The sequence below is a fragment of the Mauremys mutica genome, chromosome 5, assembly GCF_020497125.1.
Source record: "Mauremys mutica isolate MM-2020 ecotype Southern chromosome 5, ASM2049712v1, whole genome shotgun sequence".
In the NCBI taxonomy this organism is placed as follows: Eukaryota; Metazoa; Chordata; order Testudines; family Geoemydidae; genus Mauremys; species Mauremys mutica.
Window position 1 is genome coordinate 39,932,721 of NC_059076.1, and position 209,659 is coordinate 40,142,379.

Below are 209,659 nucleotides of genomic sequence, written 5' to 3' on the forward strand. Positions count from 1 at the left end.
ACAGGTGACAAGTTACAATGCAGGTATTAATGGCGTTTTCTGATTGTATTACGAGCTTAGAAGGAAAATTTATTCTGGCTTGAATATCTGCTACTGACACTTCAGGTTATAGAAATCTGTTTTTATACTGAGCTTACTTTAGATTGTTTCCCCCAGCCCAGTCTCTTAGGGTTGTATGAAGGGGATATATATATATATATATATATTAGTTTCTAGAATGTATTCTTTTACTTTTGAGTCTTAAAAATCTTTGGACACCCAGTAAGCCCCATTGCTTCCTTTGACTTGTCTTTGTATTTAATTCTTCCAATTCAGAGATGACAATGCTCATTTTTGGAACACAGGCCAGAGCATTGTCGTTTACAGCCAATTTCACTGCTAAGCTGAGACCCCAAGGGCCATATTTTAACCCAGCCTCTACATCTGTGGTCCACCATTTGTGCAGTAATTGTCTGTCAAATGCCATTTGTGTATACAGTTGTCTTCACACATGCAAATAGTTGTGCTTGCAAAATGGTAAATTCAAATGTTGAGGCCATTTAAATATGAGTGCTAAGATTTTGGTGAGAGCTTTGGGTGAGGGTGCTTTGCCCCTTTTAAGTTTTAGTCAATAGAAAAAACATCATGGTTTCATCCCATGATGCAGCGAGGGATGTGTTTACAGCAACTTTAATCTAAATTAGACTCTTTTCTAGGAGACCGCAAGCTCCTCTGCGTGTTTGATGATGTTTTACAGAAAACATGCATCTATAATACTATGGACATATTATAATAAAACCATGTAAGTTAAAGCCGTAGACCTAGGACAAGACTTGGCTAATTAAGTTCTGATGGGTGCCGTTATTTCTAACTTAATACTGATGAGTATTACTGATGTGGCCTCTGCTGGGGACACGTTGAGATGGAAGAAAGTGCATTTGACATCCTGACTTTATCAAAAAGTAGGTAAAAAATTGCAGTTTTTAAGAACAAACATTTTAAATTTCCTTGTTTTCAGAGCAGAATGTCATCAATAGTGGAGGCACAATTGGTTGCTGCCATTTGCCCTTGTGTGATAATATTTCACCATTAGTCAGGGACCAGCTTTTCATTATGGACCAGGGACTTGCAGCAGTTATGGGCCAGGAAGGTGCCTTTATAGTGTCAGGTAGGTGACGAGGCACATGGACATGAAGATAAATTACTGATTTCAGAGCACGGTTGCTGCATGAAGGATTTACCTGTTTTATTGGACCCTTTCTGTTAATCATGGGACTTATTCAAACACAGATTTATAGATTTCTTTTTAAGGCTAGAAGGGACAATTACAATCATCTAGTCTGATCTGCATAACAGAGGCCATAGAACTTCACCCAATTCCTGCATCAACTTGTGGTTCAATTGAAGTGGATCTTTTTAGAAAAACATATTGCCTACTGGTGTTTTAACATGTGATGGGCATGTGTGGTCATAGCACAACTTGCTTTATTACTTAGTAATTGAGCTATCGGTATTATGTGTATTCTTTACTTTTTCATGATTAAGCTCCTTTGATAACTGTTAAAGTATACATTTAAAAAGCTTGCATGCTGTTTCTGGCAGATGGCTGTGGCTAATAATTATCCATTTTCTGCGTTGTTATTGTCTTTGGGATGGCATTTCGAAGTTCCTATGTCCATATTGCTGGATGGTGCAGCCTTCGTGGTCTGAATGAAACTCCCCAGGAGGTTATATTTTTATTTAAACAAATTATATCCAGTAGAGTCTGTGGTTTAATGCAATGCTTTATACACACATTTAATTAGCAAAAAAATTTAGTGCTCCCTTTTTTTTTTTTAAAAAAAACCTTAAATATCTGCCACCAGGAAAAACTTAGGGGGCTGAGCTTTTCCCAGTGAAATATCTTGTACAAGGCCAGGCTGATAAGATACATGAAACACTTTGTTCAAATGTTAGCAGATGTGTTTTTGCTGAGGCTGATTTGTGAGACAGTAAATCTGGTCTACATCTGTATGACCATTACAAATCAAATGCAGTAGCTTGATACTGTCTGCTCCTCCTAACCCTTTGAGTATGGCAGCTACAGCTCCTTTCAGCTTAGTTTGCAGTAGGCGGCAAGCAGTGAGATGTCTGACAATACAGGCATAAAAATAACCTGAGCAGTACAGGTTACAAGCTTTATTTGGATGTTGTCTATCTACTGTACATCAGTTCATAAATCAAACTTCACTCCAGCAGTTTGAACTCATTTGACTTCAGCAAAATGGATAGAGTGAAATGTAAAAGGATATGCATTCCAGACAATACATAGATCTGTGCAAGAAATAGTTTTCCTCATTACCCGAGGCTCTTAGACGAAATGATTCGATAGCAGCAATAAGTACTTGGGTATGTAGAAATGTGAAAAAGTGGAATCCAGTCAAAACAGCAGAGGGTTCACTCTGACAGATCCATTTCTATATGCAGGGAGCCCTCCCTTTTTAACATTGTTATTAGCAGTGCTATAGACCATCTAGTATTCTGAATGGATGACAATATCTACGGTTACATGAGGCCCTAAGGGATATAAATACTCAGGGGCATAAGTGAATCGCTAAGTGCTTACTTAGAGCACACCAGTACTTAGATTGCAAGTGCTTTGGGGCAGGGACTGTCTGTGTGTTTTCAGAACCTAGCACAATGGGGTCCCGGTTGTTGATTGTGGCTTCCAGGCACTACCGAAGTATAAAAAAAATCAGTGACTGACTGGGATTAGGATGAAACTTTTTTTTATGGGCATGTTATTGTATAGTTGTCCACAATGGGTTTTTTTGTGTCTTCCATTGAAGCATCTAGGATTGGCTGCCAGTGTCTGAGATAGGACATCAGACTACCTGGATCACTGACTTGATTTTGTATGAGAATTCATATGCTCTTGTGTCATCAGTTTGACTCAGCCGTAGCGAAAAGTCATTACCATTTGCTGGCTGTTTGCTGGCCTACGTGAAAGGAGGCCATCCAGTTCCTGGTAAATAGAAATAGACTGAAGCTGCAAGGATGACACCCACTTCTCTTCAAGGTGTTATTGAGCCAGAGAACTGGTATTTGCTTAAGTTGCTAGTGTGTTACAAATGTTACAAGAACAGCTGTGAGGCTCAGAAGCTTCTGGTGCTCAAGCCTGTGTGAACTGGCAACCTTACAGGAAACTAGTTAAAATTCTCTTATGCAGCATTTCTGCGCTTTATATGCTTCTCTCTGAACAGCTGCTGGAAGATGCTCTTTATAAATCTGTCTCCTGAAAAGCTTTTATATCTGACTGCCTTTAAAAGTTCTTACCTGATCCTTTCTTTTCTGCTAGCAGTGTCTCCCACAATTCCAATATGCATGGGCTATCCCAGTCCTGTGTCCAGACCAGAGGCGGTTCAAAACTGGAGCCCTGCCTGTGCCTGCCATACTTCCTCTTCTCCAACTTGTTGCCACAGGATTCATTCCAAAGCTGTGTAATTCCAATGCCAAGCAAGTAACTATGCGCATGAGACTGTGTTTACATGGTGACTTATCCAAATAAAATATTGACCCTCAGTTGACAAGCCATCCTGGGTGGGTAGAGCTGTGGGAGATGCTGCTAGCAGAAAGGGAGTTATCAAGTAAGAAATTTTCCATTCTGCAGCCCAATGTCTCCCACAGTCCTGCTATGCTTGGGAAGCAGCGAGCAGTGAACAGGAGTTGGGAGGGGTAGGAAAACAGAGAAAAAGGGGAAAAATGCCTCCCTTTTACAGGATTGCTCAAAAGCAGAGTTATCACTGGTGCACCGCGTGCAGCATCTTCCTGCTGAAGGAGGCTGTGCTACAGTGTCTGATAAAGGTATTAGCCAATGACCATGTTGCTGCTTTGCAGATCTCTGTAGTTGAAACACATGCTCTTTTGGCCTACACGGTCACAATGGATCTTATGGAGTGTGCCTTGATTCCTTCTGGGCAGGAACGTCAGCTGCCTTGCATGCCTCAACAATACACAGTCTGCTCCATCTAGTAAGGAAGAGCTTGGAGACTCTGACACACAGGAGACAAGCAGGGTGCCAGACGTCCCTGTGGACTCTGTATGCTTGATGCAAACCTTTAGGTTCTCTTCTGATATCTAAAGTGTGGCACGGCTTCTCAATCGGTTGCTGTGGCTCTGGAGAGAAGAAAGGGAGAACAGTCTCCTGCGAGACATGAAAAGGGAGAGAGCGCCTTTGGAAAGAACACTTTGGAAAGACACCATCACCTTGTCATCATGAAACACACAGTAAGGTTCCTGCATAGATAAGACTACAGGTTCTGAAACTTATCCTGCAGACGTGATGGCCACCAGAAAACAAGTTTTGATGGAGGGTAAAAATGGTGATACAGAAGTCAGGGATTCAAAAGGATGAGTGGTTAGGGCTTTCAGCACCACTGATGGATCCCATCTAGGAAAGATCAGTTTGACTGCGGGTCTGGCCAGTCTGAGTGCCTGAGGAACTTGGATACCTGAGGGTTCTTGACCAGGGAGCCTGAAGATCCTGCAAACAGTACACTACTGAGGACTGGCACCTAGTGCACAAAGGTGCTTAGCTGAAGTCCCTTATCCACTCCTTGAAGGAAATGTAGAATGAATGGAATCCCAGAATCCTTTGGGTTTGTTCTGCGCTCTTGACACCAAAGGCTGAATTTCATCCACATGGATGAGGAGGCTTAGTGTGGAAGTTCTCCTAAAAGAGAGCAAAGTGCCTATCATTTCTGAAGATAAGCTGAGCATGGCTAATCAATAGCAGGGCTGTTAGACTAAGGCAGTCTGAGAATGGTGGAATGGAGTGATAGTCCTTGGTAAAGGATGTCTGGCCTCCCCAGCAGCTGCAGGGGTGGTTCTGGCTGTAGGGTTCCAGCCCCCTCCATGATCTTAACCGCTTCTGCATGTAGAGCTGCACTCCTTGTCCGTCCTTGTTTGTTTATATATGCAACTGCTGCGCTGTCGACTGGACCAGGACGTGACTTCCTTCTAGGTGGCTCTGGAATCTCACAAGAGCTAGTTTTTTCCCCTTCCCTGAGAAATTTGAAACCATGCGCAGGACAAGCCTCAGAGAAAATACTTTCTTGCTAAATACTCTCCCGAGACAGCAATTCCCCTGCACTCATCCTTTGAGGAAGTAATCAGGGAGGAGTGGGAAACTCCTGAAAAAAGGGCAAAACATATTAGGAGGCACACACTGAGATTCTACATGCTCCAGGAACCAAAAAATGCTATCACTGATATGCCTAAAGTCGATGCTGCAGTAGCATCTCTAGGAAAGGATATGGTTAGTGCATCCGAAGGAGACTTCTTTCCCAAGGGTCCTACAGATAGGAAGGTGGAAGCCACCTTCAGAAGGCACTTTGATGCTTCCTCAGCCCCTCTCAGACCATCTCAGGCCAGTTGTTTTGCTTGAGACAGTGTCATGGCTAGAGGAATTCCCTGAGGGCAGAAAACAAACCGAATAAATCTATACTTAAGAAAATCTCCCTTGTGACAGCCTTTGTGGAAGATGCTTCAGTTGATGCTATGCGGTTTTCTGTCAGGGCCAGAGCATCCAGCTCAATGGCCTGGGGACACACATGGCATTATCCCCAGGAAGTAGACACTTCAAGACATGTCCCGAGACAGGTCCTTGACTCCCTGAGATGGTGAACAGCCCAGGAAGATGTTTGTAGGGGTCTTTCCGTATGTTTGCCAGACAGGTTCTCACCACCACCACCATCTTGATGGGATGATGTACACATCTGCAACCCAGAATGGCACAGGGTATCTGGAGCCCTGGAGAAAGGAACCACAGCATCCATGTCTTGGACCTCAGGGTGATCCAACCTTTGTTATGTTTTGTCCATGTCCTTCTCAGAATCAGAGTCTGATAGCTTTCCTTCCACAGCAGAGGAGGAAGTGTCTTGAGACAGAGGACGAATACCTTTGGGGCTTTTTCTTAGCCTTTTTTGAATTTTTTTGCATGTTTTGCAAGCCTGGCTTGCCCGGCTATGCCATGAGATGGGCCTTTTGTGGCTGGTCTTGTGCAAGGCCTGGAGCCTTTTGAAAATTTCTCCCTTGGAGTCCTCTCCCATAGGCTCTCACTCCTCCCAGGATGGAGACTCACTGCCAGAGTTTCCTGACTCAAGATGGAAGGGTGGGAAGGGGGTGTGGGGGAGGGACCAAAACTGATCCTGGGCCCTGCTTCTTTCCCCAGAGCACTTACAATCAACTTCAGGGTTTTGGGCCAGGACCAGGTGCCCTGCTAGGGACTTATCCTTATGGTCCTGAATTGCCCCAGGACTAACATCATAGGCCGGCTGACTGAGATCCTCCTCATCCTTAGAGCTTCTCCCAGTTTGGCTCTGTTTCCTGGTCAGGCTTTCCTGTGGTGGACTCACAGCTTGTTGGGGGCTAGAGGTCCCAATGTGCCTGTTTGACTAAAATCTCCATGCCCTTGCAGCATGAGGGTCAGCTGGTTGAGAACAGGCAGGGCATAATTTGCCTTCTGTGGATCCTGTTAAAAACCTTTTGCAGAGGGAACACTATTCGGACTTAGCCCTGCTCTGCCATCCCTAAAAGAAGGCCGAGGAGCTCATCAGGGAGGCGCCACAGTGCTGCTGAATACCCAGTCCAGGAGGAGGAGAAAACGAAGCTATTTGCTTCTTCCTGAAAATGTAAAAGGGCAATGGAAAGGCTGGGAGCAGAGAATGGTGATGGAGAGCTGCTGCAGAGGCAGAAGATCTGTCAGCAAGCTGGAGCAAAGGGGGTAGGGCCAGCATGGGCTGTGCTGCAGCCTTGAATTGCCTCTGGAAGTGCACACAGGAGGTGTGTAGCAGAATTGTGGGAGATGCTGGGATGCAGAAAAGGATTATACATTGGCATAAATGCTAGGGCCAACACCCAAAATCACTTTACTAAGCCACACGACATCCCCTGCAGAGTACACACTAATGAGAAGGGGAGAAAAATGGATTTCAACAGTTTAAAATGGTATCCTTTGTATTTCTTCTTTAAACTGAAGACCTCGATTCCCTGAGTGTTAGGCCCATCACTAAAACGGGCTTCTCATCATGCACGGTATGGTCCTTTTTGTATTTAAATACAGAATTAATGACAAGCCAGAGGGTTAATTGTGAGAGCACTGGAATTTTTATTTGTTACCTCTAGGTACCATGAGTTTGACATTACTAGGCAAGACCAGTGAACGAGCAGCAATACATTCCATTCATACCTGTGTTTCCAAAGCACCAAAAATGGAGCTAGGTTTACTATCTAATCCTATAATCAATACTCTAGCTTGGACGTGCTGCCTCCTGTATTGTCCCTAATTTAGCAGTACGTTATTATGCAGTTAGGGGTGTGAGGAAAGAGTCATCATGTAGTACCACTTTTACATCATCATAGGACTACAACATGCACATTCTACTGTATGGCCCAAGCAACAAGAATACAAGTAGAACATTTATGGGTGGAGACTTGTTTCTGACAGATTTATGTTAACATCACCTATGGATTTTGGAAATCTTATTGGACAGGTACCTACAGCAGTTCATCAATTTGTGTGGGAACATTACATGCATGCACAAGTGATACAGTGGAAAACATAGCAGGAGTGGCAGCAGGACAGAGGACAAAGGTGAAATCCATGATGGAATGCTGTCTGGAAATGGGAGACCTTCCTCAGCTTTCTACTGCGAGTCTCTGCTCTGTTAGTGAGGCCTGCTGGGCAACAGTTTTATTCTCATGGCTGCGGAGTTTTGATACAACTTCTAGAAATGCCAGGTTCTGCACTTCCTTGTGAAGGGGTTCTGGAAAACAGAAGCAAGAAGGTTTCACACTCTGCAGTCTCAGACCATGTCTCTATGCACATACCTAAATTTTCTCGGGCTGCTAATGAGACACTCTTTCCTTATGTTCTGCTCTTGTACTCAAAACTAATTGAGGTGATCGAGCTAATGGAGCCCACACATAAAGCACGGACAAGCCTGAGTGGTGGTCAGAGAGGTAACAGTGCCTATTTTAGCAATAACCCAGAAGTGAAACACATACAGGCAGCACCACTTTTGAGTGCAGTGATATCTACAGAAATAACTCTAGGGTCTAATTTTGTAATGTGTTGAGGATCCACAATTCCCACTGAATTCAGCTGGAGTGGTGGGGGCTCAGCCTTCATGAAATTCCACCCCCAGATGCCTTTCAATATGGTTACTGGTAGAAGAATGTATAGCCAGAACCTCTCGCCTTTAGAACTTGTTCCCTATACTGGTCTTACAAAGCCAGTGACCTCATCTTCAGGGCTCACCATAAAGCTCATCTTTTGAAAAACAGCTCTGGCCTGAGAGAGAGAGGTAGGGGTGTGTGTGTGTGTGTGTATGTGTGTGTGTGTTTCTTTACCTGACGCTGCATCACTTGGTTATTGTTAATCTGCTTATTATAAGTGTGTTCATTTTCACTGATGCATTTACAAAACAAGTATCTGATGCATGGCCTGGTCCCTCTAAAATGGTGAGCATTTGTTTTCTTTTGCTTTAAGAAATTTGCATGGATTGCTTTGTACATTATTGGGTACATAACTTAGGGTGGGAAAAAAGTGATGCAAGCCCATAGCACTGACTTGAATTGTTTTTCAAGTATATCATGAGTTCTGTTGAAACAGCTGGAGGCTATATATTGTAGGCACCGCATTTTTGAAAAAATGTGCTTCAGACTTTATTTATATGCAGGGTAGGAAATTCTAGTAGACTCCAAATCAGCAACAAGATCTAAATATATTTCTGTTTCCCCAGGTGCTGCCAATTAAACTGAGCCCTGGGCTGCTCATGAGAAATATGAACCTCTGTTTCAAATTAGCTAGGTTTCACACAAAGGATATGTGCTCCTTTTCCTTGTAGCAAATTTTTTGTGACATTTGTTTCCTGTTCACCTGCTTTCAATTATCTTGCACGTTTTACCCCCCTACTGTGTGAGAGCAGAGCCAGTGCTGTGCATCTGAGAACTTTTGTACACTGTGAACAATTTCAATTAAGCTGTTTTCACTTCTGGGGTTATTCTACGGTATAAGCATTTTCTATCCTCCTACTTCCAGGACATCGCCATGTTTAAGCAGGTGTTACCAAATCAACTTTCAGCAACTTACTGAGTTACAATGGCAGAAAAGCTCTGTTTAGCCAGACTCTTAAGAGCCTCAGGGCCTTCATACACAGTGACTGTGTTAGGTTTGAATGCCCTGATTTTTTTTTCTGATTCTTTAAGTTACACTGTTTACATTTCCCATTGTCATCATTCTCTCCTCTTTTAACACTGACTCCATTGCAACACCAGTTCCCAGCTGGCAAGAAATATTTATTTAACTGGTAATATGCAACTGCCAGCACAAAGACGTGAAATGTAATATCACTTCACTGTAACAAAGTATAGTGACAATAGCTTCCATCCTAGAAACTAATTATAATGTCAATCCACTACTCCAGTGAGAGATACTTAGCCTCTATGGCCACTGCAGCGAAGAGTGTGCTTCCCAGCCTGGGGCGACAGATGTGCTAGCTCTGCTCAAGCTAAAGCACACTAAGAATAGCAGTGTGGATGTTGAGGCATGGGTAGCCACCCTAATATAAGCCTGTCCATCCCCCTTGGACTGTATTTGGGTGGCTAGCCCGAGTGCTACCCATGCCATAAAATCCATGCTGCTATTTTTAGCACGCTAGCTTGAGCAGAGCTAGCACATCTGTCTACCTGCGCTGGGAGGGCACTCTTGCAAGTGCAGTGTAGACATACCCTATAAAACCACAGGGCTTAGAAGCTACAGAATTCTTAGCTGCAGATATTTTTTACGTGGATATCATTTTAAAATAACGTCAAGAACCTCTTCACTCACTGGCAGAGAAACATCACAACTTACCAGCATAAATATTCAATCTATATAGGGATTGGTGACATAAAAGGGAAGGACTTGGTCAGGTGGGGAAGAAGATACATTTGCAGTTAATAGCAGGCTTGAAGTCCCAGGGTGGGGCACCCCTTTAAGTATTAGTTAAGACTAAAACATCACATTTCCTTATTTTAGAGCAGGCGAGAGCTGCAGAAACAGAATCCTCTCTTCCTGGTGATAAGAACCATGGGAATGAAAAATGCAAACATGTGGCAAAAACTCTGGGGCATGCTGCATGAAACAGGTAGCTCAAGGAATGCACAGAAGCTAAAGGGGCAAGTGGAAGATCAACAAACAGGTAAAAGAAGCTCCTGAGAATTGCTCCCAAGCCATTGATATTGAGAGAGACTTGGAGAACCACTAACACCAAATGGATTAAAAATGTTGGAGTTCAACACAATAGTGTGAATTTCATCACTAAAGCTGGTGATAAGTGGGTCTATTATCCCTTCACTGACTCTAAATTCTGCATTTTACAAAGACCCTCTATATCCTGCCTTGTGCATATTGCTCTGAAGATCGCTCACTACCCCTGGAACCTTGCAGTAATATAGCAGGCATCATTAGCAAACACTGCAGTAAAAATGGAAGCCTTGTTTACACACACAAGTTGCACCCATTTAAATCAATTTAGTTAAACTGATGCAAACCCCTGTGTGGACACTTTTAAATCATTTTTCACTTGGCCCATACTAATATAGTTTAATTGTGCAATTTTGTGTGTAGGGAAGACTTGAGCTCCAGTTTTAATTTTAACCCCATTCTTTTTTATCTTTTTAGCTGCTTGTAAATTTCTCAAATTCTGTTTGGGATGAAATTTGTTCCCACCCTAAAATGCATTAGTTTTGGGAAACCTGAGTAAATGCAATGATTTTTTTAATAGAGGAGGAATGAAATGCTCTCCCCAGATATTCCTACTTAAATTTTGTGTATCCCTTCCTCAAAAGGCTGAAGGTTAAAATTCCAAACTTTGACTCATTGCACAGTCCTCAAAACAATCCAAAGTTTGAAGGAAACTGGCTCAATAATTTTAAAGTTCTGAATGTTTAAAGGTGTCATGTTTACAAGGGATGTTAGAACAGGTTTTGTTCCTCTTTACACAGTGCCCTAGAGTAAAATGGCTCAGAAAGTTGGCATCAGCAATTAAGGCCTTTAGAGCACAGGGCTTTCCCCAGGGAGGGAATACCCCTTCCCCCCCCAGCAAAAAGAGCTGTGACTCAGGTACCATTTTAAGTATTTTAGCAGTCCTTGTTTCTTTTATCACCTCTTTGTATTTTCTTTTTCCAGTTTCCAGCATGTCTTGTTTTTTTAAATTTTTTCTTATTTTTTTTCTTTCATTTTTTAAAATTTAAAACAAAAATAAGGAGATTCATTGCGGGGGTGGGGGAGAACCAACCCTAACTTTACTGTAGTGTTAAGAAAAACTAAATGTGCAAATGATAGGAAACATGGAGTTAAAGGCAAATACTAAGCTCCCTGCTATATGCTTGTGTATCTGCGCAGATATGCCAAAGTGCTGAGTGCCCCTGAGGTCCCACTGAAGTCTGGAAATTAGGGAGAACTCAGCACCATGCAGGAGCTATAGGTTTGAGTTATTACTATTACATATCTTGCAAAAAATATACTTTAATATTATCCAGCACTGAGTTGTTATACAGCCTTCTGTACACATGGTAGAACTGATTTCCTTCTCTCTCAACACTATAAATTAGGAGTGACTTCACCATAGTCGAGTTATGTTCACATACAATCAGTGTGAGTGGAGAACTGGGCCCATTGTATGTAGTAGAGGCCCAGCATCCAAGCTGAAAAAAGAGAGTTTAGTTTTTAAAGGTGGGGGTGGGGGTGAGGAGAAAAGCAAGGAGCAGAACAAAGCAGCACCTTGTAAATACTCACCAGATCCCATGAGAGCACAGATCAACACCATGGAGTTGTATTTGATTTCTGGAGCACTCCTCTCATCTGAGAGCAGTCTGTGTAGAATCTGGACTAGTTTAGCATTTTCAAGATCCTTCTCAGCAGTGACTGCAATACAAATAAGTGAAAGTTGTAAATCCAAGAATATCATCTGTCATTTTCGATGCACAGTGTTTAGCCATATATTGAAATATTTATCTCCTGCGCTGGTGCTGTGAAGTCTTCAAGAGTTGCCTGATATGAAATGAAACGAATATATACATATAATGTTACCATGTTAAGTCCTTGTGAAATAGTTTTATATTAAACTAAAATCCTGATGGAAAATCCACTCTGCATTCTGAATACTGAGAAGCCAACCCCTGCTAGCCTTCCTCAGTCAGAACTCGTGTTGACTAAATGCTTTCCAGACTTTTGAGGGAATAAAAACGGAGGGTGTGATCTTTGAAATCAAAAGGAACTGAGGGTGCTCAGCACCTATTCAAGAGTGCTCAATACTTAGTAGGACCAGGCCTTGAGCAAGGAATACATGATTTGGGCAAAGTTTTACAGGGACATCATCAACTTCGTTTAGGCCCAAAATGTGTAATTGTTTGAAGACAAAAGGGGAGGGAGTAAAAGACCAAAATGAATAAAAATATTTTATTTTTATTTTTTTTTCAATGTGATTAATTTATTTTTATATTTAACGCTTCTTTGCAGTGCTTTGGAAGCAGAACACAACAGCACTCTGCTAGTGCATAAGAACAAAAGATGAAACTGAACGCAAAAGTAAGTAATGTTGAACCATCTAGTTCTATCGTCCAAGATGAGGGAAGTACAAAGAGCAAGCGAGCAGGATAAATGGTGGAAAGGAAAATCAATTTTTTAAAATTCTTTCAACTTTAGCAAACTTGAAGGTGTTAGCAACACAGGACATGGCATTTAAAAATACATGATTTTCATATTGATATTATCAAAAATCTATTTTTGTTGCTGAGAAATTTAATAAAATCAGTAATAGCCATTATCTGAGCAGCACCCACCATTTTACTAACTTCCTCATGACTGCAACCAGCAGCTAGCCAATGTCATATCTTGGCAGTTCTCACTAAACTGGTTTAGGATGTCTACATTCAAGTGTAGCCAGAACCAGGTGTTATTAAAAACCTTTCCCTAGATTAGCCTGCTGACGAGGCTAGAACAATTTTTTTAAATCACATGGTTGACAGTGTCTCCAGGCTGAAATGTAATTATAAATATGACATCCTAAGGTTCCATGTGCATCACCCCTGAGTCCCACAGCATCGTTACCATGTAAAAAGATTTTTCTAACTATTAGTCATCGCTAACTCTATCTAGGATCTGAAAGTCATTCTTGGGCCTTTCTAGTTCACACATCATCACCTGTAATAAAGATTCTGCAAGGCAGACTTGGTCTGTACAACCCCGGTTTTGCCTGTATATGGGTATGTTAACATAGAGTCCCATGATCATGAAAGCAAATATCTTGTCAAACTGGTAGATTTCTGCAGGATCCCATACAGCTCTACCCACAGAACTCACTTCTGCTTGGATTTTCCAGCCCTGAGCCTCTTGAGCACAGACTAAAGGGAAAATAAGGAGAGCTAACCATCAGGATACTCACCTAATTCTAATGCCGCTATTAGTGCCAGAGCAACAAGAGCTTCATTTTGCATTATTACATGTTCGCTAGTTGCCATGGTAGCTAAATGCTTGATGCCACCGCTCTGAACAATGGTCCTAATTACATCCTAAAATAAATAAGAATAACAGGACTGAAAAAAGTTTGCATTACACATTAACAGACTTGAATAATTTAGTTGTGATATATGCTGTAAGTACATGTGTGTATAGGCCAGTTGTTCTCAACGAGGGGTACGCAAAGGTCTTCCAAGGGGTACATCAACTCATCTAGCTATTTACCTAGTTTTAAAACAGGCTACATAAAAAAAAACACTAGCAAAGTCAGTACAAACTAAAATTTCATACAGACAATGAATTGTTTATACTGCTCTATATACTATACACTGGAATATTTATATTCCAGATATATGGTCAAAATGAGAAAGTGAGCAATTTTTCAAGTAATAGTGTCCTGTGCCACTTTTGTATTTTTATGCCTGATTTTTTTAAGCAAGAAGTTTTTAAGTGAGGTGAAACTTGGGGGTACGCAAGACAAATCAGACTCCTGAAAGGGGTACAGTAGTCTGGAAAGGGTGAGAGCCCTAGGTATATGTATTTATCACATCTGGTTAAATTATGTAATTATTGGGTAATACACACTGGTTAACCAAAAGTTTGAATTAAGCAATAATTTGGTTAAGTCTGTTTCCCACCCCTCTTCCAGGTTATACTGGATGAGATTGCTATCGTGCTTTGCAGACCAATTCGATCTAAAAGGGACTGCCCTCCAGCTAACCCTGAGCCCCATTTAAAATCAGCCAATCTGCAAATACAACTAGCTTTCTTCTTCTTATCCTGTGGTGTTGAAACCCAGCATGCAGCCTGTTTGAAGCTGTCCAGCATCCCTTTGCTGTGCTCTGGGTATGGAGATCCAGAAGGACTCTTTTGTAAGCTTGGCTTTCAATCCCCCATCATGCAAAATGCCTCTCTCCTTGGATTTTGGGATGACCCCCAAGACCTTTAGAAAAGGGAGGTGGTTCTGTATTCCAACTTATTTAATAATGGAAATTGTAGACTAGGAAAATGTGAAAAACAAAGTACATAGGCAGGAAGTGAATAGTATTCTCTCAAAATTGGTAATAAATATGAGACCATAAGGAATAAAAGTTACAGAATATTGCTGTATTACTTTTTGTTCTAAAGCCAGCATTACAATAATTTTCTTGTTGCCCAAGACCTAGGAAACAAAAATGTTAACTGGATTAAATGCTCTTAAATATTTAAAGGGTCTCTGTCAATGTTTTTAGGTCAAAAATTTTACTTGTATTTGTAATAAAATGATGGATGGAAGGCCTCTGAGTTCTTTATCTATTTTGTTTTTGGTTATTTTTTTAAGTAGTCTTTTTCGTAGGACCTACAAACCTCACACTGTTAAGTGCTTCTCCTGGAGCTAACACCAATCAATTTACTTTCAAGCTTCTGAGATGTTGTTACAAATGAGAGTAAGGGGAGGAAAGAAGCAGTTTAAATGAGATACTACATTGTGTGTCAGTTAGTCTGAGCTTACTGCCTAAGAAATTCACTGCCAAAAAGCTCTTCACTTAATTTTGAATTACCTAGTGCACATAAATATGTAAAAATTATCTTTCTTTTACTTGCAACAAATCCCTTCTAATTAGACTCTTCTCTACTAAGTGCTGAGGACCTCCTGCAAAGCTCTGAGTGCCTTCAGCTTCTGCTGAAGTCCACTGGGAATTGAGACAAAGAACCTCACCATAATTTTCTACAGAAGGGCCTAAGTGACTTGGAGCCCAAGTTCCATTTTCAAAAGTAACTCAGATACTTAGGGGCCTAAGTCTCTTTGAAAGTCAGTGGGGCCTAAATGTCTAAGTCACTGAGGCACTTTTGAAAATGTCACCTTATCTTTTGTAGGTGCATGAATTTAAAATATTAGTGAAAGTACAGTAAAGAGCCATGTAGCTATGCCTATATCCAAACCTAGAGGGCAGTGCAAGTATAAAATTTAAAAAGAGTAAACTAATTTTTCCACTGTGTTGAAGGACAGTCTTTGAGCTTCTAAAAGCTCAGAGATTCTTCTGCAGTCTGTGATTTTTGCTAAATTCTGTGTCTAATACAAACATTAGCTGTTCCATGCCAGTGTTAGTATCTTTAAGTTTTTGAATGCAGTCACCCTGCCACAGACTCGTAAAAACTCACATCTCTGCTCCCATGGTTTCTTAAAATAGCAGCAGAATTCACCACATGCACATGTGACTTGCAGACAGCAAGAAAGAAAGGTATTCAGAATTCTGGGAAAAATTAATACTGACTAATTTTAGAGGCTGAACACAAACCATAGGAAAAATATGAGAATACCCTTTGCATAAGAACTGACAGTGTGAAAGGGTAACTACCCACAGATCCCACTGACTTAAATGGGAGCTGAGTAATCTCAGCATCATGCAGGATCAGTCCCACAATGCGCGTCTGTTTCTGCTTTGCAGTGCCATGAATCATGTCATTCTTAACTTATGAACATATTTCTCAAGTAGCATTTCCCAATATCAGGCTTGATCCACACTGAATCAATGGATAAAATACAGGCCTGGCATAAGGAGGAACTACTCCCAGTGGTTGCAACAGGAGTCACACCTGCTAATTCCAGAGCTTTGTTTGGTCCAATATGACTACACAGATAAGCAAGGACTGCAGGTTCTGGTCTTTCATGTATTTTGTATAAACTCTGTGCAGTGTAGCTAACACGGTGAGAAGTGTGCTAGAAGTGCATTGACAGACATCTAGTATCTTCTTACCTTGAGTATACACAAGTAGACCTTTGTAAGAAAATGTTTATTGAACAACCCTTTGAAAGCTTGAAATGGATAAAGAATAACATTGAAAGTTTTGAAACTTTTTATAAAAACAGGCCAAGATTCTTTCTCTTTTACACAGGTGTAAATCTGGAGTAAAGTCATTGATAGTGAATGGAGTTACTATGGATTTACACGAGTGTAATTCAGAGCAAAATTTATCCCACTGGCATTTGTAAGTTTCAGTATAAATATATCAAGTATCAGAGGGGTAGCCGTGTTAGTCTGGTTCTGTAGAAGCAGCAAAGAATCCTGTGGCACCTTATAGACTAACAGACGTTTTGCAGCTTGAGCTTTCGTGGGTGAATACCCACTTCTTGCATCTGAAGAAGTGGGTATTCACCCACGAAAGCTCATGCTGCAAAACGTCTGTTAGTCTATAAGGTGCCACAGTATAAATATAGGTAGGTCAAAATTCGGGCCTATTAACCTAGGCTGTGTTCCTTTAACAGGATTCATATTTATGAAACAGTGTTTTTTAATCAAATAATTAGCATTTATATTCAACTTGGTGCTAATTTCTGATTGACAGGCCCCCCATGTTGTCACACGGTAGAGGTAAGCACAGGAATTAGCCATGCAGTTTCCTTGTCACTCTTTCCCACCCACATGGCTCAATCCTAACTAGATGGATCATTTCTAGGAGATGACGGTAAATCTCCATGTCCAATCAATCTTTGGCCTTTCTTCTGAGAATACCAACAAACCTGCTTAATGCCTCTAAAACAGAAACTGGAGACAGGTCACTGGCTTATTTCAAACAGTCATCAGAAGGGGACTTTTAAATCAACATGGGTCCGTATGGGATTCATATAGATGACCCGGAGGGTGTCAATCTTCATTTGTCAATCTTCTGAGACATCCAGTCACATTACAGAATATGGCCATAATTCTGCAAGCTAATCTGCTTGGGTGGACTCTCCTTGATGTAACTGGGGCTCACAACAGACACAGACTCCATTCATGCCGATCTCATTGCAGAGGGTCAAGGCCTGTATTTCTACACTGAAAATAGAGCATGGCATGACTTTCTTTTAAAGACTCCACATGAACTGGACTTTTTCACCAGTAACTTACTTTTGATTTGCTATGTCGGATAAGTGCCGAAAGCAGTCTGTTTGACTCCCCCATCACACCTGCATGATCCTTGGCTTCACACCATTCCACCAACCGTTCAACCAATTTCACATTTTTTCCCAGCTGTTCAGCAGCTTCTGCTACATATGACACAAGCCAAAATAAAACAAGGTTGTCATTTTCCAGCATGTGTCAGAAATATATGCATGAAAGTTTCTAAGAGGAAGAAAATTCGTAAAGAAGAATCTTGTTACTCTCTGCTAATAGAGGGAAAGTCTCAGTTTGCATCAGTGAGCAAAAGTGGTAAAAAATCGTGGTGGGAGGGAATTGCATAAAAAATTTCACAACATATTTTCCTGGTACATTTTTTTCCCTTTTTCCTGGATGAAATTTTAACCATTGAGATTTGTGGAATATTGAATACGAGAGACAAAATGGTGACAAAAAATCACATTCCCAGTGAGCCAATTCATAGATCTATAGATTTTTAAGGCCGAGGGACCATTGTGCTCATTTATCTGACCTCCTGCATAAAACAGGCCCTAGGACTTTCCTGAATTAATTCTTTCTTCAAATCCAATAGCTGTGACTGAACTAGAGCAGATCTTTCTAGAAAAACATCCAATCTTGATTTAAAAATTTCCAGTGATGGTGAATTCAAGACAATCATCGGTAAGTTGTTCCAATGGCTAATTTCCCTCACTGTTAAAAATGTGCACTTTTATTTCCAGTCTGAAGTTGCATAGCTTCAAATTCCAGCCACTGGATCTTGTTGTCTACTGGAATAAAGAATCCTCTTTTATCAGAATTCTGTTCCACATGTAGGTTCCACTTATAAGCTGTGATCAAGTCACCCTTTAACCTTCTCACTGCCAAGTTAAATAGATTGATCTCCTTGAATCTTTCTCTCTAAGGCATGTTTTCCCACCCCTTAATCATTCTTGTGGCTCTTCTCTGCCCCCACTCCAATTTTTCAACATTCTTTTTGAAATATGGACTCTAGAACTGGACGCAGTATTCCAGTAGTGGTCACACAAATGCCAAATACAAAGGTAATATAACCTCTCCTCTCCTACTTGATATTCTCAGTATATAGAGTGCTGCATCATTCCTTTGAGGGGAACAAGTGAAAATAAAGATGAGTACCATTGGCTTTGTTCTGAAGATGATAGGGCCGTGCACCTCCTTCACTGGAAGGAAAAAAAGGAGCAACAGAACTGGCAGCTGTCCTATCTCCCTTCAGCACAGAACACGATAGCCATCTTTACCTTCACCATTGTCACCTCGATGGCTGTTCTCATGACACACAAGTACAGAGGAAGTGGGGCTGCCTCTGAAGGGAGGGTGGCATTGGTCTTATGGCTTCCATGTTCTATTCATCTCTGCCATCTAGTTTCTTCACTCCTGCAGCCTTTAATAAGGCCTGGGAAAACAGTGGAGAACCTGGTCCCTCAACAGCATCAGTGGGAGCAGGAGCCAGCTAGAAGAGAGATGGGGAAGCAGGTTCCGTGCCCTTGTCCTGTCTCAGGATGGTACTGAGTACCACAGTTGGGTTGAGAGGTGATGTAGTACTGTCCCATTGACTCACAAAACAGTTTGATGTCCCTCTTTAATGACCTGATTTCCAGAGCTTGCCAATCTGTGCTGCAGCGAGGAGCAAATCAGCAAGTCCGCACTCAGTGCAGAATTGTAGTTTACCATTGTGCAGGTTAGTAAGGCTGTCCTATACTTCAGTTATAGATTTGCTGTGGTATATTCATAAATATATCACTATATCATCCATTGCTATTAGGTAAAAGGATGTAAATATTCAAAAATGGAAACCAGACATGTACTGTAATTACAAACCCTAGTGAATTTTACAAGGGCTCTAGTATTCACAAACTGTGGCTGAGGGTTGATGGAAGCTATTTGGTATAGCAATTTAAAAAGATGATTGGAATTTAAAATTAAAGAAAACACTAAAGAGTCACAGAGACTCTTTATAGCCTTCTGTGGTTTGCCACTTTATTTATGATAGTTCTAGCCACTATGTGATAGCTGCAAATTACATAACATTTAATCAGTTTGAAATAGCGATTTATCAATTATTAAATGGATCAGCCCCGTCAAGGGTGCTAGATACAGAGAAGGTACAGAAAAGTGGGAACTGAGTAGCACAACATGAGCGTCAGCTTAGGTCAAAACACCTGCAGTTAGATACATATTCATAATATGCCAGTTTAGAAAAATGCTGAAGTAGAAAAGTAAATGTGTCTGAAACGTGTTCTGATTGTCCATGGTAGTCAATCCAGAATTTTTAAATCAGCTCATGTTTCTCTCATTGTGCTAAAGACTTAAGAAAAAGTAAAAAGACAAACAAAAACAAAAAACCCAAAAACTATTTTTCTTCTAGAAGAGCCTTAGCAGATTATACCAGCGAGAGAATCATAGAACATAAAGAACTGCTTATTTTACCTTGTGCATCTATTAACATTCTTAACGTTCCCAGCAGCTTGAATTGAACAGGGGGCATCTCCGATTTGAGAAATTTCAGTACTGCTTCTGCAACGCCAGCGGATAGCATCTTAGCCTTATTTACAACTACATGAATAAAGAACAGAAATTATCTCAGAAATCATTTTTGATGATGCATTTAAACTAGATGGAGATTGTCATTTCCAAGACAGTCCAAAAGCAGCTTTTCTACACACACTGAAAAATAGCATACTAATGTGTACATTGTGAGCGCACACACACTCTATATAAATAATTTTATGGTTATGTAGACACAATGTGAATTTGAAATATTTTGTTCTTATGCATAAATCTAATTCCCAGTGCTCAATCCTGAGTATATTAGCTGAATGCCAGAATCCTCTATGTGGACAATAGCTATGTGAGTAGGAGAAGAGACCAGCTGGAGCGACAATTGCACCCTAAAGGTTTGGAATAGACGCTGTGTACTGAAGGATCAGGTTAGTAGGGGGACCTCTTGCCCTGCCCCAATATACTGTGCAAAAAGCAGTGTGGGGTATCCTGCGGGGAGTGTGCATTCCTTGTGCAGCCTCCTAAATCCTCTCTCATCCCATGTAGTGAGACTACACTGATTCCACCTCGATGAGGCTCTCCACAAGTGGTGAGGAGGGGACAGAGTTTGCCCCATACTATGCTTAATGAAAGTGATACATTAGTTCATATTCTAAATAGTATTTAACAGGAAGTACCCTGCTGCGGCAGATATTCCTTGGGTGCCGAAGGTTCTTTATATTGGCTTGAGACCAATCCTGCACATATTCATGGGAGGTCGGCCCACTGAAGTCGGTGGGATGACTCGACTGGATAAGGTGAGCAGGAGATGGCTCTCTAGCATTGTTAAAGGTATATGAATTTAGTAGGTATTAATGTTCAGTCTCAGGAAGTTAGTATTTTTCAAAATTAAATGTATGCAGTAAAAGAAGAGTAAACTGATCAAAGAGGATGATTTTTGGCTCAGGTCATTGGGAAGTATAGGTTTTACATATACATTATTTATATATTTGCTTTGGCTTTTATGTGAATATTCATGATACAAATGATTAAAAATGACAATATTTAGGACTTGGATGGCCCATTACCTTCAAAGATTGTTACAAACATTAACTAATCCTAATGGATCAAATGTCCTGATAGTCCTTCTCTAACGCTAACATCTGTGGGGAAAAAAAAGCTCTGAGAAATTACAGCAAGATATGGTATATCAGAAAATTGAACAGTTCTCTTTGCAAAGATGGAAATCCTAGGTAGGATCCCTTATTAGCCAGAGAGAGCCCAAAATGATGCAGAACAGTTGCAGTGCCAAGGGAAGTGACACTGAGGTCTCCACAGCCTCCTGTATATTGCAGTGCCAGGCTGCACAGCAGCGCTCTCTGTGGGAGTGCAGGGTGGATGTATTGCGGGACGACAGTGGCAGAAACATAAGCAGTGGGTCTGTGACCTACACAGAACTGCTGGCCACCAAACCCTCCCATCAATGTAGATGTGGCCGTGGCCTAGCTGCACACATGCTCGCTGGCCTGCCTCCAGGTTGGCTGGGGACAATGTCATCCCCCACATTGCTTTGCACTGGGAGCCAGAATTCACCCTGAGAGATTAGCAGTGCGACGTAAGCCTTACCAGGAATAGCCAAGTTTCTGAGTGCACTCAGTGCTGCATGCTGCACAGTTACATTTCCATCTTCCACATGTCTGTCTAGTAGATCCATCAGCTTTTGAACTATTCCATTATCCACCATATGGATGCAGTTTCCATCTGCACAAGACAAGATGAGTCACTTGTATGCTCACAATGAATCTTAATATGCATACAAGAGCTTCTCAGTACAAAAGTGTAATTTCCCCATCTTCCAAATTTTACAGTTCAGGTAAAGTGTAGCATCTGACCACCAGGGTCAACTTCAATTACAGGAACAATTATGCCTTTACAGTAAAGGAATGGGAAATAGAGCAGAAGGTAAAAATTGAGAACTCCAATAGCATGATACAAATATATATCTGAAAAGTGCTGCTTGAGGGCGGAGTTACTAGAGTTGACAAATTCCTCAAAAAGGGATAATGATTCTTTAGTAATGTGTCTGAATCTTCAATGTAGAAAAAACAGAATTCTAAAAGCAGGGTTAACCTCTTTCAGAAACCCAGCAAAGGTGTGCAAAACTACCAATGCTATCATAAACCAAATTAAAAAATCCCACCACAACACAGGCTTGATTCATAGCTATACAGAAAGAGCCCATTAAAAGGGTGCAAACACAAGTTGTTATAGCATATTCTTACCATTTCTTGCAAAATTTGCAATAGCCAGTGCTCCTGCAAGCTGTAGCTGATGATTATTGGAAGGAATCCATGAAAGTACCCTTTGGAAGACGCTGCCTTTTCCTCCTTCAAATAACTTTTGCATGGATTCATCTGGAGGCAAAAAGTGTAGAAAATCAACACGCAAAAGAAATGTTAGTTCAAATTCTTCTCTGTTATATTTGTGTAACTCTATTGACTTCACTAGAATTACTCTAGATTTACAGCAGTGTCAGAATACAAAATCTGGCCCACTGAATAACTAGCTAGCAAGTCCTTAAAATAATTTAAAAAATGTGTTTTATACAGTAAAAGTAAAATTAAGCTGTAAAATGTGACCTAGGTATCCTCTGCTGCTGTGCAAAATATACTAAGATACTGTACTCACCTCCGAGTAGTAGTAAAACCATAAGATCAGAGGCTGTTTTAAGTTCAGCTATGTCATCCTCTTTGTCACTGTCTACAGTCTTCTGGACAATCTCAAGTAGACACTCAACCAGGCCCGCTTCAACCAGCTGCAGTTTAATGATATCTAAAAAATATTGCAAATACAATAGTCATGATTGTGATAGAAGTACGGTGTCTATCATACACACGCACACACAGTAGCTATATTGTGTAAATAGGGAGTAAGGGGAGCAGACTTTCTGCCTCAGCAACAGTCAAAATAATTTGATCTTGAAAGGACTAAACACTATAGATTTATTTTCTTGTTTCAAGTTACATTAATTACCAGGTCAAAATTCTGTTTTTGTTACATCAGAAAGACTCTACTGATGTCAAATTAGTGGAACTCTCATAACTGAGAGTAGAGCTGGGATCCCAGTGTCCAAAAGCATTTTCTGCTCTGCCTTATAGGTAATTATAATGTTGCCTCCCGTATTATCAATAACATAATAATTTGTAAGAGAGAAAAATATAAAGTGCTTTAAAAAAGACTGAATTCATCTGGGGACTTGAAAAACACTTGAAAAGCCGTGGCAGATGCCTCTTGCATTTCATACCAGCCACAGACAAATACTGAATGATAAATAAGACAATTAAATCAATGTAATGTAAATAACTTGCGGCCACACACTAAAAGATTTATTTGGTTCGATGTGGTCCACCAGCTGTATTTTCAAGGGATGCTTGCTCTGCAGGGCATCATCATATCTTTCGCTAGCAATCGTCTACTATTCTGTTCTATGATTAGTTAATATTTGTGTCATAGTTACACCCAAAGGCCAGGCTGCTGTGCCAGGCACTTTGTAACACTGCAGTCTGTCCCTGCCCCCAAGTGTTTACTATGTAAAGGCTAGATGTGTGGCTTTTAGGCACAGTTCTGAGTAAAGGGTGGCGTCTACATTGCACCAGTAGGCTTTGTGACTTGGAGACATGCCTGATTTACAGCTGTGCCCCATGTTCCTCCTTGCACTCCAGGGGGCAGTAGTTTGCCACCAGACAATACCACCAGGGCAGCCCAGCAGTGCTGGCTAGCTAATACGGGGGAAAGAACCAAGGTTTCACCTGCTTCCTGTGCACCTTCTCCATGGGTGGGGAATAAGCAGGCATGCAGCTCGCTCCTATGTGCCCAGGCCCAAGGTCTGAGAGACCATGCAGGAGTGTAAGGGGAGTTCTTACTCCCTTGTTTGGGCACAGAGTCCTCTCTCTATGAAAAGAGCCTGGAAGATGCTTCAAAATTCTGAAGACATCCTGACTAACAAGGCAGGGAAGAGACTCAGTAAACTGTAGCTTTCTGAATGTCCTCCCGGAAAAGTGAGGAAGCTGGCAGTCCTGCTCATTCCACTCTCCTCAGGTCACATCTTACACTCACGTACGGTGCATTGTATACAGTGTAAGTAAGCTCTTTGGGGCAGCACCTAGCACAGTAGGATCCTGGTCTATGATTGGGGCTCCTAGATGCTATTGCAATACAAATAATAAATTTTTATTATTAAAATGTACGGAGATCCCTTTCATAGCTAGGCACAACAGAGTGAGCTGTGGTTAAACCTCTTACTTTGGAATTTGCCTGTTTTTGTCTCTGTGTCAGAACCCAGGGCTATGTGCAGAGATGTCTGCGGAAGAAGGAATCCTACCAGGCTATTTCTCCAGATTCAGGGTTGCAGTGCCCCAGCTGCTGTGACTGCCTTCACCCCTTAACAGCAGCTATACTTGGCCCAGCAGATCTATGTAGTCACAGATCCACCAGCTCGGCTGTTGCTCTGGCTTGCCCTCAAATCACCTCACCACACGGGCCCTGGAGCCCCCTTGGAACTGTACTCCATGATTTTCAAGGGTATGAATCCCCTGTGGAGAATCCTTGCATGCTGACCTTCCACCTCAGGGGGCAGAATCATAGAATCTCAGGGTTAGAAGGGACCTCAGGAGGTCATCTAGTCCAACCACCTGCTCAAAGCAGGACCAAACCCAACTAAATCATCCCAGCCTGACCTTAAAAACTTCTAAGGAAGGAGATTCCACCACCTCCCTAGGTAACCCATTCCAGTGCTTCACCACCCTCCTAGTGAAAACGTTTTTCCTAATATCCAACCTAAACCTCCCCTACTGCAACTTGAGACCATTACTCCTTGTTCTGTCATCAGGTACCACTGAGAACAGTCTAGATCCATCCTCTTTGGAACCCCCTTTCAGGTAGTTGAAAGCAGCTATCAAATTCCTCCCCCCATTCTTCTCTTCTGCAGACTAAATAATCTGAGTTCCCTCAGCCTCTCCTCATAAGGCATGTGCTCCAGCCCCCTAATCATTTCTGTTTCCCTCCGCTGGACTCTTTCCAATTTGTCCACATCCTTCTTGTCGTGTGGGGCCCAAAACTGGACACAGTACTCCAGATGAGGCCTCACCAATGTCTAATTGAGGGGAATGATCACGTCCCTCAATCTGCTGGCAACGCTCCTACTTATACAGCCCAAAATGCCGTTAGTCTTCTTGGCAACAAGGACAACTGTTGACTCATATCCAGCTTCTCGTCCACTGTAACCCTTACGTCCTTTTCTGCAGAACTGCTGCCTAGCCACTCGGTCCCTAGTCTGTAGCAGTGCATGGGATTCCATCCTAAATGCAGGACTCTGCATTTGTCCTTGTTGAATCACACAGGTTGTGCTGCATTAGGCTTCCCATGGGCCTTTGACAGCAAGTTTCAGTGCTAAAATAATTTCAAAACAAAACATGAGGGTCTATTCTTGTCTTTCACATGCAGAAACCCCACTGACTTCAATGGGAGTTGTGTATACATAAAAACCCTGGGTGAAATCCTGGCTCCACTGTAGTCAAAGGCAAAACTCTCATTGACTTCGGTGGAGCCAGGATTTTGCCTATTACATCTAAGGGTATTTGATTGCAGCAAGAGCAGGGCCAAGGCCAACTTCTGGTTGTTGAAAATGGGAGGGAGTTTTGTTCCTTGCTCATGGATAATCAGAAATTACTAGGCTGAATTCTCCTCTCTTATTGAAATCAATGAGGCTCAACAGCGAGGAAGGATGATTTTGGGATTTGAGGTCTGCTCCTAGCTCTGCAAGTCTTCCTTATGTGACCGTGGGGCAGTCAGTCACACTCCATTCCCATGGGTAAAACAGGGGTAAAAGTACTTTCCTGTCTCACAACTGATGTGAAGATATTTCAGTTAGTGTTTGGGTGGTGCTCAGCAAATACAGTCACCGGTGCCATAGGAAAGTCCGACAATTAATAAATAAATAATTGAGACCAATGGAGTTACACCAAGGATGAGCTTGGCCAATTGTTTTATACCTTTTTAAAGCTCTGGGAATTTTGGAGATTGCTTTTCATAAGATTTGGAAATGGACTGTGGCATTGGGTGGTGACAGGAGCTGCCAGCTTCACCTATCTTGAAGAATCAGTGGTCTGACTCTCCCCAGGTGGTGCTTCTATTTCAGTCACTAGGTTTTGCTGCATGAGTGAAAATTCAATGTTTCTGTCAGAGCTACTGACCTTCGCGTGAACTTTATGTGACAGGCCCAGAAATGTTCAGCTGGGAGTGTTTTAAATAGGTACTTTTGTACTGAGCTACTTTAAAAAGTAGGGCGTTTCCGTGGATACAGAATACTAGGTTGCAGGTGTGTTGTGATTAGAATTGGAAACCACTGCACAGGGCCTTTCAATAAATGGATTGACTGTGCATGTACTTCATTTAAATTTTTCCAGTTGCTGACATACTACCCAGCACCACATTTAGATGTGGCTAAGCAGTACAGGATGGCAGACTCACTGTTGTGACAGACATCAGCATGTCTTGAATTAGAAGTGAGGGGCATAAATGCTTAGCATACTACCTCCTAACATGCATAAAGGGATGTTATTTTCAACAGCACTGAGCCTGCTCTGTCTTACTGTGACTGCAAAACACTGCCTTTGAACAAACACTAAAGTATCTGAATTACAAATATCAATTATGAAAATAGCAGACCAAATTCTGCTGTCAGACTGAAAAAGGCAAAAAAAAATTTTCAACCATACATTGTAACAAAAGACAGTCTCTGGCAAAAATGCACATTTCTTTATGTTTGGAAAATAAAGACCCAAATTTTGCTTTGATTTACATCCTGTTAAACCCACTAGTAGACAAGGTGGTACAGGCTGTAATCTGGGGAAGAGGTTGTCCCCAAACATGGAAAAGAGCATAGGATTCTCTTAAGATTTTTTTCCTTTCAAAACAAAAAGTGTGTGTGGGCATAAATTTGGCACTCATGAATAGTAGCCATGATTAGAGCTATGCATGCTGCGGGCAGGTACTGAGTGAGCCTCCAAGCACAGATCTGCCTCACAGCTCGGTCCTGACCTACTCCACCTGATACTTCATCCCTAGGCTCCACTCAAGCATAGATGTTAAATCATACAAATTTGCTGAATCTTCCTAGGGATGCAGGCATGTTCAGAAGGGAGTAAGCTGATCCTGAACAACAATTTTGCATTTACAACCAAAACAGAATTTGAACTCAAGTCTCCTGAGACTAATGCATTAACGTAATGAATATTAACTACTGTGGGGAATGAACGCAAGCCAAAATAGGAAAACAACAAGTTAAAGAATATTTAGATAAGTCAGATGTATTCAAGCCGGCACAGTCTGATGAAATGCACCCTAGGGAACTTAAGGAACTGGCTGAAGCAATCTCAGAACTGTTTGCTAACAATTCTTTTTTAGAACTCCTGGAGGATGGGTGAGATCCCAGGGGAGTGGAGAAGGGTAAACACCATACCCATCTTTAAAAAAGGACAAAAGAAAACCCCAAGAATTATAGACTAGTCAGCTTAATTTTGATACCTAAAAAGATACTGGAACAAGTTACTAAGCAATCAATTTATAAGCATCTAGAGCAGGGATAGGCAACCTATGGCACAGGTGCCGAAGGCATCACACAAGCTGATTTTCAGTGGTACTCACACTGCCCGGCTCCTGGCCTCCAGTCCGGGGGGCTCTGCATTTTAATTTAATTTTAAATGAAGCTTCTTAAACATTTTAAAAACCTTATTTACTTTACATACAACAAAAGTTTAGTTATATATTATAGATTTATAGAAAGAGACCGTCTAAAAACATTAAAATGTATTACTGGCACTCAAAACCTTAAATTAGAGTGAATAAATGAAGACTTGGCACACCACTTCTGAAAGGTTGCCAAGCCCTGATCTAGAGGATAATAGGTGCTAATAAATAATAGCCAATGTGGATTTATACAGAACAATTTTTGCCAGACCTAATTTTCTTCAACAGGTTTACTGGCCTACTGGATGGGGGGAACTGTAGACGTGATATATCTTGAGCTCAGTAAAGTTTTTGACACAGTCCCACGTGCCATTCTCCCAAGCAAACTAGGGAAATGTTGTCTAGATTGAATTACTATATAGTGGGTTCAAAACTGGTTGAAAGACCATATTCAAGGAGTAGTTAATTGGGGGGACATATCTAGTGAGGTCCCACAGGGTCTGTTTTGGGTCTGGTATTATTCAATATTTTCATTAATGATGTGGATAATGGAGTAAAAGTATGCTTAGAAAATCTGCCGATGATTTCAAGCTGGGAGGGGTTGTAGGCACTTTGGAGGACAGCATTAGAATTCAAAATGGCCTTGACACATTCAACAAGATGCAATTCAATAAGGACAAGTGCAAAGTATATGCTTAGGAAGAAAACATCAAATGCACAACTACAAAATGGGGAATAACTGGCTAGGCAGTAGTACTGGTGAAAAGGATATGAGGTTGATAGTGGATCACAAAGTGAATATGAATCAATAATGTGATGCAGTTACTAAAAAAGGCTAATATTCTGGGGTGTATTAAGGCATGAGGGGTAATTGTTCCATTGTACTCGGCACTGGTGATGCCTCAGCTGGCATACTATGTCCAGTTCTGGGTGCCACACTTTAGGAAAGATGTGGACAAGCTGAAGAGATTGCAGAGGAAGGAAACAAAAATGATAAAAAGTTCAAAAACCTGACCTTTGAGGAAAGGTTAAAAACCCGATAGTCTTGATAAAAGAAGACTGAGGGGGGAACTGATAATAGTCTTCAAATGTGTTAATAGCTGTTATAAAGATGATTGTCATTAATTATACTCCACGTTTACTGGAGGTAGGACAAGAAATACTGGGCCTAATCTGCAGCAAGGAAGATTTAGGTTAGATTTTAGGAAAAACTTTCTAACTGTAAGGGTAGGTAAGCACTGGAATAGGCTTCCCAGGGAGGTTGTGGAATCCATCATTGGAGGTTTTAAACACAGGTTAAACAAACACCTGCCAGGGACAGTCTGGGTACAGTTAGTCCTGCCTCAGCGCAGGGGACTAAGCTAGATAATCTCTCAAAGGTCTTTTGCAGCACTACATTTTTATGCTTTCTATGATTAAACTATTACACCGCCAAACACTCATTTCCTGACTTTATATCTCACGGACTGCCCTGATCTTTGGCTGTACAATTTAAATATCCCTATACAAGAAAATTTTCATAATAAATCTGACCAAAATGTCAGTTGTTTTAAAGAAAAAAAAGGATATCACCTATTTGTGTTGTAATGATCTATGAGAGCTGGGTTTGGTTATCAGTCCTGTTCTCTCATTCCTCAAGGGTTACACAGCTATGAAAGAAGGTCATGTAGCCCTTGAGGGGGGAAATGGAGTCCCTTGTGTTGCTTAGGAAAATCCTTTCAGCTATCTGAAGGGGTGACAATAACAGGCTCCCAAAAGAGTCTCATCCAAACCTCCTCAACCAAAAGATGCTGTTCAAAGCAGAGGGCCAAGAGTAAAGTAAAGAGGGTGACACCCTGAAAAAGTGCCACAAGTTAAATAGTTACTTAATAGTAACTAAAACATGGTATTTATAATTTTATCAGATAATTAAAATAAGTATGACAAAGTATTTTAACAAATGTAATTATACATTGAAATACTTATAAATCAGTTATAGGGCATTTTTGATATTCAAATCATTTCACAAACCTAATAATCCTCATAAAGCCCTGTAACCTACAAAAGTTGGTATTAATATTCCAGTTTGAAATACAGAGAAACTGGGGCAAGAAAGACACAGAAGGAGTTGATGATAGAGATGGGACCAGGTCCCAGGAATTGGTGACACCCAGTTGTATGCTTAGGCTGCTAGGCAATATTCACATTATTCTTCATCTCCAATTGCTATCAGATGGCTCAACTAATATGGCTTCTACAGGAAAGGTTAAATTGCTGAGCAAGGTAAAGTATCAAATCATTACTGTCAAATTGGCAGTTTTTGAATAGCTGGTGTACAAATAAGGAAAAAATTAAAATTCCTGTATGACAATAAAAGATGATCAACTTCTCACCATTTTCTGCCAGAGGAGCCAAAACTTCAAAAATCATCTCTTTTTTGTCATGTTCTATTTGTTTCTTGAATAGTTTTACAATCTCTTCAGCAATGTTTGTGTAGGCAAACTGCTCTTTGCTTGATTCTGTCAAATAAAAAGGGGAAATTGATTTGGTTTGTTTACACTCAGTTTTCTTTCCTCTTTATTACCAGGTTTATTCAGCACAATGATTAATTGGCCTAACTGCTATTCGCAGACAACAATACACTTCAATACTTACACTTGTCACTAAACGAAAAGAAAAATGTCTAAGACTTTAAGATAAATGTACTGACCTGAATTATTAATTATGTTCAAGGCTATTAAAACTTTGCACCAGCAGAATATAAAGGTATCCAAAGCAACAGTAAAATTACAAAGATATAAATTAAGACTTTGCCTTCAGGACAAAAAGAAAAATTATACATCATGTACTGAATTTTCTATTGCCGAGATAAACGGTCACATGGAGATCATTAATATTTACATGGTTGCATGCTGGTAGCATTTACTGTGGAATACTACACAGCTGAAGCCACAAGGGCCAGATTCTCTCCTGTGCTGTGGCTGCTTACGCCACACCCCCTGCACATAGCAGTTCTAAAGGTACCATAGCTGGCCACAGGAGGATCACCCAGTGGTGTAGAGTTAACATAGTTACTCCTACCCTCCACCCACACAGTGTCCAGTAGTAAAGGGCAAAGCTGGCAATCCCCAGCTACTGTAATGGCCACCTGAGGCTATTGGCAGGTGGGATAATTTACAGCAGCTTTCAGGCTGCTCTAATTAGCACACTATTGTCCTAGGATTTGGGAAGTGCTCTCTGACCAACACTGTGCTGTGCACACTCAGCTGCAGATCTGGGCCTCAACATGCAGATTATATTCTTTTTTCACTTAAAATGCCTGGGTACAGAATGGCTTCTTCAATGGATTTTGATCTTGGTATTTTAAAAGGGACAGGCCAGATTTTGACCTTAGTTACTCCAGTGTAAATCTGGAATAACTCAATTGAAACCAATGACATTATTCTGGATTTATATCCATTTAATTGTGATCAGAACCTGACTCCACAATCTAAAATCTGTTAGTTCTGTCCATTGAGCTGTATCTTCATATCTCTAAAGAGTGGCATAAATAGAATCTCTTGAGGCCATTCATGTTCCACTGAAATCAGTGAGAGTTCTGCTATTGACTTCAATGGAAGCATGATCAGGACCCTAGAGCAGAAATATTTAAGTGAAGAGCTGCAGGATTGTGTGATCCTACCAAAACAAGCTAAACTCTAGATCCCAAAATCTCCTGTACTGGAATGGCAACTTCTGCCCCCAAACATCTTGTGAGGCTTCCAATGGGGTCACATCTGAAGATAGTTTTTAGAAATCCCAACACTGAAGCAGCAAAATAGTACTGTCTGGGCCGAGGCTATATCTCACATATGATTGCAAAAATATAAATAAGATGTATTCACTTGCCACCCTGGTTTTTAACCCCTTAACTTCATTAATTATAACTTAGCATGACTTGTCATTTAAATATCTTTCCCTAATTCTTTAATCAGGCGTCTTCATTTTTAAAACTATCCTAGAGACTGACTACTGTATAGCTTTTGTATCTGAGCTGAGTAAAATACTCTCTGTAAGAACAGAAGGTGTTTCCTGATCGCCATATTTGGGTTCTGCCAGGAAATGTGCCCCAATTGAAAATGCTTCCACTTGGACTACTGTCTCAAGCAGCTTTCTTCCAGTCCATAGCTGTGCAGCTGCAGCTATGTAAGAAACCATATGGCTCACTGACTTCAGTGGGCTTTGGATCAGGTCCAAATTGCTACAGTATTGTAGCAATTCCTCTCAATAGCATTTTCCATTTGTCCACAGAAAAGGGAGCTACTTCCAAGCTCCTGACACTGTCTCTTTCTCCCTTTGCTCATGTTGAGAAATTTTAAGAGGAAAAACATTTTAGGGCTTATAGCTTCACAGTTACTCATTTACACCCCCAAGTGTAGACCAGGCCTTAGAGTAGGGCAAGTTTAATGCCTCTCATTCCATGAGGCAATGAGCGAGCTGCCTATTTCTGAGGCAGCCTAACTTAATTGAGTTCAATGACCCACTGTACCACTCCCACCACCCCACTTACACCTACAAGTAAATTGGTAACACCTATTTTTACCCAATCCCCACCCTTCTTACTAGGCTTGTGCTCTACTTTAACACAGCAGGATGGGAGTTTTACATAATGCTAACCAAGGGAGTTAATTGCATTATGGAGAGTCTCCTTTATATTATTAAGAGGTAAGGACCAAAGAATAAGATCCTATGGTTACAAAACAAAATTGAAGTATTAAAGTTATAATAAGACTTTCTAGTGCAATTCTGATATGGGATTAAATTATTAAAAGTTAATTTTTTGCCAAACTCAGGGTATGTCTACACTGCGACAGAAAACCCATGGCACTGAGTCCCAGAGCCTGGGCCAGCTGACTCTGGCTTGCATGGCTTGGGCTGCAGGGCTAAAAATTGCAGCATAGACATTCAGGCTTGGGCTGGAACCCGGGCCCTGAGATGCTCACCCACCTCACAGGTTCCAACACAAGCCTGAACGTCTACGGCTGTATTGTGGGATCTTTTATTGCAGTGTATACGTACCTATAAAGACCCGAAGATTGTACTCAACATATTAATTGTGCAGGTACAGCAAGAGCAGGACTCAGGCAAGTTTCCTTTACATGGTTCTGCCATGGGGTCTTAACCCTCATCTGAACAAATCTAGACCACCTTTGAGGATGGGAGAATAGTTCAGTCTCTGTTCATTCAGCCCTGGGGATATCAGTGGAGAGATTAGCAAAGATTAATAATAATTAATGCTATTATTTATTTTTCTGTAGTGTGACAGTACTGAACATCCTCAGGAAAAATTGGGACCCATGTGTGCATGTAACATGCACTCATATAAAGACAAGATCCCTGCCAGAAGAATTTACAATTTAGTATTTGCCATTAGTGTCAATTATGATAGCTGTTTTGTTGTTATACGGAAACTTGTCCACCAGGAGCAGTTCTGAAACTAATACACTGGGCTTGATGCAGGAATTACTGGGTGAAATATTATGGCCTGTGTTATATACATGGTTAGATTAGATGACCAATTACTTTGCCCTGGTCTGGAAATAAAGAGCCCCATATAATTTATTGGTAATATCTCAAACCATCCAGCCTTTTCAGCATTGCAATTTTATAACTGTTTTTTGGAATATCGCTATATCCTTTAGCAAAAACAAATCACAGGGCTACATGTGCAGGTGATTTGTTTGCATCAGGACAGAATTTGGGCCCCAGTTCTTAAAATGCCTGGAACTTGATATTCTACAATATCACCAACAGACAATGAATGAATAATAAAATATAAAGCCAAATGCTGTGTTGGTTTACACTCCATGCAATCCTATTGAAAGCAGTGGTATTGTACAGGTGAATCAGAGCAGAATTTGGGCCACAGAGCTGACCAAAATGTGATCTGATCAAATTTTACATGCTTTTTCTAAAATGCAGTTGTGATTTCATCTGCCAAGCTTACATCAACTCATTCTTATCATCTGTAATTATTTATAAATGCAAGTATGTAGCCTAGAATGTTTTAATAGTACATATTCTTAATGGTGAGAGACAAGTTTATTAATGGAGTCTATCCCCATTCCCCTTTGGTGAATGTTTTCTTGAGCCAAATTCATGCCTCATTTAACTTTAAGTGGAATTAAACAGGGTCTGAATTTGGCCCTTTGCCACAGGTTCACCACTAGGTAACAATATTCAAGGAGAAGAAACCTTTTTCTTTAAAATACACATAGTTACATTAAATACATTTAACATAAAATGTTAGTTGTATTAAGTACCCAGATAAATTTAAAAAGGCAGACAACCAGCTATAAATTCTAAAGAGACAATAAGCAGTGCTCCCAGGCTTTTTATTTTGCATACATTTAGAGGACTGAAAATTTCAGTTAAAATTAATTTGGTTTAATCTTAAAAAAACAAAAAATCTTTGTTAAACAATTTGACAGTAGTTTGGGGTTATGATCCTGGACTTACCAAGTTCTGCTAAATTGCCAAATGCAACAAGGCACATTTCAGTCAGAGCTGCATTTTGGCAATGAATGCCCAACAATTTCACTAACGTAGGGATAACGCCCATATTGATAAGCTGAGATTGCAGGGTATCTATACAAAAAGAAAATACAATGACAAGTTAGCATTTCTGTTTGCAGTACTGATCTCCTTTGAAACGCAAACACATTTTGCACATTAATGCTGGAAAAATCATTAAAATATCACACACACGCAACTTCTAAGCTTAGCAAAATTTAAATACCTATCCCATCTACTCTTCTGTTTTAGGGCTGATCCAGCCATGGGATATAGATCCAAAACCTTCTTTATCTAGGGGTACACTCCCCAAAATTTCCTCTTGATTTGGCCAGGGGGTATTGCCCTACATGTCCAATTATTGAAAGTTTTGTATGCATCTCCCATGGCAGGAATGGGATCATAATAATTTAGTTGAATAAACAAAATAATATGAGTTAACACAATTCAACTCACAGTTCAGGAGACTCTAAATACATACTAGGCTTGATTTTGAGTATATCAGAAGTTTATTCCACTGAAGTCAACAGAGTTACATAGGTGTAAAATTGGTTTATCTGAAATCAGAATCAGGCCAATGTTTCTAAATAGCACTTTCTCTTAAAATGTGTGTGTGGGAAGGGAGGGAGGAGGAGGAGAATGAATATACATAGGCATTGAAATATACATGAAAAGCTATATAAATACATGAAGTCACAATGTAGACTACGAGGAGCTTGAGAAAAAAGAAAGTTTAATAAAGACAAAAACATGGAAGTTGGAGAAAAGTCCTTTAAAGCCATTGCAATAAAATCCCTTTCCGAGAATGGAAGTTTACAGTATTTACAGGTAAGGAAGTTATTACTCCTAGATGTCTGCAAACAGAAAGATGCTTTATGATAGTTAGGAAGAAACATGACTTTTTTATTAAAAAACTGATTATTTATAACATTTTTTTTCTGTTAAATGTTTTATCACACAGCAAAGAAGAGAAAAACATTTGTTTCACAGTTGAATAGAATGAAGTAAACATGGACATACCATATGCTAGTTGGCAATTTCCCTGAATCTTTTGATTTCTAAGATATTTAGTTAATTTTAAATATAATGGACTCTTTTAAAGGGTTTGATCCAAAGCCCACTAAAATCAATTAGGTTTCTCTTTAATTAGGACCTCATCTTGCACAACTGAAATCAGTTGGGGATTTTATTTCTCAGAGAGCAGACTGAAGACCATAAAGAATTGCATAGATTTTACAAACAGCTCAAAAATATTAGTCAAATTTTGAGCCTATCAGATGTGGTGCTTTCCCACACATTCTGAGTTAGAATTTGAAACTCGGCACAATCTTGAACAGAAAAGCTATTTATAATTCTCACATAACAAAAGTTATGAATTAATTTCCTGAAATGTGTTCATAGTTTCTCTCTTCAGTATAAAATATTAGTTTGTTAATGATAATAATCAATAATCATGTGCAAAAAATAAGCAGATGGCAACTTCAACTGTTACAGATTAATGAAGGTGATCAGGAATCATTATAATTGTGGCTCAGAATCTTAAATCAAATAAAATTGTGTAACTTACCAGTAACTGAATTTCTTTTATTGGGTTATCTTTTCCAAAGAGCCGGGTTTCTCTTTAGGCATATATGAGAGCATCACCTCAGACATTATAGAGCTGTTGAAGTTGTCAAATTTCAGGTAAGTACACATATGCACTAGCGCATGCATTGAATGTCATTTTACCTCCAGACTATGAGTGTGTCACTATCACACCCTCCTTCAGTTCCACTGCAAGCTGACTGTAGTTCTCAATAGAAAGGCTGAGGACTAATTTATTCTTATGGAAGACTAAGCCATAAATCTTCAAGCAGTTCTTGCAGCTGACTGACATTATAGGCAGTTGGGATGACCAGTAAGGAAACAAAATAACAGGCGCATGGGACCAGAAGACACTACTTACTGCATGGACTGAAAAATTAGGCCTTGTATCTGATTCAGTACCAAATTCCACTCCCGTGGAGTAGGAGGATGGCTCAACTAAAAACAGTTATGTCCTTATAATTTATATGGCCCTAAACTGTCAGTAGGGAGGAAATTCAAGCATAGATGTTCTCCTGAGCTGGAATTTGTGCGCAGAGGGTGAACTGTTTTCTCCTTTGCCACAGAGCAATATAGGACTAGCTTGTAAACTTCAGAGCATCTCCCTTGCCTTGCTTGTAATTAAGGCTGGCCCTGCTGTAGAATCTCTAACTTTCTGAGATGCCAATTATTTCTGTTACTGTTAAGAATATGAAGTTGTCCCTGCTGGCACTAGCAGGCCAGGCTCTAATGTGCCTAAATTTAGGGAAATGCTTTTTCTTGAAGAATTTGAGAGTGGGATCCCTGAAGAAAATGAAATTGAAGGCGAGTTGTTGATGCTCATGTCCAGGGGATACCCTTGAGAAGAAGATTCTCTTAACTGAATTTAGCCTCTAGGTAATGCTCTGGGATGATGAGGGAGAGGTACACTGACTAAAGAAAAGAATGCTCAACTTCTCCTTTGACAAAAGACCTGGATCACTTCTTAGTTCCAGAGACTTTTGAAACCTAGAAGTGGTTCAGTCTTCAGATCAGTAATTAAGAGCAATAATGCCAAGCAACTAACAGCAACACTGAGGCTCTTCTGCTGATCAACACAGACTGGATAATTCAGGAACATCAACCCAACATTCCAACAGCGTGTGATCCAGAGTAATAGACACTCTGTCAATGTGTGACAGACACACGGCTAAATTCAGCCACAGAGTAAAGCAACCTGACTTCTGCTGAAGTTCCGTTGGCTTACATCAGAGCTGAATTTGAACCATCTGGCTTGATCGGAAGTACAACTTTTAAAGCCTGAAGGCTTTTTCTTACTTTTAAAACTTATCCACAGCAAATACCAACTAAAGTATGACAGTATTACATGAAGTCACAGTGACAGCAGGTCCTACATGTTCTATGAGGAGGAAAAGCACACTTGTGTGCGGTACAGATGCATATACAAGGAAATATATGGCAATCAATACGTGCGCTAGTGTGAACAATTATCTATCTAAAACTTGAATTTCAATGGTTCTGTGTCCTTCACATGACATACATGGTAACTCCAAAGAATGGGATCTGGGGAGAATGTCCCAAATTGAAGAACTTTATTTCGTGAATTTGAGATTAAAATATTAATTTAGGTTAGGCCAGGATTCTGGATAGGATTTCCAACAATCTTAAAGATATAATCAATGTTACTGATGGAACACTAAATGGAAAATCTGTCTCATGCAAGATTATGACAAATTAATTTAATCCCCAACAAACAGCTGCTGGTATTCAACATGTCAATATTAATTTTTAGATAATATACTTAAGTATTAAGTTGTTATATAAAATCTAAGTGATAATTATTGTCCCACTATTATAAAAAAATAACTTCACCTACTTTTAAATTCACTGAGCTACTTTTCATTGTGTATAAAAACATGACAACATTGTTTTTCATTATATTTAAATATCTTTATAGCTGCAGGCACAATTAACATTTTTGGCTCTGATGCAAATGAAACACAGACCACAGCAGACAAGAGAATTAGCAAAGGTAAGTCTTAGAGAGAAGCATTACTCGAATATTAATTACACTTAGGCCATAATGATGATACCATCGACCCCCCCTTCATTCCTTGTATAGTTACAGTTTCTAGAGAAGGACAAGACATGTTTTTTTAAAAGCAGAATATAAATCAACCCAGAGAATTGATTCCAATCACATACTGACTGAGAGTTTGCAAGATTAAGAGAGGCTTAGCTGTTGTATAATACAACATCTAGATATTTTACAAAGGCACTGAATGAAAGACAAATTTGACAGATTAAAGTTTAATGTGAAATGAAATGAGAAATTAATCTCTAAACAAAAAATATTATTTTATATATAGATTTATGTGCTTGCACACACATACACACTGTATCCATTTCGTTTCTTACCTATAACTTCATTGCCTAGGAAACAAAGTACAATTGGGGTGGTTCTTTCAACAACTACATGCAAATTTTACTAAAAGCATCTGGAGAGTGCTTTATAAATCTCAGAACCATAATTAAAATTAATTACCCAGTTTGCAGTCTGATCCTGAAAACCCTTACTTACATGAGTAGTCTCAGCTCACAGGAGTATGAGACTAACAGGACTATTTGCATTAGCAAGAGCTATTCACATGAGTAAGAGTTTGCAGGATCTGGACCATGTTTTGCCATTCCTCCCTCTGCCCCCATACATATACACAGAAAGATATATAGTGCCAGCAGATCCATGGGGTGGGGTGGGGGAACATGCTGCACTCATTGAAAGGTGCCAGAACTACTGCTGCTGCAGCCCAACTACTCTGGACCCCTTCCCTTCCCCCTGGAATTTCTATGGTTTGTAAAAGCCAGAATTTAGCCCGTTCTTTGTCATGTCATGAAGGAAAAGATCTACAAACACATATGGCATGTTCATTTTATTTCTAGTTGTACGTGGAACATATCTTGCCCTATTAGTCTTAAGATGCAAGGTGAAGAGGGGAGCAGCTTATGTCCAATCAAGTTCAGATAGTAAAATAAGACTGCGACAGAGGGAGTCAAGATTTTCAAGTGCTGGTAGAAAGCAAAGCCTCCCATCAACAGAAAACTCTGACTTCTAGCACCAAAGGGTTAATAGCAAAACAATTTTAGTTTCTATGATACAGTTGAAAATGCTATGAGAGATGGCAAATACAAGCTCCCTCGCATGTCCTGTGACACATGAAAGAATGAGATACTGAGAAGGATACAAAGAAATATTTTAGAAACAATATGCCTAAACACAAGCAGGCCACATTCCTTTTATAATAAACAAGGACCATACACAAGATTCTTAGCTTGTGAACTTACAGGACAATGTTATGAGTGGAGTTACAGCTGCAAGCTAAACCAGTCCATCTGGTCAAATTAGACCGCACGAAATAAAAATTGTAGATTATTTTGCTTTTTCTAAAGTAGAACCATTTACTGTATGTAGCTGGTCTCCAGTTACTTGCTTTGAAAAATCCGTATGTGGTAAATACCCTAGTCCAACAACATGAGATAAACTCTGCTTTAGATAACTTCAGCAATGAGTCTCTCATATACAAAAAATAATGTAGTTTTGTTTTAGAAGCTATTTGAAACTGAGAATATTAGCGAAACGAGAATGTTGCATATTTTAACAAAGGGTTTAAAACAAAATAATTTGCATGGTTTTTACCCATAAAATGCAAATCATTGAGATATTCACAGGTAATCAAATGCATCTCAGAACCATATGTTTTGTAATTATTCTTAGTTGGACAGACAGTAGAATGTGAAAGAGTGTGAGTGATTTAAAAACATGAAGGGAATGTCAGTTTCCACCTGTAATTTTGTAGCACAGCAAGCTAAGTAGGAAATGGTAAAGGAAAGAATATAACAATAGGCAGAAGTGCTCCTTCCAAGGCTAGGAATGTGCTTCTAATTATATTTTCCCATATTCTTTTCTTTTAGCTTTGTCTTTTTTTTTTTTAATAGCTACACATAAGCAATGTAGGATCAGATATTTATGAGTAAATGTTAAGAAGGATATCCCTCCATTTGTGGGCACAGTTTGTGCAGGCACAGCATGAAATTGTGTATGCAATCTGAATAAATGCCCTTCGAACTTCCTCATTTTCACCTGCAATTGGGTAGCTAAGAGGTGCAAGTACTCAGATCTGTGCCCAGAGTTCAACTTATGGTGCAAAATACAGATGTGAGTTTTTTGGGCTTAAATTGTGCTCTCACAAAAGGAAGCTCTCTACCTTCTGAAAATAACACTTGATAGTCTGTGGGCCAAAATTTCAAAGTAGGTCATATGGGGCACCTGGAAAAATGCACATGCACCTGTTGTGCCCCTCAAAACAAAATGTGTCCACAAGCAAACGGGAATTGTGTGTGAGTAAAACTGGCCACCTACCCATTTATACATGCAATTATCTGTGTGAATGCCAATGAAAGCTTATACAGGCCAAACTATTTACTTCTCCTTGGAAAAGTTGGTCCTCTAAGTAATTTTTTCATGTTAATTTGGCAAATTATTTAGGGCCCAATCCAATACCCACTGAAGTCAATGGACAGACTCCAACTGGTATTGGATCAGGCCCTTAGGCTCATGTCAAGATTAAAGCTCTATTAGTACTGGCTAAAGCCAAGACTAGTGTGGCTAGTGTACACTCATTGTTCTTAAAGGAATACATGTGAAGTTTATTGACAGCATCCAGTTACAGAAATGATTTTCTTTATGGATAGAAGTAGTTCATTCAATGTTTATAATTGTTTAACTATTTAAAAGCTGTTTATCTTAGATCTTACATTCTTCTTCGAGTGCTTGCTCATGTTGAGTCCATTCTTGGTTTGTACATGTCCACGTGCACTGTTATTGGAAACTTTTGCCTTATTGGTATCTTTAGGGTTGGCTGTGGCACCCTCTGGAATGCCACACTCATGCGTCAGTATATTAGGTGCCCCGGCCATACACCCTCTCAGTTCCCTCTTACCACCTGTGGTGGTTGGTCGGAGCGCCTCTCTTCCTTGCCTCGCAAGTGGTCAGCGGTTCTTTCCCTTTCGATTTTGTGCATTACAGGCTCGGCCCACGTCCAGCAGGTCCTACTGGGTAGAAGAAAGCCCTCCACTAGAGCAAGCTACCTGGCCAAATGGAAACAATTCATGTGCTGGGCCTTGGCCCAAGGGGTTAGGCCTGAGCAGGCTGCAGTCAATCCTGGACTACCTTATGCATTATCAAGTTCCAGAGCTTCTCCCTTTCATCAATTAAGGTCCACTTGGCTGCCATATCAACCTTTCACCATTCGTTCCAGGGCAGGGCAGTCTTCACTGATAACATATCCGGTTCTTCAAAGGTCTGGAGCAACCCCCAGGTCCAAGACCCAGTCCCTCCATGGGACATCTGGTGCTCGCACGGCTCATGAGAGCTCCCTTCAAGCCCTTGGTGTCCTGTTCCCTTCTTCTGGTCTCCTGGAAGGTGTCATTCCTGATGGCAATATCTTCTGCCTGAAGGGTCTCCGAGATTAGGGCACTTACCTTGGAGCCACCCTTCAGTGTTTTTTCAAGGATTAAGGTACAGCTGTGGCTGCATCTGGCTTTCCTATCCAAGGTGGTTTTGCAATTTCACACAAGCCAGGACATATTTTTGCCAGTCTTCTTCCCAAAGCCTCATAAGTCTGAGGAGAAACGTAGGTTGCACTTCCTGGATGTCAGGAGAGTGCTAGCCTTCTAGATTGAGAAGACCAAGCCATTTCGCAAGTTGATGCAGTTGTTTGTCACGGTGGCAGGTAGGATGAAAGATCATCCAGTGTCCACCCAGAGAATTTACTCTTGGATCACTGCCTGCATCCAATTTTGCTATGATTAGGCAAAGGTGCCTCCAACGGCGATTGTAAGCGCTCACTCGACTAGGGCGCAAGCTTCGGCAGCAGCCTTCCTGGCCTATGTGCCAATTCCAGATATCTCCAGGGCCACCACCTGGTCGTCCATTCACACGTTCACATCTCACTATGCACTTACCCAGCAAACTCTGAGCCCACCTCCAGGGATACTGCTTGTGAGTCACCTAGAATGGAATCGACATGAGCAAGCACTCAAAGAAGGAAAAAACAGTTACCTTTTCATAACTGTTATTCTTTGAGATGTGTTGCTCGTGTCCATTCCATTACCTGCCCTCTTGCCCCTCTGTTGGAGTTGCCATCAAGAAAGAACTGAGAGGGGATAGGGCCAGTGGTGCCTGATATACCGAGACCTGAGTGCGGCACTCCAGAGGGTGCCACAGCCAACCCAACAGATACCACTCAGGCAAAAGTCTCCAACAACTGTGCACGTGGGCATGCACACACCTAGAATGGAATGGACATGAGCAACATATCTCAAAGAACAACAGTTATGAAAAGATAGGTAACTTTTTTGGTAATTAGTTTACCCAGAGAAGAACTCAGTGGAGCTTGGTCACTGAAGCAAAACCAATGAAATACCTTTAGACAGCAAAAAGCTCTATTTTTGAATTGGTCTATCTCCCTAGCTATCAGAAATACTGGATGCCCCATTAGTCCCAGTTAATGCAGGGGAATCCAGAAATTCAGTTTATAGGTGGGAAAATCTATTAATCTCAAGACACTTTACAGTGAGAGAGAAAATAATGAGATAACACTTCACAGAACTGGATACAGTATGACTCTCATACAGACAGTAGAGCAAAACACTGCAGAGAAATTGTATGGAGTAGAAAGAGCAAAAGGTGTAATTTAAGAGCAGCAAGGAGGTACTGTAAATAGATATTCTTGCATAATATTAGGCTAAGAGTAGAGATAAAGGTGGCAAGAACAAGCAAAGGGGAGAAGGGGTAGGAAGGTTAGTTACATGGATGACTCTCAAGGGAGAGAGTTCCAGGTACATGGGACTGCAAAAAGCAAGTAAATTATCCCCAACCAGAAAGAAATTACAGAGAAGATTTTAAGATGAGAGAACAGTGGTCAGAGGAGTAGGTGGATAAAAGATCGAGAGATTAAGTCCAGGGGACATCTGAAAAGTAGGACAATTTTGGCATGAGTTTGGAAAGTGTGAGAGTTATCTAAAGACATAAAGAGCTTCATCTCAGGCACTCTGAGAATGTTAGTGAGTGGCTAGTAAGGAAGCTAGTTTATTCCCATGTGGGAACATTTCAACTTAGGAAATGTGCTTGACTGAGGGACCAATTTGATTGGCTAAGTTTCCAATTCATGGCATTATGGGGACACGTGCACATCCTGGAACTACTTAGCTCTACTCATTTTTGGCTTTTCCCCCCCCCTTAATGGGTACAACTTTCAAAAGCTGGCACAACATGTGACAATATGCATCAGTAAATTGCCTCACTTGCATGCACAAACAAATTATACACACAAGTGGGTATTTGAGTGCACAACTCCTCTTCTTAGAAGACTATATTTGTTTAGAATCAGTAGTCAATGTTTTTCATGTATAAAAATGTTCAGTAATGTACCATTTTTCCTAAACCTCACCTTCCTACTCCATATAAGCCCCTCTAATTTATTAGTATTGAATATAAAGAATAGACACTTATTTGCTATTTGCAGATATTAATAGAGCGTTATACATGTATCAAAATTACCCCCCAATTATATGAAATAGAATAACATAAGTGCTTTTATATATACTTTCACTAGAAAAGTAATGTAAGAGAAAGCTGTCTGGCATATACTTATATTTAAGTAATCATGTTTAAAAAAAAAAGGCAAAGTTAGATGTCCGGGATAATTTTCATATTTAAAATTGTTGTACCCTTTTCTGACTTAATGCAACCTGATTTTTCTCTGGAAAGGTATTTTTCCAGTACAGTATCATATATCCATGTGTACCCCTTTTAAACATATAAGTAAATACATAATTCAAGATGCTTATACAAACTTTATATACAGTATGCTGCTATTTTTATGGTATTGTGAATCTGCACAGCAGGAGCAACTAATATTTTGGAAGCATTTACTTTAAATAAAAATAATAAGTTTACATATAGAATTGAGGTATTTGGTTGATTTTTAGGTTTGGGGTTCTTCTGGGAGACATAAAGCAAATTTTCAGTGGTGTTTACCATTCTCATTGCTATAGTTCATCAGCATGCCACAAAAGACAGTCAAGAGCTTCTCATTGGCTGGATCTGTTTTACTGCACAGTGACCTTAAATGGTCTACTACAATCTGTGCACCACCTGCATGGTCAACTGCACTCCTGCCCTCATCTGTAAAACAAAGAGTTAAATTTAAAAAAATAAAATGAAAAACCACCTTAGCGTTCCAAACATAACCACAAGCATTCAAAAGATGACGTTCTTAAACAGAGTTAACTGTAATCCCTTCAGTGATGTCAAATTTATTTACAAGGCCACTTGTGGGCCAGATTTTAGACCCTCCTACAACAAACGGATTGATCAACTGGTACTAATACTTTTATAAATAACAAATTCATTGTTTGAGTCAGAGCCACAGGAGGTGCTAATTATTAATACTTTGAACATAAGTAGCATTTTTCTATTGAAGGATCTCAAAGCACTTTACAAACACTAATCTGTATACCATTGGGAGGAAAATTGTTCTAGCCACTATTAAAATTGATAAATTGAGTCACAGAGAATAAAGTAACTTGCTCAGTTCTGCACAGCAAATGAAGAACAGATCCAGACACAGAATAGGGGAAATAGTGAGGATCTTGTTCCCCAGTCACTAACTCTGTTCACTAAATCCCACTGCCTCCATCCATCGTTTTTTTGCTTTTCCACCCTAAGTTTAAAATCATTATGAAGATTTACTCTGAATTTCTAATAGGGTGAAATGCTCTGAGCCTTCATGTATAACATGTCAAATTCTTCATATCAATCTCTCTCTCTAACTAATCAGCTTTTAAAGCATCGGTGTAGGAAGCAAAGAAAAAGGGTGCTTTATTAGTGTTCAACCGTACCACATTTTTTCTCAGATTAGTAACCCGTGGCATACAGCATTTGATATTCTAAATAGTTGGTTCCCAAATGTGGACATGTCAAGATGGGTTATAATTAGAGCCTGTTGGAAAATATTAATGAAAACAAAATCCTGATGAAAAAGCATTTTGCCAAAAAAAAAAAAAAAAAAAAGTTCAGTAGCATTTTCCCCTTCAATTGTAATTGATTTCTTGGGCTCTTTCTCCCCATTCTCCCACCCACTGAGTTCTTGAGATCCAGGCTGCAAGGTCTTCTCCAGTAACAAATCCTCCGTACACGCAATATGAAATTAGATTGCTCAGATTCTGAGAATGGATTTCCACTGTTGCAAATGCTCCAATCTACTGTAAAAGAGGTTTTAAATCTTTTAGTTCTTGTTGACACTAATTCTATAAAAGCTCTGTTTGGTCTTTCAACAGTGTGCTCAGTAAAGCAAAGAGGAGAAGGCTGAAGAAGGGAGAATGAACTCTTGGTGGTGGGCAACAGAACAGCTGGTTGTCTCAGGTTTTCATTTTAGCCCCACGTATATGGTGTTTTGCTGAATAACAAAACAGTCACACTACATACAGGCACAGTAACAAAAGAAGAAGGAGAGTAATGCCATTGTGAACTATTTCTGTGCTGATTAATGCCTTTGGAAGAATGACTCCTACCAACCATGGAAATTCTCTTGGAAAACTGAAAAAATTAATCTGGGAGTCAAACTAAGTGTGCTTGCAGGGACAAATCTATGACAAGCAAGGAACACAGCAAAAAGGGTATGTAAAACAAACAATCCCAAAACCTTACTGAAGTGATGAATGGAGGACTGAAACTGTAATGAAATCCCTGTCCAATACAGTAAGGCAACACAGGCTTTATTAGGTACCAATGGGTGGCCACATTTACTGAGCCAGCAGGGAAAACACTCGGCTGTAAGATTCAAACATTTTTTTCTTTATATACCCAATTCCTTAGGCAGTATCTTTCCAACAACAAAACAATTAAAAGTGCTTATGTAAAATATGAGAGTCAAAGTGAGTGTATAAAATGTTAGGGTTTCATCTGTGTTCAGATTAAAAGGTCAGAATTCTGATCTCAAACGGGTGTAATACACTTGAAATGAGTAGAGTTAACCAATATAAAACTCCCTTTAGATAAGAATTAGGCCAAAAATCTGGCTCCATACCTTGTGTATCAATTTACATACAAAACTTGAAGACAGAAACAGGTAAAAAGTAGGATGAGTTCATTTATTTTTGGTCCCTGCTAAAATAATTATGGGCCACATCCTCTACTGGTGCAAATTTGCATAGCTCCACTGAAACAATGGAGCTCTGCCAATGTACACCAGATAAGGTTCTGACCCCATAAATCCTTCTATTCCATTCTTCCTCTGATATAGAACAGAAATTAAGAACTGAACACTACCAAACTTTTAAATATTTAGCACTCTTCCACTTGAAATGCTTGACAAAATTAACTAATCCTGTCAACATAGGGTTACCAGATAGCAACTGTGGAAAAAAAGGGACAGAAGTTGGGGGGGTAATAGGTGCCTATATAAGAGGAAGTCCCAAAAAATGAGACTATCCCTTTAAAAATGGGACATCTGGTCACCCTATCCCAACATCCTAATTAGGTAGTAAATAATTACCCTGATTTTACAGATAGGATCTTGGTTTTCCTGCCCCCTGCACACAGCTCAAATAAATAAGGGGAACTATGCAGGGAGTTTAGGAGTGGAGGTAAATCACAAGGAGAGAATCTCCTCATCTAGGAGGCAGGATGCAGTGCATCTCTGCAGCCCCTACATGCAGGTTTTGGCTGGTAGACCTGTATAGTCACAGATCCCCAGGCCACATCCCTCCTCCACACCAGTGGCCGGCTGTGGAGGCCTCTTCAGAAGTAACCAGGTGCAGCTGCTTCTCCACCGTGCACTGAGCAGTAGAACCATGGTGGAACTGTAATTAGGACCTCCTGTCTCTTGCTCCCTTTCCATGCTCAGGAGGACTGGCACAAAGTGATTTGCCCAAGGCCACAAAAGAAGCCTGTATCAAAACTGGGAGTGAACTCAGAAGTTCGTCACTACCAGACCCTACAACACATTAAATCTCAAATTGCAAAGAAAAATATCATACTCCAGATTCACCATGCTGTTTTGGTGCTTATTACAAATTCCCTTCCCTCTTCCTCACTCAGTCTCTAAGCCACAGACTTTGCATGTACGCATGCTCACTAAATCCCAACTCATTTACCGTCAACACAAGCTTGCCTCACACTATAATGTCTTGTTCTCGATCTGACTGCTACTTCACAGTTTAGCACTTCTGAGAACTCCCACACTTGAGGAGCTTCCAGTCCTCCAGTAGCTTGGTGCTGAATTTTTTTCCTATGTGACTTTTTAAAATAAACATTTGCTATTCCTGTGAGCTTAATGAGCGAACAGCATAATGAGTGAATTCACATCTCTGCTGAATATGCATCACTATAGCTCACAGAGGGTTTTATACTTTTTTTTTTAACGTAAGTTTAGTGCTATTTAAGGATGCCAGACTGACAGTTTGGGAGACTGGAGTATTATTTCTCCCAAGAATGTGAATTGCACAGACCTACTGTAGTACAAGTAATTGCTTCATCAGTGTTCTTCAATCCTAACCCTAAGGGACCATCTGTAAGGGTGAGAGAATAGTTCAGTCTTCCTGCTAAATGCCTGGCCTCACTGCTGAGTTGCTCATAGGGCTTTAGTGTGGATTAGGTTTTCATGTGGAACTCAGACATACTACGCATACTTACCTATTTCCCACAAAAGGAGAGCCCCTCAAAATCCCCCTTCGGTTCACTTTTGCCTGAGCTCATGACAGTTTATCATAAAGATTCTCCAACCAGGAAGCCCCAGGTGCAAAGCGAAATTGTCATAGATCATGGGATTAGCACAACTCTCAAGTTGTATGAGAAGAAAGGGCCAAACAATCCACTTGTATGGAACATGAATCTCGGTGATTGTTTCTGCCAAATTGTTCCACTGAAACGGGGAAGGGGAGGGCGTGGGAATTTCTGTGAAGCTGTCAGAGGGTTTAGGCCATGTACAGCTGTTTTGTGCCTCTGAACAGCTTTCAGGGTACCCCCACCTTTAAAGGACCAGGCTTTGAACCCCATACACTCCTTTAGATGGGGATTCTAATTAGCGGTGGGGGACTAGTATAAATGAAACTTAAGAATCAGTATTAACTGATGGCAAAAATCTCTGCCAGGCAGAGGAGGTTGATGCAGCTGTCCTCCTCTGACCCTGGGCCTCTAAAGCCCAATTCTTGCAGAGAGAATGGTACAGAGCTTGCGTTTCCCTCCTTCTCTCTCTGCTCAGATCAGCTGCCTTCTGCTCCTCTTCATTCATGAAGGTAGAAGGGAGCATTTGACTCAAAGAAAGGAAGAGTTTAACCAAGAGAAAAAAACAAGGAGTGACAGTACACTCTCACCGACCTTAAATATGCATAACTAACTATAAGTTATGTATAAAGATTAGAAAATCTGTCACTCATTTTCTAGGGAGTTTAATATATTTTCAGATATTTGATACATAGCTGGAAATGAAAATCCAGGTACAATTCACCTTTCTAAAATGAATCCCTAAACTCATAATCCCAGAAGGTCAGTGACATGAAGACTTGGAATTAAACTGCTCCACTTTGCATTCCTTGGAGTCTGACTATATCATTCTCTCCTTAGCTTCCTGCCCCCACTTGCTAAACCTTGCAATTCAACCAGCCATGCCTATGGTTCATAAGACATGACAGAACAAGATGAAGTGAAAGCCCTGGTTCAAACTATGAAGGCAGGATACTAGTGTTATTCTGTTTGAAATATTTGTGCCAATATTTTGCTTATTAACATCAGGGTGAGTTTATTGCATGTGAAAACAAGGTTACAACAGAACAGAGATCCAGCCAATACAGGCAGGTGTTAGGAAGGAGTTCCTAAAGCAGTTCATCTAATGCAGCTTAATCCCAGCTTGTCTTAGTTTTGCTAACACCAGCCCTGGGCCTTTCTTTAACATGGGGTTTGAGCTATGCAAATATGAATGTTTAAAGATGCAGACATACCCATCTGTCATAGAATGGAACAAAAGCATTTCTTATTAGTGTCCCTATCAGGATATTAAATCCAGGCCTTCAGAGGCTGAAGGATAGCTCAGTTCGAGATAGCTCTGAGAGATCCTTCAGTCTGTGACTTTATTGAGGCATTTGAGTACATTGTTCCAGTTCTTTCATTGCTCCAAGGTTTTACCTTCTTAGTTTTTAATGTTTAAAGGAAAACTCCAGTTACTGGTTATGATCCTGCAGATTTAGGCCCTGATTCTGTAGATTTATATGCATAGTTAACTTTGGGCACAATCAGTCCCACAGTGTATAAGGTTCAGCATGTGTACATCTTTGCAGGATGAGGACCTTAGCTGATTAACTAAATGTTTGCCAAATAAAAATACTGAAAGACATTTTTAAAGCAGATTTTTTTAAAACCCCATAATTGATTCAATATCTTCATTCAGTGAATTGGACTGTTTTCTCTCTTAGTGGGGGCTGACATTTTAATGATGCTTCTCAGCATCAACTCAGTTTGACGATACAAACTAATGCATGGAACAGATTTGTCTTTGTAAAAGCACTGGAAAGCAAAACAAACATAAAGTTGTTAGTATAAATTCTATAATTTTAAAAAAATATATTTGTGTGTCACATTTAAAAGCTGCTTAAAGGGACACAGATAATTTAGGCCCAACATTTTGTATTTGTTTATAAAAAAAAAAATCAACAATACAACCACATTTTACAAAATCTAATATTAGAAGAAATATTTTCAACATTCAACAATAAAGCATTGAAAATGGCATTCTGTTTGGATTCAAACATTTCCACTGCAGAATTTGCAATCCAAACTGGGCAGAAATATGGTAGTATAAAATTGGATTAAAAACAATGAAACTGACTAATTTCACTTCATCTTCCAAGGCACCAATCCCAGCAATACATTTGCTTAACTTTAAGCACGTGAGTACTCCCATTTAAGCATGTGCTTAAGAGCTTTACTGGATTACTGCCAAGTGCAAAAGTAAGCACTGTGACCACAGAAAAGTATTTTACATTTTAAATATTCTTTTCATTTAAATATTCTAAAATGTTCTTGGCACGGATAAGACATTTAATTATAAATATATAATTTTTAATTTGACATTCATATTTTTTGGTATGAATTCAGACTTTACCTTACAGTTATGAACATTTCTGATTTCCATACCTTCTAATGAAAAATCTGATCTTTTCTGTCCTTGATTCATATCCTACAAAATTTTATTCATCTGACTAATCGCACTGATTTAAATGGGACTGTTCACATGCTTAAAGCAAATGTTTTGTCCAGTTGCCAAGAAGGCAGCTTCCTGCAGAAATGCAAATTATGATTTTGGTATATTTATTACACTTTTAAATTCATTTACTCTGTCATCAGATGTTAATGAGTAGAAAATATCTTAAATTACATACTGTTGTTTTCCTTTAAGGCTTCAGTTTTTCCTTCCTATGACTCCATTCTTCTTCCTTTATGATTCCACCTCCCACTGAAGGAACATGGAATTAGAACCTATCTATCTTTGGATACTTACCATTGCATCATAAAAATCTTTTTAAAATGTTCAACATGAACTGCCATTGAGATACTACAGTGATGACCAAATTAGAAATCCCAGTAGATTATAGGGAGCAAGAAAGCGAGAGATACGATAGAATTCTTCTTACATAGGCTATGTTTTTTCTTTCCTATCTCTTATTAATAGGGACATATTTACATGATCTTTTTCTGAGGCATTCATCTGCTCCTGCTGCTTACTCCTCAGCTGAAGTTATAACCCTCCGTGACATCAAAACTGGCTGCTGTGGAGATAATTATGATGTGACATACAGGAGATTATGACTAAATATGGGAAACAAACAGCAGGAGCAGAAGAAATCTGAAGGAACAAAGATTCTGTTCATGCAAATACCTCATAATTTTAAAAAAAAAGGAAGAAAAGTTCAGAAAATGTGGTTGTTAAATGTATGGGGCAGATTCTCAGCTGCTGTAAATTGTCATAGCTTCACTGACTTTAATGGAATTATTTTAGACTCCCATGTTTCCCATGAGATATAAGAAGCTAGACTATTGCAGTTTTGTTTTAACATTTGAGTCCTGTGTTGCAACATTCCATTTCAAATTAAAACTGTGTGTGTGTATAATTTTAAATCTTTGTATTCTGGGCCTCATGTATTCTGTGATTTCAATGCTACAGAATTCAACCCTGCTACAGAATTATGCAGTAGATATAAACTTCACTTTTTTATAAAGAAGTCAAGCTTCAGAAACTAGCTGTTTTATTATTCTGAATTAATAAGAATATAACAATACCTAGTTCTAACATAGTGTTTTTCATCAGATGATCTCATAACGCTTCACAATGCATGCTGCAGGTCTTTCATCTCCTTTGTGTAATGCTTTGTTGGGGATGAGAGGTATCATCATGATGTTTGGGCTAGTATTTTTTGAATGACTTGAGAAATGATTTTTGGGATGGCTCTTGTCTATATGTATTGAATTCCCTTTCTCTTTATTTTATTTTATTCTCTTTACCCCTTTGCTTCTTTAAAATTCACGTAGAAGGCCCAAAAATCTTTTCTTTTATATATATATAAAGCAAGGGCTGGGTTCTGCTTGCTTTTTACTGTAGAACTACTGGTCTTTCCTATGCTGTTTTTCCAGGAAATACAGATAACTGGAAAACTCAGATTTATGACAACCCTGATACCAAGAAAATAAAATCTGATTAAGTAGATGGGAAGGGATTTTTTCTGAAAGTTTTACAATTTTTTGTCGGTGTTTTCCTCTTTGCAGGTTACTGTTAAGGGATACCCATCACTAGCAGAAATTTTGGCCCCAGTGAAGTCAACAGGAGTTTTGCCAGTAGGGCCAGGATTTCTTTATTAGATTCTGCAAATAATACAGAGGCCCTGACTAGTAGCGTGTACACAGGACTGCAAGCTGGGAACTCCTGAATTCTACCGCTAGGTCTGACACTGGCTCCTTTTGTAGCTTTGGAGAGTCACTTTGTTACTCTGCCTTAGTTTTCTCAATTGTAAAATGAGGATAATATTTACCTGCCCCACAAGAGTGTTTAGGGTTAATGAGTTAATGATTGCTAAGTACTACTATGTATATGCATTTTGACATGCATCGGGCATGCTCAATCTCTTGCTGATGCAATACTTCTGTTGCAGATGCATGGAAAAATTTCCCTTATAATCATAACAAACTTCTAGCATCTGGTACATGTAAGAAAAGTTAGAGCTAACAGTAACATGGTCTTGTAGGGTACAAAGTGAAACTGCAAGGCAAGCTCTGTGAGCAACTCCCAAACTGTTGGTTGTTCACAGAAAGAGTTAAAAGCTCATTAACGGGTCTCAATTTCATAATTTCCTTGAGAAATAGATTAATGGGTGATATTTGTACTTTATAAGATTCAGTACAAAACTGGAAAGCAAACATTGCCACGGGATGCTCCCTGCTGTTATGTAAGAGGTGATCTTCATGAAGATGATTTGACAAGTAGCCTAAGACTGTCAATACAGGTCATGTTCTAGGATTCTGCTGGTTTTCCATATGGTACTGAGAGAGGTTATGCCATTTTCCGCAGTCAATTTAATTTGTACACTGTCTCCAATATGTTATACTTCTTAAGACTGTCTCTCTCTGCTTCAGATCCTGAAATTAATTTCATCTCCTGATCTTTGGAGTATTTTTCCATGTCTATAATTATCAGTGTGAAGAATTTCTTATTTTCTGTACTTTGGCTCTTTCTGGCAATGGAGCTGTGCTATATACCCAAAAGAGAGGGAGATGAACATATACCATTTGTTGCAGAAGTAGGAGGAGCTTACCAAGAAGTGGCATAGTGATGCTGCTGGCATAGTGATGGTGGTCACACGGGGTGCAAAAGGAAGAGAACTATGTGCCAGAGCACATATCTGAAATTCAGCCAGGAGTCTTGAATTCTATAAAGTAGGTCTGGGGCGACCAAAAGTGAAAGAATGGATGACTTGTGAAATGAGTAATAAGAACCAGTTAATTTCCTGCCCAGGTCAGTAGATGAGTTACCTAACAGCTGTTAGACAAGAGCCTATGTGATATGAGTTGGTGGTTTGCAGTAATTAATTAGGCAGGGGTCCATGTCCCCAAAACCACTTCTTACAGTTGATAACATTCAACCTATCACTCTTCATAAAGAAGCCAAGGATCAGATGGCACAGAGAGTGAATTGCTCTCTAACCTTCAGAGAGGGTTCCTGAACAGTACTATTGACACCTATCATGGTGTGGCAGGGTAGGGAATTTTTCATTTTCCATATCTGTCTTCTGGAAAGAATATTTCAAGCTCCATAGCTTTCACTCTGACACCTGCTACAAGGATTACATTTCTTTTAATTTAAGTTTTAAAAGCTAGAGGATTGAGCAAGTATTTCTGACTTTATATAATCTATCAATACAGCTGGATGTTTCAGACACATTTAAAAACGAAAGCTAAAGGCCTGAGCAGGGAAGACTCAAGACTCCTGGCATGAGTCATGCTAAAGAAAGATGCCTGGCATGATTTTTGCAGCTCTCTCTATTTCACATAAGCCAGTGCTCTAATTTGTATATTTCAAATAGGGCTGTCAAACGATTAAAAAAAATTGCAGTTAATCGTGAGATTAAAAAAACCAGTTGCGATTAATCGCAGTTTTAATTGCACCACTAAACAATAACAGAATACCAATTTAAATTTATTATAAATATTTTTGTACGTTTTTCTACGTTTTCAAATATATTGATTTTAATTACAACATAGAACACAAAGTGTACATTACTTTATATTATTATTTTTATTACAAATTTGACTGTAAAAAATAAAATAAACAGTATTTTTCAGCTCACCTCATACAAGTACTGTGGTGCAACCTCTTTATCATGAAAGTGCAATTTACAAATGTAATTTTTTTTTTTTACTTAACTGCACTCAAAAATAAAACAATGTAAAATATTCGTGCCCACAAGTCCACTCAGCCCTACTTCTTGTTCAGCCACTCACTAAGACAAATAAGGTTGTTTACATTTGCAGGAGATAATGCTGCCCACTTCTTGTTTACAGGTGTTCACATGGCACTGCTATAGCCAGCGCTGCAACATATTTACTTGCCGGATATGCTAAACATTTGTATGCCCCATCATGCTTCGACTTGTAGGCTCTAAAATAGCAACAACCACCATGAGAATAGTCTGATCATTTTACAGGCACTTCACCAAGCTGCCTATGCACCCTGCTCTTTCTCTCTCCAGTTTCCAACCAGCCTTTGCTGAGGTTAGAGACAACCAGATAACTGTGGAAGCCAACTTAGTTCATTAGTGAATGTTTTAACATTGTTAGTTGATTTTACTTCCCCGCCCCCTTCTTATCCCAACCCTTCTTATCCCATGGATCAGGAGGAAGGAGAGACACCAAGGACTGAGTGCATTATCCTTCTGAAGGCTAGGTTCACGGGAACAACATAAGCCTAACCAAAGGTTGGTGTGAATCCATCCAGCATACTGATTCTCATTTTGTAACACTGGAGATACTGACACACTGTCTCTGCTAACCCTAGGAGGTTACTCAGGGAAGATAACATAGCCTACTGAATGTTCTACCTTTTCCAAGACCCTGCTTTAAGGAGGGTCTGGAGACAGTTGTGGCAAGGGGATCACTTGTGTTGTGTGATCACTGAGGATGAGGAAGGGGGTAAAGAAGGCCCAGAGCTGATGCACAGATACAGGGGCTTTCCATGGATATCCCTGTGCCTCAGTGTAGGCGGGCTACTCACCGCCGCGGCGCCTCCTGCTGGTTTTTCCGGGGAATTAGCTCTCTTTCAGCCCGGAGCGCCCTCTGCAGGCCGGTGATCCCCCTTTTTCCTATCGGCCCCGTGTCCCTCCCAGGACCCGGTGCCCCTTTAACTATAATTGGGTCTCCCCTCCCAGGGGAACCCCCACCCTACTATCCCCACTTTGCCTCAGTAGTGGCCACTGACAGTCATGGTCTAGCCCCACACCCTGGGGCAGACTGCAGTATCAGCCCACTCATCACAGGCACAAGGGGTTTGGACCTGCTGCTTTGTCCTACCCCTGGGCTGCCCTCTGCAACCCCCAGTACCTTTGGCCCTTTGCTAGGCCGCAGCCTGGGGCTTTCCAGGCTGGAGCTTCCCTAGCTCCTCAGCCTGTCCCCCAGCCCTGCTTCACTCAGGTACCTATCCTCAAGCTAAGCAGCCAGGCCCATCCCTCTCTGAAGGCAGAGAGAGACTGTCTGGGCTCTGGCTTCCCTGCCCTCTTATAAGCCCCAGGGCTTCAGTTTGGGGTGTGGCCCCAGCTGTGGCCACTTCCTTACTCGGCCCAGCTTCCAGAGCCACGCCCCTCAAGCCCTGGCAGGCAGCATTTCAAGCCCCTCCGGGCAGGAGCAGGGTCCACCCTGCTACACTCAGTATCCGCTGGGTTCTAGAGCAGAAACATAGCCCATGCCACGGTGGATGCCAACTGCTCCCCCTCCACTCCAGCACATGCACATATTCTCGTTTGGAGAAAAAATGTGAGGAGATCATTAGTTTTCCTTCATTTCCCAGAGACCCCCAATCCCTGCCAGTATTCCCTGAACGTGGTGCTAGGTATTACTGTGGTATCTCCAGGTGAATTCTCACTTGCACAAGGTCATACAAGAAATCTATGGCAAAGCAAAGTGCAGAACCCAGATTTTCTAGCTTCAAGTTCCCCATACAACCACTATATCATACATGTTCAGGAGTATGTATACTTCTTAATGGATCATTGCCACGGGGAATGTTGATGAGTTAACTCTCGTCTTTCTGCAAACCTTCGTCTAGCAAAGCAAAACCAATAGTGAGATGATCTAACAGAAACAGACCAGTGACGCCAAATTCCTATGCTGCCTGGAATTTTATATATATGATGATTTGTCTATTTTTGACTTCCAAAGCTACTGAAAGAAACTGAAGAAAGTGTGCTGTAGCACAATCTGTAACTTAATACCATTGATTGCTAGAGTTAATGGTGGAAGATCACTTTTTGTTCTAATCTATTCTTAGGTACCTCTCTGCACTGGCCAGGGAAATCATCTTTGCTCCTTTCTAGCATAAGCTATGTTTAAGCATAGTTTGCTAAATAACATGCTTTTCCTGGGCAGTGCAGACAGGTGCATTCAAATCCAGGAGGGCAGCAAAAGAGAGTTTAGGACTTGCTTTGTAGAAAAAGCATTGTGAGGAATGAATTGTCGGGAGGGATAGGTTTTGTGGTTTGAATTGACTAGGTGTAGAAATTTAGGGAAGTTAATTATAAGCTAAAAACAATTTGAAAATAGTTACAGGTTATACGCATTAAATAACTGGATGAAGGTATGGGTATTTAGTGTTAGTAATATAGATCCAACAAAACGCTAGGTCTGAGTGAGAATATCATCTGGGCTAATTGGCTAGATGTAGGCAGGTAGATAGGTAGAGGTGTGTGCGTGAGAGACAGACACATCACTCATCTCCCAATTTTATCTGTTTAGATTGTTAGCTTTTTGAGGCAGGGACCTGCCTTATAACTGTCTATACCTGTAAAGCATCTAGCACATTTATAAGCACTATAGAAATAAACAATAATGCAACTGTTTATAAACTGCAGGCCAGCACTGAATGGTTTACATACAGTGTATAGTAAACTTTAATTCCTCAAAAGCTCTCTGAAAACAAATAGCCCTTTCTTTGATCAAAACTTTTGGCAGTCTCAGTTGTTCTTTCATCTCTGCATGTGAGAGGGAGACTGGAACTATACAAAAAAAAATCTCATCAGAACTGGCAAAGCTTCCTTCCACTCCACTTTGTAGTTATCCCTGCTTGCTGCCCTGATGTTAGGAGAATTACATAAAGCAGACCTCCTCAGAGCCAATAACAAGTACTTAAAAGGGACACTGTACAGGCTGCTCGCTCTAAAATTTAACCTACTTTCCCCCCTTCTCTGTATTTTAAAATGCATTTAATTCTCTCTCTGTGTTTTTTCTCAAACAAATGTTTCCATGTTCTTTTAAAGACTCAGCACTGACAAGCAAACCCATAGGAACAGTATGTGCCCATCCAAGGGAGAGGAAGGAATATCGGAAAGGAAACAAGATTCAGTTTCATGCTTTCAATCAAGAGGCCAAACTGCCCCCCCCAAGATCTATATACAGAAGTTACTCCACCATCCCTTCAGGCACAGCTCTTACTCTTTGATTTTGGAGAGGCACTAAACCTCTTCATCCACCAAGAAAAATGATACATTAACTTTTCCACAGCATCTCTCCATAGCTTGTCCAACCAGGACTTCCGTGGAGATGGCTCTGCCTTCATAAAGATCCCCTGGGATCTACATATTCTGGAGCCTAGTGCCCCTCTCCTTTCCTCTGGAGGGGTAGGGGGGAAATGGGACCTTTCCTATGCCAATGGAAAGATGTGGGGAACTCTTCTCCTCAGGGCCTCTTTCTCTGGGGTTTTCCCACAGGAGTGAGCAACAAATTTTATTTTTTTAATGATGAAAATCCCTTGACAATTTCCTTCTAGAGCACCATGACTGCTTCCCCTCTAAAACACAGGGGACCTGAATCACTTCATGCCATGCAAGCTGCAACTAAAGAGAACCTCTGAGCATAAATTGCAAACTCACCACGGCGCACAGGGTTCAATCTAGAACAGATGTATGTAGTGCCATGAATCAGTAGGAAGGGGCTTGATTTTGTATAACGGGCCTGTACAGTCCTCATTTGGGATGACTTGCAGATCTTACCCATAGCTTCACTCCTCGTGAGTGATGAGAGAACCCTGTAATCACAGTGTCTGGAGTTCACTTGCCATTACATGGAATTAGCTAGGAAAGTCACCAAAATTCAATTTGAAGATTAATACATGTAATACTCCTTTAGATTATTAAGTAGAGTTAAAGAGGTGCTACAACTTTGTAATACTGATTCCTTTTACCAGATGGGTAACAGCTATCTTTGTTTCATATAAAAGGAAAAAGAACCACTTTGTCTGTGCACAATATACTTACAAATATTTGACTGCATATTCTGTCTTCATTACACCTTAGAACTCACTGTGAGAGAAAATAGTTTCCCAGTATGAACAATTATGGTCATAAGGGAAAATATTTGTATCAAATGTTTATTGTGATGAACACAGAGTATTTGTCCTTAACTTAGTATTCTACTGGTATATATAAACACAAAGCCCTTAAAGGCTATGATAACACATATAAAATAAGTCGTGGCAGGATGGATGTGATAAATAAGCCCTGAAGTAGTCTAGTCTAATTTAATCAAAGATACCAATCTTGATTTACATGACATTTTATTACACTTTATTCATTGCTCTTCCCTGAGTACATAGGCAAGACTGTTACTATCTATGGGAAAATAGCTATACTTGGTATACAGAACACATCACTGCCTACTGTAGATTTTACCAGTGCCAATTTTGCTCAACAAAAGAGCAACACAAAACTGTTAATAAAGACTCTCTATACTGAACAAATCCTGCAGACAATGCAAAATGTAGGGGCAGTTATACAGTATTTGACAGCATGGAACCATTTTGGTGTCCTAATTATTTTTCAAGCAGTAATGTACGGGGAACAAAGGTGACATGAATAGTCACATAGAGTCTATTCTTATGAAATAAATCATCCATGGAGTGAGCGTTCTGATCACATTTGAGCCTGAAATGCAATTTGATAAATAAGTAAGATAATAGAAAGCTCAACAGTTTCTTGCTGAAGTTTCCACGGGGAAGCAGGTGTTCAGTTGATCAGTCAGCCTATAGAAAAGCCTAAACAAGGGAATGAAACGTTATCATCCTCAAGCAGCAGATGTCTGTAAATGCAACTGCCAGATTGGCAAATCTGATTAACTTCATGGAGTTCACATAGAAAGCAATGTGCAGCAACATAAAATGTAAAATTCCAAACTAGCGTGAGAAACAAATGTAATGAAGAAACTACTAATACAATCTAACTGAATAGACATTAGTCAGAATACCAGAGAGTTTAGTAAAGGTGACAAAAACCACAAAGAAAACTACATTCTTTATACAAGCAATAAGGTACAATAACTCAAGCTAGTAAAATGCTTTCACATTTTCATTTCACTTGCCATCTGCAGACATCCATAGCCTTCTAGTTATTCTGTATGAATAATTTCTAGAATATAAACACATTCCCAAGAGCTCTGCTTCTTCACTGTACTCTTCATGCAGTAATAGTTTAAGTAGCTTATTCTCTCTTGATATATACTCATAGGATCTACAAACACTAGCAGGCATCATTATACTTATCAAAGGGGAGCTCAGGCCCCTAAATATAGCTAATCTCATGAAAAAAATGTTATTAAACTAGTAGAATTTAATTTTCCATAATCAAAATATTTAAATTTATGAAAGATGTAACTAAATTTTCAAAACATTGCACCTAATTCGCATTGCATGTACATGATTTGCAACTGAACTCACAATTACATTTCAGCCCAGTAACATTTGGGAATGCAAAACCTATTGTGCCTACAAAAAAATGAAAAAGATACGTGCATCGTCCTGATACCATGGCCATCTATTTAAGAATGTAATAGCATTTGCAACATAGTTAGGGCATACCTTTCATCCACATATGTAGTCTCCTCTTTAACTCACATCTTTTGTTGTTTGAGGCTTGGAGAGAAGTACATGTTGTCTTCCTACTCCTCCAATGTGGTCCAAAGGTAAGTACAATTTAAGATAATTCTAGTTTTGTGGTTATTCAAGTCTCAAATTGCATGCTTAGCATATGCTCTTAGAAAATCTCACCCATTATGTTAAAGAGAAAAAAACTTCCTTTAGTCTCATGTCTGGAAATATTATGATATTGAAATGTTTTTTGTTTTTTGTTTTAACCAGTCTGTCACACAAGCAGAGTACAGTTGTCACCTATGATACATTTCAACTGTCCCATAAAATCAGAACAATTGGTGCAATAAACATAAAGCAAGAAAGGGGGAGGGGGAAATGACTCACAGTTTATAACGGTATGACAGTAAAAAACAAAACAAAAAACCCCCAAACCACCATCAACAACAAAAAATGTTACATTTCCACACTTACGGCTATCATAGCATATATTGCCCAGGGCACGTCCTGTCTGAAGCAACACTTCCTGGTCTTTGCAGTTTAAGAGCTGCACCAGTGGAGGGATCAACCCAGCATCCACACATGAGTTCCGCATAAATTCTGCAAACAACAGAGAGATATTTAATTAAAGTCGAGTTATATTGGTTTGATCTTTTCTAGTTAACACAAAAATCCATCTTTGGCAAAAGGCTTTTCTTTCCAGATTACCATTTTATGCAGGCACTGCAGCTGCCTCACTCTATAAGAATAAATGTATGACTGGAAAAACAATCCAGTTATCAAAAAAGATTCTAGACAAGATGGTCAAATTCAGAATTCTGGCTACGGTTTTTCCATTGCTCATTGATTCACCAGAAATCAAGAGTGTTTTAATTGACTTTCATGGAAACTAATTTAACATCCTCCAAATAATCACTGAGCATGTTTTGAGAGCAATAAATACAAGGAGAAAAGAACAGAATATTGGCAACACTTGTTCTCCACATTTGCAAATTAAACAAAATGTAAACTTCCTCTATTAAACAGATTTAAGCATTCCTACTCCAAAATGAACAGCCGTATCTGTTTTACTAGATTATCTAAATTAAATATAAGCAGAAATGGAAGCTAAATTTCCAAGCACCTGAAAAGCAGTTGCTACAAAAGATAAACGCAGGGAACTAACACTGAGTAGCAAGCTGGGTACTGGATATCGCTACAGTAGGTCTAGGAAAGGGTGGGGGGGGGGATTAGAGAAGTTTAAGAGGCCAAACTTTTCACAGTCCAAATGGCCTCACAATGAGGGGGAAACCAGATGATCCAACCCGTGACAGATTCTCTTACCCCTGTACCCCTTCTCCTGTCATGTCCCCTGCTCACAGGAGGCCAGACTATAATTTCACTTACACCAGTGAGTCAATGGAATTACACTGATGTCAGTGAGATAAGAATTGGTCCTAGGAGTTGAGTTGCATAGGATACACAACCCATTTGCAGGGCTCCTGCAAATTCAGTCCCTTTCCTTGTACAACAGAACTACAAGGGTTCTGCTTTCAGACAGGAATCCCTGGCTAGACTGGGGTCTGGATTTACCTATAAACAACTGAGAAATGTATGCACCAGCTATCCATGTTTACTAATCTTGCAATATCTTTTTTTCCCCTACAAAAATGACATTAGTGCAGATTTAACCTGTCCTTATGTCCTTACAGACTTTGAGTGCCATGTATAGATAAACAGACTTGTATATGTCAGGTGGAAGACCAATGGCCAGCACAAAAAAACCCCTAAAACACAATTTGTTAAAGCTGTGAATAAATGCTATGCTAAGATGACAGTGGTGCTAGGAGTCTAATGTCAGCACAGTGCACTGTCGTGTACATGATCCAAGATCACATCCGTCAGTCCCTTACAGTTATCTATCTTTTCTTGCTTTTGCTATTTCTCTTGCCATTTTTATTCATTTCTCTTTTTTTCCTCCTTCAGTCTCCCACTTTCATTTTTATCCCAGTTTTTCTTTATTGGCCCTATTATTTTCTTTCCCCTTCCTCTGCTTCTCCCTTTGGTAGATCTTCCCTCTCTCTTCTTCTCCCTTCTATTATATACCCCCATCCTCTCTCCTCCTCAACATCCCTCTCCCCACATCTGTTTTACCTCCACAAAACCAATCACCATCTCCTCTCCACTGAAGGGCAGGTTTTCTGTCTTAGTTCCACACACTGTGTTTGGGGGTGGGAGGAATAGTATCTCATTCTTCACCTTTTCCTACAGAAGAGGAGTAGATTTTGTCATCACTCCCCACCCATGTGAGAAGGGAAGACAAGCAGAATTCATGGGCCCCTAGCTGTAGTGAGGAATAGACTTCACTTCAACTGAACAGATGTAGTGAGGAGTGGGGTGGAAGGAGCTGCTGGGTAGCAGTGCTGTGAGCAGTGCTGCTGGTGTGCAACCCCACTAGAAGATGAAGCAGGTCCCCTGAAGGCCTTGAATCACATTAAAATACTTAACAGCACATGGTTGATGTGTTACATAGTTGACCAGAGACTGAGGCCTCTTACATCGACCTAATCATGTTGGCATACACGTTACAGTCTTGTCCCCCCTGATGTTGGCTGTCTTGTCAATTTCATGGCTCCATGCTGGCTGCCCCTGGCTCCCAGCCAGGCTGCTGCCTGGAGGCTCCCCGCGCACAGAGACGAGAAGCCCCATGTGGCAAGAAGCCCCAGGCGGCTACACCCCATTCCTGGCTGGGAGTGAGGAGGTGAGACCCATGGGGGGCAGCTGGGGTCCTGGCGGGGAGCTGAGAGCCCCCACGCCGCCCTTCTTCAGTTGGTGGAAGTGCTCCTGGTGAGGATGCACACCGCTGACAGGAGGAGGGTAGTGTGGACACCGGTGGTGGCTGTAAGTTGACCTAACATAACTTAGGTTTGCAGTGTAGACGGCCCCTGAGTATGACGATCCCAGCAGTTGAAACCAACCAGGTCGGCTTTATAGTTAGTATCTTCTAGGGAGGTGAGTACGGTTATTGTGCAATGCCCAATTCCACAAACCTTTCTGAAAAAATATTTTCAGTAAATTCCATCTTGAGGTAAAGCATAGCAGTTGTGAAATCCATGAGGAGTGCATACATGTGCCCCTTTGAAACACTGATTTTAAGATTGCATTGGAGGAGCTCTAGTCATTGACCAGGACTCCACTGTGCTAGGCACTGCACAAAAACACAAGATAAAAAGATGGTTTCTACCCCACAGAACTTAGAATCTAATATAAGACAAGAGACCACAGATGGATACAGATAGGTAGACGGAGAAGTACAAGGAAACAATGAGACAATATCGGTCAGCATGATATGCAGTGCTAGCAGCACACCAGCATCTGAACTGCTGTCAAGTTTTTGTAGGCATCACAGCAAAGAAGAGTTTTAAGGAGGGATTTGAAGGAGGATAACGAGGTAGCTTTGTAGATGTTTACGGGAACCTTCTCCCCAGTGCAAGGGGTAGAATAAGAGAGGGTATGAAAGTTCTTGATTGAAAATTTAATAAATGGCTGGCATCATAGGCTGATCAAAGGTGTGCTTTGACTGCTCAGTAGCAAATGAGGGACGATACGTAGGAGGGAGACTGAGTCTGAAGGTCCTTAAAAGTGAAGACAAGCAGCTTATGTTTGATAGGAAAGGGGTGACGTGGTCAAAGTGAGGGTCTAAGAGAATAGTTTTTGCAGCAGCATTCTGACTGGATATGAGTGAGGAAAGACTGTGATATGATGACAGCCTGGATAAGAGTTTTAGCTGTGTGGAAGGACAGGAGAGGCCATATCTTCGAGACATTATGCAGAAAGAAATGGCAAGACTTAGACACAGCCTGAACGTGAGGACCTAGAGAGAGGTACAAGTCAGAGATGACACCTGGGTTATGGGCCTGAGTCTGAGGCAGGATAGTGGTGTTGTCTGTAGTGATGGAGAAAGCAGGTGGTAGGGGGGACTTGGTGAGAAAGATTAAGAGCTCTATGTTATCCAAGTTGAGCTTGAGCTCATGGCAAGACATCCACAACAAGATGTCAGACGACAGGCTGAGATTTTAGCTTGGACAGGAGACAGGTCAGGCGCAGAGAGGCCGATCTGTGAGATGTCAGCATAGAGCTGATAGCTGAATTTGTGTTCGCAGATGAGACCACCCGGGGACAAGGTGCAGAGGGAGAAGAGTAGGGGGCCAAGGGCCGAGTCTTGTGGGACCCTCACAGAAAGGGGGAGTTGAGGAGGATCCTCCAAAGGACACAATGAAGGAGCAATTAGAGAGATAAGAGAGTCCTGTAAACCAAGGGAGGACAAGAGCTCAAGAAAAGCATGGCTGATGGCATCAAAAGCAGCTGACACGTCAAGGAGGGTGAAGACAGAGTTCTGGGCTTTGACTAGAAAGAAGTCATTGGAGACTTTGGTGAGAGAGGTTTCAGTTGAATGCATGGGATGTAACTGGAGAGGGTCTAGGACTGGAGGAGAGGACTCCAGACAGTGAATGTAAACTGTGAGTTCAATGAGCTTAGAGAAGAAAGGGAGGAAGGAGATGGAGCTGTAATTGTAGAGGCAAGTGAGGTCGAGGGTAGATGGGAGAACTAAAGCATTCTTGCATTGTGAGGGAAAAGAGCCAGAGGAGAATGAGAGGGTAAGGAGAAGAGTAAGGGGTGGGATGTGAGTGGGATGAGGAAGATCAGGAGATGGGATGGGGTCAGTGGGCTCAATGGAGTATTTAGAGGAGAAAAGCAGGTAAGAAACTTGTGTGTCTGTGACAGAGGAGAAAGAGGAGAGAGTTGTAGGATGGAAAGAGAGAAAGAAGGGAAAATTGAGGGAGGGTGGAACTCATACTGTATTTTGTCAATTATTACACCACTATAAATTTTTCAGCTAACATATTAAAGGCAGAAAAGGTATGAAATAGGATTTGGTGGATTTATCTATATGGTTTGGAACATTTTTATTTTGGGAAATAATTTTGCAATATAGTTAGATTGCTATATGCAGATTTTTGGAGGCTTAACCTATTTACAGATTAGGTAATATTTAGATAATTTTTCAATTCTCTCAAGGTACAAAATAGGGTACATATTTGCCCTTTTTTTAATGCGATCTCTGAACCTTCAAACTCAAAACCAGCAGAAATTACAGGAATTACTGTTGTGGAGTTTAAAAGGATGGTATATACAGATGTGACAAACTGGGGAAATGTTTGTATTATTTCTGAGTATTATATATGACTCAGTTTCCTTGTTCAATTTTGTATTGCTGTCTACCTGAATGCATAGTGTTCACTCAAAGGAGGTTGTAAAGGGGTTGTTAGAGAACCCAGGAAAGGTAAAACAATGACAGGTAAAACAGCTTCTCAGGTCCCCAGCTGGGCCATCAGTTGGGGAAAGAAATTACTTACCTGGCTCCAGCCAAGCTAGAATATTCTACTACTCCCAAGGCTAAGCCTAGGATCATTGGGCACCACACAGCTCAAAGACCTTAGAAAAGGGGAAGGTTGTTTTGTGTGAGCTGAGAGACACTGACCAGGATGCATCAATGAAAAGGCTGACAGACAGACAGACAGACAGACACAGAGATAGGAAGCCCAATGCTTCAGTACAGGTTGTTTCTGCATGCCAGAGAGGTAAGTTAGCCAAGATGAGGAGAAACTTATCAAGGTGTAAGTCATATGCATGTGAGTAGGCCTTTCATTGTGTTTGGGGGGGAGGAGGGGGAGGGAGGTTGTTTGTTTTGCTCTACCTGCCTGGCAGGTTTGGGCAATGAGTAAATCATGCTTTGTTTTGAAGGGGCTGTATCACTGCAAACACACCTGTCACAGGCTGTAGGCGAAAAAGGGCTTGCAGGTTCCAAATGCAAATAGTCATGGTTTCCTGGTCTAATCATGAGCGAATTGCAGAATTCAGCCCCAGGAGAGATAAAGGCCCAAGGCCTGACACCTGTCGAGGTGCATTCAGTGAGACCCTGAGAAGGGGCAGCAGTAACTGTGATACAGATTGTAACTGGCATATATCCAGATAACAACAGCATGCTTAGAATATTAGATCTAATTGACAGCTTTAATAAAATAAATTGGGAAAATTTGATTGTATAGAGCACATTTTTTTGTAAATGGAATTTTAACTGAGCAGAAAATATCTTAAATGTTTGGGATTACATATACCACAGAAAATGTAACAATTTGGTTAAACTTTCTATGGATCCTGACATTAATCAAATACAATAAAGAGTGACTTGGACAGATGACAGCTTCATTTTTCCATATGGAGAAAAGCAAACTCTGAGCCAGATTTATTTTATTTCTCTTCCAAAGTATAAACATTAAAAGAATGCTAACCATTACAATGCAGCTTGGGCAAAACAAGCAAATCAACAACCTGTCTCCACACAAGAAACCAGTTCATCAAATTGTTAATTCCCCACTGAGCTCCAGAAAAAGCTGGATCTGAAAGAGCCTATCATCTACTAGAAGTCCTCTTCTAGCCTCACACATCAGATCCAGTCATGGGGAAGCCACTGTCAATCTTTACCTATTCCCCTGGTCCCACCACTATCCATGATCCAACTCAGAGGGTAGAGAATGGACTGTGTTGAGTCAGCTCCCTGCAGCAACTTCCCTTCCAAAGGAAAAATAGAAGCGGGAGATGGACTCACAATCCAGTGTTTTCCCTAAAGAGGAATCTGTGTGAGAACTCTGCAGAAGGAAAATCAGCTGCCAGGACCCCATGTGGGCAGCAAATGAGAAACATCCTTCCCTCCTCTACTCAACCCCCCTCCGAAGGTTGGGATGATTTGCAGTCTATAGCTTCTCACCGGTGAATCTCCTTGGATGGGAGTAGAGCAATTCAGGGGCTGAGGGAGGTCAATTGCATCTCCTTTTCTATTCCTTCTAGAGAGTCCTGGCAGTGGCTCCTGCCTGCAGATATCCAGCACTCACTCCACTTCCTCCCCAGCTGAGGGAGTCCACATGGTTACACAGAGCAAGGTGCCTTGTCCATCCAGATGCATATATTTGTATTTAAACAACAATATAAAATTCTATAATGGCCTGGCTAAATAATGTGCTTGTTCGTAGATCTGTCACTTCTTGCACCACCTTGGATACAAAAAATCATTATAAAAAGTTTCCCAGTCATACAGTACAAATCGAACAGCACTGAGTTTAAGTGGGGCTGAAAGAATGTGGGGAGGCTTGCTTAGGCCCTCGGCTCCGGATCAATTTCACCCATGTTGGAATGTTTAGAGCCCATGAACTATTGTTTTTAAAGAAAAAATAATTTTAGAAGACTTTCTAGATTATTTTTCAAATATATATATGTTGTATGGCATCTACCACAAAGATCCCTGATCCTGAGTAAAGGCCTTTGGCTGCTACTGTAACACAAATAATGATCTCTATTTTCAGAGTGACTGATCCTACTATTTTGTCACAGGGCCTGACAGGGGTAATAATGTTGTCACTGGTCCCAGCCCTAAAAGGTAATTCGGTTGTCCATTTACCACACTTGTACAATCTATTGTGGTAACTGTGTACACAAACATTTCTGTACATGCATTCCTGAAAATCTTAAAAAGCCTTAATACTTTTTTTTGCTTAACAAAAATATACAATAGATTTTTAAAAATTACACATAGCACAAAAGTAAAGACTGAAAACTCCTGAAAACAAATGCTCTTCTGATGTATTAGCAAGGGGATAAATGCACTCTAAACAAATCTAGTGGCAACAAAATATTGACAAGATAAAAACAGAAAGGGTGAAAGAGAGACAGATGAAAAATCTCTAATCTACAAAATGAAAACATAAATGAAATAAAACATACTGACAAGTGAGGTGCAAAACTGAAGATGTTCCAGCAGAAAAGTTCTTGTGGAAAACCTCACCATTTTTGGCTACTTCTGCTATGATGTTAGCTACTTTTGCCGTGCAGGAAGACTGTGGAGTCAACAGACTTGCAAACACCTGAAGAATCCCACTTTTTTGGATTTTTTCGCTTGTCTCGGTATCTGAAAAACACATCAAAACAAAAAAATCACTTGCATAATAATTTACAGCCTCTTTTTTAAAAAAGAGGGGAGTGTAAATTTTGAAAATGGGCATGCATAAAAATGTAACTTAAATCTAGACCTTGCTTAAAGGTAAGTCTCATGGCAACTACCATGCTATATACAAGGCAGAGGTTGATGTTTCAGTATTCATCTAACAGTGTTTATCTAACACAATGTTTCAAAGCACTTAATATCAGTTAATCCTTACAAGGCAACTATGTGGTAACTAAAAATGTAGGATTATCCTCATTTTACAAACAGATGGGGAAACTAATGCAGAGAGCGATAAGAAAATCCTGATGAAAGTTTAGGGGACAAAAAGGTCTGTGGTAGTCCAACATCAACAGGCAGGTCTACACTACCGGTTAAGTTGATCTAGCTTACATCGCTATAGGGTGTGAAAAAGACACCCCCGCCCCGAGCAACACAAGTTACCCAAAAAGAACAGGAGTACTTGTGGCACCTTAAAGACTAACAAATTTATTGAAGCATGAGCTTTCGTGAACTACAGCAAGTTACCCAAGCGCTGTCCACACCAGCACTGTTTCGACAGCAGATGCTCTCCCACTGACATAGCTTCCGCCTCCTGCAGAGATGGAGTAATTATGCCGACGGGAAAGCGCTCTCCCATTGTCACAGAGCATCTCCACCAGCCGTGCTACAGCTGCATCAGTGCAGCTGTGCTGATGTAGTGCTTCGATTATAGACTACTCTGTGTAACAGTAAACAGGTAGAAATAGAGGTGGAGGAGACGCATTCCTCTTGGGCCAGCAGAGAGCTGTGTAGTTAGTGCACAAGTCTAAGAGTGTGTGGAAAGAAGACAGAGAGTTATGCAGTCCTTGGTTTCCCACTCTCCATACACACTGGTGTGCTGGGAATTACTGTGCTAGGGCAGCAGTAACACCTCTTCAGTTCCAGTGGCAAGGACAGAAGAAATGAAACTGGTTTCTCTATTCTGAGTTGGGGATAAAGTGTTTCAAGGGGGACTCTCTACCCCTTCCTTCCAGTTGCTGAGGGACATCTGTATACTGACAGGGCCCACCCTCCATCCTTGGATTATAACCCATTTATAGAATTGAAAAACAACGGTAATTCTCATAGGGATTAAAGCAAGACGTATTACATACTAAGTATGTTTTTTTTTCTACTGTCAAATGTTTTTACATTTCAGATTAACATGAGTGCAATATACATATGATTAGATGGCAATTGTTATTTTGTCATTTTATAAATGCAATGGGACTTCTGTTGTATTTGATCATTCATGCTAAAAGTTCTGCATTCTCTAAGAATGTCAGATCAGATACAGTAATTGATGTTCTTGTGCAAAGCAGAACAAATCCATCTGAACTCAATCTGCTGTTTTAAATCTCTCCCTCTCTCATGGGTGTCAGCTTCTAACTTTCCCCAAGGTTGATCAACCCCAGCCCCTGCTCCCACTCCACCCCTTCCTCCAAGACCCCACCTCCGCTCCGCCTCTTCCCAGCCAGTTCCACCCCTCCCCCCCCTCCTCCCAGCGCCTCCTGCACACTGCAAAACAGCTGATCCGTGGTGGGCAGGAGGCACTGGGAGGGAGGGGGAGGAGTTGATCGGTGGGGCTGCCAGTGGGTGGGAGGCACTGGGGGGAGCTTGGCTGCTGGTAGGTGCTAAGCACCCACTCATTTTTTTCCCCTGGGTGCTCCAGGGCTGGAACACTCATGGAGTTGGCTTTTATGTATGCAACATTCTCACATTGCTTTAAAATAGACCCCGAACTTGTCAGTAACGGGGGAAACTGGAAGTTGGATATGAGGTATAAACACTCTCGTTACTAAGGGCACATCTACACTGTAATGGAAGGTGTGACTACAGCACATGTAGACATACCCAAGCTAGCTTTAATCTAACTAGGATGACTAAAATTAGCAGTGAAGCTGCGGCATCACAAGTAGCTACCTGAGTAAATAGCAGGGCACCAGGTAGGCTTGCAGTCCGTGCTGAAACCTGTGGTGCCACATCTTCACTGTTATTGGTACCTGAGCAAACTAAATTAAAGCTAGCTCAGGTATGCCTACAGAGGCTGCAATCACACACCCTGAATGCAGTGTAAACATAATTTGAGTATAGGACACTTAGGTGACGAGAGAATTCACTAAACTAAACACCATCAGTTGCAATTATCCCACCCACCCATCCATCACCTTCCACAGCAGCTGCTGCAATAAAGCCATGGAAGAGATCCTAAATAAGTGAGGCAGGATAGCAATAATAACAACTGTACTTTGCTTTTATATAGTGCCTTCCAAATCAGGATCTCAGATTGATGGGTGGTATTATCTTTACATAGGGAAAGTGAAGGCCAGGAATCTTAAGTAAAGCTGGTCAGACAACAAGTCAAATTTTTCATGAAAACTTTGGGCTCCCCCCCCCCCCCCACAGACCATAAATTGGTAACCTCTAGGTTACAGAATGTGGCTGAGAAAGAAAATCCTTGGGTTTGAATTTTGTCTCTATCACTGACGTGCTATGTATGATCTTGGAGAATGTGAGGCAAAGAGTGACTTCTCATCTATAAAATGATGATAACATCTGATTATTACTGAACAGGAATTAATTAACTAATATTTATACAGCACTTTCAACAACAACACATGACATAAGTGCTAATTATTATTAATCTATTTACAAGCTTACACGTTAGTTGTGAGTTTTCAGAACCTTATGTCATCACAAGAGAATGTTAATGATCCATTTGGAAGATGTTACGAGCAGGCCAATTCTGCACACACTTTGCAGGTAAGTTCTCGAATGGATGCACGGATGAAAGAGATGATTCTCTCTCTCTCTCACACACACACACTGCACGTCAATGATAAAAGGAATTCCAGATAGTAGTTCCATTTGTATCCATGGGATAACAGACCCCCTTGATTTCAGCTGCTAAAGTACAGTAAAACATATCTGGAAATGTGAAGTTCTACGGATCTGTACAATGTGAGACACAATTAGTGGGCAGGAGGCATTAATGTGGTTTCACCGGACACATTGTTGAGATATACAGTATCCAGTCTTATTTTTATGGCCTTCCGTTTGATGGACTCGTTACTGTGCAATGCATAAATTACATAAATAGAATAAAATACGTCCTGCGACCTGCAAGAAGTGGGGGAAATAAAATTAAATGGTGCTCCAGGCAAGTTGTGTGCAGCAAATACACTCTGATTTATTTGACTGAGATAAGCAAGTGAGTGCCAATAAAAATACACTCCTCAGCTTACTAGACTTCTGCTGGAAATCTGAATATCAACTGCAGAGAATGCAAACAGAAATAGCACGTTGGTCCTTCTCTTGCTATGGAGCATTATTGAGGCCACCACTGCATCTCCTCCCACTTTCAAAAACAAAAAACACCAAATATGCCTTCATCCCCTCACCCTCTGACATTCACTGGCTCCCATGACCCAGGTAGAGTACTGACACTAGGATTTCTCAAGCACAAAGGCAATAGTAGGGGCTAGTTATCATGCCCAGCAGCACTTCTAAGCTACCAGGGGGCATGGCCATGCCTACCATTCCACCCCAACTTGCTAGTACCTGACAGCAAGCGCTGTGGGGAATGCATGCTCTACTTTCACCACTAAGTAGAAGGAAGGCTATACAACACACACGACTTACAGCACTCCCTGTGGCACTCAGCCTGCAGCTGCCCTGTGTATATAGAAAGCCACAGAGCATCTCCACTCATCCACTGCAGCTCTGAGCAGACCCCACCCTCAGTGCTTCTCATAATTTAGTTCATTGTGCAGAGTATATCAACTCATCTGAAGACAAGTAGAGTTCACTGTATTGGGACAGTATACTTTAAGCAGAAAACATATTGATCTAGAAAAAAAGGCAGGCATGTTTATTGTGCACCCTCTGTATAAGGAGTCCCCAAATGGTACGTACTAGTCAAATGCACATCACTACAGCATCAGGCACATACCTCTAGAGTAAAGAGTCCTTTTTGCACCTTCATAATAAGCTCAGTTTTTCAGAGGTTTAGAGTTCATCGGGTTCACGTTCTAATATAAACATTTAGGGGAAACTATCAATGGACTGTGGCATGGGACTAATTTTTAAATTGCTGTCTTAAAAAATCTGGAATTGGATAGATACTTTAGCTGTTAAAAAATAACAACTTTTGGTAGGGCTTTGAAATACTATCGGAGATAGTCTGACCTCATGTAAAAAGGTGGTTTATTTATAACCCTGAAAATGGCTGGTTATTTCTAGTATTCCTACTCCAGGCTTTACTATTCCTTTTGTTATTAAGAAAGAAGAATTTAGCCACATGCAAGTTACAACATGGTCCTGGCAGAGAGAAGCCAGGAGGTGCCAATGGAGAAGGTCTTGGATCAGCCCTTACTTGTCTGCTGGGCAAGCTACCCCACCTCAGAAGAGGCAGCAGCTGGTGGGGGAATGGGCTGTAAATGACTGTAGGAGAAAGAATCGTAGACTTTAAGATCAGAAGGGACCATTATGATCATCTAGTCTGACCTCCTGCACAATGCAGGCCACAGAATCTCACCTACCCACTCCTGTATCAAACCTGTGTCTGAGCCACTGATGTCCTCAAATCATGGTTTAAAGACTTTAAGGTGCAAAGAATCTTCCAGCAAGTGACCCGTGCCCCACGCTGCAGAGGAAAGTGAAAAGCCCCCAGGGCTTCTGTCAATCTTCCCTGGAGGAAAATTCCTTCCCGACTGCAAATATGGTGATCAGCTAAATCCTGAGCATGTGGGCAAGACTCACCAGCCAGACACCCAGGAAAGAATTCTCTTTAGTAACTCAGATCCCACCCCATCTAACATCCCATCACTAGCCACTGGGCATATTTACTGTTAGTAGTCAAAGACGAATTAATTGCCAAAATTAGGCTATCCCATTATACCATCTCCTCCATAAACTTATCAAACTTAGTCTTGAAGCCAGATATGTCTTTTGCCCCGACTACTCCCCTTGGAAGGCTGTTCCAGAACTTCACTCCTCTAATGGTTAGAAACCTTCATCTAATTTCAAGTCTAAACTTCCTGATGGCCAGTTTATATCCATTTGTTCTTGTGTCCACATTGGCACTGAGCTTAAATAATTCCTCTCCCTCCCTGGTATTTATTCTTCTGATATATTTATAGAGAGCAATCATATCTCCCCTCAGCCTTCTTTTGATTAGGCTAAACAAGCCAAACTCTTTGAGTCTCCTTTCATATGACAGGTTTTCTATTCCTCGGATCATCCTAGTAGCCCTTCTCTGAACCTGTTCCAGTTTGAATTCATCCTTCTTAAACATGGGAGACCAGAACTGCACACAGCATTCCAGATGAGGCCTCACCACCAGTGCCTTGTATAATGGTACTAACACCTCTTTATTTCTACTGGAAATACCTCGCCTGATGCATCCAAAGACCACATTACCTTTTTTCACAGCCATATCACATTGGCGGCTCATAGTCATCCTGTGATCAACCAATACTCCGAGGTCCTTCTCCTCCTCTGTTACTTCTAACTAATGTCTCCCCAGCTTATAACAACAGTTCTTGTTATTAATCCCTAAATGCATGACCTTGCACTTTTCACTATTAAATTTCATCCTATTACTATTACTCCAGTTTACATCCAGATCTTCCTGTATGATATCCCGGTCCTTCTCTGTATTGGCAATACCTCCCGGGTTTGTGTCATCCGCAAAGTTTATTAGCACATTCTCACTTTTTGTGCCAAGGTCAGTAATAAAAAGATTAAATAAGATTGGTCCCAAAACCGATCCCTGAGGAACTCCACTAGTAACCTCCCTCCAGCCTGACAATTCACCGTTCAGTACAACCCGTTGTAGTCTCCCCTTTAACCAGTTCCTTATCCATCTTTCAATTTTCATATTGACCCCCATCTGTTCCAATTTAGCTAATAATTCCCCATGTGGAACTGTATCAAATGCCTTATTGAAATCAAGGTAAATTAGATCCACTGCATTTCCTTTGTCTAAAAAATCTGTTGCCTTCTCAAAGAAGTAGATCAGGTTGGTTTGGCACAATCTACCTTTTGTAAAACCATGTTGTATTTTGTCCTAATTACCATTGCCCTCAATGTCCTTGACTACTTTTTCCTTCAAAATTTTTTCCAAGAACTTGCGTACTACAGATGTCAAACTGACAGGCCTGTAGTTGCCCAGATCACTTTTTTCCCCCTTTCTTAAAGATAGGAACTATATTAGCAATTCTCCAGTCATACGGTACAACTCCTGAGTTTACAGATTCATTAAAAATTCTTGCTAATGGGCTTGCAATTTCATGTGCCAGTTCCTTTAATATTCTTGGATGAAGATTATCTGGGCCCCCTGATTTAGTCCCATTAAGTGATTCGAGTTTGGCTTCTACCTCAGATGTGGTAATATCTACCTCCATATCCTCATTCCTATTTGTCATCCTACCATTATTCCTAAGCTCCTCATTAGTCTCATTAAAGACTGAGGCAAAGTATTTGTTTAGATATTGGGCCATGCCTAGATTATCCTTAACCTCCTTTCTATCTTCAGCATTTAGCTGTCCCACTTATTCTTTGTTTTCTTCTTATTTATATGGCTATAGAACCTTTTACTATTGGTTTTAATTCCCTTTGCAAGGTCCAACGCTACAAGGGCTTTTTTGAGGGGTGGCTTCAGATCGGGGTGGGCAAAATTTTTGGCCCAAGGGCCACATCTGGGTATGGAAATTTTATGGCAGGCCATGAATGCTCACAGTTCCCGGCCAATGGCAGTTGCAGGGGCGGTGCTTGGGGCAGGGGCAGTGTGCGGAGCCCCTTGGATTCCCCTACACATAGGAGCCGGAGGGGGGACATGCCGCTGCTTCCGGGAGCCATGCAGAGCCACAGCACATGCGGTGCAGGGCAAGCCCTGGACCCTGCTCCCCGTTGGAAGCTCAAGGGCCAGATTCAAATGTCTGAAGGGCTGGATGAGGCTCCCAGGCCATAGTCTGCCCACCCCTGCTTTAGATGCAAGTGTTGGACAGGAGGATCTGTCAGGGAGGGGAGGAAATATTTGTGAGGCAGCACTTCAAGGAGGCAGTAGCTCGTGGCTTAACTTTCGAAGAGTGTGTTAAGATTCTTATTATTGGTTGTGTTGTAGGCCTCGCCTAGCCTGTGGGATGCACTGTAACTTTGGTCTGAGCTGTGGAGGACTGCAGATGCAGGCAGAATTTAAAAAAATCAACATATATAGTTTTCCTTTTCTCTTGGGTTTCCCTCTAATAACCAAAGGCTGATGTGGTGAGGGCTAGGGACCTCAAGAATCATGGACTAGATGATGAGTCTCACCAACCGAATTGATGCCCTATGGCCTCCCAAGATTGATGATACGGCAGCAGACATCTGCAGAAGAGGGGAAGAGAGTCAGAGGTGATGAATGACAGCTGAGAGCCCTGGAAGGGTAAGTTAGATGATTTTATTTGTTCTGGGGTCATATAGCATATTACATGCATTTATGTAGTGGTATTGCCAGGGTGATTTTAAACACTGCTACTGGTTTGGGTTTTTTTCTCTTGCAGAATCTCAGCCTTTGGGAAATGATGCTCCTGCAGCTAGCAGAGGCTGCCAGGCAGAGTAAGGGCTTGTCTTCACTACCGGGGTAAGTCGACCTAAGTTACACTACTCCAGCTATGTTATTCATGTAGCTGGCATCAACATAGCTTGGGTCGACTTACTGCAGTGTCTTCATTATGCAGCATTGATGGGAGATGCTCTCTGTTCAACTTCCTTTATTCTTCTTGGAGAGGTGGAGTACCAGGGTCAACCAGAGTGCACTCTGCTGAAGATTTAGCAGGTCTCTACTAGACCTGCTAAATCGACCCCTGCTGCACCTATTCCAGCAGCATCGATCTCCCCAAGTGAAGACCAGCCCTAAGAAGATGATTTCATATTATTTGGGAACTGTAAAAACGTTAACAGTTTAAACATGTAAAACTATGTAATAACCTCACACTTTCCTATTTGTTCCTTTGGCAGGCATTGGAGAAGACCAGCCTGGTTTTCTCTGTTGAAGCAATGGTGGGGGTATTATTATTTGGTTACTGTGAAAGAGTGTATGGAGAAAAGGGGTACTATCCCTTTAAGGGACAGGCTATTGCCTGCCACCCGGGAATGATCCAGGAAGCCCGTCCTGCCCTGGGGGATGAGTTATATAAACAGGGACAGAAAACAGAGCAAGGGAAAGAGAGGAGCAGAAGTCAGAGACTGGCTGCAGTTGCTCTCTCAGACACCAGGAGACAAGCCTAAATTGTCTCAGGGACTTGGGTGTGGACTGTAAGTTTGGGAGGCATGAACCCTGGGCGTGATGAACTGTCTATTGTAATGTTTCTTGGCCTGAAACCTTATTAAAAGGGGACATGGTATCTGGTTATTCTGCGTTGTCGTCTTCTTGCCCTGGGCTGTTAAAATGGAATCTACTGCTGCTCCACTTAGAGAAATTAAGGTGGGGTGGACATGTAGTGCCACATTGGGCCACAAGGGGGTGCTCAGAGACTCCCTGCACCTTTACAAGTATGTACTAGGGGAACTCCATGACTTCAATAGATTCAATAGTCGTCTTTTCTCTGTTTACAGGTACTACGACTTGCCCCTTTCCCCCTTCACTTAAACCCAATTCAGAGGCAGCTGATGAATCGCAGGCGCACTTCCTTCCACTCTAGGAGAGACCAGAAACCTGATGGTATGATGATGAGGGCGCTAATTCAGCAAAGTACCGTTTTAGCATACCTCAGCCAGAGTCATCATGCGTACCTGGAAAAAGAAAGGGCTTCTACAGCTAAACAAAAGATCTGCCAGGACTGACTATTCAATAGAATAGGTTGCAGCTAGTTAACCTAGTGTAAAGTTGGCTAAACCTCTCAAAGACTGCGTTGGTGCAGGTTGCATTTCCACTGAATAATTACCATGCATTCTGCCTATTTAAAAATTATCTTCCTTGCTGTTTGATTTGTCTATGATGGTCTTATTGTTTAAAACTATTGTGTCGTGTTGCTCTCCACCGCTAATTAGCGGAGCTTGTTAGAAAAAAACAATTGCCAGAGTTTGCTCTTTTGTTGAAATTGAAACACACTACAGGACTGTGTAAATTCTGACAGAACCCACCAGAAACCGAGCATGTTTCCAATGGAACTTTGCCGGCCAGGCAGAATTCCATTGGAAACTTGCTTGGCTTCCTGACAGCTCAGCTGCCTGGCTCCTTCACAGACCATGTGGCACGCTGCTGGGGAACCCGGGCTTCCAGGCTCCCAGCTCCTCAGCTGCCTGCCTGGTGGGCTGATGGGAAGCTGGGAGCCTGAAAGTTGCGGGAGCCCCAGCAGCCAGGCTCGTGACTCCTCGCCAGGTAGGGCTCTTACGGTCCATGGCTCCAGGACAGCCCACCAGGTGTGCTACCATGGAGCTAGGTCTTGTAAGGCTCCAAGGGTCTCCAGTTCTGGGGCAGCCTACAAGGCTGCTTTAGAGCTCAGTGGAGATCAGCAATTCCATTTCACAGAGAATTTCAAAATTTTTGAATAAGATTCCAAATCAGAATGAAATCTGATTTTGAAATAGCAAAATCCTCTACAAAATAGAATTACCGTTCTCCCCCCCCCGCAGCTCTTTCCGACTGTGGTACTAGTGGGGCCTTGTAATGAATGCCACCCTGTTTTACCGCTTCCCCCATCTTTCCCCCTGTTATTTTTCTCCTTTCATCCCTGTGGAAACAAAAATATTTCCCTTTCCTATATTCTTCCGGTGTGTGTGTGTTCTCTCTCGGGGGTTTGGAACAGATGCCCCTGGGGTAGAAGGATCTTTCCCTGCTGCGTTCCTGCATGGCCCTTTTCTTGGTCAGAGCTACCTGCAGAGCAGACTCCATCTTGGCCATGAGGGCGCTAAAGTTACATAAACAAATCTACATATGTCCTCTGCAAACACTTATTCACGGCTAGCTACTGGGATTATTATCGCTAAAGATTCAAACATACATACAAACCCTATATATTCTATTTCTTCAGGGGGAATAAAGAACAGAATTTCCATGTAACTCTAGTATGGTTTAAAGTTAAAGGTACTGGGTTATGACATTTGCTCTCTTGTAGATAGAATTGTAAAATTACAAGCTCTTTATTTTTGTGTACTCTAAAACACATCCATATAATTAAATCAAGGTTGAAAGTGCTTTGCCTAGAAGATTCATTTAAACCTCTATGGATAAAAAGAAGAACCTCGAGGACTCAATATACTGATGTGTAGAGAGCATCTCAGCACATTTCAGTGTGCAGGTCATTTCCTTTCTGATGCCTGTGCAGGGGATGTCTCTTTACACTAGAAGCTTTTGCTGTATCGTTTGGCTATATTGGCCCAGCTCCTCCAAGGTACATAGCCATTATGTGAGGGGAGTGAGGGGCCCAAACATCTTTGAGGATGTGGGTCGTTCTCCCTTGGTTTCTCTTTCCTGTCAGTGGAGTTGGGCTGTGCAAGTGGGACGTTACTGCCTAAGGCTGGGAGTGGCCCAACTCCTCCCTAGGCTGGTGGTGGGCTCTGCCAAAGAGCCTGTGTGACATTATTGATAGAATCTGGAACCATATAGAACATGGTTGCAACAAGGTCCTGTAGTGGCACCAAGTCTTATCTAAAGGGGGTCATATAAGGTGTCTAAGACCAGGTTATAGGTTGCTGGTTATGATTATGCTGTCTGTATGCATGTGTCATTTTTTAGTTGAAGTTATGAATATTGGCTCTATCCTGTCTGTATTTCAAAACTTGTGCTATGCTTCTGGGTGACACCCCAGACAAGTTGGTTTTAGCTGTGCCTAGCCTGCTTGACGGCCCATTAAGGACCATCAGCTATACAACTGACCCATTGAGAGAAGGCAGATACGCCTTGTAACTCAAAGTGTGCAGGGACTTGCCCAAGTGACTCCAGACTCCAGTTTGCTGTAATTTTCCACAGTAAGAACAAAGAAGTGTTCTTACACCTGGAAAAGACTATAAAAGGCTGATGCCTCATCTCCATCTTGTCTTCAATCCTGCTTCTTACCTCTGGAGGGACTTTGCTATGAACTGAAGCTCTGCACAAAGGACTGAATGACCATCCCAGTGGGGGATGTACTCCAGAGACTTGATTTGAACCTGCAGTTATTCTATCACTGCTACAAGCCTGAACTAAGAACTTTGCCATTACTGTATGTAATTGATTCCATTTAACCAGTTCTAGCTCTCATCTATATCTTTTTCCTTTTATGAATAAACCTTTAGATTTGAGATTCTAAAGGATTGGCAACAGCGTGATTTGTGGGGAAGATGTGATGTGTATATTGACCTGGGTCTGGGGCTTGATTCTTTGGGATTGAGAGAACCTTTTTCCTTTATTGGGGTGTTGGTTTTCATAACCATTCGTCCCTAGGACGAGTAGCACTAGTGGTGATACTGGGAAACTGGAGTGTTTAAGGGAATTGCTTGTGTGACTTGTGGTTAGCCAGTGGGGGTGAGACCAAAGTCCTCTTTCTCTGGCTGATTTGGTTTGCCTTAGAGGTGGAAAAACCCCAGCCTTGAGCTGCAACTGCCCTTTTTAAAGCGATTTGTCCTGAATTGGCACTCTCAGTTGGGTCCCGCCAGAACTGCATCGTCACAGCTTGCGATGGCCCCACGCTGCTGGGGACGAGGGAAGCCATGGTGGGCTTGGTACTAAAGCCTGAGCAGCAGGGATGGGGCCAAGCTTGGCACAGTGGGGAAGCAGGTGCAGGCAGGCTCTGTGCACTGCAGAGGGATAGCAGGGGGTGGTTTGGTTCCTCCTGCCCCATAGGAAGAGGCCAGGGCAGGCTCAGTGCAGGGGCTGCCATGGGAAGCCTCACAGGTGAGATCCGCACCTCACGCCTCTGGAGGCAGCTCTGTGCATCGCTGCCCTGCTGCCACCATGGCACCAGGACTCCAAAACCCCACATGGGGCTCCACCAGGGGGCGGGGTTCAGACTGGGCGGGAATTGGTTCAAGAGGGAGGGCGTTCGGTGTGAGAGAGAGGCTGAATCAGCTCGAGACTGAGGCGAGACTTCAGGTTAGAGGATGGTGGGCTCAACGGGGAGAAGCGGCACTAGGAGCTGCCCACAGCCAGTAGAACCTTGCGGGAGGGCCCGCTACCCCGAGAACATCAGACTGGTTGGGACCAGATGAAACAAGCACCTCAGAGGCGAGGGGCTCGGACAAGGCTTCCACATGGCGGCATGAGAGGGACTGCGGCTTAGGCTGAAAGTGGTGCAGGCACTGCAAGGAGGCTGGATGGGAAGCAGCGACAGGCACTGCCTGAGAAAGAGGAGCGGGTGGCCGGGTTGTGAGGTGGCAGGAGGGGCAAAGGTGAGGCTGGAGCGCCACGATGAGATGTCGAGAAGCAGCTGGCTCTGGTGGGAAGTCTGAGGCAGCGGTAGACGGAATGTGGGTTGTTTGGGAAACTGCAACATGGGGCAGGCAGAAGGCGCTGAGGAAGGAGCAATGCTGAGAGGGCAGTAGGAGGCTGGGGGCAAACCCACAGAAGGGGCACGCGCAGAGGGAAGGGTTGGGGTTGAGGCAGGAAGCACTGAGGTAACTCGAGGAGAGGGGTGAGGAGCGTGTGACTGGGCACCAGAGGGGCAGGGCTCCAGCCAGGCACAGAGAGGTCAGGGCATAAGGAAGGGTTCAAGCTCAGTAGGGAAATGCTGAGGTTGCACAAGGGGGTGAGGAACATGATTTGAGGCAGCAGGATGGGCAAAGAGATGTGGTGGCACAAGTTGGTGTATGGGGCTTGAGCTGAGGCGGGAAAGGTCTGAGGTAGATCAGCGAGGTAGGGGGAAGTGCTGAAGTGATCCCAGAGGAGTGGGTTTGGCACCTGGGCGGGAAAGGCTGAGGTGACACCTGAGGAGGAGCTCAACGTCTGTGCGGGAAAGGCTGAGGTGGCAGCGGAAGAGGAGTTTGGCTCCTGGGAGGGAAAGGGTGAGGTAACAGCAGGGGAGGGGCTCAGAAATTAGGCAGGAGTAGCTGAAGTGACTCCGAAAGGAGTGGCAGGAGTTGGAGACTGGGTGGGAAAACCTGAGGTGACTCTCAAGGGGGAGTGTCAGAGTCTGGGCGGGAAAGGTTGAGGTGTCAGAGGAGGAGGAGGAGGAGTCTGACACTTGGGCGGGAAAAGCTGAGGGGGGGTCAGAGTCTGGGCAGGAAACACTGAGGTGACTCTGAAGTGTGTACGAGGGGGACAAGTGTCAGAGCCAGGGGCGGGAAAGGCTGAGGTGACGCTAAAGGGTGTGTGTGTGTCAGAGCCTGGGCGGGAAAAGCTGAGGTGGCAGAGGAGGAGGCGTCTGACACTTGGGCGGGAAAAGCTGAGGGGGGGTCAGAGCCTGGGCAGGAAACGCTGAGGTGACTCTGAAGTGTGTATGAGGGGGACAGGTGTCAGAGCCTAGGCGTGAAAGACTGCGGTGATTCTGAAGTGGGGTAGTTGAGAGCCAGAGTGGGAAAGGCTGAGGTGATTCTGAAGGGGTGGGTCAGAGCCTGGGCGGGAAAGGCTGAGGTGACACCTGAGGAGGAGCTCGATGTCTGGGTGGGAAAGGCTGAGGTGGCAGTGGAAGAGAAGCCTGGCTTCTGGGAGGGAAAGGGTGAGGTGACAGCAGGGGAGGGGCTCAGAAATTAGGCAGGAGTAGCTGAAGTGACTCTGAAAGGAGGGGCAGGGGCTGGAGACTGAGCGGGAAAACCTGAGGTGACTCTCAAGGGAGAGTGTCAGAGTCTGGGAGGGAAAAGCTGAGGTGACGCTAAAGGGGCGGGTGTTTCAGAGCCTGGGCGGGAAAAGCTGAGGAGGCAGAGGAGGAGGAGTCCGATATTTGGCCGGGAAAAGCTGAGGGGGGGTCAGAGCCTGGGCAGGAAATGCTGAGGTGACTCTGAAGTGTGTACCAGGGGGCCAGGTCTCAGAGCCTGGGCGGGAAAGACAGCGGTGACTTTGCAGGGGGTGGGTCGGAGCCTGGCGGGGAAAGGCTGAGGTGGCAGTGGAAGAGGAGCTTGGCTTCTGGGCGGGAAAGGCTGAGCTGACACTGAAGGGGTGGTTCAGAGCCAGGGTGGGAAAGGCTGTGGTGATTTTGAAATGTGAGGGCTGTCAGAGCCTGGGCCTAAAAATCTGAGGTGACTCTTAAGGGGGTGGGTCGGAGCCTGAGCGGGAAAGCCTGAGGTGACACCTGAGGAGGAGCTCAACGTCGGGGTGGGAAAGGTTGAGGTGGCAGCGGAAGAGGAGCTCAGCTCCTGGGAGGGAAAGGGTGAGGTGACACCAGGGGAGGGGCTCAGAAATTAGGCAAGACGGGCTGAAGTGACTCTGAAGGGAGGGGCAGGGGTTGGAGACTGGGCAGGAAAACCTGAGGTGACTCTCAAGGGGGAGTGTCAGTCTGGGTGGAAAAAGCTGAGATGATGCTAAAGTGGGGGGGTGTCAAAGCCTGGGCGGGAAAGGATGAGATGACTCTGAAGGAGGCGGAGGTCGGAGCCTGGGCGGGAAAAGCTGAGGTGTTAGAGGAGAAGGAGTCCGACACTTGGGTGGGAAAAGCTGAGGGGGGTTCAGAGCCTGGGCAGGAAATGCTGAGGTGACTCTGAAGGGGCGGGGCGGAACTTGGGCTGGAATGGCTGAGGTGATGCAGGAGAAGGAGCTCAGCACGAAAGATTTGGTATTTTTCTGACTCAGGAGGGGAAGATCCTTATCTGAGAGTTGTGGAGTTGTTGTAAAGGTGTCTGACTAACACATGCCTCTGTGCTCCCTCTCTCTGTTTCAGGCAGCTTTGAACACAAGTGGACAAGAAGAAAAGTTGAGGAATGTCAAGCCAAGGGGGAGAAAGAAGAGAAGTCACTGAAGATGGAGGCAAAGGAAAGGGACTCTGGGCACAGTAACCTGCCTGTAATCAGGCCTCCGGTCATCTAATTACACTGCATGGGGATCTTGAGCATTTCAATCCCTTGAACAGCGTGACCCCCCTGTAAGCAGGGTCCAGGTCTTATGCCTTTTCCCTTTCTTTTTGGAGGAGAGGAACATGGGTCAAGTTTAACATTGTGGGTCAAGTGACCTATTGCAATCAGCTCTCTTTCTATTCTGGGAAGTCCCCCTTTGTTTTGTATGTATGTGTAGGTAAATGAATGTGATACAAATGGGTGTGAACATGTATATTTATATATTTATTTATTTTCAGTTCTTTCAGTTAAATCACTGCAGTGTTTTTTATTTATTCTCAAAATTGGAAAAAGAGCTCAATGTGTATTATTATATTTATCCTCCTCCTCACCACAAAAGGAAAGAGTAAAAGCTCAGATAGCATGTTTTACTGCATAGGATAATCGCTCTCCATTTCTGATTTCTTTAGGTTCAGTTCCTATTAGTGGGCTGATGGCAAAGACTGACCTTTAATGAGGGTGATTTAGGTCAAAGGAAATACAGGATCAACTAGTACCAGGGCAACTTCACCACTATCTATCGAGGGTTTTGGTCTCTCCCCTTCATTATTTTGACACCATGCCACAACAGCAGGTTAATAGGAGTCATGATTTTCTAATTACGGGAGAGACTAAATCTCTCTGTCTTCTGGGAGATATCGATCTCTGTGGAAACCTAAGAAGACTGACCGCCCTGTAAGCTGGGTCTTGGTCTGCGCCATTGTGTCCTTGGACATTCTGCTCTGTTATCTGGCTAGTGTGAGTGACTGCCTGTAATCAGGGTGCCAGTAACCTCCCCCTAAATGTGGAGGGGCACTGAGCTCTTTGTTAAACTGAGCAATGTGACCGCCCTGTAACTAGGGTCTGGGTCTCTGCCCACTTGCTCATTTGGCTTTACGCCGTGCTCTGCCCCACTAGTCAGCGTGACAACCCTGTAAATAGGGTCCATGTCACAAGACTCACTAGAATGGGACATATCGAGCTCTTTGGTACTTTCACAGTTTGACCTTCCTGTAATTCAGGTTATGGTCTCTCCTCTTTGGCTAATGACAGCGACCACCCTGTACTGAGGGGACAGGTTGCATCTCGCTTTTGAAATCTGGGGGATTAGAATCATTTCCGTAACATGGGAAGCTTGACCTCCCTGTAACTAGGGTTTGCGTCTCTAAGGCCCTTTGACTCTCTTGGCCTCGTGCTGTCTTTACAGCCTGCTGCGAAGGACCGCCCTGTCATCAGGGATCGGGTCTTTGCTCTCTAGTCTCTTGGCACTAGGCCAAATGCAGCCACTGCCCTGAATGAGCACCCTGTAAACAGGGTACAGGTCTCATCAACTACTATTTATGGTGCCCCCATAAAACTATGCCCAGAGTTCCGGCCCTTCAAGCAGCGCTTCCAACTAGCCTGGAATTCTGCAGTCAAGTCTCCCTCTTTCTACTCCCTTCTTGGACTTTTGGAGACCTGACATGCTATTGGTGGTAAGTTGCAAAAGGAAGTGTCCTGTGGCGCTTTTGGACTAAGTCATTCCAAGCAGTATACCTTGTCCCATTGATTTAGGAACACATGTCAATTAATTCCTTACTGCCCTTCATCATTTATTTCCTCTTGATTTTGGATGGAGACTGCCTGGTGAAATAATTGTCAAGGGGAAATGTGGAGATTGTGGCTTTAGAGGAGGATGGGTCCAGGTCTTTTCTCAGCCAGTGCAGCTTGGGAGGAGGGGGAAATGCTTGTGGAAGTAAGGACCACAAAGAACTGTCTTGAATGTATATCTCCAGACTGTTTTCAGATGCAGAAAAGAACACTGTATCAGTAACTGACATTGAGTTTCCGTGCCGGAGGTGGCGCTGTCGAAAGGGGATCTCACTTACACACGCCTTGTGCTCCCTCTCTCTGTTACAGGCACCATGAAGCACAAGTGGAGAAGAAAGAAGTGTCAGGAATGCCATACACAGAGAAGAAAAGAAGATGGAGGAAAAGGAAAGGAACTCTGGGCACAGTACCCTCCCTCAGATCAGCCTCAGGTCATGTAATTAGACTGTATGGGAATCTCAAGCCTTTTAATACCTTGAGCAGCGTGACCGCCCAATAAGCTGGATCCCGGTCTGTGCCATTGTGTATTTGGACATTCGGCTCCGTGATCTGGCTAGTGTGAGTGACTGCCCTGTAATCAGGGTGCCAGTCACCTCCCCCTAAATGTGGAGGGGCACTGAGCTCTTTGTTAAACTGAGCAATGTGACCGCCCTGTAACTAGGGTCCGGGTCTCTGCCCACTTGCTCATTTGGCTTTACGCCGTGCTCTGCCCCACTAGTCAGCATGACAACCCTGTAAATAGGGTCCATGTCACAAGGCTCTCCTGAATGGGACATATCGAGCTCTTTGGTACTTTCACAGCTGGACCTTCCTGTAATTCAGGTTATGGTCTCTCCTCTTTGCCTAATGCCAGCGACCACCCTGTAATGAGGGGACAGGTTGCATCTCGCTTTTGAAATCTGGGGGATTATAATCATTTCCATAACATGGGCAGCTTGACCTCCCTGTAACTAGGGTTTGCATCTCCGTGGCCCTTTGGGTCTCCGTTAGCTGGTTAGTGGGAGTGACTGCCCTGTAATCAGGGTGCCAGTCACCTCCCCCTAAATGTGGAGGGCACTGAGCTCTTTGTTAAACTGAGCAATGTGACCGCCCTGTAACTAGGGTCCGGGTCTCTGCCCACTTGCTCATTTGGCTTTACGCCGTGCTCTGCCCCACTAGTCAGCGTGACAACCCTGTAAATAGGGTCCATGTCACAAGGCTCTCCTGAATGGGACATATCGAGCTCTTTGGTACTTTCACAGTTTGACCTTCCTGTAATTCAGGTTATGGTCTCTCCTCTTTGGCTAATGCCAGCAACCACCCTGTACTGAGGGGACAGGTTGCATCTCGCTTTTGAAATCTGGGGGATTAGAATCATTTCCATAACATGGGCAGCTTGACCTCCCTGTAACTAGGGTTTGCGTCTCTAAGGCCCTTTGACTCTCTTGGCCTCGTGCTGTCTTTACAGCCTGCTGCGAAGGACCGCCCTGTCATCAGGGATCGGGTCTTTGCTCTCTAGTCTCTTGGCACTAGGCCAAATGCAGCCACTGCCCTGAATGAGCACCCTGTAAACAGGGTACAGGTCTCATCAGCTACTATTTATGGTGCCCCCATAAAACTGTGCCCAGAGTTCCGGCCCTTCAAGCAGCGCTTCCAACTTGCCTGGAATTCTGCAGTCAAGTCTCCCGCTTTCTAGTCCCTTCTTGGACTTTTGGAGGCCTGACATGCTATTGGTGGTAAGTTGCAAAAGGAAGTGTCCTGTGGCGCTTTTGGACTAAGTCATTCCAGGCAGTATACCTTGTCCCATTGCTTTAGGAACACATGTCAATTAATTCCTTACTGCCCTTCATCATTTATTTCCTCTTGATTTTGGATGGAGACTGCCTGGTGAAATAATTGTCAAGGGGAAATGTGGAGATTGTGGCTTTAGAGGAGGATGGGTCCAGGTCTTTTCTCAGCCAGTGCAGCTTGGGAGGAGGGGGAAATGCTTGTGGAAGTAAGGACCACAAAGAACTGTCTTGAACGTATATCTCCAGACTGTTTTCAGATGCGGAAAAGAACACTGTATCAGTAACTGACATTGAGTTTCCGTGCCGGAGGTGGCGCTGTCGAAAGGGGATCTCACTTACACACGCCTTGTGCTCCCTCTCTCTGTTTCAGGCACCATGAAGCACCAGTGGAGAAGAAAGAAGTGTCAGGAATGCCATACACAGAGAAGAAAAGAAGATGGAGGAAAAGGAAAGGAACTCTGGGCACAGTACCCTCCCTCAGATCAGCCTCAGGTCATGTAATTAGACTGTATGGGAATCTCGAGCCTTTTAATACCTTGAGCAGCGTGACCGCCCTGTAAGCTGGGTCCCGGTCTGTGCCATTGTGTATTTGGACATTCGGCTCCGTGATCTGGCTAGTGTGAGTGACTGCCCTGTAATCAGGGTGCCAGTCACCTCCCCCTAAATGTGGAGGGGCACTGAGCTCTTTGTTAAACTGAGCAATGTGACCGCCCTGTAACTAGGGTCCGGGTCTCTGCCCACTTGCTCATTTGGCTTTACGCCGTGCTCTGCCCCACTAGTCAGCGTGACAACCCTGTAAATAGGGTCCATGTCACAAGGCTCTCCTGAATGGGACATATCGAGCTCTTTGGTACTTTCACAGCTGGACCTTCCTGTAATTCAGGTTGTGGTCTCTCCTCTTTGGCTAATGCCAGCGACCACCCTGTAATGAGGGGACAGGTTGCATCTTGCTTTTGAAATCTGGGGGATTAGAATCATTTCCATAACATGGGCAGCTTGACCTCCCTGTAACTAGGGTTTGCGTCTCTAAGGCCCTTTGACTCTCTTGGCCTCGTGCTGTCTTTACAGCCTGCTGCGAAGGACCGCCCTGTCATCAGGGATCGGGTCTTTGCTCTCTAGTCTCTTGGCACTAGGCCAAATGCAGCCACTGCCCTGAATGAGCACCCTGTAAACAGGGTACAGGTCTCATCAACTACTATTTATGGTGCCCCCATAAAACTATGCCCAGAGTTCCGGCCCTTCAAGCAGCGCTTCCAACTAGCCTGGAATTCTGCAGTCAAGTCTCCCTCTTTCTACTCCCTTCTTGGACTTTTGGAGACCTGACATGCTATTGGTGGTAAGTTGCAAAAGGAAGTGTCCTGTGGCGCTTTTGGACTAAGTCATTCCAAGCAGTATACCTTGTCCCATTGATTTAGGAACACATGTCAATTAATTCCTTACTGCCCTTCATCATTTATTTCCTCTTGATTTTGGATGGAGACTGCCTGGTGAAATAATTGTCAAGGGGAAATGTGGAGATTGTGGCTTTAGAGGAGGATGGGTCCAGGTCTTTTCTCAGCCAGTGCAGCTTGGGAGGAGGGGGAAATGCTTGTGGAAGTAAGGACCACAAAGAACTGTCTTGAATGTATATCTCCAGACTGTTTTCAGATGCAGAAAAGAACACTGTATCAGTAACTGACATTGAGTTTCCGTGCCGGAGGTGGCGCTGTCGAAAGGGGATCTCACTTACACACGCCTTGTGCTCCCTCTCTCTGTTACAGGCACCATGAAGCACAAGTGGAGAAGAAAGAAGTGTCAGGAATGCCATACACAGAGAAGAAAAGAAGATGGAGGAAAAGGAAAGGAACTCTGGGCACAGTACCCTCCCTCAGATCAGCCTCAGGTCATGTAATTAGACTGTATGGGAATCTCGAGCCTTTTAATACCTTGAGCAGCGTGACCGCCCAATAAGCTGGGTCCCGGTCTGTGCCATTGTGTATTTGGACATTCGGCTCCGTGATCTGGCTAGTGTGAGTGACTGCCCTGTAATCAGGGTGCCAGTCACCTCCCCCTAAATGTGGAGGGGCACTGAGCTCTTTGTTAAACTGAGCAATGTGACCGCCCTGTAACTAGGGTCCGGGTCTCTGCCCACTTGCTCATTTGGCTTTACGCCGTGCTCTGCCCCACTAGTCAGCGTGACAACCCTGTAAATAGGGTCCATGTCACAAGGCTCTCCTGAATGGGACATATCGAGCTCTTTGGTACTTTCACAGCTGGACCTTCCTGTAATTCAGGTTGTGGTCTCTCCTCTTTGGCTAATGCCAGCGACCACCCTGTAATGAGGGGACAGGTTGCATCTCGCTTTTGAAATCTGGGGGATTATAATCATTTCCATAACATGGGCAGCTTGACCTCCCTGTAACTAGGGTTTGCATCTCCGTGGCCCTTTGGGTCTCCGTTAGCTGGTTAGTGGGAGTGACTGCCCTGTAATCAGGGTGCCAGTCACCTCCCCCTAAATGTGGAGGGCACTGAGCTCTTTGTTAAACTGAGCAATGTGACCGCCCTGTAACTAGGGTCCGGGTCTCTGCCCACTTGCTCATTTGGCTTTACGCCGTGCTCTGCCCCACTAGTCAGCGTGACAACCCTGTAAATAGGGTCCATGTCACAAGGCTCTCCTGAATGGGACATATCGAGCTCTTTGGTACTTTCACAGCTGGACCTTCCTGTAATTCAGGTTGTGGTCTCTCCTCTTTGGCTAATGCCAGCGACCACCCTGTACTGAGGGGACAGGTTGCATCTCGCTTTTGAAATCTGGGGGATTAGAATCATTTCCATAACATGGGCAGCTTGACCTCCCTGTAACTAGGGTTTGCGTCTCTAAGGCCCTTTGACTCTCTTGGCCTCGTGCTGTCTTTACAGCCTGCTGCGAAGGACCGCCCTGTCATCAGGGATCGGGTCTTTGCTCTCTAGTCTCTTGGCACTAGGCCAAATGCAGCCACTGCCCTGAATGAGCACCCTGTAAACAGGGTACAGGTCTCATCAACTACTATTTATGGTGCCCCCATAAAACTATGCCCAGAGTTCCGGCCCTTCAAGCAGCGCTTCCAACTAGCCTGGAATTCTGCAGTCAAGTCTCCCTCTTTCTACTCCCTTCTTGGACTTTTGGAGACCTGACATGCTATTGGTGGTAAGTTGCAAAAGGAAGTGTCCTGTGGCGCTTTTGGACTAAGTCATTCCAAGCAGTATACCTTGTCCCATTGATTTAGGAACACATGTCAATTAATTCCTTACTGCCCTTCATCATTTATTTCCTCTTGATTTTGGATGGAGACTGCCTGGTGAAATAATTGTCAAGGGGAAATGTGGAGATTGTGGCTTTAGAGGAGGATGGGTCCAGGTCTTTTCTCAGCCAGTGCAGCTTGGGAGGAGGGGGAAATGCTTGTGGAAGTAAGGACCACAAAGAACTGTCTTGAATGTATATCTCCAGACTGTTTTCAGATGCAGAAAAGAACACTGTATCAGTAACTGACATTGAGTTTCCGTGCCGGAGGTGGCGCTGTCGAAAGGGGATCTCACTTACACACGCCTTGTGCTCCCTCTCTCTGTTACAGGCACCATGAAGCACAAGTGGAGAAGAAAGAAGTGTCAGGAATGCCATACACAGAGAAGAAAAGAAGATGGAGGAAAAGGAAAGGAACTCTGGGCACAGTACCCTCCCTCAGATCAGCCTCAGGTCATGTAATTAGACTGTATGGGAATCTCGAGCCTTTTAATACCTTGAGCAGCGTGACCGCCCAATAAGCTGGGTCCCGGTCTGTGCCATTGTGTATTTGGACATTCGGCTCCGTGATCTGGCTAGTGTGAGTGACTGCCCTGTAATCAGGGTGCCAGTCACCTCCCCCTAAATGTGGAGGGGCACTGAGCTCTTTGTTAAACTGAGCAATGTGACCGCCCTGTAACTAGGGTCCGGGTCTCTGCCCACTTGCTCATTTGGCTTTACGCCGTGCTCTGCCCCACTAGTCAGCGTGACAACCCTGTAAATAGGGTCCATGTCACAAGGCTCTCCTGAATGGGACATATCGAGCTCTTTGGTACTTTCACAGCTGGACCTTCCTGTAATTCAGGTTGTGGTCTCTCCTCTTTGGCTAATGCCAGCGACCACCCTGTAATGAGGGGACAGGTTGCATCTCGCTTTTGAAATCTGGGGGATTAGAATCATTTACATAACATGGGCAGCTTGACCTCCCTGTAACTAGGGTTTGCGTCTCTAAGGCCCTTTGACTCTCTTGGCCTCGTGCTGTCTTTACAGCCTGCTGCGAAGGACCGCCCTGTCATCAGGGATCGGGTCTTTGCTCTCTAGTCTCTTGGCACTAGGCCAAATGCAGCCACTGCCCTGAATGAGCACCCTGTAAACAGGGTACAGGTCTCATCAACTACTATTTATGGTGCCCCCATAAAACTATGCCCAGAGTTCCGGCCCTTCAAGCAGCGCTTCCAACTAGCCTGGAATTCTGCAGTCAAGTCTCCCTCTTTCTACTCCCTTCTTGGACTTTTGGAGACCTGACATGCTATTGGTGGTAAGTTGCAAAAGGAAGTGTCCTGTGGCGCTTTTGGACTAAGTCATTCCAGGCAGTATACCTTGTCCCATTGCTTTAGGAACACATGTCAATTAATTCCTTACTGCCCTTCATCATTTATTTCCTCTTGATTTTGGATGGAGACTGCCTGGTGAAATAATTGTCAAGGGGAAATCTGGACATTGTGGCTTTAGAGGAGGATGGGTCCAGGTCTTTTCTCAGCCAGTGCAGCTTGGGAGGAGGGGGAAATGCTTGTGGAAGTAAGGACCACAAAGAACTGTCTTGAACGTATATCTCCAGACTGTTTTCAGATGCGGAAAAGAACACTGTATCAGTAACTGACATTGAGTTTCCGTGCCGGAGGTGGCGCTGTCGAAAGGGGATCTCACTTACACACGCCTTGTGCTCCCTCTCTCTGTTTCAGGCACCATGAAGCACCAGTGGAGAAGAAAGAAGTGTCAGGAATGCCATACACAGAGAAGAAAAGAAGATGGAGGAAAAGGAAAGGAACTCTGGGCACAGTACCCTCCCTCAAATCAGCCTCAGGTCATGTAATTAGACTGTATGGGAATCTCGAGCCTTTTAATACCTTGAGCAGCGTGAACGCCCTGTAAGCTGGGTCCCGGTCTGTGCCATTGTGTATTTGGACATTCGGCTCCGTGATCTGGCTAGTGTGAGTGACTGCCCTGTAATCAGGGTGCCAGTCACCTCCCCCTAAATGTGGAGGGGCACTGAGCTCTTTGTTAAACTGAGCAATGTGACCGCCCTGTAACTAGGGTCCGGGTCTCTGCCCACTTGCTCATTTGGCTTTACGCCGTGCTCTGCCCCACTAGTCAGCATGACAACCCTGTAAATAGGGTCCATGTCACAAGGCTCTCCTGAATGGGACATATCGAGCTCTTTGGTACTTTCACAGCTGGACCTTCCTGTAATTCAGGTTATGGTCTCTCCTCTTTGCCTAATGCCAGCGTCCACCCTGTAATGAGGGGACAGGTTGCATCTCGCTTTTGAAATCTGGGGGATTATAATCATTTCCATAACATGGGCAGCTTGACCTCCCTGTAACTAGGGTTTGCATCTCCGTGGCCCTTTGGGTCTCCGTTAGCTGGTTAGTGGGAGTGACTGCCCTGTAATCAGGGTGCCAGTCACCTCCCCCTAAATGTGGAGGGCACTGAGCTCTTTGTTAAACTGAGCAATGTGACCGCCCTGTAACTAGGGTCCGGGTCTCTGCCCACTTGCTCATTTGGCTTTACGCCGTGCTCTGCCCCACTAGTCAGCGTGACAACCCTGTAAATAGGGTCCATGTCACAAGGCTCTCCTGAATGGGACATATCGAGCTCTTTGGTACTTTCACAGTTTGACCTTCCTGTAATTCAGGTTATGGTCTCTCCTCTTTGGCTAATGCCAGCGACCACCCTGTACTGAGGGGACAGGTTGCATCTCGCTTTTGAAATCTGGGGGATTAGAATCATTTCCATAACATGGGCAGCTTGACCTCCCACTAACTAGGGTTTGCATCTCCGTGGCCCTTTGGGTCTCCGTTAGCTGGTTAGTGGGAGTGACTGCCCTGTAATCAGGGTGCCAGTCATCTCCCCCTAAATGTGGAGGGGCACTGAGCTCTTTCTTAACCTGAGCAATGTGACCGCCCTGTAACTAGGGTCCGGGTCTCTGCCCACTTGCTCATTTGGCTTTACGCCGTGCTCTGCCCCACTAGTCAGCGTGACAACCCTGTAAATAGGGTCCATGTCACAAGGCTCTCCTGAATGGGACATATCGAGCTCTTTGGTACTTTCACAGCTTGACCTTCCTGTAATTCAGGTTATGGTCTCTCCTCTTTGGCTAATGCCAGCGACTACCCTGTACTGAGGGGACAGGTTGCATCTCGCTTTTGAAATCTGGGGGATTAGAATCATTTCCGTAACATGGGCAGCTTGACCTCCCTGTAACTAGGGTTTGCGTCTCTATGGCCCTTTGACTCTCTTGGCCTCGTGCTGTCTTTACAGCCTGCTGCGAAGGACCGCCCTGTCATCAGGGATCGGGTCTTTGCTCTCTAGTCTCTTGGCACTAGGCCAAATGCAGCCACTGCCCTGAATGAGCACCCTGTAAACAGGGTACAGGTCTCATCAACTACTATTTATGGTGCCCCCATAAAACTGTGCCCAGAGTTCCGGCCCTTCAAGCAGCGCTTCCAACTTGCCTGGAATTCTGCAGTCAAGTCTCCCTCTTTCTACTCCCTTCTTGGACTTTTGGAGACCTGACATGCTATTGGTGGTAAGTTGCAAAAGGAAGTGTCCTGTGGCGCTTTTGGACTAAGTCATTCCAGGCAGTATACCTTGTCCCATTGCTTTAGGAACACATGTCAATTAATTCCTTACTGCCCTTCATCATTTATTTCCTCTTGATTTTGGATGGAGACTGGCTGGTGAAATAATTGTCAAGGGGAAATGTGGAGATTGTGCCTTTAGAGGAGGATGGGTCCAGGTCTTTTCTCAGCCAGTGCAGCTTGGGAGGACGGGGAAATGCTTGTGGAAGTAAGGACCACAAAGAACTGTCTTGAATGTATATCTCCAGACTGTTTTCAGATGCAGAAAAGAACACTGTATCAGTAACTGACATTGAGTTTCCGTGCCGGAGGTGGCGCTGTCGAAAGGGGATCTCACTTACACACGCCTTGTGCTCCCTCTCTCTGTTTCAGGCACCATGAAGCACAAGTGGAGAAGAAAGAAGTGTCAGGAATGCCATACACAGAGAAGAAAAGAAGATGGAGGAAAAGGAAAGGAACTCTGGGCACAGTACCCTCCCTCAGATCAGCCTCAGGTCATGTAATTAGACTGTATGGGAATCTCGAGCCTTTTAATACCTTGAGCAGCGTGACCGCCCTGTAAGCTGGGTCCCGGTCTGTGCCATTGTGTATTTGGACATTCGGCTCCGTGATCTGGCTAGTGTGAGTGACTGCCCTGTAATCAGGGTGCCAGTCACCTCCCCCTAAATGTGGAGGGGCACTGAGCTCTTTGTTAAACTGAGCAATGTGACCGCCCTGTAACTAGGGTCCGGGTTTCTGCCCACTTGCTCATTTGGCTTTACGCCGTGCTCTGCCCCACTAGTCAGCGTGACAACCCTGTAAATAGGGTCCATGTCACAAGGCTCTCCTGAATGGGACATATCGAGCTCTTAGGTACTTTCACAGCTGGACCTTCCTGTAATTCAGGTTATGGTCTCTCCTCTTTGGCTAATGCCAGCGACCACCCTGTAATGAGGGGACAGGTTGCATCTCGCTTTTGAAATCTGGGGGATTAGAATCATTTCCATAACATGGGCAGCTTGACCTCCCACTAACTAGGGTTTGCATCTCCGTGGCCCTTTGGGTCTCCGTTAGCTGGTTAGTGGGAGTGACTGCCCTGTAATCAGGGTGCCAGTCATCTCCCCCTAAATGTGGAGGGGCACTGAGCTCTTTCTTAACCTGAGCAATGTGACCGCCCTGTAACTAGGGTCCGGGTCTCTGCCCACTTGCTCATTTGGCTTTACGCCGTGCTCTGCCCCACTAGTCAGTGTGACAACCCTGTAAATAGGGTCCATGTCACAAGACTCACTAGAATGGGACATATCGAGCTCTTTGGTACTTTCACAGTTTGACCTTCCTGTAATTCAGGTTATGGTCTCTCCTCTTTGGCTAATGCCAGCGACCACCCTGTACTGAGGGGACAGGTTGCATCTCGCTTTTGAAATCTGGGGGATTAGAATCATTTCCGTAACATGGGAAGCTTGACCTCCCTGTAACTAGGGTTTGCGTCTCTAAGGCCCTTTGACTCTCTTGGCCTCGTGCTGTCTTTACAGCCTGCTGCGAAGGACCGCCCTGTCATCAGGGATCGGGTCTTTGCTCTCTAGTCTCTTGGCACTAGGCCAAATGCAGCCACTGCCCTGAATGAGCACCCTGTAAACAGGGTACAGGTCTCATCAGCTACTATTTATGGTGCCCCCATAAAACTGTGCCCAGAGTTCCGGCCCTTCAAGCAGCGCTTCCAACTTGCCTGGAATTCTGCAGTGAAGTCTCCCGCTTTCTAGTCCCTTCTTGGACTTTTGGAGACCTGACATGCTATTGGTGGTAAGTTGCAAAAGGAAGTGTCCTGTGGCGCTTTTGGACTAAGTCATTCCAGGCAGTATACCTTGTCCCATTGCTTTAGGAACACATGTCAATTAATTCCTTACTGCCCTTCATCATTTATTTCCTCTTGATTTTGGATGGAGACTGCCTGGTGAAATAATTGTCAAGGGGAAATCTGGAGATTGTGGCTTTAGAGGAGGATGGGTCCAGGTCTTTTCTCAGCCAGTGCAGCTTGGGAGGAGGGGGAAATGCTTGTGGAAGTAAGGACCACAAAGAACTGTCTTGAACGTATATCTCCAGACTGTTTTCAGATGCGGAAAAGAACACTGTATCAGTAACTGACATTGAGTTTCCGTGCCGGAGGTGGCGCTGTCGAAAGGGGATCTCACTTACACACGCCTTGTGCTCCCTCTCTCTGTTACAGGCACCATGAAGCACCAGTGGAGAAGAAAGAAGTGTCAGGAATGCCATACACAGAGAAGAAAAGAAGATGGAGGAAAAGGAAAGGAACTCTGGGCACAGTACCCTCCCTCAAATCAGCCTCAGGTCATGTAATTAGACTGTATGGGAATCTCGAGCCTTTTAATACCTTGAGCAGCGTGACCGCCCTGTAAGCTGGGTCCCGGTCTGTGCCATTGTGTATTTGGACATTCGGCTCCGTGATCTGGCTAGTGTGAGTGACTGCCCTGTAATCAGGGTGCCAGTCACCTCCCCCTAAATGTGGAGGGGCACTGAGCTCTTTGTTAAACTGAGCAATGTGACCGCCCTGTAACTAGGGTCCGGGTCTCTGCCCACTTGCTCATTTGGCTTTACGCCGTGCTCTGCCCCACTAGTCAGCGTGACAACCCTGTAAATAGGGTCCATGTCACAAGGCTCTCCTGAATGGGACATATCGAGCTCTTTGGTACTTTCACAGCTGGACCTTCCTGTAATTCAGGTTGTGGTCTCTCCTCTTTGGCTAATGCCAGCGACCACCCTGTAATGAGGGGACAGGTTGCATCTCGCTTTTGAAATCTGGGGGATTAGAATCATTTACATATCATGGGCAGCTTGACCTCCCTGTAACTAGGGTTTGCGTCTCTAAGGCCCTTTGACTCTCTTGGCCTCGTGCTGTCTTTACAGCCTGCTGCGAAGGACCGCCCTGTCATCAGGGATCGGGTCTTTGCTCTCTAGTCTCTTGGCACTAGGCCAAATGCAGCCACTGCCCTGAATGAGCACCCTGTAAACAGGGTACAGGTCTCATCAACTACTATTTATGGTGCCCCCATAAAACTATGCCCAGAGTTCCGGCCCTTCAAGCAGCGCTTCCAACTAGCCTGGAATTCTGCAGTCAAGTCTCCCTCTTTCTACTCCCTTCTTGGACTTTTGGAGACCTGACATGCTATTGGTGGTAAGTTGCAAAAGGAAGTGTCCTGTGGCGCTTTTGGACTAAGTCATTCCAAGCAGTATACCTTGTCCCATTGATTTAGGAACACATGTCAATTAATTCCTTACTGCCCTTCATCATTTATTTCCTCTTGATTTTGGATGGAGACTGCCTGGTGAAATAATTGTCAAGGGGAAATGTGGAGATTGTGGCTTTAGAGGAGGATGGGTCCAGGTCTTTTCTCAGCCAGTGCAGCTTGGGAGGAGGGGGAAATGCTTGTGGAAGTAAGGACCACAAAGAACTGTCTTGAATGTATATCTCCAGACTGTTTTCAGATGCAGAAAAGAACACTGTATCAGTAACTGACATTGAGTTTCCGTGCCGGAGGTGGCGCTGTCGAAAGGGGATCTCACTTACACACGCCTTGTGCTCCCTCTCTCTGTTACAAGCACCATGAAGCACAAGTGGAGAAGAAAGAAGTGTCAGGAATGCCATACACAGAGAAGAAAAGAAGATGGAGGAAAAGGAAAGGAACTCTGGGCACAGTACCCTCCCTCAGATCAGCCTCAGGTCATGTAATTAGACTGTATGGGAATCTCAAGCCTTTTAATACCTTGAGCAGCGTGACCGCCCAATAAGCTGGATCCCGGTCTGTGCCATTGTGTATTTGGACATTCGGCTCCGTGATCTGGCTAGTGTGAGTGACTGCCCTGTAATCAGGGTGCCAGTCACCTCCCCCTAAATGTGGAGGGGCACTGAGCTCTTTGTTAAACTGAGCAATGTGACCGCCCTGTAACTAGGGTCCGGGTCTCTGCCCACTTGCTCATTTGGCTTTACGCCGTGCTCTGCCCCACTAGTCAGCATGACAACCCTGTAAATAGGGTCCATGTCACAAGGCTCTCCTGAATGGGACATATCGAGCTCTTTGGTACTTTCACAGCTGGACCTTCCTGTAATTCAGGTTATGGTCTCTCCTCTTTGCCTAATGCCAGCGACCACCCTGTAATGAGGGGACAGGTTGCATCTCGCTTTTGAAATCTGGGGGATTATAATCATTTCCATAACATGGGCAGCTTGACCTCCCTGTAACTAGGGTTTGCATCTCCGTGGCCCTTTGGGTCTCCGTTAGCTGGTTAGTGGGAGTGACTGCCCTGTAATCAGGGTGCCAGTCACCTCCCCCTAAATGTGGAGGGCACTGAGCTCTTTGTTAAACTGAGCAATGTGACCGCCCTGTAACTAGGGTCCGGGTCTCTGCCCACTTGCTCATTTGGCTTTACGCCGTGCTCTGCCCCACTAGTCAGCGTGACAACCCTGTAAATAGGGTCCATGTCACAAGGCTTCCTGAATGGGACATATCGAGCTCTTTGGTACTTTCACAGTTTGACCTTCCTGTAATTCAGATTATGGTCTCTCCTCTTTGGCTAATGCCAGCGACCACCCTGTACTGAGGGGACAGGTTGCATCTCGCTTTTGAAATCTGGGGGATTAGAATCATTTCCATAACATGGGCAGCTTGACCTCCCACTAACTAGGGTTTGCATCTCCGTGGCCCTTTGGGTCTCCGTTAGCTGGTTAGTGGGAGTGACTGCCCTGTAATCAGGGTGCCAGTCATCTCCCCCTAAATGTGGAGGGGCACTGAGCTCTTTCTTAACCTGAGCAATGTGACCGCCCTGTAACTAGGGTCCGGGTCTCTGCCCACTTGCTCATTTGGCTTTACGCCGTGCTCTGCCCCACTAGTCAGCGTGACAACGCTGTAAATAGGGTCCATGTCACAAGGCTCTCCTGAATGGGACATATCGAGCTCTTTGGTACTTTCACAGCTTGACCTTCCTGTAATTCAGGTTATGGTCTCTCCTCTTTGGCTAATGCCAGCGACTACCCTGTACTGAGGGGACAGGTTGCATCTCGCTTTTGAAATCTGGGGGATTAGAATCATTTCCGTAACATGGGCAGCTTGACCTCCCTGTAACTAGGGTTTGCGTCTCTATGGCCCTTTGACTCTCTTGGCCTCGTGCTGTCTTTACAGCCTGCTGCGAAGGACCGCCCTGTCATCAGGGATCGGGTCTTTGCTCTCTAGTCTCTTGGCACTAGGCCAAATGCAGCCACTGCCCTGAATGAGCACCCTGTAAACAGGGTACAGGTCTCATCAACTACTATTTATGGTGCCCCCATAAAACTGTGCCCAGAGTTCCGGCCCTTCAAGCAGCGCTTCCAACTTGCCTGGAATTCTGCAGTCAAGTCTCCCTCTTTCTACTCCCTTCTTGGACTTTTGGAGACCTGACATGCTATTGGTGGTAAGTTGCAAAAGGAAGTGTCCTGTGGCGCTTTTGGACTAAGTCATTCCAGGCAGTATACCTTGTCCCATTGCTTTAGGAACACATGTCAATTAATTCCTTACTGCCCTTCATCATTTATTTCCTCTTGATTTTGGATGGAGACTGCCTGGTGAAATAATTGTCAAGGGGAAATGTGGAGATTGTGGCTTTAGAGGAGGATGGGTCCAGGTCTTTTCTCAGCCAGTGCAGCTTGGGAGGACGGGGAAATGCTTGTGGAAGTAAGGACCACAAAGAACTGTCTTGAATGTATATCTCCAGACTGTTTTCAGATGCAGAAAAGAACACTGTATCAGTAACTGACATTGAGTTTCCGTGCCGGAGGTGGCGCTGTCGAAAGGGGATCTCACTTACACACGCCTTGTGCTCCCTCTCTCTGTTTCAGGCACCATGAAGCACAAGTGGAGAAGAAAGAAGTGTCAGGAATGCCATACACAGAGAAGAAAAGAAGATGGAGGAAAAGGAAAGGAACTCTGGGCACAGTACCCTCCCTCAGATCAGCCTCAGGTCATGTAATTAGACTGTATGGGAATCTCGAGCCTTTTAATACCTTGAGCAGCGTGACCGCCCTGTAAGCTGGGTCCCGGTCTGTGCCATTGTGTATTTGGACATTCGGCTCCGTGATCTGGCTAGTGTGAGTGACTGCCCTGTAATCAGGGTGCCAGTCACCTCCCCCTAAATGTGGAGGGGCACTGAGCTCTTTGTTAAACTGAGCAATCTGACCGCCCTGTAACTAGGGTCCGGGTTTCTGCCCACTTGCTCATTTGGCTTTACGCCGTGCTCTGCCCCACTAGTCAGCGTGACAACCCTGTAAATAGGGTCCATGTCACAAGGCTCTCCTGAATGGGACATATCGAGCTCTTTGGTACTTTCACAGCTGGACCTTCCTGTAATTCAGGTTATGGTCTCTCCTCTTTGGCTAATGCCAGCGACCACCCTGTAATGAGGGGACAGGTTGCATCTCGCTTTTGAAATCTGGGGGATTAGAATCATTTCCATAACATGGGCAGCTTGACCTCCCACTAACTAGGGTTTGCATCTCCGTGGCCCTTTGGGTCTCCGTTAGCTGGTTAGTGGGAGTGACTGCCCTGTAATCAGGGTGCCAGTCATCTCCCCCTAAATGTGGAGGGGCACTGAGCTCTTTCTTAACCTGAGCAATGTGACCGCCCTGTAACTAGGGTCCGGGTCTCTGCCCACTTGCTCATTTGGCTTTACGCCGTGCTCTGCCCCACTAGTCAGTGTGACAACCCTGTAAATAGGGTCCATGTCACAAGACTCACTAGAATGGGACATATCGAGCTCTTTGGTACTTTCACAGTTTGACCTTCCTGTAATTCAGGTTATGGTCTCTCCTCTTTGGCTAATGCCAGCGACCACCCTGTACTGAGGGGACAGGTTGCATCTCGCTTTTGAAATCTGGGGGATTAGAATCATTTCCGTAACATGGGAAGCTTGACCTCCCTGTAACTAGGGTTTGCGTCTCTAAGGCCCTTTGACTCTCTTGGCCTCGTGCTGTCTTTACAGCCTGCTGCGAAGGACCGCCCTGTCATCAGGGATCGGGTCTTTGCTCTCTAGTCTCTTGGCACTAGGCCAAATGCAGCCACTGCCCTGAATGAGCACCCTGTAAACAGGGTACAGGTCTCATCAGCTACTATTTATGGTGCCCCCATAAAACTGTGCCCAGAGTTCCGGCCCTTCAAGCAGCGCTTCCAACTTGCCTGGAATTCTGCAGTCAAGTCTCCCTCTTTCTACTCCCTTCTTGGACTTTTGGAGACCTGACATGCTATTGGTGGTAAGTTGCAAAAGGAAGTGTCCTGTGGCGCTTTTGGACTAAGTCATTCCAGGCAGTATACCTTGTCCCATTGCTTTAGGAACACATGTCAATTAATTCCTTACTGCCCTTCATCATTTATTTCCTCTTGATTTTGGATGGAGACTGCCTGGTGAAATAATTGTCAAGGGGAAATGTGGAGATTGTGGCTTTAGAGGAGGATGGGTCCAGGTCTTTTCTCAGCCAGTGCAGCTTGGGAGGAGGGGGAAATGCTTGTGGAAGTAAGGACCACAAAGAACTGTCTTGAACGTATATCTCCAGACTGTTTTCAGATGCGGAAAAGAACACTGTATCAGTAACTGACATTGAGTTTCCGTGCCGGAGGTGGCGCTGTCGAAAGGGGATCTCACTTACACACGCCTTGTGCTCCCTCTCTCTGTTTCAGGCACCATGAAGCACCAGTGGAGAAGAAAGAAGTGTCAGGAATGCCATACACAGAGAAGAAAAGAAGATGGAGGAAAAGGAAAGGAACTCTGGGCACAGTACCCTCCCTCAGATCAGCCTCAGGTCATGTAATTAGACTGTATGGGAATCTCGAGCCTTTTAATACCTTGAGCAGCGTGACCGCCCTGTAAGCTGGGTCCCGGTCTGTGCCATTGTGTATTTGGACATTCGGCTCCGTGATCTGGCTAGTGTGAGTGACTGCCCTGTAATCAGGGTGCCAGTCACCTCCCCCTAAATGTGGAGGGGCACTGAGCTCTTTGTTAAACTGAGCAATGTGACCGCCCTGTAACTAGGGTCCGGGTCTCTGCCCACTTGCTCATTTGGCTTTACGCCGTGCTCTGCCCCACTAGTCAGCGTGACAACCCTGTAAATAGGGTCCATGTCACAAGGCTCTCCTGAATGGGACATATCGAGCTCTTTGGTACTTTCACAGCTGGACCTTCCTGTAATTCAGGTTGTGGTCTCTCCTCTTTGGCTAATGCCAGCGACCACCCTGTAATGAGGGGACAGGTTGCATCTCGCTTTTGAAATCTGGGGGATTAGAATCATTTCCATAACATGGGCAGCTTGACCTCCCTGTAACTAGGGTTTGCGTCTCTAAGGCCCTTTGACTCTCTTGGCCTCGTGCTGTCTTTACAGCCTGCTGCGAAGGACCGCCCTGTCATCAGGGATCGGGTCTTTGCTCTCTAGTCTCTTGGCACTAGGCCAAATGCAGCCACTGCCCTGAATGAGCACCCTGTAAACAGGGTACAGGTCTCATCAACTACTATTTATGGTGCCCCCATAAAACTATGCCCAGAGTTCCGGCCCTTCAAGCAGCGCTTCCAACTAGCCTGGAATTCTGCAGTCAAGTCTCCCTCTTTCTACTCCCTTCTTGGACTTTTGGAGACCTGACATGCTATTGGTGGTAAGTTGCAAAAGGAAGTGTCCTGTGGCGCTTTTGGACTAAGTCATTCCAAGCAGTATACCTTGTCCCATTGATTTAGGAACACATGTCAATTAATTCCTTACTGCCCTTCATCATTTATTTCCTCTTGATTTTGGATGGAGACTGCCTGGTGAAATAATTGTCAAGGGGAAATGTGGAGATTGTGGCTTTAGAGGAGGATGGGTCCAGGTCTTTTCTCAGCCAGTGCAGCTTGGGAGGAGGGGGAAATGCTTGTGGAAGTAAGGACCACAAAGAACTGTCTTGAATGTATATCTCCAGACTGTTTTCAGATGCAGAAAAGAACACTGTATCAGTAACTGACATTGAGTTTCCGTGCCGGAGGTGGCGCTGTCGAAAGGGGATCTCACTTACACACGCCTTGTGCTCCCTCTCTCTGTTACAGGCACCATGAAGCACAAGTGGAGAAGAAAGAAGTGTCAGGAATGCCATTCACAGAGAAGAAAAGAAGATGGAGGAAAAGGAAAGGAACTCTGGGCACAGTACCCTCCCTCAGATCAGCCTCAGGTCATGTAATTAGACTGTATGGGAATCTCAAGCCTTTTAATACCTTGAGCAGCGTGACCGCCCAATAAGCTGGATCCCGGTCTGTGCCATTGTGTATTTGGACATTCGGCTCCGTGATCTGGCTAGTGTGAGTGACTGCCCTGTAATCAGGGTGCCAGTCACCTCCCCCTAAATGTGGAGGGGCACTGAGCTCTTTGTTAAACTGAGCAATGTGACCGCCCTGTAACTAGGGTCCGGGTCTCTGCCCACTTGCTCATTTGGCTTTACGCCGTGCTCTGCCCCACTAGTCAGCATGACAACCCTGTAAATAGGGTCCATGTCACAAGGCTCTCCTGAATGGGACATATCGAGCTCTTTGGTACTTTCACAGCTGGACCTTCCTGTAATTCAGGTTATGGTCTCTCCTCTTTGCCTAATGCCAGCGACCACCCTGTAATGAGGGGACAGGTTGCATCTCGCTTTTGAAATCTGGGGGATTATAATCATTTCCATAACATGGGCAGCTTGACCTCCCTGTAACTAGGGTTTGCATCTCCGTGGCCCTTTGGGTCTCCGTTAGCTGGTTAGTGGGAGTGACTGCCCTGTAATCAGGGTGCCAGTCACCTCCCCCTAAATGTGGAGGGCACTGAGCTCTTTGTTAAACTGAGCAATGTGACCGCCCTGTAACTAGGGTCCGGGTCTCTGCCCACTTGCTCATTTGGCTTTACGCCGTGCTCTGCCCCACTAGTCAGCGTGACAACCCTGTAAATAGGGTCCATGTCACAAGGCTCTCCTGAATGGGACATATCGAGCTCTTTGGTACTTTCACAGCTGGACCTTCCTGTAATTCAGGTTATGGTCTCTCCTCTTTGGCTAATGCCAGCGACCACCCTGTAATGAGGGGACAGGTTGCATCTCGCTTTTGAAATCTGGGGGATTAGAATCATTTCCATAACATGGGCAGCTTGACCTCCCACTAACTAGGGTTTGCATCTCCGTGGCCCTTTGGGTCTCCGTTAGCTGGTTAGTGGGAGTGACTGCCCTGTAATCAGGGTGCCAGTCATCTCCCCCTAAATGTGGAGGGGCACTGAGCTCTTTCTTAACCTGAGCAATGTGACCGCCCTGTAACTAGGGTCCGGGTCTCTGCCCACTTGCTCATTTGGCTTTACGCCGTGCTCTGCCCCACTAGTCAGTGTGACAACCCTGTAAATAGGGTCCATGTCACAAGACTCACTAGAATGGGACATATCGAGCTCTTTGGTACTTTCACAGTTTGACCTTCCTGTAATTCAGGTTATGGTCTCTCCTCTTTGGCTAATGCCAGCGACCACCCTGTACTGAGGGGACAGGTTGCATCTCGCTTTTGAAATCTGGGGGATTAGAATCATTTCCGTAACATGGGAAGCTTGACCTCCCTGTAACTAGGGTTTGCGTCTCTAAGGCCCTTTGACTCTCTTGGCCTCGTGCTGTCTTTACAGCCTGCTGCGAAGGACCGCCCTGTCATCAGGGATCGGGTCTTTGCTCTCTAGTCTCTTGGCACTAGGCCAAATGCAGCCACTGCCCTGAATGAGCACCCTGTAAACAGGGTACAGGTCTCATCAACTACTATTTATGGTGCCCCCATAAAACTGTGCCCAGAGTTCCGGCCCTTCAAGCAGCGCTTCCAACTTGCCTGGAATTCTGCAGTCAAGTCTCCCTCTTTCTACTCCCTTCTTGGACTTTTGGAGACCTGACATGCTATTGGTGGTAAGTTGCAAAAGGAAGTGTCCTGTGGCGCTTTTGGACTAAGTCATTCCAGGCAGTATACCTTGTCCCATTGCTTTAGGAACACATGTCAATTAATTCCTTACTGCCCTTCATCATTTATTTCCTCTTGATTTTGGATGGAGACTGCCTGGTGAAATAATTGTCAAGGGGAAATGTGGAGATTGTGGCTTTAGAGGAGGATGGGTCCAGGTCTTTTCTCAGCCAGTGCAGCTTGGGAGGACGGGGAAATGCTTGTGGAAGTAAGGACCACAAAGAACTGTCTTGAATGTATATCTCCAGACTGTTTTCAGATGCAGAAAAGAACACTGTATCAGTAACTGACATTGAGTTTCCGTGCCGGAGGTGGCGCTGTCGAAAGGGGATCTCACTTACACACGCCTTGTGCTCCCTCTCTCTGTTTCAGGCACCATGAAGCACAAGTGGAGAAGAAAGAAGTGTCAGGAATGCCATACACAGAGAAGAAAAGAAGATGGAGGAAAAGGAAAGGAACTCTGGGCACAGTACCCTCCCTCAGATCAGCCTCAGGTCATGTAATTAGACTGTATGGGAATCTCGAGCCTTTTAATACCTTGAGCAGCGTGACCGCCCTGTAAGCTGGGTCCCGTTCTGTGCTATTGTGTATTTGGACATTCAGCTCCGTGATCTGGCTAGTGTGAGTGACTGCCCTGTAATCAGGGTGCCAGTCACCTCCCCCTAAATGTGGAGGGGCACTGAGCTCTTTGTTAAACTGAGCAATGTGACCGCCCTGTAACTAGGGTCCGGGTTTCTGCCCACTTGCTCATTTGGCTTTACGCCGTGCTCTGCCCCACTAGTCAGCGTGACAACCCTGTAAATAGGGTCCATGTCACAAGGCTCTCCTGAATGGGACATATCGAGCTCTTTGGTACTTTCACAGCTGGACCTTCCTGTAATTCAGGTTATGGTCTCTCCTCTTTGGCTAATGCCAGCGACCACCCTGTAATGAGGGGACAGGTTGCATCTCGCTTTTGAAATCTGGGGGATTAGAATCATTTCCATAACATGGGCAGCTTGACCTCCCACTAACTAGGGTTTGCATCTCCGTGGCCCTTTGGGTCTCCGTTAGCTGGTTAGTGGGAGAGACTGCCCTGTAATCAGGGTGCCAGTCATCTCCCCCTAAATGTGGAGGGGCACTGAGCTCTTTCTTAACCTGAGCAATGTGACCGCCCTGTAACTAGGGTCCGGGTCTCTGCCCACTTGCTCATTTGGCTTTACGCCGTGCTCTGCCCCACTAGTCAGTGTGACAACCCTGTAAATAGGGTCCATGTCACAAGACTCACTAGAATGGGACATATCGAGCTCTTTGGTACTTTCACAGTTTGACCTTCCTGTAATTCAGGTTATGGTCTCTCCTCTTTGGCTAATGCCAGCGACCACCCTGTACTGAGGGGACAGGTTGCATCTCGCTTTTGAAATCTGGGGGATTAGAATCATTTCCGTAACATGGGCAGCTTGACCTCCCTGTAACTAGGGTTTGCGTCTCTGAGGCCCTTTGACTCTCTTGGCCTCGTGCTGTCTTTACAGCGTGCTGCGAAGGACCGCCCTGTCATCAGGGATCGGGTCTTTGCTCTCTAGTCTCTTGACACTAGGCCAAATGCAGCCACTGCCCTGAATGAGCACCCTGTAAACAGGGTACAGGTCTCATCAGCTACTATTTATGGTGCCCCCATAAAACTGTGCCCAGAGTTCCGGCCCTTCAAGCAGCGCTTCCAACTTGCCTGGAATTCTGCAGCCAAGTCTCCTGCTTTCTACTCCCTTCTTGGACTTTTGGAGGCCTGACATGCTATTGGTGGTAAGTTGCAAAAGGAAGTGTCCTGTGGCGCTTTTGGACTAAGTCATTCCAGGCAGTATACCTTGTCCAATTGCTTTAGGAACACATGTCAATTAATTCCTTACTGCCCTTCATCATTTATTTCCTCTTGATTTTGGATGGAGACTGCCTGGTGAAATAATTGTCAAGGGGAAATCTGGAGATTGTGGCTTTAGAGGAGGATGGGTCCAGGACTTTTCTCAGCCAGTGCAGCTTGGGAGGAGGGGGAAATGCTTGTGGAAGTAAGGACCACAAAGAACTGTCTTGGACCTATATCTCCAGACTGTTTGGAGATGCAGAAAAGAACACTGTATCAGTAACTGACACTTTAGTTTCCCTGCTGGACGTGGCGTTGTCGAAAGAGGATCTCACTTACACACGCCTTGTGCTCCCTCTCTCTGTTTCAGGCATCTTGAAGCACAAGTGGAGACGAAGCAAGTGTCAGTACTAAGGTATAACTGTGAATCTGGAATTCAGAGATCTTCAATATACAAGTTGTATAGAATGATTGCTTCCTATTATTATTAAGTCATAATTTCCTACTGGAAGTGCAAAGATGTGACTGAAGGGAAGGCATATATTTGTAGTCTCCACTCACGCACAATTCTGTCCCCCAAACTCCTCAAAAAAAGTTAAGGTTCACAAAATTAACATTTACTCCAGGTAACGCCTAACTTGTGTATTTCTCACACATTTCTATAAAGGAAGCAAACAAAACTAAATGTTCTGGCATCTGGCAGTTACTTCCTGCACTTCACAACTTTCAAACACCTACTCTACTTAAACGGTCACACCAACCAAAGTGTACCACACATTCAATATTAACTTTGCACCTATTGTGTCAGAAGTTAGAGTGTTTTTAGTAGTTGTGTCCATTGGTGGACATGGCAATAGTGGTGTTTTAATAGTCTTTTATGCTTATTGAATTCAGAGGATGATGATGTGGATGTTTTAGGTAGGTATTTTTCTGTTAAGTCTTGGTATTTGGGTAGAGGTGCAGTATTTTGTGATTATGATTATTTTTCTGGTATTGGTTTAGTGTGAATTGTTGGCAATTTTAGATGTTTTTGTATACGTACATAAGTAGATGTATTTAGAGGGCAAAGCTGAAGTTGCCTGTTTGGTGCAATTTGACTGGTGTGAAAGTTAATTTCGGGTAGGTGTTTGAAAGCCCTGAGCTTTGAATTTGTAGCTCAACAGGGATGCAGGACCCACCTGGCTACCTCAATTCTTACTTTCATTCCTAATTCCAAAATCTTGAATGAAGCTGACCATATAAAGAAGAATAAAGATATCTCCAGAGACTTTCAAGAGGGTAGCATGTCTGCAGCTTAGGGGATCCCTTAAACCTTATTGAGCTTTTCAAAGCGCAATAATTGTGGAAAACTTCTACTTCTGCCACTTAAGTGTTGAACAATAACCTGTATTAAAGGATTTACAGTGTTAGTTAATTCTGTTCTGTATAAAGATGATTTAGCTAAAATAACCACTTTATGATGTGTGAAATGAATTAACTAGGTCTGATTATACCTATTTGATAAAAGTTGGACTACTCCATATTAAATGCATGGATTGAACTTTGATTGTCATATCACATTGCTTTGCTTTCTGTAACTCCTTATTTATGAATGTATTTATTACTATTTATGTAATTCAATTAATAAAATGTATGCATTCAAGTATAGTCTCCATTTTTTCTGTGGCTAAACAAAAAGGAATCTGGTAAACTTGTGAAGAATTTTGGTATTGTTACATTTTATTTAATTAACATCTTTTTACCCTTTTCATGCGGTCCTTGGAAGTAAGTACCGTGTAGTGGTGCAAGTTTGATTTTTCTCTTGGATCCCGCGTTTTGGGAAGACTGCAGTGTGATCTTGAGGATGAAGATCTCACTGCCACTTAGGTGCATCAGGTTGCCCACCTAGAGCTTCTAAGGTGCACAAGAATAGGCCTTTGTTTGGTCCCTTCACTGTTCACAGGTTTATAGATTGCTTGAGATCTGCAGGCCCTAGAGCTCACTTCCTGAGCACAATATATGATTGTGGCTATGATAAGATTGGCCTAAAACTAGCAAGGTCCCCTGGTTTCTGCACCTTTCCCATTCAGAAATTTTGTAAAAACTAGATTAATGTAATATTTTTATATTTAATTTAATGTCAAGTTTCTCGGAAATTTACTTTTACGGTGCACTAAATTTTCAGTATGCTAATACATGTGAGGTAGTGTGGTCTAATGGTTTAGAGCACTGGCCTGGGATTCAGGTGACCTGGTTTCTATTCCTGGCTCTGCTGCTGGGTCACTGGCTGTCCTTGGGTCACTTGGTTGTCACTTCACCTCCCTGTGCCAGTGTCCGCCTCCATTTGAAAAAAAAAGGGGGGGGGGGAGGAGAGATGATTGTACTGACCTCATTTGTAAAGTGTTTTGAGATCTACTGAAGAAAAGCACTAAACAGAATTTTTACTAAAAATGAGATGCTATAGGGGTGGGAGAGAACTAGAGATTAACTTTGGTAGGGTGCATGAAGATATAATTCACTATGTAGGCATTAATTTTGCTAATACTGTGAAGAAAACTGTATTGTGAATAATGAATTGAAACAGACTCTCTCTCTTTGCATTTGTTAATTCATTTCTCCCATACCAGATGCTTTTTGTTCTATTGAAATGTGCATGGAGATGTGCTTTCTATTTATTACCCTTGCCCTACGATTTATTATTCAAAGGTGGGCAACTTGAAAAGCAAATACTCAATATTAGGTGATTGTTCACCTGGTGTAGAAAGAGCAGGTGAACAAAGTCTAAGTGTGCAGCAGCTGCAGTTACACTAGGGCCGGCCTGCACAACTCGTAAAGCGGCGAGGGCCATATTACTCCAAATAAAACAGCTGAGGGCCAACCCCCCCCCCCCAGTGCCGCCAAGCCCCCCCAAAACACAACACTCCCCCAGTGACGCCCAGCCCCTCTGAAATACTCCCCCCCCTCCAGCACTGCCCACCCAACGGAAACAAACCCTCCTTCCCCAGTGCTGCCCCACTGAAACAGCGGTATTGAACCTTGCTAATATGTTAAAAGGTTTAAAACAAATAAAAGGAAGTTCTTCTTCACGCAGCGCACAGTCAACTTGTGGAACTCCTTACCTGAGGAGGTTGTGAAGGCTAGGATTATAACAATGTTTAAAAGGGAACTGGATAAATTCATGGTGGCTAAGTCCATAAATGGCTATTAGCCAGGATGGGTAAGAATGGTGTCCCTAGCCTCTGTTCGGCAGAGGATGGAGATGGATGGCAGGAGAGAAATCACTTGATCATTGCCTGTTAGGTTCACTCCCTCTGGGGCACCTGGCATTGGCCACTGTTGGTAGACAGATACTGGGCTAGATGGACCTTTGGTCTGACCTGGTACGGCCATTCTTATGTTCTTATGTTATTATGTTATAGCGGGCCCCTGAGGTAGTATAATTAAGGTAAACAAAAAATGTCTTTTTGCTAGAAGTAGAACAAGCTCTTCCCCCAACTTTGTAATCAATTGCCCTGTTGAATGAATGAGGTGTGAATGAGGAAGGCCTGGAAGGCAGGCACCTCCAGACAGCTGCAACCCTTGGAGAGGGGACGGGAGCCAGACCAGATCAGTAGAACAGGTCAGCCACTGACTCCTCGCTCGCCTCCTCAGCCCCCAACCCAACTGGCTCGCCTACTCAGCCCCTGCCACTGCCCGCCCTCTCACCTCCTCAGCCCCCACCCCCTCAGCTCACCTCCTCATCCCCCACCACTGCCCACCCGCCTCTTCAGGCTCCCTCCCTCACCTGCCACTTGCCTACTCACCCCCCGCGGGCCGCACAGTAAGCCCACACGGTCCGCATGTTGTGCAGGCCTGACTTAGAGAGTTGCCTTCACACTATTTAACCATGGCTTTAAAAATCTGACATGGTGGCCAGCCTGGCATTCCAAAACCACTCTGCAAAATCCCTTTGCTGTAAAGGGACTTGAGAAGCTTTCTTTGAAGGCCTAGTTTTCAGCCTGTATGCATGCACTGTATGCACAGTGCTTCTGAAAACTGACACCAATCGTTGAGTGCAGAAAAATGCACATCTGGTGTTACTACCATGTAAATGCAACAGTTTCTTTGAAAATCGGGCCCATTGCAGGCAACATAGTGTTATGAGCTGGGTGAAATGTTGTTATGGGTTGAGTTAAAACCTCATGGAGATTGATAGGTGTGAGCTCACCCTTGAATTAACATAACTGTAACCATAAACTCCAACCTAGGACAAAAGGTGTGTGTGAACCCATGCTGGGGTTTTTGGCTCAGTATTGGGTTTTTTGTGTGTGTGGGGGGGGTGTCTGTGAAGAGAGATTACACTGAAACAGAGAGAGGAGGAGGCAAGAAAGCCAAGAGGCTTGGGAGCTGTAAGCTAAGAGACTGCCCCATTTATTCTTGGTTCCTTCTGCAATCAAAGACACAGAACTTTATACATTCCTTGTAAATAAACAAGATTGCTCAAAGAAAATACTGGACTCCATCAATTTCTACTTCGAACTGCAACATCCCCAGAGCCCCAAACTCTGACTAGTATATTAAAAAAATGAAGTGGCAAAAATGGAGAAATAGAATTAAAGTTAAGCCTTCTCCCACAGACGTCCCTGTAGTTGCTATGTATCAGCATGTGAAAGCTATAGCCCTCCCCCCGCCTAGATCACACAGGACCAAAACCCTCTCAATGACATAGCAGGATGATTAAAATGTGAACTTCCTTGCTTTTCATGCTTCATGCAGTGCCTGCAGTGGGAAGAAAGAAGGATGTGGGTGAGTAGCAACTTCTTTAAGGCTGCAGATCTAAATTGCAGAGTAGAGCACCGGTCCGGGGCTATGTGACTGGTTAATTAAGTAGTAGAAATCACCACAGAAAAGAACCAGAGACCCTCAAATGAAGCTGTTCACTCTCTCTCAGCTGTATTTTCTGTTAATTTGTGTTTCATTCTTTACATCTTTGCATCCTTTCTTCCATCCTCAAGTGTAAAAGAGGGGTGGGGGAAGGGATAATTCAGAAGAAAGAGACTGGGAATGGTTGGGTCATTACACTAATTGAATCTATTTCCCTATGTTAAGTTCTCCTCACACCTTCTATGGGTCATCTTAATTATCACTTCAAAAAGTTTTTTTTCCTCCTGCTGATGATAGCTCATCTCAATTGATTAGACTTTTCCTGTTGTTATGCATACTTCCACCTTTTCATGTTCTCTGTATGTATAAATGTCTCCTGTCTGTGTGTTCCATTCTATGCATCCGAAGAAGTGAGCTATAGCGCACGCTAAAATAAATTTGTTAGTCTTTAAGGTGCCACAAGTACTCCTGTTCTTTTTGCGGATACAGACTAACACGGCTGCTACTCTGAAACCTGTCAGAAGAAATGCTGCTACTTGGCACTTGCTAGTAGGAGAAAAGTACTGAAATTTAGTTCCTGCTCCCTTGAACAATTAGTTTGTTACACCATTATTTTGGTGAAAGGTGTTTTGTATTTTAATAGAAAGAGTTTAGAATAAGCTTCAATACTGATGGCTAGAGATGGAATAATTCCCACAGTACAGAACTTTACAGGGAGGAGGGAGTGCACCACCGAATTATCAATAAGCAACTCAAGCAACTTCACTATTGCCTTATTAAACCAACCATCTTTGTGATTTATTGTTTTGAAAAATGCACGTATTGTTTCTGCAAGGACATTTTATAAACCTCCTGCAACCACTGTAGAAAATTACCTTGACTTCATAATGTCACTCCCACATGAACTCCTAAGAGGGAGAGGAGGCTGAATGGCTAAACAAGTTACAATGAGCCACATGCAACACGACAGAAAGCATTCCATTTGCTCTTTTAGCAAGCTGGGTGAGGGAAGAGGACAAGGAAAATTTTATTGCCTGGCACATCCTCATAAAACTACAGATGCACGCAACCAAGAACATGTATTTACAGTACATTGCCTACCACAAGGAGCACTGTGCATGTCTGTCTTTCATTAGCCTCCTGACTTATTTTCTGCATATCCAAATGTAGCTTCTATTCTGACTAAAGAAATATAAAAAGTGGCTCATAAAGAACATCAATAAAACAAATTATGAGATCTCATCTGGAAAGGCATGTTGCTAGTAAGGGAAGATTTAGCCTAGCCATGACTGAATCTAAAAGATCATCCTGCTTATGGACATCCATTTTTACAGAATACTGCCACTAATAAAATAATCATCCCTCTCTGCATACAGAGATAAATATAAATATCTGAGTTCCCACTGGCATGTCCTTCCCCACTAGCTACTGTGCTCCCCACAAACACACATTATTTGTTGGGAATTTGTTTCTCCATCTGCCCTACAAACTGGATCCTTAAAAGGGAGGGAGGGGGGATTCTCTATTAGCTGTGTGTTTCCAGCATAAATGTTGCTAAGACAGTGTCGGCTTTCTGTTCTGCCTCCTTCAGCAGCAGCTGAGAGAGACCACCTCTATTTCTAACAGAGAAGTAGAGTCATAGTGCATGGAGATTTCTACGGCCATGCCTATGTGTACAGTGCTGCAGCGGCACAGCTGGTGAAGAGACTCTATGCCGATGGGAGAGCTCTCTCCCGGCATTATAATAAAACCACCTCCATGAATGTCAGAAGTTATGTCAGCAGGAGATTGCTGTGCACAAGGGCGCTTATGCTGGCATAATTTATGTCACTCAGGGCAGTGGTTTAAGCTATAGCGTAGACATAGCCTAAATAAAATATCAGATTCAAGATTTTTAAAAAATGAAAGACAAACCAACCCAGATCGGGCTTATACTCTAAAACCTCTACCCAAAGATTAAAAGTGAATTGGGGATGAGAACCACCCTTTAAATAGTCTGTTGCATGCATAAACTGTCCATTAATTTCACACTCTTGTTTGGTTCTCTATGGGGAAACATATGCACATGAGTATCTGGCATACTTCATAAGGAATGAAAACTAAGGCCTTGGCTACACTGGCGCTTTACAGCGCTGCAACTTTCTCGCTCAGGGATGTGAAAAAACCACCCCCGAGTGCAGCAAGTTACTGCGCTGTAAAGCACCAGTGTAAACAGTGCCCCAGCGCTGGGAGCGCGGCTCCCAGTGCTGTAAGCTAATCCCCACGGGGAGGTGGAGTACGTGCGGCGCTGGGAGAGAGCTCCGCGCCGCGCCCAAACTCGCACTTCAAGGCGCTGCCGCGGGAGCGCTCCCGTGGCAGCGCTTTGAAGTTGCAAGTGTAGCCAAGCCCTAATATTCAGTTGGGCCAGTTATCCATCTATATCCCTCTGAAAATACAACTTACTGGATCAAACTGTTGGCAATTTTACTTTATATGCTAAACTTGGCTGAAAGTCTAAGGGCTTGGCTACACTTAGAAATTTGCAGTGCTGCAGCAGGGTGTGAAAACACACCCTCTCCAGCGCTGCAAATTGCGGCGCTGCAAAGCACCAGTGTGGTCAAAGCCCCAGCGCTGGGAGCGCGGCTCCCAGCGCTGTCCGTTATTCCCCACAGGGAGGTGGAGTACGGACAGCGCTGGGAGAGCTCTCTCCCAGCGCTGGCGCTTTGACTACACTTAGCGCTTCAAAGCGCTGCCGCGGCAGCGCTTTGAAGTGCTAAGTGTAGCCACAGCCTAAATCTGTCCGTCCCCCTCCCCTTGTTTCTACCAATCTAACTTGTGTGACCTTGGGGAAGACACTCAATCTCCTTGCATATCAGTTTCCCCCTCTGTAAAATGGGAATATGATGTCCGTTTTGTAAACTGCTTTCTTCAGATCTGGTTTAGAATAAAAATCAAACCAAGTCTGAAGGCTGTTAAAATGTACTGTAATTTACTAAATTTCTATTAAGCAACCTGCTATCTTGAATCTGCTTCAAAATATCCCAAAATTAAGAGTAAAATTTTGCTATACCTTTATTGGGAGAATATCTTTATAAACCAAACAATTTTTGTCAGTCCCTTGTACAATTACTTAAGACAGGTTCACTACCTGCATTGATTAAATACAAGTCTAATGATACAAAGAGATCATATTTTAAGTCATAAGCATATCAGGCAGTGTTACGGATGAGCTTTCAAATAATTCTGCATTGCTTGATTTCTGAATACTAGTTTTGGCAAAGAAGTTTTTGCTTTGCGTTTGTATTGTGTGTTAAAAATAATAATTTAAGAAAAAAGTTTTGCCAGTGGAACTTGTAACTTTCATTATCTGGAATACTAATGACCTATAGCTTTTGAGGAGAATATATAACACAATCTATATTTGGCAAATTGTGTATTCAAGGAATTGCATTGGAATTTAACACTTGGATAAACACCATTTAACTACTTGGCACTAGTTAAATTCATTACCGTTAAGTGGAATTTGTTAAATACTAACCTCACTAAGCAGCAGTGATTACCACTCGGTATCTTTAGGTTAAGCCAGTTTCCTGGGAGACATTCCAATAAAGCAGTCATCCTGATTTAGGCCTGGTCTATACTAGAAAATTAGGTCTGTTTCACTATGTCAGTAAAGGCTGTGAAAAATCCACAGCCCTGAGCAGCGTTGTTAAGTTGATCTTAGGACACGGCTACACTTGCAGATGTAGAGAGCTTTGAGTTAAACCAGCCTTCGTAGAGCACAGTAGGGAAAGTGCTGCAATCTGTCCACACTGACAGCTGCAAGCGCACTGGCGTGGCCACACTAGCAGCTCTTGCAATGGCCACAGAGAGCAGTGCATTGTGGTAGCTATCCCAGCATGCAAGTGGCTACAATGTGCTTTTCAAATGGGGGGGGGGGGTAGGGTGGAGTGTGACAGGGAGTGTGTTGTGTGTATGTGAGGGGAGAGAGAGTGGGTGTTGGGGGGGCTGAGAGCATGTCAGCATGCTGTCTTGTAAGTTCAGACAGCAGCAGAGCCCCTCTCCCCGTTGCCCCTCTCTCACACACAGCATTCCACGGTAATGGTTGCTTTGTCTTGGAGCAGATATTCATGCCAGCTGCCAGAAACAGAGCTTTCAGAGGGCATATCCGCATTCCTGCAGTGATTCCAAAACAATACAAGAGTGGCCACTTGACTTAAGGGGATTATGGGACATTTCCAGGGGCTGCTCAGAGCGCAATAATGCAATACCTCGTTCACACTGACACCTGGGCGTTTCAGCCAAAGTGCACCAAGTGTTAATCTTCTTGTTGAGGTGGAGTACCAGAAGCGCTCTAGCCCTGGAGTCAAAGAGCTCTATGTGCCTTGCCAGTGTGGATGGGTAGTGAGCTAGGGCGCCCAGGGCTGCTTTAATGTGCTCTAACTCGCAAGCATAGCCAAGCCCTCCGTCCCTGTGTAGACAGCAATAGGTCGATGGAAGCATTCTTCTGTTGATCTAGCTACCGCCTCTCAGGGAGGTGGATTAACTACACCAACAGGAGAACATCTTCCATCAGCAAAAGTAGTGTCTACACTGAAGCACTACAGGTGCAGCTCCAGTTGTGCCACTGTAGTGTTTTAAGTGTAGACAAGCCCACAGTGTGATCAAATTAAGTAGAATGTTCTGTGACAATATTTTACATTTGTTGGGTTCTATCCATCTAGCTTCCGCACTATCCCTCTTCTAGTCTGGGTGGTGGTAATCCCCTGGGGTTCCGCTTGCTGCCCTCCTGGTTTGGCCAGGTACTGTCTACTTGGAACTCAGGTAAGTATTTAACAAATTCTTTAATAAAGATGCGAGGCTACAGACACCAGAGCTCCGTGGACCAGGCAGAGTAACCTGACCAGCAGATAGCTCCAAAGAACTGGTCACAACATACACTATATATATTAACAAAGTAACCAATCAATACAGAGACAGGCAAATTGATGTTAGGTAAACAAAGTAACCAATTAATACAGACCATGAGCCGTTGTTAGGTAAACTGATTAACCAGTCAAGAACTGTTGTTAGGTAAACAGGTACCTTTCACATGAATGATAACCCTAAGCAAGCTTCTGAGGCCTGTGTACCTCAGGCCAGGAGTCCCATCTACACATATGAAGACTCGCAAAGGTCACATAACAGACACCTTGATTTGACAGCCCCAGGCTGCACTTACTCTGCTAGCCATATCCTGGTAGCACGCCCTACAATCTTTATATAGCACTTTCATCCCAAAGTACTTTCCAAATTATACATCTATAGTACCACTGAAATAAAGTAGCCTGAGGGTATGGCTACACTTACAAATCTGCAGCGCTGGTAGTTGCAGCGCTGGTCGTCCAGCTGTGCAGGGCCAGCGCTGGTGTGTGGCCACACTCACAGCTACCAGCGCTGGTGTGTGGCCACATTTGCAGTATTTGCAGCGCTGTTGGGAGTGATGCATTATGGGCAGCTATCCCAGCATTCAAGTGGCAGCAACGGTGCTTTTCAAAAGAGGGGGGTGGGGTGGGGCGTAGTGTGACAGGGAGCGGGGGGAGAGAGAGAGAGTGGATTTTTGGAGCCAACACTGTGTGTTAGCTTCCTGACTTGAAAAATCAGAACATGTTCCCGATCCCTTACCCTTAACTCTTAACTGCAAACAGCCTGCAGCCAACACGACTCCCTTTCTCCCCTCTGCCCCCGCTGTTTCTGTCAAGCAAATACTCACTCCCTGCCTGCCTCATTATCTCATTTGATTGTTCACAGATTGATCACAACAGGAGCTGTGTTTGTAGATAAACAGCTCTGGGATCAACGGAGCTGAGCTACGGAGCTCGGAGTTCACAACAAAACAAAGAGAGGCTGCATAACAAAACAAAGAGAGTAATTTATAAAAGCATTCTGGGATATCTGCTAATACCCTGGAGGCCAATCACAGCGCTGGTGTGTGGCCACACTTGATGACCAGCGCTGCAGCACCAGCGCTGGAATCCTTATTCCCCATGCTGAGTGAGGTGTACGGCCAGCGCTGCAGCCAGGGAGTTGCAGCGCTGGAAGTGCCCTGCAGGTGTGGCCACTTACTAATTGCAGCGCTGGTGGAGGCTTTCCAACGCTGCAACTCGCCAGTGTAGCCATACCCGGAGGGGCATATGGTGCAATAAGCATACCCCATGCGGTGAGGAGGAACATTTTATACAATGATATTCAGGCAAACCTCTATCCTAAAAAGATGTATCTTGGGCTCTCTATCTTCCACATAAAACACTTGGCTGAAAAATCTGCATAGTAAACTCAATGGAACTCTATCTTGCTGAATCAAGCTGTTTGATTTTAACCTGTAGCTCCAGGAAGCATAAGTTACTAAGGCCAGGTGTATACTAGAAACTTTTGCTGGTATAGTAGGATCGATTGAGGTTGTGAATTTTTACTACATTTTTACCCTGGCAGTTATATCAACAACAAAAAAATGCTTTTACTAGTATGGCTTATTTTGCTTGAGAAAATAAGCTATACAATCAAAATCATATTTTTGCCAGAAAAAAGTGGGTCCTACACTAGGAAGGTTTGCCAGTACAGCTATATCAGTAAACCTTGTGTAATGCAGACTAGATCTAAGCCACCCCCTCCAGAGAGGCTAAAAGCTCCATCACTGTTTTATGTATTTTCTTTCCTTTTCTTTTTTAAAAACTATTTCACTACAAAAATCCTTTGCACAAGCACTCCCTCTCCCACAATCCATTCTGTTTACGGAAGGATAGCAGATTGATTTTATGAGCATCATGTTTCATTAAAAAGCAGTGTCTAGTTAAAATATTGTTATATTTATAATTTTTATTAGTTTTTCCAAATACAACAAATATACTAAAAATAGCAGATTCATCATAATACACAAAGTAAGTAAAAAGGTTTAGGATCAAGGGACGGAGAGGGGAAGCAACATAGCTGCAGGATCTATATTAATTACAGCCCTCTAAAAAGTCAGCTCAAATTGCTTTATTTTTTAGGCATTTTCCTTCTGTGGAATCCATGTTGTTTGTAGCTGTGAAGTCAGCCATATCACTGACCAGGCATCAATGTTTGGTGGAGATCAACTTTTCCACTTTTTGTAGGCTTAATTTTTTTAGTGACCAAAGCTGCATTTTGCCGCCTTGTCACCGGGTATCAGGAATATTTCCAAGAACAAAAGTTAAGCAGGAGGGTTCTAACTCAGCATCCAATATCAAACTGGTCCTTTGACACAGCTCGTATCAGTAATTCTTGATACCGGGGCACTCCCAAAACATATGAGCCAATGTAGCACCAAGGGAGTTACATTTCCAACAGCAGCCAGCGTTTATAAGGCCCACTACCATTAGCCTATGTGGGAACCAGTATGTTCAAAAAAGTGTCTATTGGTGAATAAACCATACTCTTAGGGCTATAGCTGCTTTTTTATCATTGGATATAATTGTATTGCAGTCGGTCAGAGATAACTGTTATTACTTGATTTTTTAAAAATCAAATCTCTATTCCAATCAACTCTCAATCTTTGGCAGAGTGTTTTGCAGTAGAAACTCATAAAAGGATACTGCTGGCTGAGTAAATCCAGGAACTTTTCCTCCAAAATGAAAAATATTGTATTTTTTTTTACATTCAAAATGTTCTTCTGTTACTAATCTTGTCTTTCTTAAATGGTTAAAAATGATCATTTAAAATTACATACATTTCCCCCTCTTTAAGATGTTTATTGTTTGCATTGCCTTAATATGGACAATGAATGCACAGTAATTTTAACTTTAATATTTAGACAGTTTCACTATGTAATTCTCACATGCTAGCAAAAGGCTGAAATGCTTGGGTTGCAAGGAATGGGGTGGGCACATTGAATAGTTATGTCCAAATCAAAAACTGTTTCCATTACATTTAAAAAATATACTGCTAGTATAAATATTTTTATCTATATAGATTTTGTAAAACTATTTTGTTAACAAAATCTAAATATTTAAATTAGGTTACTATATACTGTCCTTTTTAACTTCCTCACTCATTTCACTCTCCATCAGGAAGCCCAGGTTTAGATGACCCTCAGCAGAGACAGTGCACTCGAGAACAAAATGAAAATATAACCACTAAAGACGTACACGCTCTCTGTATCTTTCCTCAGCTCACTGTGACTCATTGTTACATAAGAACTGGACCCGATGGTGATCCACTGAGACTACAAAACAGGCTGTATGCCTTTTGGCCCTTAACCTGAAAATGCTTCACCATGTGCACAGTATACACAGGTGTGTAAACCCTACTTGTATCCTCCATAAAGTGAAGAAAAATGTTTGCAGGATCAAGGCCTTTGTTTATATTCATTTTCCTTTCTGTACTATAGAACACACAGTATGTAACAGTTTACAAAATATGTAATTGTATTGTACATGCTGAGCCAAGTCATCAGTACCAGCAATTTCTGCTGAAGCCAACAGGAATTAAAGACTCAGCACCTTTATCAATTCAGATAATTATTTTTTGTGTATTAGTTTTCATTCAAAAAAATTTTATATCAATCCTCTGCTCTCACATTTCTTCTGCAGCTTTATTCTTCTTACTCATTCTTTTTCTCCTTTACTAGCTCTCCTGTCCCTTTCCACTTCCATCTCCTCCTTCTTCCTCTCACTCTCTCTCCTCCTTGTTTTGAATAGACTCATTTAAGGGCACTGTCCTGCACCACTGAGGTCCATAGGGCTTAATCCTGTTTTTAAATATCCACTACCTAGACTTTACAGTTAACTTTAAGCATATCAGTATTTGGAGGATCAGAGCCTGCCTGACTCTGGAAAGTTAAAATGACTTTTCACAGAGAATTGTCAAAAATATACAAAGGAAACAAACAAACAGAAAAGTGCTCTCCTCTCTGATCTCTTTCAGTAATAACTGTAGGTGTCACTTGCAATAATAGTAGGTAAAACATTTCTGAGAGAACTCTGATTTTTTAACACAAGGTTGAGTGTTTTTTTAACCGACTTCACTAATCCGATTTGAACTTTTTTTAAAGGTATGTACATTTGCTATGAGATAATAGGATGGGTACATTAAAAAAAAAAAAACTAGGGGCAGATTATGCCCGTAAATCCATCACTGAGGGGATCCTCCAAATGCATCTCACCCAACTCATGCAACAGGGACCATTATCCACCTCTATGGCACCATCCTTAATTCCTAGGACCATGATGAAGGTTCTCCATGGGGTGAGAACCTGCACAGGTAGTGGGGGCTGGGTATGCTCACTTAGCTGGCTCACATGCTCAGGGTCTAATTGATCATCATATGTGAGGTTGAGAAGGAATTTTGCCCCAGGTCAGACAGCCTTTCTCTGCAGCATGGTGTGCTGTGAAGGTCTCTTGCTTGGATTATCTGGGTATATCTTAATCACTTTTCTGCCATTGCAGGGGCCTCAGGCATTGATGCACTTGGTCCTTCCGATTCTCTACCTGTGGCATGTAATACTTCAGTCTCCTGTGGGCTGTAATACTTTGGTCTAATTTTGGTTGTTGGGTTTTGTGTGCAGGTGCTGGGTGGTGCTGGTAGCCTGGGATACACAGGAGGTCAGACTAGATGATTTGGGGTCCCTTCTGGCCTTAAACAAGAGGGAAGGGCATGGGCATGAGGGGTGCATGGGCACGAGGGGTGCATGCTGTCTCCCCAACCAGCCTCATGGAGCTTCCCTGTAGCTGTATTATGTGTTTCAAAGAGCCCCCTTCATAGTGGGAATTTCCCTTTAAGTGGTTCCGGGGAACAGCTGAGCCCAGAGGCAGTCTCGTTTTGTACAGTTCCAGTAGAGCCACACTGCCAGGATGTGAACTGAGGGTCTGCTGAGGGCACAGAGCTGGCCTAGAGGCACAAGGCTTTTGTGCAGATCGCTCGGGCTTCTTGCATTTCTCTTGGGATATGCAGGGCTTCCTGTTGGGCTCTGTAGCTCAATCCTTGGGGAGGCAAATCCTTCCCTTCCCACACGGAACGAACAAAGAGGGAGGGACTCTGCAATAAGAAAATTCCTTTCCCTTCGTCTCCCCCGCCCTCCCTTCCCTCAATCAGATTTTACCATGGAAGGAGGAGATCTGGCCCCAATAATAAAATAAACCAAGTATGCACTGAAGAGTGATATAGTGAGCTCTGTCCAGTTTCTCCCTAACACAGTTATACTGAGATGGAAGGAATGCCACCTTTCTCTTCTAAAGAAAATTTGTGCTCTGTTTTTGCTTAATCCTGGGAGTATACTCCCACTTTATCCACTACATGGAATTTAAAATGCTACTTTTTGCAATCTATAGGGGACGGGGCAAAGACCACTAAACAAATTAATCTTAGGAAAGCTTTCATTTAAAAAAAAAAAAAAAAAAAAAGCAGGTTCTGTCACCATTAACCTCCGATTCCCTCTCAAAACAATTAAGCTAACCTCTGATCACCTCTTCAGTATTGCTTACACAGATCTCACAGGACGTCTGATGCAGCAACCTTAAGTCACCGTAGTTAAATTTTTTACAACACTGAACATAGTTTTCTTTTGTTAGAAATTAGATTTCACTAAATCAGAGTTAAAACGGTTCAGTCTTGATGGAAGGACAGTGTTTAGTGAGCATTATTCACCTGTTTAAAGAGTTTGATATACTGGCCATTAAACTATAAACAATGTCAAAATATTTGTTTCTTTTACAACTGAAGTCCTTGCTAATCCTGCACATATGCAGCAGTTTTCTGATCTTAAAATTCCTTTAACTGATTCTTAAAATAGGGCTTATTGGTGATCATTAAGTGAAACTTGATAGCAGACAGTAAAGGCATCTACATTTTTATGGCTGTTTTACCAAGAGAGACCCCGTAACACAGCACAATTAACATGAAAGAATCCTCCTAGGACTGAGACTTTCCTAGCCATTACTTCTGGTTACAGCAACTAGCTCTATTACAGTAGTTGCTGTAATAGAGACACAGCCTCTATTAAGTCGGTGGAGTGAGGACAAGGATCACTGACAGGAGGGTACACCATTAGCACAGGCTTTACTGTATATACAAGCAAAACAACGACCTGGTCTACACTACAGAAGTAGGTTGACCTAAGGCAGCTTACATCAACTTAATAACATCAATGTCCACACTACAGCCTTGCTCCTGCCAATGTAAGTGCCCTACTACACCTCCAGCCTCCAGGAGAGGCATAGGGCTAATGTTGGTGTAGTTAGGGCAACACAGTGTCCCTGTAGACACTGGGTTGTTAGGTGTCATTCTTCTAAATTTCATGGTTCCCTGCTGGAGAGCTCGACAGCACTTGGGCTGTCACCTCTGGGCAGGTGGGGGGCTCCCACTAGAGCCCGACTGCCACCCAGGCTCCTGGCTCCCTGCTAAGAGCCCAGCAGCACCCAAGCTCCTGGCTCTCCACTTGAAGCCCAGCAGCCTGGGTGCAGAGGTCGCTGCCGGGAGCCCAGATGGCTGCCATGCTCCCGGCAGGGAATGTGGAACCAAGAGACCAGGAGGGAGCGGGGAGCCACGAGCTCGGTGGGTGGATGGGGAGTCAGGCTCCTGGCAGGGAACTGCAGGTGCAGCTGAGAGCCTGGGCTCTCAGCCCCCCCACCCAGTGGTGGATTAATGATTTTGCCGCCCCTAGGCCCTGAAATAATTGCCGCCCCCGGCTACATATGAACTTATTAAACATCAATATTTTCAATATCAACACCAATATTTTCACTTTTTATTTCACTCCTACTTTCAACTATTTTTTTGTCTCACTGTCAGCACTATGATACAACAAAGGAATCTATTTTGCACGTTTTTGCTATCATTTCATTTTCCCTTTCTTTGTTTTGTATAGCATTTTTTTTTAATTGAGAACCGATTAATTTCTTCCTTCCAGTCATATTATTAACATTTAGGATTCTCGCGAATATGTTTACTAAACGGCGTCGCGCCGTCATTGGTGGTTTCAATATGCACTATGATTGGTAGAATCGATTACAAAAATGCTGCTATTATAACTTTGCCGCCCATGCAAATTTGCCGCCCTAGGCCTAGGCCATGTCGGCCTAGGTGATAATACGCCACTGTCCCTGCCTCCCCACCCCCACCCCCCACACACAGCCTCTATTAAGTCGGTGGAGTGAGGACAAGGATCACTGACAGGAGGGTACTGTGCACATGAACCACCACAGTAATTCCTGTGGTGGCTGTAAGTTGACCTAACATAGGTCAACTTACATGTGTAGTGTAGACATGCTCAAAGTAACTGATGAGCACTTAAAAAAATGCCACTATTAAATGTTAGAGTGTCCATCTGCTCTCTAAATTTCCTTCTGCCATTTTGAGCACAAAGGGTAACCTTTTCAAAAGTGCCACAAGACAGTTAGGAGCTTAAGTCCTATTTTCAAAAGTGACTAATGAGCTTTCAATGACTAAGTGCCTAAGTCACTTTTGAAAATGGGACTTAGGTGCTTATGAAAATTTTACCCAAAATCATTTGTGGATGCAAATGCATTTGTGTGCACACAACTGGTAGCATCAGCATGTACAATTTCAAAGTTTTAGGCCATCCAAAAATTTACATATGCAAAATTGTTTTCTTTTTTTATCCTCCCACACTCTTGGGTGTTTAGGGCATTCACCAGTGTTTGCCATTTATTTTGGTCTTATGCTGGTCTGTTCATGCTTCTGAGTGTCATGTTGACGGATTTGGCTTTTCTCTATTGTCCTGCAGTGTTTCTCTAGGTTGTCCTCTTTTTGTCTTTCCAGGTGCATCCATATTATCACTTGCCATGGAATTTGTGTTGCTGGCAACTTTAAAGTTTGTTCTAAATACATCCATCATTATCATCCCCTTGCCATATTTGATGCTTTAGATTGATTTACTCTATTTATAATTTCTGATGTTGCAAGAAATTCTTTCCAGTGGACTCAGAAGATATTTCACAGGAATTTAGTTTGGAATGATGTGATCTTCTTATCAATTTCTGTAGTAGATTTCCATAACTTTGCTTCAGAAAGAAGGACAGACATGATACTGATGTTAAAAAATTATATTTTTGTGTCAGTTCCAATCATGCTACTTCTCCAAATCTTTTCAGGTTTATGAAAGTTGTTTGCTGCTTTTGATACTTGCTGCTTGATATCTAGCATAGTGTCAACATCATTGCACATCCCTACATAGCATCACCATGCAAAATTGCAGGCTTAAAATTTAGATGCCACTTGAAAATTTAACCACACAGATATTCACCATTTTTCAATTCCACCATTCACTAACTTTAGCCCCATATGCCATTCGCTATTTTCTCCACCCTTTTTATTTAAAAAAATAAATAATTTTAAAATTCCATAATCACAACCAAAAAGGTGACTTGCACTGTTTCTACTTAATCCTAATTAACATTTCTTTCTGCAAATCAGTTATCCAAACTAGAGGTCTGAGTCCAAATTGAGGTAATTAGGAGCACCAGAGTAAACAATCTCTTCTAGGTCCTCTATGGCAGTGGGTCTCAACCAGGAGTACGTGTATCCCTGGCGGTACGCATAGGTCTTCGAAGGGGGTACATCAACTCATCTAGATATTTACCTAGTTTTAAAACAGGCTACATAAAAAGCACTAGCAAAATCAACCCAGACTTCAGAGAAGCTCCCAGCCTAGAGCCCTTCAAAAAGTTCTGGAAAGTCAAAACATATGTGATTTTATATGTTTATTTGACTGCTGTTTACCAAATAAATACATTGATGTTGCTACATTAGTCATCTATAATTCATTTAGTATAAAAATCTGGGTTACTGTGGTAAAAATAGCGTATCAAGCTTTGCCCCCCCTTTATGCCACTGATTCCTGTGGGAAAAGCAGTTTCGACGTACAACGCAATTCTGAGGAACGAATTGTGTCGCAAGTCCGAGGACTCCCTGTACACTGAAGTGTAAGTACAATATTTATATTCCAATTGATTTATTTTATAATTATGTGGTAAAAACGAGAAGGTAAGCAATTTTTCAGTAATAGGGTTGTGATGTAACACTTTTGTATTTTTTATGTCTGATTTTGTGAGCAAGTAGTTTTTAAGTGAGGTGAAACTTGGGGGTACACAAGACAAATCAGCTTCCTGAAAGGGGTAGAGTAGCCTGGAAAAGTTGAGAGCCACTGCTCTATGGAGTTACATGCTGATTCCTGTTCACTGGCAGGATTAGAGACTGTTCTGATGCACAGCTGAGGAATGAAGGCATTTCTAGGATCTTACTCTGACTATTTCACAGCTAAAAATAACTAACATTCTCAACAGATTTTCAAAAGTTCTTATCTGTCAATCTGTGTTATTTATTTCTAGTATAACCTCTTGTGTCTGAAATACCCCTGGCTGTCTGGACTAGCAATAATATTTTTAATTACTGTATATTCCAGAAGGCCTCTAATATATTAGAAAACCTATATTCTGTGTTTTGTGTTCCCTTCTTGTTCCAGCAGTCTTTTTTATGGACCTCTTCATGACCCTTTGTTTTTAGACAGGTAGAATACAATTTATGGGGCTGATCTTCAACTGGTGCAAATCGGCATAGCTCAACTGAGTTCATATGATGATTTACAACAGCTGCTATACTGGCCCATATATCTTATAGTGTCCCTCCTCCATGTAGTTACAAGTAATAGAATTACTCCTAGTGCACCCAAACTCAGACAGAAGGTCAACATGTTCCAAAATAACATATAAAACTACCCCCATTTGGTCATGAAATACTCTGAGTTAGATTAAAAATCTACTGTTTTCTATGTTTTACCTGTAAATATATTTGGACACAATTTGAAATAACGTGGTTTCTTAGGGACCACTAACATTCCAGAGTATAAATGTTTTATTCCTTCTTTCTGTTGAAAAACGTTTATTCAGGAAGCATGAGTGCAAAGGAATGTTTTTAAGTCTAGACATGCCTCTTATCAAAGCAAGGATGCATTCCACATTACAAACTAATTGTTTATGCATTATCCTATTTTCCTCCATTTGTTTAATCTTCCGTTGATAAAGGCAGGGGTGGGCAAACTACGGATCCAGCTGGATCCACCCCACAAGCCGTTTTAAGCCGGCCCGTGAGCCACACCATGCAGCTTGACCCCACTCCGGCCTCCAGCCGGGGCACAGGGTCAGGGGCCACACCACGCACGCAGCTCCCGGAAGCCATGGCATGGCCCTGCTCCGGCTCCTATGCGCTCCAATGGGAGCTGCAGGGGCAGTGCCTGCGGATGGGGCAGAGTGTAGAGCCACCTGGCCAAGCCTCCGCGTAGGAGCCTGGAGAAGGGACATGTCACTGCTTCCGGAAGCCACTTCAGTAAGTGCCACTCGGAGCCTGCACCCGAGCCTCTCCCCACGCCCCATCCCTGATCCCCCTCCCACTCTCCAAACCCCTCAATCCCAGCCCAGAGTGCCCTCATACACCCCAAACTCCTCATCCCCAGCCCCACCCCAGAGCCCGCACCCCAACCCCAATTTTGTGAGCATTCATGGCCCGCCATACAATTTCTATTCCCGGCTGTGGCCCTCAGGCCAAAAAGTTTTCCCACCCCTGGATTAAGGTCTTCTGGGTTGAAAACATCTGAGCCAAAGCCATAAGCAGATATAAAGTCTTATCCATCTTCATCATTATCTTGTTGATCTTATTCTATGTGTGAAATGTTTGGCTCTAATCAAGCTGTCCTCTGGGTTAATTTAGGATAATAATCCCAGGGATCTGGTGTTTATCAAAGATTTTTCCAACCTAATCCAGTAACATTCTTCTTTACTTTCCCTAAATACACTAGGGATCTAAGGTTGGCCACCCAACAGTTTTGGGTTAGATTATATAAACACAACCCTGAAGCTTCAAATGGTACTTGTAACTTCCTTTTAAATGTTAGGCCACTTCAAAACCCAAAGAAATTTCATAATGGCTATATGAATTCTTATTATGTAAAATGTCTGATACCTGAATAGAAAACATCAAAACATAATACAAGGCTGACATTTCATTTGTCTTGTGCTGCTTCTCTTCAACCACTTTACAATGTATTTGAAGTTTGGACCTCGATTTGGAGTTTCTGAAGGAGGTCCAGGAGATCCATTTTATGAACATCTACAAAGTTATTGGTAATCTGGGTTTCTAATTACCATGAAGATACAGAAATATTAAAAGTACAGTCACCATTCGATTGTCGTATTGGGAGTACTTCTGTATTTTGTAGATTAAACATTATTTTAGCATGGAATGAATCTTTCTAATCCCAGAATAACCTTGGAACCAATGTTAGGGGCTTAGTAAATAATGATAGCAAATCTCGATTTATTACAATCTGATATATATTATGTTCTTTAGTAAAAGCTTTGTGGGTAAAATTCTAGCCAGATTAAAGTCAATGGGCATTTTGCCATTGACTTCACCATAACCAAGATTTCACTCTGTAATTTCAATAAAATATTTACTCTAACCAGCCTTATTAGTTGCTCAATGGCTAAAGCAAAGATATATCTGCTCTTTTTTTTTTTTTTTATTTACAGCCAAATTCTGCTGTCAGATGCACTGGGTTAAATCTGGAGTAAATGAGAGCAGAATAAGACCCTTAGAGAGAAGTTCCTGTTAACCAAAGCCTCTGGCTACAAGGCTATTGTATAGTGCAGAAATCCAGTTTAAATATGGGGCCAAACCTCATGTATTTTTCTAAACATACAAATAAAAACAGACACGTAACCTACTCAAAATTCTGTGTATCCTGATTGGGCTGAACAGATAAGGTTTGCAGTTCATCTGAAATTTATGTCTGTCTATGGTTACAGATTATTTCAGACACATGTATATCTAAGGCTGTAGAAAATAACATCAAATCATACTATATTTGGGAAATTAGTACATTACCATTTAACTAAAGACTATATCATAATGCATTTGAGCATGGGGGAAGTGTTATGGTTGGGCATTCAACCTTATCTTTTGTGTTTCCTGATTTCTCAGCCATAACTTTGCATTAACATATTTTTTGGCATATACATTTGTATTTTGTTGGCCAGCCACAGGAGAGTTATGAGACAAAAGCACACCAATCAGGGCATTACAGCCTAAACTTGGGAGCTTCTCTTGTTCGTAAAATGACTTGCAGCAGGCTATTGATTTGCTTGTTTTCTGTTGGTTTTTTTCATTCTTTTTTTTTTTTTTTACTGAAATGTCCAACATGATATATATATAAAAAAAGGCAAAACCCCCTCACAACTGTAATTCTGACAACTTGTCAGAAATGTTCTACATGTAGCATCCCTCCCACCATAGGAATCCACTCAAAAGCTAGTACAGTCTTAGGTTCTATTATTTATACCAGTGGTAGGCAACCTGTGGCCCGTCAGGGTAATCCGCTGGCGGGCCGCCAGTCTGTTTACATTGATCATCTGGAGGCACAGCCGTCCGCAGCTCTCAGTGGTCACGGTTCACCATTCCCAGCCAATGGGAGCTGCGGGAAGCGGCGGCGAGCACATCTCTGCGTCCTGCACTGCTTCACACAGCTCCCATTGGCCAGGAACGGTGAACCATGACCACTGGGAGCTGCGGGTGGCCGTGCCTGTGGACGGTCATTGTAAATAAACTGTCTCGCAGCCCACCAGCGGATTACCCTGACAAGCTGCAGGTTACCCACTACTGATCTATACACTGAGACCCTTTAGCATGCTGTCTGGTGTGGCTCACAACTGAGAGTGCCAATCTCAGGTCAGACTGTCAAAAAGGAAGGCAGACACCCCAAACTGGTCGTATAGTCTATACTAGTGGTTCTCAACCTTTTCAGATTACTCTGCCCCTTTAAGGAGTCTGATTTGTCTTGCGTACCCCCAAGTTACACCTTACTTTAAAACTATTTGCTTATAAAATCACAGCACAACACTATTGCTGAAAAATGGCTTACTTTCTCATTTTTACCATATAATTATAAAATAAATCAATTGGAATATAAATATTGTACTTACATTTCAGTGCATAGTATACAGAGCAGTTTAAATAAGTCATTGTCTGTATGAAATTTTAGTTTGTACTGACTTTGCTAGTGCTTTTTAGGTAGCCTGTTGTAAAACTAGGCAAATACCTAGATGAGTTGATGGACCCCGGGTGTACGCATACTCCTGGTTGTGAACCACTGTTTTATTATTAGATTTCACTAAGCAGTAACAAATGTGCAGTCCTGGATCACTATACCAGTATTACCATGGAGTCACAGACAGTTGCCTTAGGCTCTCCAGCCTATCTTGCCATCCACACAAACCGGACTTTGTGATAAAAGGTTATATAAACCAAAAGTTACATCACATTAGCTTACTCCCAACCTCAAAGGATCAGTCACTTACTGCAAATCAGTTGGTACTCTGGAAAAACAATGCTGATAGCCAATTCTCTTGTAAACTAACTAAAGATTTATTGGCTAAGAAAAAGAAATGAGAGAGCTATTGAGAGGTTAAAGCAGGTAAAATACATTAACATGTGAGTCAAAGTTTGTAAATCCAAACGATAGCAGAGATATAGTAATCCACTATCTTTCCAAAAGTCTCTCAGGGCTACCCAGAATAACTCTGGGGATCGCAGTCTTGCATCTGGAATGCTTCCCTGTAAGTGCCCAAACAGTGCAGAGATGAGGCTCTTTCCTTGAATCCATCTTTTATATCTTCTTCATACAGACAGCAAATTGACAGTTGCTGTACACATGTGGACCTTCCCCTGTTGTCTGTGCATGAGGAATGCAGATTGAGTCTGCATCTGAAGAAGTGAGGTTTTTTACCCACGAAAGCTTATGCCCAAATATATCTGTTAGTCTTTAAGGTGCCACCGGACTCCTTGTTGTTTTTGTGAATTCCCACTGTGAACTCAATGGTCTTTGCTTTGAAGTTAGCACTAGTCTTTGATGAGTAATTTAGCTATAAAGATATACATAATGCAAATGCCTGCCATTACCTAGGAGCAGATAAGTGAGAACAATACTAGTAACATCCCATTAGTTTTCATGAAGTTCTAACATCTGAATACACTCTTTGTTAACACACCTTTGATCTAGGGTTATTTAACCACAGGGTATACATAATGTAGAAAGAACGAGGAGTATTTGTGGCACTTTAGAGACTAACAAATGTATTTGACGTTCTTTTTGCTGATACAGACTAACACGGCTACCACTCTGATAATGCAGAAGTAATGTAATAGCAAACCACAGGATATAGACAGCTGAAATCAATACAATCAACACCTCCTTTAATCTCTATTAGCATAGGAGTGAATTAGTTTGAACACATACTAACACTTAACACTTCTTTGATATTCACATATAAGTGAATTGTCCTGTGGCTTTGACTTGAGCTGGTCTGTCAGCGTCACACCCTCCATGCTGTGAAAACACATTTAAAGATGGATTCCAGAGCTAAATGTGCAGTTAGGAAAGTTCTATCATCATGGTGTTACTGGACCCTCATGGATGTTGTGAGGATATATCAACTGAAGTTTGTGAGGTGCTCAAATACTACAATGATGGAGGTCACATGAACAAGTGAGTACACAGATAGATAAACAGACCCATGATAGAGAGATACATGCGGTAGGTAGACAGCACAGGACTTCTGCAGAGATGACTCTGGGCCTCAGACAGATTTGCTAACATGTGAGGGTCTTGAGTGATCTACAAATAGTAGGGAATGAACTCGCTACCCATTCTTCAGGCAGTAAGGAGGAGGGACAAAACCATCCTGCCCTGAAAATCTATAAAATGGGTTTTCTTTTCACCCAGGTTTCCTCCCATGGATTTTTCTTCAGGAGAGGACAATTTAGTTTCTTTCTTTTACCAAGTTATATCAAGTAGCCACCAGATAAGCTGCTTATTTCCCTAGCTCATTATGCAGAAAAGTGGCTTCATGTTAGTAAACCAGCTGCGAATTAAATGTAGTAATAGTAAACACAAAATCAACTAGGAGCTTAGAAGTGAAGTTAATCTTACTGGCAGCTTTTCTTTGTAGAGCCACAATAATTCTGTAGCACATCGGAGTAAACTTCTGTGGCACAGGAATTCCTCATCCATTTTTTGATTGCTATGACAAAGCTGCAATGCATATAACTTACAGCTGCCTTTTTCTATATCAATAAAATTCACCCTTGACTACAACATACTAGTCTCTGTGTACACCTAATTAATCCAAGAATTGACAGCGAAGTCATATATCAAACATGGAAAAACATGTAAATGTTCATATATATAAAATTTAATTCCTGTGGCTGGTTCTGTAGAATCCAACATTTTATATGGAGCATGGCAGATTCTATTTCTCTGCGGCTGTTGTCATCTAGGACTCATGCACCACAGTCATCCTATAAAAATCGAAACTAGAAAAAGCTTAGCAATTTATAGACCGTTCTTGGTGGAGGTTGGGGAAAATGCAAGCTTTCATATTCTCCTTCTAGAAACAATAGGCCAGATTCTCAGCTTGTGTGAATGCATGTGGTTCCACTGAGATCAATGGTGCTATGCCAATTTATGCCAGAACTGCTATTTCTTAATTATATTGGGATAATCTCTGAAGGTTGTACTCAGGCAAAACTCCAACTAATGTCAGTTGGCTTCGTTGAGGGTGTGGCACAAGTACCACTGAATACAGAGTTGAGCCTGAGTAAGACATGTAGCATGTGCCTGTTATTTTAAATCATTTCTAATAAGTGTTTTCTCTTCTGCTCCTTCCACTAGTACAGGTTGAACCTCTCTAATCCAGCACTTCCTGGTCCAGCAACATCCATGGTCCGGCATAGGCTGGAGCACCCACGGGGAAAAATTAGTAGGTGCGCAGCATCCACTGGTGCCAAGATGCCACCTCTGCCCACTTCCCCCTGCGCCTCTCGTGCGCCGGCGGCCCCGCGCTTACCAACTCCTCCTCCTCCCTCCCAGTGCTTCTGGAGCACCGCGAATCAGCTGATTTGTGGCATTTAAGCTCTGGAGGGAGAGGGAGGACCAGGGGCTGGCAGCTGGGACCCCTGCTGAGAGGTTGACAGCTGGGACCCCGGGTGAGGGGCCGGCGGCTGGGACCCCAGGTGACAGTGGGGCCCCCGGGTGGGGGGCCAAGCTGGGTGCAAAGCCTGAGGGTGCAGCAGCACCCCCTCGCACCCCTACTTCTCGCGCCTATGGAGAGCCTCTGGCATTCTGCATTGACCTCCCATGGTTTGGAAAATTCTCTGGTTCGGCACCGGTCAGGTCCCGAGGGTGCCGGACTAGAGAGGTTCAACCTGTAGTCTCCTGGCATCTAAGCTTCTAAGTTTTATTTTGTGCCTCTAGCCAAGCCAAGTGACCAGGAGTGACTGGCATTAGTCACAAGTGCTGGTGCATAAAAATGAATAAACACCCCTTCAGACAAAGTTCTCTTTCTGTGTGAATATATTTTATGAATGGTAGGGAGAGGGTGGATAATACGTTCCCTACAGATACCATCGGCGGAGGCTTTTCACTCCTGGGCCTCAGATGGGATTGGCTAGATAAATATCCCCCTAGCCAAATACCGACTAAAAATATTTGGCTAAATTTGGCTTGCTAGTATTTTGTCTGGTATTGTAAGTGAGTATCAAAAGACCAGTAGAGAAGGACTGAAAGGCACAGAAGAAAAAGCTGCAGGTTGAGTAAAGAAGTTAAGAGCTCTGACAGCCATCACAACTTGCCAATCCATTAAATATGAGACACATTGTGGGTAATATAAGAAAAGCAATTGTAATATGTTTTAACACATTTAAAGGTTAAATATTGCATGCAAAATAAATGAAATAGAAATTGTCAGACACTAAACAGTTAAACACCAGAAAGTAAGGAAATTAATTTGTTTCCACAGCAACCCATAACTCAATCACATTGCACATATGCAGAAAGCAGTTAAAGAGAGCACCGTATTCTGTAAGATAATCATACGTACATGCAATTTGGCCAAGTTACAGCTGCTGTGGGAATGACAAATTTGTATTTCTTTCGTTTAAAATGTTAACCCTAACGTTACATTCACATGGTGGCAGGGGATGGGGTTGCATCTATTATTTAAAAGTATACCCCCAAAGTGTATATAAAGTAATACTTTAATCTCTGAGCTATGATGATGTGAACAACCAATTAAAAGTATCAAGTCTTGTGGTTTATGATGTCACTAGAAACTTCCAATGGAATTACTGACTTATTATGTACTGTTAAAGGATATTGTAGTGAGGCACAGTGGCCTTCCTCGGAGCCTGAGATGGAGAGACCACTATAGATATGGTTTTCCTCTATTACATACTTGTCCAGGTCATTTTATTATGACAGCTGTGGTAGACAAACCTTAATATTAATGCAAAAATGATATTAATAAAGTTATTATCATTTTTGTTACAATATTAATTTTGCCTGCGTCTTTACTGATGCTTAGGATATATATTTATCATTACTTTCATACATACATATGGTGCTTGGAGAAAAGTACTTCCTTCCCATGCATATATTTTTTGTTTATTTAATTATATTAAATATTCAGGCTAACCAAAGGAATTCTGCATTGTCACCCAGGAGACAAACAAATGTCAGGAAAATAGTCCTCCTTAGCCATAAAACCATGTTTATTACCCATAAGAATGTCTCATCTAAACTAAAACACCTCCGTTTATATAAAATATCAGTTTGGTACAAACTTAATCCTTACTCACAAAACAAATTCATGATTTAGGAAAAGACTTGATTGTGACAAGAATGTAGGGTTGTGTTATCAGAGCAATATCTTGATGCAAAGTGAACTTTTTTCATGCTCCCAAGAAAAACTTATAAGTAAAGAATTTTAGATATATCCTTGTTGAAATTAATTTTATGATTACTCTAAATGTTTCATTCAGAAATATGTCTAGGAAAAACATAGGTAGCTGGAAATGTTTTAAACCTTTGTTTATTTCTTAAATGTTGAAATGCCAAAGTATTTAGAATGGCACATTTGCAAATATTTTAACTAAATACAAAGTGTCTAATGTAATTTCCTAATATCATTGCTGTGTAAATGGTAACATGCTTTATGTACCAGCATGGAGCCTAATGATCTTGTTAAAATAATTACTAATGTAAGAAGCCATTTAAGTTCAGAATAGTTAGTAATAATTAATTCCCCATTAATATAACAGTACTCAAGTTACTCCCTCTCTCAACTCAGGAAGACAAGAAGAATTATCTCTCTAAAAATTGTTTTAAAGAATCAACAACTTCTTTTATAACTATTTAAGCTAAGGACGGTTGAAGAAATCATTAAGTTTAAAAAGATTGTTTTTGAGAACTAAAAAACTTTCTATAAAGAACATAAGTGTTTGGATTCTTTAAAACAGTATTTCATTTCCTGTTGAACTCTAATCAAATTAAAGAAATTCCTCAGAAAATGAGTAAATAAAGAGATAAAACTCTAACTTTAAAGATATTCTTGAGAATCTCCCATGACAAAGACAAAGGAAATACATCTGTCAATAAATAATTATAACTCTAATGCACATATACATTAACAAACTACATATTCATAAGATGAAGAGGCTCCTAAGGACAACCCATGGAGGTACTAAGCCAATCTAAATCTAAACAATCCCGAAATCTGTGTGTTTTCTAATAATTTCATGGAAATAGGAAAGAGAAGAATATAAAAAAAACTCAGAAGTGAGCATCCCTCCCACTCACACACCCTCTGCTACTCTTAACAACAAGCACTCATCAACTTATCTTGTCAAACTTTTCAAGCAGGCTGCCACAGACAAATAAGAAAAACAGAGACGACTCAAGAAGAAAGCAGCCAAAGGAAACCACCCCAAGACTTCCACATGGATTGGTGAGAGAAGTTAACTAAGCCACTGCCAACTATTAATATCTAATAGTTGGCAGTGGCTTAGTTAACTTAGTTAACTAAGTTAATCCATATCTGATTTTACTGAGATATGGAAATCCTGTTGTTTTTAAGATGACGACTGTTTCTCCTGTTAATCACCAATGGTTAGACCATGTATTCTTGAAAAAGAGATGGGGCTCAATACTGGTAAACAGCAAAATAGTGGGATTTGATTGGATTTAAGATTCTTAATATTTGTAATTGGCTTGACTTAAGAAAGCTCCTTAAGTGGCTTCTTCTATTTCAATATTTTCTTCCATTTCATAGGATTTAGTTAGATTGCTTACTTTGCCCAGTTATAAACTGCTTGATTATTAATAATAACCAACAGGAGCCATCTGCCCTTTAACAAGTTCTGTTGCCCAATTATAAACAGCTTAAGTATCTATGAGATACTAAATTGGGCTCACAAATTTCAGAAACAATATACTTAGGCTTAGAAGGGTTAGATTTATCCGTAAACGTTGGTAAATATCAATTTCAGGGTACACACACAACCCAACGAAAAAATATTTCTATCTACAATAATCAAAATTTACAGATAGGCAAAGAGGGAAAAATGCTACTTGAGAACTTATTAGAGCTTGATTTAAGGATACTTACACTATATATTTTGACATGTGCAGTTGACAATTTGTGTTTTAAGTTCTAATGCTTAAACTTTTTGAAGTTCAATATCTACTGCCCTTACATAATTGTTGTCTGACTCCCCGCTATTGCCTGACCACTCCATAATTTCTCGCAACTGTGAAAATTTAAACTGAAAAAAATAATAAACTTAAAAATAAACATTGAGCTCATACATCAAAATTATAAAAAAAAATAAAAATTGAATTCTGTCAAGCCTAAATATATGTTTGTCTTCACTTACTAAAGAAAAGTCCCCAGAGGCAGCCCACTCTCAAAGGTGTAATCTCTGCTAAAAGCTCTCCACAGAGAGGCATACAGAAGAGATTGTAACAGACATAACCAGCTTATCATTTGTGCTGTATTGTTTTGTTTGATGTTTTCTTTTCCTTTCTTTAATAATAAAATAGCCAGTGTTAATAACTATAATTATTTTGCTTGGCTGTAATCATGGTTTCCCTTAAGGTATGTAGAAGAACCTCTGTGGCTAAACTAATGGGAGTCACACCTCTGAGTTGACAGTATGAGGAACAATTCATAAGAGTTGCCCTCCCATTTTCTGTTTCTCAAAACTAAATATTTTTAGTCATTTTAAAAATAAAGTTACTCAGCGCCTTTCTATTAAAATGACCCTTTCTATGCCATATAGTATAATGAACTATAATAGCAGTTTCATTTTCATTTATATTAGCCTGTTATAGGCTCCTATGTATTATACAACTACTAAATTGAGGAACGAATCTAACCTTTTACATTCAGGGGCTCCTTTGGCACGAACACTGATATTTTTGTTTAAACATCTGACCTTGCTAGATGGAAATGAGACAGGACTTTCCCTATATAAGCCATATTCTGAACTACCTACCTAGACATTATTTAATTCCACCTTCAAAAGAACAGACTAGCTGTAAAATTGTCATTATGGCCTTATTCCATGTACTCTGAGGACAGTCTGTAGAACATGAGCAGACTGTGGAGCAGTACTGTAAAATTTCCTCTAAACTTAAAAAAAAATTATGATGTGGTCTGGAAAGGTTTAATCCTTTCAAATAGATTTTAACCAGGATATAGTCTCAAGTCTATGGCTTCCAAATGTGACAAATCTGAGAGCTATTTAAGCATAGTATATTGTTGCAGTACAGCACACTAGTTCTCCAACTACACCTCCTGCTTCAGGCAAGGACCTGGTATCATGATTTTAAAGCACAAGTAAATATCTAGATAAAAAGAAAAATAACCTAAAATGAAGATGTAGTGTCAAAACCTTTCCTTCACAAAACAGAGGATCACATTTTTAGATTTCAGATGACATGTTTGACTTGAACTTGCTTCAGTTCTGCTCTGTGAGGAGTATGGAACTTTCCTCTCCTCTCATCCTACTAGGCCATGGTCTCCTGTTTTATCAGTGACCTTATGTGAGGACACTAATACATTCCGGTTATTGTCTATTAAGGTAAAATGTTCCTTCTGCTATGCCTGTGAGAGAAGCACAAATGAAACAATGAAACTTATTACTTATGTTAATGGTACACAAAATTTGCTATTATTCCATCCTTAATTTTGTTTGATGTCTGAGTTTTAGTATTTAAAGAGACACTGCCTACTTGTTTTAGCTTAAGATATACAGTACTCCTTTGGTTCCTTTCCACAGTTTTATTCTGGAGCTTTATTTTAATTTACCTTTAATAGTTTTTAAGACATACCTTACTTGCTTCAATCTCTCTTTCTCCCCTTCCCCACCAGCAGAACAATTGAGATTGTGTTCGTGTGTCTGTCTGTGGGACACATGCACGTAGCTGTCAAATCCCTAAAGCACAGAGCACAACAATGCACAGGTACTCTTGCTGGGTCTGCTATTATTGTATGCAGTGTTGTTGTAGCCATGTCAGCCCCAGGATATTCAAGAGACAAGGTGGGTGAGGTAATATCTTTTATTGGACCAACTTCTGTTGCTGAGAGAAACAAGCTTTTGAGCTTACAAAGAAACTCTTCTCACTTACGAACAGAAGTTAGTCCAATAAAAGATATTGCCTCATCCACCTTGTCCCTCTGTTTAATTTTGTACTTTTTGCGTGTTCAGATTTTATTAAACAATATTTTTGGCATTTCTCTTCTGTCTCTACTAGCAGCACTCCCTTCTGCTGTTCCCTGGAAGATTCCTAGAGGTGAGGGAAGAGTGAGACTTCCTGATGAAGATTTTTTAGGTATTGACGGCATTATAAGGAGACAGGAGGGTGAGCTGGCAGGGAGATGAGGCAGACTTGCCGAGCAAGGGCAGCTGTAAAATGGGTAAAGCGCTACTAAATGAGAATGGCAGCATTTTACATCCATTTTGCACTGGTATAAATGACTACACAAAACTCCAGGTAATGGAGAATCAGGCCCATGGGATTTGACTCTTTTGGACATAGATCTGGCCTCACATTAGCATCCAATCCAGTACAAATCCAATCAGTCTTATTCTTGAAGAAAGAAAATTCCTCTACAAAGAAATTATTGTGTATTGTAGTAGTACCTAGAGGCCACAGTCTGGGATCAGGGGCCTGTTATTAGGCACTGTACATTTTTATAATGAAAACACAGTCCCATTTTCAAACCTCTTTCTAGGTGGCAGCAGCCTGGGTTCACCAGACAGTCCACCACCTGCAACAGTTCCACTGGAAGAGCTTTCTTTTCCTCCACAATAGTCAATTTTAAAAACTCTTTATGCAGCAATTACTTAGCCTATGAATACATTAATCACCACTGGCATGCTCATCTCTTTGACACACATTCCACCTCCACAAAGAATCTATATACCATGATGACCTGGAAGGATGTTTAATAGGGAGAGGAAGTTTAGAAGGCACAGGAAGAAGGATGGTCATAATATATTCCTAGATCATTAATAACTGACCACTGGCTGCAAAGTTAGGAAGCTTGATCCCTTACAGCAATCTGTTAGACCAAACTTATTAACAGGTGCAACCCAACAAATAATTTAAGAGGATTTTTTAAAAAAATAAAAAGTATGTTGCTTCTCACAGTTTAAAGCAAAACAGAAATTGTTTGTATTGACATTTGGTCAATTTTTCAACAGTACCCAAATGTCTTAGGCACCTATGCCACATTTTCAAAACTGATTTAGGTACTTAGGAACCTAAGTCCAATTGTCTTTCAAAGAGACTGTCTTATCTGAAAGCTTTATCCATTGTTGCTAAACTGCTGTTTGATTTTACATTCAAACCCTTATGTTATTTTGGTTTTGCTTTCTTCAAACCTAAAATGGATTAGTGTTATGTAGACCATCTTTAAGGCCTCCACTGAGATCATCTCTATACAACATCATCATTTTGGACTAGGCAAAAATCTCTTGCATGCTTTTGATACTCAGCCATTGGCAAAGATACTTTTCTCCACACATCACAGGTATAGCTATAAACAGAGTGGCACATAAACCACTTTGTGGTTGGAAGCATTAGTCTTTGTGTCACAAACGCATAATTCTCCATTTCCAAGTTAATGGAACTTATCAGCTCCTTTGGGGTACTGTCAAGTTAGAAAATTAATTACACAAAAATAGAGTAATTACCCTAAACTGTAACCTTTTCCTTTATTAGGATGGGCAGCTTGTCACCTCATATATGCTCTGAAATAAGGTTTTGCTAATTTGAAGAATCCCTAGAATTTCTTAGTGTTTCTCAGTAATATATCAAGATATCAGGATGGGTCGTTTTACTCTTCATATTTGATTAAGGGTGATATTAGTTTTTTTGAAAAAGAAAAAAATTATTCTGCCTTTTAATGATGTAATCTTAAAATCTATCCAGCGATTTTTCTTTCAAAAATATTCAACATATACTCAGGGAGTTGGATGGCTTGAGGAATTAGAAATGAGCTACAGTGACTTTCTTCTCCAAGTGGCTGGTTCAAATCCAGCCCAGGATTGAAAGGTATCATCTGAAGGCTGTTGGGTTATTTTGTTTAAAAATGAAAAAAAGAAAAATTCTAATCAAAAACTTCATTTTACCTAATACATGTAATCAGATTATTTATATTGGCCCTAACAAAGTATGTGAAGTTGAAACCTACATGGATCTTTCTTTCACATCTTCTGCCAGCATCCCATAATCAGAAAGTTAGAGATGGACAAGTTCTATAGACTGCTGTCTCCATTTTACCTACAATTTTTCTGTTTGTGGAACAGGACCCCGTAGAGCTTAGGGAACAAAAGCCATCTCATTTTCTTCTTGACAATGTTAGTTCTGTCATCATCCAATGTGTTTAAGATTGTACTGTACTTAGAAATCCAATCTTTCCCTTCTAATGGAAACATCATGGAGATTAATTTGTGATCAGACATGTTCGGAAAATAATGTGCTATATGGTTGGATTGGCAACCTGTGCCACCTTTACTCAGAGTAAGTGAAAGTGCTGAATGCCATGCTCATGCTACCCAAGCACAATAGTGCACAAGTTTTCGATCTGAAAGAGAAATACCTTGCCCTTTCCTTTCTGAATGTAGACTACAATTGGAAAAGTAACTTACCCCATATGCCAGGGACTAGCTCTGTGCTATGCCTGTTGTGAACGTCCATGGCTTTCACTATCTTTTTTTTTTATCTTTGTCACTATCTGATTCGCACACAAGTTATATGGGACTTTCTTTTTAATAGAACAGCCAATCCAGCAATTCTATGGATTGTGTTACTTGCATTGCTTCACATTACAGCACTACCTCCATCATTTACTGATCTGATCATATGGCACAAAATTTGAAGGGACAATAAAACTTACTGTTTTGAGCCAGGGCTTGAAGCAGGCAATCCAAGCATCCTTCCAAGCTATCTGCTGTGCTCTCAATGGCTGTTATCTTCAGCTTCTTCAAGGCGTCACTTAGATTATCTGCTTGGTTAACATGAAGAAGAGAAAAATCAGTGCCCTCATCGATCATGAGCTAACATGCTTAGAGCACAAGTAGTTACCCTAAGGTAAAGGGCTCCTATTTCAACAAGGAAGGAAGCTGTGTCTGTGTGCAGAGGATTTAGAGAAGCCTAGAGTCAAAGGTTTTGGTTAAATCAAGCTTTTCATAATTTAAGTATACACTTCCCATTCTGTGTCTGAGAATGAGATGCCACATTTATAAAATGTCACTGAACAACTTTTTTAACAGCAGTATTCCCTCAGTTTAGCTGGTTTGAAAAAACAGCAGCAGTATCTCTGCTTCCATTTTACTTCTTAGAAAAAGAAAATGATAAAAGTGAACTCCTCTTGAATGTTTTCATTCACAGGAAGGGAGTGGGGGAAGAGGAGAGAAAAAGTAATTGCAAATGCCATTTTCTGCTTAGCTGTAGATTTTTCTGAATACACCAGAGGGTTCCATCTTGGTTATGCACATACACAACCCAGTTAAAAACAAGGGCCAGGCTAAAAGCCTTTTAAATAAGGACATCAAATATAATAGCATAAGCACTGTGTGTGTTGATTACACAAACTGTTACTATTTGCATTCAACTGATCCATAAGGAAGCTTCTGGAAACGAGAGTCCTATTGTATATGTCAGATTATGAAATAACACTTTTCCCCCAAAACACGCAGTGTTGTTTTCTGTGGAGGAACACTTATTCTCATAGAAGTGATTGAGTATACCAGTGCTAGCATCTCAAGTATTCTGTTTATTCAGAGGCAAGGTATAAGTGTTAACAGCTGCAATATAAGTCTTTTCACTTTGCCAGCTGATGACTAACCTCAGTCTGAATGGACTATCCTTTTAAAAAACGAGTGGTAATTCAGTTTCCATGCCAACTCAATCAGCAATCAGAGACAGTTACTCAAAATAAGTAATATTAAAAACTGTGTAGTTCTCTACAGTTCTACACTGAGTAATCTAACGGCCCTGACCTGAATCCTGAGGTACAGTGTGGTACAGCTGCTTTGCCCTGCCCTCCCCCCCCCCGGGAAAAACAGACTAGCAAGGGCCAACAGAAGAAATAAACAGTGTAGAACTTGCCTAGGGGCCAAGCAAGGTTTCAAGGCAGGAAAGGTGTGTAGTGAGGTGACCTGTCTCTTTAAGAGGCAGAGGCCTAGACCTAGCCAGGCCTGTCCAATTAGCCCTGCCTACAACACCTGGGATGGAGTGTGGGGTTGTATTAGTAGAGCCAGCTGGGGATGGAGGAGCTGATTCCCCTATGAAAAGCAGCAGAAAGTTGGAGGGAGAGAGAGGGGGGGGGCAGGCAGGCAGGCATGCTCGTTCAGGAAGAGAAAGAGAGCGTGAGATACTTTTGGGGAAAGTAGGCACCACAGGGAACCCTGAGTTTTTGAGGAAAAGACTTCAGTCAGGGAAGGCTTGGGAGCCTACCAGTAGGAAAGACTGGAAGTATGGATTTGAGGGGGATTCTGAAAACTTTATTTTGGGAATGGTTTGATGCTGATGAACTAACCCCCAAAGTGAGGTATTGATGAACCAGGGAAGAGCTCATCTGATAGTTTGATTTAAGGATAGTTTAAGGAGCCCTGAGCTGAAGAAGGAAACCAAAGTGCCTGAAGAATGATGTCAGGCCATGGGTGGGAGGAGGTGCTTGGAGGCAGCTGGCTCGTTCACAACCACAAAAAATGTATTTGTTAGATAAACTGTTCAGTGACCAGTGAAATTAGTCAAAAGATACATTCACAGAGTATTATTTGATCTGCTGTTCTTACTACTTCCTAACGTGTTCTCTACCTCCTCCTATCCATTTTCTCTTTCTTTTCTCACCTCCCTGCCAATTTCTCTCTATACTGTGGTTCTTTTTTTTAATGTATCTCCTCTCTGTCTCTCTCCCACCTACCTGCAGGCACCTACTCTCAGCTCATCCAGATACTGACACAGAGCTTGGAAACTTCAGCAAACACTTAGCGTGAGAGGACTAAATCTACTAGACATAGATACAAAAACTGGGAGTCCCACTGTCTGGAGGCAACACCTAAGTCAAAAGCCTGCTTCCACCCCAGTTTCTGCACAGCTGGGAAAAGAGGAGGCTGCTGAAACTGTTACCGGGGTGCCGTTCCTAGACTCCACTCAGGGGCTTCATATTTTATAGAGGTCTCCCTCTAGAAGGTGCCTGATAAATGTGAAGCTTTACACTTAAACCTTTCCATGCTGCTTGACAATAGGAGTATTCTCTCTCTCACGGGTTCCCTCCCACCCCAGAACCTGCAATGGGAATTGGGGATGTCTCTCAGCTATTGTACCCATCCCCAAGCTTTCTACTTGTTGCAAAGGGGTGTGTATGTGGTGGTGGTGTTTTATTAATGATTATTATAATATACTAGTTTCTGCTATTCTAATCCTCCCTTAAGTTTCCATTTTTGGGGGTCCTTCTTACCACTGATCAATTCCACTGTCTACCTCTGCTGGTGGTTATAGCTTCCCTATGCTGCAACGAAGTGAAATTGACCTGATGCGTGCCATTTTCACTGCTGCCTACAGAGATCTGAAGAGCAGCAGCAAAAACTGGTCATTACTCTGATACATTATGGTAAAGAGTGAGCAGCAACTGTGGCACTGGTTTCAGAGTAGCAGCCGTGTTAGTCTGTATCCGCAAAAAGAACAGGAGTACTTGTGGCACCTTAGAGACTAACACATTTATTTGAAAATAAGCTTTCCTTGGCTACAGCCCACTTCATCGGATGCATGCAGTGGAAAATACAGAAGGCACTGCAGTTTTCTACCTGTAGACTTAGGAAGAGGGTAGTGCATCAGCTATACTTCGTTCATGTTTGGAAAGTTATCTTCATGTCCCTAAGGGTTAAATATACATAAAATGAAAACTTTGATTCTGCAGAAATTGATGGCTCTCACCTGGGAAAGCCTCCTGCTTGCCATGAGCAAGTAGACTGTAAAATGATCAATTAACCAACCAAAAAATCCCCAAACAAACAAAACACACACACAAACCACACACTGCACTTTCACTGCTGACAACTCCCTCCAGGATAGATTTTGATCTCAGTTACACTAGTCTCAAGTAACAATCAAATTGCACACAAAGCTGAGATCAGAATCTATCCCTTCTCTAACTGTATCCAACAACTGACTACACTGAAGAGAAAAACAGCATGAACTATGCACAAACTTGTGAAAGAAGCTAGCTGGAAAACCAACTTCCCATAGCAGTAGTGCCCCAATAGTATTTAATGAATTGCACATATTTTGCTCTTTATTGGATACAAATGTCCACAGTCTCTTCTTGAAAATTTACTTTAAGCAACCAACCAGCTTCATTTTGCCATGAGAGTCACCTTTTCATCACTGATATAGAGAGGAAACAAATACAATCTGCAATCCTCTCAATTCAAAGGATAATCAATTGCAAAACACTTTATCTTCCCTTGACAGTATATTTGAGGCTGCTTCTAATAATAATCTTGAGTTCCTGCTACATGGTCCTTCTTAAACATAATGAAGCAAGTAGGAGGGATTCTGCCTTGTCAAAATTCTGGTCCAGATACTGCGCATCTCAAGGAATCTTCAATTATAAAGATCAGTCAGATTTTTGGGTGGGGAAAGGGAATCTGGTGTTTTGCAGGTGTTTTTGTAGTTTGTGGCAAGGACACCTAGAGCATTAACTAGGCAACTCTTTTTATTCTTTGTATAAAGACATTATAAATAAATGTCAGTCATCTCATAATTTGCAAGTCAAATTAAGTAGAAAACTGTGGAGGGAAAAATATTTGTATTCTTGGTAGAGATGGTCAAAAAAATGTGAAAATATTTCCCAGAAAAAGTCTTTTATTCCTCTCAATTGTTCAGAATTTGACATGTTTAACTAGTTCTAGAAGTTCTTGTAAGTAGATAAGACACTGGAGTTGGTAGAGTCTGTGGTGGGAAATAAATAAATAAACTAACCACTATGCAATTAAACATGAAAAACAACCCTGTCTTTATACAAATATGCTCTAAGATACCTCGGGGAGCATTAAAAGGGGATTCCAAGCACATCTGAAAGCAATGAAATATCCCCCACACCTCAAAAGTGCTTCATTTGAGAGACATTTTTATCCTTCCTGCACTAGGCACTACAATGCATTGAAGAACTGGAGCATTGGACCTTGTCGGACTGGGGAAATGTTGCTGCTTGTTCCTGTTATACCCAGCTAAATGAAAAAGTAAAATTGGAAAGGGAAGGAAGGATTCTGCCTCAGTTCATTTCTGATGTAATTTAAAGACACAGAGGAGTAAGAGACAAAGTAAGTAGATTTTAATGTGGTTTGCTGTTTCATATACTTCATTAACAAGACAATTATATATAGAAATTATGTATTTTGGCCAAAATTTTCAAATTCGGGTACTCAAAGTTAGCATCTGAATCCATATTTAAGGACTTAAAGACAAGCAGCCTAATTTTCAGCAATGCAGCTCTCTCTGGCTTCAGTGGAAGTTGAGGGTGCTCAGCACCACTGAAAATTAGCTTATGGGTCCTTTGATGTCTGACTTTAGACACATACTTCTGAAAATGTTGGCTTTTATCTTTAAAGTGCGGATTGGTAAATGTGACATAGTGGCAAATTGTTGCCAACTGGCAAAGGGTTCACTATTCTTTACAAGCAACTCCTATCATAGAACTGACCAACTTACTACACCTAATTCACCCTTTTCATGGTATTTATCCATAAAGATTAGCATGTAAGGTCTCCACTGAAAGTTTGTAACGTATTGTCGTGGAAAAATTGACCATACCTTTGATTTTGGGTCAGACACACAAGGCACCTTTATTAGGGTACACAATACAATTATGCATAAAGGGAAGGTCGGCGTATCCCCAAGCAAGGGGGAATCAGCCGCCTTGCATAAACCACACAGCTTTAAGCTTATAAAGGTAAAAACCGCAACGCGTAATCATGTATTACAAATCTTATCAGCCTTATTTGGTATATTTATCAGCAAGCCAATCAGAGCCCCTCTGGGGCCGTGACTCGGACCCCCTACCATCTAGGGGTTTTCCTGTTATTGCCTCTAGAGGCTCCTGCTTTTCGCCACGTCCCCCCCTTCTTGCGATACCTTCTCTTGCATTATCTTGAGTACCAAATTGCCTAATGCAATTATTTTCCAATAGAGTTGTACAATAAGCACTTTCCTAATTGTATGCCCACCTATTTGCGGTTTCCATTGTACAAGACTCTTCTGCTTTTATTAATTTTCCATAGCTAATAAGCTGTTATTTTAGGTCAGGTTACCCAATTACCATTAGGCGTGGGTTCTCCTTTTCTCCTGTTGGCCTTTTGATTATGCCATACAGGCTTCTAATTGTGTCACACAAGCTCTTACAAATCTTACTTATGCCTTAAGGTCAAATTTGGCCTGCAGTGGCCTTCTGTTACTTATGCTTAGCTAACTTAGTTTGGGGCAGACAAGACACAGTTTCAGGGTAAACGCAATCTGGGGTATGTGGGGTCCCTGAAAATCCCCATCAGTATCAATTCTCATAATCATTGATGTGTGTACAGATAATATTTAAGGAATAATATAAATATATTGACAATTATGCCCTTCTGGTCTTGGAATGAAAATGAGTCACCAGAGAATCATAAGTCTCTGTAATGGCCCAAACAAGTGGGAGAAAGTTGTCACTTCTCCCTAGTTAGCCAATTAGCTAATTGCTCAATTGTTCATTGTTGCAACAACCCACAAAAGTAAATGGAAAACCATCAAAAATAAACTATAAACATCAAAACCCCCTGGAAGTGAAAAGGAATGATATGACAGCCAGGGGATAGCCTTGTCTCTGAATAAAGACAAAAGACCAATTCAGTATGTCATAGGGTGGAGAAAGACTCTGTGCACCCATTCATTGAGGAGGCACCTGGATGAGCAGGGATGCTTCATGAAAGATACAGTCCTGAGTCCTTGTGGCCAGCATCTGCAAAAGACTGAACTTTTGGGGTGAGAATCTCCCTAATTGCATAGGAAAAGTAACTATTAGTAAGGGTATGCCCCAGTTCATATCTTATGATTTTGTTTTACATGTAACATTTTGTTTCCATCACTCACACCTGATTCTGTTTGTATCTCTTCTCTTTCTTAAATAAATTTATTTTTCTTTTACCACCATTGAACTCAAGTTCTGGGATCGCTAAGATAACACTGGTAAACTGGGGTACACTTTTCCTTTGGGAAGAGGATCTGGGATTTCTGTGGATATCTAGTGATAAGGGGTTGGATGGATTCCGGGGCTGGGGTGCGTTTACTGTAAATGTGCAGGACAAAGGCAGGGCTGTTATAGTCCAGAGCAGAGTGCTTAAGTGACTGACAGGCTGGTTGTGTTAGGAAGCTATCACCAAGCCGGCACAGGCAAGACTCCCTCAACCCTGAGGCAGGTAGCAACAAAGTGACTCACAGCCCGGGGTGCTGCGGGATGCATCACATGGATTTATTTTAAAAGTGTGCATGTGGCTACATTGCAATATGTGATTAAAATGCTTTCTACTGGAAAGGCTCAGATACCACAATGATAGGTATCGTGTAAATAACACCTCAAAATTAGATTAGATTACCACTAAGAAACTGTATGTACAATGTAAGAGTGTCTAAAATACTGGATACAATCATCTGATTTTCTGTATAAAGTCCACCAGTCTAAGGCCATGGCTACACTTGCAAATTTGCAGCGCTGCAGCAGGGTGTGAAAACACACCCTCTCCAGCGCTGCAAATTGCAGCGCTGCAAAGCGCCAGTGTGGTCAAAGCCCCAGCGCTGGGACCCCAGCGCTGTACGTTATTCCCCACAGGGAGGTGGAGTACGGACAGCGCTGGGAGAGCTCTCTCCCAGCGCTGGCGCTTTGACTACACTTAGCGCTTCAAAGCGCTGCCGCGGCAGCGCTTTGAAGTGCAAGTGTAGCCATAGCCTAAAATGAAGGCTTTTTCATAGCAGTCCTTCCCCCCACCCCCACTCCACAAACATACACTAAAGAGAAAGCGGGAATTAGGAAGGAACCACAGCTCTCAGGACACGTCAAAAGGCCATATTTACAGAGAAAAGGGTTCCCTACATGAAATGCTTAGAAAAAAACAATGCAAAGATGACCAAAGTATAGATCTGAAAATCTCTTTCTTCCAAAGACAGAATCATGCCTCTTATCAAATGGATTTAAATTCTTAAGACAGAATCAGCTTCCCTTCTGCAAGTCTCAGAAGTACATAAATATTTCTAAAATTGTATTAGAGATTTTATCCCTCTTTTTGGTCCTTCCTAGGACAAAAACTGTGTTCAGAAACTGAAAATCCTTACAATGATCTAGGTCAATTGATTTCCTGGTTTCAAATGACAATGAGGGAGACATTTTAGTGAGAAAAGATGGTTCTGTCCAAAGGGCCACCACGTTACCTTTATGCAGGGACTTGAATTCTGCAATTATACAGCGACTGTACTGGCTTTGGAATCTGCCATTCAGAGAAGCAGCTGCAGATATTCTCCTGCAAAAACCCTGTTATTTTGCAGTAATCAACTGTCCTTATGTTTTCCTGCCTGCATCTCTGGTATTCTGTTTGTCACAAGGAGGAGTTCTATCCGTTTGCAGTGGGCTTGCCCTGAGTACAATGAACAGATCCTCACAGTAAGAAAACAAGGACAGCTCTCCCCTGGAAAAGGGCAGCGTAGGCAATGGTTGTGGTAAGATGTCCGAGAAATGTGCACAGGACAGTTCTGGCAATTGATGGGGCCGGCAAGCTTATATTGGCTGGGAGGACTTGTGGGGCCAAATAGGGCAGGGCAGGGCAGGGCAAGAGAGCAATATGCGATAAGCCTAGCGAGGGATTGGTTCTTGTGGTACGTATGTGCTCAATTTCACCGACTGAGCTGGCCTGCAGGTGCATCCTGCAGGCACCCAGTTTACAAAAAAACAGTGCCAACCACTTTTTTATTTTTAAAAAAACCTACCTAGGACAGGCCCTAAAAACAGAGGCACACTGTTCTCAGGGATACATAGTCACCCTGAGCCCCAGTTCTGCTGCCTGTGCAATTAGAACTGTCATCCAGATCTTGAGCCCTGAATCACACAGGCTGTCACTCCTCATGTCCTCAAGATAAAAGCCTGGAAGTTGAACATGCCAAGAGCTGTCTTTATGGCAAACCCAACTTCCTGGTCCACATTCCTGACTCCACCCACAGCTACTTGCTCCCAGAGTCTGTATCCAGTTCTGCTTTCCACTCACACCCACTACTGCTCCACCCCATCCCCCAGCAATCAGTAAGAGGGATGCCCTAAATTCTGCAGCGAGCCCAATTAATTTTAGCAGCTTGGTGTTAATGGTTCCTGTTGCAAACTGGAAATTAGGCAATTACAGAGAAAATATTCAAAAACTGAAAAACACAAATCAAAACTATTATATCCCATTCCATTTCAGTACCCCTTGCTTTTTGACCTACTCCCATTACCAGTCACTAATTTGTTCTATGCTGAATTTCCCTTTTGTCCTTTAAACTTTGCCAGCTGATGACCGTCTCTGATATATGGTCAAGGGCCATAAAAATACACTGGGTTTGCTACCTATGCGCTCAGGAAGCAGCCATTAGCACATCATTGTATGAAGCTGCAGATTCTGTTTACAAAGAAGGTTCTTGTCATTGATCTCACAGGTACCCCACACAAACCAGACAGAAAGTCAGAGCATAAAGTGGTTTCAAAGCAGTTCAGTATCTGCCATTCCTTAATAGTGAAATTTCATTAATTCGTAATATTATTTTAGGGGCATGGGGACTGTTTGTTTTTATACATTTCATGCCTTCTTTCCAGAAACTAACCTGCCTCAAAAACATGGTCTACCTCTTTAAAAAAAAAAATGTGTATCTCCCTTTGAAACTAATTGCTAGGAGTAAAGTATCAAGGCAGCATTTTCTGTTATTACAAGTGAGCTTTCCGAGTTATTTCTCCCTTATATGTTAAGTCCACAGTTATTTGTAATTGTGGTGACTGCTGTACATTAAATATTAAAATAATCAAAGAAATACTCTGTTTGAACATATCTCTAATGTATTTCATGTATTTCCTGGTTGGTACCCTGTGTTACTGAAGTTAAGGGTCTATTACAGTCTGCTTAAGTGTAACCTAACTGTAATAAGAAATTCATAAATTAATCAGTGAGACTTCAGCAGTCTCACATGCACCGAAGCCAAATCAGATGAAAATGAGACTCAAGCCAGTTTTTCTCTTTTTGCAGGCTTGGTGGTTAGACTTTCCTATCAACATGCAGTGATTCATGTTTCAGGAAACAGTAGGATATCAAAGCCAGAGGGGCTGTTTTTCCTTTAAGTTATGTCATAAAAGACAGCTTTAAAGATGTTTGTCTGTTGGTACAAACTAAACCAGTAAGTAGTAAACCATATATTCAGTGTATGTTAAACAGCTATACTGCCAGCTAGGAAATGAAGAAATAGATGTTTAAGGGATTAGCCCTTGGCAGTAATGTTTGCAGTGTTGTAGCCGTGCTGGTACCAGGATATTGGAGAGACAAGGTGGGTGAGGTAATATCTTTTATTGGACCAACTTCTGTTGGTGAAACAGACAAGCTTTTGAGCTTCCATAGAGCTCTTCTTCAGGTCCAGTGAACGTACCAGGGCTTGTCTTCACGTACAGTGCTTTAGTAAAGCCGCTACTAGGATGAGACAGCTTCTCCAGTCAGCATAGTTAATCCACCTCTCGCAGAAACAGTAGCTATGTTGACTGGAGAGGCTCTCCCACTCTGTTTACAGCTGGCATTAGGTTGGTATAACTATGTCCCTAAGGGAGTTTGGATTTTTCAAACCCCTGAACAACGTAGTTATACTGAAATAAGCCTGGGGGCTTGTCTACACTACGCAGCTTTTAGCGACAAGGTTGTGTCAACATAGCCTTGTCACTAAAAGTCAGTGTGTGTAAACGTTTTTTGTTGGCACTTTTGCCGACAAAATACTTCCAGCCCTTCCAGCCCCGCAAGCGGTGTTAGCTTTGTCGGCAGGAGAGTGCTCCTCCTGCTGACAAAGCCTCATTCACACTGCCGTTTGCATCGGCAAAACTTTTGTCTTTTGGGGCAGTGGGGGGGAGCTTTTTTAAGTACTGTCGCAGTGTAGACAAGCCCTATGAGTGTCACAGGCTCAGGTACATGCAAGGGTGGAACAGATAAGGAGTTAACATGTTGCAAGAGACCATTTAAAGCAGGGGTTCTCAAACTGGGGGTGGGGGCCCCTCGGGGTGGCGAGGTTATTACATGGGGGGTTGTGAGCTGTCAGCCCCCGCTCTGCCTCCAGCATTTATAATGGTGTTAAATATATAAAAAAAGTATTTTTAATTTATATGGGGGGTTGCACTCAGAGGTTTGCTATGTGAAAGAGGTCACCAACACAAAAGTTTGAGAACCACTGATTTAAATTGAAGTGGGCAGTTAACACCTCTACAGTCATAGGACAAAAGAGGGTTGGTGGATTGCAGATTGTTGTAATGAGCCGTAAATCCAGTGTCCTTTTGAAGTCCATGATTTGCAGTGTCTAACAGAATTATGAATGTAAGTTCACAGGCTCGTTTTTTGAAGATGTTGTGCAGATTTCCTTTGAGAATGAGGAATGAGAGGTCGGAAATAGTGATCGTTTCTGAAAAGTATTCACCCATGGGTGATATGGTATTTATTTCCTTTCACCATTTTGCTGTACAAGTTCATTTGAGGGTATAGTGGCAATCTGGTTTCATCTACATATTGGGACACTGAGTGCACTGGGTGAGGTGCACCACATGTTCTGATAAGCATGTGTAGAATCCAAAAATCCTGAAAGGTGTGATATGGGGCATATTGATCATTGTAGCAGTGGAGATATGTCTGCAGGGTTTGCATCATTTGTTATGGGAAGGGCTGGCACCACTTTGAGTTGATGTGTCTTCATGGGCTGCCTTGAGGAAGAATCTCTGGACAAATGCACCACAGAACCAATTATACACTTGAGATACATCTATAATATTTTCATCTTCTGGACAAACGACCTAAACTCCCTCACAGATTTCCACCACAACTTCAACCACCACCATCACCCATCAATAAAACTCTAGAACATCTCACACCAGCATGAACTTCCTGGACACCATGATCAGCTTCAACAGTGCAAACCTACAGATAACTATATACAAGAAAACCACAGATCACCACACTTACCTTCACAGGGTAAGCCACCTCAAACACACCAAGAAATCTTGCATGGTGACAGGTTTGAGAGTGGTAGCCATGTTAGTCTGTATCAGCAAAAACAATGAGTCCTTGTGGCACCTTAGATACCACAGAATAAGCGCCAAGGAGAAAGTCCAGAATATACACCTTAATGCATCTTCACCAGCGACGGCTCCAGGCACCAGCGCTCCAAGCGCGTGCCCTAGGCGGCAAGCCGGGGGGGGGGGGCAGCCTGCCAGTCCCGGCAAGGGCGCCAGTCAGGCAGCCTTCGGCGGCATGCCTGCGGGAGGTCCGCTGGTCCTGCGGATTTGGCAGCAATTCAGCGGTGGGTATGCCGAAGTCGCGGGACCGGCGGACCTCCCGTAGGCGTGCCGCTGAATCCGCAGGACCGGGGACCTCCCACAGGCAAGCCACTGAAAGCAACCTGCCTGCCGTACTTGGGGCAGCAAAAAATCTAGAGCCGCCCCTGATCTTCACCAAGTGCCTTCACCAAAATAAGCCTACTCAACCCATGAAATAAATCACATCATGGAGCAGGACCCCCAAGTACTTCGAGAGAGACCTACTTCAATGCAGGGGAAAAAAGCCCTCCGACCATACACCCCTAATTGTCATCTACCACCCCACGCTGGAGCTCACACAGGGAATCATTAAGCAATTACAACCCACAGTTGATGGGGATCACATCCTGGAATAAGTTTTTCCTGAACTGCCTCTTCTAGTCTCCAAACAATCCTCTACCCTCGAAAGCTCATCAACAGAAGCAAGCTCCCCACAAACCAGGACACACCGACTTGAAGCAGCACTAGCCCCTGCCATAACAACAGGTGCAAAACCTGCAGACATATGTCCCATTGCTACGATGATCAATACGCCCCACAACACACCTTTCAAGTTCTAGTGTCTTTATTAAGTCCATGATTTTTAGTGTCTAAAAGAATTATGAATGTAAGTTCTCAGGCTTGTTTTTTGAAGGGGAAAGCAATCACTACACTCTCCAATGAACTCACACAGAAACATGGTAACAGGCAAAAACTATTTTCACAGAACGATCACTCTGTATGTGTCCTCTCAGTCCTCCTCCTCAAAGGAAACCTGCACGACACCTTCAAAAGACAAGCCTGGGAACTTACATTCATAATTCTGCTAGATGCTAAAAATTATGGACTTAATAAAGACACTGGATTTACAGCTCATTACAACAAACTGTGTCCTATTAACCCTTCTTTCTTCTATGATTGTAAATTGCCCACTTCACTTTAAATGGTATCTTGTGATAACTCCTTATCTGTTCCTCCCTTGTATTTAGCTCTGACATTCTGAATACCTATCCCAGACATGAAAAAGAGCTCTGTGTGTGTTCGAAAGCTTGTCTCTTTCACCAGCAGAAGTTGGTCCAATAAAAGACACCACCCTCACCCACCTTCTCTCTCTTGGGAATTATGTAACTCTGTGCAGGGACTCTGTTTTATTTTTACTTGCAAGTAACTCAATACAAATCAAGTTATATAGAAAATTCAGGATTGATTCACCACTGTTGTTTTTGAGAAAAAGTATATAATTGTGGTCAGACTACTCAAGAACATTAGAAATGACATAATGGATCAGAAACGTGATCCATCTAAGCCAGTATTCTATCTCTTACTAACAGCACCAGATACTTCAGAGTAAGATGAATAAAACAGTATCTGAAAATTAGGGATTAGAAATTTCCTCCTAACCTCAGGGAGTGGTTAGTTTATGCCTTGAAATAGAAGGGCATAAACTATTTTTATCCTATTTGATATGTGTGGATGGTCTCATTATCTATATACATGTTTTTAATCCCTTTTTGATCTGACTAGATTCTTGGACTTAATGGTACTTTGGCAGCAATGACTTCCACAGGTTAATTAGGCATTGTGTAAAAACTTTTCTTTTACCAATTTTAAATTTGTTGTTTTTCAATTTAATTGGAAGTCCCAGAGGGCAAATAAAAATGCCCAATTTACCTTCACGGTACCATTTGGTATTCTTGCTTATCCCTCTCATTCATCACTTCTCTAAACGGCTTTACCCTACAATGTTATGAGCATATTGGCCCCCAACCAACAAAGCACTTAAATCCATGCTTAATTTAAGCACACGAGTAATCCCGCTGATGTCTGTTTCAGAGAGACGACTTTTCAACAGAAACCATGCTGGTCTGTCCCTGTGATATCGTGTTCATCTAGGTGGTTTTATAGTTCTATTTTTACTTACCATTTCAACCAATTTAGCTGGGCATGAAGAAAAGTTTATTGAATTATAATTGCAGGGTTGCCCCTTGCACTTGTTTTTTAAAGTACAATGCTTGCTCTAGTCCTCTAGTAGCTAATTTTAATGAGATTGCATATCATCATTAGCCGTTCAGCCACTTCATTCCTAAATACTTTTGGAATGTTTGTATGTATGCCATCTGGTCCTGGTGACTTGTTACTCTTTAATTTATCTGTTTGGTTCAGCACCTCTTCTTCTGACACCTTAATCACCCACAGAACCTCATCTTTATAACCCAAAAATAATGACATTCAATGGCTCACTGCTATCTGAGCAGTGAGCTGGCTAACTATTTTGGTTGTTATTCAGCCATGCCCAAACATGTTAACATTTGTACAGTCAATTTCTGTTCAAAACCAAAATAGAAACCTAGACAGAACTGAACCTGCAAATTTACTGTTAATCTGGAATGTTGCTATGTATGTATCTTTTTTGCTGCAGAATTTCCTCTTTGCTCTAGAATTCTGGTTTTGCTTTATTCCATATGATATATACCTATATTACTACTAATTAGTTCTACCATTGTGGCTTTGTGCCCACTCTGTTTTAAGAACAGTGGATTAGAACAGTGTTTTTCAAACATTTTGGGGGGGGGGACCCAATTGAAGAAAACTGTTGATGCCCATGACCCAGCGGAGCTGGGGATGAGGGGTTTGGGGTGTAGGAGGAGCTCAGGGCTGGGGCAGAGGGTTGGGGTGCAGGGGTGAGGGCTGTGGGGTGGGGCCAGGAATGAGGGGTTCAGGGTGTGGGAGGGGGCTCTGGGCTGGGGGTTGGAGTGTGGGAGGGGGTCAGGGCTCTGGGCTGGGGGTGCAGGCTCTGGGGTGAGGCTGGGGATGACGGGTTTGGAGTATGGAGGGGCTCTGGGTTTGAGGAGGACTCAGGGCTGAGGCAGGGGATTGGGGTGTGGGAGGGGATCAGGGCTCTAGGCTGGGGGTGCAGGCTCTGGGGTAGGGCTGGGGATGATGGTTTTGGGGTGCAGGAAGGGGTTCCAGGTTTGGGGGTGCTCAGGGCTGAAGCAAGGTGTTGGGGTGCGGGAGGGGGTCAAGGCTCTGGCCTGGGGGTGCAGGCTCTGGGGTAGGGCTGGGTATGGGGGTTTTGGGGTGCAGGAAGGGGTTCCGGGTTTGGGGGTGCTCAGGGCTTTAGCAGAGAATTGGGGCATGGACTTCTGCAGGTCCAGCTCCTAGGCGGAGGCTCACAAGTGGCTCCGCGTGGCTCTCGCCCGCAGGCAACTCTCCCCACCCCCAAGCTCCCATTGGCCAGGTGCGGAGCTAGTGCTCGGGGCGGGGGCAGCACACGGAGCCCCATGGCCCCCCTGCCTAGAAGCTGGACCCGCTGCTGGCTGCTTCCGGGGTACAGCACAGTGTCGGAACAGGTAGGCACTAGCCTGCATTAGCTGGGCAGCACTGCTGATGGGACTTTTAACGTCCCTGTCAGCAGTGCTGACTAGAGCGACCCAGTGCCTTACATGCCATGACCCAGTACTGGGTCACGACCTGAACTTTTAAAAACACTGGATTAGGAGACACAGACACAAATCAAGGAGTAATTAAGTGGAACTGACTTGGTAGTGCCTTGATGACTGGAGAGAGAGTAGTAGTGAAAATGATGGACTTCTTTTATGGTGGAAATGGAGATACTTGACTATGAGGAATTGAGGAAGGCCTTTTCCTCTCATTCTTTTTGTTAATTTTACTTTTATTGTGGTCAAAATAAGCAATAAAACTAAGATAGTATTTGGGGTTGCTATTTTTATTATCAACAGGTCCCTTTGATCCGTGGCTCACATACTGTAATTATTTCAAATGTTAGCAGCCTTTTTCTTTCCATTTGGTCCTGGATTGGAAAGACCAAATAATTAGAATATGCCACATAGTTGCCACAGTGTTGGTCCCAGTATATTACAGATATTACCTCAGATACCTTCTCCCTCAGACAATCAGAATGAACTGATGAAAGATTTTGCAGAATCTTGAAGCATTTACTTCTTCCACAGAAGTCATGAAAGACCTGATACTTATTCTCTTTACATTTTAAAGTGAAGCACTGTATATCTGGAATTGTTCTAAGGAAACTGTCTAGAAACTTTAACCAAAGCTCAGTGAAATCAATGGAACAACTTTTATTGATTTCCAAAGCTTTGCAGCAGGACTTAGAAGAATTGTCGTATGATTTTTTTTATTTAAATGAAAAAGGAGGCAGAGGCTCTGCAAACTGCTTTAAGACTTGACTGAGAGTCTACAAAGAACCAGTCTGACTTAAAAGGTACAGAATAACAGAAAAAATATCCTAATTCAATTGAGAAGTGATCAACAGATACGGCTCTCCTTACTGGTGTGTGGAAAGACATCTCACTCTTTCATATTTAGCTGCCATGAGTCCTAGATTAAATTTCACAAACAGACCTAGTACAGAATTTTTTTTAATTATTTTTTTAGCTGCCTGATTTTCATCAAGCCATAGTAATATAGCCCTGAAGGAGCAGAGTGCATAAACAGAAAATTACTAATTGGGGCTTCTGATAGATGAAAAGGCTTTTTAATTGCCTATTGGGAATAACGTTGTCTTCAGTGGATAAGGAAGATCTAATGTTTTCTGAAATCACAACTACATCCACTGCAGGAGAAATGCCACATAAGAAAACAGCATGACTGGTAGTTTCTATGCTTTATCCACGATACGTGGAACAGAACACATTGTAACAGGACTAGTCAACATTCCAGAGAAGAAGGATTCAGCCGCTGAGTGGAGGGAGAGTACTTTTTACTGAAAATAAGGGGGACAATCTCTGATACCTCCTTAAGACAATTCTGAGACTTAAGCCTAAGGCGCTTCTTACAATTGTAATAATTTCTTATTATTAAGGTCACCCTAACTTTTTGTTTGTCCGCTGCAGAAAACACTTGATCTTCTGTTACATTTTCCTTTTTTTAAAGAAGCTCTTGAAATTATCAGCTCCCTTACACTTCTCAGTGTCCTTTCATTTCTGGGAAGCATCTCCAGAATTTTGAACAGCCAGTAAAACAGAAGCTCCTTGCAGCAATTTTCTTCCCTCCTGGGAAAAGACAAAGTCTGGGCAGGGAACCCACACTGTCTTGCCATAATAAAGATGTCCTTTAACACTGCAGCGAGTGCAGGCACTAACATAAAATGCCTAGCTACTACGCAATCTGCTGCAGACAAAAGAGGGTTTTCTGATATGTTTGGAGTCTGAGGGTATGTCTCAGGGTGCATTTGATTTAAATCTCTAGTCAGGAAGACTCGATTTAATCATGGATTTCTACATAAAAGTGCATTCTTCTTGGTTGTTATAACCTTAATACATATTCTTCACAACTCAGAGATAGATGTAGGTTTCATTTTTAGAAGGAACACACTATACATTTTAAGTGATTTATTTTGAAAACTTTTCAGATTAGTTTTACAGCTATATCAGAAAATGAATGATTGATTGGTTATTTCATTTATCATAGGTAATTGAAGCAGATATTTATGAAGTCATTGGGAGGTGAACTTTCTCCATTTCAACAGGTTAATCATTAATATTTGGAGGATTTTCCTGCCATGCTGTATTAGGAGGAGAACATCACCAGACAGACATTTAAACTGTTTTATTTAACTAAAACAACAATGTTATGTATTCTGGATTTTTTTCTTCAACAGCAAACATATAATATTATAACAAAACAAGCATATGAATTTTTGAATTTAGTAAAACATTCAAGTGTTTTAAAATCAAGTTTGTTTTTGTTAAAATTGTTTTTAACTAAAATAGTTAAATGAAAATTTTTTTTAAATTAAATCGACTATGTCAGTCAGGTCAACATGAGAAACTTAAAATATTGGCTTTTGCAGCTAACTCAGTCATCTTCACCTTCATTGTCCTGTTTGTTCATAATCCGGAAAAGGAAAACAAGTTTTCCTGCTTTTTCAGGTCCCAAACAATTTCTCAATCTGGAATGAATTAGTCCAAAGGAAAAAAATATTCTTTCTACACTGGCAAAAGAAGCTACTGCTGTTAAAAGTGAGATTATCACTTCAACGGTCTCTGAATCCAAGTTCTTAAGTGACTTCCACCAGTTCACTGGTGTGATTTTCTTTAAAACATCAGCAGCAAACATATATTTCTTGAATGGTTCTTATTCCCAAACTGGTCGCTTTAACAGCCATCTGCCATTAAAAGTTTTCCCTTCTAGTGAAAGAATGGTATGGTAGATCTCAAATCAATAATGGCTACACTCAGAAAGATCTCAAGACTTCTGGAATATGCTGCTCAAACAGTTTCACTTTTGTTTCTATTGCCTGTCTTTCCCTTCTCACATTTATCTCCAGACTTCTCCTTGTCCAGATCTAGTCTGCCCCCAACAATCTTCTATTCATTGAACTTTTTGAAACTTTGCACTTTTAGAGAGAGGTAAGGGATTGACTCTGTGTACACAAATTTGCAGAGGGACAATACGGTTGAGGTCTGTTATTTCTCACTTTTATTTATTTATTTATTTATTTATTTATTTAAAAACAACAGTTTGAGAACTGCAAAACTAAGTATCTCTGATGGTATCTTCTAGACTTAGCACTGAGTACCATTGGACCTAAATAATCTATACCAGGGATAGACAACCTATGGCACGGGTACCGAAGGCAGAACGCAAGCTGATTTTCAGTGGCACTCACACTGCCTGGGTCCTGGCCACTGGTCCAGGGCGCTCTGCATTTTAATTTAGTTTTAAATGAAGCTTCTTAAACATTTAAAAACCCTTATTTACTTTACATACAACAATAGTTTAGTTATATATTATAAACTTACAGAAAGAGACCTAAAAATGTTAAAATGTATTACTGGCACGCAAAACCTTAAATCAGAGTGAATAAATGAAGACTCGGCACAGCACTTCTGAAAGGTTGCCAACTCCGATCTATCTAGAAGCCCCTGGAATCCCATAAGATTGGGTCCCTAATCCATGAACTATTGGAACTCATTTACAAAACTATAATTGTCTCATACTATAGAATTAGAATTTATAATCCCTATTCCATGAGATATCTTTGAGCTATAATGTATCTTAATTAAAACTATCTTTAGATAGGTTTTTTCCTCAAAAAGCATTTTATCAAAAAAATCTGATTTAAATAAAAAAATCTGATTTGTTTTTTAAATCACTGATTTTTATCCATCCTGATATGTCTACACTATGGACTCTGCCAGCATAGCTATGTCAGTGAGGGATGTGATGAGGTGTGATTCTGACCAAAACAGCTGTGCCGGTAGAAGCCCTTACTGTAGACATAGTAATACTGGCAAAATTGCACTTTTAAAAGTAGGAATTCTTCCAGGATTTAAATTGCTGTAGGCCTCAGAATCGATGCTGCTACATCTGTCCAGTGGAAGTATGTAACTCACTGATCAATACATGCAGTGTGTTCCCCATTTGTGACCAATCTACAGAGGATATAACTCTGTTACAGCCCCAGCTACAAGTTCTTTAGCTCAAGCTGGAGAAATTCATCCTTTCAGCTCTTCAGGCCCCCTCCATTCACCCCCAGCAGGTGTCAGACAAGATGGTAGCCCTTATACTGGCTTCCAACGGTATGAACTGCTATTGTCAAACAAGTGTTGACAATTATCACAATTCCACCGTGAGTCTCATGATATTTAGTGTTACTTTTCAAGACCCAGCTCATAATCATGTGAATATCTGACAATCTCTTATTGCATTTTTTTAAAAGTAAGTTTCTAGCCTTCATGGATGCAGAGAAGAGCTTGAAAACACAAATCAATGTACAAAACCAGAAGGCAAACAGAGAGCCACAAATGTATTTTTAAAAATCATGATGTTTAAGCCAATCCTATGATTTTTGAACCCATGAGGCTCAGACCCCCTAACATAAATCCAATTATACCAGTACAAAAGTGCATATGTTGGTATTGCTCATGCTTATAAACGTAGGGGAATAAGTTATATTGATGTAACTATGGCGACATTAGGGATTGTATCAATTTAACTATTCTGGTAAAAATCACACCCCTAACTAAAAAATGTTACATTGGTACAAAATCCATGTGTAGACCAGGACATAGCTATTATATGACCCATAGATACTACAGACACTATTACACACACACACACACACACGTGTACATGCACACACACACCCCTACCTAAATTAAAAGAACATTATTAAATCTTCAAAGTCCTTGTTCAATATGCGGCTCCAAGCCTTATTTACTGCACACTAATCACTGCACCCTGCTCTGAAGTTAGAATTATTAGTTTCCTGATGGGCTTTTTATGGCATTCATCACTATAGTATTTAAATACTTCACAAACATTAACCAATTAATTTTCACAACACCCCTGTGAGATGAGGGGGTAGTATTATCCCCATTTCACACATAAGGAATTGTGGTACAGAGGTATTAAGGTCAAAATTTTCCATTAATTTTGATTGCCCAATTTGAGATGTCTAAGACCTGATTTCTTTCTTTCTTTCTTTTTCTTTTTCTTTTTTTTTTAAAGAGTACTTAGCATTATATAGCACCTGGTTCATTCAAAGCCCAATTCACATTGACTTCAGTTGCAGCTGCGAGTGCTCAGCACTTCTGAAAATCAGATTTCAGGGTCTCAAACTGCACACTCAGAAAATGAGTAATACACAATCAGTTACTACCTGTCAAAAGTGTGGTTTAAGTGACTTGACTAGCATCACAGGAACTCTGTGGCAGAGACAGGAACAGACTCAGATTCTCCAGGACAGCTTTCAACTATATTAACCATGAGATCATCCTTTTTCTTCCTGCAATCCCCTGCCTCATTCACCACACACCTTCCATCTTCTGCAAAAGATGAAACAGGTCCTACAGACCAGTGCCTCTCAAAGTCAGGCCACTGCTTGTTCAGGGAAAGCCCCTGACGGTCCGAGCCAGTTTGTTTACCTGCCGCGTCCGCAGGTTTGGCTGATCGCGGCTCCCACTGGCTGCGGTTCGCCACTCCAGGCCAATGAGGACGGCAGGAAGCCGCGGAGCAGAGAACCGCAGCCAGTGGGAGCCACAATCAGCCAAACCTGCGGACATGGCAGATAAACAAACTGGCCCGGCACGCCAGGGTGCTTACTCTGGCGAGCCACGTGCCAAAGGTTGCGGACCCCTGGCCTATCCCATGATTTTGGAGGGGCCAGACTAATGACTTTTGAATGTTTGAGGTTGACATGGTCATGTCATGGTACTAGGCGTTAGTGTACGTTCATGTTGCAGGAGCCATATTACAAATTAGAAAATCCTGTATCTTCCAAGATCAAGATGCATGTTCATTAGAACTGTAAAAATCACACACTGCCAGCCATGAGAATGGGTTATGGATATACCCATGTCAGGAAAACAACAGGATTATTTTTGTGCTTAATTACTGATAGTTCATGTCACTTGTCTTATAGAAATCAAAATGAAAGATCCATTATATGTATTTATTGGAAAGGCTATTTTTAACTCAAAAAAAAGATTACTTTTATCATCATCACTAATTGTATGTGTAAAAAAGCTTTTAAATTTACTAAGAAGCTGTGATATTTGCTGAATTACTGTGACCAAAATTATTATAATGAACATTTACAATTTTTCCCACAAACTTATTTGCTTCCTCTTTAATGCCAGTGATTTCAGTTACCTAGAGGAAACCTGCTCATAAATCGCCTCATTTTTTACCTTTATATAAACAAAAATCATTGTCTAAAAAGCATTTATATCTGTGTTAGTATGGATGGAAAAATAGTAATATAGTTTTGCATATTAGGAAAAAAGTATTAACTTTCTGACACGTTTATAAAAGCTTTTTCAGATGTACAATGGTTAAGAAACGAGCTCTCAGGCCCTGTCCTGTTTAGTGTTAATAAAATTCCATCTGGTCATTTAGGAACTGTGCCAACATTACCACACAAAGAGCCTTTGAACTGTTTTAGTGTTCAAGACCATTTGACAGATTTTTTTTCCCGTCAAATATGCATCTAATATTGTGCAGATGGCAGGGTTCTAGCAAGTTTACATGTAGGTGAACTTGAAACCACCCTTAAAACATAGCTACTGAGTTTTTAAAACAAACACAAAATTTGTTTCAGAGTGTGCAGTCTACTGCTGCTCTAATGTCCTTATTAGGCAAATAAAAAGTATAAGTGAAAAAATTAGCATATAGAGTAAGAATCTGTACATTTGTTTTCAAGGACAATGAAAACGGACTTGCAACAGTCAATGTCACACTAGACAGCAAATCAAAGAACTTTTAAATTACACAAAAAAATCATCTCAGAATTGTTTTGAGTGATAAGGTATCTCGCCCAATACACCTCTACCCCGATATAACACGACCCAATAGAATGAGGGTTCACATATAACATGGTAAAGCTCTGACACGCTGCTCTGAGAAGCATGTTAAGGGTGCCGGACTAGGCCGGGGCCGAGGGGTTTGATAAGGGGCAGAAGGTCTCGGGGGGCAGTCAGGGCCTTCTCCCCCCCAGGGTCTGGGGGGGCAGGAGATGTGGGAAGGCACTTTTGGGGACCCCCGCAGTCCCAAAGTGACCCGGGGGATTAGCGGGGGGCCGGGAGCAGCCCACTCTGCTTCCCTCGACCCGGCCCCAGCCGTGTCGCTTGGGGGAGGGGGTTTGGGGAAAGGGATTCCCCCCCCCCCCCCCCCGCACTCACAAGCAGCAGCAGAAGCAGAGCAGCCCAACCCCAGCCCGCTCCACTCTGCCAATTCCCAGTCGCAGCGCTCCGCTTCCCATCACAGGTGAGTACGGGGGGGCTTCCTTTCCCAACGTACCCACACTCACCGGCAGCAGGAAGCGGAACACCACAGCTGGGAGGTGGTAGAGTGGAGCGGGCTGGGACCGCGTTGCTCCGCTTCCCGCCGCAGGTGAGTGTGGGGGGCGTCCTTTCCCCAACCTCCCCACACTCACCTGCAGCAGGAAGCGGAGCACCACGGCTGGGAAGTGGCAGAGTGGAGTGGGCCGGGGCCGCCTCACTCTGCTTCCCGACGCCAGTGAGTGTGGGGGGCGTCCTTTCCCCAACCTCCCTGCACTCACCAGCGGCAGGAAGCGGAGCAGCCCAGCCCCAGCCAGCTCCACTCCGCCAGCTCCCAGCCGTGGCGCTCCGCTTCCCGCTGCAGGTGAGTGCGGGGGGGGGGGCACCCTTTCCCCAACCTCCTCGCACTCACCGACGGCGGGAAGCAGAGCGCCGCAGCTGGGAGTTGACGGAGTGGAGTAGACTGGGGCCGCGCTGCTCTGCTTCCCGCCGCTGCCGGTGAGTGTCAGTCAGGGGTCGGAGGGAGACAGGGGTCGGAGCAATCAGGAGACCGGGGGGTTGGGTAGGGGGTGAGGTCCTGGGGCTGATTAGGGAGGGGGGTCTTTGGAGGGGGTGGTCAGGGAACAAGGAACGGGGGGAGCAAAGCAAGTTTGATATAATGCAGTCTCACCTATAACACGGTGAGATTTTTTGTCTCCCGAGGACTGCGTTATATTGGAGTAGAGGTGTACATAGACACTACAATAAATTAGCTGTATAGAAGGCAAAAAATTGCATACACAGCTCTCAGTTTTAACAGTAGTTACGTATCTGTTCTTTACGCATTGTGCTAATAAAGTAAAATAAATACTACATTGTAACTTATACCCAGTTTTACCATGAAAATACAATCTATGACCTGCCAAAAAACATCTGTGATGGTGATGGTGAATTGTATGTTTCATTTATGTAGCACTGAAAAGTTTGGCTCCATCCTCAGCCCCGCCAGTGCAAGGCAGCCAGTAAAGTGCTCAGAAGAGGCAGAGGAGGATTCCCCCTGACACAGGGGAACCCTTAAGTGGTGTAAAACTGGTATAGCTGTCTCTCTGCCACTCACACCTGCCCTGAGTAGGGTGTGGGTTGGGCAAGCAGCAGAGAGTGGGATTACCAGAGGCCGAGGAAGAGCAGCCAGTGTCCTGCCAGATCCTCAGCTGGTGCAGTATCTGGTTGGTGCTGGAGTAATGTAGAGCAGCAGGTGCCGTTTCAGATGTGGATAAGGGGAATCTAAAGTTTGTTTAGATCTGACTTTCCCTTCAATGGGATTACGCACATACTTAAGTCTTTGCAGGATCAGAGCCTAAAAAACAGACTTAGGGCTGATTCTCCAAGTACTTTAGCAATCCTAATGGATTGCGCTTGTGAGTAAAGGTACTCGTGTGCATAAGTGTTTGCAAGTTCTGGCCTGGAAAAAGGATACAAAAGACAATACATTTAAAAATATATACATTCAGTGGTTATGAATTCACAACCTGTGGCCATTACAAAAGAATTGAGTTTTTAGGAGGGATCTGAATAAAAAGAGGGGCTTAGCTTTGTCACCCACTGTTTGACAATCTTTTCAAATAAACCTACAGATCCTTTCTACGGTTTTTATTAAAATAAACTATTATAATCTTTTTTAAAGCCATAACACATATGATTAGGACCCAAAGAGCAATCTAACACAGAACACAAAACAGACAGAGCAATGGAACATCATGTAAGCTACGAAACGCTCCTGAACTTAAAAAAAGTCTAGAAAAGACTTACTAAATGCCAGAGCATGATGATGATTCAGTGCAAGCTCTATAATTATGCACATACGGACAGATTTTTAAAGGTACTTAGGCACCTATTGGGATTTTCAAAAGCACGTAGGCTCTTAAACCTTTAGTTCCTTTTTGAACTCTGACTCGTCTAAATATCTTACAACACATGGCACTTATTTGCCAGACAGAAGGATAAGATTCCTCCAAAGCTAACATCAGTTTTGTTCCATGGCTATCCAAGATTGATCAACTCACTCTAACAAACAATCCCCCATACCGCTAGGTCCAGTTTATCTAGGTTCTTATATGGCAGATATCATCATGGTGTCTGAGTTAGCATAGTTGCCTTGGCCTGTTACATCCATGAAAAAACCTATCCTCCACTTGGCCAAGGAAGTGAGAAACATGTAGACATTCACAAGCCGAGGGCTTCTGCTCGTACCCCCGCGTGTGGTGAACCTCAAGAGGGAAAGAGAATAAAATGTACACAGGAGTGGTATATGCTCCGTTGTTTTCCACTCTTCAGCACACAAAGAAAATATACAATGGAGCAATGAAAAGCAAATGAACACTTTTAAGAATAAACTCACAAATATCTCATTAAAACGTAGACAACTTTCATTATCTAGATGGCAGGTAGTAGTTTAATTGACTTGGTGAACACCACAGAAACCTGGTACTAAGCACCTTGTGGCCCTCTTCCTTCTGTGATTCAGGATTGTTAGATAATTCTGCTTCAACCATGAGTGAGGTTCATGGTATCAGTTCACTGTCTAATGGACATTTCTCCAGATCACAAAATCACTAACATTTAGACTTTATTTAAAAAAGAAGAAGAAAGGTGCAATTCCATTCTCCCACCCACCAACAAAATTACCACCCTAAAATCAGCTCATCCATTACTTTTTTCCCATTGCAGTCTCTTCGTCCTTGATAATAAGGCAGGTTTTTGGGAAGATTTTCACTGAAACATACAGAGAGACTGCAGTGATGTCACAAAGGCGACAGGTTTTCATCAGACTGTTAAAATCCTAGCAGCTGCTCATGCAGATTTATCCAACGTGATTTTTCATTTGTATTTAATTTCTTATTTTTTAACTTCCCCCATCAAACCTGGCACAAGCACTAGTCCTAATTGCACATTATTTGTGTGCATGCAAAGTTTCATCTGTCAAAATTTTGTGGCTCTGCTATTCTCCTGTCTAAATAATTAATGGAAAAATATTTTTCTGATAAGCAAAAAGCTTACCCAGGTATCTCAATTTTTTGATAAGAAAAATGTACCTGTGGGCTGAGACTAAGCATGGAAAGTTTCAGCCCCCAAAAAATATCTTTTTAGAAATCTATGAGTGCCTGAAAACAGGAGATTATAATGGAAATCATTTGCAACTTGTACTAATGCTTTTGCTTCTAGAGAAAAAGTGTTATAAAAAGACCATTAGAAATGTGTATTGGAATAACAAAGATCCTTTAGTTGCCATATTCATGTGATCTATGGTAATGATGATTAAATTTGTGTATATTTGTTTACAAACTTACTTTGAGTGAAATATTTCTATCCAAGGAACAGAGGGAATGCAAAGACAATGGAATATCAGAATTGCTTTTCTATCTACTGAAACACATTTTTTACAATCTGCAATTCAACAGTTTCCTTTAATCAAGAAAGGGCTGATGGAAAAGTGACAATCTCCTAATGCCTGGAGAAAAGGGAGATAAAGTTCTCCGGCAGCAATGAAGGGTATGAAGGAATATAAGTCAACCCTGTATGATACGCGTTCTTGGCTAGTAAGACCACACCTGTTCATCTGATGCCATTAGTCCTTCAGTTTAGCAGTGACAGTACTGAATACTGTGGCCCCAGTCCAACAAGTTGTACCTTGTGGGCAGACTGCTACACCCCATGTTGTAAACTGCAGAATCGTTGTCTGAGTCATTTACAACTGGCTTGGGATGTTTAAAATTCCTGTCAAGTCTCAGTATCACAAATCTAGAAGCTTTTAGGGCAAAAAAAAGGAACTCTAGAATTATTACAAACACCTTTTAAATCTGGTGTTACAGAGATTAGTGTCCATCTTTGGCAAATATTGATCACTAAAAAGATTTATCTATTAATCCAGTTATTTCTTCTCACTTAGGAATGCATAGGACATACAGCATCAGCATGAATATACTGTATTGTTATGATCAACTTAGATGCTCTCTTGAGGATAAGAATTCTACTGAGCTTACATACAAAACTGACTCAAAGCTGCAGTTTAATCAGATGATGGAATTAAAATGGTCCTTTAAATGCTCCATAGTAACCATACTTTTAAACCAAAAAAGTCTCTGGTATCCTGTATAATTACTGAAATTCTAAGTGATCATTAACCTTTAGGATGCATTTAGAATTTTATTTACTTAGAATTATATGACAGTGCAATAAAGGGGACACTGATGTTTTCAGACAACACATTTGTCCACATGAACAGCTGGGTATATCATAATCCCAACACTGCAGGACTCGAGTATTACTGAAGACCACTTTGGATAAATGTTTGACTTAATAAGATGATGAAGTATATAACCATTGCAAATGTATTTCATGGGATTATTTTGAAGGAGAAAAATCTGGCAAATCACAACAGGGAAAAAAAATACAACCCCATAAAAAAACACTATACATTTATACATTTTTTAAAGAAAAAAAAACTTTAAAACCTCACCCTCAAGAACAAACCTCAATAAGGACAAATGCAAAGTGCTCCACTCAGGAAGAAACAATCAAGTCCACAAATAAAAAGTGGGAAACGACTGCCTAGGAATCAGTATTGCAGAAAAGGATCTGGAGGTTATAGTGGATCACCAACTAAATACGAGTCAACAATAAAATTTTGTTGCAAAAAAAGCAAACAGCATTCTGGGATGCATTAGCAGGAGTGTTTTAAGTCAAAATGAGAAGTAATTCTTCGACTCTAGTCAGCACCGATAAGGCCTCAGCTGGAATATTGTGTCCAGTTCTGGGCACCATATTTCGGGAAACATGTGGACAGGGGTGAAAGTAACTCAGGATACTTACCGGTACAGGGCCGGGGCCGGCTCCAGCCTCAGGAAGGGGCGAGGCCTCAGGCAGAAGGGGTGGGCCTAGGGGGTCAGCTACTGCAGCAGCAGCGTCCGGAGCCTCAGGCCCTTTTAAATCGCCAGCCCTGGGGCAGCTGCTCCCTTTGCTCCCCTCCGCCGCCCGTTGGCGGCCAAGGTGGGGGGTAAAACGGCCAGTGACATTAAAGTGCTGCAGGGTCCTTTGCCACAGCAGCACGTTAATGTTCCTGCCCCTTTTGCCTCCCGTCGGCAGCCCTGCTGGTTCGGACCCTACCAGCAGGGCTGCCAACGGGGGAGGCAAAAGGGGCAGGAACATTAAAGCGCTGCCACAGCAGTGCTTTAATGTGGGCTGGGTACGGGCCGGTGCGGGTTCTTAGCGGTACACCGTGCCGGCTCACTTTCACCTCATATGTGGACAAATTGGAGGGAGTCCAGAGAAGAGCAGCAAACATGATTAAAGTCTAGAAAACATGACCTGTGAGGAAAGATTGAAAAAACTGGGTTTGTTTAGTTTGGAGAAGAGAAGACTGACAGGGGACATAACCCCAAATCCTTCATCTCTCCCCCCCCTCCCCGAGCCTGCAACCCCAGTCAGAGCCCTCACCCACCCCACCCCTCTGCCCCCACACTGAGCCCCTCTCACACTCTGAACCCCTTAGTCCCACCATATTGTTGCACATAAAAAATTCATTCCGCACATGTGTGGGGAAAATTAGAGGGAACATTGATGGTGACCCAGCTGTAAGGCCGAGTCATTAAGAGGAGGCTGCAGTTCCCAGATTGAGAGGCGTCCGCAAGGTGGGAGGATGATGGGAGAGGCACTGTCAAGGGAGGGCGCAATGCCTGGCTCGAGTGAATCCCCAGGACGGCCAGCAGGAGATGCCACCAGCAGTAAGTGAACTCAGACAGGTGGATATGGAGAACACTGTCCTCTTTATAACAGCCCTTAATCTAGTTGAAGACTTAACTGGTCCCCCATCCCTTTTCATTCTCAAGACTACGCATATTGAGGGTTTTTTTTAACCCTTCCTCGTAGGTCAGGTTTTCTAAATCTTTTATCATTTTTGTTGCTCTCCTCTAGACCCTCTCCAATTTCTCTACATCTTTCTTAAGGTGTGGCATCCAAAACTGAACATAGTAATACAGCTGAGGCCTCTCCAGTGCCAAGCAGAGCAGGAGAATTTCTTCCTGTCTCACATATGACACTCCTGTTAATACACTCCAGAATAGTAGCCTTTTTTGCAACTGCATCACATTATTGGCTCATTCCATTTGTGATCCACTACAACACCCAGATCCTTTTCAGCAGTACTACAGTCTATCCAGTTATTCCCCGTTTCATATTTATGCATTTGATTTCTCCTTCTTAAGCATAGTACTCTGCATGTCTTTTGTTGCGTTTCATCTTGTTGATTTCAGACCAATTCTGCAATTTGTCCAGGTTGTTTTGAATTCTAATCCTGTCCTCCAAAGTGCTAGTAACACCACCCATCTTGGTGTCATCTGCAAATGTTATAAGCATACTCTTCACTACATTACCCAAGTCATTAATGAAAATATTGAATGAATTTACATAAGTGTTTGCAGGATCAGGGCAGATGTCTGGGAGCAACAAATTTTTGATGGTTCGAAGTCCTGGTATTAGCAGTTTATTCAAGGCTTGTCTATGCAAGGAAATGTATTGACATAATTGTGTATGTATATGGGTTAGCTTATATTGCTTCCAAAGCAATACAAGTTAAACTGGAAAAAGGCACTCTAATTCATGAATACGAATAGTTATATTGATATAAGTAGGACAATATAGTTACACAGGTATAATTATGCCAGTACGTTTCTCTGTAGACTACCCCAAAAAGGGATGTTACTATCTATTGACAATCCTTTGTATAGTTAGGGCTGAGCTTCTGTGCCGATCATAGAATGCACAGTCCAGAAAGGAGAGAACAAAGGTGATCGTAAGCCCAATTCTGGACTGTCACAGGGGCTGTTGCAGCCCATACCATAAATTAGGCTCTCTCTACACTGCAGTTAGCCCAAGTGATTGGCACCTGGATTAGCACAGGTTGGGTGCAAGTGTTCCACAGCAAACCCCTATCTGTGTTGGACTAGATTGGTAACTGGTATAGTCCAATGTAAGAAATTAAGAAATTATTGTGTCCTTACTGTTTCTGTACTGGCCCATGTATGCCAGGCCACCTGTCTCATGGCTCTTTGTGCTAAGACACTCTACGTGTCTTTCCTCTCTCAGTTGTGCAAGAACTTGCTGTCTTTCAGGAAGAATTGTGGGAAGGGCATTGGAGGACTATCGGCACTTGAGGATGTAGGCAAAAATCACTCACTGCAAAATGGGCAGGTTCCAGACAGAGTAAAACCAGAGCTTGGGTTCTAATTTATTACCCGCAGCTGGGTAAACTATCCAAGGATTAAAGAATTTCCGTCAGATGATTTTCTGTGTGGATGGGAGTGAGGGTTGGGCTAAAACTTAGGTAAGAACTGAGGGACTACTTTAATTTACATCAGACTCCTAGGAGCTGCCTATGTGCTACTCCACCACCCAGAGCAGCACAGAAATCTTTGTAGCAATTAGTACTTTGAAGACTACCCCAACAGGTCCCCAGCCCCACGCCTCATACGCCCTCTGCACCAGGGCTTGAGAGAGATTTATAAGGCTGTTTACCACAGCCCTACCCAGTGCCGCTGTGGGGCTTTCGCAACCCCCTATATGCTGCTGGAGTGGCATAAAGGAGCCACAGTTGGGGAAGAATCCCTCCTACAAACTTTAATTTTCTCATTATTTTTCTCAAAACTTCTGTTCGCAGTTATAACTGGTGCACTGAAAATGGAAGGAAGGGAGAGCCTTAGAAGTTGTCACATATTACAAGAGAGAGCTTATAAGACACAATTTGAATAAAAAGATGGACTCTTGTATAGTATGGGGCAGACGCTGATGACAATTATAACTACTCTTGACATGTTAGAGGTCTGATCAATCTATGGGAAAAGACCAGGATGCTTCTGTTTCAGCAGGCATAAGTCAATGCAGCATTGTTGCATGCTGTGATCCATTTACTTCCAGCAGCTGCATATAAGAAGGAAAAAATTGCATTGGTGAGATCTTAATATCCCTCTCAATTTTATTAATTCATAAAAGCATCCCACTAAGGTGGTTGAGATAATGCTAATTAATGCAGTCGGATATTGATCCTTAAAGTAAAATGTATCAGAAAAGACTAAAAATCTGTTAATATTGGACTACAAGCACAAGTAGTCTAGAATCTTCCCTCTCCCCAGATATGCATCGTTTAAAATATGTATGTATGGCCACAATGATGAATAATTTGGTATTAATAGCTGATGATTTAAAGTTCCCTTTTACTGCAATTGAGGATAGACCATCCCTAGCTCCATTATAAAGCAACTTCTCAAGAAGCACTGATAATGATGTCAGATTTGAAGCTGGGCACTTCATATATCCAGACTGATAATTCTCCTATTCTTTTTCAGTGCATAAATTCCCCACTTGTGACTAGATAGTTACAGTAATTCAAAAAATGTACACAGAGAAAGAAAGAAACTTGGCTATACTGGCTCAGATTCCCAAAAGTATTCAGGTGCCTACATATCTTTGGGGATATGGGCCAGTGATACGCCATTTATAGTGCATAATGAAAAAATCTCGAAATGCTTGCATTTCAATGGACTTTCAGTCCCCTTATATTCAAAGTAACTCTTCAGGATCCACTGTGCTAATCCCGTTGGGGTACTGGAGTTTTCTTTCACCGGTAGTGCTAAATGCTGTATTCAAAGGGAATTGTTGTTATCCTCTGTTATCCTCTCTAGTTGAGCAGAAATTTCTATTTCCCTGTGAGGGAATGGGATAAGAGGAAATCTTGCCTCTCAGGCCTTGAGTACATGGGATTTCAACCATCTTGCAGCTATCCAGAAGTAAACTGCTAGAGTGTGTCTAAACTAGAGTTTGGCAATCATTTAACTCAGGACACAATTAACTCCCTCCTGTAAATGCTAGCCTAGATACTCAACAAACATTTGTTCAGGACACAAAATTTTGTGAGTTACCCTACAGCTCAGCCTAGAGTCCCAGAGAAAACTTTGTGGAATGTTCACACTAGTGTTTACAATTCTGTTAATGTGAGTTAATTGGCAATCCGTTTACACTTTAAAATAAAGACCACAACTCTAGTCTCCCTCAGTATAGACAAGGCAAAACTATTCTAAACAATGATACAGCTTACTTTTGGAATTGACAAACTGTACCTGTTCCAACTGCAGTCTACAGGTTTGCCTAATCCTACAAGCATCAGTGGCTCTAACTGGGGTAAATCCCCACTGTAGACAAGATCAGACCTTAGGAGGGAAGGAATAGGAGCTTATCTGCTCTGGTTTTCATAAAAGTGATCTTGCCACAGGATGAAGAGGAGATGAGCTGGTCTTGCTATTGCTTCTATTATTGGGAGTTGAAGATTTAGGACTTGATTTTCCACTACCTTGTACAGTCACCTGTGCAAAGTGAGTGCAAACTCTACCACTCTGGGAAAATAGTGCTTGACATCCACTTTGCATAGAGCCAAATGAGTATACAAGGTGCATAATAGTGGAGAATCAAACATATACACTTCCACAAGCCCCACGCCTGTAGTTGCATGTGTTCTGCTACCACTCCTGGGGTGGTGAGTAGGAGCAAGGGCTATTTTACGAAATAGACATCATTCTGTTCCAGTTACATTTGTAATAAGTTTAAGGTTGAGAGAGAAAAATCCCCAGTGCTTTACTAGAAGAAGATTCCATCGTACATCTAAAAATCAAGAATTTTATCCCCTGGTTACGTTAAATATATTTATTTTTATTATTATGAGATTCTTGTCCTGCATTTGCTCAGTCATTCTCCACTGCTACTGAAATTCATGTACAGGAAAGGACAATCAGATTAGAAAAACAATGGAAGCTAATACCTGGCCATTGGGGAATAGCAAATTCTGTTGAATGTGATGGAAGATTCTTAACATTAATAAGTCCTCTGGCTCAAACCCTATGATCCTGTGGGAAGCCATGATGAGCAGAACAGGAGCACAGAGAGCATTCTCTACATTATAGTCATCAGATGAAAAATAAACACTGAAAGTTACAATTAAGTTCACACTTTCAAATATCAGCATGATGCATTAATATCTCCATACATACACCTGCCTGAGAAGACATTTCTTAGCCAAAGGAAGCATCTCAGACAGTCTGGTAACTTGGAATATGTCACTTATCCTACTAGACAGAGCTAAAAAAAGCTTTAGCACAACTTACAATTTGGAAGAAGAGGTTACAACAGATTTTTAACTGCAGGCTTTATGGTAAGAATCTACAGTCAAAATATCATATGAGACAATGAGGTACATGACACAGATGGCATGGAATATTTGTATCACACAGAGGTGATGGCTGTAAACTGTTTATAAACAAAGCAGATTAACTTTAGCAAGTCCCCAAATTCCTATGAAAACAGGTTAAAAACATCCCAGGTGCTAGGTAGTATGCATATAATGAAATAACTATAAAAATCAGCAGATACTTTCACATTTTTAGGCAATTAGAGAGTTGTCATCTGAACATAGGAATGGGAGCCAAACTCCTATTTTCCATTCTGGCTCAGACTTGGACTTCCCCAGCATGTTCAGCAAGCCACTTAAAGAGGCAGTTTCAGGTTAAAAACTGAAATCTTAAAAGCAAATTTCCTTAACTATGGAACTGATAACACCTTAGAGTAGGTTATTAAAACATTAAGAGCGTACACTTCCCTAGTTATGCTGTTTGTTTTTGTGCACGTCAAAGTTTAAGGCAATAAAAAGTAGACAATTTACACTTTTGTTTCTGTCAGTTTCTTTTTATGGTTCTCCTGTGCTAACAGGAGGCTGCAGTCCTTTAAATTGCAAACACTGCAGGGGGGTGATTTCATTTCTTTGCATTTACAAAAATCTCCTGTTTATTATTTTAATTGTCTGTATTGTTCTGATATTCTGTAAAAACTCCTCGTTACAAAACCTAAATTTTGGGTTAAATTTGGCTTGGTCTCTTTAACTCCTCTCCCTCAGTTACCCATATGTAAAATGGGGATAGTATTTTGTTCATTTGCCTCAGAAGGTGTTTTGAGAAGTGATTTAATGTTCATAAAGCACTGTAAAGAGGAAAGTGCTATGTATGGTAGAGATCGGTACTATATCTTCTATATAATAGTGCCCTCTTTGTGTGTCTGTCACCCACAGTACGTGTACCCTTTCTCCCTAATGCATGGAGCGTCAGCCCTACTCACCTATGTGTCTGACGTCATGATGCACTGCAGAGACCACAGCTTTTAAGAATACAAGGCCTGATTCCATGGTGATGCTGATTCCTTGACATTCAGAGCACTTGCAACTTTCAATTACTTCAGTGGGAAATGAGGGTCTTTGCTAGCACTCAAGATGGTGCCCATAAATCCTAATGCTACTAAACAGTAGTGAATATCTGGAAACCAGACTTTTCCAAACTCATCTGAGTTCCAAACTCAAATATCATGAAAACATTGCGGGCTTTATTCCGCTACCTTGCACTTTGAGTAGTCAGTTACACCACGGTAATGTGATTGTAAAACACTACCATTCTGACTTGGTTAGTGTTTTACATCAACTATCCACTCACTTTACATTAACCTAAATGATTAAGCGTGATGCAGAGCAACAGAGAATTGGGGCCTGATTCTAATCACCCTTATACTGGTGTTTAAATCAGAAGTAACAAAAGTGAACTGAGACTGGAATCAGACCCATTGTTTTTGCTTAAGTTAGAAGCAGCAAATAGGCTTTGAACCAAATCTATTAACAGCTATTTATCTTTCAGTTCATAAATGCTGAAATATTCTTCAGATAATCTATGTGGGGTTTTTGGGGGGTGGGTGTTTTTTATGACAGCTTAATGAACAGAGAGCAATTTTTAGTTGAGAGCAGACTTTCAAATATGACAAAATAAACTTTTTAAAACTGATCTGGCTTCAGAGCATTAAAATGCTGTAATATGTAAAAGTTTTAAATTCTGAAGCACAAGCATTTGATATACCAGTATATTTTTATTCCAAAAAAGAGAGGTAAGTAAAGCTAAACATCTCTGTGTCAAAAGAAGCTTGGCTTTTATTTGTTAGCTGTGTTGAGTACTAGAGATCTTCCATGACAAATCAATCAGACCCCGTTTGACACTTTTACATTACCCTCAGATTGTTCTAGATCACACAGCAAGAATGTCTCAGATGGAAGCATACAAAGGCTAAATTATTTCCATCAGCATAAAGGTAGGGTAGCTTTACTGGGTTTAGTGGAGTTGTACTGCTGCAAGTAACCAAGCAGAATTTGGCGCACAAACCAAAATCCTGATGATATAATATAGGTCAAAGGGTTAGTATAGGCATAAAAGGCCGCTCACATGGAACCTTTTACAGGATCAGGGTCATAGAAGTGTGGCATCCCTTTGCTATAATATGAACACACAACTTTGACCATCAAAAACCTATGCTGTGTGTTGTCTATCCTAAATAAATATGGTTGGATAAAATTCTATCTGCTTCTTGAACTGGGAAACTAGTTGAAAAGAACTTTAATTCTGTGTGAAGACAACATGCAACCAATGAATTGACAGCTAGGTTAATGGATCCCTTTGCATGTGGTCAATATTATATGCCAAGAAGAGGTAAGTGTGAATTTTTTTGCATGTTTAATTTGCGCATCAGTTAATGCAGATTAAATTGTACACTTTACCATTAAAGTAATACTTTAATGACTGCACTGTTTATATACAGTTAAGTTATACAACACATATGAAGTAATACCAGCATTATCTTGTGCTTCTGGCAACCAGCTTCAGTTAGAACCTCTTGAAGCAAAGAGAAAATGAATATTTTTAAACAGGAACTATTGTACTGTTTCCAGTAAACAGCCATTGGGAAGAAACTGATTCTTATCCAGTATTAAAGATTAACTGATATTTCTAAATTAAATTAATTTAATTGCTAAATGTAATCAATTTAAATTAATGTTTAAAGAAAAAACTGATATCCTCCTTCACTTACAAAAGATCACCATAGATTTAAATATTATAAATAATATTTTAGGCAAAATGGTTTAAAATTCAATTGCTTGTATATTTGTCACTTTTAAATTTTAAAGCAATTGCTTCGAGTCAGTTTCTCCTTCACATAACTGCCAAGACAGGAGTTCAGGCCTTCAAAGGGGAAATACAGTATACCAGAGGCTGAAACACAGGTCTTGGGCATGGATCCAGCAAAGCACCTGAGCACATCCTTAATTTTAAGCACTGAAGTCACTATTAATATATTTAAAGTTAAGTAAGTGCTTACATGCCACTGAGATCCCACTCAGATTTTATTTTTAAGCACTTCCATTATTTACCTAAAAACAATATAAAGTTCTGAGACAGGCAAAAGCCAGAACCTCTCATAATCTGAATACCTTTGAATTTCTAGGCCAGGGGTTCAAAAACAAGAACTACTTCACATTTTGTTTCCAGGTTATGGCCAAAACCAGAGGAGGCCTGGTTGTTTTTTGTTTGTTTTTCTAGTTCCACTTCAGATGTGGCCAAAATCTTAAGAGATTAGCTGCTTTTTCAATATTTCTGGCATTAATGCAAAAATCTTATAAGAACATCTTACAGAATTTCCAGTTGTCAAATCTGATACCAACCCTTTCACCTAGTCATTAAATCTGTAACTCCAAGCCCAGCCTAAACCTAATATGAACAAAAACTCATCATCATACCTCTGATTTCAAGACACATTTGCAAAAGGTCCTTTTAAAGAGAATAAATTTTGAGAAACAGTATTAAAAAATAATATAGGTCAAACAGCAGAGTGTTTCAGAGAAGCTGCCAAAAATGATCAATTTATGAAACATACAGCCCATAACAGTCTTCAAGAAATTAACTAGTTCTCTTTGTGCAGCCAAATTATTATTTTTTTTTTAATTATGTAGGTTTCCATTTCTGACCTTGGAAAGGTTGGTAATTTTAGCTTACATGGTTCCTAAAATATGTTGTCTTTGAATTCATGCAAGCTGTCTAGAATTTGAAGTACCAGAACATGCTAGAACAATAGTACAACTCACATCCATAGGTGTATATCAAGAGGCCTATTTAATTACAGTTATATTAAAAAAACAACGGACCCACCCCTTGTTAACATAAAGTGCTTTGTTATCTAATATCTAGGGCATTTGTCTATCCAGCCATCTGTTTCATATTGGACATGTGTGCTGAACTCAAATTTATGACCAAAATGTAAAATCTAAGAACTCTTTCAATGCTTCTGAGCATGCTTCCCCCCCACCCTCAATTGCCAAGAAGTGAACTGGGATTCTTACTCTTCCATTGCAAAGGGGACTTCTGTTGTCTTGGGAAAGACAGATAAGTATATCAGATAACTTTGAGGATGAAAATGTATTCTAATTAAGTGGACTGAGTCACTTTTTGCCCTAATCAAAGTCTCCTGCCTTCGGAGCCTTATATCTACATTCTTTAGATATGTGTTGTTGGAAATATTATGCATAGCAGCCCTGGAGAGAGGTCCCTGAAACCTTGTGGGAATATGCGACCTTGCTATTATCAGACATCAAAAGCCACTATCTACAGGGACATGAAAAGGGATGCTGAAACACTGACTCCTGAAAACATGATTTTTCTTTCTCCTTATGTCACTACAAGATAGAACAAAGGTCACTGTGTGTATATTAATAATTTGACACAATGCCGCCTCTTTCCTTTTCCAGGATATTTTCTAACAATCTGAATATTTTTCTATGTTAAATTGGTTTCTTCTTAGATATAACAAATTGCTATAAACCATATCATTCCATCAATTTTTAAGCAAAACTTCCCACTGAACTCTATGGAACTTCTCATTTGTTTTTGTTTGTTTGTTTGTTTGTTTTTTAATATCATGTTATGACTAATCTTAATCTGACACTATTTCCTGTACTATACTGATTTTGATTAGCTTCCTTCACTTATCAATAAAGAAATGTAACAACAATAATATGCTTCTGATGGTCAAAATTGACCCAGGGTCCATATTTTCATTATTGTGACCAAAAGATTCCACAGATCTGAGCTATATCTTGGAAGGAACTAGAGATGTAGCATTTTGTATGATATCATCAATAGAATGCAATTGAAGGCTCTGTTCCTCCAACTAAGTCAGTATGGGCAAAATCCCAATTACTTCAGTGGAACTCAGAGGGGGCTCTGTGTGGCCACAAGGGTCTACAATGTAGTATCAACTGTAAGGCTGGGGCCTTAAGTTGTAGTTATTTTCATATAGAGTATATCCTCACATATTCCTGCCTGATATATTAGTATATTAGGTTAATCCAAGGAGGCAAAACTGAAGCATGATTTAATACTGGTTAGAGCTGGGAGAAGTTTTCTGGGTTTTGCTGACAAAATGAAACAAAATTTTTAATTTCATTTCAAATCAGAAAATTTTGGTTTCTTGTCAGTTTTTGAAAACTAAAAAAATTTCAGGTGAAGACAAAGAGGAGACTGCAGGGAAAGAGAGGGGTCAGACATACACTATGCACATGCCAGCTTCCCCACATCTTCTATGTGAAATAGTTATGACTGTGGTCTCTGTTTCGGAGAATGCGAGTACAGTACTCTGTTTGGGGAAGGGACTGTCTTCCTCTGTGTATTCAGAAAGTGTATTTTGGGTGCTACTGCAATCTAAAGCTATGGACTAATAATGTGTGGGTCCACCTCACCGAGCTCTTTGCAGGATCAGAGCCCTGTGTTTGTGAAGAGCCCACCCCACTGGAGCTCTAATCTCATCTAGAGCTCCTAGGCTCTCGTAGAATAATAATAATATTATTGTAAGTACAGTCAGAGCCATAGTACTTTGCAGCTTTATGGCAATGGTGGTAGAATTACACCCTGACCTTATAATCAGCTCCCCACATCAGAATGGAAAAATATAGTAATATGCGGCAGTTATCTAAGAAAAAGAGGCAGCGGTTTGGGACACTGTTGGCCTGTTAGTGCATAATCTTGTCACTGTTGCCCTCAACCTCCTTCCCACTTCTCTCCTCTTGGTCACACTCACTGTCTTCTCTTAAACTCTACTGTGAGCTCTATGGGGTATGTCTTCTAATAAATATGTACAGTGCCTAACACAATGGGGCCCCGATACTAATTGCAATCTTTATTTGTTCTTTATAGCACATAATAGGAATGGAGCATTTTTTATAAATACATTGTGAAGGATGTGGGGCTGATTTGTAATAATTTGAGTACTGGGTGTTCCCTGGTTATTGGGATAGTTTCTGTATGGGTATTTTGGATTACTGGAATGTTTACAACAGTATGTGCATAAATTGGTTTAGTTTAAAGCAAGGCTTTTTGGGGAACTGAGAGGAGAGCAACACAATGACCCCAGATGAAGCCCTCTCCCAGTAAAATTGTCAGGGGTCATAATCGCCAATGCCTGAGCTTTAAGCTGCAAAGATGCTACTTTCAGGTGCCAGTCAAATTACAAGACTTGTTTTCCCAGTACTGGGAGCCAACTGATCAAACGGACTTGAAACAGTTAAACAGGAACTCTCTGTCCAGACGTGTGAGGGAGCTGTTCCCAGAGAACAGACTGCCACAGACACAGAAATGAGGTTGGGGATCTGGAGAAGTTAGGTCTTCCTAAACTTCCAGGGTGGGGCGGAAAGCTTTAGGAAAGACAGACATGCACTTAGCCCTTTTATTGTTTTAAATCCCCTTTTCTCTTATTCTTTGTTCCTACTGTTAAGATTAAACACCACATTGGCTTAAGAAAACTACTTTGGGTCACTGTATTTACCACTGGTCACAGCTCCCCAAGAGAAAACTTGTAGGCGCTGAACCCAGTTGGGCCTACCGGGGAAGCATAGTCGACCCACAGCATGCTGTACCTGGGACATGGTATAAGAATGGGAGAACTGCAGGATTCCACGCCACAGAAAAGGTAAGGGCGTAACACCTCTGGGGGTGAACTCAGACCACAGACCGGGTCAGAGGTGCAGCTGGCCCTGACATACATGCTTTAGTTCATTTCTAAGGTTAGAAACTCTGGTTCCCCACTAATTTAAAATATTCCCTGTGCCTTGTAATGTGACAGGTCAGAAGCTGATAATCAGATGCTGCCCATGTCATAGAAACAGGAAGCACCCCGAGACGTGCCCTCAACAGGAACTGGTGGCAGCTGGACAGTAGAACACACATGACATGCCTGCATGACAAAACATTCCTTTCGATCTAACACAGTGGTTTGCAACAGGGGGCCGCAAGCAGGTTTCAAGGGATCCACCAAGCAGGGCCAGCATTAGACTTGCTGAGGCCCAGAGCAGAAAGCCGAGGTCACACCGCATGGGGCTGAAGCCTGGGGCCCCAAGCCCCGCCACCAGGGGCTGAAGCCATAGCCTAAGCGACTTGGCTTCGCAGGGCCCCCTGTGGAATGGGGCCCCAGGCAATTTCCCTGCTTGCTACTCCCTAACACTGGCCCTGGCTTTTATATGCAGAAAAACAGATGTGGCATAGGTAGGCGTGGAGTTTAAATATGTTGGGGGGGGGGGGGATCCGAAAGAAAGAGGTTGAAGAATGGGAAGGGAAGACAACTTTTTTTCTTTACTTGTTCAATTAATTCTTGCTTGTATTTATTTTGCTGTTGTTTTGGCTAACCTAACTGTTAAGGGACTTCAAAATTTGCAGTTTTCTGCTACGTAATTCAACTGAGTCTGTCACAGAATCTGTCCCTAATTACTGTGTAATTCTACAGGTCCTGAGTGCAGTACAGTTTTCAGTCTGGTTATGGAAGGCAGATGAGGTAGTTTCACTGTGGCAGATAATGGAATGGTGGATAGGAAAAAGTGTTGTCTCCAAACTGTATGTGAAGCGTAAAATGTGAAAATAGGGGTCTCTTTAAGGAATATGGGGTGGGAGAGGGACAGCTATTTTGATGTAACTGGTTATTCTGACAGGTAGGTACTGTAGATGTAGATGGTTAATAAAAGAGAAAAGGAATTGGAGGAGGGGCTGCTTACGGATTGGTGGCTCTTAGGTATTAGTTCCAATATTAATATGTAGACGGTGCAACAAGACAGTGGAGTATGAGGCTTATACTGGAAATGCAGATGTAGAAGAAGCATGGTATGTGGATGTAAGAGAATCTTAGGGGCAGATCTTGTGTGGTCAGGGATAAGGTGTGAAAGCAAAAAAGAGTGAAGGTTGTTTGTGAAACCTGATCTCTGAGTTCCCTGACTTTCAAATATTTAGGAATTTTTTTGTTGTATGTACAATATTCTAATTAGGTCCTGTATGTTCCAGGCATGGTGTGCGAATAGATATCAAATGCGGTTATATGTATTTTCATTCACAATCTTAACTAATGAATTTTTACGTTTCAGAATTTTTAGTCTTTTTCAAGTTTTGCTGAACTATCATGACAATGCACTATCATAATTATTTATAAAATAAACAATTCCACCATAATCTTCAAATTAAAAAAAAACAACCTTCATCGGCTATGGGTTAAGACTACATCTCCTGCCAGGGGAGCCTTTCACGTTCCCAGGCCTGAGCAGAGATATTGAGCTCTCATCCTCCGAGATCCTTTGTCCCCACACATAAGCCTGTTGTTCCTCTCAGGTCTCCAAGCAACCCTGATAAATCTCACCTGTCTCCTCAAAATCCAGCTCAAATGTTATTGTCTCCCATATCCCTTTCCCTCTAGCTGTTCCCTCCAATACATCCATACTCTGATGCTCATCCCCCAAAGCCACCTCTCTCTTATTTCAATTTCATACTCCCTGCTGCACAACCTCATTCCCAGATATGTGCAGGAGAAAACAGGTGATTCAAAGATAAAAGCCACAATTCAACAAAGCACATACTTTAAGACTTACCGGTAACTGAATTTAAGCATGTATTTAAGTGATTTGTTGAATCTGACCCGTAGCCAATAGAAAAACTTCAACCAATAATGGAAATTAAAACTTTCAAAAAAATTAATTTTTCTTTAAAGTGACACAGTTAGTCAGGAAGGCAGACTGGCAGTGTCAGGAAATGGAAGTAGCAGATGGACCAGAACAGTTTTCATTGGCAGATCTTCTGAATCTCAATTACATTATCTCTAAGCTGGGAAATAAGTCTCTGTATTTTAATAAACGTTCAGAATTGGCCTATGCTGAAGATATTGTTAGACTGTGTCGGAGAAATTTGGAGCTTGCAAGGACTGTGGTTACACAGAAATATGAGGAAAACAGGTCAATCTCAAAAATGGGGCATTTTTAAATGTTTCCTCTACAAAAGTTAGCAAATATTTTCCTCAATATTCACTGAAAATTGTTCCTGTGCCAAATTTGGAGACTAGGAAACTGGGAAATAGAGGGATTTTAATACTACTTTTAAGTGAAAATCTCAATTCAATTTTAACTGTAACAGTCATTTCTGATGCCTCCAAAAAAAATTATTGGTGGTACACTTTGAGAGTTGGATGTTCAGATACTCTTTTACAGTTTCTTTGGTTCCTATCCATTTCACTGCAGGGATTACAAACAATGGAGTCTGCAAAGGGATTCAAGTTTGAGACATGCAAAGTATGCTTTCTTTGTAAGCACACCTTTCACATTTCTTGAACTGGACCCCAATGGTGAAGTTGACAATATATCCAGGCTTTGCCAGCAGATCTTAGAAGTATCTTGAACTAGAGTCCTCTGTCCAGACTGGAGTAGTATGAATCAGGATTACCTGGTTTATGAATTTAACCAGATCTTCTGGATATCTGCCAAGTTTATAATCTAGTTTGAACCACAGCTATTTGTCTTAAGGATTTTTACAAGATCACCAGTGTTTATGTATATCTTAAAAGTTCCCTAAACCAGAGCTACTTGGCTCACAGATTTTATAGGATGTCTTTAAAACTTTGAAGCCTCCTTCAACTACAGCCATTTGTTTTACAGTGTTTACAAGTTCCAATGGGCAAATCTATGGCACTTGTAAATTCTGTGAAACAGATCTACTCCTTTTGGTCCAAAAGGAGAACGCTGAAGTTCAACTTTCCATAGAGTGTAACTCCATTTTTTTTTAAAACTCTACCTTATCAATAGGGCCCTACCGTATTCATGGTCCATTTTAGACAATTTCAAGTTCGTAGGATTTTTAAAATAATAACTTTCATGATTTCAGCTATTTAAATCTGAAATTTCATAGTCTTGTAATTTTAGGGGGTCCTGACCCAAAAGAGTTGTGGGGGTGGGGTCACAAGGTTATTGTAGGGTGGGTTGTGGTACTGCTACCCTTACTTCTGCACGGCTGCTGGTGGCAGTGCTGCCTTCAGAGTTGGGCAGCTGGAGAGCAGCAGCTTTAGGCCGGGAGTCCAGGTCTGAATAGAGAGCTGCAACGAGCAGCAGCACAGAACTAAGGATGGCCTGGTATGGTATTGCCACCCTTACTTCTGCCCGCAGATCTGGGCCCTCAGTCAGCAGCGGCCACAGTCTGGCCGCCCAGCTCTGCAGGCAGCAGTGCAGAAGTAAGGATGGCAATAGACACCATGCCATCCTTACTTCTGCGCTGCTGCTGACAGCAGCTCTGCCTTCAGAGTTGGGCTCCCGGCCTGCAACTGCCGCTCTCTGGTCACCCTGCTCTAAAGTCAGCACAGAGATAAGGATGACAATACCACAACCTCCCTAAAATAACCTTGTGACCCCCTGCAACTTCCTTTTGTGTCAGGACCGCCAATTTGAGAAACACTGGTCTCCCCCCTTGAAATCTGGTCTTTTGTGTGCTTTACCCTATACCATATAGATTTCACAGAGGGAGACCAGATTTCATGGTCCATGACGTGTTTTTCATGGCTGTGAATTGGTAGGTCCATATCTGTCAAAAATAAACCCATGGAATAAAGCTCATACAGAAATAGAGATTGAAACAAATCTACAATTTCTAGATTATGCTGTTTTAGAAAGAGGGTTTAACAGAAAATCAACAGACCACTTAAAGAAAAAGATGCCACTTTCAAAATCCCTTATTGGGAAAAATGCCTTTTCCAAGTAACTCTCAAATTGTCATTAAAAAGTTCTGACTTAGCTAGAGAACACACATCAACAATTCAAGACAAATTACTCTGTTTTATTTTCTAGGAACTTAGGGGTTCGTAATCACGCTTACAATGGAAAACAAACTACAACCTAAAAGGTAATGAATGCCTCCAAAGTTATAGATAGCAAGGGCTCTCACTTCCTTAAGGCACAGCGTGCCAGTAGGCTAGTCTATGGTGGAAAGTGAGTCTTCTATTATCTATAAAACAGAGTCAGCATTTCCTATCTGTGGTTAATCCACAAACTGATACAAATAACACAAAAAAAATCATTTTCCTTATATTTTGCTAAAATAATTAGATGTGAAGAAAACCAATGTATTTGTTCTAGTCAGAGTGCATCGACCAGTATAGTAGGCTGTACTGTCATTTCCCAAAACAAAACCAGTTTGCAGCAAAAAAAATTTGAATCTTTAAAATGCTGACACTGAAATAACTAGTTCTAGACTGTATCTTTTTTTTTTTTTCCTTTCAACAAAATTTCCTGGAAGCCTGCAATTCTGAACTTCTGAAGAAGCCAAAGCAGTTAGATTAGGTCTGACTAATCTTCCCTAATCAGCATTGCTCCTGTGTTGAAACCACTGTTTACGTTCTTTTGTTCCTAAAGAGGCCTAGTAGTTTTGTCTATACCATTAGGTTAAAGGTTTCATTCAAAAATTATGTCTCCCGAGAGCACAATATACAGAAGTAGTTTAAGAAGAAGTCAGCAAGGAATGTGTGTCTATCTACAAAACTGAAATAAAATCTGGGAGAGAAAAAAAGGAAGCACAAGAACAGATGAAATCTGAAGAAAACAAAGCAATAATAATGGAAATGAGCATGCTACCAAGAAGAGAAGCAAAAATAGAAAAGAACAAAACCCCCTTGGGGGAAGTGCATATAGGGGGAGAACTAGGAAAAGCAGAGGGAAGAAATGAATGAGTGTAATTATGAAGACAAAAGGGACTTGGGAACATCATAGAAAAAAGTTAAGAAAATAAACCAGAAAAGCAGAATAAGTAAGACATGAGGATTTCCCCCCCCCCCCTAATTCTTCAGTGTATTTTGATCTAGCCTGGTAATCCTATACACAAGTTTTCAACCTTTCTTGAGTAAAATTAGTTAATTAGTGGTGAATTATGAGCACTTCTCTTAACTATTAATGTAAAATAATGTTTGTTTTAGGGAAGGAGTGGGATACCGATCGTAGTAATCCGACAGTGGACAAACCTGTGGAGTTAAATCCATGGCAGCTGTAGAAGAGGTTGGTTGCTAACCCTCTTAGCTCTATTATAAGTGCAGTACAAATATTTTGCTTTTCCAGTCTGGCAACACCAATTATCACCATAGCAGAGTCTTCCATGTTCCACTATAGCATGTGCAGGTATTGAGAGGAGCAGTAAAAAGAACCTTCTCAGGATGGAAGAATATTTTCATCTACTTCCACCCTCCTGCCACTATATTAGACTTTTAAAAAAAAGAAAGAAGAAGTTCATCCCATTTACCTTCTTCCCCAAAGTCACACTGCATGCAGCCTCACCTGAAACACACTTCAGCTCCCTCTAAAGGATGAACAGAAGGAACTTCTTGAAAACAGGGACTGTATCTTTGCCAATCTGTGCCATCCACAATCTGGATCTCATATGTTATAGCTCAACCACCAGGCTGACCCGAAGCCTGACACTTCCTGAACATATTTAGCACATTGTACATTTTTGCAAGGAAACACACACACTGAATTAATGAGTACAGACTAGGCATGGAAGAATGGGCCCTGAAATTGGCAATGTAAATCTCTATTCAACTCAGGTCTCTCTTTAGCATTGGATTAAGGTAGGTAACAAAATGAGAACAGATACATGAGCAATATTTTAATTAAGCCAGACATCTAGATAGGAGAATTGATGTTTTGTGTGTATGTTTTTTAAGGGCATACAGATGCTATTGTTTTGAGTGCTGTAGAAAAACTTAAGAAATTTAGATGCAGACCCCCACTCGCAACTGAAGTCTACAATCCAGAACATCTAATCTGCAGGTAGAAATTAATATACATGATAAAAATAAATTGTACCCATATAAAATATCATATAATGTTTTATAATAAAGTCTTTTAGAATACAGTCTCTATACAAGATAGATACTACATAAAGTTGCACTGCAGGATGTTAGACAAAGAGATGAATCTTTAAACAGTTGGCTGCAAAATTCCTTGCAAACCAGGGATACTATGGTAAAAAATGCACAAGTAATGTTCATTAGAAAAGGCACAAAAAACAATAGCAGTGAGTGTCATCCAAAGTACTCAAAGTGCTGTACTTCCAAGAACAGTTAAAGAAACCTAGCATGCAAAAGGAATGCTTAATGCTAAAAATTGAATTTTTTTAAAGTAAAGTCTGAATTAATAATTTTAAATATAAATCCAAAGGACAAAGGCACAATTTTGGGAAGGGCAAATATTAATTCAAACCAACAGAAGCAGATCATTGCCAGGAGAATGACTACAGAGGAATAATCAGTTGGTGCCTCTGAGATAGGAAAGGCATTCTAACAGCAGACTTCGCACAGACTGACATGTACATATGAATCTCTTTAATGGCACAAATCTTTTGATTGGAATATGAATGTTTTCCAGGGCTTCCATTTTACATCATTAGTGTATGAATCTACTAATCCCATTCTGACCTATTTATTAAGTGTAGAATATTCAGTATGTTTAATCATAAAACAGATTTAGTACTCAGTGCCACAAATACTTGATTCTCAAGTATGATTTACCAAGTTAATAGAAGCTTGAGGAAGAGATCTAGTGCTGCAAAAAGTCATCCTCAATACTTACTTTCTGAGACGTTCCAACAGTTACGCAATGCACAAATAAAAAAAGGAGAGCACACTGGAATTGAGCCAGGGAAGCTACTATATTGATTTTATGAGCTTAATCATGAGACCCTAAACATCCAAAGTCATCATTTGCTCTAAAAACGTAACAGAAAACAGCTAGCTGGCTAACCTGGGGGGATATGCAACTTTGATTTCCATCTTGGTCACTGGCTCGTCAGAACAACACGAGCTGCTGTAGAGGAGGTTATAAGTTTGTCATTAACCTGAAAGGCAGCAGAATCAGATCCAGATGTGTGACGGGGTGGGGAAAAATAAGTGAAGCGGGTTCCTTTTGTTGCTCAACAGCAACTCCTTTGGACAAGTAAGGAACATCCTTGATGGATTCTGAAGAGAATTCCTTTTGGTTGTCTTATCACTGCTAATAATGTCATAATTATGCAACAAGCTTTGGCTAGAAAGATTCCGCAAGCAATTTACAAACTCACCCACAACTGGAATGGAGCCTTTTCCAGAGTAGAATGCAGCATTTATTCTGCACTAGCAATTTGATCGTGACACTGGGATAAATATTCCTACTCTTGTGATCAGTGTAATTAAAAATCACCTAGTAAGTAACCAAGGAGTCGGCTTTTCATCTAAGATAAATGAGACATCCAGAACCCTACCACAATGTCAAGGCAGAGGTTTAGTACCTGCCTCCGAGAAAATAATTAATTATATTTAACAGTTATATAGACTTTTTTCTCTTCCAAGCACTTTATAAAAGTGAAATAATCTTCACAACAGCCCTGAAAGGTAAGTAAGCATTATCCCCATTTTACAGACAGGGAAACTAAGTTATTGAGGTTGTTTCTATCCATGGAAATCTTTGTTTAGTAAAAGGCAAAAGATTTATGTGGTCTCAAAAGAACCCAGTGACTTATCTAAGGCAGCAGCAGGAGTCTAGTGTCAAATCTAAGATTATGAATTGAGGAATTGCTGACTCCTTATCCTATGTTTAGACTATTAGACCAGGGGTTCTCAACCTTGTTCTTTCTGAGGCCCACCCAACATGCTATAAAATCTCCACATCCCACCTGTACCACAACAACTGTTTTTTGGCATATAAAAGCCAGGGCTGGCATTAGAGGGTAGTAAGCAGGGTAACTGGCTGGGGCCCCATGCCACTGGGGGCCCTGCAAAGCTACATTGCTCAGCCTTTGGCTTGAGCCCCATGCGGTGCGGCTCCAGCTTTCTGCCTTGGGCCCAAGTGAGTCTAACACTGGCCCTGTTTGGCGGAGCCCCTGAAACCTGTTCATGGCCCCCCAGGTGACCCCAGACCACCAGTTGAGAACCACTGTATTAGACTACAGTATCACTGCCTCTCTGGCAGAGGTACACTGTCCTCAATTCCTGGTGCAGCCCAAGGAGATAGTGTCCTCGGCACTCACATCACTGGGCCATAAGGCAGCACTAGTTTCTAGATCAATGTGGGTTTTCTTTGGCAGTCTCCATCAGCCTACAAGCTTTGGGAGTTAACAGACAGATAATACGATGGCAGTTCTTCACTAGACATATGGTGACTTAAAACTAGTGGGGTGGGGCTAATATGAAGATCTTTGGGGTTCCAAAAAGTATGCAGAGGAACTCCATAGGTGAGAATGGAACATCAAGTAATCTTTGTAATGTATTATCCCACTTGTCTATTACAGAAACAAAAGTAAGGGGAAATGTAGTCTGCTGAATGACCTATATGGCCGCTTCCTCCAAATCTCCTTTAATACTTACAGAATCTGACTTCCACTTAAGAAATCTGTATTCAAATACTGTAAAACAAATTATATTTGAGGAGTACATTTGGTTTATTAAATTGACATTCAGCCTACCTAAGGCCAGCCTGACGGATTAACTGGCAATATCACAGGAGCCCACAGAAACTTTGCACTGTGATTTTAGAGAAGAAGGAAACCCACTATTTTAAGTTCAGAAATAAGGTGCCATTACTATGTTCAGCATCCAGCTGTCTCACCCCTGTTCCCAGCCCTTAAGTGACCAAGACACCGAGCTCAGCCCAGTAACAACACACCCTGTAAACACCCTGCCAGTCCAGCACGGAGCAAGTCCCTACCCGCCTATTTCATGGACTGGTCTCTGGTTTGACACTCCTCGCGGCCACAGCTGTGCTCTTTACCCCGTGGCTGGGTGGAGACACCCTCCCCCCATTCCCTTCAGAGCATACACAGCCCTTGCAAAAGCAATCTGCACCCTCAGCCTCCTCGGGCCTCAGGGGAGACGACAGAGCTACTGAGGAAGTTGCATGAAGTCGTCTTCCTCCTCCTCCTCCTCCTGCCCGTCCGACAGAGGGAGGAGGGAAGCAAGGGGCCGGCCTAGGGAGGGAAAGGGCCAGTGCGACGGGGGAGAGGATGCAAAACAGGGAGCCGCACAGAAGCCACGGAGGGGGGAAGGGGAAGGGGGATGGGAACAGGAGCAGCGGACTTGTTTCGGCATCATGGCCCCGTCCCTCCTGTCTCCCCAGCCCCGCCGTGCTGCAGAGCAATGCCAGAGAGGGCGGGGGCAGAGGCAGGCGCGTAATAAGGCGATAACTTTGGGGGACCGCCGCCTGGAGCCGGGCTAGACCGCGGGGCGGAGCGGGGGAGAAGGTGACTTACCCATGTTCCTGCCAGGAGGAGAGCAGCGCGCCGGGTGCTGCTCAGGGGAGCTGCCTGCGCCTCTATCCAGCGGCCGGGGAGGGACACGCGGGAGCAGCGGGGACCTGGGGCGGTGCGGCTGCAGCAGCCGGCGGCCAGGGCTGGGCGGGGGGGAGGAGGAGGCGGGCAGCAGGGGCAGCCCTGGAGCAAGTGCCCGTCGCTGGCGCCTCGGGGTGCGAGCGGCAGGGGTGGGGGCTGCGCGCGTTCCAGGGCCCGGCCAGCCCCGCCGCTGCTGTCGGGGAGGGGAGGCGGGGAGCTCGGCTCTGTGTGTGTGTGTGTGTCTCGCTGCCTGCCGCTGCTGTGTCGATTGGCTTATGAGTCAGTGTATAGTACATCCGGGCAAGGCCCTCCTCTGGAGACACCCGGCCCAGCGACACCCAGAGACCCGGGAGGAGGAGCTGCGGAGCCAGCAGCACCCGCGCAGATACACAGTGGCCGCGCCAGAGAGGCTGCAGAAAAGTAGCTGCTTCTCCGGGGTGGTTCCTCCCGCCCCGTGAGCTCCCGGGCTGGCCGTGCAGCGGGGACGCTCGGGTTTCACTCCGTGCCCGTGCGGTTTCACTCTGCGCCTGCTGCTGTTTATTATGAATACCTGGATAGGAATCCATAGAGCGCTTTGCAGACAAACTGAGCTCTTCCTGTCCAGAGAGCGATACGGTGCCAGGAGTTTAACAGACCAGCCCAGGTCCTGTGAGGAGCACCTCACCCATGGCCTCAGCCATGGAGAGGATTTAGAGCAGTTGTCATTTTGTATCATTTATTTATTTATTTATTTAGTATTTATTATTATTGTCTTATTATTTGCAAATCATATTAACAGATATGTTAAGGCAGCCAGAGACCATGAGGGAAGGAGATTTACATACAATATTTGGCTATGCTATCCTATATGTCATCCTATAACGTTTAGCGCTTGTACTGTAGGATGTAGATACGCAGAGCCATGAAGGCCCATCTAGCCAGGTAATTAACTCTGTTTTAGAAAGATCTATAAAATGAGTTCATATTCTATCCTTGTAGACAGAGCTTGGCTGAAAAATATTCAAGACTGTCAATTTTTTTAAAAGTTCTCCCTCACCCTTCCCCACAGGAACCAGCCCTGGCTAGCACAACCACGTTACTGGGGTTTTACAGGTTTTAAGACTCTCTTGTAAAAGTGGCTTCAGGACAATGGCTAGTTTTCCACTGTAGACAAGGCCCCAGTTGGAACCCAACCTAGTAAATACTGTATGTCTGAAGTGATTTACATCTTGGTCTATGCTGACAAGGAAAAGCATGTTCAACCAATGCTGTCTGAGCCTATGTTTCATTTTTTAAATTGATTACAGAAGAATAAATTACTGATTATTTCCTCTTTTAAAAAAGACTTCCAGCTATAAGAATGACACTCACAACCCTTCTACCCCTTTGATCCCTAAACGTTCACTACCCAAAACATAAAAAAGAGGAAATTAATCATTTTTCAAAAAAAATCAAAACAAAAACTGTACCCCCAATCAGACCCTGAACAAGGAGCTGAGTCAGAGACATCAAGAAGTCTATTAGGGACTTCACTATTGCTATTGATTTTAAATGGAAGGCACTCACATATTACTGTGATGGGTGGCAGTATAAAACCTTAATATAGATAGAATATCCAAGGTGTGAATGACACTTCACAGATATAAGATTTTAACAAGGTCTGCACCAAGGGAGTTTGCAATCTAATTTGTACAGATAACACAAAGAAAGTGCCTGTTTTTTTTATTTGTTTGTTTTTAATGTTTAGAATAAATTGACCTCTTGATGGTTTTGTATTTGTTTGGGGGGGTTGTTTTTGTTTTGAATGTTTGTAGTAAATTGACCTCTTCATAATGTTTTTTCCTGCTTTAGAAATACAGAGCCAAACTTTCTTATCAGTTAAAATGGTACAATCCTGAAGTCTGTAGAGTTGCACCATTGTTACTGAAAGGACTAAACTACAGTATAATGATGTGACTTAGCTTATTTTTCACTGGAGGACAGAACAATCTTTGGAGGACAGAATATGACCTCACTGCCTGAGGTGGCTGAAAGCTGAGAAACAACTCTCTCGTTTTAAGACCCAGCACTCCATTCCCTTTTATTAGGAGCTGGGAGAGCTGTAGCTCAGGTTGTAATCTGCATAAAGTCACATTCCAGGTCCTCCAAAGACTGCCAGAGTCTTCTAAGAAAAAGAGGAGTTAATGTAACAAAAAAGCCAACGCCTGCCTCCCAAAAAATGCTTATTTGACTGTCTTCATACCTTATAAAGGAAAACAAACAGTACATTATTTTGTGTTTTGGATTTTGACTTTAAAATGTCAACAAGGAGCAGTGGGACAATTAAGAGTGTGCACTGTCACATAGCACTCCTAAATCTTGCCCAAATATGAACTTGTTTTGCTATGGCTGAGGTTGGGAGTTGTTCTCTCATGATGAGATTTGCTGTCATGAAGAAGAGGAAGTGAAGACTAGAAATACATGTATCCAGAATAGGAGCAGCAGATGAAACTGGGAATCTTTAAGTACTTTTTCTTTTGTCTATTAGCAGCTGCTGCAAAAGTATTGACAGTAGTAAAGGTTTATCCCAAAAGCCACATTGTGTGTCAAATTGGATTTGAACAAAACTATGACAAAGGTAGATGGAGTGATTTTGAACAGGAAGCAAGAACTTGATTTTGTCTCATTGCCTTTAATAGAAACAATTTAGAAATAAAGATGCCTTTCACTAAAAGAGAAACATTTGTGTTTGGTTCAGAGGTGGCGGGGGATGAAAAGAAGATGAAGTATCAGCTTGGATTTTTAGGTGAACTTTGTGGTCAAAAGAATCAATGTCCCTTTCTAAAATGGAAGAAAGGCAAAACATCTGACAAATTCCTCTCAAATAGATAAAACCACATGCTTTGCTGAATCTGAACCATAAATATTAGAACTGAAATTTAAATTCTTCTAAACAAAATGACATGTATGGAACATAACATCTTCTCATGAGAGACTCTGCATGTGTGAAGCATTATTGAATTGAGGTTGTTTTTCTCCCAGAACATTTGGTCTCTGTAAAACTGGATATGGGATGATAGAAAAATATTTACTCATAAGGACTTCATATTATATTTGTTTGCAGTTTTTCTTCTGGGACCATTATTTTTGTAAAATTAGTAGGATGAGCTTTATGGAGTACTTTTTTTCCCAGTTCTTCCCCAGTAATATGTACCTTTGCCTGAATAATTACCTAAGAATAGTAAAACCAATTATGAATAATTGGTGCTTTGCAAGGCAAGTTCTGCTGATCTTAGTTGTATGTGTATTTTAATTGAAATCAGTGGGACAACTCATATGAATAAGGCAAGAAAAAAAATAGGACCAGCAACCTCACATACAACAGCAACTACAAATGCACCCCTAGGCAATACCAATATCCAGCACCCACCTCACCCTCTGGATTGTTCCTTATTATTAACAAATTATGTACATTTTTATGATTACAGAGAATTGTGGGATAAATCAAGGAACAATTTGTCAGCCATTTTGTGGAATACAGACCAAAATAGTTTGAATCGTTGATTTAAATCATTGTAACCTTTGACTCACTAGAATGGACCTGCTCCCATTGAAGTGAATGGAGTTTTGCCATTGACTTCACTGGGAATAGATACAGGTCCAGTGTGTATATCCATTTGTGTTTGTGTTCCTGTATGTATGTATTTACATGATCAACTAATAGGGAAAACTAATACATTAATCTTTTTTAGTAAAGTATTGGAAAAAATCATTTAAAAAGTTGCATGTGAGCTGCATGGGTTTGTAATTATTTTTTCCTAGTGTTTTAAAACTGCAAATTGTTTAAATAGAAACTTGATTCCTTTTTTAATTGGAAGTTTGCATAATTTGACAGTTAATATAACATAGAGATTCTGAAATGATCCTAGAAGCAAACGGTTCCTGTGTCCCTCTGCCCCATGAATGCTTCATCAATTTTCAGATCTCATCTAAAAATATATCTTTCCTCCCTGGTCTTTGCTTCTTAGTTTCTTTATCCTTCAGCAATTTTTTTTTTACTTGAACTATGTCTCAAATGTTTCTTTCAACTTGTTTGGAAAACAAGAGACTGTGAAAGCCTCTCTTCACTAATCTAGATCTGTAGGATGGGGGGAAGGTGCTGGCAGGATTTGGCAGATGCCCTTCTTCACAATTTTGTCCCATTTCCAAATGCATGGCATAAACCAGAGATAAATAAACCAGCTGACTATGACCCTGATCCTGGTAAGACCTACACATGTACCTAACTAGACTTCAATGAGCCTACTTGCACATTTAAAGTTAAACACCCACATAAGTCTTTGCAGGATCAGGGCATTATTTGGTATAGGTGCCTCCTTATACTGTGAGTCCTTCCATGAGGGGTTTCTGTGAGCAGTGTCTCCTGAGAGAGTCCAGCTTCCAAGGAGCTGCGAAGAGGGAACTGGAGGCACAGAAGCTCCTCGCAGATGGTGCTGTTCTCTAGTAGATTCCAGAGAACTGCACAGATCTCAGGAGAATCACTGGTTTATTTGGACTGAACCTGCTGTTACTTCTCTGGAGAGAGGGCAAGCACTGTGTCTCTCCCATCCCTTACATACTGTAAGGAGAAAATTTCTGCAGTTGGAAATTCCTAGGGTCTGCTTCTCTATTGCCCTGTGCCTTATCTAGTAGTTTATTCAGGGCCAAAAGGGTACATAATACTACCAAATCAAAATGGTAGTATTTTTTGCAGAGATAAAGTGGGTGAGGTAATATATTTTATTGGCCCAACTTATTTTTGCACTCCATGTGGTGTAAATGGTTACATAAGGTGCAGTGCAAAAGTAAACCTCCAAGAGAGGAATTTCCAGTCTCCTGTGGTGCATGGGAATAACACAGGTAGGGGAGCCTGGCTCTCATTATTTAAAAAGCTTTGTGGGATGCAGTTTGTATGAAAGACAAAATAATTATGCATTGTATTTTATAAAGGGTTAGCAACTATGAAATACAGTGGATTAAGTTGACTGGGAAAGCCTGTGAGAATTTAATTAAAATTAATGAAATGATCATGTAGTTAAAGAGACATCAACAAGGAAAGAATAATTAAAAACAAGTGTTTGGGGAAAACTGGGAAATAGAAGGAGTGTATTATGTTTCTTGTGGGGTTAATGATAAAAATCAGAAAGAACAATGTTATATCCCATTAAATGCACACTGGGGATGGTTTAATTCCTTAGTGGGGAAGAGTGTGAGGGGACCTTTGGAAGAGATAGTAAGGGTGTGACTGCCTGGTGCTCAACAATGAAAATTTGTCTCTTACAGAGAAAATACCATGAAAATTGCACTTTGAATTGTATAATTATAAAACAAACGTATGCAGCAGCAATATACCTGTGTTCTCAACCATTGAGGATGGTTTTAAGACCTGCATTAGAATAATGAAAACTGGGTCACTGTGACCTTCTGCTGCATATCACTTTTTGAATTTTCCTTTTCATATACTGTGTCAGCTTCAAAGGCTCAGCACATCTCCTCACCACTGGCTTAGCTTTCCTTTGAAAACTTCTAGCATATGTTCTCTCATGTAGTGTGGCACAATTCAGAAGAACCAAGAAGTATGTTAGGCAGAAGAGAACAGACATTGGATGCTGTTCCACTAGTGGCAAGAACACACTGGCTTTCCGCTTTATTTCTCTTAACAATGAGAGACGCTCACTCAACCCTGTTCAGATATACACCCTTAACATTATTCTAAAATGAAGGTTCTCAGCATTTCCAGGAAACAGCTTTGAATATTGTCATCTAATTTTAGTCATGTACGATCATCATGGTTTTTAATAAATCTGATTTGGCCATGGTTAAGTTATAGAAATGTGAAAATAACTGTGTATGCACTGTTGTGCATACAATAACTGTGTGTGCAGTGTTGTGAATCCATAATGCACAAATATATCATTAGTAATATGCATTCACCTCATATAACAAATGTCTGCTTTGGAACTGCTGGAACTACTCTGTGACTACACACACACTCTGAGCACGCCTACCAGATTGGGCCCACACAAACGCCTTAGGTGGTCGAACACCTATCTTCCCCTAGTTCAAGGATCATTAGCAGAAATCGGCATCTATCTCTAAGGGCATGGCTACACTTGCAGATGTAGAGAGCTGTGAGTTAAACCAGCTCTTGGAGACCACAGCAGGGAAAGTGCTGCAGTGTGTTCACACTGTCAGCTGCAAGCGCACTGGCGTGGCCACATTTGCGGCACTTGCAGTGGCATTGGGAGCAGTGCATTATGGGCAGCTATCCCACAGAGCACCTCTTCCCATTCTGTCATTGTGGCTTGTGGGAAGGGGGCAGAGGCTTGCGGGGGGTGAGATTCTGGGTCCTGTCCCAATGCCCCGTGATGCATCAGTTCACATCCCAGCAATCTCTGTGCTTCCGTCCACATTTGGTGCCATCTTTCAACGTTTTTTGTACTGCACGCTCTGTCTTCCCTTTTGGGCTGCGGGAATGGATCCCGAACTGCTGAGGAATATGCTGATAGGTCTCACCAGCACATCACGAATTGCAGTCGAGTTACTCCTTAAGCTACAAACTGACAGTGATGAGTCCAAGGATGATGCCGATTCGCATAACACATACAGCATGAGATTGCTTGTGGCATTCCCGGACATGTTCACCACTGAGGAATGCCACTTTTGGGCTCAGGAAACAAGCACTGAGTGGTGGGATCACATCGTCATGCAAGTCTGGGATGACGATCAGTGGCTGCAGAAGTTTTGGATGAGAAAAGCCACTTTCATGGGACTATGTGCTGAGTTTGTCCCCACCCTGTGGCTCAAGGACATGAGATTGAGAGCGGCCCTGCCAGTGGAGCAGCAGGTGGCTATTGCAATTTGGAAGCTGACAGCTACTGATCAGTCGCTAACCAGTTTGGAGTGGGAAAGTGGAACCATTGGAATCGTATTGATGCAAGTTTGCAGGGCCATTAATCGCATCCTGCTCAGAAGAACCGTGACTCCAGGTAACGTGCATGACATTGTGGCTGGCTTTGCACAAATGGGTTTCCCTTACTGCGGAGGGGCAATAGATTGGACGCATATTCCAATTCTGGCACCAGCCCACCCAGCCTCCGAGTACATTATTCAGAAGGGGTATTTCTCTATGGTTCTCCAGGCGCTTGTGGGTCACTGTGGGCATTTCATTTAAATTAACGCAGGCTGGTCTAGAAAGGTGCTTGACGCACGCATCTTTCGGAACACAGGCTTGTTCAGGAAGCTGCAAGCTGGGACTTTCTTCCCAGACCAGAAGACCACTGTAGGGGAAGTCGAAATGCCCACTGTGATCCTTGGAGACCCTGCTTACCCTTAACGCTGTGGCTCATGAAACCCTACACAGGGAGCCTTGAGAGCAGCAAGGAGCAGTTCAACATCAGGCTGAGTCGGTGCAGAATGACTGTGGAGTGTGCTTTTGGCTGTTTAAAAGGCCACTGGCGCTGTATGGGAAGCTGGACCTCACCGATGACAACATCCCCACAGTTATATCCGTGTGCTGTACTCGCCATAACATTTGTGAAGGAAAGGGTGAAAGATTCACTCAGGCATGGACCTCAGAGGTTCAACACCTGAATTTGAACTGCCAGAGAGCAGGGCTATTAGAGGGACCCAGCCCAGGGCTGGAAGGATTAGGGATGCCTTGAGGGAGCAATTTGAGACTGAAAGCCACCACTAATGTTTGGTGCCCTGCACGGGAGTGAAGTGCAGTGGTTCCAATGTTAGTAGGAATCTGTGTTTGCTATGTATGATGCACTGACTTGCAGTGCCTGTTGCTTTCCTGGGCTACGATATCTTTTACTTAATGCAATAATAAAGAAGTTTTCAAAGCCAAAAAGTTCATTTATTGAAAAGAAAATTCATTTATTGAAAAGAAACACAACTGCTTGGGAAACAGAAAGAGCATGACACATTTGTGCTGTGTGGAACAAGGGAAGGGGTGTGGTGGGGAACAGGACAATCACAGATTTGCGTATGTCCTGTTATCATACTCAGCCTTCCTGTCTGGAGTGCTGTGCAATGAATGCTGCACTTCAGGCAGGCTAAAATGCATGGTGATGGGGGTTGAGTGCACTGGATAAGGGTTGTAGTTGGCAGGGTTGGGTGGTGAAGCCACAGTTGTTGGAGGCAGCTGGTGGTAATAACCCAGATGTTGGGGAAAGTGGGTTGGCGGTGACATGGGGGCACAAGGGAAAGAGTTTTGGGACAACGGCTGCGGGGGGGGGGGGGGGGCGGGCGTGGAAGTACTCTGCCTGCATTGCTATGAGCGCCTGTATCGAGTCCACTTGGTGCTCCGTGATGCTTAGCAGCGGCTCCGTGCTTTGGTGCCAGCGATCCTCATTCTGCTGGCGGACCCTTGTTTCACTCTTCTGCCACTCCTGCACTTTTTGATTTTCATTAAGGGATGCTGCATCACTTCATGCAGCAGGTCCTCTTTGCTTTTTCAAGTATGCTTCCTGATTCTTTGGAGTCTTTCGGCCATTGATAACAAGGACAGCCGGGATCTCACGGTTGCATCTGTAAAGCCAAAATGCAACACTTAACAGAGACAGCATTGTTCACACCAATCAGAGCAATGGTTCATCCTTACTTAAGGAGAAGCACAGTGTACACAATAGCAGAAATTGCCGGTCCCAAAGCGAGTGCACATAACGCACAGGAGCCCCAAAATGGTGAATGAGCACAGGGGAAGGGGGACTGATTGTTTTACGGCCGTACTGTCCTCTGGGGTTCTTTGCCATGGCAAGAGCCAACAGCTGCAGGGGGGCCCTATATTGAACACTGTCCCCACATTTTCCACAGGAGTTCGTCCTGGAAGATATCTCGCTGCTGAGGGTGACCTGGGAAGCAAGGGAAGGTCTTCTACTATGATGCGGCTTCCATCCTGGCCCATATGCAGCTTGCCTGTGTGCAGCAATGGTCCCCCTGCCAGTCATGGCACAGTAGAGCAGACATGTTAGCCTTGCTGGGACAAGGAGCACAGTAGCTTTGCCAAGGAACCTGCGCAAGCGGATTGCCCCGCTTCTGCATGAGACCTTTGAAGAGATCACTGAGGCTGATTACCATGATGTGAGGGAGCACATCAATGCCCTATTCCGCATCTAGGCATGCATGCAGCCCTAACCCTCCTTGCCCCAAGAGCCCGCACTGAATAACTTCCTTCCCAAAATAAAAGCCACTTACCGGGCACCTCCTCTGGTGTTTGTCCTTCCCCAAGCACCATCCGCTGCGACTGGCTACCTTCCTCCTGGCTTGAAAATAGCTCCTGGCTGCATGCATCTAGGGATGCTGGGCTGTCTCCCTCCTCCTCAGTACCCTCGCTCCTGCTTTTCTCCTCCTCCTGCCTTGTTGAGCTTGGCTTTGAAGTGTCCATGGTGGGTCTGAAGTGTCCATGGAGTGGAGGTGGGGTCGCCCCCAAGTATTACATCCAGCTCTTTGTAGAAACAGCTGTTTGCCTTCTGTGCTTTGCAGTACGCATTCCGCAGCTCCTTCACTTTAATCCTGCACTGCAGTGCATCCTGGTCATGGCCCCTTTCCATCATGTCCCTTGATATTTGCCTGAAGATATAGTAATTCCTACCACTGGAGCGCAGCTGGGACTGGACAGCTTCGTCCCCCCAAACACTGATGAGGTCCAGCACCTCGCCATTGTTCCATACTGGGGTTCGTCTGGCGTTTGGGGCATGGTTACCTGGAAAGATTCACTGATAGCACTCCACGCCTGGCTGAGCAAACAGGAAGGGGATTTTCAAAATTCCAAGAGAATTTAAAGAGCGGGTCTCACAGTTGGTCACCTGAGGGGAGGGCAGTAGAGTGCAAAGTGATGACCAGAGTGGCTAGAACAAGCATTGTGGGACACTTCTGGAGGCCAAACAGAGCACATTAATAGACCAGGGTGTCCACACTGGAGCTGGGACGCTCCAGCCGGGGCACAGCAAGCGTTATGCTTCTCATGGAGGTGGATTACCAGGAGCGCTCCAGCCGTGGAGTCCGGGCACTCTACGTGCCTTGCCAGTGTGGACATGTCATGAGTTAGGGTGCCCAGGGCTGCTTTAATGTGCTCTAACTCACAAGTGTAGCCACGCCTTAAGAAAGATACATGGGTTAGAGCACCACCACCCCTTGCCCTCTCAGTCAGCATCTCCCATTGGCTAATTTAGGCAGCTCCTTGCCTAGCATAGTGTTTTTGTGGATTGTAGTCTAAGGTGCCTATCTCTCTCAATTCATTGTAAAGGAGCTAGGCGCCTTACTCAGGCTTTGTGGATTGTAGTGTTGTTCCGATGGTTTTTCTAGGCACCACGATGCTCGGCGTCAAATGCCTAACTTCCTTCATGGATCTGGGCCTTAATGCCTATCTGAAATTTGGTAAAAAAACTCATAAGTAGTAGTACTGTTTGTGAAATCAGTTGAAATCCAGGATAGATATGTCACTAAGTAAAGCGTGCGGGGAAAGAGAACTTCCACAAGGATAAATCAGTTTCTTTCTTGACCTGAGGAATACCTAGCAAGGAAGGAATTAGTCATTAGTGGCACCCAAAAAGGCCTTCATAGTTCTGGATGCACTGCCTTTTATTCCAGCTGTATGGCACAATATATTTGGGGGAAATGCCAACCAGGCAAAACAGTTATGGAAAACAAAATTGAAGGCAAGAAACAGTAGCAAACCTATGGACAGCGTTAATGAGCTTGAAAAAGGAATCTAAGTTCAGTGTTAAAAAGTTATGAGTTAAAAGTAAAACTTCCTTTGAAATATCTTTTGAATTCTGTGTTTTATGCCTAGTTCTTTTAATCTGCTTTTCTTAAAATGTGCTTAGAGATGTTTGATTAGTCTGAGGGGGTAACTTTGCTTATAAGTATACTTTCAACGTAAAACTCATATTTTAAAAATTATGTATTTGTTTATAATACTCTCATATTATTAAACCCAGAGATTTTTAAAAAATCAAATCAATTTGTATCTCATTATTTTGTGCTGTTTATTTGCTTTTTGCAGTACAGTCAGCCTAAACTGTGAAACAGAAGTATCTACCACCTGTAGCTTACAAGTTTCTGATATGTTTAACATTGTAGTATTTAAGCATCATATCCAAGAATTATTAGAAACTCTACTGTAGTCTAATTAGGACCAGTTTTGTTTGTTTGTGTTTTTTGTTTGGTTGGTTTTGTTTGGTTGGTCATCCTAGGACACTGTTGCCTTTCTGAAGGATAATTTTGGGTGCTGATTGCAAAGAAAATATATCTATCCCTTTGAGCTGCCACCTTTCTTGGAGGAAGGCCTCAAGTCTCGCACTTCTGGACATGGTAAGACTGTGGCAGGAACGGGGAGTTCCATAGGTGAGGGCCCTCAGCTAATACCTTAAATGCAGCAAATAGGCAAATGCTGAGTGGAACCCTCGTTATTGTGTAACCCTCTAATCGGGGAGAGAGCCAGCTGGGGAACAACTGACTGTTCAGCTCCACCCCAATCTACTCTCCGCCCTGCTGCTTCTCCTCCTCCTCTCCTCCATAAGCAGTTCTGGAGGTCACTTTACTCTGTGGATGCAGGTAATATCTCTACTTCACAACACATGTGTGTTGAGGAAGCAGGGATGTCTGTCATTGTCAGACCCATATTATTTCAGTGAAAGTTTTAGGCAGAAGTATGGCACATTCCTTATTTTATCAGAACCAGTTAGTCTGTGTACTACTAGCAAATGAAGGAACTGAAAGTTTACCCATTTATAATGGGGTGTTCGCACACCAGCCTGAAAGGGGTTAATGAGGCTGCGAAGGGGCCAGTTAACCAGGTAGGCCACAGCTGAGGGGAATGAGGTGGCCTAAGTAATCCTCTGAATGACCACTTTGCCGACTTTCACAAGCAGGGCTAGGGAAAGCCAGGAAGTAGTCTGCAGCCACTTGCTGGAAGTAGGGTAGTGTGTTTGAGGCTAAAGTTCAGTATCCTGTAGTTACTCCCTGGAAGCAGGGAGTTTGAGCTGATATCCCCGGGGGAAGGGAATCAAAAGCTGTAGGAAGGAACAACAGGGTCTGAGGGAAAGCAGACCACAGTTGTCAGGTATAGGGTCCCCAGACTGGAACCCAGAATAGTGGGTTCCCCTGCTGGCCACTGGGAAAGTGGCATCATGACAGCAGGAAGACTATAGTGACCTGGTCGGAAGGCCAGGCCACAAAGAGTATCCTGAGTTGCAGAGCGCAAGAGAGAGAGACAGCAGGGCACACAGTGAGCACCAGAAAGGGGTGTCAGACCTGGGTGAAGTTAATCCCCTAACATGGCCACAACTAGAGGGTACCTCTAGCTGTGAGCAGAGCACCATAGGACACCATTGGGGGAATACCTGACTCTCACCATTGTTTCTTATACTGAGAAGAAAGATCTGAAATAGGCTGAGTCTGAAGAACTAGGAAAATTAGTACCCATTTTACAGCTGTACCGTTGCTACCAGTGGTGTTAGGACACGAGCATCTTTACTCCTGTGCCATGGAATGATTGAAAAATGTTATACAAGATAATGCTGAATGATGAGTAATGAACTTTTGTAACAAATTGTTGGACAAATAATCATTTTGAGATTTGTGCGAATGTTTGCGAATACTCACACATTATTAAGTAATTCACCCACATAACTATCTAATAATGTGACACCAAAAATCTTACTGTAAGAAGGAGTTTTAGTCAGAAAAATATTGATAACTCATGGTTTGTTTGTTTTTAACCAACTGATCATGTGTATTGAGTTACTGCCTTTACTCATGGTTTCTAATTTTGAAACTTGATGCTGATTTCAGGTTTGCTTATGACAGGCACTAACTGTGCATTTATTTGTACATCTCTCCCACCCCCATGCACACTTTCAGTTCAGCAGTTCAGCCACCCTGGGAAAATGCAAGACGACTTTGCAGATTCTTCTCAACACTGAAAATGTCATTCCTTGCAATGAAGATGTGGGTGGTAATCACAAGCACAATAATTATCAACAGGTTTCTGTTGTTTTATCTTGCTCTTCAGGCAAAGGAGGTTGCTCTTAGGAGTGATTTCCCTTGGGGGTGGGGAATCAGAAATGTAGGAACCAAAGCCCACAGTGCTGATTCACTGCAAACTGAATATTTTTTGGCATGGTGAGGAGTCTGTCATACGGAAGCCTGCAGTAGCAGCATTGAACTTGTCCTACAGTCATGCCTTCTTTGGCACTGCAATAGCAGCACAAAGGTGACCAAACGCTAATGTTAGAGGGGCGCAAAGTGAGAGAGGGCATATAACATTAAGAAATTTTTACAAACTATAGCAAAGATTTTTGGGAGTTTAAAGATATTTTCCTTTAGCATTATAAATAAATCCAAGTGTCCAATCAGCAAGTGTTTCATTTTAATGGCTTACATTTTGTAAATGTTTTCAGTGACTTTCCCTTGTGAAGTACAATGCTGCCTCCATAGCTCCATGTAATACTGGTGTTTTGCCTGTTGACAGTGGCAGTATGTAAATATCTCTCATTTGATGTTGCGCTTTTGAACATGTGCACACGTGTCCTTAATGGCATTTTTGTTTATAGTAAAGAATTGAAAAAAGAGGAGTCACAGCCTGCTGCCATGTTGTTTCAGGGAAAGCCTTGTTCAGTGCAGTGCTAGGTCTTTGTGAAGCTTGAGTTTACGTTAAGCTATTTGATAATTGAAAAGTTGTCAGAAGTTCGCACTTAGCACTAGTCTAGTGGGCAGAGCACAGGAATAAATGTTAGAATTGCAGAGCTCTTGTGCCAGGTTGGCTGGTAGCTTATGGTGCCTTGGGTAAATATGGTTGGTTAGTTGGTTTGTTTGTTTTTCCTGTGTCTGTTTTCCCCATGTGTGAAGTTGGGGGAATACCTGACTCTCAGAGGTGGAATAAGGTTTGATTATTTCGAATTCATCTGTATCTGTAAACTACAGTCCCATGTTGGATGCTGATACAGAAATGTGTCACTCCAGTGGATATGTCTAAAGACGTTGGACCAGATCCTCAGGAGCAGCTGGTCAGTGTCCAGTGCAGCTCAGAGGATGGTCTGTGACGGTGACTGTAACCCACTATTGTGGGTCACTGATCCTCAGGCTGCTCAGGAACTGATCTGCTCCTCAGAAGCAACATAGAGAAGCCTTAAGGCAACATTCTGCAAGCAGGCACTTCAGTAACTGGGGTTTGCCAAGGTGCAAGAGTGAGCCGACTAGCCATGCTCCTTTTTCCTTGTCCACACCTCCTATACTGGAGGACTGCAAGTAGAGGTGTTGTAGGGCCAGTTACAGATACTGGGATTCCTCAGATGACCAGTTAAGCTTGCTCAGCTGAGCAGAGGATTTGCTCCATTGTCCCTCAGGTAGGCTAGTGCAGGAGCAGTGTGGCATGGCTCCATCCTGCTCCCAGTGGAGGGGCTAGCACTGCTGTGGGCACAGCCTCTTGCACTTCATGATAGCAAGGAATGTGACTGTGCCCAATCCAGCACAGATAAGTAACAGGGAGGCAAAAAGCCTTGCTTCTGCTTTATACTGCTATGAGCTCAATGTGGTCCTTTATATTTATAAGGAGATGCACAAATGATATGGTTCAAAGCAACATTCTTCTAAATTGGCTACAAAGAATCTAAACTCTTCTACTGTAGTACCCACTAAAGCTGGAGGGGGTTTGTGTGTACAAAAAAACAAACTAAAAGCAGAAATCAGCAAAATAATTCTGTTTAAAGCAGGGGTTGGCAACCTTTCAGAAGTGGTGTGCCGAGTCTTCATTTATTCACTCTAGTTTAAGGTTTTGCGTGCCAGTAATACATTTTAATGTTTTTAGAAGGTCTCTTTCTATAAGTCTATAATATATAACTAAACTATTGTTGTATATAAAGTAAATAAGATTTCTAAAATGTTTAAGAAGCTTCATTTAAAATTAAATTAAAATGCAGAGCCCCCCCGGACCGGTGGCCAGGACCAGGGCAGTGTGAGTGCCACTGAAAATCAGCTCGTGTGCTGCCTTCGGCATGCGTGCCATAGGTTGCCTACTCCTGGTTTAAAGGGTTTGTTTTATTTTTTAATTTTAAATTCACTGGCTGCCTGGTTCCCGGTTTGCTTTGATTCTCTTGTCCTGAATGACTCTTTACCGGATATTGTACCATGCAAAGTTTTCCTGGGCTCCCACATATGCAATTCTAAAATGATGCCCCACTGAGGATGCTACTTAGTGAGCACACAGTTCCCGCATATATTTGGTTTGTTGCATTAGTGATAATGAGCTTTGTGTGAGAGGCTTTCAGAGGTTTTTGCTTTTGTGGAGAGAGAGAAAGCTACAGTCACTTTCCTATTGCCATTCACTTATAGCCTTATGTTCCTCTCTGTTGTGCATAGAGGAAAGAAGGAGAAACAGCCAGAAACAGGCAAGGGCCACAGAGTGAGGGGAAAGATAGCTTTTAGCTTTCTACCACATAGCCACTGCATCCTCTCCATAGCACCAATGAGTGCTCAGGGCTGCTTATCAGGACAAGGGATGTGTTGTTCCAAGTTGCTGGCTGCTTTCCATAACTATCTCTACTCGTCCAGCATCCCATGTAGCTGTCTGGATCTAAGAATTGGCTTTTAGACTCCTATTTCCTGTAGAGGAACAAAGGGGTACCACTACATTAAATATTACATCTCAAATAATGTGCAACATATTGGTTAAATTTCATTGTAACTAAAACAACCATATTTCATGTGAATATTTATTACAAGTAAAATAATCCAATAAAAGATCCTTTGAAAAAGGAGACCTGCCTCTTCAAGTTTCTTGGTTGTGTGGTGGGGCCTTTCCTACCGGGTTTCTATAGCACATGCTACTTAGACATCCAGGCAGATGTCTCAGGAGCCTTAATAGGTATGTCTACCCAGCAGCTGGGAACGAGCCACGCAGCGCTGGTAGACACCTGTGCTAACTTAGCTTGAGCTAGTGCACTAAAAATAGCAGTGTGGCTGCTGCAGCTCAGGTGGCAACTCAGACTCTCAAGCCCAGGGGCGGCTCTAGCCATTTCGCCACCCCAAGCACGGCGGCACGCCGCGGGGGGCGCTCTGCCGGTCGCCGGTCCCGCGGCTCCGATGGACCTCCCACAGACATGCCTGCGGAGGGTCCGCTGGTCCCGCGGCTTCGGTGGAGCATCCGCAGGCACACCTACGGGAGGTCCACCGGAGCCGCCTGCCGCCCTCCCGGTGACCAGCAGAGCGCCCCCCGCGGCATGCCGCCCCAAGCACGCGCTTGGTGTGCTGGGGCCTGGAGCTGCCCCTGCTCAAGCCCACATGACCCCCTGCGTCTGACCTTCCTTGTGTGGCTAGCCTGTCTCTCTGCTGGAACTGCAATATCCACACTGCCATTTTTAATGCATGAGCTCAAGCCAAGCTAGCGTGAGTTTGTCTACATTGCTAGAAGGCTCACTCCCAGTTGCAGTGCAGACATAGCCTATAGCTCTTCAGCCCATTTCAGAGAACAGATGTGATTGCATAGCCCTAAAACTGAAATGCCAGCAGCTGGAGCATTCAGTGGTGTTCCCCAGTCCCCACCAATCCCCCAGGTGGAAACACTAATGTGAAATTGATCTGGGATCAATCAATGTGGGGTCAGTCTGTTGGCCTCTCAAAGTGCTGCCCAACCCTTTTGGGGACCAGATTTCAGGTATACCAGATTGTACTTGCCACTTCCCATTCCTTGGAGCCTGGGGTGCTCTGAATACTATGGGGAGATGCCAAGGGAACTCTAAATATATGACATATTTAAAGTGAACTCTCAGATGAGCCTAACCAATGCAATGCAGTGAGGGAGTCATGAATAGTAGCCAGCACGACTATTGGTTCTCTGCTAAAAGTGAAGCATGTGCTTAAATGCTGTGCTGGACTGGGCCCCAGGTACACACCTGTGTACTTATGGAAATTAGTGCATGTTTGTTGAAAATTTGATCCAGGGCCAAGACTTTCAGAACTCTGTGTGTTTGTATAATTGACTTGTGCAATTCCTATAATTATATAGGAAACTGGATTAACTTTATGTCCAAATTATACACCTCTATGTACACCTGGGCCTAGATTTGACAGCTGATACAATGGAAATTGACTGTCTAAAATCCATGCTTTACCTGCCTAGATCTTAATTTAGGGATAGAATCATGACCCTGCTGTGTCAAGCAGACTCTCCTGATCACATATGAGTTATGTTTTTCCAACTTCATCTTTTCCAAGCAGGCCCCAGAGGTGTACATATTTCAAAAGGAAGTCTTCTCTCCTTTATCACCGGACTATATATGTAACAGTGAGAAGTGCTCCAATCTGATCAGGTTGTCTCCTCTAGCAACCATGCATTTTGATGACATCGATTCACACTGAAGTCTTGTTGATCTTCCTGGTCCTTGAGACTCATTGCAGACTTCTGTGGGATTTTGCTATCTATGCAATATTGCCATTACAGGCGTTTATCTATAAATGAAAAATAAGACACTGGCTAGAGAATGGGCTATTCAAAGGGGAAAAGTTCAAGATCAGAGTGCTTACAATTTATCAATGTACCATAATGTAAGTCATGCAAATAACACGTTCATAGTTAATTTTACTAGAGGGAGAAAACATAAGTAGTAAAAGTCTTAGCAACAGGTATAATATCTTGCCTCTGGGTTTCACAGCAATACTGGGTCTAATTTCCCTAATGTTTTCCCTCACCACATTATAAGCATCATTAGGTTAAATGATAGTTACTTAAGAAGGAGAAAAGCCTAAAGTAAAGAGTTGTGTAATTGTTCAGCTTAATAGTGTTTGGGGCCCAATCCTGCACTCCTTGCTTATATGAAACACCAACTGATTTCACCTCTCATTTCAATGGGAATTTTGTGCGTGCAAGGAGTGCAGGATCTGGTGTTTTGTTTCTTCCCCAACACAATTCAAGTGAAATGTTTCAGATAATTATTTTCTAGGTTTTGAACAGATTCTTGAGATCTCTAAGGTACTTGGATGGGCAATCCCAATCCCCAATAATACACCTCTACCCCGATATAACAAGAATTCGGATATAACGCTCTAAAGCAGTGCTCCGGGGGGCGGCGGCGGGGGGGGGTGTGTTCCAGAAGATCAAATCAAGTTCAATATAATGTTGTTTCACCTATAACACGGTAATATTTTTTGGCTCCCGAGGACAGCATTATATCGAGGTAGAGGTGTAGCAGTTTCTCTCAAAAGATAAGGAAAGTCATGCCTCAGAACTGACTGTATGAAACTCACATTCCTGAGAATTCTGCTGTGTGGCCATTTCTGAAGAAACTGCTTTTAAAAAAATTATTTCCCTACTATGAAACTTAACTGCATTGTAGCATTGTGTGTGTTCTTTCATCTTCTCTTTTGGGATTCAAAGACAGGATGCTATATTTTTCCTCATGGTTTTGCATTACCCTTTCCCTTTAGAATACAAGGGGTTTGTTTGAACTCATTCCACAGTGGTGTGGAAAACAATCATCTTATGTATATTACAGGGGAGATCCAATCCATCCATCAAGAAGTTATTACTTTTTATTACTTCCAAGCACTTCTGTACAGAGTCAGGAAGGATTATCCAATCTGGAAGCAGGAAGGATATGTCTAGCATTTCCTTTATTATAGCTAAAAGTTGTATGCTTGATTTTTTTTAAGGCCCTTACTCCCAAAATTGTTGAGATACAGGCACCTTGCAAGGAGGAGGTGGCTGAAACAGAACGGTCACTTTTACATGAAAGTTTCCTGGAGTAGCTTCACTCAGTGAGCTGCTCTGCTAAATACCACAGACTACTAGGACAGGATAGTGTCGCAGAACTGGGATGACCAGTAGTGGCAGCAGAACTTCAGGGCATCAAAGGCCATTTTCCTAGAAATCTGTGCATAACTCATGCCAGAACTGCAGTGCAGGAAAACCTACACAAGAGCTCCCCTCAGTTTGGAGAATGGCCTGGCCATCACTCAATAGCTACATGGCACACATGTAAACAGACAGGCTGACCAAGGTAGATGATAAAACAGTGTGGGCTAGCAGGGGGAGGACTGCCAGAGATGGAACTGCTGATCTGAGATAGGGATACATCCACATCTACTTTGTTGCAGGAAAACTCTCAGATCTCAGTAAATTTGCTTCTAAAGAGGGTTTATTAATATGGGTGGAGATGCCAGATGATTCAAAACAAAAACTGTGTGTGAATAGAAGGCACTTTATCCCCAAAAGATTAAAATTAACCCAAAACAACGTTCAGGTATAGGCAAACCCTAAGTCTCTTCCTTTCCCACATATTCCCTTGAACCCTCTCTCTCCTCTCTCTATTCATCCTACATTTCTCTGATTTTCCCTCAACCTCTTCCTGCCTTGTACCCACCTTCAATCTCTTTCTGAACCTCTTTACTTACTTTTCTGATTCTCTCCCCCCATAGCCCATCACAGTATCCTGTGTAGCCCTGCAACCATAGCATGAGCCCTCAGGGAAAGTGGCTATCTGACTTTAGTTTTATTTAAAATAATAGGAGTTGGAAGCCATCTTTATTAAGAGCAGTGTCACTTGCACATGTGGAGATTGTAGAGAAACAGCAGCCATCTTGCTTGGCTTCAGTCCCATTGAAAGTAATAGGAGATGGTAGTAGGGTGACCAGATGTCCTGATTTTATAGGGACAGTCCCAATTTTTGGGTCTTTTTCTTATATAGGCTCCTATTACCTCCCACCCCCTGTCCTGATTTTTCACATTTGCTGTCTGGTCACCCTAGGTGGAAAAAATCATGCAATGGAAGGCAGGAATAGGGCAATTTTTTTTTAAATCTCCTCCAAATATTGTGAGACGTGTGCTAATATTGTGAGTGTTGTCGACATCCCCAGTTTTAGATTCTATACTCAAGCAAAACTGTCTGATGTCAGTTGGAGATTGGCCATTTTTCTGTTTTTCCCTGTTAAAACATGCAAATGAAGAATAAAGATTAAACTGTAGTGCTTTTTTTTCCCATGGTGTGTTATGCTTTTAGTAGAGCTGGTCTGTATATGGTCCTAAATGGTATGAATGATGTACTTGCAGCATTATACAGAGACTTAAGGTGGGATGTTATGTAGGAATGCATTAAACTCATTACAAAATAATGAGATCCATAATTCCCAAGTGGCAAAGCCATCATAATGAGGGATGTGAATGCATGCATTATGGGGCAATCCATTTGTTATATTATGTATCTGACCATCTCGGTTTTTTAGTTTGATTTATGCATTGAAAAACTTTCTGTTCTTAAATGTAGGTGTTTGAATGATGATTAGTTACTTATCAGTGTATCCCATTCAGTAAGAAATGGTGCCACTATTTTTTGACTAATCATTGTAAAATTCAGAGAAAATTACAGGAAGGTATTTTAGCAACGATGATTTAAAATCTGTGCATTCACAGTTATGGAGAATCTGAAAAAAAGAAGGATTCTACTGTATCTTAAAAATAATTCTCAACCACTGGGTTCTTTAAACATTATCTTATTTACTTTACAGGGCTATAGCTGAAGATATGTGGAAAGTAGGCTCAGCTTGTCCAGGTTTGAATTCTACCTGATAGTCTCTCTCAATTTCTATTTTGTATTTTATCTAATTTAATGGGTTTTTTTGGGAATGTAACCCCCACAAAATGACTTGTCTAGGCATGCATTGTTAGCATATTTTTGCAAACTATTCTGTGACATTCTGTGTAACAGAATTAACATGACATTCTTTGCCTTTCCAAGTGAAATTCCAGCTTGAACTGACTGTCATTTACATCACATCATAGACAGTGCAAGAAAATAATTTGAAAGAAGAAAATGACAGACTATATTTCAATCATTTTATGTTGTCTGTTTTTATTTAGAGCACATGTACATTGCAGGTACAAGTATCCAGAGCGTGGGGAAATGTATCCGATAAGAGATTTCCATGCTGTTTTCTTCCTTTATAGAAAAAAATAAAACCCACACATGCATGTTCAGTCTGTCAAATAATTCACTTCAGTTTTCTATTCCTCAGT

At 42.5% G+C, this 209,659-nt stretch overlaps 1 protein-coding gene and 1 long non-coding RNA gene across 9 annotated transcripts; one reads left to right on the forward strand and one right to left on the reverse strand.

Annotated features, from left to right (window-relative positions):
- Window positions 1-7,092: 7,092 nt before the first annotated feature.
- On the reverse strand, window positions 7,093-188,900 carry RAP1GDS1 (Rap1 GTPase-GDP dissociation stimulator 1). Of its 8 annotated transcripts, none has more exons than XM_045017542.1 (15): window positions 188,572-188,900; window positions 139,629-139,736; window positions 67,351-67,473; window positions 59,946-60,071; window positions 43,841-43,987; window positions 34,126-34,254; window positions 30,021-30,146; window positions 22,591-22,734; window positions 22,185-22,316; window positions 21,529-21,663; window positions 19,852-19,977; window positions 17,395-17,534; window positions 13,449-13,575; window positions 11,801-11,929; window positions 7,093-7,784 (listed from the first exon to the last, which is right to left on the reverse strand). In XM_045017542.1, the coding sequence occupies exons 1-15, from the start codon at window positions 188,573-188,575 to the stop codon at window positions 7,657-7,659; spliced, it is 1,824 nt and encodes a 607-aa protein (XP_044873477.1). In that variant the 5' UTR covers window positions 188,576-188,900; the 3' UTR covers window positions 7,093-7,656. The 8 variants fall into 8 exon arrangements, with proteins under 8 accessions (XP_044873477.1, XP_044873476.1, XP_044873474.1 ...); XM_045017541.1 differs by having other exon boundaries at window positions 139,629-139,739; XM_045017539.1 differs by lacking the exons at window positions 139,629-139,736; window positions 188,572-188,900 and adding exons at window positions 70,532-70,647; window positions 79,708-79,757.
- Window positions 91,327-95,420, forward strand: LOC123370756. Its single transcript, XR_006579529.1, has 3 exons — window positions 91,327-92,632; window positions 93,057-94,463; window positions 94,888-95,420. It is a non-coding gene; the product is annotated as an uncharacterized LOC123370756 (long non-coding RNA).
- Window positions 188,901-209,659: the final 20,759 nt, after the last annotated feature.

Coding starts and splice junctions, on each gene's coding strand:
- RAP1GDS1 (XM_045017539.1), bottom strand. CDS start 79,742: ATGTGGAAGCCTTGTCCGAGCCCCTCGCCTCTGAG. Junction 43,988..59,945: donor CAATATATGCTATGATAGCC/GTAAGTGTGGAA, acceptor TTTGTTTTACAG/ATGAGGGCAGGAGTGCAGTT. Junction 13,576..17,394: donor TCCGACATAGCAAATCAAAA/GTAAGTTACTGG, acceptor TATTTATTTTAG/GATGTAATTAGGACCATTGT.